Raw genomic sequence first — 288,358 nt, forward strand, 5'->3', positions numbered from 1 at the left:
CAATATCGTTTTCTTATTTAAATTTTGAATCCTCCTTTAACATGAAATGCATTGCCAAAGCAGGAAGCAAACCCAGTTTCCGATAAGTAGGGCTACTTTCACAAACGCTCAGAAAACGGTGTTTTGTAACAATGACTAGGTGCACATTGATCAAAAAGTAGAATTCACAAAATTGTATAAAACAAATTAGAAAATTGAACATTAATCTAATAAGCTGCAGGACAGTATGGCAAATGGTATGTCAGAGTCCTTGCAAGAATATCTTCCATTCTTCCTACTTTTATTGACTCCTGATTGTTCAATACGGCTGGAGCTTTTGCCAACTATCCATACACAGCTTTTATGTCAAGTACAAGTATAACAAAATGGTTATAGCCCCCTCTGTTGACAGTAACTCTGTAAGGTGCATCAACACACTCGCAGGTGTGCTCACCATGAACATCCATCCATGTATACGCACCACAATAGAATGAACTATACAATATTTAGTGAAACAAACATTGTAATGTTATTACTAAAGGTAAAATTACAAGCTGCACACATCTAAAAAATACTGTATACTACTACAGACAGTCTGAAGAACACTTTGTCCAAATGTTTGCTGAAAACATGTTGTTGTGTACGAGGTCACCCTATGCCCTTTATAAACCATGGCCCTGGCCTTGGCCTTGGCCTTCCTAACTACAGTAGTTTCACCTTTTCAAACATCCTTGTATTTTTTTCAATGTTTTAATGGAAATGTCAGCCTACATTGATGCAGGACTTGTACTTGTTTGATTGTGATGTTACACAGAATGTTGCCTTTGGTCCACGCACCAACAATGCACAAGCAGTACATGTACACTGATTCCAAGCATAATGTCTGTTACCATGCCTAGATTGAGTGTGTGTGCTTCTGTATCACAATAGAATGAACTATACAATATTTAGTGGCGTGGCCGAGCGGATAAGAGCACCAAACTCAAGCTCTGGTGCTTCTGTTCAGCAGAGTGCTTCTGTTCAGCAGAGTGTGGATTCGAATCCCGGTCGTGACACTTAACTTATTGCTTCTCTCCACCCAGAGGTAAATGGGTACCTGTGAGGGCAGAGATGGTTCTTGTGATTGATTTAGCCGAGTAGCACATATTAATGTTGCACAGGCTGCATACTCCCCACCAGGGAGCTGAGATGGTTTAAGGAGTGATTTAAGGCCCAGTGACCAGGGGTAATAATGTGAAGCGCTTTGGGATGCCCTCCAGGTGTGAAAAGCGCTATATAAAAACGGGTTATTATTATTATTATTATCATCCTGTGCATGAACTAGAGAGCGCAATACTGGTTCAACGCCTGAAAAGTTCCAGACTCCATGCTCAGACAATCGGGCAAAGGAATGGCACCACGGCAAGATGGAATGCTCAAATGACATCACTAAACTCTACTCTAGCCAGTGGCCTGGTGGATATTTGGCTATTAAGTCTAAAATCTGAAATTGGCTCTACTGTAGTCCTCACAATGAGCCCATGGCACTCACAGCAATTGCCATGGTGCCCTGTGCTTTTGCTGTGGTGCCCTCTGCAATGTTCCAGTACATCTTCACATTGTCCTCATAGAAGCGCCCCTTAGTAACAGAAGAAAGTTGCTGTGCCCCTTCAAGGGTGAAGTTCAAGACCTGCTACTGTGTAAATGAATGAAATTCCTTGCTTATAAATTACAAATGCGCTGCAAAGCTATAACCATACAGTCAGGCCTAATACATTACGGAGGCAGTAATGGCGACTGCCTCATACACCCTGGTCATTGCATTGGTGCCCTTGAAATGCTCCAATAGAAATTTACAATTTCCTCATGAGGACGCCCCTTACCACGGAGAAAATGCCTTAGTGCCCTTGCCCTTTCAAAAAAAAGCTTACAGGTACCATAGAGCAAGGAAGCAGGTACATTGTAAACTACTGTACATCATGAATATTATTCAACCACAGAGATTATGACCTTCCAACGAGTTGACATTTAATTACAGCAAACATTGACAACCCACATACATGTACATGTAGTGTTAATAAATCTGACTGGTTATCCACAAGGCTAGAAGGCCTCCACACTCACAGGAGTGGAAAGGGAGAGGTTTTAAGTGTTTACATTGCCCTGACATTCAGGTCAACATAGGATCAATAAGCAATGCATGCATGAAGCTCTAGAGTAGTATCCCTCGAGCTACATGTACAGGTACTACATTGAAGAAGCTGATGATCTTCCTAAACAACAGGCCATGTGCAGTCAAAGCAGATAAGCCTTAAATTAATGCATGCGGGATCACCAACCAGCCATGCCTTCCTCAATCCTTGTTTTTGGAGATGACAATTTAGAGACGTCGAGTATTCAAATTATTACATGGCATTGATTTGTTTTCCTTCTCTATAAATAAGGGAATCAATGTGTGGTGAAGAGGTTTTCAACTAGTAGTTTAATCCCAACGAGGCCTGGTTCTTGATGATTTTACCGAGACTAAGTCGAGGAAAATTATAAAGAACCAGGCCTCGGCGGGTTTAAACCACTAGTTGAAAACCGATTCAACACACTTTGATTCCCATTCATATACCTTTTCGGTCAACACATCGACACTTTTTGCTCAAAAAGTAAAATAAATGCAAAAATGATAATTGTGCAATGATTGGTTTCAACACAACACCCCTTCAGCTATGAAATGGTAAAGCCCTCCGTCGCCCTCGGGTAAACAACTCCTTATAAGGGAATGCTGTGCGCGTCGCACGCATCGCGTGATGTGGCACAACTGTTTCAGCAGTTGCTCTCAAGCAATAGGAATGAAGAAACTGTCTTATAATCACCGGTGTGCAAGCTCGCGTGTCACGCCCATGTTTCAACACTTTTTACTGGTCATAAACAAAGGTTTATACACACCCATGTGACGCGCTCTCCACCAATAGGAATAGCGAAACTGTCTGAGGTATTTATGAATAGCTGTTTAAATACACTATGGTACAATCATATGTATTAAAGCTACATGTATGATCAAAAGATGAAACTTAAAATCCATGATAGGTACAACCCCCCCCCCCCACCCCACCCCCTTCAACCACTCTGAATGTGGGAGTTATGCACAATATGTACAGTACACTCATTGTACCATGCATGTACATGTAGCATGTACAGGTACATCATTGAGTGAGGAACAGGTTTACACAAAGTTTTACAAACTGAATGTCACCGCCTCATTTCAAATTCAAGTGTACTGATAGCCATTAAACAAGACAAACTCGTAATGCAGATTGTTAAAGGGGTCATGAAATAATATATGTAGGCTACTGTACATGTAAATGTAGGGATAGATGGCCCTTCCATTCCAAAACCAGGCACTTCCTAGCCTGCCGAAAAGTTTGAGTATCGGCAGCAATTGGAGGCATCGAGCATATCAGCCCATACACTAGCTTGTGCATGGGAAGAATCCTACTATTTCAATTTGCAGTGAAATCAAAATAAGCAAACACAAGTTTGTGCAGTATTGAATAATGCTATTTTGTTTAAATTTAATGCTGTATTTTGTTTTACTGTAACTTCATGTAAGCCCCTTTCACACGTGAACCAAAAACTAACAACCATTATTTGGCTCGCGTGCACGTTGTCTGTCCCAAAGTTTGCATTGGCGATTCTAAACCAGGTTGGATTTTTTGAGGTTTTGATCACAGTTGTTTATAAGGCGGGACCATGGCGATTTCATTACACAGATTCATCTCACATGACGCACATTTGCGATTTGATTACATCGATGCAATTTTGTTGCAATTGACCACCGTTTAGAGATCTCACATGAAACGGGCTTTATGTGTTTTACAAACAATCTCCAATTTCAATCAGTGTTGATTTTGTGAGGTCCTTCTTAACAAGTACAATGTAGCTGTCTAACTAGACACCTGTTATTACATTCACTGCCCAATTCGATATCAATCCCCCACAAAATGTATGCTAATAATATGCTAACTAAATCACCAAAGTTCCAATACTCCCCTGCCACGACCAAGGACAATCCCAGAGCCTGTGAAAATTCCTCCCCAAATTACCTGGTTTGAGAATCCAGGGCTTGGCCAAGTACTGTGTGCACCAATGCGGAAGTGACATCCTAATGAAGTGTGTTATAATACATCCCAAGTCTGTCAACACTCACTGGCTTCATAGCAGGAGATATAGGACGAGTTGCCTGTGGTTAATTGAATTCTATTTAAATATGTGAGTCACCCCCCTGGGTGCCTGCGTAGTGAAGAAGATGCATCTACAAGGAGGCATAAGCAAATAATTTTTAATCTCGTCATTTCTTAATATGAAATGGATTAGTTTTAATGTTTGCAGACACGTATACTGGTACCTCCAAGCTTAGCCTCCATGCTCAAACTCCAAGGTACATACATCATGTAGGCCAACCAGGTAGTGATACTTAGGCCTGCAATTTAAATTCCTCATAAGTGCGTACATGTACGTGTGTAGGCCTATGTACATGTACATAGGATGTACACAATGCGCATACTGTACCTGTAGTGATGGTGTACATGGTGTATGCTGTACTCATTTCCTCCCAGAGACAAACTTAACGCAAAAGACCTGAAACAATGAGACCAAACAACGGAAACATGCGCGCATGTATGCACTGCGCACAACTATCAGCCAATGAAAGGTCTTCATTGATCTTAGTGAGGGTAATGCTTGGGTCTTGTGACATCTCGTGCAATTAGTCTATGTATATCAAACTACTTTCTTATCACCAAGAGTCTACTAGTAAATGAGTTCGTTTAAGAAAATCATCACACAATTTTACCCCAACAAATTTAAGCCTACGCAAAAAATATTCACTATATTAAAAATATTGTTTTTGTCTTATCTTTTTTGCAGTGAATTATCTCTCTGAATGTTTTGCAGCGTAAAGTAAAAATAACTCTCAAACCCCCAGGATGTTCACCAGTATTTTGTGGGGGTGTGAAGCGTAGGCGTCTCAGGGGCTCGGGCAGGTGCTTGCCTCCCATCGGGGCCCCCAAGAGTCTGGCCAGAGTCTTGAAGAACATAAACAATTATCTCCCAAATCAAACCATTCACAGCAATCAGGCCTGAAAATTACACACAGGCCAAGGAGGCCATAGCGCATGTTGCCTCTGGTCGTGGCCCCGGTGCCCCTTCAAAAGTTTCTCATTGACTGTAAGTTTTTTTCAAATGCAAGTGCCCTTTACAAAATGAAAATGGCCTTGGCCTTGCCCTTTCAGAGATGAAATTCCAAGTCTGAGCAGTTACCCAATAATGAAAATCAGAGAGATCTTGTAAACTGGGGTTCAAAATATTAGTTTTACTTTAAATACAGCTTTGGTCTGATTTGTCTCTGGAGTGAGACTTTCTTTGCGATCATGAAGTTCAAGTGACTTCATGTTGGTTTTCCCTCGTACAAACTCCATTGCACCATAGTGAGAAACAACCATTGGAATTTCCTGGGGTTTGATTTCCAAGAAATTGGCTCTGTAATATGATTAGGTCTTAAAGACACTGGACACCTTCGGTAATTCTCAAAGACCAGTCTCACTTGGTGTATCTCAACATGCACAAAATAAGAAACCTGTGAAAATTTGAACTCAATTGGTCATCGAAGTTGCGAGATACTACTGAAAGAAAAAACACCTGTGTCATAAGAAGGTTGTGTGCTTTCAGTTGCTTGATTTCGAGACCTCAAAATTTAATTCTGAGGTCTCAAAATGAAATTCGCGGAAAATAACTTCTTTCTCGAAAACTATGCTACACCATGTACGTCAGAGAGAGCTGTTTCCCACAATCTTTCAATCAACCTCTCCCCATTACTCATTACCAAGTTAAGTTTTATGCTAATAATTATTTTGAGTAATTACCAATAATGTCCACTTCCTTTAAAATTTGGCTGTGATGAAAGAGTTGAGCAATCAAAGTTGTGGAAAATTACTTCTTTCTCGAAAACTACGCTACGCTACTTCAGAGGGAGCTGTTTCTCAGAATGTTTTATACTTTCAACAGCTCACCATTACTCCTTACCAAGTAAGGTTTTATGCTAACAATTGTTTTGAGTAATTACCAAGTTTCCTCTACCTTAATACAACAGAAATATACAACATGTTCACATCTTCACATAAATCTCCCTTCAATATTTACATCATGCGCACTACTCTAATTTGCTTCAATCTCCTCACAACCATTTGAAACAAACACAGTTCAACAAATATCAACCCCCAAACAAACCCTGCTGCCTTTTTTTTCTTGAATAAAACAAATTACTGTACAACTGTTGTAGCTAGAGGGTTTTCAGATACCCATGAAGAAGAAAAAACATGTGGGTTGCGCACAATACGTAAATAGCTGCAAGCCACCATGGACGACATTCCCGATGCGCAATCGCAGGCAGATATTAATTACAATTTACCCGGGCCCAGACATTGACTCTACCTCTAGGTTCTCTTTAACTCAGATTTTGTTTTGGCTGCCTATCTCTGTCTGAAGTGGAATATTAAATTCCACTTGCTCTGAGCTACACGCATATAATTGAGTTCCTTACATCATCCATCTAGTCTATTCAGTTTCTGCTATTTCATCCCACTTTTAATTGTAATTTTTTGTTATCTTACACTTCCTGTTCAGAGCTTAGAAACCTTGTATTAAGCGCTATATAAATGCATGTTATTATTTTATTATTACTATCCACCGATCTAGACTCAACACAGACATCAATGGAGAATGTGTTTAAGTCATGGACATTCAATTTAAGAATCTGAGAACATCAAAAGAAACATCTCCTTGAACAGTTTTCAAACCAAAATGGCACGGACAAACTGTAGTTCACGGTCATAAGAAGTGAGCATCATTAATTACAAGATACAAATAGTACAATATATTAGTTCATTGTGGATTCCTATCAACATACTGCAAAGCGTAACAAGAGAAATTGATAAGGCCACATGAAGAAAAGATAAAATTGAGATCCTTTTTTTTTTTTTTTCGGATGGGGGAGGGAGGGAGGTGTTTTTTTTCTTCAATAGTTTTGTCAAACAAATTTATTCCTAGATGACATTTTCTGTAAACTTTTTCCAACAACTAAGCACAGTATAGCCCAAGTAAATATTTGAAGAATTGTTCTTGCTTTGCAAACATGAATAAAAACCTGTACATTTTGAAAAAAATATCAGCTAAAAAGGTTGTTTTTTATGATTAAAAAAAAAGAGAGAAAAAAAGGGGGTCGGGGGGGTTTTTGAACGGTCAGGCAGGGACAATCAACAAATTTTTTTTATGTGGCCTAAACAGGGTAAAAACATGTCATTGAAACATAAAGAAACTAGACTTTTTAGAATTTGCTCAATGATGACAAACCATCTGAACTAATCATTGGCTGTCTGATTGATTCTTTAGCACATCTTTGAACCATCTTTTTGACTGCTTGGCACTTGGTAGGCTATCCTCCTATGGTAATCTTCCTATAACTTCAACCAGGGAAATTAACAAGGTCGGGAGAATATCATTTATGAAATAACTATGAATTGCGCACTGGTTTTAGTAAGCCCAAAATTACTGCTCAAATTATCCTTGCAAAGTTGATGAGTTTTAGAGTCTAACATGTATCAGAGGCTATGGTAAAATATTCCTTCTTTTTTTTTGGGGGGGGGAAACGAGATTGTTTAGGAGACAGTGGATATTTTGAAATGCAGGGGGCATTTTGAATATTAGTTATTGACCTCTGTGGTTGACCTCTGTGGTTTAGACACTACATGTATAACAAGCATAGCCTGATCACCTTTGAATACATGATTAGACATCTTATACACAATTGTTCACATGTACATGTAATTGGCGCTCTCTTTGCAGGGTAAATCCCAACCTAGATACGTTTGTAAACATGCTGGTACACTACAACTGCTGCTTCAAAAGGTTGTTGAACAAATGCCCATTGTTACAAGATGCTCTTAGTTTTCTTGTTTTTATATAAAAGTAGGCTACATGTACATGTGAAAGTTGGCATAAATTATGTCTATCTAAATGGTGTTTGAAGCTTTCCATGGTGTGAACAATAAGAAGTACAGGTAATACTGAATAGTGAATTTGGAGGTACAACCATGTTTAATATCTCTTTTGAGGGAGTGTTGGCTCTGAAAAGAGCCAGTGTGGTTTCAACGTGTCGAACAGTATTCTGCTCGTCTTCAGGAATCAAAAAAAGCCAGTGTGGTCTCAACGTTTCGAACGGTACACTCTGCTCGTCTTCAGGAGATGAGCAGAGTATATTGTTCGAACTGTCGAAGACCACACTGGCTCTTTTCAGAGCCAACACTCACTCAAAAAAGATATTATACATGGTTATACCAGCAAGTTTACTTTTTAGTATTTATAGTTACTTCTTATGTGTATCTACATGCATGTACACATAACTCGTTTCATTCCATTAGAGATGCTATGTCAGATTTTTGGCCCCAAACATTAAAGAGTATCACCTGCTCTAACGAAAAAAAGTTCAACTGTTATTTTTAATGGTCAGGAACCATGACAAAAATTTAAAACCTTTCTTATAAACCACATAAGAATTGGTCACGTGATATATTGTCGGGATCCCAACAAAAACTAATTTTTAGCACTTTATTTCACTGCTACTAATTATTGGCAGACTTTTTCGAGCAATGGCTCAAATGAAAGCTTGTAACTTTCTCGACCCCTATCAAAATACCTAATTGAATTTTAAATCGAAATTTGTGGGTCAAATCGGCCAAAAATCTAACATAGCGTCTTTAACCTATATTGAGTGGATTCACCCTGGGCTGGACCTTGGTTGAGATTCCTTACACCATTCCATCCTTTCCCATTCAGAGACAATTGAGGATCCCCTTTGCCTGATGCAATCATGGACAACAACAATCAATCAGTTTGCATGCCTCACTTCATCAACAAAAAGCACTGCTAGTCAACAACCCTAGATAAACCCTGGTTGTCGGTATTGCCAAGCTGCACTTTGTAGACTTCAACAAAAGTTTGCTTTCCAAAAATAGGTGTTTTTCTTGTTTGTCTAGTTCTTTCAAATATTGATAGGTCGATAAACGGATGGAACACCGTAACATAGCTTGTACTATGTTTAAAAAAAATTATTTTCGTATCCATGATTTGGTTTTAACTTTGTATACAATTCTGTGCACTAACCACTGTTCATGAACAGCCTACAACTTACAAGCATAGAACCCCAAGCAAGCTGTGCATGTACTTTTGTGACTTCACCAAGTTTGCCTCCAAAGATGTGTGTTCTTCTCGCTTTATTGAAACTGTACTGTGCATCAAAAACTTGCAAATTTGTGAAATCGATGAAATTATGAAACACATCAAATCAAATTCAATTTTGGGGAAATAAATTCCTTTTCACGCTCATAATTTTGTTTAATTTGGTATGAAATGTTATCTTTATTAGCACACGGCCGTATTATGACAATACTAGGAAATATTTTTGTGCCATAATTCTGCGCTGCATGACTGGTTGGAATTTCACACCATTTATGGTAGATTACAGGAAGTGTCAGGTCAATACATCAAATGGCAATGCAAAGGAATGTACATGTTAAGTGCATGTGCCCTTTTCTGGCAAAGCTGGACTGAGTCTAATTGTCAAGAATAATTTAAAATGGCCCAACCCCAAGAAAATTACCCAAAAAAGACAAGTAGAAGAAAACACCATAAAATTTATTTTTCATCAACTGAAAACATGCAAGTACAAACTTCTTTTGTGGTTATGGTTGTGTACTTTTTAGCCTACAAATGTCGAGAGGACTACCGGTACCTACATTATTTGCCTGCCTTTCACTTTCACAAGAAATTCTTGGCAATTCTGCACTTCCATTACGACTGTTTCAGACTTGTTGTTGTAAACAACATGATGTGATATACAATAAAAATCAACATGTAACCAAAGATTATACTGGCAGTTTTTGGCAGTAATCAAAATGAAACAGGTAGAGAAGGATCTACAGACAGAACTGACAGAGCTCAGTTTAGTCACTTAGTCAATTAGGGTGATGTGACCAGTCAAACTTTATGATTGACTCTATAGTTTTCCAAAGGAAGTGCCCTTTGCAAAATGAAATATGGCCTTGCCCTCTCAATAAGAAATTCCAGGCCTGGGGTTTTCCCAGTGTCTGGCTGTGGCTGCCAAGTGCCAAATGGCACTTTCTAAACCCTTACATAATAAGGTTGCACTACATAAATAGGTGTCATAATTCATACACTACAAAACCTGACTACCTTTGAAAGTTTTTCATCTTTGAGCACCTTATTGGTGATATAAGACTCAAAAATTAGATGAGCAAAGATGATCAGACTGCTTACTAGTCAGGGGAAAAAATGCCCGACTGTGTACTGTATACTGTCAGGCGATACTGCGATAGGCTCACATGTACTTATGAAACATGTACCGGTTCATGTCCGCGTATAGTATGCAGCCTCATACCGAACCACGAAAATAAAAACTCGTCTGACTTTCTGAATCCTGTAAACACTTGGATCAAATGAACGGATCCGAGAGACACGCAATAGCTCAATGTAATTGGATTAGACCATTTCAATGGGATTATTGCCAGGTATGTCTGCCCATTCAGCAAAATAAAAACATATAGTGCGACAGCCACTGGCGACGACGCCACAGTATAACCTCAATTCGGCTAAATGACTTTACAAATGTATACTGTATTTTTCATACAGTTGGAAAATTTTAATCAGTATTGAGCAGGGAAATTAAACCGTTAAGAATCTGGAATACTTTCTGTTCAGATAACTGTCTGCCTCCAGGCCTGCTACAGTCCCCATGAATTTAACAAGCAGCATGGTTTAAAAACGTCTTGAGAACCAAGACTACACAAGACTACAGCAAGAGACAAAGATTGATAATCAAAAGCACTAATTAAAGGCATGGACACTATTGGTAATTACTCAAAATAATTGTTAGCATAAAAACTAACTTGGTAACAAGCAATGGAGAGCTGTTGTTAGTATAAAACATTGTGAGAAAAGGCTGATGAAGTAACATATTTATCAAGAAAGAAGTAATTTTCCACAAATTTGATTTTCAGATCTCAGAATTAGATTTTGAGGTCCTGCACACAACTTCATGTGACAAGGGTGTTTTTTTTCTCCCATTATTATCTCGCAACTTCAACGACCAATTTAATTGAGCCCAAATTTTCACAGGTTTGTTATTTTATGTTGAGATACACCAAGTGAGAATAGTGTCCAGTGTCTTGGAGATAACCTACTCATTGTGTACAGCCAGCAGGCCTAACTACGTGTACATGTAGTTAGTAAATTGCATTGCAATGCAATGACAGAAGTGCATTATCAGCTAAATCTGATAGTAACCATACCCTAATTGGTAAGCAAACCACCACTACCACTCAATGAATACAACAATACAATTTGACTTTCCTCCTATCAGGGTCCATGTGTGTACAGTGATTGGTAGGTATTAGCGTCCACTTATACCTTGCTTATACCATGCATGTTGGCAATCAATTATCACCTGGCATACAAAGCAGTGCCCTAAGAACCTGACTGGTTAAATAAACCTCACATTTATAACAGTGTCAAAGTGAACAACGTGAGTGGCTTTAGTACTTTAGTAGACTGGGCCCCTGTTTTGTGTGCTTATAATGTGAAGCTTCTCCGTGATGCCCAAATTTACACATATCAAAACTCACAAAGAATTTTGCAACTGTTGGCGTTGTCTTAGTTATAAATGATATTATCTCATTACAAAATGTCAGGCTCCTGCAGTATTGGTATTCAACGAATTGCAAAGCTTTACCCCCCCCCCCCATTTGTTTTTAACTAAGTTCTAACAAGTTGTCTGTTTGCATGCAGTTGGTGAATGGTTTTCTCAGACCATGGCCGAAACGGCCACTTTGACTACTGCTACGGCTAGATCGCACACGCCTGCCTATTCTTCAACACTGGCAGGTGTAAGCGATGTTAAATTTGCATCAGGGATAAGGAATATTAATTTTGGTTTTTACCCATACACCGATGTGTGTTAGCACTGTATACTCAGTACTTCCCAAGTCCTGTGAAAAAATATCACAGGCATGTTACTTGGATGGGATTCGAACCCACGACCCTTGCAATTCTAGAGCAGTGTCTTACCAACTAGACTACCGAGGTTGCCCGGTAGCTAGAGGCAGTTTGAATCCTATGTTTTGGCAGCGGGTACCGCAACAACTGGCAGGTGTGCTGATCTAGCTACAGCTGTAGCCGAAGCCACCGTTACAGGCAAGGCCTTACATTTGGACACCAAGTAATAACAGTATACGTTTTTAGTTTCATGTAATTTAATTGGTGGAATATGTTTTGTCACATGTCATGGCTGTACTTATATTTTGCCAAACTGTTTTGACCCTCCAAAACTTTCAAATATTGGAGTCCTGGGGTCGATTTCACAAAGAGTTAGGACTAGTCCTAGGAGATATTAAAAACGTATTGCTAGTCCTAAGCTGGATGAGTAACTCGTCCTAACTCGAGATAAGACTAGTCTTACTTGTGAAATCCAACCCAGTATTGGTTAATAATAATAAGACGTTTAGGACGCTTCACAGCCCTTTGCGCAGACTAATTTAGATGTTGTGACATTTTGCAGAGTGCCTGGTCTACAGTGTGTTCTGGACAATATTCAGATTGTTTACTGTCAATAGACACCAAAGCAAGTATTCCCAAATATCCTTGAAGATATCAACTGAAACTGAACCTGGAAGACTCAAATGACACTGTTGAAAGGTCCGTCACAGGCCAATGGCCAAGGAAAGGAGTGAAAACAGTTACACAAAACTGGGCATCTAATCAAATATTCTCTCACTTAAAAGGCAGTGGACACTATTGGTATTTACTTAAAATAATTATTAGCATAAAACCTTACTTGGTAATGAGTAATGCGGAGAGGTTGGTACATGTAGTATAAAACATTGTGAAAGATTTAGAACTTGAGGTCTCGAAATCAAGCATCTGAAAGCACACAACTTCGCGGGACAAGTAAGCGTTCGTGATTACAGAATGACAAACAATGGAATGACATTTAATATTTTGACATAACAACTAGAAATCATACAGCTCAGAGACTTAAACGCTTGCAAGCAACTGTCAACTGATTTCATTGCATTCATAGTGCTCATCGCTTTCCTTAAATGTTAGGGGTAGTTTTTCGCACTTTTTCTGAGGAAATTGTAATGGAAACATGTCAAAAACTGTATTAATTGCATCTTACCACTACCTAACATAATTATTATACCACTTGGAGCTGTGACCTGTCATGCAGTCAAGGTCATATTAACAGTTGATAGCAAACTTACATGTGTGCTATCCATGATTGTCTATTAAAAAGACGTATCCATTATTTAAGTTTCCAAAATGCATGTACGTATTCAAGAAACACCTTATAGTCTGTCCTATGAATGATAATTTCATAAAGACAAAGAATAACATATTTTATGATTGAATAACATTTTTATATTTATTTTATTTTACTTTCACTTCTTCTCAGCTTCAGGCCTGAAGTATTTTATTACTTTTAGGCATCTGACAGCACACACATTTGCGCAACAAGGGTGTGTTTTCTTTCATTGTTTTCTTGCAACTCTAATGACCAATTGAGTCCAAATGTTCACATTGTTATGTTATGTTGGGATACACCAAGTTATAACACTGGTCCTTGACAATTACCAAGAGTGTCCAGTCTCTTTAAAGGTAAACTTCCTCACTTTCTAATAATATTTATTCAGGCAATCACATTCACAAGCACATGTACACCCCATTAAAAATATTTAAGAAAACAAAGTAAAACAACAGTGAGGTGCCCAGGAGAGCATAAACTGTCGCCAAAAGGTGTATGTCTCCTAAATCCCCAAGCAGTAAGCAGTTAATCTAAGCAGTAAGATGCATGTTCTTGGATGTCAAAGACTTCACCACAATATTGCCCTGGACACTTCTAAGATCAGACCATGTAGATGAGTGTTCCATACGACTCATTATCCTGCAGTTCAATTTACCGTCTCTACATGCGTTACAGTATAACTTATAAGCACACATTATGTACAGTATATTATATTCCGCAATGCTTCGCACTCATGTTGACACTGCAGCCCTTCCAATACAAATATTTCAGAACAATTTATTATGCCTGTTTTCAGAGTCAACAGGGACTGCATTCCACGTCTGGCATAACTCTGACATCAAGTCAATCAAAGTCACATAAATATGGACAGAGAAAAATATAGATCTGTGGTATACATTGTCCAAGTACATGTATACAGTTCACTCCATTATAAAATGCAAGACCATTCTTCATTAATCTATTCCATATATATAAAATGCATTGCATTTACCCTGGTACCCTATTCATAAAGGTATTCTATCAGATTATATGATTAGGTTACCAGGATTGTTGTCCTGTTCATTCCATTATGCACTTGATGCAAATAAATTGATTCTCAATTCTGCTGGAAAGGGACCAGGTTTTTGTTTCCCCTTCAAGCCATCAGATTGATTACATCGATCGGAACCGTGGAAAAACATAATCAAGTTGTTTTGTCTGGCTTCCACGAAAAATACTAAGTTATGTACATAAATTGTACTTCGGAAATAACTGGCAACATATTCATTGAATCAGCTGCCAAGGTTATTTTAACTGATTAAATGTTACACATGTGGATTTAAATGCAGTGGACACTATTGGTAATTACTCAAAAAAATCATTAGCATAAAACCTTACTTGGTAACGAGTAATGGGGAGAGGTTGATAGTATAAAACATTGTGAGAAATGGCTCCCTCTGAAGTTGCGTAGTTTTCGAGACAGAAGAAATTTCCCACCAATTTGATTTCAAGACCTCAAGTTCAGAATTTGAGGTCTCAAAATCAAGTATCTGAAAGCACATAACTTCGTGTGACAAGTGTGTTTTTTCTTTCATAGTTATCTTGCAACTCCGACGACCAATCGAGCTCAAATTTTCACAGGAGAGGTGTGTTTATTTTATGAATATGTTGAAATACACCAAGTGAGAACACTGGTCTTTGACAATAACCAGTAGTGTCCAGTGTCTTTAAATAAGTTTTTAGCTTATTAGCCCTCTGTACACCATGAAAGACTCCATGCAGGAACGCACCTACCTCTGCACACTGCCGCCCACCATTTTACCACCATTTTGGGTGTCAATTCTTTTGTGTACATTTTGACTCCCAAAATAGCAGACAGAATAGGCGTTGCGTGACTGCAGGGGGTCTATTGACAAATATACGCTGATTTACAATATTAACAAGAACCTGTGAGCTTCAATTATACTTTTCAATCCCTTTACAAATACACTGTAAATTGGACATAGAATTGTGAACTCAAAGCCAAATTACTGCACGCGTGCACACTCTCTGCAGATTTTGATACAGATGGAGGGCGCCCTCATGCAGTGACAGGGTAAGCGTTCCTAATTCCATGTACAGCCACAAGCCTGCTTCGACCATGAGAAGACAGCCGCTTAATAAAAATACAATCAGTCTTCATGAATCATTGAAAATAGCCGATGAGCCATTTTTCAGAAATGACTGACAAAAATGATTTCTAGCGATTTTTAGGAATGCTTGTTGCTATAAACAATGCTTTTAAGTACCGTAAACCAATTATGAAATACAAGTAATTTGTTTGATTGCCTTTGACACTTTGACAGTTGAATTCCGAAGTGTATCATAAATTGTCTATAATTTAATGCCATGCTGAGTAAAGAAATAACTCACTGCCACAAAAAATAACATCAGAAAACTGCCAAAACAACCAAAGTATACAGTTCACTTCATTATGCAAGATCATTCTTTATTATAATCATTCAATACAAATATATAGATGTGGTATACATTGTTCAAGTATACAGTTTACTCCATTATGACCATTCGTCATTACAATCTATTCCATCATAAAATGCATCGACACTTTGACAGTTGAATTCCGAAAAGTACCATAAATTGTCTATAAAGATGGAAATAACTCCTGCCACAACAAATACCATCAGAAAACTGCCAAAACAACCCAAAACACAGACATGTATCTTTAAGGTTCAAGTTAGATGTTTGTTATTAGTGTTGATCCTCGGAGTCAAACGAAACAAATCACAGCAGCTGTGTATAGGTACACTGGGTGTTCATCATCCAATGGTGTGGTGAGAAATAATCAAAATGACAGCATGGTCCACACAGACAGTGAACGGTTTGCCACAGCACTGGGCACTGCTGGGAAAAGTGAACACTGCAGTGAGACAGAGATGGAATACTGGCAGAGCAATTTGAATGTCGATAAATAAACAATCGCACCTTAAAGGGTCTATATGTAACTTTTGTAGGACAAAAACACAATGTCCACAGATTTACACTAAACCTACACAGTTTGAAGATAATGATAGTAGAAAGCTTCCCTGAAAATATTACGTGCTGAGGTGCTGTAGTTTTGGGGAAATGAGTAAAACAATGTCGTGAAAATAATTTTCGTCTAATGAGGCGTAAATTACAAACCTATTTTCATTACATTTTTTTGACTCATTTCTCAAAAACTACAGCACTTTAGTAAGTAATATTTGAAGGGAAGCTTTCCACTATCATTATCTTCAAACCCTGTAAGTTTAATGTAAATCCATGGACATTTTGAAAAAGTACCCAAATCCTTTAAACAACGCACCCAGACGTACAAAAGTCACTAAAAATTACAGGCCTGGAGTCTCACCAGGCCATGTCCTTCATTGCCCTGGTATTGGCCTTGGTGCCCCTTCAAAGGTTTCCAATAGACTTTTTCCAATGGAAGAGCCCTTTTCAAAATGAAAATGGCCTTGCCCTCTCAAAGTTGAAATTACAATGACTGTATGCAATTTCATTATCATGAAGTTCACCATTCCTTCAGAGAAATATATGAAATACTTCCTTGCGTCACAGAAATCTTGCTTACAATTACAACACCTTATAAATATACCTCTAATGCTTTAATTTTTGCACACACAATTGCACAAAAATCCTAACAAAAGGTTGGTTGGAATTGAGTTTGTAAAAGTGTGCTAGTACATTTAGTACTGTAACTATCCAGTAATGGAAATTATATTCAAGGTACGGATGGTTCAGCATTACTTGATATTCTACTTGAGACAAAGGCTTATGATGAAAAGCTGACAGTTTTAAAGGCCGTTGGACACTATTGGTAACTTACTCAAATTATTGTTAGCATAAAAGCTTACTAGGTAACGGGTAATGGAGAGCTGTTGACAGTATAAAACATTGTGAGAAACGGCTTCCTCTGAAGTAACACAGTTTTTTAAAAAGAGGTAATTTTCCACAAATTTGATTTCGAGACCTGAGAATTAAATTTTGAGGTCTCGAAATCAAGCATCTGAAAGCACACAACTTTGTGGGACAAGCGTGTTTTTTCTTTCATTATTATCTCCCACTTTCGACGACCAATTGAGCTCAAATTTTCACAGGCTTGTTATTTTATGCATATGTTTAGATATAGCAAGTGAGAAGACTGGTCTTTGACAATTACCAAAGGTGTCCAGTGTCTTTAAAGAGGAAAAAACCATTGAGACCTTGACTGAATGTTTTCATTTCTGATTATCCAATTCAAGCTTCTACATAAAGGAAGGAATTTAACACGTCACTGAGGTTCTTTTGTCCTTCTTTTATCTCCTGATGAAAATTGAATCATGGCTTTTAGAGTCGACCTCCACAGCAGCTTTGTTGTTGACATCACTCTGTTGTAAGCTGCTGGATTTTGTTTGTTCTTTTGTAGGGTATGGAGCGTAAATGTACAACTTAATATAGGCCCTATTTACTGTACAGTGTAATTATTGCCGAAAATAAACATCAAGCCATGCTACTGCATTGGAGTGCATTTGGCAACAATTGCTTACATGTAGAGTATCTTACATTCCGAGACTGTTCTAAAATTCAAATATTTGACCCCGTCAAAGCGTGCAACAATTGTATACTGTAGGCCTATCGACAAAATGCAATAAACCAAAGAGTTGTTCAAAGGCGCTCAATGAAGAAACTGCAACACTTGAGAATAAAACAATTTACAAACGCACACGTACTATTTCGTCAACATTTTCACAAAGAGACACTCCAACCTCTGCAGCAAAAGTTTCATTTTTGAAGAAAACCATGTATTTGTATTTAAACTATTTATGAAACCAGTGTTTTGGACATTTTAACAAGTAGGCCTACATGTATAATATTAGTAGTGGAGATCTTCAATCATATCTTTATCATAATAAGTTTAATGGACTGAGTAATGAACTGTTTAATACAGTGTCTCTTTGTGATATTACTGAGTAAAAGAGGTGTGTGTTTGTGCAGCTGTCCTGTCTACAAACCAATCTGTAAACAATGGTGTCTGTGAAAACCAAAGTTTATCTAGGTCATCAATGTCAAAATTGCATGTCAATACTGCATGAAGATATTACACTGTATAACACTTTAGTTTTTAAAAACTTTATTGTATGGTAATGTTATATAAAGTATTACAGTAAAGGCATGGGATTTCAGTGCATATGTAATAATAATAATAACGAAGTCTTATATAGCGCACGTTATCTACCAAGAGGCGCTGAGTATATACAAACTTTCAGAAAGATAGGTAATTGCAGTGATGAATTTTGAGACCCAATTATTTAGCACCTAATAAGGGTTTATACAGCAGCCACAGCCAGGAACATCAGGGCGAACCCCTTCTCTTTTCGATAAGTGCACTGGGTTCTTTTACATGCGTTACACAACACATGGGACCAACGGCTTTACGTCCCATCCGAAGGGCGAAGCAATGGTTAAGTGTCTTACTTAAAGGAACACGTCACTTGGATCGGACAAGTTGGTCTATAAAAAGCGTTTTAAACCTTTTTATATGAAATGCATGTTTCATTTAAATGTTTTAAAAGTAGAGTATAATGATCCACACAAGTGTCACTCAAAATTGCACGGTTTTCCTTTTGCTTTATGAACTAACACGGTCGGCCATTTATGGGAGTCAAAAATTTGACTCCCATAAATGGCCGACTATGTTAGTCAACGAGGTTAAAAGAAAACCACGCAATTTAGAGGCATATTTGTGTAGATCATTGTATTCTACTTTTACAACATCTTTCTACCCATATCCATTTTATAACAAACGGTTAAAGAACGCTTTTCAAAGACCAACTCGACCAATCGCAGGCAACGTGTTCCTTTAAGGACACAAGGGTCACGGCTAAGGACGAAGCAATGGTCAAGTGTCTTACTTAAGGACACAAGTGTCACGGCTGAGGATTCAAACCCACACTCTGCTGATCAGAAACACCAGAGTTTGAATTCGGTGCTCTTAACCGCTCATCCACAACACTTCCATATGTATCACATTATTTGTATGTAAACAGTATGTATCATGTAGGGCCTACAATGTGCACCTCTCTTGAGAAAACTTCAAAGGGATGCCACCAACAAATTGGAGTCAGAGTTTTCCCCCAGGGGTTACCTTGTCATTAAACCACTTATTGTTACATTTGTAAAGTGTGTCTACAGCAAATACACCCCAAGCCTGGTCTGTCTACACATTAAGGGTACAATTCTGAAAACCAACTCAGTGAAATAAAACTTGAAGCACATCTAATGCACCCAGTGTTTACCACATGGTATTTGCACAAGGATGTCCTCCGAGTATGCAGAGTGATGAAAGGTCAGACAACAATGTTTCGAATCTCTAAACCGCTTAATACCGTCATCTCATCGGCTTCCCCGAATTTACATTACTAACAATCTCATGGCATTGAAGGTGATTGGGCAATAAGCCTTAGTCAAAGGAAATGGCCTGTCCGTAACAAACAAGGGTGCCAAACGAAAACATCACGACTCTGCCCACGATGTGAACATGCTATGTAAAAAACTTCTTGGTCACATTGTATGACTATCATGATGTAAAAATCAACAGACGGTAAATTGTACTATACGTACATGTAGGCCTACTTGCAGGCCTGGAATTTCATCTTCCAGAGGGCAAGGCAGTTTTCATTTTGCAAAGGGCAATTCCATTGGAAAATGTTAAAGTATGGGAAGTCTTTGAAGGGGCACCAAGGCCAAGACCAGGGCAACGGATGCCATGGCCTTCGTAGCCTCTGTGCAATTTCAGGCATGTATTCTGAACATCCAAGGCGTGAATATCTGTTATAGACTACACACAAGTACCTACATTCATACATCAAAACTCAATACATGTAGTTTTGCAGACACAAGAAGTCATTGTGCTGGGAATGGTTTCTGCCCTTGACCCATCAATGGGATTCAGATTAAACTCACAGCATTCAATTTAAAGGTGTCTGCTTTGAATCAAGTTACCACCATCTTTGTCACGCTCGCCACTGTGCTCAATATAGCAATGATGAATACAGACTCCTCAAAATCAAAGTCGAGGACAGACTATCTTGCTTTTCCTAAGTTCAAGGCCAGCAAAGGCCACATCAAAATTCACTGAAAAACACAAAATTGTGTATTTTTCATTTATGTTAACTTTAGTACAATGTGCAAGTCTTGATCAAATGCTAACAGTTTAAAGGCTCATTTTGGGGTGAAAACTCCACAAGACACAAAATATACCAAAATTCAAAACAATATTATTGAAACCACCCCAATAACTCTCTTCATCTGTACAGCGCAAAAAACGTGCAATTTTTGTTTTGTTGTATGCGAGAAAACATGTGTAAACACCCTGAAATTCCAGTGTAAAAGAGCTACGGATAATAAAAGGGGGCTAAAAATGCTTGATTAATCAACCAATGTTTGGCTTGAATGTGCATTATATTGAATTGAAACCGATCAATGTAAATTAAGTACATTGGGACGATTGGTCTTTGAATTCCTGTTCCAAATCACAATTGACATCCCTGGTAAGAATTTACATTGTAAGCAATTGAGGTGAATTGTTCAATTCTGAACTCAGAGGGGTCCGCAATTTTTACGCACCTGTATATTATAGTCGTTTTGGACACCCCGCATCTTGTCGTTTGCATGTATTGTATGTAAATAAACAATTTGGACACCCAGTTTTTATATTTCCAGCAAATTTTGACACCCTTTTACTGGCTAAATCCTGGCTAAAACCTTGCTGTATACTAGTTGATAATTAAGCGCTTTTATAAGACTGGGATTATTCGGACAGTAATGGCATTCTACAAGCATTATTGTGACGAGTACAAGGTGTCATGTACAGACATCGCTGTACAATCATGCATGAATGACAATAGTATGTTTTATTATAGTTCACTGTAAAAACAAGTCTCATTCGTAGCATCTGCTGGCCACTTAGTTGCAGAAACATGTAATAAATTTACTGATGACTCTGCAAAATGATTGATTAGACGGAGCAACCTACAACTTACAACGCTTTTGTGCACAGCCAAAATCATTGGTACACTTGTTGATTACAAATACACCAAAATGAGCAATGTTGAGTAACTCTTCTGCAGATCTTGTATTCAACAAACTCAGGCACTTTTTATTAAAAAACACTAGTTTTTTCCTTGTGTTCTATTACGGCTAATCTACTGTAATTGTCTTTTCTCCTGTTGTTGTGGTTGTATTTTTGACATGTTCTTGAGCACTGTACAATGTATTTTTATCAAAATAAATTCAATCAGTCAATCATCATACAATTTACAAGTTTTCAGAAATGGAATGCACGTCAACAAAAATTGTTGATTGCCATTTTTTGGTCTAGCAAGAACGATGACAGCATGGAATGTTAATCTTCTTTTCTTATCACTTTCTGAAACACCAGGTCAAGTACTACAGGAAAAACACTTCAGTACGTATCTTTATTAGCTTTCATACATGCAATGCATAAGGCCTACAAATACAAGTAGTTTTGCTGGGCCTAATTTGTTGCTGATTTGACACGTAAGTTACTTTTATAGATTCAAGAAAAAATAAAGCTATCATAAGGTATGGCAAGAAAAAAATCAACCAATGATAACTTGCAGATAATAAAAAAAATTGTAAAAAAAACAAATATTTCGGCTATGATAACAAATTAAAACTTGTTACTATTCTGTCACGATGTCCTGTTAATTCTATGTTAATGTTTACACATTTATGATGCATGCAGATTTACGTACACTCATTAGGCCTACATATTCAAAATTTTCTTTTTGTACATTTTCTTACCTTAATTATGTACATAAATGTACAATGTCTAATCAAATAAAATGAACCTTTGAAGCAATTGATACTTGTATACTGTACCGTAGGCACTGTAGGCATAAACACTGTACAATTGGGATATGGCTGCACAGGTAATAAGTGTACAAAATGTAAAACATGCAAAGAAAGATTAACTTTTGCAAATAGAAAATACGAATTAAGATTTTTTCGTTATGTTTTCCAATAAGGTCAGCCCTGTTTACTAAGTGACTGTACTCCCCCTACAAACATAACAAAGCCTTCAAAACCACATCCAATGCTAATTTCATCATTGGCTTGCCCATTAACCAATGGCAGTCTATGAGTCACCCATGCTACACTCCAGGAATGTTCTGCAATAACAGGACCCTATGTGTCTGTGTGGTGCGCTCACGAGGAGTGCTCCTTGTATAAAAAAAAAAACTCATGAATCACATAATTGATGTGGTACATTCATGTAAGAATGTCATCATGGGGCTAAAGTACAGTATGCATACATTACAAAGTACGAATCGCACTCCGAATGTACATGTACCGTGTACATGTACAAAGACTGAGGGGAGGGGGAGGGATATGTTGAAAATAGACCTGTAGGAATGTACACTCAGCCTGAAATCTTTGTGTCCGCCATGCGTTGTGCATAATACATAGTGCGCAATGTGTATTGACATGAAAATACACACCGAGCATATTAGTTCCATGTATCCGCATTACGTACTGTGTTATCCGTTAAAAAAAAGTCCATTGCTTTGCGTGCATTTTCATTTTAAAGGATTACGCATGATGAACACACCCACCTTCATATGTACCCTACTGTCTATCAACAGCACCCACATGGGTTGCGAGCTACACAATGCGTCTCACCCTACGGCACGTCATACACAAAAGACCTTAGATGCTGGGATCATGGAGCAATAAACTGCTGGGATCCTAACATTTTTTTCTTCTGATTTTGATGAGTCAAATTTTCGTTACTTGAACGAATCTTATAAGCCACGCGCCTTTTTTTTGTACCACGACTACAAGCCCGAAAGTTCATCCCCCTTCGGTACTGTGTGAGACACAGTGCTCTCGTCTTGTGTGAGGGGAGGTCCTTCCTACACATGTGTAGACAGTTCCTATGTTGAGCTACACGTACATACTATGTGGCTTATTGGATTTGTCTAATTGTACCCTTCAGTCTAGTATAGTGAAACAATGTACATGTAAGTGTGCACCTCACAGGTTTGCGAACTATAATCACCTACAAAAATTATGGGGTGTCAAACTGTTACTTGAGACCACAAAGTACTGAGTATACAGTGCTAACACACATCGGTGTATGGGTAAAAACCAAAATTAATATTCTTTATCCCCGATGCAAATTTAACATCTATTATATCGTTGCGGTACCCGCTGCCAAAATATAGGATTCGAACTGCCTCTAGCTGCCGGGCAACCTCGGTAGTCTAGTTGGTAAGACACTGCTCTAGAATTGCAAGGGTCGTGGGTTCGAATCCCACCCGAGTAACATGCCTGTGATATTTTTTCACAGGACTCGGGAAAGTACTGAGTATACAGTGCTAACACACATCGGTGTATGGGTAAAAACCAAAATTAATATTCTTTATCCCCGATGCAAATTTAACATCTATTATATCGTTGCGGTACCCGCTGCCAAAATATAGGATTCGAACTGCCTCTAGCTGCCGGGCAACCTCGGTAGTCTAGTTGGTAAGACACTGCTCTAGAATTGCAAGGGTCGTGGGTTCGAATCCCACCCGAGTAACATGCCTGTGATATTTTTTCACAGGACTCGGGAAAGTACTGAGTATACAGTGCTAACACACATCGGTGTATGGGTAAAAACCAAAATTAATATTCTTTATCCCCGATGCAAATTTAACATCTATTATATCGTTGCGGTACCCGCTGCCAAAATATAGGATTCGAACTGCCTCTAGCTGCCGGGCAACCTCGGTAGTCTAGTTGGTAAGACACTGCTCTAGAATTGCAAGGGTCGTGGGTTCGAATCCCACCCGAGTAACATGCCTGTGATATTTTTTCACAGGACTCGGGAAAGTACTGAGTATACAGTGCTAACACACATCGGTGTATGGGTAAAAACCAAAATTAATATTCTTTATCCCCGATGCAAATTTAACATCTATTATATCGTTGCGGTACCCGCTGCCAAAATATAGGATTCGAACTGCCTCTAGCTGCCGGGCAACCTCGGTAGTCTAGTTGGTAAGACACTGCTCTAGAATTGCAAGGGTCGTGGGTTCGAATCCCACCCGAGTAACATGCCTGTGATATTTTTTCACAGGACTCGGGAAAGTACTGAGTATACAGTGCTAACACACATCGGTGTATGGGTAAAAACCAAAATTAATATTCTTTATCCCCGATGCAAATTTAACATCTATTATATCGTTGCGGTACCCGCTGCCAAAATATAGGATTCGAACTGCCTCTAGCTGCCGGGCAACCTCGGTAGTCTAGTTGGTAAGACACTGCTCTAGAATTGCAAGGGTCGTGGGTTCGAATCCCACCCGAGTAACATGCCTGTGATATTTTTTCACAGGACTCGGGAAAGTACTGAGTATACAGTGCTAACACACATCGGTGTATGGGTAAAAACCAAAATTAATATTCTTTATCCCCGATGCAAATTTAACATCTATTATATCGTTGCGGTACCCGCTGCCAAAATATAGGATTCGAACTGCCTCTAGCTGCCGGGCAACCTCGGTAGTCTAGTTGGTAAGACACTGCTCTAGAATTGCAAGGGTCGTGGGTTCGAATCCCACCCGAGTAACATGCCTGTGATATTTTTTCACAGGACTCGGGAAAGTACTGAGTATACAGTGCTAACACACATCGGTGTATGGGTAAAAACCAAAATTAATATTCTTTATCCCCGATGCAAATTTAACATCTATTATATCGTTGCGGTACCCGCTGCCAAAATATAGGATTCGAACTGCCTCTAGCTGCCGGGCAACCTCGGTAGTCTAGTTGGTAAGACACTGCTCTAGAATTGCAAGGGTCGTGGGTTCGAATCCCACCCGAGTAACATGCCTGTGATATTTTTTCACAGGACTCGGGAAAGTACTGAGTATACAGTGCTAACACACATCGGTGTATGGGTAAAAACCAAAATTAATATTCTTTATCCCCGATGCAAATTTAACATCTATTATATCGTTGCGGTACCCGCTGCCAAAATATAGGATTCGAACTGCCTCTAGCTGCCGGGCAACCGCGGTAGTCTAGTTGGTAAGACACTGCTCTAGAATTGCAAGGGTCGTGGGTTCGAATCCCACCCGAGTAACATGCCTGTGATATTTTTTCACAGGACTCGGGAAAGTACTGAGTATACAGTGCTAACACACATCGGTGTATGGGTAAAAACCAAAATTAATATTCTTTATCCCCGATGCAAATTTAACATCTATTATACCACAAAGTTGTTTCGGGCATTTTTTCCTTTTTATTTGACATACTTTATCACTCTTCAAATTAGCAACATACATTACGATTGTAAACCAATTATGAACAATCAAATAAAGAGCACTTAAAATAAAAGAATTAGAAAATGGCCCAAGGTGTAATGGTGGAATTCAGAGAGATTGGCAACATCCTCAAAGCACCTTGCACACTACATGTAGCCTAGGGTAAAAATGGTAAAAGCCTGCGATAGGATCAAAACATCACGTTTGTATGTTACTTATTACCTACAGTGCAGTTTAGCTCCTAGGTACAACTGTACACCATCTCCTCCTTGAGAACAGGATTGGCAAGGATTTATCAAAACACTGCAAAGTGGATTTTAATATCTTCATTAAAAGCATTAATTTTGTTATTGTTCTGAAACTTATTTCTTTAAAGGGAAGATGTAAATTAGGTAATTACTCAAAACAAATATTAACTTTAAAATTGATTTGGTAACAAGCATTGGAGAGCTGTTGATGGTATAAAACATTGTGAGAAACGGCTCCCTTTGAAGTAGCATAGATGTTGAGAAAGAGGTAATTTCTCACTAAAACAATAAAAGACTTAGCTAGAAGTCTTTTATCTGAAAGCACACAAATTCGTCCAACAAGGGTGTTTTTTCTGTCATCATTTTCTCGCAACTCTGATGACCAATTGAGCTCAAATTTTCACAGGATTGTTATTTTATGCTTATATGTTGGGATACACCAAGTGAGAAGACTGGTCTTGGACAATTACCAAAGGTGTACCTTCCCTTTAAACACTAATATCTAGTATAAAAAATGAAAATCTACAACAAAACATAGAAAAGCATTTTTTGTTCAGCCATGACAAGTTCGGCCACTTCATCTGTTGAAATTGTTTGCATGGATGTGATTGTTCTTAACTCCAAAGTGGATTGGAATAAATTTATTTAACAACAGAACAAGACATATATAGGGACCTACAAGGTTTGCCTGAAGCTTTTGGAAGCAAAGAACAAGCCAGGGGTGGTTTTCACAAAGAGTTAAGACTAGTCTTATCTCGAGTTAGGACAAGTTACTCATCCTAACTCAGGACTACCCTTATGTTTTAAATATCTCGTAGAACTAGTCCTAAGTAGGCTAGTCACGAGTCTTAACTCTTTGTGAAATCGACCCCAGAGCAGAATTTGGACAGAATTTTGACGAGTCGTCAGGAGTTATAACTGGAGTTTGGCAAGCCGACCAATGCTATTTTTATTTAGGGAGAATGCAAATATTTAATACAGTGTACCTTAAATGAGCATACCAAATTGTCAAATTGATGTGCCGTTCTGTCAGGGCACATCCTTCCTCTGGGCCATGAGGGTTTACTACAACCCTCGTAACTTCCTGGATTTACTGGATTTAATTACTTTAGAGTACTGTGGCCAACCATCCAGCGCCCTTGACTGAGGGCTTCAACCATCCCACTGATGAAGGCCTTCATGTGTGGAAGTGTCGTGGCCGAGCGGTTAAGAACACCGAATTCAAACTCTGGTGTTTCTGATCAGCAGAGTGTGGGTTCGAATCCCCAGCCGTGACACTGTGTCCTTGAGCAAGACACTTAACCATTGCTTCGTCCTTCGGAAGGGACGTAAAGCCGTTGGTCCCATGTGTTGTGTAACGCATGTAAAAGAACCCAGTGCACTTATCGAAAAGAGAAGGGGTTCGCCCCGGTGTTCCTGGTTGAGGCTGCTTAATGCGCCGTAGCGCCTTGTAAACCCTTATAAGGTGCTAAATAATTGGGTCTCAGAATTCATCACTGCAATAACCTATCTTTCTGAAAGTTTGTATATATACTCAGCGCCTTGAGCACCTTGTTTGGTGGATACGTGCGCTATATAAGACTTCGATATAATGTGTAAACCTTTAACCAAAATCACTAGGAACTGATTTGAGGAGGCTGCCCTTTAAATTTGTTTTGATAATTTATAATACTGATTATAGATCTTCCAGACCCAAGTGTAAACCTTTAACCAAAATCACTAGGAACTGATTTGGGGAGGCCGCCCTTTAAATTTGCTTTGATAATTTATAATACTGATCATAGATCTTCCAGACCCAAGGGCAAATGAAATTAAATTGATTGCAAGATTTGTTATCGCTTTTCGATGACTTGAATTCTTCGCACGATAAATTTGAAGTGGATGAGCAACCAAGAAATGAAATAAAAATGTAATTTATTTGTTGGATATAATTAGGAAATGATGGTGCAATTGAAGTTCAAATGAAAGACTAAGTTTTGAAAGACAAACACTTCAGTACTAAATAAATGTTGCCCCCTTCAAATTCAAGTCACAAGAAAATAGTTATACCCACTAGCCTACTGTTATTACATGCCATGCCTCTGTGGCCCCTGGTATTGGCCTTGGTGCTCCTTCACAATTACCCCATAAACTGTAAATGTTTCAACTGGAAATGCCCTTTGCAAAATGGAAATGGCCTTGCCCGTTTAATAATGAAAGTCCAGGGCTGCATGAAACAGGTATGGATCTGAACTGTTTCTGTGTACCTGCATTTTTCAAACAAGAACAGTGTGTTGACTGTTTACAGACACAGTATTGTATGTGTACGCATACATTATAGGATAATAGTGTAAATGGTTGACACAAAACCTGCACAAACTCCACAGTTCCACATTTCACCTTCAACTGCTCCAAGTTCACACTCTCCCCAGACAGCAAGCCAGGCACATTTAAATACGGCATGCAATCAATCACAACCATCTAAGTCAACATCATCTGACAGGGTTTAGACTTTCGCATTTTAATTTCAAATGCCCCTGGCAAACTAATGTAAGGAAATGTAATGGATTCTACGGAACACTAGTAATATTACTAGAATACCAACTGTCTGAACTGGAAAAATTTGATAAGACTTTAAAATGAATTTACAGATACAATATACATGTAGGCCTTTATTTTATGTTTTGCTTGCCAATTAGGCCCCCTATCATACAATGTATACTGTCTGCATCGTTGTAACCTTACAGTGTCAGTGTTAATTTATTCTATTGTGTTCAATTTGGTAGGTTAGATCATGGAGCTATCTTTGTATAGCTTCCATGGTGAAATTGAGCCATCATCATCAATGTCTCTCACACTAAAAGTACAATACATGTAGGCTACTGAACAAAAGCAAGTTAACTGTACTATGCAATGTACACACATTTCAAATGGTTTGATGATGATGCGCTGGACAACTGGTTTTAGTTGGTACAACATCGTATACTTTATGTATCAGTTTCTAGAGTTCAGGCCTTGCCAACTAAGCATAACAAGTCCATCTGTACTTGATGTATTTTCGATTTTTCATTCTGTTCATTTGGAAATGTAGGCCTCTATTAATTTGACTGAATGAAAGCTAAAACTTTTAGGTTTTCCTTTGTTTCAGAAACAGGATCTTGGTAGTCAATAATATGGTTCAAGGGAACTTGTGCTAAGTACAGCAGACACCCAAACACAACACGAGGGCTTCCTGTTTGTAGAAGTATTGTGAAACATTTTAGGCCTATGAGTATCTTGCAATGGGTCCTCTAACCAGGGAGACCTCCATGCTCTAACACAGTCGTATTCAGTACAGATACAACACAAATGCAACGTGTGAATGAACATCGTCACAAAGAACTGTGTTTGTCTATTCCATCACTTATTTTTGGTAGTGTTAATATCAATGTTGCTTTTTTTTACACTTAAAGAAGTGTACAGTAATTTTTACACAGGAAATATGAGATTGTAAGCCACACTAGCATGAGTGAATGGGGCAACCACTTGGTTAAACCTGTCTGCCTGACTCATTCTTTATCACGTGTTTGTGACAAACATGGCCAGTAATAACATTGGTTGCTGCGAGGCTTCAACGATTTGGTACAGCATTTGGAACAAAACGTGTATTTCAAACTTTATAGAAACTCTAAACCATGTAAACCCAATTAATGAACTCTGAAATTCACAACAGCTCTGTGTCTATTACAGTGTAAAATGAGCTCAGTACTCAGACATTAAACTTCACTCTTGAAGGGGCACGGCAACTTTCCTCAAGTAAAGGGAACTTCTATGAGAAAAATCAACATTTGTATTGGAATTTTGCAAAGGGCACCATAAGCACAGTGCACCCTGTGTGACATGGGTCAATTTGAAGCCCGATGCACACAAATTAGTCAGAAGCTAAATTTTGTGCACACTGAGTGCTCAAATTGAATAGCAAAAAAAAGGTATTTTTGTAGCAACTGATACAATTTGTGTAGCATTTTGCTCGGCTGTACGAGGGAAATCATTCACTGCTTTCACAAACATAAATTTGTTTTTATCAAAAATCTTACTTTTTGTCGGACTCGGTCGTGGTGCTCCACATCCAATGCAAAGCACTGTTAATCAACACTCCTCACACCAACATAATTAAAAACAAATGGTGTCTTTACTTTTTGGGTGCTTAGGGAACAAACCAATCTGAGATGTAACTTCAGAGGACAATCTGAGCATACAAATCGAAATGCTAACTTGTAACACCACTGGTTCTTAACAATTATTAGAATGTCCTGATCAGAATGTCCTACTGCAGGCTTAATTTGAGATATATCTAGGACGGTGAGTCATAATGCGGTGCAAAGTAGAATACATAAATGGAATTTAAATAATCAACTGTCAAATAATTGATTACTGCAAATTGCCAAATATGTTGAGTGTACTGTAGTGTAAAGTACAATGTTTCATCTGTTGATGCTTGCGTGTCTAACTCTACCACCTGGAGTTTCCTGTCACCTGGTGTGGCATTTTGTAGTGCAAACTGTTTTAATAAAGTTGCATCACACTGCCGAGTGTCACAAGAACCAAAGGCATCAATTGGCTACAAATTTTACGAAAACCTTGTTAAAAGTTAAACCAAAACCTAGTACCCTGTCTGTGAACATACCCTATTTCTAAGTGTCAGAATGTTGAATCTCAATATTGAAGAGCAAGGGTTGCTTCTTAGAGACTCTTGAGTCCTTTAACACCTCCATGATTGATTCATGGTGATAAGGTTTGTGTCTCACACCTTGGTGTTTATTTCCATGTTATCATTTACATGAGGAGATGAATTCAGGATGCCAAATTCAGATTGCGATGCCAAATCAAACCGCAAATTTTGCAATCATAATGTCCAAAAGTAGTATTTTATTTTCCCAAGTAACATTAATTACCAGCTGTGTAGCAGCAAATCTAGCATGTTAATGGCAACACAAGTGAACAAGTTCTGAACGGAAACATAAATAGTTGGGAATGATCAATTTGATGCAAATGACTGCGTGACATTGTAACAACGCCGCCCAATTTATAATCAGAATATTTATTTGTAACACACAAATAAACACAACCAACTAATTTATGCCATACTGTAGAGTAGGCCCTACCATATTAAAAAAGGCTAAAAGTGTAGTAGAACAAGATTTTTTAATCCAGAACTAAGACAATAAAAGAAGTTAGAACAACAGAGCACAAATACAATGATGACTCTTCATCTTATGTCATATAAATATGGGCGATCAGTGCTGTTGTTTGTTTGTTTGCTTCCCAAAACAACCAGAAAGACAAGCTCCAACCGTCCAAGGTCAGAAGAGTAAGTGGCTATTTGCAACCAAAGTCAACTTTTTCTCAGTCAATATTCTAATAATTCATACCTTAAGCTCAGTATTAGAAAGGTACAACTACCAGTTCCTCAAGGAAGAGGGTTTATTTACAAAGGGAAATGAAGTCCACCACACAACCACACTCAGAACAGAGATGAAACAAGGTCAGACTGTCAGACCATGGAGGTAGGTCAGACACAAGTCAGACAAACAACTTAAAATAAGGAAGAGCATGTGATTGTGAAGAGGGGAGGTTAATTTATAAGTTTTACAACATTGTTTCTGACTCAGTGGTGACTGTCAAACACTCATTTTAATAATTGATAGTCATGAACATTAATAAACCATTTACCAACTTATAAAAACAAAATTACTGACACGCTATTCAAATATTAACTTAAACATGTCAATAGCATTACTAGAAACCAGATGATCGAAACTTGGTCATCCATGTTGACAAGTCACAAGTTGAATGAAGTAAAACAACAAAATCATAACTAAATATTTAATGTTTAACAGGCTTACAAGGGCATCAATTTTGGCACAATTACGCAGCATTTATTGGGGGTAAGTTTCAAAATGGAAAAAGGTTGAAGAATAAAGTTTCTTACCCTCAATGCAGACGACATGTTCACGAAACTGATCCTGTAAGTTTGGGTCATCAATTTGCTCCAGAAGGTCGTAGATGGCATAAATATGCGGGTGAACACTTTCAAACCGCTGAATTTCCTCACGAATTGCCCGTGAATTCAGCATCTCCAGGCTATGGGCATTCATCGTCCTCTTCACGACACTTCCTATTGGTGATTCTTAAATATCAGAGTTTATTTTATGAGAGTAAATGCTTCGTAAGGCGAGACAAAACAAAGGGACATTTTCAGCATTGAAATGTTGTCTGCTCTTCGAATGTGTACAGCTAGTTCACGGATTCAGTGGTGAGGTGTGTACATTGTACACACGTTACATCCTGCGTTTCATGCACACTGCCTGTGTGTTGAGCGTACAGTTATCATGTATACGGTACATGTACACGGTACCATGTACATTAGGTTTAGCTGACACATCAGTGGTACCTGGCCAGACAATATTGCAGGTACAATTTTGGTTACCACCTAAACTACATAAATGCATCCACGCGTGTGATGTGTTAGTCTTAGCCCAAGACGTCAGTGATTGATAGTGGACATTGTACTGCGCTCGGTTGTAAATCGTAACAGCATGCAGTACACTTTTACATGTAGACTACCCACTAGAGACACTGACGCATCGTGACGGTTTGAGCTAAGACTAGTGCCCAATAGATATAATCCCAGAGTGCTCAGATCCGGAAGAGATTAACAGCTGACTTTCAAGGAAGCAGACGACACATTGGGGGCGTTGTCTACCTGAACTGAGTAGTAAAATTGTTGAAGCTGAGATAACAACGAGCGGTAAGAACAATTTGCAAACTCTAACCGGTACATTTACTTCAACATTGCATTTCATTTTGTGTCTCATTTTGTGTCTCAGTGCTATGATTCATAGTATGAATGACTGACATCTACCGATTCGAGTTTCTGCTAAGTATATTTTTGTTCCTTTTGTTTTGTACTGAAGTTTTTTTTTTTATGGGGGGGGGGGGCATAAACCCAGACACCAGATCTGGACTACTTACAGCGCTCAGTTAAATTGGAAATATTTCTGTATCCTGCCACAACTTTGTAAGACAAAAATTACCAAACGGAATTTCTCAATAATTGAGTAAATTAGATACTAATTAATTTATTTTGAAATTCATATGTTTCATAACAAATAAAAAAAGTGGTGGCAGAAGGATACGGATTGCTTTCAGATAAAACATTTTATATTTATATAGGATATTGTCGCATGTTTCTTCCTTGGTGCATGGTTAGATGGTTACTGTACGTACGTACAAATGGAAATGTAGTTATTTCCAATGAACACAGGAACCAGCATGTTGGATACGGACATTCAAGTAACGCTATACTGGCACCATACGGTATTGTTTTATGATTATCGTTCACTTATTCACAGAATCGGTCATGAGCAGCAACTCGGTGATGCAACCATACGCTTCATGTTAATGTTGTAATAAAAATTAATGTACACTACAAATACAACAACTCAACGCTCTATTTTAAAGCAATAATGATAAAGCATATGTATCCGTCACCTATTGGTCGAGAGCAACGGCTGGAACAGTTGTGCCACATCACGCGATACACGTGACGCGCACAGAAATCTCCTTATATTTTTATAAGGAGTTGTTTACCAGAGGGCCTTACCATTTTAGAGCTGGAGGGGTGTTGTGTTGAAAGAAATCATTGAACAATTATAATTTTTTGCATTTTTTTACTTTTTTACCCAAAAGTGTTGATGTTTTTTGACCGAAAAGGTACTTATGAACGGGAATCAAAGTGTGTTGAATCGGTTTTAAACTAGTGGTTTAAACCCGCCGAGGCCTGGTTCTTGATAATTTACCTCGACCTTGTCTCTGTAAAATTATCAAGAACCAGGCCTCGTCGGGTTTAAACCAATAGTTTAAAACCTTATCACCACTTATTGATTCCCTTATTCTAAAATTGAATCTACTCTCCACACTAACCCTGTGGGTTATAACATGAAGTATTGGTAGAACACAAGCATGTTAATCTGGAGGTCGGTTCAAATACTGCACTAGTAAATTTGTCTGTGTTTAACCCCAAGTTATAAGTAGATTTATGTAAATTTGTAATTGAACTTCATTTAGTTTGGGCAAATATTGTTTGCTGGCAGTAAAGGGGGAATCAATCTGTGCGCCCGATACTCTCCTGAGTGTTGTTTTCATTGACCAGGCGTTCTTGTGGGTTTTTTTCTCAGAGATTCACCATGAATGTTGATCATGAAATTGAGTTGCTGGTTCAAGAGATACATCGTCTTGGGACAGCAAGTAAGTATTCAACGTTTACAAGGAGACTTTAAAGGGAGTGTATAGTGCCTACCTTAAATAATAATAATAATAATATCAAAGTCTTATATAAATAGCACGTATCTACCAAACAAGGTACTCAAGGCGCTGAGTAAATACAAACTTTCAGAAAGATAGGTAATTGCAGTGATGAATTTTGAGACCCAATTATTTAGCACCTTATAAGGGTTTACAATGTGCTACGGCGCATACAGCAGCCACAGCCAGGAACACCGGTGCGAACCCCTTCTCTTTTCGAAAAGTGCACTGGGTTCTTTTACATGCGTTACACAACACACGGGACCAACGGCTTTTAAGTCCCATCCGAATACTAATGACCATAAAAACTTACTTGGTTAGAAGAACTGCAGCTGTTGGTAATGTATAATATTTTGAGAAACCACACCCTCATAAGGATGGTTTTAGGGTACTCCTAGAACTATGCGGTTTCGTTCCGCTATCGCCTCCCGTAATGGGAGACCATAGCGGTACAAAACCGCATACTTCTAGGAGTAGTTTAATGGCAGGAGATTCAAATCAATTTCAATCTGAGAAATGTTCCATGCATGAATGGTTTCTAAGACTGTATCAATTTAAGAATTATTCTTCCTACGATCTCAAAAATGCTTCCATCTGTGAAAATTTAAACTTCATTGTATATCTACGTTTATATAAGACTTTAAAAAACGAATGGTTCCAAAACCCACAGGCATACATTACCGTTCAGGGGTGGAGATCATGTTGATAACTTATCTACAAGACAAATATTATTTGAAGTAGGCCCTACATTTTGTTGATTGATGAACATTATCAAAACCTTATTGATTTGAACAAAGAAAAATTGGCTACAGCGGGACTTGACTCACTGATCTCCGGATTTACGTACCGTCACTCTATCAACTGAGCTACACGTATCTAGCCCTTGCACGCACATCACACGCGGCAACCAATGCAACGCTCACCATGTTGGTGGGCAGTTAGGTTTACGTGTATTAACGTTGCGTCGCCTAAAATGCACACTTTACTGCATAACGCGCAGCATAGAGTTATATAAAAAAAACACACAGTGAAATTGTCCACCAGTATGGCGCATTCAAGATTTTTCTGATGACGTCAGGTGAAATGGGTCGATCTAGCCCTAATGTTGCCAGTCTCTATTTAAATCAATCTCTTTGTTCGGGGTTGTCAGGTTGTCAGAAGCTTGACCACAATGACTATTCATAGCCCCCCCCCCCCCCCCCCTTGAAAAAAAAGAAGCCTTTTCAAACTAACTTGTGAACAAGCTTTTGAACAACTCAGTTGTGATAGTTTGTTGATGATCCCAGAAACTTATTCGACATCATATCAATACAAATAAATGACGGATACACTGTGCATTGATCATTGACTTTGCATTGCATCTTCTTGTGTTGTGTTTGAAGGAGCTGATGGCAAGCTTGCGGTGACGTTTGGAGTTTTATTCAACGATGACAGATGCGCCAATATCTTTGAGGCCCTCGTTGGAACCCTGAGAGCTGCTAAACGCAGGAAGATTATCAGCTATGATGGGGAGCTCTTACTACAAGGCGTCCACGACAATGTGGAGGTGTGTCTTCTACAAGAAACTTAACTAAACTTAAGTACTAGTGGACAAACTTATTTTTTATGATCTCAGTGACTGACTGGCTGGTGTGTGTGTGTGTGCCATGCATGAAGCCAAATGGTGAAATGATTCAATGGGAACATACCCTCAACAGCCTATAGCGTCAGTTTTGTTAACAGACATCTTGAACTTGAGATGGTTTGACCAGATGACGGCAATTTACTTCATAGATGATTAGTGAACTTAGAGTGTACCGTTTTGTTTTTTGGGCGGTGTATTTTTGTTACTAATACTAATGGTGTATAATAGTTCTAGTTTTTAAATAGGTATTTAATACAAGCAAACTTTTTAAAGAATGCATTGAATGAATTGCATGTACAAATTGTAGACAAATATTGGATGTAGTAAGCCTCATGAATTTGAAACCGCAACTTAAGAGCTATCAGTGGAATTTTGAAAATTGTTGAAACAGGCATGATAGTCTCCTACTTTCGTCCGACGTCTGAAAATCAGAAAAATTGTGATTAAGTAGCCTGAAATATGTAGCAAACTAACACCATACTTGTACTCAAACATTATTTTCCTACTTTCATCCCTATGACTAAATATCGTGCTTGAATATAATGCCCTGACGAAGGTATCAAGTTTTGTTGAAAGGTGATGTGCTTCCTTGTTTGTAAGACTTATTAATTTCTTAAAGTGCCTTTTTTTATTTCTGAAATCTTTCCAACCTCCTTCTTTAGTCTAGTGATCCTTACACCAACGTCATACACAGCTACTATCTGCTATGATTGCCATTTTGGGAGTCAGTTGCACATTTATATTATGGTATGCCTAAGATACAATGTAGCCCTATGGCTTAAAAAGCACATTTAGGCCGTGTCCGAAACGGCGACTTCGGCTACAGCTACGGCTAGATCGCGCGCGTCTGCCTATTCTTCAACACTGGTAGACGCGCTGATCTAGACGTAGCTGTAGCCGAAGTCGTCGTTTCGGACACGGCCTACCATGAATAACACACAGGGATATCGACTCACGAAAAGGGCGCAACCAAGATTGTTGTAATGAATGTCAGGTGAATTGGGTCATGGTTCACATCCTCAAATGGAAAGTCTTTGTCATCCAGATACCGTGTTCCAATTTTATTCCAATCTTCATTTTAAAAACTACATTCCTTAATAAATCAGAATGTCGCAATAATATTTTTTTAACAGCTGATTTATTACATTTTATAGTAGTAAAGAGTGTGTTAATAGTTGAACACCAGGGTATTGCAAATGATAGATTCTTTATTAAAGTGGCTTGGTCAAGCAGATAAGAGCACCGAACTCGAGCTCTGGTATTTCTGTTCAGCAGAGTGTGGGTTCAAGTCCCGGTCGCGACACTTGTGTCCCTGAGCAAGACACTTTCAGGCATGTGACATGTATCCATGAAAAAAAGAGGAAATGATAATATTCCTATACATTTGTACACAAAAAGTGAAAGAAAAAAGAGAAGTCAAACCCCCAAAAAAGGAAATCGGCTAAAAAGAGGAAGTCTCTACTATAATTGCTTATCTCCCAGGGGTCAATGGGTAGCGGTGAGGGCAGAGATAGTTTTTAAGATTGATTAGCTTAGTAGCGCATTCTTGATGCACAGGCTGTATACTCTCCCATGGAGCTGAGATGGTTCAAGAATGAATCAAATGGCCCAGTGACCAGTAGTAATAATGTTGGATGGGCTTTGAGACGCCCTTCGGGCATTATAAAAACCAAATATTATTGTTCTTATTATTAGAATTTATGTAAATGACTCCAAACTTGATCCAAAGATTTACAGAAGGAGCATTCAAAGGCGGATCCAAAGGTCCACTTAAAAGAGGGAGGGGGAACATGTGCGTCACATGACGCTTGAAACCCCTCCCCTTTATTACTCAAAACATGTTGGTGGGTTGCAATGTATTGATAAAGTGAGGCATATAAATGGTCTTGCTATCATGGTTTTCAAGGACGAAATCATTTAGAGTCGGGATGGTGTTGTGGTATCGGTCCTTGCCTTCCACCTCTAGGTTCAAATTTTGAGCCTGAATGTGTTTTTCCTGGAACAAATCGCTGGGGTTTTCCTTAAACTGGTACTTCCTTCCTTGTCTTCCCTACATGTGGTTCTTGGCTAGTACAGTGGTAGTTCCCTTTTCTGAGTATCCTTGGCTCACAACCAGTATTATTATAAATAGATGTTATCATTCCATATTCACATTTATCTTCAAGTCAGATTTGCAGAATGGAGCAGTGAAATAAACCTATATTGCACGGCTAATATCACTACTATGTCACGCATCAAGTTTGCTTGAAGATAAATACATTATCACATGCGCGCTCGTGGAATACGCACAAATATAGCGCATCTGCGTCCTCCAACTCGGCCTTCGGCCTCGTTGGATATGGGACGCAGAAGTGCTATATTTTTCCGTACTCCACTCGCGCTTGTGTGATAACTTGTAGTATTGCTACTCTGCTGGTGTTTAAAATCTACACAATGATATATATTATAAATGTCAAAACATTCCAGTTAGTTTTCTCATACATAGATCTTGACTTTTTACCCTGCAGGAATTATGAACACCGTAAAAGTTAGCCTAACACGAGCAATAAAATTGTACTGCATACATGTACCTGCATTCTGTAAAATCATTAAAGTGTTGCATAAGAAAAGTTCATGTGAGTGTACCTTTAATTACCATTGAGATTGTATGAAATGTTTTTGACGTAAACTTTTTTACTGATATATATGTTAAGCTTGAAATCTTTAAAAAACCATTTCCAGATAGGCGTCAAAATTCTTTTGTTCCCAGCTATAAAACCAAGGAAAATAATAACATTTAAATATACAAACCTAAGTGCACTAAGTACACTAGATATTTCTCTTTTGACAACGTCACCTTCTTTGGGGGTTTTTTATTTATTTTTTATTTATTTTTATTTATTTATTTATTTATTTTTTTTTTTTTTTTATGCAAGTCGCCTGACACACAAGGCCTGAAGGCCACTTCAAGGTGTGGGCTACAATTATTTTTGTCCAGAGGCCGTTGCCACCTACTCCTAGGGGTGAAACAGAGTTACCCCTTTCACAGTCCATACGGATGAAGGCTTGGATATCTTCAATTCGAAGCCTAGCCGGTGGAGCAGAAAGCACTACCTCCCCAATTTTATGTAGCAAGTGTTACGACCGGGATCCGAACCCACACCCCACTGATCAAACACTAGTGCTTGAATCTGGTGCTCCCAACCTCTCGGCCATGACACTGCCACGGATTGGAATTTTTTATAAATTATAGAGTAAACATCTAATCAGAAATGTTACATTTATAAAGTACAGTTTTTAGTCACACATTTCTGTAGTATCAGTTGAATGATTTATACATGTTCATAAAAAAAGCATGGGGGATATTTGTATTGTAATCAAACAAGAATTTCAATGCTACAGTGATGAAATCCACCAATTTCAGGCCTGGAATTACATGCAGGCCACAACTCTGTTGCTCCTGGTCTTCCGTGGCCTTGTGCTCCTCAAAAAGTTCCATAAAACTTCAAGATTAATTAAAGAAAGTGCCCTTTGCAAAATGAAACAGGCCTTGTGGTCTCAAAGATGAAATTCCAGGCCTGCAATTTTAACAATTTTTGCTGTCAATTTATTTTGCTTTTCATTCTCAATTTAAAGATGTCACACTGTCCCTTTGAAATATAGTATTAATCAACATATAAATGCTATACATTACAGTGGGTAATCAAATAGTATAGGCCTGTAAACCAGTAACTTTTCATCAAGCAAGAGTATCCCAATATAACTTGGGTTTGTACAAATGCCGTCATTAAAAGCAAACACAAAATATCATACAAAAAATACTCCCTGGATCCGAATATCAGTGTTTCTGGTTTGGATACATGAAAATATAAGTATTGTACTGGGACCAGGTAGTATTTTAAGTACATCTGTGTGTTGTGCAATTTAAGTCACTGGTGTTTAACCCTTTATGTCTCGGTACAAAAAGCTGCAGCACATTTAACAATGATGTAGGTGAGACGTGATGCAGCTTTATGAGAATACACTGAGACGATCTATGAAGATCAAGTGACTCGTAGCTCCGTTGCCCAGTGAGGTGGTCTGTCATCGTACGCTACCCCGGCACAGCTCTTGATCTTGCCAACGCCTGCCTGGCTGGATCCTACAGCTGCAGAGGCACCTGAAGAGTTATACAAATAGACCAGAAAGAAACAGGTAACTACTTAGACATTAACAGTGGGAGAAGCTGGGACCAAGTTCATAGAGAAGAGAAGGGGTTTGCCTCGGTGTTTCTGCCATGGTCTAGTGGTTAACAGCACCGGACTCAAGCTCTGGTGTTTATAATCAGCAGAGTGTGAGTTCGAGTCCCAGTCGTGTCACCTGTGTCCTTAAGCAAGACACTAAACCATGATGTTTCATCCTTTGGATGGGACGTTGGTTCCATGTGTTGTGTAACGCGCAGAAAAAAAACCCAGTGCACTTATCGAAAAGAGAAGGGGTTCGCCCCATTACTCCTGGTTTGATTGGCTGAACATTGCACAACAGCACCTTTTAAACCATAACAGGGTACTTTCAAGGAAAAGGTCAGGTATTTAAAAGCTTAAAAGCTCCACATACCTTGCAGGCAAAAATAAACTTTTTGATACGCCCCTTATTAGGAGTGTGATAAAGCGCTGAATAAGATCTTAGTATTATTAGTGTTCCTGGTTTGATTGGCTGCACACTATGCCACAGCACCTTGTAAACCATTACATTGTGCTATTTAGGAATTGGTCCCAAACGTCAGCGAGTAGCTCCACATATACCTTGTAGGAAAATACTGACAGTGCATAGAATGGTTTAGTATCATTATTATTATTCATGAAACTAGACTTAGGCCGTATCCAAACTGGTGGCTACGGCTGCGGCTACGACCGTTGCTAGGGATGTTGCTAAAGGCGTCCTATACTTCAATGCGACGATCCAGCCGTAGCCGTACCCGTCAATTCGGATACCGCCTTACGTTTCACACTGCTTACCAGCATCCTCATCTGTGCTTGTACTAGACGCAGGCTGTTCTGACTGCTTAGACGCCAAGCTACCCAGGTCTACTGATTCACTGTAGGGCGTCTCCAACAACTTCAGAACGCGCTGGACCTAAAAGTAAACACATGGTAAACCTTACTAAATAAATAATGCAAAACCTCACATTGCAACATTAGGAACAGCCTATTCTTAACTAGCCATTTTTAAGAAAACGTTGTTGTTTTTTTGAGAAGTCTCAATTTATCAAAATGAGGCCTAATGTTTGATCCCATGGCTGCTGCTTCCCAGGTTGTATGGTAAACTTGGGTGTAATCCCTGGCTATGCGGCAGTAAACACCAATTGAGCTCAAATTTTCACAGGTTTGTTATTTATGCATATGTTGAGATACACCAAGTGAAAAGACTGGTCCTGGACAGTTACTAATAGTGTCCAGGGGTCAATTTCACAAAGAGTTAAGACCCATCTTATCTCGAGTTTGCACACTTCGCATTTGAACACTTCATATTTGCATTTGCACACTTTCCCAGCCTCGTGATCACACAGCACCCTTGTTTGCCAGGTTACACACACTAACAATCTCCGACATTAATAAACTTCAAACAGGTATATTAATGTTCAAATATACCAAAAACCTTCTTCCTCGCACTTTCTCCTCATATTTCACCTCAATTAACGATATTCATCATTACCATACTAGATCACATAATAACTACTATATCCCTCTTGCCCGCACATCATTCTTAATGAACACACTTTGTTTTCATTGACCTCGTCTATGGAATGGACTCAGGCAGTCTGTAAAATCAAAGTCCTCTGTTGGCCGATTTAAAACCGCTTTCAAAAACCATCTTATCTCTCAGTATATAGCATAGTTTACATGTACATTTGTATTTTGTCTTGGTTTAAATGTGCATTATTTTGCTTGGTACCTCTTTTATTAACCGTGTCGTAATGTTGCATAAGTCAGTCTTGTGTCTACTACAGTTTATGTCCACTCCGTTTGTTTGTCTGGTTTTGTTTCATTGTTTTGTTTTGTTTTGTCTTTTGGATTTTTGTTTTGCTTGTTCTTTATTGTTTACTTAAGTCTATTGTTTGTATGTTTAAGGCATTCCGTTTATAAGCTTCGGCTTCCTGTGTAATGCCTCCACCTATTAGTCTTATTGTATCTATTGTTTTGTTTTCTTATTAAGTGATTACCCTTTGTGGAAATAAATGTTCGTTGAATTGAATTGAATTGATATTATCGAATATCGCGATATTAATTTGGAAACAATTTTGATATCGGATGGATTTGGTTTAATCGAAATATCGATATATCACAATATATTGCGATATATCGCGATAATCGCGATATATCGCAATATCGATTAAATATCGCAATGTATTTGCTAGCTGAGACATCTTGCACCCCATAGGTTTGGAGTAAAACCAGAAGAATAGGTCATTAGAACACCTCTCTTATGCTATGACTGTCTCTTCTACAACTTTCACTTGGAGTTTGAAGACTGATGATGTCAAATTTCATTAATCGCGATTATATCGAATATCGCGATATATTGTCGGCGATATATCGTGAATAAAATAAATCGATATCGCCCAAGCTTAATTGAGTTAGGATTAATCTTACGGTCTGCGTGCTACAGTGCAGGGTTGGAACTCGTCCTAAGTCCTAAGATTAGTCTTACGTTAGGAAGAGTTTTGTGAAAGCGATGGCAGTGTCGTTAAGGGATGGGTTTCATACTTCAAATCATAGCTCCACATACCTTGCAGGAAAAACTACTGAGTGCTTTGAGATGCCCAATAAGGGTGTCATAAAGTGCCATATAAGAAACTAGTATTATTAATATTTATTATTTAAATAAAAAATCATAACTTACCTCTGTGAAGTCCCCCTTCTCGGCAGCCTCTATGGCATTCTGTGCAATGTAGTTCCTCAAGATGAACCTTGGGTTGTTTGCATTCATGACATCAACTCTTCTTTGGCTGAATTCCTTACGAGCCTCTTCTCCATTCAGTCCATCCAACTCCTTCAGCAGCCTGTCTCTGTAGGCAGCAAGCCAGACCTCCCAAGACCCTCTATCCGTCTTCATCTTTTCATCTTGACTAAGATTCTGCCAGGGATAATAACAATAATCATAATAACAATTATAGTAGAAATAATAATACAATAAATTTATATGGTGCATAATGCAAAAAAATTAATGTAAAAAAAATAATGTAAAAAATTCAAAAATTAACAAAAACATACATATACTAACAAGATTCAAACAAATGAGCCATTAAAAGCAGTTTGAAAATCTGAAGAGTCAGCTTGACGATTATGAATAGATAAGTCGTTCCAAAACATAGATACAATGAAGTGGAACGCTCTTTGACCATAGAATTTAGTGGAAAAGGTAGCCCCTGGTCTTAACCTCGGTGCCCCTTCAAAATTTTCCTATGTCTTTAGGATCTTACAGTGCAAGCGCCTTTTGCAAAATGAAAATGGCCTTGCCATTCCAAGTGAAATTGCAGGCCAGGCGATTGCTTGACTTCTTAGGGCCCTGTCACACGAGACAACTGTTACAGGCAACCTGGAGGCAACCAACTGCAGTGCATGCAGGACCACTTAAGTAGCACTGGGGTCACTCTTCAAACCATGTCTCACGATCCCCAAGAAAAATATGTGAACAATGAAACGAAATGGGTTTCTTCTTGGAGATTGCCTGAAACTGGTTGCCTGTAAATTGCCTTGTGTGACATGGTCTTAAAGGCAGTGGACACTATTGGTAATTACTCAAAATAATTATTAGCATAAAACCTTTCATGATTACCAGTAATGGGGAGAGGTCGATAGTATCAAACATTGTGAGAAACAGCTCCCTCTGAAGTGACGCAGTTTTTCGAGAAAGAAGGATTTTCCACAAATTCGTTTTCGAGAACTCAGATTTAGAACTTGAGGTCTCGAAATCGGGCATCAGAAAGCACACAGCTTCGTGTGACAAGGGTGTTTTTTCTTTCATTATTATCTCGCAACTTCGATGACCGATTGAGCTAAAATTTTCACAGGTTTGTTATTTTATGCATATGTTAAGATACAGCAAGTAAGAAGACTGGTCTTTGACAATTACCAATAGTGTCCACTGTCCTTAACAAGTCTATAAGCAACTTTTGAAGCAGCACCAAGGCCAATACCAGGGGCAACAAAGGCTATGCCCTCCATGTGCTCTGTGTAACTCCAGGCCTGGAAATGACATTCTGGACTGCCAAATGTACTCTTTATAATAGATTGGTTGCACTAAGCGTCATCAACCGCCATATTTGATGAAATGTGCACGCGTGCAAGGCTATCATTGGCTAAGAGCTGTCCGCAGCCCGTACACGTATGCACTTTTGCATTGTTTATATATCAAATATGGCGATTGATGACGCTAAGTGCAATCCATCTATCATGCTCTTTACAACGAGAGTTGCCGGTGTGCCTTTCCTTACTTGAATATCCTTGGCTTTTTCCATGCGTTCCAATTCCTTCATGAGTTTTTGATGACCACCTCCAAGCTGCTGCAACAACTGAGGGTTCATCTGCATCAACATCATCATCATCTGAAGCTCTCTGGGTTAAAAAGGTAGAGTCATAGATTGGTTAAAGGAACACGTTCATTGGATCGGTCGAGTTGGTCCTTGAAAAGCATTCTGTAACCGTTTGTTATAAAATCGGTATGGTTAGAAAGAAGTTGTAAAAGTAGAATACAATGATTTACACAAATATGCCTCAAAATTGCGTGGTTTTCTTTTTACCTCGTTGACTAAACACGGTCGGCCATTTATGGGAGTCAAATTTTTGACTCCCATAAATGGCCGACCGTGTTAGTTCGCGACGTATAATGAAAACCGTGCAATTTTGAGTGATACTTGTGTGGATCATTATATTCTACTTTTAAAACATCTTTCTAACCATTAGCATTTCATAACAAACGGTTTCAAACGCTTTTTATAGACCAACTTGTCCAATCCAAGGCAACGTGTTCCTATAATATTCCAAAAATCTACCTTGTGAAATACACTGCAACTGTTGATTGCATCATTTATTTTGTGGAAGGATTCTCTTCGAAGTAATATGATTATATGAATTTGATCTTAATTATAAAAATGAAGAGAAAAAAATTTAAAATAGATTTTCGGTTACAAAAGGAGAAATCACACCTCTGAGTGATACAACATTTTGACAAGGACCGACAACAATGTACCTTCCATCCATCCTCGGTGCTAGAGATTCCTTCATTTCCTCTGCCGTACTGCACTGAGACAAGAGGTATGACATCACTGCCTCATCGGAGTCCTGGCTGGCATGACCGCCACCAGGCAGAGGGAGTCGACTCAGGCATCTGAAGGAGTTAGTGAAGTCTGCTTGAGTCTGCTGCATGGTGGCTAGGAATGCGTCCACGAGAGCTCTGCCACGAATGAGGAAACGGAGGAGACAATGAGGTTGCGTGGATAAAGGGTCAACAGGCCTGAGACTTCCTTGTTGTAAGGGCAAGGCGGTTTTTTTATGTTGTAAAAGGCACCTCTTTTGTGAAGGAAATCTAAACTTGAGCTGAAAAGTTTCCAGTCACCGATTTCACCAAACTCTTCCTAACTTAGGATTGATCTTAGGACTTAGGACGGGTTCAGTTCCGTATCCAAATACGTAGGATGCATTGAACCCATCCTAAGTTAGAGCGGGTTACTCGTCAGATGCATTGAACCCATCCTAAGTTAGAGCGGGTTACTCGTCAGATGCATTGAACCCATCCTAAGTTAGAGCGGGTTACTCATCCTAACTCGAGATAGGATTGATCCTAGGGTTTCGTGAAATCAACTGCAGGGCACCTAGGCAATAACCAGGGTCTGTTGCCTCCGTGAAGTATCAGGCTCAGACGTGCAAACCCCTGAACCTCAGAATGAGGAACAACTTAATACAGGCATGTGAGTAACTATCCATGAAAGAAGAGGAAAAGAGACAGCCGGGCAAGAAAAAAAAAGAGGACAAGATAATATTTCCATAACAATCAGCATGAGTAAGCTCCTTGGTGCTTGCGCGCCCTCTACAGATAAGGTCCTTCCTTATGGCCCCATAAGGGGTTTTCCTAAACTTGTTTCACTTGCCCGGCTGGATGAGTCAAGCAAAATGAGGTTTACTTTATTTTGAAATCCTTCAGGGGCGCTTCCGCTTTTATTTAATGATTTGTCAGTTTGTGTCTTCCTGATTGTTTTTTGTCATTGCACTTTTGTACCATACCCTTTGAAATATACAAACGAAATGAAAATGAAATAAAGGATGGGTGGTGATTTAGACAAGATTTTGCTGGCATCAATCAGTCAGTCTTCAATACATTGGATTTGCAAAGTGGAATGTATGAGACCATAACAACTCTTTTCAGAGCCAACACTCCTCCAAAAAGGAGGAAGGAAGAGAGCTCGAATGACCCGCAAAACTGCAGAGTAACAAAATAATACCCTGACAATGCCTCTGTCTGACCAGTGGAAAAAGATAGGAGACCTCCAGCTGGACGGTCGATTAACGAGTGGGATTAAACCTCTTTGTACAGAAGCCGTTGTACCGCCGCTCTGCACCGTTGCCTTCGTGTAAAGTTGAATCTTTGGAGACAAGAATTGTGAATACACACGTTTTCATTGACCGTTTGTGGTGTTACATGGAAATATCATAGCATATTTTTACATTTTTTGCAACTTTCCGGTCACTAGCGGTGGATCAAAATTTGGGTATTAGCACACAAGGGTGGTTGGTATTCAACTGTGTTTTTTCGATTTGGTGGGCGAAAGTGTACACACATTTTATCAGGTCTCAAAAAAGTTGTTTTTTCTTTATTATATCCATACGATCCACGACACCATAGTTGAGTGAAGAACCAAGTGCGCACGCGCCAACTCACATTCGCCAGGTCGCCCATTGTTTGTATAAGGTATGTGGGTGATTACGAGGTGTCGTTAAACGAGCGCGGTACCACAGGTTCGACTTTTGAAGTCCCTTTGTTCGAGCTCCTTCTCTTCCTTCCTCCATGGTTTCAGGTACTGCATCTCTTTCAAACTCCTTGCCTGTTGGATGTTTCCCCCCATCCTACAATCTGGACTGTTTTAATAATAACAATTCTTGCCTCCGGCTCTCTTGAGTTTTTTTCATGTTTAATAATTTTCTTCTTGTAGCCCCTTAACTAGAGTGGCTTTTAGCCTTGTTTAAAGGCAGTGGACCCTATTGGTAATTACTCAAAATAATCATTAGCATAAAACCTTACTTGGTAACGAGTAATGGGGAGAGGTTGATAGTATTGAACATTGTGAGCAACGGCTCCCTCTGAAGTGAGGTAGTTTGCAAGAAAGAAGTACTTTTCCATGAATTTGGTTTCGAGACCTCAGATTTAGAATATGAGGTCTCAAACTCAAGCATCTTAAAGCACACAACTTCATTTGACCAGGATGTTTTTTTTTTCTTCATAGTTATCTTGCAACTTCAACGACCAATTGAGCTCAAATTTTCACAGGTTTTTTATTTTACACCAAGTGAGAAGACTGGTCTTTGACAATTACCAATAGTGTCCAGGAGAACTTGCATTTTCTTTTAAATCAGTCTGAAATAACTCTTACTTGTCTTCGGGCAACTCTTTGTTCAGTAGCCCTAGTTTCTTCCTCATCTTCGCCAAGTAGCACCTTTCGTACTCTTCATCATACAGCCCCAGTTCTGCTTTGGACACTTCTTCTGGTAGTGCCATGGAGATCGCCTCGGCCAGCTTCTCCATATTCCAGCGGCATATCTTTGGCTGGTTGGCATATGTGTACCGACCACCATCATCTGAGGGAAAAAAACGTGAATGTTTTCCTGCTGTTTTTTTTGTAGACAAAGCTGTAAAGGTAGCTATAAAAGAGTTGTTCAAGGCTTATGTTTTGTTAAGACCATTTTTCGATGCGCCGTATTTTTGATCGCGTGAGGGCGCTCTCAATAGTATGTGTATCACTTTAAGGGTTGTACGCGATTCGTCCTGCACAGTGTTAGTAGGCGTTCTGACACTTTTGTTGAACCGTAGTTTTAAGTTACTTTAGAGGTGGATTATAACAGCTCCTTTAAAAGTCTTATTGTCTGCGATGGATTAGATGTCTGTGGTGGTAATGCGTTCCAGCCTTCTATAACTGTTTCAAGTATGAATGAATATACCCCGGAAGTGATTGAGAGCGCCCTCATGCGGTCAACAATATCGCGCATTTTAGGCATTATATGGGAGGATAAATAACATCATTGTTTAGTCTAAAAGCTTACTGATTCATATTCAAGAAAACTGTATCTGAACCATTCTTACGAAATGCAATCAGTTGATTGTGGTTGCTACAACCCAAATTAAGGATAATGTATTTACATGCTGAAACTTGTGCATTGTTTTTCACTACTTTCTCCTGAACCACACATTACCTGAAGTGTTGCATATATGTTCTGGGTTGTATGCATCCATAAAGCCATATGGGCCATAGTCAATGGTCAATCCAACAATGCTCATGTTGTCCGTGTTCAACACTCTGTACAAAAAGTACAAACAAATGAAGAAGATTAAAGAGCCAATAAAGGATGATCTCAATATGTCAACTATTACCTTTTTATGGCCAAATAGACATCGGAGTTACCGTTTAATAACCATTTTATTCTCAAAATTTGCATTTCGTAATAAATATATCGAGTCAAAAATGCACCCGGCCGCGCGGCTTTTTCAGCCGAGAGTCAAAAACGGCTTATCTATTATAATGACCCTGGATGCCAGTGCGAATTCCCCTAGTGGTTTTGAACACAGTTCTCCTGCCTTGGCATTTCCACACCAAATAGCCGCCACTGACGTCACGATTCCTTTGTCGCGCGGGTTTGTTTGACTCAGCGTTTTTCAGAAATTTTGCTTGGAGCGTTCTGGAGAAAACCCATTTTTACCATGTTTTATGACTCGTTATATTTTTTATGTTTCCTGGATGGACTGCAGCTGTTAGAAAACTGTAATATCTATATATTTGATATCATCCTTTATTGGCTATTTAACTATTTAGGTAGTAGTTAATAAGTAGGACAGTTCTTTTCAGAACTAAGAAGTCTCCTGAACAACCAAATAAATCTACTCCGCGGTAGTAGAATATATAGCAAGACAGTTCTCTAAAGAAAAAACTCTACCTAGCAAGTAGATACACGCATGGTTTTACTGCAAACCAAATACATTATACAAATATAACATAGTTTGAGGGTGACTAGTCGATATTAGCTCCCCGAGGTATTGGAAGTTGACAAACTAGATCCCGAGGCGAAGCCAAGGGAACTAGTTTCGAGGGAATAGCATCCGATGATGACGTCGCACAATGGTAATGGGCATGACAAGTAGAATAGTTCCCGGGCAGCTATTACTTGTCACGCGCATTTACCACTTGCGTGAATACCCGCGTGCGCACTTGGTAATGAGCAAAATTAACACCTGGGACGTGATGGTGAATGGACCAATGAGAACTCGACTCTCGGTCATGAATATGTATGAGGTAGAGTAAATATTAATACCTCACCATGCAATGCCTCAAATCAAATATATTAACTATTTAACAAATAAAAGCAAAGGGCCATTCAAAGACTTTGCCAGTGCCAAAACTGCCCTCAATAATATTGTAAAATGCAAGAATCGATGGTCGATACTTTAAAGGTGGTTTTGTGAAGTTTATGCTCTGTCTTTTCCAGTTCTTTTTTATATCATTTTTCAATGTTAACATTAACACAACATGAATTTGACAGCAATCTTTTAACCTTAAAATCAAGTCTGAGTACGTCTTCAGTCGGATTGAGTAAATGACTTTCAGTACAAGTATCTTGTGAAATGAGTCTCAATACACAAGGAAATAATTTGTTAATCCATTGATACACTGACACATCCTATTACTACTCATGGCTAAGGAGGGTCCTTCTTACCCATGACAGAATCCCACACATTGCCACTCAGCTACGAGTTGAGCCGTCAACTTGACAACTTCTCTGTAGAATGCCAGATAGCAATCATGCTCAGAGTCTTTATGGCTTTCATAAATCTAGAGAAAAATAACAAGAAAACAACGGTTATGACATAAAAAAAAGATGGTTCGTGATCTTTATAAAAAAAGAAGGAATGGCGAAAGGCACTTGACCCTATTGGTAATTACTCAAAATAATTGTTAGCATAAAAACTTACTTGGTAACAAGCAATAGAGAGCTGTTGATAGTGTACAACACATTGGACCTACCGCTTTACATTCCGTCCAAAGGACACAGCAATTATAGTAAAGTGTCTTGCTTAAAGGACACAAGTTTCACGACTGGGACTCGAACCCACACTGTGCTGAACAGAAACACCACAGCTTGTAAGTCTATACATGACTGCATCTCTAAACACATACTACTTTACTCACGTCTGCAAAGAAAGTTTTGATGACGTACTCCAGCATTTGTTCCAGAATATCTTTCCGCCCAACACTTGGGCCCCCTCGACCCGTTGTACTTTGTAGTGGCTTGAAGATCTCAAACGACCCGATCCTGAGATCAAAAAGCAAAGTTTGTATGTGTACACCTTCAGGTAATTCTGAAAAGTTTTACAGTTTCTTTATTTTAAAATTTACTTATTAAGTCCAACTCTGTGATATTTTTTCACAGGACTCGGGAAAGTACTGATTATACAGTGCTAACACACATCGGTGTATGGGTAAAAACCAAAATTAAAGTCCAACACTGATAATTCATGACAAGTCTTAATAGCTTCTGTCTTAACATCATGTTGGATGACGTGTATACCCGCCAAAGTTTTTCTAATTTGGTAGGCAGACATGTTTTCCTGCCCAAAACAAAATCCAGGTTTCCTATGGTGCACCTATTGCGCTGTGCTTTGTTTCCCCACATGAAGGTGGACAGAAGGTACTGGAGTTTACGCTCGAAATATCCCTTTTTCATTGGTTACTGTATAATCCCGATTCTAATCCCCTTGTCAAACAAATGTGGCCTACAAGGACGGACAGGCTGTCATCATTGTTTATCAATTAATTAAGATCAACGGCAGGCAAGTACAAACAAGATTCAAACACACTATGGCAGGTTATCAATCATCATGTCTTACTGTTCAGTTCAAAATTGACAATAGTTCCAACTGTGATACCATGCCACAAATGGTACATGTGACATGGTAAGTTGGCTGGTAACCTTATTATGGTAAGCATAATTGTGTTGGGCTTAGCATCTTTTGTGATAATAAGCAGTTTTATGAAATTGGGCCCTGGTAATTGCCTTAGTGCCCTTGAAATGCCTCCATAGAAATATTAGCCTTGCTCAATCAAGGCAGTCGCACTATTCGCCGCTGTAAACCCACCCGTATACCCTGTGCGTGGTGCGTACGATCACACCGCATGACCCACCCGTATACACACTGTCACATCGTACGACTACTGTGCACTTAAGTCATCCGCACTCGTACCACTAACCGCATGCGGAGGCCATCAGGCCGACAGCCTTGTCGGGTCTGTAACTTCCGGGTTTAATGTGTATTGAAAAAATTCCGAAAGTGGAAAAAAATGGGGGGGCTCTCGGATATGCTAGTATGCAGCCCATGAATATGTATATCTTTCGTCAGATCTATCAGACAACACAGGATGTGAGGCAAATGAATTATTCATTTTGACGTCCAATCACGCACTTCCCTTATCACGACCTTTGGACCCTATCATGCGTCCGTAGTGGTGGTGTGTGATGTAAACATGTCTCGTCTTTCGCGGGCATTATGGTAATGAGCTGACCGTGGGAACTCTTCGCCTATTATAGTAATGAGGTCAGTGGCTTCAACACAGACCGTAAAAGGCTGTCGGCCTGCTGCCTCCGCATGCAGATAGTGTACAGGGGCATCATGTCGTGTGATGTTACGCACAGTGAATACGGGTGGGTTTTTAAACAGCGGCGGTCTTTTTTCGGAGTGAATAATTCGACTGCCTCGAGCAAGGCTATAGAAATATACAATTTCCTCATAGTGTGACCTTTACAACGAAGAAAATGCCTTGGTGCCCATGCTGTTTCAAAAAAGAAGCATACGGGCCTGCCCCATCCAAGGTGAAACATTGACATAACACTTTAACTAACCGTATAAATGTTGGTGCTATTCGTAACACTATCGTTGACCTCTCCTGTATTGGATTACCCGTGTAGAAGATGTCACGTATAATCTTTGTGTCGGACGTCACACATGATCCAGCTTAAAGGGATGGGGATATATAAAATTGAGTGTATGAATAAAATAAGACTTTCTGCAATATTGCTGAGATGTTGAAATGTCCCCATGACCTAATTTCAGGAAAGGGTCTTCCAAAATAAGTATGAAAAGATCTTTCACCAATGACCAATGATTACTTATTGTTTAAAGCACTGGACACTAACCTTAATTGTCAGAGACCAGTCTTCTCAATAGGCAACAGACCAGTCTTCGCAATAGGCAACAGCGTCCACTGCCTTTAACATCTTTCAAAAACTTCTTCCAAAATAAAGCTTTATGTAACTGTCACAGACATATATAGCTACATGCTTTAGCACAAAAATCAGTAATTAAGTGCAAAACAATTTTGCTTAGCAGGAATGGGTTACCAGCCAAAATACCACATATTATTTGTACATAGTTTGTAACTGGTTACCAGGTATTTGTGCTTAGCAGACATTTGTTAAGCAGTATTTTGTACATAAGCAGCTGTATGAAATTGGACCCTGGTAGTAGAACAAGGTAAATGTTGATGCTTTAGCTATTTTAAAGTCTTGCCTTCTAGGTACCTTACCTCTAGTTGTTGGTATTCCGAGGTGATGCATAGCTTCACTACACAGGAACTCCCTAATGCTAGATCGTAGTACCTTTCTACCATCACTCTGCCTGGAGTATGGTGTAGGACCAGCGCCTTTCAGTTGAATCTCCCATCGCTCACCTGCCGGGTTAACAACCTCGCCCAAGTACCTGTAAATTTAAATAGAATACCTTCCTTTTAAAACCACTTCGAGCATAGGGCGCTAGGTTCATGTGGTTCATGCTGTCCGAGCTACATGCTGGAAAGCAAAGTCCAGGGCCAGAGCTGCTTTTAAAGATGTTATGTCAGATTTTTGGCCCCAAACATTTAAAAAAAAAAAAAAAATTTTGAGTGAATGGTATTTCAAAACGTATTACCCACTCTAACGAAAAAAAGTTTAACTTTTACTTTTAATGGTCAGGAACCATGACAAAAATTTAAAACGTTTCTTATAAAACACCTAAGAATTGGTCACGTGATATATTATAATTGTCGAGATCCCGACAAAAACTAATTTTGAGCACTTTATTTTACTGCTACTTAATAATTGGCGGACTTTTTCAAGCAAAGGCTCAAATGAAAGCTTGTAACTTTCTCGACCCCCATCAAAATACCTATTGAATTTTAAATCAAAGTTTTTGGGTCAAATCGCCCAAAAATCTGACATAGCATCTTTAAAGCACAAAAAGCACAACATAAATGCTTACCACATTAAGGTTACCAGCCACAATACCATGTCACCCCATTTATGAACTATTATGAATGTGTACTACACTGTAGCTTCTCTAGTGCCCTGTTGCAATGATCCCCTCTACTGTATCTGGCTGCTGGGGTGGATTTCACAAAGGTAGTCCTAACTTAGGACTAGTCATAGGCAATGCTAAGAGATAGGACCAGTCCTAAGTTAGGATGAGTTACTGGTCCTAACTTAGGACTGGTCCTATCTCTTAGCATTGCCTAGGACTAGTCCTAAGTTAGGACTACCTTTGTGAAATTCACCCCTGCAGTGGATTTCACAAAGAGTTAGGACTAGTCTTATCTCGAGTTAGGACCATTTACATCTCGAGTTAGGACCATTTACTCGTCCTAACTTAAGGACTACCAGTGCAATTTGTACATCTCCTAGGACTAGCCCTAAGTTGGGACTAGTCCCAACTCTTTGTGAAATCCACCCCTGGGCTTGTACTTCCATGCAGCAGCCACAATCATGGATACATGTACACTTTGTGTTACAAAGAAACCAAATTAACAACAGGTAAATATTGAGTAACTCTTTGCAGATCTTGTACTAAGCAACTTAATTGATATACAAATAACATTGAGATACTGCTACTTCAGTGGTTTTCAAACTGTTCATAAAATGGACAAGAAAAAAAGGTGTACCTCCGACTTGGACTGTGCACCACTTCTACACTGAATAGAAGGAATCCAGTCAACTTGTCCCCAAGCAAGCTAACCCCCAAGTAAAGTCCTTCCAATAAACACAAGTCAATCAACCACCAATTGACCAATGATAACTTGCATTGGTGTGAGAGTCATTACTAACAAAAAAAGTCTGAAACTTGGATAAAAATTCAAAGGTGTGTCAGGGGTCGAAATTAAGTGTATTTTCATGGTAGTCGGCAGGGCTAGTAACCAATAATTTTTAGTAGCCCTGATGAGATTTTGGTAGCCCAAAAGACACATTATGTCTCAAGTCACGGCTTAAACTTTACAATACACCATAGCACAGTTCTTTGTTGTTTGTAATGATTTTTTGCATTGTTTTTCCACTAGCCCGTCGGGCTATCAAACTGGAAAAATCAGTAGCCCGGCTGTAAATGTGGTAGTCCCGGGCTAGCGGGCTAGTGGCAATTTCGACCCCTGCGTGTTGAACACTTGAAATGATGGCATTTCTACCTTTTGGTAACTCCTGGGGTTATAGATTCCGAGGAGCTTTTGGAAACAGTACCCAAAGCACTAGAGAATTGATCAGTGAGCAGATTTTCTTTATTATTTTGTGGAAACAAATATTGTCTGATTTTCTTCACCAGGCTGACATAAAAAGTCTGAATTCAGCCAAAAGTCTGAACAATCTCATCCATGTTATTTTAACCATTTCAAAGACTTCTTCCAAAAAAACATTTCATTTTCATTCCAACAACAAATGTCACAAGCATTCTAGGTGTTCATGGCACGGCTGGGTTATGTTTCTTTCAAATAATGACTTCAGGCTATACTAAACTCATAGGGGGGGGAGGGGGGGGGGCTCTTGCAAGGGGGTAGACCCAGTAACTGGGGCGCTGTACTCCTTTTTTCAAAATTGCTGTCATCTTCCAGTCATGCAAAATTTGGAAAAAAGGAGTACATCGCCCCAGTAACAGGTCTTTAAGCAAGGGAGCTACTTTGTGACTGTCAGGGTGGTACGATTGTTGCCAAGTAGGGCAAGCTTGTTAGGGGCCAACTTTGATGAGGGAGAGCTTAGGGGGCAGGAATAACAAGCGCAGCTGCCCAAGGCAGGCCTGGAATTGTCATTGACTACTCCTAGAACTAAATGAGGTTCGTTCTACTACAATAGCAGAACGAACCTCAGTCATAGTTCTAGTGTAGGAGTGTCCATTAACCTGGTCTTGGCCTAGACCCAGTAACTGGGGCGGTGTATTCCTTTTTCGAAATTTTGACATTACAGCGCCCCAGTTACTGGGTCTAGTCTTGGCCTTGGTACCCCTTCAAAAAATTCCAATAAACTCCAATCCAATGGAAGTGCCCTTTTCACAATGAAAATGGCCTTGCCCTCTCAAAGATGAAATTCCAGGCCTGCCCGTGACGTATTGTATGAACCTACATGGCTGCTCCATCACCCAACTGTCCAGAGAAATGACCAAACTGATGTCCACAGTAGCAATGGGCTGCACTGTCGCTTCCCGGCAGCGTCTTGCTCCCAGAGAAAAACTCTGCAAACTCCGGCCTCTCACTTTCTTTGTCTTCCAAACCGAGCAATCTCAACGCTGGGAGGGACACTGCGACCGTCTCTGGGTTAGCAACTGGCTCGGGCGTTGTCTTTGAGAAACACGCTCCCTTGACTGGCCTAGTGAAGTTCTTCTTCTCCGGGTCAATAGGGAGGGTGCGCAGCACAAGATTGTCAAAATTCAAGCTTTCGAGTTTGGCCATTTTGCCTGCACGAAAATGGTTATGTGTCAATCTATGAAACATAAACAATGTTGTTGCTGAAGCCAAAAGCTCTCTCCTTGGCTTCACAGACCGCTGGTGATGTTGTCGTAAATGTAAACACTGCCAGTTCCAATTGTGTCTGGAAATGTTTAATAAAGACGGCAGCTTTAAACGCATGGGAACGGTGGCCACCTTTGGCAATTGGCCTACTTCTATTCTAACATGCAGCACTACTTACAGTGGATGAAGGAATCCTTGTAAAAGAAATTATTACAATCAAACAACAGCACTGCAGCAGTATGATGTATAAACTGTACCTGCATGTTTGTGTGTGTGTGTGGCGGCGGATGACGACGCGACCTAGATATGACAGCATGCATCCCATGCAGTCGAAAGTGCATTGACCCCAATCAAAGTTCAACAACATTGCACCAGTCTCCTCTAACAGAAACAAACAGCCATGCAAATGCCTGTTATCTTAAGATTTCGTTTCAAAATAAAATAATTGTTTCATTCTTCTCTTTATTATTTATAATACTAAGTACATTTTAAATACTTTGTTTGTTGTCTTACACAAAATAATATAATCAAGCATGTCTGGTTTCCCGACGCTTTCTGGCGCGCTGAGGCATACCCCTAATGAAATGTATTAAACGGCGATTGCATAATTTACTTACAAAAGTTGACACCGAAGAACTACGGCCCGGCTGAAATTTCGGGACAAACTGTGGTAACAAAAATGGCTTCTGAGCACAGTTTGATGGTTTGATAGACTTGTGAAGATTCTCAAGTCTTATTCTATATTTTTAGCCAGAAATTTGGGGTTTGTTTCTCCTGTCAGAGTTGTGAATTGTGTTCTCACTATTCAAGTGACAATGCCGCTTCGGTTTCTTCTCAGGTAAGTCAGTGTACACGTAGACAACCGCTGGAAAATACACACAGCTGTGTGGTGGTTGGTACATTCATGGAGGAATAAATTAGATTCCTCCATGGTACATTACTCTGTGAAGTATCACTATGGATAATCTTCCGTATGGCGCCACCACCTTTTCATTCGATATGAAATAATATAGTAGGCCTATGTAATTTACCTCAATGAGATCCCTTTTTTTTCAAGTTTTGTAAAAATAAGTGAAAAAGTGGTGGCGCTGTACGGAAAGTTTTTCAAATCATCTATCCAATTTTTTAACAATCACTTACACTTCATGGTGTGTTGAAATTTTTAAAGTTTGGTTTTACGTTGCAAGAGACAGTCCGCCATTAACAGTGCTTCTGCATGCACGACATTGGAGCAACGTCATATGTTTTCACTCCTTTCATTGGTTGGTATTTTATTGAATACTCAGAAGTTAGTATAGCGTGCAAAATAAATCAAAAATGTTATTCAATTACTACTTCACAAATTTCATTACATTTTTGTCCTAAGGCATTATGCCATGGCTGCTATAATTTGTCTTGTCCTACACTTTTATTTATTGCACCACTGGTCACGGCGTCTTGCACAGCACATCATCCCAGTTCAGCTCTTACCAGCTGCAAAGGGATTACTCATTCAAGTATCAAGTCAAGTAATAGAATCCACAGATATCATAAGGCATGAAAGTGAAACAGCCCACCCTCCTTGAAGCACACACACTTCATAACAATCCGTTTTCTTCCCCCATTTCAGACCAGTAATGTTTGGTTTCAGGAGATAAAAACCAATCTATGATATTTTCTCTTTAATGTAGACTTAAAGTCACCTGGAAATAGAATTTGTTTTCTGTCAAACATAAGAGTAATATGCTTACGAACAATAAAACAATTTTTTTAGTAATTGTTTGTCACGATTTATATGGATAAAAAATATATAAAGTTGTTTGGGGGGCTGACTCTGCCTACCCCTTTTGTGACGTCAATCGAGGCAGACTTTGCCTGCAATGCGTATAGTAAACACACGTGCAAAGTACATGTACGTCCAAGTCGTGAGTTGGTACTTTTCAAAAAGTGTTTTCTGCATTCAGCAGCAACACATCTTTCAAACATAAGAGTAATATGCTTACGAACAATAAAACAATTTTTTTAGTAATTGTTTGTCACGATTTATATGGATAAAAAATATATAAAGTTGTTTGGGGGCTGACTCCGCCTACCCCTTTTGTGACGTCAATCGAGGCAGACTTTGCCTGCAATGCGTACAGTAAACACACGTGCAAAGTACATGTACGTTCAAGTCGTGAGTTGGTACATTTCAAAAAGTGTTTTTCTGCATTCAGCAGCAATACACCTGGTCGGCATTGCCGGAAAAAAACTTGGTCCGTACATGTACTTTGCAATTGTGTTTACTCTACGCATTACAGGCAAAGTCTGCCTCGATTGACGTCTCGAACAGCGCCCTCTCGGGTCGGGGTCTACTCTTAAATTTGTAAATAACATAAGAACTGATTTTTTAAAACCTTAGTTAACTGTTTATTCACATTCCACTCATCAAAACACATATATTAGTGACAAAAGCTTTATTTTGAAAAAATACCACTTCCAGGTGACTTTAATATTTATTTATCAGAATTTATTACAGTATGCAGTTAGGCCTAATCAAAAAACTTTTTTGGTTGTCATTTTCACTTAAAATATTTAAATTTTTTACCCATATTGGCACACCATAGAATCCCAAATAGTAACCACCTCGCGTGATCCATCTAGTGACTAAAGCAGAATGAAACTCAATCTAGCAGATAGTAATTTTGTTTTGAAATTTTGAGGTTGGATGATGTTTCTTTGACTCATTTGAATATTGGCATAATAATGCACTAGTGATTTTGTACCAAAAACCAATCATTTTATAAATGTTTGAGCATAACCAACGACAGGAAACTTTATTCTCAGCATGATTAAGCCTAATGAAAATACAGACCGTGATTAAACTGCATAGCTTCTGTCACCGGTGCAGCTTGCACAATCTCGCGGGGTTGGGGTTCGAAAACATATGAGGGTCGATAACGTATGACGCTACGATATCTTAATTGTGACACCTGTGTTGTTAAATTTATCTTTTACAATTTCTTCTGTTTTTCGTTTCAGGTACCTTGCTAACAATGAGCAACTTATAGAAAAGGTATGAAATATTACAATCATTATCACTGCATCAGACTATATTCTTAAAATAATTAAATCATATGTTTTTGTCAGAGTTCGCAGTGTAACTTGTAAGTAGAGCTAAGAGAGTACTCCTACTCTAGCACTATGAGGTTCATTCCGCTATTGTCTCTGTAGCGGAACAAACCTCATAGCTCTAGGAGTATGTATGTAGGGAGGTAGTTGAGATAACGTAACCCTCCTCCTGACGGGGGAGAGGAGGGTTACGATATCGGGAGTTTGCAGTGTAACTTGTATTGTAAGTAGAACCAAGAGAGTACTCCTACTCTAGCACTATGAGGTTCATTCCGCTATCGTCTCTGGAGCAGAACAAACCTCATAGCTCGAGGAATATGTATGTAGGGAGGTAGTTGAGATAACGTAACCCTCCTGATGGCGGGGAAGAGGGTTACGTTATCGCAACTAGTAGGTAGAGAGGATTGTCAGTCATGAACAAGCCGATTTAAATGAGCTGGGTTTAGTTAGTTTGTGGTGCCAAAATCCTAGGCTTTATTGCCATGTGTGCTTGTGTACTTGAAACAGTTTTCAGTCTTCGCTTCTGCTAGGTGTGCATGTACCGAGTATAAACATGGAGGAATAATTTCTCCTCTTATTGTATAAAAAGTAATATGACTGAGCTGTAGTCTAGTAGTAATGTTGTTGCGATAACGTAACCCCCCCCCCCCCCCCCCCCCCCCCCAGGCCTAAAGCTAAGCTTCACTGGAAGTTGTGAAAGCTTAGTATGTCTGATGACAGAGATATAAATGTTGTACAACTCCTTAAAGACACTGGACACTATTGGTAATTGTCAAAGACTAGTCTTCACACTTCAACTTGGTGTATCTCAACTTATACATAAAATAACAAACCTTTGAAAATTTGAGCTCAATCAGTCGTGGAAGTTACGAGATAATAATAAAAGAAAAAAAAACACTCTTGTTACAGGAAGTTGTGTGCTTTCTGAGGTCTTGAAATCAAAATCGTGGAAAATTACTTCTTTCTCAAAAACTACATTACTTCAGAGGGAGCCCTTTCTCACAGTCTATCCATTAGCTACAGCTCCCCATTATTTGTTACCAAGTAAGGTTTTATGCTAATAGTTATTTTGAGCAATTACCCATAGTGTCCACTGCCTTTAAGGGGCTCATAATGTGCACTATAAAATAACCCAATATTCTTCCCCCTTTCTGTTTCAGCTTGCAGAATCTCGCATCATGAGACGGCTGGCTCAGATGACGGCATACTCTATCAACAAAGCACAAGCCTTAAGTGAGTCCCATTACTACAATGTATATCTTGCCAATTATTTCCTAAGACCCTCGTTCATTCACACTCACAGGGGAGGATCAGGACTGTGGAGATCGAGAAACAACTCAATGTTGTTTTCCATTTGCTTTGTGAACTAACATGGTTGCATTTTGTGGAGTTAAAAGATTGTTTTCTATTTAATGGCAGACTCTGTCAATATACAGAGTGAAAGAAGAGCCACACAATCAGAAAGTGTAGATCATTAATATTAGTTTATTTCGGGTGGTGTACCCGGACTGTGTTGGTTCTCCATAGGGTTATGTTCTGCATTGATGTCTAAAGCTCTGACGTCTCTAGTTCGGTGTCTTTCTTCAAAACATCTAGTAGGTCTACCACATTAAATTTCCTGCTTCCATGTTAGGGTTCCCACCAGTGAATGGGTTTTGATCATTATATTCTACTTTTAAAACATCTTTCTAAACATATTTATTTCATGACTATAACACACACTTTTGTTTAGACCAAAGTGCCTAATTCGAAGGCAACAAGTTCCTATGATGAAGAAACCTGCCTATTAGTCTGCCGTTCATGCAACAGTCATAGTGCGAGTATACACATACAACGATCGTAGGTAGCGCAAGGCAGCTCTTGCCACTGACTCACACACACCTATTGGGATCGAGGTTGACAGGGGTTGCCCTGAACTTTTTTTTCAACTGGCCAGCAGGACCAGTTGGCTTGATTTTTCACTGGTCCGCCAGGTTTTTGACTGGTCCGTCAAATTTTTTATATGTTTTTTTAACTAAAAAAATACTGTTGTATACCAACTGCTCGATTTTTAATCGCCGCTATTTCAAAATTCAACATGAATTGCAACGTCAACTTAACTGCACTGGAAGCCATACTTTATTTATGTGTACCAAGTTATTGTGTTCGTAAGGGGGCTCACTAATTTGAGAGTATTTTTTCTTTAAAAAAAGTAATAACAATAATCTTATTAAAATTAATTTAATAACAGGTCAAATTATTTGTGAGAGCAAGTTGGAAAATTTAACATGATCTTTATTTAGGTAATTTTTTAGTCTACGGTTATGGTAAGCACTGGACATCAAAGTATTCCTAAGTACGAAGAACATTTGTATGAATTTGTTTTCATTGTTTTACTTAACAAAAAAACCACTTTAAAACCGACTGTTAAAAATATTAACTTTTTATGTATTGCCTTCAAATCTACAGTGGGGAGGGTTTACGTGCGATCACTTAAGTTAATTTATCATGTAAAAACATTGCCTGTTTGTACTTTTAATAAGTATTCATCAACATAATACATCGTACGTACCGATAACCGAAGTTCCCAAAATCTTCCCACTTTCGTCCAGAAAAAAACCCAACAAAATGTAGACATCAAAATAGTTGCAACATCCATGGAGAAGCATACGATTTTTACGGTAGTTTTTTAATTATGTGTATGGAATGGTCGGTGCCGGCGTCTGTTTTGTGAAGAAAAAATTCATTTAAAAGCAGCAAAAACAACTGCGCCTTTGTTAAACCATGGAGGTTTTGCATTCGAGAACCCAAGTCTTTCTTGAAATTTGAACCCGCAAAAAAAACCCCAAGCAACCGCGCATTATATTTGACCAATAAAACCATGGAGCCAAACTAGATCGCCGACCGATCTCCCGCAAAAAAAAAACAAGCCCCAAATAACCAAAAAAAATAAGCAAAATCAGGACGGAAGAATCATACTAATCCCAATTAAATACTCCTTTTTGCAGTATCCTAACTTTGTAATTTTTATTCAATGAAGCCTCACTGTCTCGCTCGTTTTTCGTAAACACGCTAGACTCTTTTTCCCACACGGAAATCTGCTCCGTTGACGACGACCTTGCTGCTGCTGACAGAATGCGTTTTGCTTGTGGTCTTTTGTCAAGGCGATTGAAGCTAGTTTTGTAAGCTATCGCGTACTTTCACCAATAGAGGGCGTCTATTCTCACGCTATCGAATATTCTGAAACGCCCTCTAGCGTTCAATGTTTCTTACACTTTTTGGCACACGTGAACTAATACGAAGACTACAAGCATTTGCGTTGCATGATGGGATTTTGCGCTGTGTGTACATGTGTATGCGTTATCGTGGGAAGTTTGCCAGCGTTCAGCGGCACTTCGGGTGATTTTTTTTACGTTTTATCCAAACCTTGAGTGAATGTTTTTACGTTTTATTCGAGCCTAAAAATATTTAAATAATAGTCATAGTTCTGTAGTACCGCTGCCGATATTTTTGACTGGTCAGCAGGACCAGTTGGCAAGGTGTTTCAGCTGGTCCGCCGCGATTTCTACTGGCATTTGGCCAGCGGACCAGCGTTAAGGTCGAACCCTGAACGGTTGAGTGTACTGTCCCCGTAGCTACACCGCGCTGTAACTACACCACGCTTAACAATTACCGTCTTGACTTCAAGACTACCAAGAAACCTGATTCTAAAACCCTTTTGGACTAATTTATTGGAAAACTGATTTTGATTTCAGGCCATGAAGCAATTGAGAAGGCATCAGAATCAGAAGTCCTCAAGAAGATGGCCGATGGTTCGACGGATCAGAACGATAAAGCTGCATCTTCCTTCTCCAGAACTTTTGCCAGGGAACTCCGGGATGGAATGAAGGACATTGAGAAAGAGATCAAAAAGAAACAGTTCAAAGAATGATCATCGGCGGAAACGAATCATATTTATATGCAATGAGATTTTGTACATAAAACCTACAGAGGAATGATGAAAGGATTGTTTACCTGAACTACATTGTTGGATCATGGAGGAAGGACGAGAAGGAGCTCGAACGACCAGCAAAACTGCAGAGTAACAAAAGAATACTCTGAAAATGCCCCTGTCTGGCCAGTGGAAACAGATAGGAGACCTCCAGCTGGGCAGCCGATTAACGAGTAGGATTAAATCTCTTTGTACAGAACGTGCGGTACCGCCACTCTGCACCGTTGCCTTCGTGTAAAGTTGAATCATTGGAGACAAGAATTGTGAATATTATACACGTTTTCAATACCGTTTGTGGTGTTTCACTGAAACATCATGACATATTTTTACATTTTTTGTGACTTTCCGGTCACTAGCGGTGGTTCAAAGTTTGGGTATTAGCACACGAGGGTGGTTGGTATTCAATTGTGTTTTTCGATTTGGTGAGCACAAATGTACACAATTTTATGTTTTTCTGTATTATATCCATACGACATACGACACCATAGTTGAGTGAAGAACCAAGTGCGCACGCGCAAACTCACATACGTCAGGTCGCCGATTGTCTGTGTAAGGTATGTGGGTGATTACGAGATGCCGTTAAACGGTTGCGGTACCACAGGTTCGACTTTTGAAGTCCCTTTGTTTGAGCTCCTTCTCTTTCTTCCTCCAAGGTTGGATGGAGTATTTTTGTAAACCAGAAAACTGGAGAATGTGCAGTTTGCAAACATAGTATGCACTTTGCATTCTTAAAAGCAGGCCATACGTCAGGTCGCCAATTGTCTGTGTAAGGTATGTGGGTGATTACGAGATGACGTTAAACGGTTGCGGTACCACAGGTTCGACTTTTGCAAATATAGTATGCACTTTGCATTCTTAAAAGCAGGCCTGATACTTCACAGAGGCAATGAAGCGATTGCCTTCATGCCCCATGGTGCCCTTGAAATGCAACAGTAAAGTTTATCATTTCCTCATAGGGTGCTCTTTACCAAGGAGAAAATGCCTTGGTGCCCTTGCCCTTTCAAAAATGAAGCATACAGTGCAGGTCTGCAAAGGTGAAGGTTTAGACCGTGTGAACTTTGTTTACAATAAGTTTGACCTTGTGTATTCTTTGAGTATTCTGGGTGGCAAGATACTACACTGGTGGTCATAAGGGAAAGTTGAAATTTCGTGTCCTTATTTTCACATAAATCCAAGAGTTATTAAAGTAAAAGCTGGACAAGTTTTGAGATGTGCCCCCTCTCATCATATCAACAGTTGATAAGAATAAGACAGTGCACTGATAAAATATGAGATTTTATGTTTTCTTCCATTAGGCTGTGTACAAATCGTGCCTGCAGGAAGTCCAGGCTCTGTGGCTCTTTTCAAAACATGTGATGTCACAGGTCACATCGTCTATAGACAAATCCGGTCGCACACCGGGCGCACAGGTGTTGAGCACCGCGCGCCATTTGTTGCGGTGTCTTCTGTGTATAGACTGTGCACAAAAAGACACCGCAATTGTATGAAAAAAAATCAATAGAGGGCGCTACCAATTTTGTTTCGTCGGATTGGTCTATAGGTTTAGTAATCACTCTTAATTAATGGCAATGAAACTTACTTGGTACAGCAGTACAGTAAAAATAATTTTGAGAATGATTTCACTTTGAAGTAATGTGGTTGTGGAAAAAGATATAAGTTTTTATCCCCAAAATGTTTAATCTGAGAAGCTCTACTGGTAATTACCAATATAGGAAATTTGTGTGCTCCAATTATGGATTATTGGACAAAAACGCGACTACCTTTTGAAATGAAAGTTTCACAGGCTAGATTCATTGTATATATCTATATTTATGTATGATTAAAACAATCAAACGGTTAACAAAATCAAAGGTCTACATTCCCTTTAATTTTTCATTTGAAAATGTTTATAATAATTCAGTATTTTTTTTTTTAGCGCCCTGTTAATTTTGAAGGGGGAAGGCAGGTGTAAACTCGAGGTGGAAAAGAACTGTTTAATGTCCTTTTGCACTGCTGAAAAAGCCTCAACTCCCCACTATGATAGAGTCGCACTGGTCTTGTCTCAAGACCCTCCTGTCATTGATATACCCCAAGCCATCGCCACAAGAGGGTGCTTTCATACCCCAGGAGAGTCTTGGGGGCCCTTTTCGAATCTTGAACTCGTTTACACTTTAAATTTCCGCAATCGACAGCATGTCCTGCTTATTTTTCTTGGACGCATGCGCAAACACGCAGTGCATTTATCCTCGCGTATGCGAGGCTGCACTGCACAGGAAGGAAGGAAGGAAGTTTCAGGCTCTGTTCCTCGTCTAAGGCCTTGACAAAGCACGCGCAATTGTACGCGCAATTGTAAAAACAACCGCTAGTAGCCTGAGCCAAGTCTCATCAGTAGGTGAGTTTACATTGAATAACTTGGGTCATTCAACTAAATGGATGAGCAGTTCATCTGCCTGGAACAATCAGAAGCTCTACTGGTGTGTGCATGATCCAAGAAATAAAAAGTGTAAACTGTCAAATGAAAAGAATGTTTCATTCTAACCTTTTTTCTTGGAGCTTCCTTGTAATGATTTGCTTAATATTTACGTATATGGTGAACATTATTTGTATTTTCTATTGGTTAGTGTCATTTGTTGTGGTCATTGCCATCCGTTTGAATGAATACATGGAGATAACAGGTGTTAGTTGTCAGATGAAAAGGATGTTTTGTTCTAGTCTCTTTCTTTAATGGAGCTTTCCCCGCAATGATTTGCATACATCATGGATTGAATGTCATTGGTCTTTCCAAGGAGGTTGGTGACAATTCTTGTCTTCATTGTAATGATATTTGTTGAGATGCAATGGTAATTATTGTATCATTTTTAGTGCAAGGAAATCCGACCGGATACATGTAATGCTAGTGTCTGAAAAAGGGCAGGCCGTTAGAAGAAAAAAATCACACACAATAGTAAGCATCTCTTTTTGAATGTGAGCTTCAATAGCTTATAATACCTATACAGGGTTTATACAGGGTTGACTACTAAAAACAAAATAAGGGGTGTTTATGTGTACGGGGTTCACCTCACTAAATAAGGAGAGAGAGCGCAGAGAATCGTCATCAATAATGTTTTGTAGGCCCTCAAAAATGTTCTGTAGTTTGACAGATTTGAGTATCAAACGATCACATCGCAAACTTCCGTAGGTCTACTCCACGAGCGCGCGTGTATCAGTCAGCCGTGACGGCAAAACAGCCAGGAGGAGCGGGTGTTTAAATTGTGTATTTTCCGCGTACACCACCATCAGCGAATAAAATGAAGCATTTATTAATGTTCAATTCGCATGATGATATTTATCGACATTTTGAGACGGCTAGCTCTGTGTAAAACTACAGGAGTGCGTTTTGGCGACCCCAACCAAAAACTTTTTCTGACGTCATAACCAAAACGGTAACCGAGCTCCCAACTCGGTTATCGTTCAGTCTGAACAGCAGAACCCACGACCAACAACCGAAACAGTTTTTGGTTGGGGTCGCCAAAACGCACTTCAGTCATCTCTCACCTACGTCACAGACAAAAACTTTGCAATCCTGTCTGTGAAATTAGAAGCTCAAACAGCACCCTCCCCATTACTCGTTACCAAGAAGGTTTTATGCCAATAATTATTTTGAGTAATTACCAACAGTGTCCACTGCCTTTAAGTCCAACCTCTGCTAAACACTCATGGATATGATTTTTCCAGAATATAAATTTATTTTAACGATTTTCGCCTTAAAGTCGATTTGTAAACAATACTGAATTTACAATTGATGTTTTTTATAACTGTAGAATATAATGTTTATAACTTATAACCATTTTCTGTTTAGCTGATATAAAAAGCTATTCATAAATACCTGAGACAGTTTCGCTATTCCTATTGGAGGAGAGCGCGTCACGTGGGTGTGTATAAACCTTTGTTTAGAACTAGTAAAAAGTGTGTGGTGGTAATGTTTTTCAGTCTTCAATAACTGTTTTGGGTATTCGCGACACATCGTTTATCAATAATAATGGAAATGAAGTCCCTCAGGGTCTCAACGAGAGCCATCCTATCGTCCGCAGTGAAATTATCACTGCGTTTGCCTTTTATCAGCCATGGCTGTAGAGTATCGAAGTAACGACCTGATGAAGATTTCTCTATACTGAGGCATATCATACATGTTCATCACGTTGCGCAATCCTCGTATCCTCTATCTACATTACAATGTATTTAACAATAGGGACCACGGTCAATAAGTTTAGACTGTCCTAGTTACACAAGTATAACTAAGCAATTATTTGAGATATTTCATAAGACTTGTTTAATTCAGGTGTTTAGGTAGACGCGTGTAACTTGGATTTATCCATGTCTATAATACACTAGTATAAAGATAAACGGCTTTCGTAGGCACAATTCGAGGCAGAGGCCGCCCTTAGCTGCGCTGGATAGACAACGTCACAAAGTGGAGTGGAAGAAGCGTCAAAGAACTGAGACGAGAAGCGATTGAAAGACACCAGGTGATGGCGGCAACTCCAGGAGTGCGCCACCATTACAACCTGAGGACGAGGCGGCCACGGACGCAAGTCTATGCCGAATGATGATGATGATGTAGTTACATCCCTTAAAGGCACACGTTGCCTTGGATTGGACGAGTTGGTCTATAAAAAGCGTTTGAAACCGTTTGTTATGAAATGCATATGGTAAGAAAGATGTTTTAAAAGCCAAATAAAATGATCCACACAAGTAGTACTCACAAATGCACGGTTTTCCTTTTACGTCGCGAACTAACATGGTCGGCCATTTATGGGAGTCAAAAATTTGACTCCCAAAAATGGCCAACCGTGTTAGTCGACGAGGTAAAATAGAAAACCACGCAATTTCGAGGCACACTTGTGTAGATCATTGTATTCTACTTTTACAACATCTTTCTACCCATATGCATTTTATAACAAACGGTTACAGAACGCTTTTCAAAGACCAACCCGACCGATCCAAGGCAACGTGTTCCTTTAATGTTTGTAAACGCCCTCACGCGCGGAAAAAATACGGGGCATTACATTTTTCCTAATTTGATTTCGAGAACTCAAGTTTTGAACTTGAGGTCTCGAAATCAAGCATCAGAAAGCACACAAATCCGTGTGACGGGGGTGTTTTTTCTTTCATTTTTATCTCGCAACTTCAACGACCAATTGAGCCCAAATTTTCACAGGTTTGTTATTTTATGCATATATTGAGATACACCAACTGTGAAGACTGGTCTTAAACAATTACCAATAGTGTCCACTGTCTTCAATGAGCAAAAAAGTGCTAAAAACTAAGCGAACAAGTTTGAAAGTTCTTCGGCGGCCATTCATAGGTCATGTAGGAATGTTAATCTCAGTATAAGAATTGGACATTAAGTAGCATTAAAAATGTTGTGCCATTGCTCATCAACACCCCGAATGGAACGGGGGTCCAGCCTCCGATCGCCCCGGTATAGTAGCACCTTCCGTTGAACCGCAAGAGCCCGGGTTGACGCTCCGGACAAAGTATAACATTGTTTGCGATTATTTTTGCCATACTTCTTTTTAATACTCTTCCTATTAAGATTTGTTTCTATGGTTACAGGTTTGTTGGGAGACGGCGTTACATTTTTACGTTTGGGTCCATTTTAATAACACCACCTTCCTATGTATGACTTTATTATAGTCTGTCCTTTAGATTATAGGTCTAGACCTAAACAGAAACATGGTAACTTTGGCTCTGGCTTCGGTTCCAAATTAAATCTGGTCAGGGCTTATGAAGCCACTATGCAGACAACGCTGGTTTTAAGAAGCATCCACTGTAAGTCAGAGTCTGCAAAAGCCGTTTTTCGAAAAGACCCGCCGACTGTCGAAAGTAGATTGAGCCCTCTCAATTCTATGGGTGCGTTCGTTTAGCTTCCCTGGGTCGAGCCCGGTGTGTGGCGGGTTTTTTTTTTCCAGGACGAACGTGTGCAGATAATTACCCACGTTCGTCCTGGAAAAAAAAACACCACACACCGGGGTCGACCCAGGGAAGCTAAACGAACGCACCCAATGGTTGTAGGCAATAGTAAACAGGGTACCCGTCCAAGTGATCTCATTTATGGAAAGCATGACATGCCCCATATAGGGGCAGAGGGTACCCCCCCCCCCCACCAACCAATCCCCATTTTACCAGCACACTATTGTCCTCTTGTACATAAGTACCCACCCCCCCCCCTCCATCAATTATCTAAGGAATTCCTGATATTCCAAGCGCACATTGAAGGCACGATAAATGGGCACCAATGCTGGAAGTCGCCGTTGACTATAATTATGTACGATTGGTATTAATGTATTATGTGTTATTTTAGTCCTCAACTATTGTAAACTGTTTTTAGAATTTTAAAGAAGTGAAGAGACACGAGGCTGGCTGTCAGTTTTTAGAGTTAACAACAGACCGATTGCGTCACATGACCTACGTGTATAGTGAGTATTGGATGTAAACAAACACGGCGCACTGCAAATTCAGAACTAACTGGGGAGGAAAGTGTGTGTTTCTAAGTGAAAACCACATCTAGAATTGTAGCGCGTCTTGCGAGAGAGATAGATAGAATTTGATTTTCCCAATCTCAGTTTTATTCCCGTCTTCATTGAAACAAATTCTTTAAGTGAATCACAGCAAATGTTGGAACACCCAGTTGAGATCAGATACCAGTCCTACCAGTATGCGTGATAAATAATAACAACATACAGTAATAAATAAATATATAAATATATAAAAAAAATTAAATTTGGTTTTTACCCATACACCGATGTGTGTTAGCACTGTTTACTCAGTACTTTCCCGAGTCCTGTGCAAAAAAATATAACAGCCATGTTAATCGGGTGGGATTCGAACCCAGGACCCCTGCTATTCTAGAGCAGTGTCTTACCAACTAGACTACCGAGGTTACCCGAACTAAGTCAAGAAATTTAGTAATACAACTTATTTAATCTGGTGAAAAAATATAAAAGGTTACGCTCCGGAAGTGTCAGGCATTCAGGCGCCGGTTCAGTTAATGGCACACACTGGCCCCTCCCCATTGCCATATAGAACCCTTCTGGATTTGCATCCGACCCAGAGCACATCCCCCCCTGCCTCGAACCCTAGCCACTACGCGGGCCCTGTCCCTTTAGGGGAGAAAGCAAGGCAGATCCCAATCACACTGTCCCATCAGGGGCAGCAAAAAGCCTTGAATCTATATTAGAGACAGACGGTATTCGAACCCGGACCGGATGATCCGAGTTGCTGAGACAGTCCCAGCACGTTAACGCACTGCGCTATTGTGTTGGTGCTTAAAAACTGGTGCTTTCGTGGTCATAATCAATAGACCGATTGCGCTCCGTGCCTCACGTGACATAGTGGGTAAAATGTAAACAAACACTGCGTACTGCATATAAACGTGCTATGTATACGTCGGATTTACTGTTGCCATTTTTGGCTCAATAAGGACTCAATTCTTAAAATCACTGAAAAATATTACGAAGTTTGTCATAAAATGAGACCTTACATTCCTTCCTCTATGGCTTAACAATGCCAGTATGGGTAAACAAAGTTCCACCAATTTATAGGAAATTCCAAGAGAATGTTCACACGATGTCATGTGTTTAAGCACGGAAGGTGTGGTTTTACATGCCCTCATTCTAATGATTTCCCTGTCAATATTTTCAACAACAAAAATCTCATTATGAAGCTGCAAATCCCTTTATTTTCACCCTCAAATATTTGATTGGAAGGGGTAGCTGTCAGCTATGAGTCGGACAACTTCGCGATCTCCCTTATCACAGCCCAACTTCACGCCGTGCACAACGCAAAATCCCCGGCGCGTGAGGAGCTCGCTCAAACCTCAGTAATTTACGTACTAACCCTTATACTCTCAAAATAAACCTCTTTTGTAGTAGAATACTGGAAACATCAAACAGCAAATGTCGTTTAAATCGATATCACCATATTCAACTTTATAAAAAGGGCTCCGTTTTTAGTTCAAAGTGTTATTTATTGAAAATACAGCCAATTGTGATCCATCGGTACGAGTCTTCCCATATCTTTACTATGTAGCTGTGTTTTTCTATCCCCACTACAGGGCACGTGATCACATGTAAACATTGGTAGCGCAATCGGTCTGTCTATTAGAGCCCATGTCATAGGCATACACTACTGCCATCTTGGGAAACCGAGGAGGCCTAGAGTTAAACACAAACATTCAACCTGCCAATCTGGACGCCATGTAGAAGTTTTCATTAAATATATAAATATGCCAGGTTGTGTACCGGCCACATTGCTTCAAAATGGTGGTTCGGGCGGTTCTGATCATGCGCATAGGGACATGCATAATTTTATGGGCTATTTCATCTCACTGCCGTACCGAAGAAAGGTTTACCCGCTCGGATATGGGTTAGGTTACTGGGAACCGGAATCCGGGTCAAATCTTACCTTTTGTTTTGTATTTGAGCTGCTAAAATAGTATGTCAATTTGTGCCTTGCCTTGCCGGCTGGACTTTTAAAGTTACATTCACCTCGTCATAGCCGGCCGTGTCCGAATCAGCCAACGCGACTCCTCCTTTGATTTGATCTTCAATTATGTCCATAACAACACCTTAGAAACAGACGGAGCCATAGCCGCAGCTGCTGATTTCGGGGACGGCCATATTGAATCAACAAAGCTTAAAGGCATAGACACTATTGGTAAGTGTCAAAGACCAGTCTTCTCACTTGGTGTGTCCGAACATAGTTATAATAATAATAATAATAATAAGACATTTGTAAAGCGCCTAATGCAAAAGCCTCTAAGCGCATGAATAAGCTATGCATAAAATAACAAACCTGTGAACATTTGAGCAATCGGTCATTGAAGTTGCGAGATAATACAGTGAAAGAAAAACACCCTCGTCGCACAAAGTTGTGTGCTTTCAGATGCTTGAATTCGAGACCTCAAATTCTAAATCAAGTGGAAATACCAATTACTTCTTTCTCGAAAACTACGTCACTTCAGAGGGAGCCGTTTCTCACAATGTTTTATACGATCAACAGCTCCCCAATACTCGTTACCAAGAAGGTTTTATGCCAATAATTATTTTGAGTAATTACCAACAGTGTCCACTGCCTTTAAGTCCAACCTCTGCTAAACACTCATGGATATGATTTTTCCAGAATACAAATTTATTTTAACGATTTTCGCTTTGAGTCGATTTGTAAACAATACTGAATTTACAATTGATGTTTTTTATAACTGTAGAATATAATGTTTATAACTTATTACAATTTTCTGTTTAGCTGATATAAAAAGCTATTCATAAATACCTTAGACAGTTTCGCTATTCCTATTGGAGGAGAGCGCGTCACGTGGGTGTGTATAAGCCTTTGTTTAGAACCAGTAAAAAGTGTTGGAACATGGGCGTGACACGCGAGCTTGCACCATCTGTGCTTAAGACAGTTTCTTCATTCCCATCGGCCGAGAGCAACGGCCGGGACAGTTGACCACTAGTTGAAAACCTCTTCACCACACATTGATTCCCTTAGTTATAATGTTCATAAATACGCCTGGCAGATTCGCTATTCCTATTGGTGGAGAGCAAGTCACGTGGGGGTGTTTAAACGGTTTATAATGACCATCTGGAGCTGGTTATAACCGGTTGTTTTCGGATAGCATTTGTGCGGGTTAGCCCACAACCTCGTTCCCAGGGTTGATCGATCTCGCCGTGCCATTTTAGCCCATGGATACGAGGACGCAACAGTTGCTTGAAATCGTAAAGAACCACATACACGTTGTGTTTAATTTCACGATGTCAAAGTGTGTTTAAAAATGTACTTATTTTCAATTCAATTAAAAATTATCCACCAAACGTAATTGTTTCAAGTAAGGTCTTGTAGTAAGTGTAAAGTTTAATGTATATGATGCATGCAATTTATTAGCCAACCGTATAGCAAGTGATAAAATATTCTGAGAGAGAAAAATATTGTTAAGTAAGTTTGCTTGTTATGTTACGTTTTATTTTCAAATACACAAGTGTACAGAGCTTTCCCCTACTAATGTGTGGACATGAATACTATCCTCAGTCGTAAATTCATGAAGCGTCAGACTTGTTTTCTTCTTCTCACTCACCGATGTTGTTATCACCGTGTTCAAGTGAATTACTTAAAGGCACAGGACACTGTTGGTAAGTACTCAAAATAATTGTTAGCACACAATTGTTGTATTACTTGGTAACAAGCAATGGAGAGCTGTTGATGGTGTTATGAGAAACGGCTTCCTCTGAAGTAACGTAGTTTTTGAGAAAGAAGTAACTTCTCACTAGAATATTTAAATTGAATTCGAGATTTCAGCCGAGGTCTCGAATTCAAACATCTGAAAGCACACAACGCGTGCGACCGCAAGGGTGTTTTTTCTTCGAGTATTCTCTTGCAACTTCAACGACCAATTTAGTCCAGATTTTCACAGATTTGTTATTTTATGCATTTGTTGAGATACACCAAGTGAGAAGACATGGTCTTTGACAATTGTTACCAAAGGTGTCCAGTGCTTTTATAGACGCTGTTTTTCCAGTACTTAATTCCCCAAATGCTTCAAAATGTTTAGACTACGTTTCAGAGTGCAATGCCATTATTATTTTGCACAGGGCAGTTTGAATATGACGTCACACTTTCAAACAGCGCTTTCACTGAGGCAAAAGGGGGCATATCATTGGACGACAGCTGCTTTTGGTGCTTGAAAATGTGCCTACCAGCAGCGTAGTTATAGCTGTGTCTCAAGCAAGATGATGGGAATTGTGGATGCGAAATGTGCGGAGGTGCCTTCCGCTCCGCGGCCGCGCGTCTGCAAGGGTTCGTTGGAAAATACCTTAAAACCTATGGGAAACGTTTAAAGATGCACCAAGGAGGGCCAGACCAGGGCAACAGAGACATTGACCTCCACGGCATCCATGTAATTCCAGGCTTGTGTGTAAAAACAATTCACTGGTGATTATATCTTATGTGTAACCGCAGTTCAGTGTTAATTTTGTGACTTTATCAAGTTGTATTTGAAAACTTAATATTGTACAGTATGCTGTTAAATACTCTAACAATCTGCTTGTAGCTATTAAGCTCGCCATTATTATTATTATTTTAAATAAAGAACTCACGTCACGTTGTGTAATTTGGAATAATGATATCTTTAAAGTGAATATGTTTATGTTAGTTTATTGTCAACTTCGATGACCGATTGAGCTCAAATTTTCACAGGTTTGTTATTTCATGCATATGTTGAGATACAGCAAGTGAAAAGACTGGTCTTTTACAATTACCAATAGCGTCCACTGTCTTTAACCACAGAAATAAGCCTAGCACAACAACTGCTTATCCAAGATCGCATCGGGGATAAAGAATATTTATTTTTGGTAACCATACCGATGTGTGTTAGCAATGTATAGGCCTATACTCCCCGAGGTCTGTGAAAATGCCTCAGGGAGCCATTTTGTCAGCCACTTTCTTGATGGTGAATCTGTGGACTCGGGTTAAATTGGGGAGAGTACAAGGGGCGGTTGTCAAAAATGGTCGGCCGTCTGTATCTCTCCGCATTCGGCATACTCGAGGGTGCCAACTTCATCGGTAGGCCTACATCGGCCACCTCTCGTTATCAGGCCGCGTTCGTGCGAACTGTGAATTGCATCTGTTGACTGAGGAACGAATTCCATCAAGAGGAGATGTTATCTCCGCCGATAAGTGTGTTTGTTGTATTGTATTATCATTATTCCTTCATGGTATTATCCCAAGGTATTTCTATTATTGTCCCGCCCGCCTTCCCCTTTATTTATTTCGACCGCTGCATTTCTGGTATTTACTTTGTATTGCTTTGGAATGTCTAGTATGCCTGGGTACCAACGTAGTAGGCGTTGGCTGCGTTATGCTTGCATCGAACACCTTAAACTCATTTCTGTTCCTGATTCCGTTGTGTTCTGTTCGAGTTTATTTCAGTTCTACTCAGGTCTCAGACATGTAATTTTCCGTAGCCATCTCCCGTAAGTAACCTTATTCTGTTTAAATCTGTGTTATTTTTAGCATTTCCTTTCATTATGTATAAATACTCTATATTTGAACCTTCCCAGACAAAACTTTCCTTGACACACGCATGCGGGCCCTGCATGCGATTGAGGGCGCAATTTATAATTATTGAGAGTTTAAAATGTTCGTGCGTGTGCCAGTGAGCCTCCATAGTAAACAATAGAGAAAATAGTCAGGTGCCATAGGGACTCATTGGTCACGTAGTAGAATGCTTTTTTTGAGCGCATCTGGCTCAGCGGTACTGAAAAGGTTAATAATGATCATACGATTCGGAATTGAATGTACAGACACAGATATCCAAACAAATCACTCTAAAAACTCCTGGTCCGACTTGACCCGGATTCTGTTTCAAAATGATTCAGAAATGGGTCAAACTGACACATATTTCAAGTATGAATCTCTTTTTAACCAGTTACAGGGTCAGCCTGACACAGAAAACAGTCAGCCTGACCCAAAAATTTGTCTGGTCCTAATTGATAACTTTCCACCACTTTTTCACTCTTTTTTACAAAAAGGGATATCTCATTGAGGTAAATTAGATGCTATATTATTTCATATCGAATTAAAAAGTTGTGGCGCCATACGGAAACTAATCCCCGCGTTCTGTCACTTATGTTGCGCCGTATATTTTCATTAAGCTGTTTTATAGAGGTGGGTTGTAACGGCCCCTTTAAAGTTCTTACTGTCCGTGATGAATATGATGTCTGTGGTGGTAATGTTTTTCAGTTTTCAATAACTGTTTTGGGTATTCGTGTCACATCGTTTGTCATTATCAACGGAAATGAAGTCCCTCATGGTCTCAACGAGAGCCATCCTATCATCCGCAGTGAAATTATCACTGCGTTTGCCTTTTATCAGCCATGGCTGTAGAGTATCGAAGTAACGACCTGATGAAGATTTCTCTATACTGAGGCCTATCATACATGTTCATCATGTTGCGCAATCCTCTATCTACATTACAATGTATTTAACAATAGGGACCACGGTCAATAAGTTTAGACTGTCCTAGTTACACAAGTAAGCAACTATTATTTTAAGATATTTCGTAAGACTTGTTTAATTCAGGTGTTTAGGAAGACGCGTGTAACTTGGATTTATCCACGTCTATATACTTCGCTATAAGATAAACGGCTCTCGTAGTTACAGCCCATAATGTTTGTAAACGCCCTCATGCGCGGAAAAAATACGGGGCATTACATTTCGTTGAAGAAAGATGGTTTTGCACGTTGGCGAACGTTGGCAACTTTAGGCGAACATACTTCGGAGGTGTTGGCGAGTGGTTTTTAAAATGGCGGACAAGCATACGGTATTATTTCTTTGTCACAAACATAATTACATTGTATTTTCGGTGGATGATAATGCAGATTTGGAATAACAAAGTTAATTAGTTGATGTAATGATGTCAAAAAGAGGACTATTGCAGCAAAAACAAAGTTTAAAAAAAACTACGTATGGTGCGCGCCATCTTCATTGCAGGGCGCCGCCATATTGACATCGCGTATACGCACCAATCGTTTAAAAGATAAAAAACGTTTGCGCGAACAGTTGCGAGTCGTTTGCGCGAGTGGAACGCACCCCTGATGTCAGCAAGTAGAAGACCTGTGATTGGCTGGTGTTTGTGTTAATTGTGACGTCACATTGGCGGGAATGTTGACTACTGTTGCTCTGCGCACGCGGTCTTAATGTTTACGACCATCTCACAACACAGAAATACAAACACACCACTCACAGCAGGTTACGTGAACACACAGTTTTTGTAGCTTCCCAGCGATTTGAACTGAGCTGAGATAAACGATTTGCAAATCAGTCATTGCAAAAATCAAGAGACGATTTTTGAAGAACAGACGTTTTTGGAACATTTTCCAAGTGAGTATCCCGTCTTTATATTATGCTTGTCTGCTTCTTTTCAACGTAACATACAATTAAAATTGAAAGTTTGAAAGCCTTCTTGATTATTTGCGGGTCAAAATAAGCATGCAATTCATTTGCGATAAAGCATCGGCCACTTGGTCTGGTATCAGGTGATGCGCTTAACGGGTCTAGAAGTTTGACCTTAGACCAGTACTGCCTTAAGGCCCGGTCACACAGGCCCCGATAACGAGAACGACAACGAGAACGATAAAAATGCACGCCCTCGATTGGTTGAAATGCTCCACGCAGAATACGCCCACGCTCGTTCAACCAATCGAGGGCGTGCATTTTTATCGTTCTCGTTTTCGTTCTCGTTATCGGGGCCTGTGTAACCGGGCCTTTAGACCCGGCCGAGTGGAGATCCATGCCATGAACGTGGTTGATGGAATTCAACATAGTATTACGCTGCGCTGAAGGGCTACTACACAATGACATCAAGATGGACAATACAATACTGATGTCCTATGACACTCGGAAGCATCTTTGGCATGCATATGTGATTGATGTAGGTGTTGCTAAAACAACAAGTTTTAACAAGTGAAGTGAAAACAAGATATCGCCGGTTTCATGCCCATATCGCTCCTGAAATGGTCGAGCCCCAGTCGACCCAAAGTGATATTTTTCAACTCGGCTACATTCTCCATAGCATCGGCCAGTTCGGAGCAGTTCACTTTCTAGAACAACTTGGGGATACTTGCAAATCATGAGATCCTTCACAACGACCTGACATTACACACAGGGTGTCTCCAAAAAAAAACTTGTTTTTGCTAATTCTTGCGCAGCTAATTGTCATACCATTTACAAAAGTTAACTCACCCAAGCATGAACTTTTTTCGGACTTTTTGGTGTCATATGAAAGTAGAGTCCATAAGCTATCCATACAAATTAACCTTTCCCCCCAGAATCATATATATTTTTTACTCGGCAGCCGTTTCAAAAGTGTATAGGGTGTTTTTTGAGACACACGGTACGGTATTGAATTCAAAACAACTCCTTTATTTAGTAAAAATATTAAATAAGTAATTATAAATATGGTAATTTCAAGTACAAAAGTAACGTACAACAAATATTATCCCAAATACCCATTAGTGAATTTTCAGAATGAATCCCTATTTTATGACTAAATTGTAAAAATTTATTAAACTTTTACTATTCTTAAATGGAGAATACATCTTTGTCAGAGCTTCTCTTCATGACTAAATTAGCATTTATTGAACTTCTATTATGAGAGGCAATGAGTACCCCCTTCGCCAGAACTTCTCTTCATATGAACTAATGAGCATTTATTGAACTTATTATTTAGATAATCTCGAAGATTGAGATTTAAGATGAAGACAAAGATTTCTCGTAAGCTCAAAAGAGTTAAACTTTTATTGTCCCTGAAATAATATTTAGTTCCCACGAACAAAACAATGACATTGTTCTGGGTGTTTTTCTTAAGTTTTTAAATATTCACAAAAACAACAACAAACAAACAAACAACAACAAACCAAACGAAAAACGTCTTGCAGTCTCTAGTTGCTTTTGTCTGTAGGTCTTAACCTTTCCACTAAAAGCGCCACCAACGATAGTGCTGGTGTTAAGCCCATAATGACGAAGGCTACGTCATAGCTTCCAACTGTGTCGTATATCCAACCTAGGAGAAAAAAAAACCTTAATTTATCTCAGTTTGCAGATTAGTTCCACTCAATGATAAATCCTAAAGCTCGGTTCATACTTCCTGCGAATGCAAATGCGATACGAAATTTGACAATAATTATAATAATAACATGCGTTTATACAGCGCTTAGTACCAGGTTTCTAAGCGCTGAACAAGAAGTGAATGATAACACACAAAAAACATTTAAAAATGTGATGAAATAGCAGAAACTGAACAACTTAGATGGATTTAAATATTCAAAAAGCGTGTTTGGGAGCTGTTTTAGATGAGTAGTGGAGGCACGGATGTGAACGGGAAGATTGTTCGAGAAGAGGGAGTGGCGATTGAGAAGAAGCGGTTTATAGGACCACGGGCCGATTTCACAAAGCAATCAAATTCATCGCAAGACAAATTTTCAGTTTCACCATAGTGATTTGTATTGTGACATCACGTTTTTACTAAGCAACTACGATTGATTTGCAGTTACGATCAATCTTAGATCTTTGTGAAATTGGCCCCTGGGCTGTTTTCTCAGGAGTTGAGCATCAACTGACAGCGAATTCGTGACGTCAAAATACGTATCGCACTCACATTCGCAGGAAGTATGAACCTGGCTTTACAGGCTCCCACTTTTTGGACCAAGGGTGACGGTGTGTTGAAGCGGTTAGGATTGAGCGGTGGCGCTGGCAGGGTTATGAGCACATGGTTGAAAAGATCTCTGTAGAAATGTCAGAGTATACTTGTGACCCGATTTGACAAACAGAAACTACAAATCCATTGTGGCGGCCATTTTGAACTTCAATAATACTTTTTGGATTGACCACTTGATAGTCCATCGACTATTTAGCTTAATTTGGTAGATTTCGCGAAAACGTAAAATCAGAGACACATACATGTCTGACTGTTGTAAACCCCATACTTTATGTGTACATACTGTCCATGCAAAGTTCACCCTCAGAAGAGACTGAAGTGTGTGCCTTTTTCTTAAAGGCACTGAACACCTTTGGTAATGACATTTGACAAATAGAAACCGGAAAGAGCCTTTGGGGTCCACTCCGAGGAACGGAAACCACCTGTCAGTTAGTATATCATTTTCAGTGTGTCTGGAATGGGATCAATCTAATTGTGTGCAAATACAGGCACTAAAAGTCACTGGACACCTTTGGTAGCTGTCATACACCAGTATTCTCACTTGGTATATCCCAACATATGCATCAAAATAACAACAAATCTGTGAAAACTTTTACTCGATTGGTCATCGAAGTTGCAAGAGAAAAGTGCAAAAAAAACACCCTTGTTGCACAAATTATTTGCTTTCAGATGCCGAAAAAAGGCTTCAACTGCTCTGCTCTGCACTGGGTCCAATTTCATAGAGCTGCTTAAGCACAAAATTTTGCTTAAGCGAAAAAAAACCTTGCTTGTAAAATCAGATTACCGGCCAAGAGTCCAGTCAATTGTTATGCTAAGTAAACACCAGCTAAATACCAGTCACAAGCAATGTATATGGCGTAAAATTTTGGCAAGTAACATGTGTAAAATAAGCGAGCTATTTTCGTGCTTAAGCAAATTTTTTGCTTAAGCAGCTCTATGAAATTGGCCCCTGATCGTTACCGAGTAATGTTTTTTTTTTTTTTGCTTACAATAATGTTGAGTAACTAACCATTAGTGTCCAGTGCCTCATAACCTTATTATTTCAGACGTACAGTGAAGCGTTTGCGCCATTTTGGAGTAATTACCTGGGAAGAATCCAAAGCAAAAGAACGCAATACCAGAAACAAATTTCATCCAACTGAAGGCACTTGCAAGGAGTTCAGGTCCCAGTAGCTCTCTCGTCAAGATGTCAACAAGTGCACCTACTGTTCCAAGAGAGCCATAAAATATAAAGACGTTCACCATCATCAACCAATACGAGTTCATCCATGGGTCGACAAGAAGACACGCAGAAGACGCCAATATGTATATCACAAGAGCTACTCGAACTGACAAAATTCTTCTGTCAATGATGGGACCGCTCAGAATCTTGATGACTACGTTCGACAGCCCTCCTACGGTGGTGAACAAAACCGCGTCGTACGCCGTGAAACCTTTCGCCAGGACGTGATCAATAAAGTAGGCGAACCAGAGTACACCCGTTGTACCGTTGAAAATGAATATGAAAGTCGGTATCCAGAACGATAGTTTGGAACAAACCAAGATTCCCGAGCGGTTCTTGATAGTCATCAACGTTTCTTTCAAGCAGACGCCACGTGGTTTCGTATTGCATTCGTCAACGGTTGAAGGGACTGGCGTGTATTTCACTTCGTGTGACTCCTTTGATGGTTGACTGAGAAGGGCGCCACACACGGCGATATTTAAGTTGATTCCTCCCATCAAGAGCATGGTACCCCGCCATCCGTAGGTATCAAGGAATACTTGGACCAAGGGGGCCATGATGATCAATCCTAGAGGACTTCCTGCGTGTCCAATACCAACAGCTATGGCGTAGTTTGATGTGAAACAACGTCCCATCATGGCTCTTGATAAGATGTTGGTGAAACTCAAACCGGACCCTGAAAGAGACCAATATATTTTCAAGAAGGTGTACAGCATTACACTTTAGCACGGGGGGCGCACATCATATGAAAGCTCATATCTTCATACTAGAAATTGCTTCAAAGGCTCAATATAGCACAGTAGAACAATCATTGGATGTATTGTTATAGTTATTGATATAAACCACAAGGGAAACTGACTAGGTAAATTTTGAAATGATTTTTGGGGTTGAACAAAGAATTGACTAGAGTGGGATCGAACCAACGACCTCCGGTTTAACGTGCCGGCGCTCTACCAACTGAGCTATCTAGCCTTATGTTGGCGGTGTCCCTATTTTGTCAATTATCTTTGTTCTGTTATTATTATTGTATAGTTTCTAAAGTATTATGGGATTGTGTTGATGTCGCAATAATTACACATTTTGTGATTTGCGATGTTCCTTCAGGGCCACCCTAGTTCTTCTCGCTTCATGCGGAACCATCTCCAAAACGTGTTAGCTCGACAGTTACTTGTTTCATTGAATCTATGCATATAGTTCCCGGTTTGTAAAATAAAAAGGAGGTTATAATTTCCATTATTCAAACTCATTCCAGGATTGGTACATTTTCACACTGCGAGAAACACCTACATACTGCAGCAAGCCCACACAGAACAAAACATAATTATATAGTCATTGTTGTTGTTGTTGTTGTTGTTGTTGTTGTTGTTGTTGTTGTTGTTGTTGTTGTTGTTGTTGTTGTTGTTGTTGTTGTTGTTGTTGTTGTTGTTGTTGTTGTTGTTGTTGTTGTTGTTGTTGTTGTTGTTGTTGTTGTTGTTGTTGTTGTTGTTGTTGTTGTTGTTGTTGTTGTTGTTGTTGTTGTTGTTGTTGTTGTTGTTGTTGTTGTTGTTGTTGTTGTTGTTGTTGTTGTTGTTGTTGTTGTTGTTGTTGTTGCTGTTGTTGTTTTTACTTTTCAACTCATCTTGAAATCTTTGTTATTTTCACATGTTTGTGGTGGAAATAAATTTACGATTATCCGTATCATACGGAAAATAAAACAATTTAATGGTGAACAAATCTCCCATTTGGAGACTTTAAGAACGCTAGGTGGCAGCAGACTTACCAGGTAAATTTTTCTCTGAGCATGCGCACATTACCAGAACGCTGCATTTTACCTTGTAAGTCTGCTGCCACCAAGCGTCCCGAAAGTTCCCAAATTGATTATTACCACATCCAAGTGCGAGAACGATAGTGATTTGGGCGACATTGGTAGCAAATGAAGCAGCGATGAAAGAAGCTCCAATCGCAAAACCACTCGCCATAATCACAGCTCTGGTGCCAAATATAGATTCCAATGGTGACGCTAGGGGACCTGCAACCGGTCAAAGAAAAAAACAGTTTGGTTTTGTGAATAGATGGATTACACATGGCGTCATTGGCCACCATATGATTTACACGATGAAAAAGTGAACGCGTGTACGCACTGCGCACGATTCTCAGCCAATAATAGCATTTCACTCGTGTACGTTTCATCCGCAAAGATGGCGGCCAATGTAAGGAGTCCGTGTCCGAAACGACGACTTCGGCTACAGCTACGTCTAGATCAGCGCGTCTGTCAGTGTTGAAGAATAGGCAGACGCGCGCGATCTAGCCGTAGCTGTAGCCGAAGTCGCCGTTTCGGACACGGCCTAATACTGTTTGAACTTATCGTGTACGTACATAAGTTATCGGCAGTACGTTTCCTTAAGTTCACCTGGAGTGGTGTAAATTGAAGACACTTTTACGCTATTGGTAACTGTCGAAGACCAATCTTTTCTCACTTGGTGTATCTGAACATATGCACAAAATATCAAACCTGTGAAAATTTGATCTCAATTGGTCGTCGAAGTTGCGAGATAATAATGGGAGAAAAAACACCCTAGTTACCAAAGTTAGTTGTGTGCTTTCAGATGCTTGATTGCGGGACCTCAAAATCTAATTCTGAGGTCTCGAAATCAAGTTCGTTGAAAATTACTTCTTTCTCGACAACTACGTTACTTCAGAGGGAGCCGTTTCTCACAATGTGTTATACTATCAACAGCTCTCCATTGCTTGTTACCAAGTAAGTTTCTATGCCAACAAATATTTTGAGTATAAATTATACCACTGCCTTTTAACAACTTTACCTGTAAGGCAAACGACGCCCGCAACGATAGATACCATCCATCCCATGAGCCAGGTCTGAGCTGTGAATTGCTCCGTAAGAGTTGGTAACATCACTCCGAGACCTTTTATATTGCCGACCCATAGAAACGTGGTCACATGCAGGCAAAGAACTGCGCACCAGCCTCGACGAATTTCAGCAGAAGTCATGTTGAAGGAGTCCTCTCATTAATTACCAATAACAGTTAGCAATGCAACGTGTTATTCCTCCATGGTGTAGGTAACTGGAATACCTGCAGGCACCGAACCGCAAACTATCCTAAAAGATTTGAGACTAATTCAAAATGTACAGCTTACAGAAGAAAACAAATGGGAAGGGAAACACAAATACGGATATGATTTTCCATACGGAGCTTGAAGAGTGCCACCATTGGTATCTGTAATGAAATAGTCTTATGGTGCCTTGGGATTGCGGACAATGAAAAGAACTTTGTTAGTTCATAATATACAGGTATTCAAACGGTTGAAAGATACATGGAAAGTAGATGGCTGTCCCATTCAGTGACGCGTTAACGCTGTTGACTTGAGATTATTTTATTCAAAACTAAAGTTAACTGTATATTATTATGTTTTATGTGTGGGTCAGATTGTGCATAGTTTGTCTTGTTGGTCAGAACGACATGGGCTAGTTGACAAACATAGGGTGCACTCGATATGCTTCCCTGGGGGTCGACCCGGTCTGCCCCGGTACGTTCGAATTGCTTTGACGTCATTCCAGGGGCTCACCGGGTCAGCCCCAAGTGCCATGCTTGTGGAGTGGGTCACTTGGTGCTGGCCCCAGGTGCATGACGTCACCACGAGAGGGTGAGTGATCGTTCGATTAGCTTTTGTCAGGGACTCACCCGACGAGTGAGCACCGCGGGGTCGACACAGGGTAGCTAATCGAACGCAACCAATAGAGGACCAGAGGAACCAGTTGACAAATGCATAAAAAATCCAGAGGTCTCATCCGTAGGTCAAATCGCGAAAATTGTGTATGAAAATTAATCAAGCAAAGTCATGCACATTCATAATACATAAATAATAGTAATGAATTGGTTTTTATTCTGGTGCGCATCCGTCACTCAGTGCAAGATGTGGGGTTTGAGTTATGAAACCTTATCCTTACAACCAAGAGTGCATTATAATGTGTCGTGTTGGCGCATTTGCTGCCAATCAAACTAGGAACCCGGGGCGCACCCCTTCTCCTGTCAATAAGTGCACTGGGTCTTTTACGTGCGTTATATACTTACACAACATACGGGACCTACTGATTTACGTCTCATGAAGCCAATGAACTCACCTCCTCAGAAACAGCCATTAAAATCAGATTCGAAATGAACGCCCTAACCGATGGGTACCCCCAAAACAGCGCATTATAAATACGTTAATGTATACGTTTAACATTGAAGTTTGCGCTGTTCCTTCGTGGGGCCACTGCCGAACTCCCGTCTGAAAACGTGTGGCATTTACAAATTGAACAGTGCTCAACAACATGAGCCAAAACCATGCCAAAACGCACAATGCGGGGCAGACAAACAAGCACAAATATCAGTCAAGCGTTCTGTAGGTTGTTAAAGGCATGGAGAAAGCTTTTGATATGTTGAAATGTTGGTCGGTGTCAACCCTATGTAGATATGTATGAATAATATGCAAAATAAACCCTGTCTCTGTGATATTGCGTACAACTCAGTCGGGCTCCAGCGAACAAACGTAGAGTCCTATATGGCCCTTTTCGAAACGACTGGATTTGGCTTTGGATTCGGCTCAGGCTAGATTGACCCCGCCGTTTGTATTGACAATATTGCACTGCGTTAGGTATACGCGCTCAGGGCTTCAGACGAGAGAGCCTCAAGCCAAATCCAAAGCAGAAGTCGTGGTTTCGAAAAGGGCCTATGATGGCTATATCGGACTGTGTAAAGCCGGGAAACGGCAACTTCGGCTATATATACAGCTTCGGCTAACCAATCCTTCAACGCTGGAAGACGCGCAGATCCAGCTGTAGCTAGCTGTAGCCGAAGTCGCCGTTTTGGACGCGGCCTTACCCTGTTTCAGCCCAATTAATAGGTGGAAACATGCCCCTGTAAGGTGATTTGTTTGATAGCCAACATTGGTTGTAAGGCCCTTTTGTTTTAGCAAGGGCCCCTTGCTTAATTTTAGCATGATTTTAGCAAGCTTGTTGCAAACTTGCACCCCAATGTGTTTACTGTCCATATACAGAACGGTAAATTTGAGGTTTCACGAGGGACCTTTAGACAGGCCATGCTCCAATTAAGCAATGGACCCCTGCTAAACTGCTGTCGTGTGACAAGGGCCTAAGTGTACCCCTCGTGAAGTGACTATTCGCAGCTTGTGTTGTGTTAGGCGACCTCTCGTAAGCAGTCTTTTAAGATGTAGCGAAATCGCGACCTCATTTTCGTTCTTCTAAAACCTTATCAAATTCTTTGCCTGTTAAGTTGGTTTTGTGGGCCGGACTGGATATCGCCCCCCCCCCCTCTCTCCCTTTCTCTATCTCTCTCTCTAATCGACCGAAGTCGGAGTTATGTTGAGATTTGCCCATTCTTGTCTACCCCTTTTTAAGTTCGGGAAAAAGGAAGCACCCCGATGTCCCTGGCAACCACATCTGTATTAGCTGAGCTTTTGACTACCCCTTTTTCTCCTTCCATGTTTTGGTGATGCAAGTGATAAGCTGAGAGACAGGTTCTTTGATGTTCTGTATGAGTGCCCTCTGATAGTCTCCGACGACGCTGTTGTATTTTACTGGATAGACAAGGGTGCATAACACTAAAATAAACGCCATCAATTCTAAAAATGCTAAATATTTAAAGAATACTCAACAAAACGTTAAATGTCTCTAAGCCTCTTGAAAACCAATTAGATTTATTTTCAGACAACTATAGACGTCAGATTTTTTTTGAAGTTTTGGTAGCTCAGCAATTGTTACCTTATCCTAGCAAAAAACATCACCGAAAATGTGCTTAAATTCTCAAACCGACTCGCTGCCAGTTTCCATGAGGCATTTGAGTCCCATTCCCAAGCCAAATAATACCAGGTTACAAAACCTAAGTTTGTCAAAGTCTTCTCAAAAGTTAAAGCACAGATCCCCAGGTTGTGATACATTGTTAGTATTACATTATCTATTAAGTGCATGGCCTATAGTGTGGTGCACCCTTAGGGAATAGGCTTATGTCAAAAATTCAATTTATTATGTTGTTAGTGGGAGGTATAGTATGTGATAAACACGTAAATCAATTCAATGAAAAGACGAAGAAACACGAAAATAAGACTTGACCCTGAAAGGTTTTCAGGCCTGTATTATTATTAATCCATACACTTGCACGAACAGGTTATTGTCCTCCCGTGTTGTCCACATTAGAAGATGTCACCATGGTAGTTTCAAAACCGTTTCACGATTTTTTTTGCAAATCTGTTTATTTTAATATTTTGTTGATGCGGAATTCAAGTGATGATCACTCTCACTGGACGCCATCTTTGTAACTATTGAAAGACGTATACCAGTCGGCCATATCTTGCTCCTGCCACCTCGTGACTTCATTTGACCAATCAGCTTTCAGATCGGTACTGTTAGCTGAAAGAAAAGAAAAACAGGAGTGCCTTTTAATTATTAGGCATATAATCTCTTAGGCCTATAAATTGCTTTTCTTCAATTGATCTTAAAGCAATCCCATTTTAATTTAAAGACGCTATACCTTTGAATTGATATCTCTGATCTCAGATTGCTCCTTTTCGAGTACACGGCGTCGGCTTTGGAGTCGGCTTCAGGCTCGTTCTCTCGTCTTAAGCTCTGATGAGCACGTACGCAAAGCACGCACAGTTGTCAAAATAACCACGGGGCCAAGCTATAGCCTAATCCGAATTTCGAGCCGAAGCCGTGGTTTCGAAAAGGGCAACAGAAGAGTCTGCTGCATCGTCTTTTAACGGTCACGTGGTCATAAAGAGAAGCTGCGCAAGCGCATCATAACCTTAAACCACTCTCAAGCTTGTCGTCTCTAAATGTTTGACGATATCACAGCTCTCCATATAGTTCTTAATCAAGTAAGTTTTTATGGTTATTAACTTGTGGAGTAATCACCAAAAGTATACAATTTGCCTCTAAAGTGGTTTGAGCCAGATGTGTGGGACACGCAGGTGAAATTGGTCGCAGACCACCTGAAGTCTAACTATCGGTACAACATGCATATTGTGTTGCAACCATTTAAAAATAAACCATTCACGTCAAAAAACGAGAATCACACAACTATGGAAGAATAAACGAATTTACCTGTAAATGTTGCTAGTTTCGGTAAATAGGAGTTCCAGAATTCGCATGCTTTGGCCTTGAGCGCCCGACCATTTTTCATGGTAGATGACAACTCTTTGTATACCGTAGATGAAGGGGGTCGGTAGGGGGTCCAGGGGTCCGACGGAGTAGTGTTGGGTTCATCTGGGGATCTGAAAGAAAACATTTAAGTATCTTATTTAACTTCTTTGAGCCGTTCACAAATCGCACCCAAAAGATGCAACTCTAAGGGTACAGTGTTTACAACGTGACTCGTGCGTTAAAACCCATAAATGTGTTTCCTGCCAGTTAGCAGTACGCTTCATCCAGATAAGCGGCCAAGGCAAAGACCGTTTACCCGCTGGATTATTGTAAAACATAGACTGGTCCGCTGTTTCAAGGGATTGACTTGTACACAAACGAGTCTTAGCCTGCCATGTAGTAATTATGTTGTTTGACACAGTACCTGACACCACTCGTACAAATATTCATGGTTCCGCCCGGAATGGCGAAACACAACCTCTAGACCATTTTATGAAAGACTGTGGGATTGCTTACATCACTCGATAACGTGACTAGTGTATTGAGATAAGCATTGCCAGTTTTCAAAGGCAGGTTCCTTTTATGGCATTCCAAATGGAGTACTAAAAATTTGAAACACTGGATTGCTCAATAATGACTCCCCTGAAAGAAGAAATATTACAAATTAAGTCCTCACCCATGCTTGATGAAATTAGTCCAATATTCAACCATCTGTAGCCCGACCTGTAAGTCTTCTGGTGACTGAACGAATGCCCTCTCAGAATTGAGCCCATACATGAATATAAACTGCAAGTCTTCGGCATGGCCCACCCCGAGCCACTTTGGTCCTATGTTTCCAGTAAGGCTGATCATAGAGCGTTGCGGAACGTGGGTCAGGTGGTACATGAACACGGTGCGGTTGCCGCTCGCTGCCGCCATCCGAGCAAAGTTATCCGTGGGGCAGACGAATGCACTGTCGGTCGTCATGGAGGCGAATGCTTGGTACTGATCCTCGGTCGAGTTGTCCGCGATAGACCAGTCGATGTAGTGATGTTCGATGGCGCTCAGGAGTTGCGGGTGGTTGTAGTTGGAGAAGCCCGGGAGAAGATCTCTTAGGACCGCTAGAGGAATTATAGGGGGTTTGTCTGTGTTCAGATGAGTGCTGGGAAAATGCAATTATAAGATGAAACTGTAAGATTTAGCAGATAGGTCTCCCCAGTCCAGCGATCTCCCCTCGGATGGGGGAGTTGTCTGTCTTTAAGGGTGGATCTCATAGTTAAGAGTAGTATTATCTCGAGTTAGGACGATTTACTCGTCCTAACTTAGGACAACCCTTAAGTTTTTAAAAACTCCTAAAGCATCCTATGTGACTCCTACGTTTAATAGGACTATCTGTGTGAAATCGACCCCAGGTCTCAGCTTCAACACTGTTCATATCCCTCTGACATCCGGGGCCCGACTGCGTATTTTTTTTTCCTAGGGCGAACGTGGGCAATTAACATAAAATGTTCCAATTTAAGTAACTGTCAAATTTGTTCTAATTTGAATAGCCATTACTTAAATTGGAACATTTTATGTTAATTGCCCACGTTCATCCTAGGAAAAAAAATACGCGGCCCGACTTCATCTAGACTTGATTCAAGTCCCGTTCTCGTGCGAGAGGCCGATCCCTAAGCATGCCCGCAGTCAAAATGTATAGCTATCGTGGTCCCGAGCGGAACAGGTTGGGGAATGCAGAGCATCACAAAAAAATAGTTTTCTGTAGATGGCACGGGATTGGGACTTGAGTCAAGTCTAGACTTCATGGTGCTGCTCAACCACGAACATTACGGGAGTAACACTCATATTGACTAGTGAGAGCAGAACTATAAACAAAGTTTCCCACTTTACCAGCTATTATGAAATTGGGCACCGATTTCCAATCCCAATCTTGGTCTTAGCAGTTTACGTGAAGATGTCTGTCTGTCAGGCATCTCACCACATGCCTCGACTTCTGGATGATGCCTACATACTTTATTACATTCTATGCATTGTAAAAGAGCTCATGTTATGGCTTTGCCCTGTTTTCTTTAATTGAAGTATGGAAATAAATTGAAAACTTGAATTGAATTGAATTGAATTGAATTGAATTTAGTTATTGTGTCGTGAAAGGGACACGTTGCCTCGGATTAGGCGACTCGGGCTGTTATAAAAAGCGTCTGAAGACGTCTGTAATGAAGATGCCTCGAAATTGAGTGGGTTTCCTTTTACTTCGTGTGAACAACACAGTCTGTCAAAGTTTGGTTCTACAAAATGGCGGACTGTGTAAGTTCACTCAATAATTATGTGGAACTGAAAATGTCCCAAGTTCACTTTTGATTAATCAGCAAACGTAAACGCGAATACACGACTCCGAGCTTACCTGGAATACACGTTCAGCGCAAACAGTGACCCTTCGTCTCTATTTGTGCCAATTAAGATGTCAGCTGGATGGAGGGCGCCCTTCTGTAACAGAGTATCCGGTGCGTCTGTGACGTAGAAGTCGTCTACAACCGGCTTGAAAACTAGGTCACTCGTCGTGGTGGCTGCCTCACTTATCATCTGATCATTTTGAACAAAGAAAAAAACAACGTCTCGTAAAGAGAATAAACAACGATTTCTTTAGGGAACATTACTAGCAAATGTAAGTTTTTCGTAATCTCTCGGAGAACGTATTGTTTTAGGAATTGCAGTGAATGACCCTGTGACTTTTGAGGTGGTATCGGGCGTATTCCTACCACTTTACGGTCCACTGACCTTTTCGCAAAATACCCAATGCGCAAGCGGTAACTGTTGCATGAGGTGCATTCAATAAGCCTTTTTGAGATATGGCGGACACAATGCTACAACACTATAACGTTTTGGGTAAATTTGTGCGTATACACCCAAACCAAACATTACACTCCTATCACGTCGGCCATACCTCAAAAAGGCTTATGTGAAAGGACGGCGAGACGTCCGCTATCATCTCAAAACGTTCACAACAGACCCCTTGCATTGGCCGCCATCTTTGATGAAACGTGAAAGGCTATCATTGGCTGAGAGTTGTTCCATTGTTTATCATCAAATTATGGCGGTCGATGACGCTATGTGCAATCCATCTATCATCGCTGATACAGTGCATTTGAGAGGCTGAAAATCTCACCAAAATTAGCAAGCGTGTTTTATCTGGCTGTTCAATGTCCTGAGACATTTTAATAGACCAAACACAGTATTGTTTGTCAATAAAGTAACGCCGTGTCCAAAAACGGCGAATTCGGCTACAGCTACGGCTAGATCAGCGAGGCTTCCAGTGTTGAAGAATAGGCAGACGCGCGCGATCTAGACGTAGCTGTAGCCGAAGTCGCCATTTCGGACACGGCCTCATCACCTGTTGTTGTGCGTCAATGATGACTGAATCGGGTACACTGCGCAGACACGTCACCATGTCTCTGGTGGAATCCGTTGGGCAGTTAACTCGGCCGGCAAGAGTCTTCGCTACGGATAAACTTCTTTCGCTCTTACGGCTGTAATCAAAAGCCCATGGTGATAAAAATGTGCCGCTCTGCATTGGGATTTAATTTAAATAAATTAAAATCTATCTTAAGGCACATTAAATTCACTTGACACATTATTGGTAATTACTCAACATAATTGTAAGCATAACAACTTATCTTGGCAACGAGCAAAGGAGAGCTGTTGATGGTAAAGAGCATTCTGAGAAACGGCTCCCTCTGAAGTAAAAACTTAGATTTAGAAAACAAATAGCGGAATTAGACTGATCCGCAAGGATGGACAGTTACTGATTTATTTATACACAATGTACGTCGGATTTAACTGCAAATCTCTAGACCCATGCCGAAAGCCAGTTAAAACGATGCGAGATCAAAGGTGATGTACGGGGGCTAAACGGCAGATCTCTGGCGTAAGTCATGGGCCTCCAAGTGTGACTTCGGATGTTCAGGCTGGGGGACCAGTTTGTGTGGTTTACAACGGAATGACTTCATTACCTTGTAGACCTAACTTACTTGCATGATTGCTCTGTTGAAATAACCCTTAGTGAGAGGAGACACCAGATGTAAGGATACACTAGCTGCTCCTGCACTCTCACCAAAGATGGTGACTCTGGATGGATCACCTCCAAACGCTGTCAAGACAATTCATTGTATTTAGATGTTAAAACCTATAGGCCACTTCGACTTCGAGATGAGACTTACAGAATCTAAAAACAAAGCTGCCTAAAAACGAAAAAGGTTGCCACTGAAAAATAATGCACCTATCAGATATAAAGAATTGCCGTCAAAAGAGGCACCGTCATTTTGGTTATTAAAGTAAAGTTACTGAAGCACTATTCAATGAGCTTGTTTACTTGATAGTCATGACCCAATTTGACAACTGGTATATGAGTTCTGTTCTATGTTTCCATTGTGGTTAAATTATTTACCTGCGATATTTATCTGCACCCACTTCAGGGCTTCAACCTGGTCCAACAACCCGTAGTTTCCCGGTGATGATGCGTCTCCTTAAACCCCAACGTAAAAATAAACAACCAATTAAAGTTAACTCTGAAAAAAAGAGACCCGGCATTGAACCATTCACACATCTAAACGTAGTGATCATTAAAAGGTAGCCTATTATACATAATAAGGGAAAAATAATGTTTAACTGAAATCAGAAAGCTCACTGATTATAAAGCTCATAATATGAAGAAAAAACAAGTTATGTGAAATATTTCACTAAAATAAAGTCATATTCGACAACTCTGTGTATAGCACCTTTAACAAAAAGCTGTACAGCATCTGATTTCGGTTGGTACAACCCCAAGTAAGGACAATGTGTTTATGCATGCTGAAATGTTTTCCTTTTTTCCCAACTTTTTTCTCTTGACTCACACACAACAGATTCAGCCATAATTTTCACAGGTTTGGAATTAATTCACGTGAATGTTTGCTCACACAAATTATGCTATATTGTGTTAGTTATAATCCTGTATGAAATCATCTCTGATCTAGAAATGCAATCTGGCACTTTATTTATACGGTGATGGGATTATCGTTTTATCCTGCGCTATGGAGGTCAGCACAGCCAGTCATGGCAGAACATCCCAACTTGAGAAGAAACAAAATTATATTCATTTTAAGATCATTTCTTGATTATACTGAGGGTGTTTTCACATTTAAAAGTTCATAAAGGCATATAATAGGCAAACATGGATGTGAATGTAACATGTTCCATCTTCGCCTCTGTTTACACCTTTATCACGTTTTTATGGCACACTGCTTATTTCTTATAGACCTTTATCACGGTGTGGCCATCTTGATTTTACTCCATTCCAACTCATTGTAACCAAACTGAGGCTGGATGAAATAACAGTCTGGTGCCATGTTTGCGCAATGAATGTTAGCATTCATTACTGTTAGGGAAACAGAGAACACGACCAAGATGGTGTATATAACAGTGTGATAAAGGTCCATATTGCTTTCTTCAAAGTGTCGTTTTCGAGTATCAACATTGTTTTTTGTTCGTGCCCAACCGCACAGGGATGTACAATTTTTGGGATCGTACCAGTCGAGAGAAATCCCAAAACCCCAAGACGGTAGTTTGCAGAGACAAAAATAACGTCACTAGCTACGCTCAGAAGCGAGATAGGGTCGTAAGACGTCGAGGTACTTATGCCCAGGCTGTAACCCCCTCCATGGAACCAGACCATAACTGCTGCACCTTGGGGCTGCAAAATGAATAAGTTCACAAATGACAACTTTATTAATAAATTACCTAATCAAAACGCCCTCTAATGCACTAAACAAACCCGACGGATTGGGTTTGTACCGGTGTGGTCTATAGCCTAAACATCTTCGAGTCACGTGAATTACGCCACAGAGTGGCCTCAAGACCAGGGCCCAATTTCATAGCGCTGTTTAACGATAAGCAAACTGTCGTGCTTACTGTAGCAGAAAAAGTTGCTAAGGTGCAAGTGTATTTCACAGGTAAGCAGAAAAATTGGGAGGCCGTATTGCGCGTTTACCGTTGGTGGCTTGCATTGTGACGTCATTTATTTTTGTGCGGTAAGCACCAGGGCCCAATTTTATGGCTCTGCTTACCGTAAGCACAGAATCGGCTCTTGCGGAAGCAGGGAATTCTGTGCTTACGGTAAGCGTATTGTTACGGATTACGGCATATTTTGGCTTCTGCGCGTGCGTACTTCACGTTACTGTTGGGCATTCTACGCTTACAAGGCTGGCACAGAAATTCGGCGCTTGCACGTAAGCGGGGAATCGCGATCGTAAGCGCAGAATTCGGCGGTAAGCAGAGCCATGAAATTGAGCCCTGGCTTACGGTTAGCAGCGCTATCAATTAGAAATTGCACAGTAGCATACAATCGGCCGCGTAGCAACGCTATGAAATTGGGCCCAGGTCAACCCCCGTCCATATACCTTTCACCAACATTCATATTTTGTAGTCAACCGAAAGTTTGATGCCAAACGTCATCGTGGACCAATCAAAACACAAATATTATTATAGAAAGCTTATACGTCACTTCACGTTTATCCAATAAAATCATTGTATCCAATGAAGTCACTGGTTCTTAAAAGCAAGTATACAAAAGCAAGTATGTCTTTATCCTTGCCGAAAAAGACATGGTACCAGTCTAGTTGGAGTCTTGCTATTAGTGTTATTTTATTCCATTTTCTAAATAATTCCTCTGTGGGGTCCAAGACAATGTTGTGGGGACCATTTTTCCTTTTTGTAAAATACCCCCTCAAGGGCCCAATGCACATCAATTTAAAGGCAATCAAAAACAAAAACCAAGTTGTGTTTCTTGTACATGAAAGCATAATCAAAGTGATACCATTCGGTGTACAAACCTGTGTGAATGTACATTGTCATGTCTCAAACTAAACTGTACTGTCATACCAAAGTGTTGTTATGAAATCAACGTTTAACGCAAGGAATTACACGTCATGAGTGTTGTATTTATATGTTTGTTTCAAATCGATACATCAATGCTTACATTTCAAAAGGAAGTCGACAAATTACTGAGTTTCTCACCGCATTTTCTGGCACGTAAACGTTGAGGTGCAGACAGTCTTCACTGCTTCGTATTATCGCCTGAGCACAAGCGTCTCTCGCGAAAGTTGCGTTCCATGTCCCCTCCCATGACTCAAGGGCTACCGGGGGCCTGAAGCGCTGGGCCCCGGTTGGTGGTTCGGCGAAGGGTACGCCAATGTACGTATCTATGTTGATGTTTCTCTGTTTGGATACGGAAGAGGGGAAAAAATCGAATTGAGAGTTTTTATGGGAGTACAGTGTACAGTTTTTGATTCAAAAATCTGTACGGGGTGGAATACTTTCATTCAAGAATACACAGATTGCGACAGACTTCATTTTAAAAAAACACGGTTTGTAAACATACGCGACTTAAACGATCTTATTGACCCGTGATCGCCAAAGGCACTTGACACCATTGGTAATTGTCAAAGACCAGATGTTGTACTTGGTGTATCCCAACATATTATGCTTAAAATAACAAACCTGTGAACATTTGCACTCAATTGGTAATCGAAGTTGTAGGAGAGGAAAAAAACCAACTTGTTGCACAATAGTTTGTGTGCTTTCAGACGCCAACAAAGTCTTTTAGTGAAGTGAGAAACTCCATTGCTCGTTACCATGAGGTGAGATTTTACCCAAAAGATCAACTTAATATACAGAACATAGGCTACTCTATAAAAAAATGTATTGTTTTATGATGAAATATATATAACTACATACAGCTTGGTAGCGTTTGGTGATTGTCTTTCCCAACAGCATTCCTTGTGATACATTGACGGTAGGTTGGGCGGCGGCATGATGTAATAATGACGTCATCAGTGACATCACATAGAGCAATCTCGCCCATGTTGGTAGCAAGTCCCTTCTTGATCTCTCCATCTGCACTTTCAATTAGATTATACCGTTAATTATGTTTTCATGTAGTGCGATATAGTTCGAAAGCATAATAACGAGACGAATAAACCACTACCCAGGAAGCTTGATAAACATTTAATGCACGGGACACTTTTTGTATTTACATGCACTCAAAATAATTGTTAGCATAAAAACTTACTTGGTATCTATAGCAATGGAAAGCTGTTGTAAAATTATCAAAACAATTGTGGAAAATGGCTCCCTCTGAAGTATTGTAGGTTTGGAGAAAGAGTTATTTTCTCACTAAACAAAGATGTCATGGCATGAAGTCTTTTTAGGCATCTGTCATGAAAGCACACATGTTTGTGCAACAATTGTGTTTTTTACTCTTATTATTCTCTGCAGCTTCGATGTCCAATTGAGTCCAATGTGCACAGATTTATTACTTTATGCATCACCAAAGTCCAAGTGAGAATACTCCATGGTCTCATACCAAACGTGTTTAGTTCCTTGAAATATTAACAGAACATTCGTCTAGTTTCTTTCCGTCTAAGCAAAATCAAACTTTTTTGAATTTTGTTCAATTTACACTAGAGGCGTACACAAGACTTACCCTCACAGTCAAGCATCCGCCATACAAAGCATGAAATAAAATGAAAATACTAAGTTTGATGACTTTCCGAGAAAAGAGATATACTGAACGACCTTATTTAGTTACAATGCACCCTCGTCACTATCAGCCGCGTTCTTTAGATAATGGATATTAATTTTATCAACTATCCTTGAAAGTTGTGTTTTAGCAAGAGATTATTAAACGACAAAATTTTTTTTGATATAAATATATAGACGGCTAACCGTGTCATTATTCTAAATCATTCCAGTACAGGGGCCAATTTCATAAAGCCTCAAGCTAAGCATAAAAAATTGCTAAGCACAGAAAGGTTGATTGGCAGAAATAGGTTACCAGCCAAAATACTATATACTCCTTGCTACAACTGGTACCCCACTCAACTCCGACTTAGCAAAGATATCATGTTAGTACACCTAGCTTACTGAAATTGGGCCCAGGTTGCAGTCGGCACCAAAAGTCGGTGTATCTCAACACATGCATAAAACAAAAAAACCTGTGAAAATTTGCGTGAAACATTTCCCAGATTACCAATTCCTGTAGTAGCGGATTGTTCTTCCTTGAGATGTGTGGACATAACGTCTCCGAATTTTCGGTGATGTCTCAAAAACGCTGTACCAACTTTTGAAAAAAAAGTAAGGACGGTCAAATCACCCTCAAAAAAATGTTGGGTTTAAACAAGTTTTATACCAACGGTACCCACCTCAAGGCTCTCTTCTCGTAATAATCGTGTTTCGGTGACGATTTTGTAGGTGGGGCCACCGTCAAGGAATTGGGTAACTACCGAGTCCGTTAACGCACGGGAATACCTATCAGCTCACGGTACTGACGGCCATATAAGCCACCGAACAAAATAATGATTGAAATCAAATCTGGGGATGTTTGACAATAACTCCGGAACTAAGCATACAGGGGTGGATTTCACAAAGGTAGTCCTAACTTAGGACTAGTCCTAGGCAATGCAAAGAGATAGGACTGGTCCTAAGTTAAGACCAGTAACTCATTCTAACATAGGACTGGTCCTATCTCTTAACATTGCCTAGGACTAGTCCTAAGTTAGGACTACCTTTGTGAAATCCACCCCTAGAGACATTATTATTTTGACTTGGTCCTGGCTTAATGTTTAGCCCTAAAAACATCCATCCAACAATCAAACTTTTACTTTGCCTCTCCAAACCAAAACAAGCAAGTGGGGACACTCTGCATCTGAACACTCCTCAAAAGCCTTTTCAATTGAGCTGTCTGTCAACGAGACAAAAATTCAAAGTAAGGACGGTCCAATTAAGCTTTATACTATCGGAAAGCCAATGCACTAAAAGTTACAACAAAGAGTTAGTGTAACAAACTGAGTTATTTTCTGGTGCAGTCATTATAACAAATATTAAAATACGTCTAAAAGTAAATACAAACTCCACATAAGGCCTGTGTGTTTTAGTGGAACCACAAACTGGTCCGGATAAATCACGTGACTTTGTTTTGATTTTACACTCAAAATGTTGTGAAGACTCTAGTGCACGAGCGAAGTCAATCCACAAGCATTAATTTTGGGGCAAAGAAATGGCCACAAGAGGGCGCTCAGTGAAAATGCACCAATAACACCGAACCACATGTACAATGCAAAATGCACAGAGTACTGTCTGATTGTTGCTGCTGTACTTCGAAGCATACGGAATGATGAAGCGGCAATATTGACGATTTTTAACCCCTTGTTTTGTTCAGTAAAAGCCACACAGTCACAATGGTGTCGTTTGAGTTTCTAGACGAAGTTAGGCGCATGAATAAACGTCAGGTATGTATGTTAATCTGGTTTATTTTAAAATATAAATTAATTAATTTAGAATAGAAAACGATGTGCACGCAAGACGGATGGCTATCTCATCTCATTCTCAACATTCTCTGGTTTTCGGAATGTTCATTTGCTGATGTTCTTTTGATTTTTAAGTCATTATTTAACAACTAGTTAACATGTTTACAACATTGTATGATTGTGTTAAACTTTCCTTATCCTGCCCATCTCATCTGCCGCCACTTGTTTTCACTAATTTTTGTTTACCAAACAAAACTAAAAGAATATCTCATTTTTTAGTACTAAATTTGTATTAACTATTATATATTTCATACATGAATGAAATACCAGTGGCAGGATTCTGACATTTTTCCGTGGTGATTTCCTTATCATACAGTTTACCAGATAACAGACTGTTTCAGTAAAGCGTCCTCTTTGTCATGTACTCAAGTAGCCAACATTAAATACAGTTTCATAAAATGCCTCTCAATCACAGCTATGTAGCTGCATACATAGCACATTGCATAGGCGTACATTTTTGTCTGATACCTAGCCTTGATCAAGGCGCTACAGCCAGCCGCGATCTGCAAAATCCCAGTCCCCATCACTGAATTCCACCAGTGCACCCCCATACATTAACACAGTGCATATAATACGTATACAGCGTATGTACACACATACGTACTGTACATGTACATGTACCATCTGTATACGGTACACTTACGGTACATGGGTACTTCCTAAGTAGCGCCTTGATGGTTTTGTATCTGCCAAAATTTAGGGCGGAGCTCATTATGCTAATGTTTACTAACAACCCATTCTCATTGGTTGTTGGTTGACCTATAAACTCTCGCTGCGATGTCTATCACAACGTTCTGCAAGCACTCGCACACACGTGCTCGTCGACGTAATTGTAAACAAACCGTGGTTGTAGTTGCAATGGCGGCGGGCGAGGGAGAAATCCCTACTAGTAAAACAAAACAGTAAGTCGCTGGAAATCAGTGGTGTATAATTTGCAACACAACTACAGAAACTTTCAACAAAATATAACAACCGCGTTTAATGCATCAATCATGGGTTTAGAAATAGAAGGAAGAAAATTAGAACATGTGAAATGTGTTTGAGAAAGGTTAAAAAAGTATCCAGGTGTCATGGGTTTCCGGCAAGATGGCTACTTGGTAAGAATTCTTAGGTGTTGGGCATATGACAGTACAACACACCCCATCTCCTTGAAGCACAAACACAGACCAGATGAGATGAGAAACCCAGCTGTTTATTTTGTCTTAATGTAGACATATATTATTTATTACGTTTCTCGCGGTAAATCAAAGTTGGGGATCGAAAATATGTGTTGTCGAAAACATACCAGACGGTAGAAGATGGCGTGTGGCTGAACAACAACTACAAGTAAAGTTCAATTTCATAAACTAACTCTTGCCATACTACTAGTACTACACTACAACGTTACACTTATATAGTACAGCCGCTTTCAATTCAGGGACAAATCTACCAGCTACGTTGTAATTATGATGCTAGTCCTCGTGTTATAATGAAACGCAAGACAACGGAAGTTGTTCGAAGTTGTTCAACACCATTACCGACCGGGCGAGTCTTGTCCGGCTCACCCGTCCGGCAGCGCATTCAGACCCCTTACAATCATAGCTAATAGACACACCACACTCCCGACACTGCTATAAAAAGCACGTATTACAGTACATGTCCATACAGCTAGCGTACAGCGTACACACACACACGCATGCATGCATGGACGTGGCATGATTGCTTGCAGTAATACGTCATTCTCAATCGCGCCTGTGATTGGCCAATGTTTAGAATGACACGCCCACATCATGAATACCCTTTTATCGGAATTCCGATAAAGCTTTACAAACCCATCAAGGCTGTTGTTTGAGCCACGTGTGCGAGGTTGAAAGTACAAAGACACGACCGTACTCACGACTACGCTATACTGTTCTCGCTGTACAATGTATGGTAATGTACATTTGTGTATGCACTGCATGCATGTGCAGCGAACCGGGCCGGGGAACAGTACGTCAACAGCCTTGATCAAGGCTATCTGATACCTGGTTTATCGCATAAAATTACCGCCTGACTGATTTTGCTGAATTGGCGAAAGGGCACTGTGGGAAGGAAAAAGGGGCTTACAAAGCCTTAAATAAAAGTTTTTTAATGGCAATAATTTTTTACCGGATTTGTATGGGTAATTCTGAAAAAATAAATAAAATACACTTGCGCATCAAAAGGCACGTGAAACATTATTAATAATACCAAGCCTGTATGCTTCGTTTTTGAAAGGGCAAGGGCACCAAGGCATTTTCTTTTTTTTGTAGAGGGCACCCTATGAGGAAATTGTAAATTTCTACTTAAGAGTATTTCAAGGGCATCAAGGCAAGGCCCTGGGGACTTTATCGGGGGGGGGGGGGGGGGCCACTCTCCAGGGGGCACCTTTGTGAGGGATATCTTTAAGAAGGGCAACTTTGTAAGTGAGGGGGCAACTTTACTAGGGGCGACTTTTTAGTTGCCAACTTTGTAGTGGGTGACTCTGCTGGGCGGGGGGGGGGGGGGGGGTGGTGGGGGGGGGCGAGTTGACTGGCATCCATGGAGGCAATCACTCGTTGCCTCTGTGAAGTATCGAGCCTGAAAGTGGTTGAAACAAAGGACTGATCATTACATTGTAAGTCATCATTCATTTCAATGTGTTTTTGTTGACAGCTATTCTACCAGGTGCTTAATTTTGGAATGATCGTGTCGTCAGCGTTGATGATATGGAAAGGTCTGATGGTAGTTACAGGCAGTGAAAGTCCTATTGTTGTAGTATTAAGGTAATTGTCTTTAATTAATTCTATTAAATTGTTATCAAATTAAAAGTAAATGATTTTTGGGTTTGAACAAAAAATTGACTAGAGTGGGATCCGAACCAACGACCTCCGGATTAACGTGCCGGCGCTCTACCAACTGAGCTATTAGCCCTATATTGGCTGTGTCCCTATTTTGTCAATATCTTTGTTTGGGGGTGCCAGTCAGAAGCCATAGTTAACTGCCGTGTGATCCCTGGCTACACGGCAGTTAACGGTTTATGGCTTCTGACTGGCACCCCCGAACAAAGATATTGACAAAATAGGGACACCGCAAATATAGGGCTAGATAGCTCAGTTGGTAGAGCGCCGGCACGTTAATCCGGAGGTCGTTGGTCCGAATCCCACTCTCGTCAAATCTTTGTTCAACCCAAAAATCATAAACAAATTTACCCAGTCAGTTTCCCTTGTGGTTTATATTCAAATTAAAAGTACTATGTTGATTCTTCCAAGCCTGGAAGTACACAGAGGCCTTGAAGGCCTTTCCCTGGTCCCCCTTCAGAAGTTTTCCGTAGACTTAAAGGCAGTGAACACTATTGGTAATTGTCAAAGACTAGCCTTCATAGTTGGTGTATCTCACATATGCATAAAATAGCAAACCTGCGAAAATTGAAGCTCAATCGGTCATCGAACTTGCGAGATAATAATGAAAGAAAAAAAAACCTTGTCACACGAATTGTGTGTGTTTAGATTGTTGATTTTGAGACCTCCAGTTTTAAATCTGAGGTCTCTAAATTAAATTCGTGGAAAATTAGTACTTCTTTCTCGAAAACTACGTTACTTCAGAGGGAGTCGTTTCTCAAAATGTTTTATACCATCAACCTCTCCCAATTACTCGTCACCAAGAAAGGTGTATGCTAATAATTATTTTGAGTAATTACCAATAGTGTCCACTGCCTTTAAAGATTGTCCAATGGAAGTGTCTTTTGCAAAATAAAAATGGCCTTGTCCTCTCAAAGATCAAACTCCAGGTGTGTTCGATGACCAATTGAGTCAACATTTTCACAGATTTGTTATTTTTTACATAGGCCTATATGTTGGGATTCACCAAGTGAGAATACTGGTCTTTGGCAATTACCAAAGGAGTCCAGTGCCTTTAAGAATCTCATAGTAACCTCTGTGCCACCTTGAAAGTGTTTAGCTTCTTTTAGATGACGTAAGAAATCTCATTTATCTCTCCAACTTGATAGCGGAAGCATGGAGCCAGCATTCCACAGAGGCGATCTCCTATTCCTCACCAATTATCAAGAAGACCCAATCCGAGTCGGTGAAATCGTCGTCTTTAAGATTGAGGGGCGAGACATTCCCATTGTCCACAGGGTGCTCAAGCTTCATGAACAGTGAGTTGAGACACAAGCATTTTGTAATAACTGTCTTAAATCATACATCGGCAGGTGTCGAAACAACCCATGGCACCCACAGCAATTAGCCTTCTTGAAATAGGATTGACACTATATACAGGACACCGTTTGGTTTGGGTGTCTACAGACAGATTGACCCTTACTTAAAGTCACCTGGAAATATAATGTTTTTTCTTTCAAACATAAGAGTATATGCTTACGAGCAATAAAACAATTTTTTTAGTAATTGTTTGTCACGATTTATATGTTTAAAACATATATAAAGTTGTTTGGGGGGCTGACTCCGCCTACCCCTTTTGTGACGTCAATCGAGGCAGACTTTGCCTGCAATGCGTATAGTAAACACACGTGCAAAGTACATGTACATTTGTACGTCCAAGTCGTGAGTTGGTACGTTTCAAAAAATGTTTTTCTGCATTCAGCAGCAATACACCTGGTCGGCATTGCCGGAAAAAAACCAAAAAAATCTTTTTTTGAAACGTACAAACTCACAACTTGGTCCGTACATGTACTTTGCAATTATGTTTACTCTACACATTACAGGCAAAGTCTGCCTCGATTTATGTCACGAACAGCGTGTCTCGGGTCGGGGTCTACTCTTAAATTTGTAAATAACGTAAGAACTGATTTTTTAAAACCTTAGTTCTTCACATTTTATTCACTGTTTATTCACATTTGACTCATCAAAAAACATATATTAGTGACAAAAGTTTTACTTTGAAAAAATACCACTTCCAGGTGACTTTAAAGGAACACGTTGCCTTGGATCGGACGAGTTGGTCTAGAAAAAGTGTTTGAAACCATTAGGAAATGCATGGTTAGAAAGATGTTCTAAAAGTAGAATAATGATCCACACAAGTATCACTCAAAATTGCACGGTTTTCCTTTTACGTCGCGAACTAACATGGTTGGCCATTTATGGGAGTCAAAAATTTGACTTCCATAAATGGCCAACGGTGTTAGTCGACGAGGTAAAAAGAAAACCATGCAATTTCGAGGCATATTTGTGTAGATCATTGTATTCTACTTTTACAACATCTTTCTACCCATATGTATTTTATAACAAACGGTTACAGAACGCTTATCAAAGACCAAATCGACCGATCCAAGGCAACGTGTTCCTTTAATAGTGCTTTAGTAATGTGTCCACCCACCATATCTCAAAATGGCTTATTGCTGTGCTTATCGGTGCTTTTGCTGTGGTGACCATTTGTTATGTTCCAAAACAAATTTAAATATAGAGGAAAAATTGTGGGGTGGATTTCACAAAGAGTTAAGACTAGTCTTATCTCTAGTTAGACTTAGGACTAGCCAAGCGTTTTTAATATCTCCTAAGACTAGTCCCAAGTTAGGACTCGTCCTAACTCAGTGTGAAATCGACCCCTGCGATCTTTTGGATTTCCCCCCAAATTTAAGCCTGTGTTGTATATAGGGCAAGTGACCTTATTAACACCTGCACTGACCAATGCTCTCTCTTGTGTACCTCTAGGGAAAGTGGAGACATGAAATTTCTGACGAAAGGCGATAACAACATGGTGGATGACAGGGGGCTTTACGCGCCGGGACAACTCTGGCTTCAAAGGAAAGATGTGATAGGACGAGCCCGTGGCTTTGTACCCTTCGTAGGCATAGTTACAATTCTTATGAATGACTACCCTAAATTTAAGGTAAGCTTTGGCTCGCATTCTAACCCTGTTTTGTGTGTGAATTAGTTTACATAAATCGTTCCCTTATCATAGGCGACATTAGTCAACTGCACTCATACCCCTTCTTCCTTACCATTGGTGACTTCAGTCGACCATGCTTACACACAAATAAGCACTCAAGCCTGGGCCCAAGCCATGTGTAATAAAGAAGTAGTTTTGTCTATGTTCACCCACGATACCCAAACTTACCATTATTGGAAAGAGACAGTGATAGGTAAATAAAATAAGGCTAAAGTTGGACTTGGAGTTGAAAGATCTGAAATGTCTGACACCTACAGAGTGCCATATGGTTGTGTTAAAAACAAGTGTTTGAGATTATACAGACAGACTAGAGAAAGATATACAAAGAACTTTGACATTTATTGACTGATCCCAATGATTTCTTTTATTTGATGAAAGGGAATTTAATAACTATGAACTCCGTTATTACTTATTTTGCCGTCAAACACAATCTTCAAGGAAATAATGGAGTTTGTAAAAATGACCATTGAACAAAAGCTTTCTGTTGTGTATGAATGTGTGATTAACGCTTGAATGGTTACCAGCGCTTGTTTATGTCAAAACTAATTCTGTATGGAAAGGGTTACATGTAAGCGACGTCGGTGAAGTCTTTCAGACAGAGTAAAGATTTGGTAAAATATGAGTGCTCACTCAATACTACCAACTGTCTTTTATTTTGATTGCTGCAATCAAATTAGGCCTATATATGCACAAAATCCCTGATGGTACATGTACATCATTGTTTTCACAAAAACTTTACCAGCAAATTTGATAATTTGTTCCTAATTTGAGCATTGGAATTTATTTACTCTTCAAATAAAATATGTGTTTGCTTTCTCTTTCCAGTAACTCTGCAATTTTAACCACTTTCTTCCTTTTGTTTTATTTACAGTATATTGTTCTAGCTGGACTTGGTTTGTTTGTGTTGATCCATCGAGAATGACAACGGCCCTAAGCTAGTAACATCCCCCCCTCCCCATCTGTCAAGAATTTTTGCCAGCCTTGCATTTTCTTATCTTTTTTTCTTTTTTTCATTCCCTTCAAACTGTTTAGTGTGCTTACAACATGTTTAAATGGAAACAAAGTGTCTGTATTGGATATAAAAATAAATATGTTAGTTTGCCACGGATTTCTGAGCCCGACTTCAAGCAGGAAATTTTGCCTAACAGATTCCTGCTAAGCCAAAAATAAGCAGGGAACCAGTCACAAGCAGTACACATAGCATAGGATTTTTGCTGGTAACATTTTCCTTTCCGGTTACCAAACTTTTTGATGTTTACTTTATTTTTCTGGTAGCTGTGTGTACTAGCACTCTATGAAATCGGGCTCAGGTAGTGTAACTAAGAGAAGGTCACAGTGTTGTTGGTTGAGTTATCAAATGATTTGTGGCTGGTACTCAGGTTTGGTTAGTAGTATCTTGCCCTGCTTTTGGACTGGACAGGACAATCTTATGGGGTGTCATGGCCACGTGGTTAAGGGCATCGAATTCAAGTTTAGGGCCCAATTTCACGGCTCTGCTTACCATAAGCACAGAATCGACGCTCAAGGAAGCAGTGAATTCTGTGCTTACAGCAAGCGTATTTCACAAGTAAGGGGCGAATTTTGGCTTCTGCGCATGTATACTCATCATTACTAGGCATTCTACGCTTATAAGGCTAGCGCAGAAATTCGGCGCTTGCACGTAAGCATGGAATCGTGATCATAGGCACAAAATTCGGCGGTAAGCAGAGCCATGAAATTGGGCCCTGGTGGCTAAGTCATCAGGGTGAGGGTTTGAATCCCAGCCATGACTTTTGTGTCCTTGAGCAAGACACTTAACTGTAAATGCTTCTCTTCACCCAGGGGTAAATGGGTACCTGTGTGGGCAGAGATGGTTCTTGTGATTGATTTAGCTTAGTGCGCAGGCTGTATGTACTCCCCATGGAGCAGAGATGGTTTAAGGGATGAAATAAATGGCCCAGTGACCAGGGGTAGTAGACCTTTATCATGGTGTGGCCATCTTGAATTTACTCCATTCCAACTCATTGTAACCAAACTGACGCTGGACGAAACAATAGTCTGGTGCCATGTTTGTGCAATGATTGTTAGCATTCACTATTGGAAACGGGGAATATGACCAAACGGGTGACAGCGTGATAAAGGTCAATAATGTACTGGCACCATGAGCGTCACTGAGTGACGGTTTTGAGCGCTGTATACGAAGCCATTCTTAAAGGCAGTGGACACTATTGGTAATTACTCAAAATAATTATTAGCATAAAACCTTTCTTGGTGACGAGTAATGGAGAGAGGTTGATGGTGTAAAACATTGCGAGAACCGGCTCCCTCTGAAGTGACATAGTTTTCAAGAAAGAAGTAATTTTCCACGAATTTGATTTCAAGACCTCAGATTTAGAACTTGAGGTCTCGAAATCAACCATCTAAACGCACACAACTTCGTGTGACAAGGGTGTTTTTTTCTTTCACTATTATCTCGCAAGTTCGATGATCGATTGAGCTCAAATTTTCACAGGTGTGTTATTTTATGCATATTGAGATACACCAACTGTGAAGGCCAGTCTTTGACAATTACCAATAGTGTCCACCGCCTTTAATATGTGGAATACAGGATTGGGTTTTAACGGTAGGGTAAAAGATTGATAATTGTCATGAAAGTCACATGTGAAAGTTTCTACTTACTGAGAAAACTGCAGAAACTGTCAAATATTTTCACATCCACTTTTAGCTAGATAAGAGCAGGTTTCAACCACATCTCTGGCCAAGCACTCGGGGGTATGGACATCAAACCAATTCATGCATGAACCGTCTCTCAGTCTCAAATGTTCTTGGTGAATAATGATCCAAACCATACTATGTTAAAGCACCCTCTATGTTTATTCATTGCAAACATGTACAGATCTGAACTTAAGAAAGATGCCTTTTTCTTTACAAATGTTTAACTTTTGCATTCAATACAATCTGGTTAAACTGACCAAAATTGTGGATTTATCACTGCATGTATTTCTTAATGAGGGCTGTATCACTGGATGCATTTCACAAGCAACCAGTTTTAAAGCCATTATACACTTTCGGTACAGCAAGAAAAGAAAAGTTCACAGATTAACAAATAATTTACAGGGTTTACAGAAGCTAATGGTGAAAGACTTCTCTTGAAATATTTTTCCATGAAATGCTTTATTTTTTGAGAAAACATTAAAACAATATCAATTCTCGATATCGAGAATTACGGATTTATTTTATTACATGTCATGACACGGCGAAACGCGCGGAAACAAGGGTGGGTTTTCCCGTTATTTTCTCCCGACTCCGATGACCAATTGAGCCTAAATTTTCACAGGTTTGTTATTTTATATATAAGTTGTAATACACGAAGTGTGGGACTTGGACAATACTGTTTACCGAAAGTGTATAATGGCTTTAAGTAATCTCCAAGAAGAAAGGCTAAGGTAATTTTCAATGTTCATGCTATTTTCTTTTCCAGAGGCCAATTTCATAAAGCTGTTTAGCAGAAAATGCTGCTGAGCATATTTCTTAGCTAAGCTTAAAAACGAGTGTGGCACCAGTGGCAAAAATGTAACTTTTATAGATTGTTGGCTGGTAGCCTGTTTCTACAAACCAGTGCTTAGCGATTTTTTGTTTGCTTACAGGCTCTATAAAAGATGGCCCTGATCATTGACTGTTACCATGGTAATATATTAGATTTATCTTGGTATTTTCATTTAAGTGATTATGTGTTGAATTCAAACTTGTATGTAAAGACCACAGACTGTGTTCCTGGTGGCATGCAAGTGGATGTTATGGCTCGTAGTTGACTTTAACATTTAGTTTAATAAAATCAATCGAGTAAACTGTACTGGTTTTTATGTATTGAAAATAAATCAATTCAATGAATTCTTATCTACATTTGTAAAAATTGCTCCATTTTGTTTCCTGTTAATAGATTTTTATTTGGAGAGCATTCATTTTAATACGAGTTGTATTTACATTCAAACAATGACACTTAATAACATCCTTGGAAATAAAGTTTTGTAAGGCATTATCTGAAAGGCAGTGGAAACTATTGGGTATTACTCAACATAATTATTAGCATAAAACCTTACTTGGTGACGAGTAATGGGGAGGGGTTGATGGTATAAAACATTGTTAGAAATGGCTCCCTCTGAAGTAACACAGTTTTCGAGAAAGAAGTAATTTTCGAGTTAGTCGGCCTTTTGGTTAAAAGTACATCTGACCTTTATATGCCTACTTCCTCCTTGAAGCATGGTGTACGGGTCATACACCTTAGCTTTTTAGCCCGCCGCTCATGCGTTGCCTCTGCAAGACGTCATCACCTTGATAAAAAAAAAAAACATTTAAAAGCACTGTGATGGACACTTTTGATAATTACTCAAAATAGTTGTTAGCATAACAACTTATTTGGTAACAAGCAATTGAGAGCTGTTGATAGCATAAAATATTGTGAGAAACGGCTCCCTCTGAAGTAACGCAGTTCTTGAGAAAGAAGTTGATTTCCACGAATTTGATTTTGAGACCTCATAATCAGATTTTGATGTCCAGAAATCAAGCATCTGAAAGCACAGCACAAGCTTCGTGTGACGGGTGTTCTTTCTTCCATTGTGATCTCGTAACTTCGACAACCAATTGAGCTCAAATTTGCACAAGTCTGTTATTTTGTGCACATGTTGAGATACACTGTGAAAAGACTGGTCCAATTGACAACACAAAGGTGTACTGCAGACTTTAGAAAAACACCACGGCGTTCTTACATTTAAAAATGTGAATAAATGTTAGAGATGTTAAATTTCGGGGATAAAGAATATTAATTTTGGTTGGTTACCCATACACCGATGTGTGAATAGCACTGTATACTCAGTACTTTCCCGAGTCATATGAAAAATATCACAGGCATGTTTCTCGGTTGGGTGTGAATATGCTTATAGATGGCATCTGGCCTATGTCTTTTCCTGAAAGCTATTCGGTTTGCCACTGGCAGTGACAGAATGATCAATGCTTTAAGATTTTTAATAAAACCACTAAAAGTAGTAAATCACTAATAATAATTAACATTGATAAGGAATGAAGCCCCAAATAAAGCGGACCCACTTTGAAAAAAAAAATAATGTGGCAAAACCATGCATCATAAAGTGCATGTACAATCTGAGCATGTATAAGTGAGAATAATGTATGTAAAAATATGCACCTGTAATTTTGGACCTGTAATAAACTTTACAATTTTATATGAGAGAAATTTTGTTTTTTTAAATTTAACTAATCATGCAAGAACAATAAGCTCCGTTTCATGCAACAACAAACACAAACCAATAAGAAAGCAGCATGTCTATGTGCGCTTCTGACCAAATATTCGTAATAAATACAAGTGCATGTCTTTCCCTAATCAAATTGTAACAATTTGCATCCACTGTCATACTGAACATTGCTTGAAAATCATCTAGACGTAATGATACTGTATCATTGTGCACCAATCTTCTTAAAAACAAGAACCAAATCAACTTGGGATTTCTTATTCGATTCCCATCTTCCCATCCCTTTCAACACTCGGCGACCCTTGTATCGAATCCCCTCAATACACACACTGAACGCGAAACAGAGCTTCCGAAATGCGATGTCAGTCGGCCAACAAACAAGCGAATCAAATTGTTCGTTGTATCGAAACGCTTGCCACCGATCCCCTAAAACGGAGAAATATCAACCATTGCTTTTTGTACAGTAGAGAAATGCGATAGTCTAATTGCGGTTGAACCCGGTATATGAGAGTTTTTCTACGTTGTGCCTTCGCATCCATTCAGCGCATGCAGATCGGGTCATCTGTAATCGCAGATTGTGAGATTTTTATGGCCGAACCGCCGGCCGGAATCCGTGTACAAACGAATGGAATTCCAACCGGCGCGCCTATGCAGAAATAGCGGTATATTCAACGTACACGGCGGTGTGCGCCGCCGGAGCAAATCCCATTCGCCTTGTATGTAGCGTGGGATCGCCGGCCGGTTAACGTGCACCCGTGGATTGGAGATATTTTATGTTCCTGTATGACTCGCGTATTTTGTTTGAGATTTCGTTTGTTTTTATGCTTTCAACTCTTGCAGAAATATTTTGATCAATTTCTTTATTGACTGATGTAATTAATTGCTTTCAACTAAATAGAAAACTTGATGGAAAAAATTAAACAACTGCAACAAAAAATTGCTTATAACTTGAAAGTGCTGTTGACAATTTAATTTGTGTTCCTGCACTATATTTTTTCCCATTTTTTATGATGATGATGCTGTGACATTCAACAGTCATTATAAATAAATAATTAAATTGAAAACATTAATATTTATGTTCAAAATTCCACGACATATTATTTTACAGTAGCCTGCCTGGGACCCCGTAGGTTTATACTACCCCCTACCCGATGTGTTTTACTTCTTGAGTGTGGCTCGCATGCGCAGATTTACTGTTCAGCAACAACATGGCGGTGAGTGTGAAATCATGTTTTGTTTGTGGTTTTTATATAGACAGTCACTGAGTCAGACCAGTTTAGTTTCAAACACCCCACTAATTTCTCCTTTTATGCATCTTTATTCAAGAGACCATTGATCATTTTAGGATCATAACAAATGAAAAGGTGGTGATTTCTACCTCCAGTGTCAATGCATGAACTTGGAATTGGATGGATAATTTTCCGTCGTAATAAAATGGGAATGGCGCCACCACTTGTTCACTATTTTTTTACAAAAAAAGGATATCTCATTGTTGAGGTAAATTAAAATTAGATACTAATACTGGGTGCAATCGATAACCTTCCCTGTGTCAAACCGCAGTGCTTACTCGGGTGAGCCCCTGACAAGAGGTAATCGAATGATCACTCGTGCCTCTCGGGGTGATGGCATGCACCTCAGGTCAACCCCAAGTGACCTATTCGATCAAACCGGGCAGACCGGGGTCGACCCAGGAAAGCTAAACGAACGGAAGGCACCCATAATTTAGGAAAAGTTTATAATCCAGTTTACCTAAAAATTAAATTTTAACAAGACTCGATATAGATTATCCTTTTGGATAACTTTCCGTATGGCGCCACCACTTTTTCACTCTTTTATATAAAGGGATATCTCATTGAGGTAAATTAGATACTATATTATTTCATATCGAATGAAAAAGTGGTGGCGCCATACGGAAACTTTTCCATCCTTTTTGTTTGTAGGCCCTAATTGGTAATTTGAATGTAAAACTAAAAATGAGTGAAAAAGTAAAGACAGTGGCGGTGGCAGGATGTGGAAATTGTTTCCCCTTCATTCTATCTTCATGATCTCCCCTACTTTGCTTTTAAAAGGTGTTTAAGTTAAGGTGGTCCAAAGAGATTTTTCTCTTGGTTTTAAACATTTTGTGTGTGTTACATTTAAAGTGTAAACGTAACAGTAGGGTAAAGATTGCTCCATGTATGAGTAAAGTCAAGTTAAAAACAATAGTTATTAATAGCCCGAGTCTGACGTTTTTGTCGTCAGACGTCAGGACATTTTTGTCGTCGGACGTCAGGATGTTTAGACTATTTTATTTTAGTTCATATTTAATGGTCCTTTTGGTTGGTAAGTTGTTTGCAATAGCTAATTCTACTTTCTTTAATGTAAAGTTGTCTTAATTGCAGTCAACTTACTTTTAAATAAATGATCATCACAAAAGTTATGGATATTAATATTATTAATTGTTTGCCATTTGTTAATGTTTGATGTTTATAAATATATTATGACTAGTATATATACATTTAGAACATCATGTGGCAGAAAGCTCATTATTTAAGAATGACTTGTTATTATGTTAGTGAAAAGTGCCATTGATTTTTGTCACAAAGAAAATGTCAATTCTTTTGAAATAAAACAATTTTATAAAATATTGTTGCCTTCACAGCAAGAGAAGAAGAAGAAGGAGAGTATTTTGGATTTATCCAAATACATTGACAAACCAACAAGGGTGAAATTCCAGGGTGGGCGTGAAGGTAAATTGATTCATTGATTTAAGGCTGTGATAATCTACTCCTTATAGAACTAAGAAGTTTGTTCCGCTATTGCCAGACAAACCTTAGTTCTCAGAGTTTGATAATGTTAGTTCTTGATCCACATCTCTTACACCAAAGAGCTACGGGTGCGTTTGATTAGCTTCCCTGTATCGTCCTTGGTCTTCCCTCGGTATGTTCGAATAGCTTTAAACCATTTCAGGGGCTCACCTGGGTCAGCCCAAAGTGCCCTGCTTGTGGAGTGGGTCATTTTGCATGACGTCACTACAAGAGGGTGAGTGATCGTTCAATTAGCTCTTGTCAGCAGGGGCTCGACCAAGTGAGCACCGCGAGTCAGCACAGGGAAGCTAATCGGACGCACCCAATAATGGACCACTTTACCACTTTCGTTGACCTTTTAAAAAACATTTGGTGCAATTTACAGGCGACCAGTTCCAGGCAAATCCAAGAAGAAAAGGTATTCACATTTGAATGCTAAATTATTTTTATTTGGGATGGTAAGACTTTCTCCAAAAATTACTCGTTGTGCTACTGTAGTGGTCCTTTGTAGCAAGCATTGCAGTTGTTTGCCTCCAAGTTGCCTATACAAACTGACAAAATTGCCTTGTTAAACAAGGCCCTTAAATGTTGACCATCCAGTTATATCAACTAACCTTTATTTCGTTTTCATTTCAGTTACTGGAATTCTCAAGGGGTTTGATCCTTTGTTAAACCTTGTGTTGGATGGAACATCAGAATATCTAAGAGGTAAAATCAGTACTACAGTGATTATAGTTCAGCTGTGGATCCATACACACACAAATGTATTATGAGGGAAAAGGGATCACATTGTTTTGAAAGGGTCCTTTAGTTTTACCTATTCTGTTTCATCCAATAATCTAATAGTCATTCCATTGTTTCCAGGGTGCTATTTCCAAAAACCCTTCAAGGGCCAACTGGACAAATGCCTAGGGCCAATAGTTTGTGCGTTGGTCTGGTAAACCTAACTGAATTAGTCTAGTGTTTTGCTTAGATTTATTGTATTTCAGGTGTCCAATTCCAAACCTTGTACTAAAAGTTATATGTAGAAACATTAAACCGCTATTTTTTGAGCTATTTATAACTTTAGTACTGTCATGGCTTTGTCTATTACTACTTTTGCCTCATTACTTGCCCTAACTATGGGGTAAAGTGTCATTTTTAAAGAGCAGGGGCACCAAGGCATTTTCTTTGGTAAGAGGTAATTATATGGGGACTTTTCTATTATAACCTTTTAAAGGGGTACCAAGACAACAACAAGGGACAATGGAGGCAATTGCCTGTGTTGCCCCCATGAAGTATCAGGACTGTGTGTGTTTTAACACCAAAAACAAAGTGTGGACTTGCAAACAAAAGAAGTTCACACAATGTAGGGACTTGAAACACTGCGTGGACTACTTACGTCCACACACACACAAGCCTGCAGTCATGGACCTCCTAGAGTCCTATGGTCCCTCTTCTGTTTAGACTCCTATTATGTTTATACTTTTGGTTTTGTACATGTTCCAACTGTGGACCTTTCCCGAGCCTTGGACCCTATTGTCCTCTTTTGTTATAAGTTCCTGGTTTGAATGTGTTATATTGAATATTACTTCCGTCAAGTGTACAGAACAAAGGAATGTCCACACAGTGATTGCAACTGAGACATGTTTTTGTGTGTGTGTCATACACCTTATACCTTATTTATCTGAAATTGCAAATCATTATTTCACACTTGTTTTTATTCAGATCCTGATGATCCATATAAGCTGACTGAAGACACTCGTGATATCGGTCTTGTCGTCTGCAGAGGAACGTCCGTCGTTCTCATTTGTCCGGCTGATGGAATGGAACAGATAGCAAACCCCTTCGTTCAACAAGAGGGTTGATACATCTTGACCTGCTCGCTGACACCTATGAACTTATGGTTATGTACTGGAGGACCCTTTGTAGAGAGTGAACATCTTAGGCTCTGTAACACACACTTCTGTGTGAATAGCTCAGAAGCTTGGGCTAAGCTTGGGCCAAGCTTGTGCTAAGCTTGGGCTAAACTTGGGCTGAGCTTTGGCTGTGCAAGGGCTGAGCTTGGGCTAATCTTGGGCTGAGCTTTGGCTGAGTAGATCTCTCTGATATAGATTGTTCAGAACTAGGGCAAGAACAAGCATGGATGCAGTGTGCGACACGGAGCAGTTGTAAATTATAATGTAAATACATTTCTATCATGAAAAGTTGATCTTAGGTGTAATTGTTTATGTGGTACTTTGCTTGTTGCTTTTTTTTTTTATTTGACTTGAGAAGAATACAACAGCACACACAAATAGATAACTTACATTGTGGTGAGATGGAAACAATACAAATAACATTTTAACTTGACTTTTAAACAAACTTTTTGAAGATTTATCTCTTGTTTTATCGGTGATACTCAGCAAAATTGAAAATATTTTTGAGACTCTAACTCAACATTTGGACATCATACTTTTGAGAAAAGGCATTGATCCAAGAGAAAAAAACAAGACAACTGGATTTATACTGTCTTGAGTTTACTGGCCCAACACTGATATCACCTCAGGCCCGTGGTCCAGTGTAAAATTTGAGCCCTGTTGTAAATTTGTTTTTTATGACAATTGTTGATTTCATTTTGGTGGTAACTTTTTAGGTGGTGTTCAAATCTGTGCAATTCCATCTGCCCATTTACATGAACCAAAGTCCAGTACAAGTTAAATTGTTCTTAAATAAACAATTTCCAATGCAACTAAAGGAATCACATATGAAAGTGTTGCATATCTTTTGTCATCCTCCCTCCTCCACCCCTGCTTCCCTCCCTCCCCCCCTTTGTCTCATCAAAGGCTGTGTATTTTCTAATGTCGCTTTATTTTTTGTCTATGAAATAGACGTGGAGTGAATTGTTTGTATTGAAATTATCCAATTTATTTCTTTCACCTGAAACATTCAAGTTATACACCCCATAGAATAAAAATGTGTTAAAGGCAGTGGACACTATTGGTAATTACTCAAAATAATTATTATCATAAAACCTATCTTGATTACGAGCAATGGGGAGAGGTTGATGGTATAAAACACTGAGAAACTGCTCCCTCTTAATCTGAAGTGCCATAGTTTTCGAGAAAGAAGTAGTTTTCCATGAATTTGATTTTGAGACCTCAAGTTTAGAACTTGAGGTCTCGAAATCAACCATCTAAACACACACAGCTTTGTGTGACAAGGGTGTTTTTTTCTTTTGTTATTATCTCGCAAGTTCGATGACCGATTGAGCTAAAATTTTCACAGGTTTGTTATTTTATGCATTTGTTGTGATAGACCAACTGTGAAGGCTAGTCTTTGACAATTACCAATAGTGTCCACTGCCTTTAATGAGTGTACTATGGTTGTATTTTGCCGCACACAAAGTACTTAATAAGTGTAACATAATTCTCATTTTGTTTGTGATACACAAAAATAAAGAGCATCTTGAAGTTGGAGGCTGTCATGTACAAACTGCTGTGTTTTTCTTCTTCATAATTATGTCTTTTCATTACGCTTTATATTTTTTAGCACATGCAAACGCAATAGCTATGAGATTTTACCATTGTCGGCGCATTTATTTGGTAGAGTTTATACAGCGCCTTTCTTTCAAATTCTGCAAATTATGGCGTTTTCAAGCTCCCAATAATATTTGATGAAAAAAACCACTATTCAATTGAAAAGGAACATAAAAACAGATATAATAGATGTTAAATTTGCATCAGGGATAATGAATATTAATTTTTTTTTTTTACCCATACACCGATGTGTGTTAGCACTGTATACGGAGTAACATGCCTGTGATATTTTTTTTCAGAACTCGGTGGAAGTACCGAGTAGACAGTGCTAACACACATCGGTGTATGTGTAAAACAGATGTTTGTCTAAGAATCATGAGACATGATCCAGAATTGTACATACTGTATGTCCATATCAAAGTGAACCAGATATTCAACTTTTCAAATAGGGAGTGGAGCAAACTATGGAGGGCTGGGGTGGATTTCACAAAGAGTTAGGACTAGTCCTAACTTAGGACTAGTCCTAGGAGATATACAAATTGCATGGATAGTCTTAAGTTAGGACGAGTAACTGGTCCTAACTCGAGATAAGACTAGTCCTAACTCCTTGTGAAATCCACCCCAGGACAGAGGACACTAGTACTTTATAAGAAGAATGTGTTTACTTGAGCGAACTTCGTTATGGGTAGATAGAACTGCCTCCTTCAAGGACACGTGTATATTCATAATATGGGGGTATGCTTCCGCAAAGGAGAAATCTAATGTATTAATATCATGCATGATATAAGATTAACTAATTTCGATAGCAAGTAACAAAACGATAGAGATAAAATAAAAACATGCGCGCCCGATGTGGGGCTCGAACCCACGACCCTGGGATTAAGAGTCCCATGCTCTACCGACTGAGCTAACCGGGCATTGTTGCGGTGATGGCGAAGCACATTAAATTTATTTAATTGGCCGTTTCTGCGCGATAAAATTTACACTTACAATTTGTTCTCATTTCTGTGTCATCACTCAACCATTTCCGAAATATTTGCCTCATCTTGATACGTCAGTTTGAATAACCTTGTTCGATTTGAAAATTTCATAATCATACTTTCCCGGCCAAACACACCCCTACTATAATTTGGAATCGCTTCTGCTCTCACGGGTACACGCGGATTAATTCTTTGGATATTCGATGTTTTGACCAACTACAACTGGCAACCAGCGGAAAAGAAGAATCGACCATGAATAAAGGGGGGCTTCTAAACCTACACACGCATCAGATTACACGGCGCGCTGTTTATATGTTGACGTGCTTTTTCAACGTTCAACAAAAAACGAGTCGGCCACAAATTAAATCATCACATCACGAACCGTAGTCCGCGTGTTTGTGTGTGTGTGATCGTGATGCGTGTAGTTTAGCCGGCAGTCGGTCGCTGAGTTATTTGGGTCATTTGATAGTTCATACGTCGGATCATAGAGTAAGGACAGAAGAAGTTTCAACCAGTATTCAGTATAGACAGTATTATCTTCAATATTTCAAGTAATATTTTAGGATAAATCGTTTTTGTTGACACGAAAACGAACTGCGTATAGGACCCCCCAAGTTTAGCTGGCCAAAAGCCAAAAGGTAAGTAAACAAAATAAAAATACAATTTTTAAGTTGCTCCATGGTTGCTCCAACTTCCAAGCATGGAGGTAGGATTATTCCAAGTAACTCTTTTTAGTCTGGAAAAGTTTCCGTACGGCGCCACCACTTTTTCATTCGATATGAAATAATATAGCATCTAATTTACCTCAATGAGATATCCCTTTTTGTAAAAATGAGTGAAAAGGTGGTGTCGCCATACGGAAAATTATCCATTAATATCACCAATTGGTCGACAAAAGTAGACTCAAAGTCGAGTGTGTGGATATTCTATTAAAATATTTCTACCTCCTGCTCCTTTGTTGTGTTATGGGAATTGTCTGTCCTTGACCTCTAGACTGGGACTGGTCCACGTGGACCAGTCCAGCTTGAATGATCACGACTGGACTATGTTTGTATGTTTGTTAAGGTGAAGCAATCTGTAACCTGGTCATTTTCTACTCTTAGAACTATGACTATGAGCATGACGTTCGATCCGCTATTGCTCGGGGAGACGATAGCCAAACGAACCTCATAGTTCTAGGAGTAGAACGAACCTAGTCCGATACTAGTTTTAGGAGAAGTCATTTTCTAACTGTTTTCTAACCTTTCTATAACTGTTTATCAATTATTCATTTCATGATTTTCAGTTTCACTTTTACTAATTTCACATACGTACCTTTATTTTCAGCTTAGACTCTGCTGACCTAATTTGTCTATCTTGTGTTAACATTAAACAACTTACTAATCTAACCTGTTTTCCTCACTTTAATCATTTACAGACTCTACTATTATTGCTCCATGTTCATAGAAAATTGGTGGTTGTTCTTGTTCTGTTGATTATTCATACTAATATGTAATCACTTTCTATGACATTGGGATAACTATTCAGCCCCCGATTTCACGAAACTCATCGCAAGTAGCGACGCATCGTAGGGTTTGCGATGCGTCGCAGACCTAAGACACGTCGCGGCTGCAAAGAGTTCCACAATCCATTTTACCAAACACGTCGTTCAAAAGTTCAAAAGTATTGAGGATGTGAAATGTCACATTGTTGACATTAAAACTGTTATGCTGATTGCAGTGTTTACAAATGTGATCATTTGTTTACAATGAATGGTGGTTATCATAATGTAAACAATGATTACTTTTAAGGCAGTGGACACTATTGGTAATTGTCAAAGACTAGCCTTCACAGTTGGTATATATCTCAACATATGCATAAAATAACTAACCTGTGAAAATTTGAGCTCAATCGGTCATCGAAGTTGCGAGCTAATAATGAAAGAAAAAACACTGTAACACCCTTCTCACACGAAGTTGTGTGCGTTTAGATGGTTGATTTTGAGACCTCAAGTTCTAAATCTGAGGTCTCTAAATCAATTTCGTGGAAAATTACTTCTTTCTCAAAAACTATGGCACTTCAGAGGGAGCCGTTTCTCACAATCATGACAATGTTTTATACTATCAACCTCTCCCCACTACTCGTCACCAAGAAAGGTTTTATGCTAATAATTATTTTGAGTAATTGCCAATAGTGTCCACTGCCTTTAAGTGTTTAAAAGTTTGTGTTCATAGTACATTGCAGTTTTATGACTGGAAGAATAAATACTCAGAATGTTTTGTTGATACCTAAAGTTGTATTTAATCAAGAGAGTTATCAGGGCCAAGTTTTGTGATGCACTCATTTTTTTAAAGGCAGTGGACACTATTGGTTTTTTCTTAAAATAATTATTAGCATAAAACCTTACTTGATAACGAGTAATGGGGAGAGGTTGATGGTATAAAACATTGTGAGAAACGGCTCCTTCTGAAGTGCCATAGTTTTCGAGAAAGAAGGAATTTTCTTCTATTATTATCTCGCAATTTCGATGACCAATTGAGCTCAAACTTTCACAGTTGTTATGTTATGTTGAGATACAGCAAGTGAGAAAACTGGTCTTTGGCAATTACCAATAGTGTCCAGTGTCTTAGTACCAAAGTGTTTATAAGGCAGTGAGTACAAAATAATGTATTTGAGATATTTACACAATTTCTTAATTAGGTCGTCTAGTGCTGGGCTAATATGTATGTAGGGTTGATTGAAAACAAGGTTTGTTGAAATGACAGAGTGAGTGGTTGATGTTCAGCCAAACAACAGAGCTGAACACAGTGAAGCCTGTTAGTGCCATCTTAGTTTTATTTTGGAAGGCAGTTATTTATATTTTCAAAAAATAGTTAATGGCCTGACGACTCGACCCTAGCAGAGTCTTTCTGCTAAAGCCTGTGAGAAAGACTCGAAACATCAGACCGTTAACTATTTTTTGCAACCATATGGTCCATTTGGTTGGTAAGTTGTTTGCAACAGCTAATTCTATTTTCTCATTTATATTTTCAAGCGCAATTATTTATATTTTTGAGTGCAGTTATTTATTGTTTCAAGTGCAATTATTATTTTTTTTCAATGCAGTTTATTATATTTTCCAGAGCCGTTTGTTTTGTTTTTAGGAACTTTACGAAACCTAGTTTAGGTCGGAAGGCCTATTAGTGCAACACCAAATACAGGCATGGTAGTTCAATGACCCCGTTTCACAAAAGCCATAGGATGTGCAGTCTTTTTTTTAGGTAACATTTTTGCTTCTGCATTTTTTGCAAGTGCATGCATATTTTCAGTGCATCTATTAATACATCCAGTGCAGCTGTTTATAATAATTTTTAATGCATTTATTTATACTTTCAATGCATTTTTTTTGCAATAAACATTTACTTAAACAGCTGTCCACTGAAAATATAAAAAGCTGCACACTGAAAATATAAATGCATGCACTTGCCCAAATAAATAAATGCAAAAGCAGAAATGTTACGAAACAATAGACTGCGCGTCCTGCGGCCTTTATGAAAAGGGGTCATTGAACTATGTACCAGGCCTGTATTCAATGTTGTACAAAGGCCTGCAATCCAAACATGGTTTAGTAAAGGTCCTAAAAACTGCTCTTGTAAATATAATTAGCTGCATTGGAAATAAAAATAACTGCACTCGAAAATATAAATAACTGCATTCGAAAATGAAATATATATGGCACTAATGGGCTTTTGCACATTGCAGCCTACCGGATGGATTACAAAACTGCTTGTATTTTAAAAAACACGGAGTTCAAAATATAATTTGGAAAAGTAAACAATATGAACCAAATGAAAGAAAAAAAAAGAAAAAAAAGCATTAGGCCCCCCCTAAAAAAAGAAATCAGGAAAAAAGGCATTGTGAGAAGTGCATGCCAATCCATGTGAAATTGCCTACATTTTAATTGGGAGTACAGTTTACCTGCACATTGTGGGTTAAAAATGCAAATCTTGTAATTTATAAATAACATTCCTCGTAAATATACAGGTATCACTGTATCCTGTTTAGTTGTATTTTGTTATTGGCATTTCCTTCTTCCATGGTTAGGCATACTTCTGTAGCAAGGATTATGTACAATAAACATCCTGTACTGCAAGACATTTACATAATACAGTATACCCGGATCTTTACATCATAGTGCACAGTGTCCCTCTTTGCACAAACTCGCTGCTATACAACAAATGGTATGGTTATATAAGAAAAGAGCAAGTGGGTATCCTGGGGGCGCATTTAATATTGATGTTGATGACTGACTAATGGTTTTTGTCATTCAGTATGATTCAAACCTTCTTAACTTAATCAATTATTCTTGACTTAAGACGGTATCCAAATTGTTGGAAGCTAACAGTCTGCGGTAAGGGTAAGGAGGGTTCATTTTGTTTGCAACCACAAACGGTTGGATTTGTTGTAAAAAAAAATACATTTAAACTTACAAAATACATTACTGAAAGTTTAAAATCATTACTAACTCTTGATAGCAACTCTTATTAAGAGTGTCGCTTCTGGCTTCACCCTTCCTCCATGGTCTTCCACACATATATCAAAACAGATTAGGTGTTATTTAATTCCTCCATAAGTTAATGTACCATGGTGTTGGATTTTTTAATAACTGGATTAGAATGCCTTTGCCAAGTGATTCATAATGTAGAAGTGCTGTGAGCAAACAACATTTAAAATCAAACGATGGGTTTTTAATATTCCCTTAAACTGTTCAAGATTCGAGGCACTTTTGATGGATGCCTCGAAATGGTATGGTCAATCTTTTTGTAAACTTTGCCTAATTTTTATCACAACGTCGGAGCATACAAATGTGTGTACAAAAATATAAAAAATTTCTGTGGGATACGCATTTATTGATCTCCTATTGTTGCCGTTTGAAGCATCATAAAATTCTCGGCAATAAATTATTTTCTGAAATCAATTTTTAAGGAGAGGCAAAGACACACAATTCTCATCCACCTTTATTTGATTAACACGGAACTGGCAATAAGTAGCTTTAACTACATTGTAGTAAACTTGCAGGTACAACCATTTGTCAATTTCTTTTTGGACTTTGGAGGAGTGTTGGCTCTGGAAAGAGCCGTTGTGGTCTCCTTTCACAAAGAGTGAAGGACGGTTTATATTCGGTCGCGCGATGGAAATCTTGATGCGCAATCCTTTAAAAAAATAGTTAATAGTCATCGCCTAGGCCTATAAACTGTGTTTTTTTTATGATTGCGCATCAAGATTTCCTTCACGCGACCATTGCGCAACTGACTATAAACCGGCCTTAAGATTGATCTTAAGTAAAGATCCAATTGCTAGGCAAAGTGTGGTGTGTCCTGATACAAATCACTACGGCGATAATGACAACTCATCTTCGGATGAATTTCAGTGCTTTGTGAAACCGACCCCCTGAGCCGGTGTGGTGTTATACAAATATTGAGTGGCTCAGAGTGGAATGGGAGGAATATTATCGCAAGGTAAAATTTGGACTGTTCCATTTCACGAGGCGAGGCAAGGCAACAATGCACAAATCGGATCACAACCTTTTGCACAGGTGCTCCTTTGTTTTTAGCAGCGGCGTGACGGCGCTGTACTGCTCAAAAACATTGGGAACAAGGATGATCCTAAATGTTGAATGGGAAATGCTATTCCCCACGGGCGAATAGGTCTTTTTGATCGCCGGTGCGGAAGGGAGTAATACTAATAGTGAATGTCACGTGAAGTAAGTTCCACCAATCAAATGACAACCTGTATGTCAGTTATATAATACTGAATGTAACGGGCAGACAAAAATGTCTGTTTGTCGTTTTGTAGTTTACTGATTGATCAATGATGTGTGACTTTCTCTTGCAGCTGTGTGAAGCATGGCTGAAGCCCGTAGCGCTGTGAGGGAGCCCAGGGTTGATGTGCTGTATTTTGAGGAGGGTAAAGAGGATGAATGGAAGGTTGGCTTGGAGTCTCTGCGTAGGAGCTGCGTCAGACGCTTTTATCGCACAAGGTGAAACACATGTACCAGTTTACACTCTTTACTATTTGTGGCCTGGGTTTGATTTCAAAAAGAGTTAGTACTATTCCTAACTTAGGAGATATTAAAAACAAATCTTAAGTTAGGACGAGTAACTCATCTTAACTTTAGATAAGACTAGTCTTATCTCTTTGTGAAATCCACCCCTGGGCAACTAGTGAAGTTTAATACTCGTCTAGTCACGATTAATTTGACACTAGTCGCGACTATTTTCTAATTCCCAAGATACATTGCATCATATTGTTTGCTGCAAGGGCAATAGTGAAATTTCACTCTGAAACAATTTTGTCCGTGATGTGTGTTTCTTATAAGTTAATATGTTGTCGTGAATAGCCGTGAGTGTTCACCAAGCAGGTACGCGCGACTATTTTTGTAGTAGTCGTGGTGGCACGATCAACCGAGTAGTTGAAAAACGGTAGTCGCAACTTGACTAAGCAATCATTAGTCGCAACTTTTACATGACTAGTTGCAACAGATCGCCCAGGCTTACTGGCACATATTTTTTTTTCATTTACAGTGCTTAAGGATTTAAACAACTGGGGGAATTCTGGACCCAAATGTTTGGATGTTTTGCCAAAGCATGCTGAATTGAAACAAGGTCTTCGGATTGTTTTCTACTTGGGGTTTATCTTGGTTTTAAAAGTACTATATGTGCAATCTGTAATTGAGCATTCTGCAGTGTATATGGTTTCCTTTTGATTTTATTGAACTGCATTTCACCATATTTGCAACACTCCCTTTAAAGGCACTGGACACTATTAGTAAGTGTCAAAGACCAGTCTACTCACTTGGTGCATCTCAACATGCATAAAATACCAAACTTGTGAAAATTTGAGCTCGATTGGTCGTCGGAGTTGCGAGATAACTATGAAAGAAAAAACACCCTTGTCATACGAAGTTGTGTGCTTTCAGACGCTTGATTTCGGGACCTCAAATGCTAAACTTTCGTGGAAAATTACTTCTTTCTTGAAAGCTACGTCACTTCAGAGGGAGACGTTTCTCACAATGTTTTGTACTATCAACCTCTTCATTACTTGTTACCAAGTACGTGTAAGGTTTTATGCTAATAATTCTTTTGAGTAATTACCAAAAGTGTCCGCTGCCTTTAAAAGCTCAATGTACATGTACAGTATGTTCAAAATAGTTGTGGGTTTAGAATTTATTCAACGCAGCCTTGACCCATGATTCTATGACAGTGTATTGCACTGTGGAGGTCAAATATGACTGTGAACTTTGACTTTGAGCTTGAGGTGGGTTCATATTTCTGCTGAGGAGGAAGGAAAACATGAGTCAGTGGTTAAAGTATTTGGTTTCTTATGGTCATATTAAAGGTATATGAATGTAGGTCATACAAGACACACAAAATATCAGTGTTTAATTATAGTCTGGAAGCTGACTGATTATGCAGTTAATATTGAACCATTTTTGTCTGTGATCTTTTGCCCTTAGAAATGATAATAAGTCTTATAGCGTACCTATCTACCAAACAAGGTACTCAAGGGGCTGAGTATACGTGTATATGTACACACTTTCAGGAAGATAGGTAACTTCAGGGATAAATTCTAAAACCCAATTATTTAACACCTTATAAGGGTTTACACAGCTAGGAACACCGGGGCGAGCCGAAGTCATTTGCCTATTTTGAGAAAAATGTATCTGAAAACGCATTTAAAAATACAACAGCTGAATTCGGTTGTTACAAGCAAAATTAAGGACAGTGGGTTTGCATGCTGAAAATTGTGCATGGTTTTTCATTACTTTCTCCTGACTCATACAGCAGCGTCAGTGCATTCAATGGTTTGTTATTTCATTGAACAAAAGTACATTGTGATTTCGATTGTTATTTAATTAAGAACCATGAGTTTGCATGCTGAAAGTAAGTGCATGGTTATTCACTACTTTCTCCTGACTCACACAGGAGATTCAGAGTATTTTTAAATTGTTTGTTATTTCAATGAACACACAAAACATGAGTACTGCCTGTGACCATTTTGTCAGCTGTATGCCAATCCTGTATGAATACCTTTAAAGCCACTGTACACGTTTGGTAATTGTCAAAGGTCAGGCTTCTCACTTGGTGTATCCCATCATAACTATAAAATAACAAGCCTGTGAAAATTTAGGCTCAATTGGTCATCGAAGTTGCGAGAAAATGATGAAAGAAAAAACACCCTTGTTGGACAAATTTGTGTCCTTTCAGATAGGAATAAAAGACTTCTAGCTAGAAGTCTTTTATTGTTTAAGTGAGAAATTACCTCTTTCTCAAAAAATACTTTACTTCTGGGGGAGTCGTTTCCTACAGTGTTTTATACTATCAACAGCTCTCCAATGCTCATTAACAAGTCAGTTTGTAGGTTAATATTTGTTTTGAGTTGTTACCAAACGTGTACCTTCCCTTTAAAGGAACACGTTGCCTTTAATCGGTCGAGTTGGTCATTGAAAAGCATTTAAAACCGTTTTTTTTTTTAAATAAAATGCATAAAATGGTTGGAAAGATGTTGTAAAAGTAGAATACAATGATCCACACAAACATGCCTCGAAATTGCACGGTTTTCCTTTTACCTCATCAAATAACACGGTTGGCCATTTATGGGAGTCAAAATGGCCGACCGTGTTAGTTCGCACAGTAAAAGGAAAGCCACGCAATTTCGAAGCAAACTTGTGTAGATCATTGTATTATAATTTTAAAACATCTTTCCAACCATATGCATTTTATAACAAACAGTTACAAGCGCTTTTTATAGACCAACTCGTCCGATCCAAGGCAACGTGTTCCTTTAAGTGTTCTAGAAAGAATCAATTGGGTCAGCTCCCTTGGGAATCTAGTCACATGAATGCATCAGTCAGGCAGTTCAGTGATGTGATTTGTATGAAATATTTCAATTTGGCTGGAATTTTCATGTACAATAATGTGGGACAAGGCCACTTTTTTTTAGACGAGGCTCTCCTTTACACTGATTTTTTAATTTATTTTTTGATATTTAGGAACAAGGGCCAAGGTAAGAAGAACGTACCCATAATCAAGAAAGCAACATCCTTCGTATTTAGGAAATTTCAATGCGTTTCAAGTAATATTAAACCGTCACTCCCTTGAGTGATGTTCTATAGATCATTCCTCACTCTAAATAAATTTGATCACCCACACTGTACGAGTCTGGTTGTGGTGGTACATACGTACAATGTATGTGTGCGTGTCTCATGGTTTAAAAATGCATAAAGCAGTTTACTTCATGTAGTGCTCTCAGTCTAGACTTGATGACAAGTCGTTAGGCGCTGCCTATTTGTCTGCCTTTCATGCAACAGTCACAGTGCGATGTTGCACATGCAACAGTAGTAGGTGACTCACACACACATACTGGGATCGAGGGTGTGTGTATCGTCCCCGAAACTACACACTGCGCTTCACAATTACCGTCTTGACTTCAAGACTACCCTCAGTCAAGCCTACACAGAATCAAACACTACATACATTTATCAGGCCTCGAAATAACCTAAAGCATCCGCAGCAAAACCTGTGGTGTCCTTTGCTTAGCCGTGGTGCCCTGTGCTTTTGCTCTGGTTCCCTCTGTAATGCTCCCATACAAATTTTTTAATTTTCCTCATAGAAGTGCCCCTTATTAGAGGAAAATTGCTGTGCCCCTTCAAGAGAGAAGTTCAAGGCCTGATAATATATGCAATTGAATTTTTGATCTGTTGGGGATGGTTTGGGTTCACCAACCCTCACAGTCACTACAGCAAGAACATTTGACACGTGTACAAGGTTTAACCAAGGGTAATGTAAGAGACATGCTGCGCTGATGTACTTTCAGTATGTATGACTGAGCTACAGTTTGTGGCACGTCACGGGTCATATAGAGTTTAGCCAAAGGGGTGTCTGGGCCCAATTGCATAGAGGCTCTGCTTAAGCACAAAATTTTGCTTATTAAGCAAAACAAATCCTTGCTTAGTAAAATCAGATTACAGGCCAAGACTCCACTCAATTGTAATGCTAAGTTAACAACAGCCAAATACCAGTCACAAACAATGTATATGGCATGAAATTTTGGCCAGTAACATGTGTAAATTAAGCGAGCTATTTTCGTTCTTAAGCGATTGTTTTGCTTTAAGCAGCTCTATGAAATTGGCCCCAGGTTGTTTTAGTGGAAAACCTTACATGTGTTAAATTTGGACACCCCTTTTTTTTTCTCATGTTAATGTTTTGGACCAGTAAACAATTTGGACACCAAGTTTTTAAATTCCAATAATTTGTTGATGACCCTTTTACCAAATTCTGGCTGAAACCTTGTGACCTTTCTGTGAACATTGGTATCTCTTCAACCAGCTGTGTAGAAAAAATGAAAATATTAGTCTATACATTTTTTAATACCATAATCTTCTTTTTGTGATACTTGAACTTTGAACTTTCTCATTGGGAGACAAATTAAAGCCATTGGACACTTTCAGTAAACAGTATTGTCCAAGGCCCACACTTCGTGTATCACAACTTATATAAAAAATAACAAACCTGAAAATTTAGGCTCGATCGGTCATCGGAGTCGGGAGAAATTAACGGAAAAACCCGCCCTTGTTTCCCACGTTTCTCAGTGTCAGGACCGTAATTCTCGATATCGAGAATTGATATTGTTTTAATGTTTTCTCTAAAAGTGAAGCATTTCATGGAAAAATATTTCAAGAGAAGTCTTTCACCATTACCCTCTGTAAACCCTGTAAGTTATTTGTAAATCTGTGAACTTAGGTGAACACTAGGTTGTCCAAATTTGCTGAAACATTTCAACACTAGGGTGGCCAAATTATTCTCTTCCAATAGTTTAGAAGTTCAATACACTTTGTGATAGGCGGCGGCTGTCCAACCAAAAGCAGGTGTTCAAATACCCACTAGGTTGGCAAAGTGTTTTTCTTTCCTCACCTTTTCACCTCTAGGACTGTGGTTCAAATCCCACCAGGGGCCGTACTGTACACGTTCGTGAGTTGGGTTTGATCAGTCCCTACCAGATTGCTTGGGTTTCCCATGGAATATTGTTCTAAGGTTTCCTTCCCCTTATTTAAAATTGAAACCTCCTTGTCTTCTCTCCATTGGGTTCTGGTTAGTAAGTTTGCAAAAACAAGTAAGACTTACCGTTAAAAGAACCACAGAACAACTAAAAGTAACAATAAATTATTATATTAATACATAGGCAGCCTAATACCCCCAAAAAAACCTAGTTTAATGGCGTGATGTTTCAACCCTAGCAGAGTCTTTCTCGAAACTCTGCTGGGGTTGAAATGTCAGGCCATTAACTATTAATAATTAAATCAGTATTGTGTAAGTTATGCAATTAATTTAACTGCACAATGCTGTCCTATTTTGAGTAAGCAGTTTGCAATAATAGCTCATTCTATTTTCACATAAATAAATATGTAACTGATAATGCAATGAATAGGCATACTATATTAATAGAACTGTAGTTTTTATTTTAATTGTTATATATATTATAGAAGAACTATTTTTATTTTTTTGATCCACAGAAATCTAATCTGGAATGGACTTTGGCCAACGTCCTCCTGGAACCTTCTAGTTTCTGTGGCGTTTGTTTCGTTCTTAATGGTCCTGGACTTTGACTTCTGCAGTTCACTCAACAATAAGTTCTGGACACTTGGAGAGTATGTGTACATTTCCAGAGGTTGGTCTCATTTCATTTCAATTACATCAACGTGGCTGGACTATATATCGTCCAAGGACGTAAAAAGTTTCACAAAGATAAAAGAAAACAGTAAAATGAGAGATTTAGAAACGTTTAACTATTAAAAAGGTAAATGCAGAAATGTTTGGGTTATTTTATTTGAATTTTATTTTATTTGGAAATACAAAACAGTATTCAAAATGATGAAAATGAGAATTTCGTATTAAATCTTATTGGTTGAAATACTTATCATAAAGGTTTTTACATCGCATGCTGATTTTTCCTGCCCGACTTGTTGCATCAATTTCTAACTTCTGATTTACTTTTGGCACAAAACGTTGAAACGCATGTTGGAAAAGGGCATGAGGACACAATCTATTGAGCTCATGTTTACCCTCGTATTGTTACAAGTTTTATATTTTTGGGTTGAACAAAGACAAATTTAGTGGAGTGTGACTAAAACCTGCGACGTCCGTGTTAACATTTCAAAACTCTACCAACTGACCTAGGCCTAATGTTAGTGGTCCCCCAATTTTGCCTTGATAAAAACAGGATTACCAACCAAATTTCTGGGTGATTTTCAGTATTTTAAAGCAAACAACAGCTGAATACAACAAGCAACATGCAACAAGTGGAAACTTGATTGGTAATACTGTTCTAATCAAGGAAGAAACGTCATGCTAAGCAAATTGCTGTGCTTACAGGCTTTATGAAATCTAGTAACAAAGGTATCTAGCCCTATTGTTGACGGTGTCACAATTTTGTCAATATCTGGCATTTTGTAATTTCTCTCTCTGTTTTTTTTTTTATAAGCCAGTAGCATAGGAAACAAAGCCCCCAGGCCACTGTTATTAAATTAACTTTTTTTCCTGGCATGTGTTGCTGGCTCTATTGTATATTCCCTTGTCATTTTGATTATTTTCTTGCTTTATATATTGTATTATTCATGACATGTGTGAATGCCAAATAAATAATAATAACAACAATAATAATTTCAGGGCCGCCGTACTACTACTTGAAGGTGTTGGTAGTATCCTTACTTGTAGGCGTCTGTTTCTTCATCTCGTTGCTTCATGTGAGACGCTACCTACTGCGTATCCTACTCGCATACAAGGGATGGTTACGTAAGTACTCGATTCTCTTTTCCGTTCTCGTCCAAGATTAGATTAAAAAGCACTGGACACCTTCAGTAATTGTCAAAGACCAGTATTCTCATTTTGTGTATCCTAACATGTGCAAAAAGTTACACATTCAGTGAAATATTGGAGTCAATATTGGTCAGTGAAGTTGCAAGAGAATACTGAAAGAAAAGACACCCTTGTTGCACAAAAAATTAATTTGTATGCTTTTTTGCCTATTAAAAGACTTCAGGCCTGAAGTCTGTTAAAATTTGAGTGGGAAATAACCTCTTTCTCAAAAACTACGGGAGCCGTTTCTTACAATGTTTTATACCATCAACAGCTCTCCGTTGCTCGTTACCAAATAAGGTTTTATGCTAACAATTATTTAGAGTAATTACCAATAGTGTCCTGCAGCCAATTTCACGAAACTTTACGCAACTGCGTAAATCCCCTTGCGCAACGTTTATGGAGCAACTTGTGCCATAAACGCTGCGCAAGTGGACTTAAACGCAGTTGCGTAAAGTTTCGTGAAATCGGCTGCAGTGCCTTAAATACCGACATCTCTATCCTCCTCAGATGAAACACCCAAGAATCAATCTTGGAGTACCCTTGGGTGGGCAGTCTTAGTGCGTATCATCAGCGGTCAGTCTTTCAGTGCTCTGATACCAGCCCTCTGCCCAAGCACCTACAGCTACCAGCTCAGCTTGCCGCGTATGCCTGTGCCGTCCCTGGACGATACCATCTCACAGTTCCTGGCCTCCATGAAGCCGCTGTTGGATACAGAGGAGTACAATCAGCTACAAAAACAAGCTAAGGTAAAATTGTGGTAGCTTTTTTATGTTAACTGGGCCCAATTTCATAGAGCTGCTCAAAAAAGATCTTGCTTCGTAAAATCAGATTACTGGCTTAGACTCCACTCAATTGTTATGCTAAGTAAACAACATCTTAATATCAATCACAAGCAATGTATGTAGCATGAAATTTTTGCCAGTAACATGTGAAAAATAAGCGACCTATTTTCATGCTTAAGCAAATTTTTTGCTTAAGCAGCTCTATGAAATTGGCCCCTGAAAGAGAGTATGTACTTTCCGAAACATGTACTGAAGAACCAAATACAGTCGACTCCCGTTGGTCCGCCGCACTGGCCTACTTTTCTCGTATTGTCCGAACCTCGCCTTAAACGTAGCGACCATTTACACGTATATGCACAGGTGTACATGGACAGGTGAAAACATGTATACACACGTCGGTGCATGCACTACACATTTTGTTATCATGGGACCGCAAAAATACCTTGTTCTCGTTACGACCGTGCTTGTATCTTCCGTTTTTTAAGACATAGAAACACGCATGGGACAGTCCGGGACCGGTGAAATACCTCGTATTAACCGTTGTCTCGTAGTATTAACGAGAGACGACTGCATGTACATTAATCTCATTGAATACCTGTTGTAGAATTTCAAGAGAACTGTTGGACCCAAGCTACAGAGGCTGTTACATTTGAAGGCATGGTGGGCCTCCAACTACATCACTGACTGGTGGTGAGTAGAATTTAGGATATGAACACTGGATGCATTTGAGTGCGTTGTTGCTGAGTGGTAGCCTGAAGTGAAATCAGGACTAATTTTTAATGGAAAAACCAGATTTCACTGAGTGACTATATTTTGCGACAATGCACAAAAAAAATGCATTCAATATTTGTTTTGTATAGCTCACACTTAAAGCCATTATACACTTTCGGAACAGAAAAAAAATAAAAGTTCACAGATTTACAAATAACTTACAGGGTTTACAGAAGGTAATTGGTAAAAGACTTCTCTTGAAATATTATTCCATGAAATGCTTTACTTTTTGAGAAAACATTAAAACAATTATCAATTCTAGACATCGAGAATTGCGGATTTATACTAAACACATGTCATGACACAGCGAAACGTGGGGAAACAAGGGTGGGTTTTCCCGTTATTTTCTCCCGACTCCGATGACTGATTGAGCCTAAATTATCACAGGTTTGTTATTTTATAATATAAGTTGTGATACACAAGTGTGGGCCTTGGACAATACTGTTTACCGAAAGTGTCCACTGGCTTTACAATCTTTTAGAAATGTTCTTTTCATGTTTTCAAGAGCCATTCTTTCAGCTGTTCAATTTTTGCATGAGACCTAATCATGCCTCTAGCCAATGGGCTAGCTCGTGGTCTAGTGGTAAGACATCCGCTCATAGCAATGAAGAGGTCATGGGTTTGAATCCCAACCGAGTGATTTGCATGTGGATTCTTTTCTTGAGGGTCATGGCCGAGTGGTTAAGAACATCGAATTTAAGTTCTGGTGCCAAGTCACCAGAGTGTTGGTTCAAATTCAATTCAATTCAATTCAATTCAATTCAATTCACTTTATTATCCACGATGGGAAATTCATTTCGACCTTTTAAACAACAATTTTACAAAATTTACATAAGATTATTTAAAATATTATATAAAACAAAACAAAAAACACTACAAGCCACAAAAGTCTATAGAAATATATATAATATATTAATTGAAAAAAACTGGAAGTAAAAGATTGATTTTACAAAAATATTTTAACGTTGCAATTGTTCATTAAAAATTCGGACACCTGAGGGGACAAATGAATTAGCATATCGCTTTGTATTAATTCTGAGCTGTAACAGGCGGTTGCTTCTAGCACTTCGATTGAACTGTACATTTAGGGGGTGGGTTTCATCTGACAAAATTGTAACCCTTGTGTCCTTGAGCAAGATACTTAACTAAAATTGCTTCTCTCCACCCAGGGGTATAAATGGGTACCTGCGAGGGTAGAGGTTGATATTGTGAATGAAAAAGCCTTTGGACCAATATAAACTGTTGCCCAGGTTGATACTCCCAAGGGAGCTGCGAAACATTAAAAGACATGTTATTGGCCCTATGACCAGGGCACTAATGTAAAGCGCACGGTTATTGTGAAATGCACTATATAAGAATTTGTTTTTATTATTATTATTATTCTAAAGCATGTAGTATACAGTGCTTAAAGGAACACGTTGCCTAGGATCGGTCGAGTTGGTCTTTGAAAAGCGTTTGTAACCGCATATGGTTAGAAAGACGTTTTAAAAGTAGAATACAACGATCCACACACATTTGCCTCAAAATTGCGTGGTTTTTCCTTTAACTTTGCAAACTAACACGGTCGGCCATTTAGTGGGATTCAAAAATTTGACTCCCATGAGTGGTCGTGTTTGTCGACGAGGTTAAAAAAGAAAACCACGCAGTTTCGAGTGATACTTGTGTGGATTAATATATCTACTTTTAAAATATCTTTCTAATCATATGCATTTTGTAACAAACGGTTACAAAGGCTTTTCAAAGACCAACTCAAACCGATCAAAGGCAACGTGTTCCTTTAAAAAGGCAGTGGACACTTTTGGTAATTGTCAAAGACTAGCCTTCACAGTTGGTGTATCTCAACATATGCATAAAATAACAAACCTGTGAAAATTTGAGCTCAATCGGTCATCGAAGTTGCAAGATAATAATGAAAGAAAAATAACCCTTGTCACACGAAGTTGTGTGCGTTTAGATGGTTGATTTCAAGACCTCAAGTTCTAAACCTGAGGTCTCAAAATCAAATTCGTGGAAAATTACTTCTTTCTGGAAAACAATGGCACTTCAAAGGGAGCCGTTTCTCACAGTGTTTTATACCATCAACCTCTCCCCATTACTCGTCACCAAGAAAGGTTTTATGCCAATAATTATTTTGAGTAATTACCAATAGTGTCCACTGCCTTTAATAAACATCGGTGTAAGGGTACCAAAAAAAAGACACGTTCTGGTCAAGCATCATGTCTGACTCACAGAACTTTAATGTTTTGTTCTTGTAGGGAGAAGTACATCTACTTGATGAACAGAGCACCAATAGCTGTAAACTGCAACTACTACTGCCTTGGGAATGCTTTCTGGAAACCCACCCATATTCAAACAGCAAGGTGAGTATATTGCTACACTGTGTGGAGTAGCTTGTCCTGTCTTCTTAAAAACTACGTTACGTCTGAGGGATTCGTTTCTCACAATGTTTTATACTATCAAAAGCTCTCCAATGCTCGTTACCAAGTCAGTTTTTAAGTTAATATTTGTTTTGAGTAATTACCAAACGTGTACCTTCCCTTTAAACAACGAACCATACAGGCCTGTTATGTAGTACCTCCAGTAACCTCACTAAACCAGTAACCTTCTAAAATACTGTAACAATTTTGTTTTCATTTTCTCAGCAATTAAGCACTGAATTTAGCTGAACATTTCCCATGTGATTTATATTGTATCTTTCTTTAAATTTTTTTGCTTCAAACCAGCACAACTTTTAAACAAATCTATGACCCTACCTTTATGGTTGATTACAGAGCTGCCTCACAGAGCTATGCCTTCATGTGCTTCAAGCGGATGATAGAAAGGGAGCAAGTGCCCCCTCTTGTGATCAGAAACACCATTCCAATCTGTATGCACCAGTACGAGCGAATGTTCTCCACCGTCAGGTAATACTGCTACTAATAATAGTAAAAGACATTTATATACATAGCGCATAATGCAGGAACCTCTATGCGCAACACATAACATTAAACAATGACTTGAAATATAAAAAGGAATAACGACAAGAAAATTAAGTTTCAAACAAATGGGTCTTTAAAAGTCCCTTGAAAATCTGAGTTAGTAGTTATTGGCCAGCAGAACGAAGAGAATGAACAGGAACAAAATATAATTTCTTATTTAATGACACTGGACACTACTGGTTATTGTCAAAGACCAGTCTCCTCACTTGCTGTATCTCAACTTATGCATAAAATAACAAACCTGTGAAAGTTTGGGCTCAATTGGTCGTCAAAGTTGGGACTCTCATTAAACAGCTCCTCTTTGTGGGTTATACTTTAAAAAACATTGTTTTTACTCTGTTTTTATGAATTATGGAAATAAGTATAAGGTTGAATTTAATTTGAATTGAATAATAATGAAAGAAAAAAATACCCTTGGCACACGAAGTTGTGTGCTTTCAGATGCTTGACTTCGAGACTTAAAAATCTAATTCTGAGATCTTAAAAATCAAATTCGTGGAAAATTACTTCTTTCTCAATAACTACGTTACTTCAGAGGGAGCCGCTTCTCACAATGTTTTATACTATCAACAGCTCTCCATTGGTTGTTACCAAGTAAGTTTTCATGCTCACAATTATTTTAGTAATTACCAATGGTGTCCGCTGCCTTTAATCAGGAAAGCAAAATTGCATTTTACTGACTCCTGTTACAGTCTTCCATTTTTGTAGTCCGTCAATTCACATGTCAAGATCTTGAAACCATCGTACTTTGTCTAAACTGCGCACAGATATCTTGAGCTCCAAAATGACGCATCCAAGATTAATCGTGGGTGAGGATGTTAGTGGATTTGCGTCAATATCATCAATATTGCACATTTTGTAATTCACAGGGTGCCAGGCGCAGACTTTGATGATCTTGTTCACTATGACTCTTCTGTTTCTAAGGTGAGAAAAACATATATGAAAATGACATTAAAGGAACACGTTGCCTTGGATCGGACGAGTTGGTCAAAACAAAAGCGTTTGTAACCATTTTTTATATAATGCATATGGTTGGAAAGATGTTTTAAAAGTAGAATACAATGATCCACACAAGTTTGCCTCGAAATTGCGTGTTTTTTCTTCTACTGTGCGAACTAACACGGTCGGCCATTTATGGGAGTCAAAATTTTGACCCCCATAAATGGCCGACGTGTTAGTCGACGAGGTAAAAGGAAAACCACGCAATTTTGAGGCATGTTTGTGTGGATCATTGTATTCTACTTTTACAACATCTTTCTACCCATATGCATTTTATAAAAAACGGTTACAAACACTTATCAAAGACCAACTCGACCGATCCAAGGCAATGTGTTCCTTTAAGAATCATTATGGCGTTCCATGGACTCGAGCTCTGGTGTTTCTGATCAGCAGAAGTTTGGATCCGAGTCCCAGTCTTAACACATGTGTTTTAAACTCGACAATTAACCATTGTTGCTTCGTCCTTCGGATGGTGCAAAAAGCCATAGTTCCTGTGTTTTGATAAATGGTCCATGTTGTTTTGTACACCCAAGGAGACAAATGTCACCCAAGGCAAAGCCTAGGGTGCCATTTTCAAAACACCATCACGCAATGGGTAACAGTTGTTTTGTTATACCATAGTAATAGACCAAAAAGCAATCTTTTGTCATCTTTTCTGATGATATCGGCACAGTTAAAAAGCTGATGAACAGTAGTACATGTAGTTGCGAAAGAATTGTAAACAACAATGGCGGTTGATAATGGACATTGATAATGGACATATTATTTAACTGTTTCCTACGGCACACAGTACATGAATGGCTTTCAATTTACCTGGTACCAGCAGAATTCCAACCATACCCGGTGCTATTTCCAATATTTTTGCATGGCGTTGCGAACAACAACCAATGGTGGGCAGGATCAAAGTAATGTACCCCTGTGAGGTACATCACTCGTGTTCCCCTGAGCTATGTACACAGGTCTCTGTAACACATCACAGTATTGGTTCTCGACTAATGAAGTCCATTATCTATTACCGAGGTACAGCAAAAATCTATTACCATGGTTAATATACAAATATTGTCTGCTTCGAGTGCTATGGTTGAAACTTCGCCTCCCGAGGTGATCACCGGAGCGTTCTATTTTCCCGAGTGAAAAGTTTCACAGATGCACAACTGATTGGGTTCGAGGGGGGTAAAAAGACATCTGGGTACTGCACCCCGTGTGATAGTCGTCGGACTATCACACGGCTAACGATGCACTACCACACGGCAAACGATGCACTATCACACGGCCGCCGTCTAGTAAAACTAAGACATATCATGTGACGCGCTCTAAACCAATGAAAAGGCAGAATATTTGTAAGGGGTGTTATAATAGCAAATATGCCATTCTCGCTACCATGGGCAGCCTGCTGTATCGAGTATCAATACCCCTTGTCACTGACCCCTGGGAGGGAAATACTCAAAATCAACGCTGATTGACTAAACAAAACATGACTGCTTTAAAAACTTTCCAGCGCTTGTAAGGCGCTTGTCGAGCACCTAGTATGTGCATGTAAAAATGTACGTACTTCCACGCAATATAGACATTTTTTGAATGAATCTTTTTTTTCTTTTGGGGGGGGGGGGTCACCCTGAACTGCCTACGGTTGGCTGTATCACAGAGCCTTCTGCAAAGTTTATTACGCAGAATCGATCAACCATAGGACCAATTAACATATCAAATATGTTTGGACATTTTAAAATCACACTTCTAGGGATTCAATCGAGCAGGGCATTCTGGGAAAGAAATAAAATGGCGCGACAAGATTCTACTCGACAGGGCTTACTCCAACATAGCACCAAGACTCTGGAACTCACTTCCGGATTACCTCAGACAAAACAAATACACAACATCACTCTCTTCCAGCAGAAACTCAAAACACACTTATTCTTGCTTGCTTTCCAACATCGTGACAAAACTTGACCGGCGCCTTTGAATGTTTCTCCTTTTCAGTAAAGTGCGCCTTATAAATGCTGTAGTTTATTATTATTATTATTATTATTATTATTATTATTATTATTATTATTATTATTATTATTATTATTCTACACTGCTTTGAACAAGGTTGCAAACAAGCATGTTAAGATTTTGTGACCTTGTGGATAGCAGTGCCTTCAAGGGGTCTATTGAATTGACTATTTCTTCTGATCCCTTCAGCACACCGTTGTGTTACGGCAAGGTCTGTACTACAAACTGGACATGTACGACACCATGGGTCAGCCTCTCTCACCTTTGACCCTAGAGCAACAGTATTCATGGATCATTGAAGATGCCGACAAGAAGATAGGTGGGTCAAACTGTTGTAATTGTTTGTAATCACCCGAACAGTCAAAAGTGTTTGAACACGTGATGCGATCAAGCTGAATGTATCGTTTCACCGAAATGTAATTATGAAGAAAGAAAACAAAACAGGTCAACAGGGGTGAAAGTTTTACAAATATTGTTTTGTAAACTTAAATGCCAAAATTAGATTAGATTAGATTAGATTTTTTTTATTCGTCAAATTTTTTATTCGTCAAATTTTATTCGTTTATTCGTTAAATCACTTTCTCGAATTTGCACATTAAAATGCAGTAATTAAAAATAGCACAAAACACATGAACCGTAGACATTAAAACAGCAACAATATAATAAAAATATCACATTGCACAAATAAATAGTTCAAAATACATCGGAATTAAAATATACATAAAAAACAGAAACTAAACTAAGGATGACTTGGAAAGGAAAGGGGGGGTGGGAAAGGAGAGAAGGAAGGGTGTGGGAGGGGTGGGAAGACAATTCATGGGAACGAGGAAGAGGCCGTAAAATAACTTCCTTCCTAATAAGAACATAACAAAGGGGTTGAACTGAGCATTGGAAAATTCTGATGATGTATGTTCAATAAAAAACTCAACTTTAAACTCCCGGGAAGCCTACAACCCCAAGCTGCTCAATTTAGCACTTGGGTGTTAATCAAAGATTGACTCGGCCCTTTAAAGTTTCACGGGTTAAGAGCAAAGATTATAGAGCGCCGAAGGCGCAAGATGCAGAACTGAAGCTACAACTATTGTTGGAACGTGAAATACGCACAGGCGCAATTTCAGCAAGTGAATGTTTTGTTTTCCATGGTCATTGTCTGCACTGATCTATTGTTGTATCAAAAGAGTTACTTGCCTCCGGTTAAGAGAAGCAGTTTTGGTATAGGTGCATTACTCATGGACGCAAGTGTCATGACCAGAACTCAACCCACACTCCGATGATTCATCTATTGGAACTCAAATCAGATGCAGTTGACACAACGCCAAAACGTTCAAACTGTTTTTTCTCTAATTTGTATTTATAGCTGAAGGGAAGATTTCTGGATCTCCAAGTGCCTTCACAACCCTAGAAAGGACAGACTGGGCGGAGAAGCGATCAAGGTACCTGTCGTCCGGGGTCAACCAAGAGACGTTGGAGGTCGTCGACAAAGCAGCCTTCCTGGTAGGTAGCCTTAGGGTACACAAGAGCTAGAGAGGAGCTTTGCAGGGCCTAGGGATTGGATTGAGGTTGGGAGTCATCTGAAAATGAAAATATATCTGTTCACTTTGTATAACCGTTAATTTTCCCTTCACAGCGCATAGGGACATCACGGTGGTATGGGTTATATAAAAAACTGTTCATCTTTTCACAGTATGCAAAAGAAAGATAACATGTTCCTTTGTGCCGGTAACTCCTCGGGTTGGGTTATGTCCCATAGCCGTATATCTCAAGGGTTTTCTCAGGATAAGCTCTGTTCTCAAAAGCGCCGCCTTCTGTAACAGGGCCCAATTTCATGGCTCTGCCTACCACCCAGTTCTGCGCTTACGATCACGATTCCCCGCTTACGTGCAAGGGCTGAATTTTTGTGCTAGCCTTTTAAGCGTAGAAACGTGGAGTACGCACAAGCAGAAGCCAAAACTGTTTGCTAACACGTGAAATACGCTTGCCGAAAGCATAGAATTTCCTGCTTCCATAAGCGCCTATTCCTTGCTTACCGTTAGCAGAGCCATGAAATTGGGCCCAGATCTATCTTCCTGTTTGTCCCTTTTGTCTAGATGTTTCCCCAGTGCCTTGGGAATGGTGCCAAGTGCTCCAACCACCACGGGGACTACTTTTACCTTTACCTGCCAAATCTCACACAGTCCCCTGGCCAGATCTTGATGCTTTTGGATCTTTTCCATCTTCTTTGAAGCTTTTTTTTTTTTTATAATTATTTTTATTTAGGTGACTCTAGAGACCTGTGAGTTTGACAATCTGAGTGACAGGGCCAAGTTCTTGCTTCATGGGAACGGATCCAGTCACTGGTTTGACAAGAGTCTCTCCATGTTCGTCTTCACGGACGGCAAGTTTGGCTACAATATCGAGCATTCATGGGGAGATGCACCCGTCGTTGCCCACCTTCAAGAATATGCATGCACTGACGAGTGAGTATTTATGGTATCAAGGACATTTTTTAAAACATTGTGATTGCATTTAGGCTTATTGGAAGCTTTCATCTTCTTCCACCAGGGTGGGGGAGCAATTTGTAGTTTTCCCATCCCCATCCCTTAAAGCCAATGGACCCTTTCGGTAAACAGTATTGTCCAAGTCCCACACTTCGTGTACCACAACTGATATATAAAATAACAAACCTGTGAAAATTTAGGCTCAATCGGTCATCGGAGTCGGGAGAAAATAACGGGAAAACCCACCCTTGTATCCGCACGTTTCACCGTGTCATGACATGTGTTTAAAATACAGTCGTAATTCTCGATGTCGAGAGTTGATAATTGTTTCAGTGTTTTTTCAAAAAGTAAAGCATTTCATGGAATAATATTTCAAGAGAAGTCTTTCACCACTACCTTCTGTTTGTAGTTCTGTGAAAAAAATTCTGTACCGGAAGGGTCTAATGGCTTTAAGTAGATTACCAGCCACAGATAGTACACATGAGATGGTATTAAGGTTGGTAACCTTATGTAAGCATGATTTTGTTGTGCTTAGAGCTTCTTTTTTTTTTATTAAAGGGTCTATGTAACTTTTGTAGGACAAAAGACACAATGTCCACAGATTTATACTAAACCTACACAGTTTGAAGATAATGATAGTAGAAAGCTTCCCTGAAAATATGACGTGCTGAGGTGCTGTAGTTTTTGGGAAATGAGTAAAACAATGTCATGAAAAAAATTTTCGTCATGAAAATGATTTTCGTAAATTTTAATCATTTACAAACATTGTGTTACTCATTTCTCAAAAACTACAGCACCTCAGTAAGTAATATTTGAAGGGAAGCTTTCCACTATCATTATCTTCAAACCCTGTAAGTTTAATGTAAATCTATGGACATTTTGAAAAAGTACCAAAATCCTTTAAACAGCTCATGATTGTTAGCTAGTTTTATTTTGGACAGCTGTTGATTGGGCCAATTTCTAGGGCCAATTTCATAAAGAGCTTAAAAGATTGATCTTAACTGCAAACCAATCGTAGTTGCTTAGTAAAGTGTGATGTCACAGTACAAATCACTATGGCAATACTAACAAATTGTCTTGTTGTGAAATTGATTGCGGTGTGAAATCAAGCCCTGGTTGTTTAATTTGAGAAATTATTCTGAACTATGTATTTTGTTTCTACCCAGGGTGATGGACAATCGCTACGGTCCAGACGGTCACTGTAAACCCATGGAGGGATTTGTCCAGGCGGCCATTAAGGCCCCGACACCGCTAGAATGGGAGGTCAGCGAAGAGATGACCGAAGATATCCAAGACGCCATTGAGTTTAATAGAAAGGTTCGTCTGATCAACTGTTTTCAAAGGAACATTACAGAATTGTTTTTTTCTAACAAAACAGTTGCTGGCAGTGTGAGAACTTAATGTAATCCACCATATACAAAAACTGACAAACCTGTAGAAGTTTGAGATGGACCGGCCATCTGGGTCACGAGAGAAAAGTGAATAACCGATTTTGCATTGCATCGATGCCAAAATAAAAATGAATAAAACGCTCACTGAGCAAAAAACTCCACACGCGAAGTTAGATTATTTATTTCTCATCAAATATGACGTTACAGACAGAAATATTTCAATGGATGTTTTCAACTATCATCATTATTAGACTGTGTAAGTTTTATGTAAATCTGTGATCTTCACGATTTTTGTTTCTTACCAATTCTGTAACGTTCCTTTAACCTAAATCCTTTTTTTTTTTTATACACATGGAGCCACCGCAAACCTCGTCTGATTTATAGGTCCAGTATGCAAAATTTCAAATACTACTGATTGCTAATTGCTTTATTTTGTTTATATGTTACAGAATAGCGAGGACATTGATCTTGTAGTCATAAATCATGATGACTATGGCAAAGGGTTCGTCAAGAAATGCAAAGTAAGTCACTTGAAATTTGATTGAACTTGATTGATCCCCTTTTTTTGTTGGTTAGTGACCTACGACTTTACATCCCATCGGTACAACGTAATAATAATAAGAAGAAGAAAAACTTATATAGCACAAGTCAGTACTGCAAGTACTCTCAATGCGCTTAACAAAACAACACAAACAAATTTATCCAAGAGAAAGCAACAATAAACTAAAGAGTATAAGATTACAAAACAGATTGAGTGAACAGGTGGGTTTTGAGATGTGATTTGAAGAGGTCCAAGTTTATCTGCGAATGGAGGGTAGCAGGAAGAGAGTTCCAAAGGGTGGGTGCGCTGAAAGCTAAGGCTCTGTTACCGTACGTTTTTGTTCTGTATGGGGGAACTTGTAGGAGAAGCTGTGAAGAGGATCTGAAGTGACCTTGTCTGGGTGTATGGCGTTATCAATTCAGAAATGTAATGAGGGGATAGACCATGGACAGCATTGAACGTGAGGAGCAGGACTTTGTACTGTATGCGAGCATTGACAGGAAGCCCGTAAAGTTCGTGTAGAATGGGGGTGATTTACGGCTTAGGGGTGATGTGGTTGTAGCAACAATGTTTTATTGTCTTGCTCAAGAACACAAGTGTCAGGAACAGGAATCGAACCCAAACTCTGCTGATCAGAAAATCAGAGATTGAGTCCAGTGTTTTTATCCCCTTGGCCAGGACAGGCCATCATTAGTACAGTGTCAGTAATAATTAGCTTTGTAGGATTGGAAGCATAGAGTTGTATATAAGAACTAGAGGGCCCACTGGCCTATATACGCGCCCCGGCATGCGCGCAGGCGTCCATTTTCTAAGTTGACAAAACAGCCATCTCACAGCGTGTGTTTGTTCAGCCATTTCGTAAGTTGAACAAATAGCATCGCTAGAGCGTTCAATAAAAAACTCAAACGTGTATTTCATATTCGCCGCGCGTACAGAATGGCGCGCTTGTCATCTTGCAGTCCCGTCGCGTTTGTGCAAGCAGAATCACCAGTGTCCCTCTAGTTCTTATATATAACTCTATGATTGGAACCCACAACCTTGTGACTGCAAGTCCTGCCGTCCAGTTAATCACGCACAAATTGAGCATCTTTCACAGAATGTGAAACTGTTTCTGTGTTTTTGTTGATTGTTTTTCCTCCAATGCCACCTCCTTTCCAGGTGAGCCCAGATGCCTACATCCAGCTAGCTCTGCAGTTGGCGTACTTCATGGACGAAGGGAAATTCGCGCTGACATACGAGGCGTCTATGACACGTCTTTACCTGAACGGCCGAACTGAGACGGTCCGTCCCCTGACCCAAGACTCTTGTGATTTCGTCCGGTGAGTGTGTTTATTATTTAGAAGATTGAGCGTGTAATGTTGAAGGGCAACCACAGCTTAACAACATGCATACAGTTTCTGGTCCCCCACCTGTTTCCTTTTTAGACACTGCCTTTTTATACCGAACTCAAGCTATAGCAGGTGAGATTACTGGTCTTTGACAATTGCCAAGGGTGTCATGTGCCTTTAATGCCGACTGAGTTTTTATTTTCTTGCATCCTTGTGTTTTCAGAGCGATGGTGGAAGATCACCACTCGACAGAAGAGAAGATTCGTCTTCTACGCAAGGCATCAGAGACCCACACTAAGCTCTACAAGGGCTGTATGAGCGGCAAAGGCTGGGATCGCCACCTCTTTGCACTCTACGTGGCTTGCAAGGGCCTGAAATATGTAAGATATGTAACTTATCAACACCTTCTGTAACAAACGTCTTTGTGGCTTGTAATAGTGAGGTTTAGCTGCCTGTTACGCGTGCAAATACATGAGCGTGAACGTCAAAAAAAAAAAATCTGTTCTGGGGACGTCGCTTTGGGCTTATTGCATGCTCACGTATGACGTCTGCGCGCACGTACATACCTGACGTGAAAAATTATAACCTCACGTATGCTAAAAATATGAGATTTTAACGACACAATTTTCTGATGTCCTCGTTCAGCGGAACATGCAGCTAAACCTCCCTACTTTGTAGCTACCTGGCACCAGAGCAGGCCTTGTATTCTTGATAGTTCATGGTGGACTTGTACCAGAGTAATTTTACATTAGTACCAGTAATTTTTCCTTTTGAGTTCATGAGTACAATATTTGTTTTCGTGAGTTTGTGTACAAATTTAGTACTTTCCCTTATACATGTATTAACCCATCTTGAATATTTTGCTGCAACCAACCCGGTTTTCTGTGGTCTTTACTACTATTTTAGGACAGTGAGTTTCTTCACCACGCGCTGACTCATCCCTGGACCCTGTCAACCAGTCAGACTCCACAGCAGCAGATAGCTGGTAACCCTACCCTCAATCACCCTGACCACAGAGATAAGGTAAGCAGGAAGAGTACCAGGCCATAGATCTTGTCGCAAATACTCGCTACACATGCGTTAGGTGTGGAAAGAGGAGCATGCTGGTCTAGCTAGCGAAAAAGGTCTTTTTTAGCACATGTCCTCTAGTGTTAATTAGTCACCAATCCAGTAAGTTGTTGATTGCGAAACACGACTTGGTGAATCCGCCATATAGGTTTTTGTGGTGTATGGAGCTCATCTAGTGATTTGGGTAGCTGCCAATAAAACTGCATCAATCGCCATTAATTATCATTATGCATAGAATGTTAACTTTGGCCTAAAAAAAAAAGTATAATTGTTCAAGACTACCTTGGAAGCTCTGCCAACTTTGTTTGGTAGCAGAGTTGATTGGCACAATAATGGTGCTATTAAAGCCATTGGACACTTTCGGTAAACAGTATTGTCCAAAGGCCCACACTTCGTATATCACAACTGTGAAAATTTAGGCTCAATCGGTCATCGGAGTTGGGAGAAAATAACGGGGAAAACCCACCCTTGTTTCCGCACGTTTCGCCGTGTCATGACATGTGTTTAAAATAAATCCGTAATTCTTGACAACGAGAATTGATAATTGTTTAAAAAATTTTCTCGAAAAGTAAAGCATTTCATGGAATAATATTTCAAGAGAAGTCTTTCACCATTACCTTCTGTAAACCCTGTAAGTTATTTGTAAATCTGCGAACTTTTTTTTTTTTCTGTGCCGAAAGTGTATAATGGCTTGAAGTGACAAAGTGTTGTACATAGTTTAGATGAACAACCACTCGACAAAAGTCTGACCTTTGCGGTATCACTTGGCCACGACCCTGTCGGTTGTTTCAGACCTAGTCACCACGTTTTTATTCACTTATTAATAATCAGACAACAAATTATAATCTTCAATTGTGAACAATTCTCCTTTTTGCAGGCCAGTCCAGGGGGTGGATTCGCACCAGTATCTGACGAGGGTTACGGCGTGTGCTACATGCTGCCGGAAGACAGTCGCTTCTTCTTCCATGTCTCATCCAAGCATTCCTGCCCAATCACCGACTCCAAGCGCTTTGTCAGTAACATCTTCAAGGCGCTCGCCGATATGAAGAAACTCTTCGTGGAGGGATGGGAGGCGGAAGACGCTAAGAAGAAATAAGGAGGAGACGGCTTCCAAGAATCTTGTGTGTGTGTGTGTGTGTGTGTGTGTGAGCTTATGGAAATGCCCTTGGGGGTCTTTAAACTTTATCTGCCAAATATTTACTTGTATTAAGACCCGTTCGTACTTCCTGCAACTGTGAAGCGCATTTGGACGTCACATGGCTGTTTCCACAGCGAATGTTTCGCAGGGGACAGTTAAACGTCAATTTGTGACGTCAAAATTTGTATCGCATACGCAGGAGGTATGAACGGGGGCTTTACTGTTTGTTTAGTATCATGCTGTTTACATCACATTAACGATTGACCTGCAGCATTACAGGGTCAGTAAAACAATGATGGGTGCTTGGAGTGTTCAGTCAGATTCATCATCGAGGTCTTGTTTATGTGTGGTGAAAACAAAGAACTTTTTTTGGCACATGGGATATTTTTTTTTTCTGACGACAATAGACGACTAAAGCCAAGTTCCCATTTGACATTTTTGTTTGTTAAAGAAGGACTACTTTTCTGTAGAATGACAAAATTAAATCCAATGGGGACGCATGGTAACCTGACCTCTCTGTCAACTTACGGCAACCGTGAAGTAAAACTAACAGGCCAAAAGAGGTCGCAGAAGACAAACGCGCAGCCACGGTAACTTGACATGGCCGCTAAAAAGTCAAATGGGAACAGCTCCGCGCTGTAAAACTACATTTGCTATGCAAATGTCGCGGAATATAAGTCAAGGTGTGAACACACAGTAGAAAAACGCTAAAGCCAGTCACGGTAATTTTCCGCGTGGCAGCGGAAAAAACAAGTCCAATGGGAACACCGTGTTAATGTGTGAACATTTTTAAAGCAATGTACACACTACACACTACACTGATATTTGTTGTTGAGATCACACACACGAGGGAACACAACTCCAAAGGGATATGCCAAAGTTGAATTAATTTCAACCGCATTAATGATTTTTAATAACAAGTTTTGCGAGTGTAGAGTAAAACTTGTACACCATCTGTTGCCGTTTTGGCTTGTAGATGGCATTTATTGAGAGTAAAGTATATGTAGTTAATGAGGTACACAGGTGTTATTATATAAGCCACTACAATGCAAATTAACCAGCATTCAGCATGAATCTGTTTGTGCTTGTGTTTTTAGGATGTTTGTTTTAAGGTCACACGCTAGTATATTTTACCAAGATTTGTATTGTTAAAAGGTTTTTTTATTATGGGTAAGTTGATAATTTTCATGTCTTCAAACTTAATCTTAAAATGATTAACCCTTTGAGACCATAGTGGCTGGAAACGCCTTGCAATATCTGACCTGCCTCCACTCAACCTTTAAAGGGTGTATGTACTTTTTGTAGGACAAAAAACACAATGTCCACAGATTTACACAAAACTTACACAGTTTGAAGAAAATGATAGTAGAAAGCTTCCCTGAAAATATTACGTGCTGAGGTGCTGTAGTTTTTGGGAAATGAGTAAAACTATGTCATGAAAATAATTTTCGTCTCATGAGACGAAAATTATAAGCGTTTACAAACGTATTTTCATGACATTGTTTTACTCATTTCTCAAAAACTACAGCACCTAAGTAAGTAATATTTGAAGGGAAGCTTTCCACTATCATTATCTTCAAACCCTGTAAGTTTAATGTAAATCTATGGACACTTTGAAAAAGTACCCAAATCCTTTAAGTATAAAGGTCATGACCTGAGTTTACATTTTTCAATGTTTCCCATGTTAACATAGTATCTTTGTTTCTAAAAACAATACATAATATCTGGTTACAGTGGTTTTTTTTTCCAGAAACTAAACATTTGTCATCAAAATTTAGGAATTAACTGAAAATTCTCTGTATAAAATACTCAGGCCTGTATGCTTCGTTTTTGAAAGGGCAAGGGCAGCAAGGCATTTTTCTCCTTGGTGAAGGGCATCCTATGAGGAAATTATAAATTTGTACTGTAGCATTTCAAGGGCATCAAGGCAATGACAAGGGGCCACGGAGGCAATTGCCTTCGTTGCCTCCGTGAACTATCAGGCCTGAATACTGTACAGACCATTTGAATGGCGATTTCTTTGAACGTTTTTGGATTTGGTAGTGTATCAAACTCGGTGGCATTTAACGCCACTAAACATCAGGTTAGAGACAAGTTTTTCCCGCCATTTTCATTAAGACTCTGATCCATCGGAATATAAGTTGATCACAAAATTAACTCGAATTTGGAGCCCCCTCCTTTTAAACAAGCTACTTATTTCTAACCCTTCTTTCTCAACCCAAGAAATACTCAACAGCATTATTACCTAACTTGCTAAGCACAGAGAAAGATTTATGTTGAAAATACAAATCACCCCCACTAAATGACATGTGGTCAGTGCGCATTTCTCCTGGTTCCAGGCGAAAGCGTGCTAAGCATTTATACTATTAGCACTAATTTTTTTGTTCGCATTTCTACTCAACAGGGCTGGAGATACCCAAATCACTCGCCATTATTTTGTTTTATCCTGTATTATCTATAGTAATACTTTTTTATTGTTTTGTTCGATTTTATGGAAGGGACCATTTAAGATATTTTAGTCAACAAAAAGTAACTCATACATTTCGATGAGGTGTTTTTTCCATAGTTAGAAATCTGTTTTAAGTGTTGTCTCAGGAATAACATTATTGGTTCATTATTTTTTTCAGGTTTTAAGTTTTAAGAACAGCAAGTGATCTTGCATGTTTTTATAATTTTGTTTTTTTCAAAAAGATATCTATAGATACCATAAAACCATATAACGTCAGTCTTCATAGCTCAAAATATAAATGCCTATTACAATGCAAGTTTACTACCGTAAGATATGCCAAGTACAATATCTCTTATTATGTTTTAACGAACCAGAAAATACAATACTTTAGTCTGGTCTAGTAAAAACAGGTACAAAATATAATCTGGCGCTTTTAAACAAAGAGGTGGCTTATTATGAAATTGTAGTAGTTATTTAGGTGTAGGTTTTAAATATATATGTAATTAAACATTCTGCTGTAAATAGAGCTGAATGGAAGGCAGTTTCTAAAGCTGGGACTGTATTGGCTGCTACATACTGGAGTTCACATATTCAAAGGCAGTGGGCACTATTGGTAATTACCGTCTCAAAATAATTATTATCATAAAACCTTTCTTGATTATGAGTAATGGGGAGAGATTGAAACATTGTGAGAAACAGCTCCCTCTGAAGTGATGTAGTTTTCGAGAAAGAAGTAATTTTTCACAAGTTGATTTCGATACCTCAGGTCTTTGACAGTAACGGTTCTCAGATTGTGTATTCTACTTACGGATTATTCTTCCTGCGTGGACGAACAAAAAGGCTCCGGATTTTTTCGGCGATATCTAAAATATGCTACCACCTTTTGAAATGAAATTTCCAAATGTTAGTTTACTGATTGTATTTGTACTTATAAAGGAACCAAACGATTGAATGGTTAAAAACTTAAAACATGCATAGCTGCCAATACAGTCACAGTTTAGAACAGCTTGATAATGTATTTTTCACAAACAATGCAACGAGTGAAATGTATTTCCTTATTTTTATTTAAAACAAATTCTTTCTTTTTTGTCATTTTAAACAAGTTAAGTATTAAAGGGTGTTCAAAATATTGGGGAGAATGACTTTATAATTGTTTACAGGTGCTTGCGTGAATTACAGGGTATAATGATTGTCGTAGAAAAACTTCCCTAGAAATATTTTGAAACTCTATTGGGTTTTTTTTCAAAATTTAGTGAAGATATTTGGTTTTGATCTCACATGTCCTAAACCTGATGTTTGGAAACAGGTTTGCTCTTTCATCTATTATGTTAAGTCAGATAAAGCGCACACAATTTTTAATTGAGGATTCATGTAATGTAATGGGCCCAAATTCATAGAGCTGCTAAGCACAACAATTTTCTTAAGAGCAACTATAAATATAAATATTAATAGTACACTTGCGGGTACAACCATGGGTAAAAAACTCTTTTGAAGGAGTGGTGGCTCTGAAAAGAGCCGGTTTGGTCTCGACGTTTCGAACAGTATACTCTGCTCATCTTCAGGAGAATGGAGACGAGCAGAGTATCCTGAAGACGAGCAGAGTATCCTGAAGACGAGCAGAGTATACTGTTCAAAACGTCGAGACCAAACCGACTCTTTTCAGAGCCACCACTCCATCAAAAGAGTTTTTACCCAGGGTTGTACCCGCAAGCTTACTATTAATATTTATATTTATAGTTACTCTTATTCTCCACACCATGCAAAGCTTCAAACACCATTTATGAAATTTCTTCCTTGTTAAAAAACAAGATTACCAACCAAATTTCCATTTGTTGCATACTGCTTGTTAGTGGTATTCAGTTGTTGATTGCTTATCCTGAAAATCACAGGGAAATTTGGTTGGTAATCCTGTTTATATCTAGGCAAAATTTTCATGCTAGACATATTTTTGTGCTTAGCAGCTCTATGAAATTAGGCCAAGGTCTTTGCTGACTAACAGTGTTGTCAATTTGTCTGAAGAGACATTTATGCCGCAACATTGGTTAATTTAAAGGAACACGTTGCCTTGGATCGGACGAGTTGGTCAAAACAAAAGCGTTTGTAACCGTTTTTTATAAAATGCATATGGTTGGAAAGATGTTTTAAAAGTAGAATATAATGATCCACACAAGTTTGCCTCGAAATTGCGTGGTTTTCCTTCTACTGTGCGAACTAACATGGTCGGCCATTTATGGGAGTCAAAATTTTGACCCCCATAAATGGCCGACGTGTTAGTCGACAAGGTAAAAGGAAAACCACGCAATTTCGAGGCATGTTTGTGTGGATCATTGTATTCTACTTTTACAACATCTTTCTACCCATATGCATTTTATAAAAAATCGGTTACAAACGCTTTTCAAAGACCAACTCGACCGATCCAAGGCAACGTGTTCCTTTAAAGGACAGGTACCTTTTCTTTTCTTACATGTTCTTGAGTTGTGTAAGCACAAAAACAAGCTTAGCACAGCCAATTAATGATGCTTATGAGAATATGGTCACCAGCCAAAGTACAGTTTTGTCATGTGTAGAATTTGTGACTGGTATCCTTCTAAATTCTGCTAAGCAGAAAAAGTTTAGGCATTATTTTCTGCTTGAAGCAGGTCTATAAAGTGTTTTCACTGTTAGTGTTATCTGAATGACTTTCTTATACCCTGTTTTCTCGTTTTCTTGTGTTATCTGTAATTTATGAAAGTGTTAATTTTAATGTTGAATTTCATCTTTCACAAATAATATGCACTTTTTATCAATAATAGGATCAAGTGGTTTAATATCTCGTCTAAATATGGTAAATAAATTTATCAAAGAAATTGTACATAAATTGTGTTTTAAAAGTACGTGAATGAGTATGTCTTAAAATTGTTAACATGTTGTAAAACCTTATATAGGCACTCAATGCAATTACTGTTTTAAAGTTCAATTTTGGTAAAAGTTTGCCCACAGTATACCTGTAATATGAGTTTAAAAAGAATTACAAAGGTTTTGAAATTGGTTTGAAGGTTAAGTTTTTTCTTGTTTATGATTACATTATTGTTGTGGTTTTACTTAAGTTGTTAAAGGAGTGACACTGTATTGATGGTTTTATTTACCAATTAAAAAGTATAAAGTCATTCCTTTTGGAAGAGTACATTTCGTCTCCCTAATTGATAACCACGCCATTGAGTGATCCCTTGTTTAAAGACACTGAACACTTTGGATAATTGTCAAAGACTTGGTGTATCCCAACATATGCATAAAATACAAACCTGTGAAAATTTGAGCTCAATTGGTCATTGAAGTTGCTTGCAAGTTGTTTTTGTTTTTTTTTGTTTTTTTTATTCCACAAAATTGTGTGTCATTGTAGCCTTGATCAAAGCGCTCCAGCCAGCCGCGACCTGCAAAATCGTGTATACACTGCGTGCAGTTTGTGTTGCCGTATCGCCGCGCACGGGCCGGGTACAATACGCCAACAGCCTTGAATCAAGGCTAGTGTCATTGTCGCTGACTTGAATGATTGATTGAGTTGAAGGAGACAAGTGCAAACCTGTTGGGAAATAATATTCACCTGTTACTTTTGGGAGTTTCTCCATTATGTTTGCATTTTTACAGATATGTTGTGGTAATATAGTAATAGTATTAATAATAATAGGCATTTATGCTGCACTTTTTCAAAACATGATCAAAGCACATCAAGAAAAGAAAAAATTAAAACAAGCAAGAATTAAATATACTTTTTAGGAAAGAGATAAATTTTAAAGTTTACTCTTAAATGTAACAACACAAGAAGAACTACAAAGTACTGATTGGGAGACTGTTTTAAAGTTCAGCATCAGAGGGTGAGAAGGTATGTTTGGCATAAGCTAGTCTTGACTTGTGGGTGTTAAGCCGAATTCTGTCAGAAGAATAACGGAGTCCTTTACGTTTGCTTTGGTGAAGATGAACATATTAGAGAGATAAGTTGGAGCAATGTCAAACATTTTTAAACATATAGAAGAGTTTTGAACTGATGCGTTTCCCTTTGGGAAACCTGTGTAGTTAAAAAAAGCACAGGGTAATAATAATAAAAAGAAATAGTGTGACTCCAAGGGTAGCTTGTATAATGAATATCTGATCAACTGTTGGTGATGTTTAATATAAGATCTATTTGTTTTGAAAAAAACAGAATGAAAAAATAACGACATTTACTCATGTCTTCTTTCGGCCACGGTACACTTATTGCTCCCTGTAATGCATGGATTCTATAATATAAGGTGTACAATCGTTGTGGTTGTTCCATGGTTCCCTAAGGAAGTACACAAGCGTCATAGCTTATAAACGCAGCTTCAGCAAGTTACCAGTGATTGCAGTGGCGGACGTACGTGAGAAACGTAAATCAGTCTTTGGACGACTTCACCGTTATAAAGTTACTTTTTTAACTGCACACACGTCACTGAAACCTACTCTTTTCTCACCACCGAGGAGAAAACTAGGTATGTATGGTTTGTTGTCGTCCTGTTGTTTATTTAGGTTGTAAAAAACTACATATTTCCTCGAATTTAAAATCGGTTAAAGATCTCGGTCGACTTGTCTTTCTTAAGCTCCCAGCAGCAGTGCTGTGTTGTGTTGTGTTGTAAAGGGGTAGTTCAATCAAACCATGTCCTTGCTCTATGATCAAACGGAGCGGAACGCCCAGTATTTTTTAACAGGGAAAATGATTAACAATCTGACCGACCTTTTTACTTAATATTTAGTTTTATTAGGAACAGTACACGAATATTCAAACTCAAAAGTCCACTGTCACTTGACTTAGTACTTACTTGTATTTATAATTTAATTAAGGCATGAAGATGAACTGTTGAATCCATCCCGTACTTGATGTTCCAATTGCATGCACGGTCAAAAGTATAAAACGGTAGACCTAACTTATAACTAGGCTAAATAATAAAGAAAATTTCTCAACTTGCTGATAAAAAATTGAAAGAAGGATTGCTGGCCTGGAAAAATAGGGAGCTTCCGCTTCGGGACGGAACACATTTTTACAGCTACCTATATTTAATTTGTCTTTATTATTGTAACTTGTATTCTTTATTTTTATTTTTATTTGTTAGTGGTAAGTACTGAACATTTTCTTTTCCTTTCTACCTCCAAATAGGAGAAAATGGCATCAAATCTTGTGAATGTTGTTCGTCGCCAGTTCTCGACTACTCTCCGGCGAAAGGCAGACACATCCTACACAGCTGCCACAGCTCCCGATTCCCACGGATCTACACGCACGTACAAGCTGATGACCTTCTTTGTGGCCCTGCCAGGTGTTGCATTCTGCATGTTCAACGCCTACAAGGGAGAGATGGAGCACAAAGCTCACAGTCACCGCCCGGAGTTTGTGGCCTACTCGCACCTCCGCATCCGAAACAAGCCCTTCTTCTGGGGAGAGGGCAACCGTTCACTGTTCCACAACAGCGAGACCAATGCACTACCAGAGGGATACGAAGGAGATGAATAGACAAAAACCTTTAGAGTAGTTGAAGCGTCTTTATCGGATTCTCTACGAGACTGCATCAATTTTTGTTTTGTTTTGTTTGTTTGACGGATTGATTATAGAAATATTAATTTGGTTAAAGTTATTTTAAGTCGCATTCAGGAATGATAGAATTGATCATAGACCCATTGCATTGCTTGCTATAGCCGAGGTCAAACAATGGAAACGTGTGAATGATAGAATCGATAAAAGACCCCTAACATTGGTTCCTATCGCTGAGTTCAAACAATGGAACATGTGTAAGCGTGTTCGCACCAGGCACAGCTCTCAGCTAATGATAGGTCTTCCTTGACGGAATGATTTCATCCAGTATGTTGCATAGCTGAATACTAATATTGAGTAGCAATTGATGCTTTTTGAGTAGCAACTGACACCTTTTTTTTAGCATTTTGCTCTGCTATACAAGGGAAATCGTTCACTGGTTGACCTCAATGTTTGCACTGTTTAGGCTTGTGATGTCATGCAAAGGGGTCTACTCAAGTTTGCAGTTATTTGTGTGTGAGGGGATATCAGTTTGTGGTGACAAATCCATTGAAACCTATCCAGTCAGATAAAGGGATAACTTTCCGTATGTCGCCACCACTTTTTCACTCTTTTTTACAAAAAGGGATATCTCATTGAGGTAAATTAGATACTATATTATTTCATATCGAATGAAAAAGTGGTGGCGCTATACGGAAACTTTTCCAGATAAAGTGTTGCGCTTTGACATACCATTTATCCTCTGGTTTATTAACTTCATCCTTACCTCCAAATTGGATTCCAATTTAGTGTACAATTCAACAGACACCTAACTTTTTGCACATTTAGAAGACACAGTTGTCATAAATTGTGTCAAAAGTGTATGATTCCTGTCTAATAACTATTTTTACGTTAATTTGAAAAAAATTAGATCACTTCATGCTCCACTACATGGACTTGAAAAATGTTTTTGGAAATTAAACATAAGAAAGTATTTCTAATACTAAAAAAAGTATTTATAAATACTAGAGTACACTCAAAGAAATCAGCATTTCTAATTTGTGTATTCTACAATGTTCAAACTTTTAACACCACATCTTGTATAACACAAAACTTGTTCATTAAAATGCATGTAAATTACAACAAATTTTGACAGAATTGTAGAGGCACAAAGTTAAATAAAAATTGTGTTGTTTTAATTTAAATAATGGTGTTTTGCTTCTACTATTATTCAAGATTCTATTCAAGTTTGACAGTATAATTTTGGATTTCCCAGATTCCAGGTTGTTGACAAGATTTTTAAGCCCAGTTCATACTTCCTGTGAATGTGAAGCGAATTAGACGTAAACTTGACGTCACAACTCTGTGTTTTGCAAAAGTTGTGCACAGCTCAGCTGCTGCGAATAAATAGTTGTGAATATGTGACGTCAACATAATGTATCGCATTCGCAGGATGTCTGAACAGGGCTTTACTCAGCAAGACATTGTGTTTGTTTCAGACATTAAAGGCAGTGGACACTATTGGTAATTATCCAAAATAATTATTAGCATAAAACCTTTCTTAATCACAAGTAATGGGGAGAGGTTGATAGTATAAAACATTGTGAGGAACGGCTCCCTCTGAAGTAATTTTCCGCGAATTTGATTTTGAGGGTGTTTTTTTCTTTCATTATTATCTTGCAAGTTCGATGACCGATTGAGCTCAAATTTTCACAGGTTTGTTATTTTGTGCATATGTTGAGATACACCAACTGTGAAGGCTAGTCTTTGACAATTACCAATAGTGTCCACTGCCTTTAAAACTAATCAGCTGATCAACATTCTAAAAAGAACAACTAAAAAACACTCCTTTTGTTTCAAGAGTCAGGAATTTGGTCTGTTTTTAAATTGGACTGATTATTTTTTGCTTATTTGGAGAGATAAAGAAGGGTAGAATTAGTGACCAAAATTATTTTTATTTTGAAGCCTTGGTGCATTTCTGGATTTTGCTTGGTGCACTTCTGGATGGTTCAGCTAAACAATTTTTTTTATTTATTTTTAAAAAAACTTTTTGTGGGTTCCATCGTGGTATTTTTTTTCAGTTTCATGGTTGAAATGCTCTTATCACAAGCTGGGGATTCTGTGCTTCAACTTTTGAGAAGACTTGATAAATGTAGGCTTTAAAGCTAGTCCTATTTTACTTGGGAAGCTGGGAAGCTGGGGAATGCTGTGTGAAAACTGGCATCAAGTTGTGGGAAGAAAACAAATGTTAGGAAGGGGGTTATACTTTCTGGGGTAATTGGCAAAAATTCTGAACTGCTGACTTGTGAAAATTGTACAGAAATCTGAAGTTTAGTTGGGCAAACGTTTATTTGGTAATTCTTCGAGAATCAGGGAATCAGTATTTCCTTTTTTAAATTTTTACAATTAGCATTGGTTGCTATGAGAATTAGGGTAGTGCGTCCATGGAGGTAGAAGGTGCACCCCCAATCAGTGATCTGGTAGTAACTGCAAAAAACTCGAGCGCCCTCTATCGAATTATTTTGACTAGTTGGTGTAAATGTTTTGATCATCATTTATTCACGGTCGGACGATTGTTGGGTGAGTTTTTCCGTTTTTTGCTCTAAAATGAAGTTTAATGTGATGCAAACGCATAGATATTTCAATCATTAAATTGAGAGACAAGTATATCATGTTTTGAAGTTGCAACCTTCCTGAAATAGTTTGTGTTTCTTGAACTTTGAATGAAGCCACGTTTTCTGTTTTTGTAGACGGAATCATAACAAATTAAATGGGCATACAAGCAAAGGGAAGAGAGCCATACACAACAGACACACAGTCTAAGCATGGATGGAGGTAGAAATAGCCCTATCTCCATGCTCTAAGTACACCCACACAGTTGAGCTCAATGTTCAATGAAGGCCAGAAGGAGATAATCTATGCCAACTTGCACCAAAACATTTGTTAATGTATGTCAATCAACTAGCCCAGGTTGGACTCCTCCGTTGCAGGCAACTGACTGAGGTCCTACCAGGGCTAGTCAATCAACCAGAGCACACACGGGGAAAGATTTCCAAATCTGTTTTATTTAACTTAGAATTAGATAGATGATAACGTAACCCTCCTCCCGACGGCCGCTAGGCCGGAGGGTTACGAGTTTGTTTCAAGCGGAAACGGTTGATCTGGTCCAACACGTACAATTTCGACAGCTATATGTAGTCACCAGATTTGCCCCATTTTTACCACTTTAAAAAATCATGACACAAATTCTGAGGGTACGAACTTAATCTGCAATGTCTAATGCAGCCTGCCATAATACTCAAAACACAATTTAGGAAATATTTCGAAAAAAAATGGACAAAAACTTACCAGATCCCGGAGCGAAATCCCAGGTTCATATTTTGAACCTGTCGCATCGCTTTGCAAACGCATTATTTTGTTGTTGGGCTAAACCATTCTGTAAAAGGGGTGTTACAATGTTGCAGTGCTACAGTGCGTGCGCGCCATTATGAGTGAACGGCGTGCAATGCAAACGGACAGCGCGCACACGCACTGCAACATTGTAACACCCCTTTTACGAAACAAACTCGTAACCCTCCGGCCTGGCTGCCGTCGGGAGGAGGGTTACGTTATCGCAACTTACTTGTGTGGCCAAGGCTGGCTGAATCCTGCACACACGGTGAGATGCGGAAATCAGAGAAACAGAGCGCCCGCTAACGTTGGTCTAGGGTCTATTACTAGCGTGTACAGTTTTTGCCGTGCATAGTTCGGAACGTTGTTTGTGTGTGACCACGCAACACCAATGGTCTTACTCTTGGAACCAAGACTACGGCTGCACAGTTACCGGGATACACAATGCACCACACGCAGCGCTGAGTCGTTGACCCCGTGACGTGCACATACAGCCAAAGCCCCGCCCCCCGCAGATTAAAATTTTTAACCTGGGACATTTTTTACTCTTTCGCTCAGGGATCTGGTAAGTTTTTATAATTTTTCTTCAAATTGTTTCCTCAGTGGTCTTTTTAGTGATATGGTAGGACTCATTAGACATTGAGGATCAAGTACGTGTTCCTAGAATTTGTGTCATGATTTTCCAAAGTTGTAAAAATGGAGCAAATCTGCTGACTAGCTGTCAAAATTGTACATTTCGCCCTGCACAGATTGCGGATGCTTCGTAACCCTCTGGCCTGGTGGCCGTCGAGAAGAGGGTTACATTAAATCATAACTAACGTAACAGGATTATTTTTAGTTGCAATAACGTAACCCTCCTGCCGATGCCGTTGGGAGGAGGGTTACGTTATCGCAACTAGCTATTTTATGAGTCGATGCGATGAGAACCCCATTGCAAATCATCCCGGTGGTAGAAATGTGTTAGTTGAATGAAAGGCAGGAGGTTACCCCACGGCTACGCGAAGTATAGTTGCTGAAAGGCGTTGACATGTACCAGCATTGATAGTATACACTGTAGTGTACATGGCTCAAATGAAATTAAAGTGCCAAGAAATAGAAGGGAGTCCAGCGTATTTGGCACTACAAATATATTGGTGCTGTTACAGGGCCTAGCCACGTGCAGTCTTTTCTTGCTTTCTGGAGTAGTTGTAGTCGAGACCTGGAAGTCCTAGAGGAGTCCAAGACACAAACCAACAGAACTGGTCTTGAGACCAGATGGAGTAATAGTCCATCTACTGTGATAATTCTTGTCAAAGCCTTTTCAGCATCTAGCGAGGCATGAGAAGACAATGAAGAAATTTCAGTTTCAGAAGTGGGAGGAAAACCCCAGAGAATTGTTCTACTAGGAAAACCCTTGAAGTCAAGTAGGGACTGAAAACCCAAACTACATAGTGCCCCCGTCGCTAGGATTCGAACTGGGGTCCCAGTGGTGGAAGGCGAGGAGTTGCGCCAACCTGGCTTCCTTAGCAGTGATTCTGTCCTTAACTATGAGCACCGGGAATCTTTTTTTCTTCAGAGTATGGGGTCTGGAACAAAGGGTTATCGGGAAACCCCGTCACCAAACTTTCAAATAATTTTTTTAATGTTTTTAGGTGCTATTACGATTTGTGATGGAAAACTTGGTGGTTGATGACTGCATGCAAATTTGTATCTTTTTTAACAGAAACTAGTGACTGTCCATTGATGAAGAGCAACCCTTCTGAGGTGATCCTGTCAACAAGAAGTCCTTGCTCAGATTCTGAGTCTTCTTCATGCCAAGAAGTCTTTGCTCAGATTCTGAGTCTTCTTCATGTCAATACTGGTAGGGAGTCATTTCAGAATATAATTTGTTTAATTACAGGTCGGGAATTTCATCTTTGAGAGGGCATCCATTGGAAAATCTTAAAGGCAGTGGACACTACTGGTAATTGTCAAAGACTAGTCTTCTCACTTTGTGTATCAAAACATATGCATAAAATAACAAACCTGTGAAAATTTTAGCTCAATCGATCATCGAAGTTGCGAGATAATAATGAAAGAAAAATAACCCTTGTCACACGCAGTTGTGTGCGTTTAGATGGTCGATTTCGAGGCCTCAAGTTCTAAATCTGAGGTCTTGAAATCAAATTCGTGGAAAATTACTTCTTTCTCGAAAACTATGGCACTTCAGAGGGAGCCGTTTCTCACAATGTTTTATATTATCAACCTCTCCCCATTACTCGTTACCAAGTGAGGTTTTATGCTGATGATTATTTTGAGTAATTACTAATAACGTCCACAAAGTCTAGGCCTATCATGGGAAACTTTTGAATGGCCACCAAGGCTGAAATTGAAGACCATGGCACTGGGGGCCATGGCAAACATGGTTGTTCGTGATATTCCAGGCCTGGTATTAGACTTGGGCCGTGTCCGAAACGACGACTTCGGCTACAGCTACGTCTAGATCAGCGCGTCTACCAGTGTTGAAGAATAGCAGACGCGCGCGATCTAGCCGTAGCTGTAGCCGAAGTCGCCGTTTTGGACACGGCCTTAGGCCGGATCCGAATTGGCGGCTACGGCCACGGCTACGGCCGGATCGCCGCGTCATCACGCATTGAAGTATAGAACGCCCTTAGCAACACCCCCTGGCAACAGTCGTAGCCGCAGCCGTAGCCACCAATGCGGACACGGCCTTACACGGGTGTGTAAGCACTGGACACTCAATACTCAAATTTTGTGAACATAATACAGTATGCATATAATATTATTGTAGTCAAAACTAGATTACTGAGATTGCCTAGCCGAAGGCAGTTTAAAGCCATATTTTTGTCTGTGAGTATTGCATTGCTTTATGTTAAATTGGCATTGGGGATAACAAATGTTATTTCGTTTCAAATCCTTACTCTGATATTTGTAAAAATAAAATAAAATAAAAATGCAAATTAAAATTTTTGAGTTGTTTCTACTGTTGTAAATTCTTTTCCCTTTTTTTTCTGAAGACCGGTCACTGCCTCCGATCAAATCGTGTTGGAACACAACTTTGTGACAGTGGGGAGTACTTGGCTGGGAAAAGTGATACAGTAAGTGATAGACCTTTGTCATGATGCCTCCATCGTGGTAATGTTTCTCATATCAAATAACAATAATGTATGCTAAAAATCAATTTGGAAATAGGAACCAGACTATTTTGTTCTTCCAGCCTCGGTTTGGTTACATTGATATCAATGGAAGAGATTCAAGATGGCTGCACCATAATAGAGATATTGTGTCTTTTCGTTAGCACATTGCTACTTTCATTGTATAAATAGCGCCCTCAAGGGTTGAGACATGCAATCCCTCATCTTTCAATATGGCAAGTTAAAAACAGGTGAGCCCTTTATTATTTCAATATCAATATACCCATGCAAAATCTCACAATAACTTTAATGAAGCTCTTCTTTACTTTTTTTTGCCCCACAGAAGCTAAGCGTTGTTACTCCAACATCGACATGTAATTTATGCGGCAACGTCATGGCGAACATAGATTACGATCTTAACTCCAAACATTACCAGCTGCTTCGAGCTATATGTAAGAGAAAAACTTGTATCTTAAAGACAGTGGACACTATTGGTATTTACTCAAAATAATTGTTCGCCTAAAAACTTACTTGGTAACAAGCAATGGAGAGCTGTTGGTAGTATAAAACATTGTGAGAAACAGCTCCCTCTGAAGTAACATTGTCTTTGAGAAAGAATTAATTTTCCATTAAAATATTTGAATATGATTTGGAGACCTCAAAATTTGATTCAAACGAAGCATCTGAACGCACACCACTTCATGTGGCAAGGGTGGTTTTTTCTTCTATTATTATCTCGCAACTTTGACGACCAATTGAGTTAAAATTTTCACAGGTTTGATATTTAATGCATATATGTTGAGATACAGCAAGTGAGAAGACAATCAATCTGTTGAATGAAAATAACATACATGTATGTTATTTTCATACTGATTCACTGTTCTGTTCAACCATACAACAATAAATATTTTGTTTTGTTTTCCCCATACACCGATGTGTGTTGGCGTTGTATACTCAGTACTTTCCCGAGTCCTGTGAAAAAAATATCACAGGCATGTCACTCTGGCGACCCTTGCACTTCTAGAGCAGTGTCTTACCAACTTGACTACCGAGGTTGCCCGGTAGCTAGAGGGTTGAGGGTTCGAATCTCACCCAAGTAACATGCCTGTGGTATTTTTTCAGGAAAGTACTGAGTATACAGTGCTAACACACATCGGTGTACGGGTAAAAAAACAAAATTAATATTCTTTTTCCCCGATGCAAGTTTAACATGTCTGTATTGATTCCTTGAAGGCCAAGCCTATGATGGGACAGCAACGATATACCTAGCCAAATACCTGCCAGCAGATAGTTACGTGGCAGTCAGTAGGACCAATCTTGATGCTGTACACGAAGGATTCAGTGTTTTACAGGTAATCTACTTGGATATTTAGACACGAGACAAATTTTGTACATTTGTTTATCAGAATATATATTTGCAAAACAAACTTACTCGGTAAGGAGTAATGGAGAGCTGTTGAGAGCCGATAGCGATTAAAGTAATGTTATTGGCCAAATGACCAGGGCACAAATATAAAGCGCATTTATACCGTTATTGTGTCCTTAAGCAAGACACTTAACCATTGCTTGTCCTTCGGATGGGACGTAAAGCCGTTGCCCCATGTGTTGTGTAAACGCATGTAAAAGAACTCAGTGCACTTATTGTAAAGAGAAGGGGTTGCCCTGGTGTTCCTGGCTGGATTGGCAGCATATTGCGCCACCGCACCCTGTAAACCATTACATGGTGCTTAAGGATTAGGTCTTATATCTCAAACTTCGTCCCACTCCTTGCAGTAATAATACCTGGCGCTTTGTATCCTTTGACAAAAGGAGCGTTATAAATACGGTTATTATTATTATTATTATTATTATTATTATTATTATTATTATTATTATTATTATTATTATTATTATTATTATTATTATTATTATTATTATTATTATTGTTATCAAATAATCAACCACAAGGGAAACTGACTGGGTACATTTTTAAATGATTTTGGGTTGAACAAAGAAAAATTGACTAGAGCGGGATTTGAACCTACGACCTCCGGCCTGCCAGGCACCCCCGAACAAAGATATTGACAAAATTGGGAGACCACCAACATAGGGCTAGATAGCTCAGTTGGTAGAGCGCCGGCACGTTCAAATCCCGCTCTAGTCAATTTTTTTTTTTTTTTCAACCCAAAATTATTATTATAATGGTAACATGGGCTATTAAAGACTTAGTAGTTATTAATAAATACAAGACTAAACAAGAAGCCTCAATTAATATTATGTATAAGACACCCAGCAGGGTGGATATGTGCGCATTACAAGTCTTATTATTATTATTATTATTATTATTATAAGAGTACAGGAATCCAACTCATGGTGTGTCTGATCAGCAGAGTGTGTGTTCGAGTCCCAGTCAAGACAAGTTAAGCAAGACACTTAACCATGATGTTTCGTACTAAGGCCGTTGGTCTCGTGAGAACCCAGTGCACTTATCGAAAAAAGAAAAGGGGTTTGCCCTGGTGTTCCTGGTTTGATTGGCTGCATCCTGCGCCACAGCACCTTGTAAACCCTTACATGGTGCTATGTAAAAGGATTAGGTCTCGTAATTCAAACATAGCCCCACAAAGCATGCAGGAAAATACTGAATGTTGAAGTGCATTGAGCGTCACTGAGTGATGGATATGCGCGTTATATAAGAAGCCACTATTAGAAATATTATAAGAAGAATTTTGTTTTCTTCATAGTATGAGTTTTATTTGATGCGTCTGATGCAGAATGAGAACATCTTGGCGTTGAACAAAACCTTCGTCACTCACAATGAGCTGTGGGTCGTCATGCCACTCATGGACCTTGGTAAGTTGCAATATGTGATCTATTTTTGACTGGAAATCTGTTTTTTAATTTTTATTTTAACCCCACCCCAAAAAAAAACTTAGAAGAAAACAAATGTTAAGTAATTAAAAAAAAAAAATTAAATTAATTTTATAAATTATATTGAATTTGGTTTTACCCATATATTACTCAAGTCGAATTCAAGCCCATGACCTTTGCAATTCTAGAGCAGTGTCATTCTAGAGCAATTAATTATGATCAAATTCATAAGAAAATGAAGATAAAAACCATATGGAACACCCAAGTTTGCAGAGTAGGGCTTTGCGCTCATATCTCAGAATAGATTCAAATGGGTTCGAGTCCAATTTGTGACACCTGTGTCCTTAAAGCCATTGGACACTTTTGGTAAACATCATTGTTCAAAGACCTGCTCTCCACCAATAGGAATAGCGAAACTGTTTGAGGTATTTATGGATACATTACTATTAATATCTTCTTGAATTTTCCTTACAGGTTCAGCAAGAGATGTTCTGGACAACGCCTATCCTGATGGATTACCAGAGGTTATTATATCTTATATACTTCGAGATACCCTGCAGGGATTGGACTACTTACATAGAATGGGCTATGTACACAGGTATGGTTCTGTTCCTACATTTAGCTGTCGTGACACTTGCTACGTAAAATTGGGGAGGTATTGCTTTCTGCTCTACTGGCCAGGCTTCGGACTGATGATACCCAAGCCTACATCCGTATGGACTGTTACAGGGGTAACCCTGTTTCAGCCCAAGGAGTATGTGGCAACGACGGCCTCTGGACAAAAAATTGTAGCCCACACCTTGAAGTGGCGTTCAGGCCTTGTGTGTCTGGCGACTTGCATAAAAAATACAAAAGCTTCTGGTTTTGTCCCAGGGGCTGATTTTTAAAAGCAATCAAATTCACCGCAAGACAAATTGTCAGTATTACCACAGTGACTTGTATTGTGACATCGCACTTTACTTGGCAACTACGATTGATTTGCAGTTAACATCAATCGTAGCTCTGTGTGAAATGGACCCCCCCTGGTTCTGCTTTGTTTTGTGATTCTGGGCTGGCTCTAGAATAATTCTCAAATTATTATGGGGGCGCACTCCTGGCTCCTGGAGTTGCCGCCATAACCTGCTTCAATTACTGCCCGTCCATGTTTCATTGCTGTCAATTTTTACCACAGGAGTGTGAACGCCAGCCACATTCTCCTGTCCAAGTCGGGCAATGTGAAGCTTGCTGGCCTGCGTACTGCTGTTGGTATGCTGATAGAAGGGAAGCTCCTGAGGGCGGTGCACGACTTCCCTACGCATGCTGTCAAGTTACTCCCATGGCTCGCACCGGAGGTCTTGGAACAGGTAAAGAACAAACAGTATATATACAGGGATGAGATTGTTCAGACTTTTGGCTGAATTCAGACTTTTCATGTCAGCCTGGTGAAGAAAATCGGACAATATTATTTTCCACAAATAAAGAAAATTTGCTCGTTTGTCTACTTCTCTAGTGCTTTGGGTACTATTTCAAAAAAGCTCCTTGGAATCTATAACCCCAGGGGTTACCAAACAGTAGAAATGCCATCATTTCAACAACCTTTGAATTTGTACCCAAGCTTCAGACTAATTCATTAGTAATGACTCTGACCCCTGATATAAAGATTGACTGCTTTGAGTGTTCTGGTTTAAACTACATGTATGACACCCTAGGTGATCCCCTGAAAACTATGACAAGCCCGGTTCATGCTTCCTGCGAATGCGATACGAAATTTGACGTCACAATAATAATTGACTTGTGCTCGACTCCTGCGACACATTCTCTGCGAAAACAGCCATGTGACATCAACATTCATATCAAATTTGCATTCACAGGAAGTAGGAACCAGGTTTAATTAAAGGCAGTGGACACTATTTGTAATTACTCAAAATAATTATCATCATAAAACCTTTCTTGATTACGAGTAATGGGGAGAGGTTGATAGTATAAAACATTGTGAGAAAAAGCTCCCTCTGAAGTGACGTAGTTTTCGAGAAAGAAGTAATTTTCCACGATTTCGAGACCTCAAGTTTAGAATTTGAGGTCTCGAAATCGAGTATCAGTTTTTTCTTCCATTATTATCTCGACGAACGATTGAGCTAAAATTTTCACAGGTTTGTTATTTCATGCATATGTTGAGATACACCAACTGTGAAGAATAGTCTTTGACAATTACCAATAGTGTCCATTGTCTTTAAACTCCAGTTAGAAGTGCCATTTTGACTGGTAGCTTGGGTGGCTGCCCTGGTGATTGGGAGATAATTTTTTTAATTTTAATTGTAAGTAGGATTTGAGACTTTGCATGGTGGATTATGATATAGAAAGGTTTGCGGTAACACCATGTAATGACTATCTCTAATGAGTTGGGGTGGTTCTGAAAAGAACCGTTGTTTTAAACAACAACGGTTCTTTTCAGAACCACCCCCAACTCATTAGAGAAATGAGTTGGGGTGGTTCTGAAAAGAACCGTTGGTTTAAACTCAACGGTTCTTTTCAGAACCACCCCCAAATCATTAGAGATAGTCATTACATGGTGTTACTGCAAAATTTTAATTGTGTTGTTTTTTTCAGAATCTCCTCGGCTACGACACCAAATCTGATATTTACAGTGTAGGTATCACAGCGTGTGAGCTGGCCAATGGATGTGTACCATTCTGTGATATGGTTCCCATGAAGGTAAGGCAAATTTAATTTGTGAGTTGTTTTGTTTCCTTTAAAAAAAAAATGTGTCAAACCTCGGAATGAAACCGAGGGTACCAGAGACATGTGAAGGAGCTGTTAAAGCCATTGGACACTTTCGGTAAACAGTATTGTCCAAGGCCCACACTTCGTGTACCACAACTTATATATAAAAAACAAACCTGTGAATTTTAGGCTCAATCGGTCATCGGAGTCGGGAGAAAATAACGGGAAAACCCACCCTTGTTTCCCCATGTTTCGCCGTGTCATGACATGTGTTTGAAATAAATCCGTAATTCTCGCTATCGAGAACTGATTTTGTTTTAAATGTTTTCTCAAAAAGTAAAGCATTTCATGGAATAATATTTTAAGATAAGTCTTTACCATTACCTTCTGTAAACCTTTTATTTGTAAATCCGTGAATTATCATTTGTTTTTTCTGTACCGAAAGTGTATAATGGCTTTAAGGGCAGCAGTATATTGAAAAATAGTTAATGGCCTAACGTTTCGACCCTAGCAGAGTCTTTCTCGAAAGGCTAAATGACAACACACAACATACATAAACAGGGCCCAATTTCATGGCTCGGCTTACCGCCCAATTCTGTGCTGACGATCACGATTCCCCGCTTACTTGCAAGCATCAAATTTCTGCGCTAGCCTTGTAAGCATAGAATGCCTTGTATAACGTGGAGTGCCCAGAAGCCAAAATACCAGCACATAATATCCTGCTTCCGCAAGCGCCGATTCTGTGCTTACGGTAAGCAGAGCCGTGCAATTGGGCTCAGGGGTGGATTTCACAAAGGTAGTCCTAACTTAGGACCAGTCCCAGGCAATGCTAAGAGATAGGACCAGTCCTAAGTTAGGACCAGTAACTCATCCTAACTTAGGACTGGTCCTATCTCTTAGCATAGCCTAGGACTAGTCCTAAGTTAGGACTACCTTTGTGAAATCCACCCCATGTACATTGTGACTAAGTGTAACATAAACAGTGAAGTAGAAATACATGAATAAATGGGGAGAGAGAGCCAGAAAGCGTACAGTAAAAAGCAAGGGGTGAAGAGAATATTTTAAAGAATAACCTGTAATAAACACTAAAAAATTGTCATAAGAAACCAGTGAGGTAAGGAGGGTCACCTTAGGGATACTACAACAAAAAGGGTTAGAAATGAGAAAAATAGCTGTTGCAAACTGCTTACCAACCAACACCACCTATGGCATAAACGCAATCGATCATTAATGGCTTGGGCTCAATTTCATAGAGCTGCTAAGCACAAAAATTTGCTTAGAATAAAATGTTGTTCCTTTATAAAAACAGGATTACCAACCAATTTTTTATTAGTTACATCTTGCTTGTTACTTGTGTTCAGCTGTTGTTTGCTTATCCTGAAAATCACGTGGAAATTTTGTTGGTAATCCTGTTTTTATCAAGGCAAAATTTCATGCTAAGCATTTTTTTTTGCGTAGCAGCTCTATAAAATTGGGCCCTGGGCAAACAAGAGTATGTGAACCAGAAACACAGGGGTTAACCCCTACTCTTCCACTTTAAGCGTTCTTGGTTATTTTACATGAACCACCAATCCGAAGACACATGACTTATGGCATAATGTCCCATCCAAAGGACGAAGCAATAATGGTTACTTGCTCAAGGACACGATTTTTGTGCTTAGCAGCTCTATGATGTTTCAACGCTAGCAGGGTCTCACACAATTTTGTTAATACTACGTCTGGGTAACTTCTCTTAGATGCTCCTGGAGAAGATAAATGGCACCACACCCAAGCTCCTCGACAGCTCTACCTTAGTGAGCGACGAACAGGGAGGTTCGGTCGTGGACAGCGGACTCGGGAGCAGTAACGTAGCATCTGGAAGCAAACAGGTGGATCAGAACCCATTCACAAGGCTCTTCTCTCCACAGTTCCATCATTTTATTGAGGTTTGCCTGACGCAAGACCCTGCTAATAGGTAAGCTTAAACATCTGGCGTCACACTTCTAGGCAAAAAAAGTGTGCTCAAGTTTATTTTGAGCTTCATGAAATTGCCTTGGGTTTTGGAATTCAAGACTTTGAAACGCTAGGTGGCAGCAGACTGACCAGATAAATTTCCATCGTTATCGTAATTCCCCATTGACGAAACCATCATTTGCTTTAATCTACAGACCAAGTGCTTCAGCGTTACTCAACCATGCATTCTTCAAGCAAGTCAAGAAGCGAACGAGTGAGGCATTGTTTCCTTTCTTCCAGAATCTGACGTCGTTGACAGAAATGAAGGCTGACGAAGATCTGGGTAAGTGATTTTGATTGAGATAATCAGAGATGGTCCACTTATTCAAAGAGAGGGTCATAGATAGATTGTCTTTTCAAATCAATAGAATTCAATTCAATAAAAATAATTTTTTGGTATTGCCCTCACATGATAAAATACATTATTGGTGTTTCATAATACCAACAGTGACAGTTATAAATAGTAGCCAACATGATTAACAAATATGAAGGGCAAAACTTAGGATTGGGTGAAGCCCATCCGAAAGTTTGGAGCTCTGTTATGGGCGGAGTGAAATAAAAACAATTTTTCGAGAGGAGCTGAGTTTCATGTTGCCAAACTCCACACCGCTTTTGTCACATTTTTCAGGAGCCTTAGAGGAACACGATGGAACTCTTGTGGAGAAATTCCAGTGTATGGATGTGGACGAAAAATGGGTCTTTGACTAACAACGTTTGTTGTTTATTCTTCATCTCGAAATATTAACACTGCCATTGGATACAGTTAGCGGTGACCATAGAGCTATATATATTGACTAGAGCGCTAACTTGCTCTGCGTTTTGAAGCCACCCTGGGCGCGGACATGTTTGATGTGTTGTGTGAATTCGGAATTTTAAGAGAACACACATTGCTGCGATTATTTTACATTCGGCGTGTGCGCTTTACATACGCAACTGTTCAGTCGCATACGTCCGCGTCCGTAACTTCGACTTGATTGCTGTACTAAAAAAAGTAAACGCGCCTGACGCTCGCAGTTTGTGCGCTGATCAGCAGATAGTGCGTTCACATTTACTGCATTTTTTGCTTCGATGGCACATAAAAAAGAACAAACGCACTATCATGCAAATAGCTGTACAATTGCCGTACAAAATTTCAAGCTTTTGTATTGGTTTGTACACAAACATGGATGCGCCCACACGGCTTCAAAACCTTAGTGCGTGTATAACGGGGTGTTAGCGCTCTAGTCAATATATATAGCTCTATGGCGGTGACAGGTCAGCATGCCTTTCTGTGTGCTTTTGGTAAGCAGTGCTATAAAATGGAAACCCGTACAGTAAGCATAAAGTCTGTCTTTAAGCAGCTCTATGAAATTGGACTGAGAATTTGAACAAGCCATTTAGTAGTTCAGTCTATTTTCTATACCATCTGCCCTGGTAATTGTTAAAAAGCAGGACAGTTCTTTTTAGAACTGAGAAGTCTCCCGAACCTCCAATTATCTACTCCGCGGCAGTATAATAAAGCAAGACAGTTCTCTAAGAACAACTCTACCTGGCAAGTAGATACACACATGGTGTTACCGCAAACCAAATATACATTGATACCTCACCATGCAATGCCTCAAATCCTATATAACAAGTCATTTGTTATGGAAAGTATGCGGTAACACCATGTAATGGCTATCTCTAAGTGAGTTGGGGTGGTTCTGAAAAGAACCGTTGGTTTCAACTCTTAAGCCATTTGTTAGTTAGACTTGATTAATGTCTGGAACAATGGCTTGCTTAGTCACAATGTACTGCTGAAGTTTGAATTCCTCAGACTACAGAGACAGTCGCTATGATTATCCCAAACGGTTCAATGCAAGCTTTTGTATAGCAACCTCCAGATGAGTAAACCCTGGAATCATTGTACTATACACATTCATTCATTCAGAATTATTTTTTATATATTTTTTGTTTATGCAAGTCGCCTGACACACAAGGCCGAAGGCCACTTCAAGGTGTGGGCAAAATTTTTTTTTTTCCAGAGGCCACTGCCACCTACTCCTAGGGCTGAAACAGGGTTACCCCTTTCACAGTCCATACAAATGTAGGCTTGGGTATCATCAATTCGAAGCCTGGCCGGTAGAGCAGAAAGCACTACCTCCCCAATTTTATGTAGCAAATGTCACGACCGGGATCGGAACCCACACCGTGCTGATCAAACACCAGTGCTTGAATCCGGTGCTCTTAACCGCTCAGCCATGACACTGCCGTATAATGTATGGATGTTGGCAATATATAGTGTTACTGCGCAAAAGCTTTCCCCAAACCATGAGACATAGCAACTGTCTGTATAGTCTGAGGAATTCAAATTGAAGCGATAACATAGGACTAAGCTATCCTTGTTCCAGACAAGTTTCAAATCTAACTTGGCTTATTACGAGCACTTTGTCGTAGAGCTACATATACATGTACAGGTCTGTATGCTTCGTTTTTGAAAGGGCTAGGGCACCAAGGCATTTTCTCTTTGGCAAAGGGCACCCTATGAGGAAATTATAAACTTCTACTGGAGCATTTAAAGGGCACCAAGGCAATGACAAGGGGCAACGGAGGCAATCGCCTCCGTTGCCTCCGTGAAGTATCAGGCCTGCATGTACATAGTATACATCGTAAGTTTTGTTGGGAAGATGCAAGTATGACTCTCCCCAAAGTTTTGATTTAGATTGTAAAATATTTACAATTATAAACACCTATATTGAGTGCAATTCGTATATCATGCCTAAGATGGAACATGGAAGGTGTACATGTATATATTCCTGAGTGCGAGGGCGAAAACTTACTGAGCGCAGAAATCTCCTGCTGAGCAAAAAACAGGTAACCAGCCAAAATACAGTACATTTATCATTGCTGTGACTGGTACAGCAAAGGAATTTGCCAAGCATAGTTTTCTTCTATACAGTTTTATGACATTTTTTCCTGGTTAGGCCATCAAATTTTTCTAGAATCAGAGAGAAAGGACAGAGCCTCTATGCTAGAATGAAGCGCATTAATTGTGTATAATTTACTTGCGGAATAATTACCAAAAGTATTCACTGCTTTAATGTGAAGAATGTACTGTGCTCGGTTTTAAAGGAAGCTGAAATATGTCCTTTCTTTTGTGGCGTCACCTTTTACATATTCAAAAGTACTTTTGTCAAAGGTCTCCACAATTTGGAAAACCTAGACATGAAGTGAACCCAAGAATTTTGAAACTCAAGAGACTGAAAGAATGTTAGCTACTTGAAAAAATGAAAAAGGTAAAAACCTGCGCCCAAATTTTTATTTTTTTCGCCCACAGCTTAATGTACATAGTTTGTTTAATAGTATGAATTTGTAGATATTTATCCACTGTACTGTAAATTTTTCTTTTGTGTAAAGAAGTTTGTTAGCTACATGTACATGTACCAAATAGTGTTAATAAGCGTTTTGCTTTGTTCTGTCCTCCATTTATTGTTGAAATTGCCCTTACTTGTACCCAATCAGTAAAAACATAGGCTAAGCCTGGGTGACAAATGCGACTAGACTAGTGTCAAAGTCGCGACTATTGATTGCTTAGTCAATTCGCGACTACCATTTTTCAACTACTCGGTTAAAGGCAGTGGACACTATTGGTAATTGTCAAAGACTAGCCTTCACAGTTGGTGTATCTCAACATATGCATAAAATAACAAACCTGTGAAAATTTGAGCTCAATTGCTCATCGAACTTGCGAGATAATAATGAAAGCAAAAAACACCCTTGTCACACGAAGTTGTGTGCGTTTAGATGGTTGATTTCGAGACCTCAAAATCTGAGGTCTCAAAATCAAATTCGTGGAAAATGACTTCTGTCTCGAAAACTTTGATACTTCAGAGGGAGCCGTTTCTCACAATGTTTTATACCATCAACCTCTCCCCATTACTCGTCACCAAGAAAGGTTTTATGTTAATAATTATTTTGAGTAATTACCAATAGCGTCCACTGCCTTTAAGCAGAAGGTATCGCTACAGTTTAACAAATGTTTTCTTTCTGCTGGGATTTGAAAGAAAAAAAACACAAATAAATTTGATGAAAAAAAATCTTGATTGCACAATTTATTGTAAATGCTTGAAAATCGGTAGAAAGTGAGACAGACGCGTTACAAACTTTAATATTAACATTGTTGGATTTCACCTGGGTTCATGTCCTGCCTAGGAGCACTGGTAAGTTGAGGGAATTCATCTTGGGGTCACAATAAGCCACTTGCGAGTTAGATTTGAATAATATCTGGTGCAATGACTTGCTTAGTCACAGTGTACCGCTTTCATTTGAATTCCTCTATATAAACCACAAGGGAAACTGACTGGATAAATTTTGAAATGATTTTTGGGGTTGAACAAAGAATTTACAAGAGAGGGATTCGAACCAAGACCTCCAGATTAACGTGCTGGCGCTCTACCAACTGAGCTATCTAGCCCTATATTGGCAGTGTCCCTATTAGCCAACATACAATGTAGGGCTAGATAGCTCAGTTGGTAGAGTGCCGGCACGTTAATCCGGAGGCTGTTGGCTCGAATCCCACTCTAGTCAATTCTTTGTTCAACCCCCAAAATTCATTTGAATTCATCAGACTATAGAGACAGTTGCTATGTCAAATGGTTTGGGGCAAGCCTCTGCAACCTCCAGATGAGCAAACCCTGGTACCATTGTAGGCCTACCATACAAATCCATTCAGAATTGTGTATTCTTACGTAACAATTCAAAAGCTTGGCCCTAATCATGTGACATACATGTAGCAACTGTCACGATAGTCTGAGAAATACAAATTTTAAGTAGTAACTTGTGATCAATGACTTCATTGTACTAGACAATATTCAAATCGAACAGGCATATATGGCTTATTGATCACAAGGTTGGGAGGGGATCGGGTGGGGTTGGTAGGGTACGATCACTGGCAGCATGAAGTGCATCTCTTGAGAGTGGCGAAGTACAGTCAGGAGGAGGCAGTGGACAGAGTCTCAGGACTGAGAAAATGAAGTAACATCTTTTGTGAGAAACATGGACTGGGCGGAGACAGGATGGAGAAGACAGCATCTCTTCTGAGGACATCAAGTTTGATTCTGAGGATGACGTCTTGTGGAATAACCCTTACATGTTGGCATGAAGACTTTTGTCACAGACTCTTTGTCAAAAGCCTCAAAGCACTGATTGGCAACAGGTGGTGTCTCTCTGCAACACAATTATGGCACAAAAAGCCGCTTAGTTTGGTCATGCAGTACAACAGGGTGGCCTGTCAGCAGCAGTGCTTGATGGAACCCCAATTTGACACCGTCGCGGGGTTGTCGGACCAAGACTGCCCTGGATCGACGACCTCGTCAGGTGGAGTGGCCTCAGAATGGCTGAACTAACTGCGCGACCCAACAGCGATGCAAAATCACCCCTGCACCAACCACACAACCAAGGAGCAGTGGACGGTTGTTGTATCAAGTGGGCAGTAGCCTTGACGTTTTGATAATGATGAAGTCACTTTTCCATAACTGCTCATGTGTGCTGACTAAAGAACAGTACAACTTTTCAGATTGGAAGGCTTTGCGAATGCAATTAGTGGATACTAGCTGGATAGTGGAAGTCCTTGTGGAAGTCTTTGCGGATGCAATGAGTGGATACTAGCTGGATTGTGGAAGTCCTTGTGGAAGTCTGTGCGGATGCAATGAGTGGATACTAGCTGGATTGTGGAAGTCCTTCAGGTGCATCTACGGAGGTCCGGGGGGAAAGAGAAAGAATGCTGAAGAATCGGTGAGTTTACCACATTATCAATTATTATTATATACGATGTGTGTCTGGTATAGACTCCTTTCATAGCGCGAAGCGCTACAGGGATGCTGAGGTCACGCTCACCTTTTTACGCACAAAGAACAGCTATCGTCCAAACATTTGCCCTCTTATAACACCAGTAAGGGCGCTTTCTGACTCAAGTGAGGGCGCTTTTTTGAGCGTTTAAAGTCACATGCAAGGGGTCTATTGAAACCAAGTGAACTTAATCACTGTACAGCTCTCACAAGCCTGAGCAAACCTGTAAACAAGAGTATGTGAACCAGAGACACAGTGGTTAACCCCCACTCTTCCACGTTAAGCGTTCTTGGTTATTTTACATGAACCACCAATCCGGATACACATGACTTATGGCATAATGTCCCATCCAAAGGACGAAGCAATAATGGTTACTTGCTCAAAGACACAAGTGCCACGACTGGGTCTCGAACCCACACTCTAGCGGTTAAGAAGCACCAAACTTTGGGGACTTGAAACTTACAATCTACTTCGACCTTACTTTGTAGATGAAACCGCAACTTGTTTGAAATGATGACCTCACCAATGGCGTCATTATGATTGAAAATTGTTTTCATTCGAATGTGGCTCAACTACTCTTTCAGTTTCCCACTTTGAAAGACAAATTGAAATTTCATTTATTTCAAACAGCTTTTCAGTAGTTTATTTCTTGTGTTTTCCCAATGTTCCCTCTTCCCTCTGTTGATTTGATTTTGTTTTCTTTTTTTTCATGCGCTTTGAGCACCGTATTAAGGTGGATACATGCGCAATATGTCCTTGTTATTATTTTGTATTGCCATCGGTCTGATGTAAAAGCCATGAAGAACTTGAAGCTTTTATAAACTCAGTTGTTATTATTAGTATTATTACTTACAATCTTCTTCGACCTTCATTGATGAAACCGCACATTTTTTTGGATGATGACGTCAAATGATTGAAGTTGTTTTGCATTATTGTTGCTCATCATTCTGATGCGGAAGCCATTTTTATGAAGGACTTGAAACTTACAAGGTTCTTCTGCCTTATTTTGTATAATAGGGCCTATAGATGAAACCAAATTTTGGGGATGATGACGTCATCATGATTGAAATTGGTTTTACTCGGATGTGGCTTAATATTTCGTTCAATTTCGCTCATTTTTGTCATCATTCTAATGTAGAAGCCATTATTATGAAGGACTTAAAAACTTACAATGTACTTCCACCTTACTTTGTAGATGAAACCGCAAATTGTTTGAGATGATGACGTCATCAATGACTTCATTATGATTGAAAATTGTTTTAATTCGAATGTGGCTCAACTACTCATTCAGTTCCCTCATTATTTTTCATTGTCATCGCTCTGGTGTGAAAGCCATGAAGAACTTAAAGCTTTATAAACACAGTTATTGTTATTATTATTTAAGAGATGTTAAATTTGCATCGGGGATAAAGAATATATTAATTTTGTTTTTTACCCATACACCGATGTGTGTTAGCACTGTACACTCAGTACTTTATCCCCGATGCAAATTTAACATCTCTTATATCGTTGCGGTACCCGCTGCCAAAACATAGGATTCGAACTGCCTCTAGCTACCGGGCAACCTCGGTAGTCTAGTTGGTAAGACACTGCTCTAGAATTTCAAGGGTCGAGGGTTCAAATCCCACCCGAGTAGCATGCCTGTGATATTTTTTCAAAGGACTCGGAAAAGTACTGAGTATACAGTGCTAAGACACATCGGTGTATGGGTAAAAAACAAAATAAATATTATTATTATTATTATTATTATTATTATTATTATTATTATTATTATTATTATTACTTACAATGTTTTTTCGACCTTACTGTACTTTGTAGATGAAACCGCACATTTTGGGGGATGATGACGTTGTTGATGAAGTCATTAAAAATGATTGAAATTGTTTTGCATTATTGTTGCTCATCATTCTGAAAAATGTCTTCCACATCAGAATCTGATGTGGAAGACATTTTTATGAAACTTACAATGTTCTTCTGCCTTATTTTGTAGATGATCAGACTTCATTATGATTGAAATTGGTTTTACTCGGATGTGGCTTAATTTCCTATTCGTTCAATTTCCCTCATTGTTGTCATTCTGATGTAGAAGCCATTATTATGAAGGACTTAAAAACTTACAATGTATTGTTCCACCTTACTTTGTATATGAAACTGCAAATTTGTTGGGATGGTGAGGTCATCGATAACGTCAATATGATTGGAATTGTTTTCATTCGGATGTGGCTCAACCACTCATTCAATCCCCCTCATTCTAATTGATCATCAGTTTCTAATGAGGAAACCATGAAGGAATTTTTGCCTTGGACTATAGAAATGTAGATACATACAAGAAGGTTATATATAACCTTCTTGTGACGCATGTTTTCACCAATCAAATGATTGAAAGGAACAACACAGGGCTGTATGCCTCGTTTTTGAAAGAGCAAGGGCACTAATGCGTTTTCTTCTTGGTAAAGGGCACCCTATGATGAAATTTGTTCCGGTGCATTTCAAGGGCACCATGGCAATGACCAGGGGACACGGAGGCAATCGCCTTCGTTGCCTCCGTGAAGTATCAGGCCTGACAACATATTCCACTGAAACAGTTTCATTGGCCCAAAGGCACTGACCATGCGCATGAAGACAATTGCCTCCAAATCCATTACTTTTTTTATGCAAATGGCGCCCCCCCCCCCAACAACAACAACAACAACAACAGGTCTTAATAGCACCCTTAAGAGTTTCCATTCTGAAAAACTGTGGCAGTGCATTCTATATCTTTTGTTTTTTACAAGTTTTTTTTCTGAAGAGAAACTGGTCTGCGCATGAAAGAATCTTACAGAGGAAATTTGGTTTTGGTGGTAACCGCAAATCTACCTCTATTCAAATTGTAACTGGAAAGGGTCCAATAAAAAATAACCATCTTTGTAATTAAATTTTTGTGTGTGTGCATCATACGCAGTATGAAATTTCAGATACAGTTTTAAATAGTATGTTATAGTTTTAAATAGTATGTCATAGTTTTTAATAGTGTGTTGCAGTTTTAAATAGTATGTTATAGATTTAAATAGTGTGTTGCAGTTATAAATAGTATGTCATCCTTTTAAATAGTGTGTTGCAGTTTTTAATAGTATGTTATAGTTTTAAATAGTGTGTTGCAGTTTTAAATAGTAGGCCTATGTCATAGTTTTAAATAGTGTGTTGCAGTTTTAAATAGTATGTTATAGTTTTAAATAAAATGTTATAAGAGCAGGCCTGATAGTTCTTTGATGCAATGGAAACACTTACCTCCATGCCCCCCTTGTCATTGCCTTAACACCCTTGAAATGCTTCGGTAGAAATTAAAAATGCCCTTATAGGGTGCCCTTCATAAAGGAGAGCATGCCTTGATGCCCATGCCCTTTCAAAAAATGAAGCTTACAGGCCTGTAAGAGGTCCGTACATTCTCAATTTGGCAGTGCACGTGAAAGAACCTATAACATGGGATTCGAACTGCCTCTAGCTATTGGGCAATCTCGGTAGTCTAGTTGGTAAGACACTGAGCTCTAGAATTGCAAGGGTCGAGGGTTCGAATCCCAACTGAGTAATATGCCTGTGATACCTTTTTTCACAGGACTCGGGAGGTACATGTACTGAGTACAGAGTGCTTTTCAACACACATCGGTGTATGGGAAAACCAAAATTAATAACCTAGAACACTTCGTGGAAAAAATACTTTCTGGTGTTCTTATACATAGCAATCACCCTTGTTCAACATTTGTTTACAGGTGAAAATTACCTCAAGCTTACGAGCTACAATGATTTAGTTCGCTTATTAGCATATTGTATGAGGCTTCCTTGTTTCTTTTCCAGAAATGAATCTGTTAGTAATAATTATTACAAAACAGCCTTGATTACGAAAAAAAAATGAAAACATAAAGTTACTAAAAATCTTTAAAACACAAAATACGAAACCACTCAAATTCCATCCATCAGAAGCACATTGTTATGGCAGCTTATGTCACACTAGAAATGTATCGCGTATTTAGCAATAATAAATATAAAACAGTCTTGATTCACACAAAAAAATAAAAAATTAAGTTATAAACAATCGGTAAACCCAAAATATGAAGCCACTTAAATTCCACCAATCAGAAGCACATTGTTATAGGAGCTTATGTCACACATGCTTAAAGCCATTGGACACTTTCGGTAAACAGTATTTTCCAAAGGCCCACACTTTGTGTATCACAACTTATATATATAAAATAACAAACCTGTGACAATTTAGGCTCAATCAGTCATCGGAGTCGGGAGAAAATAACGGGAAAACCCACCCTTGTTTCCTCACGTTTCGCCGTGTCATGATATGTGTTTAAAATAAATCCATAATTCTCGATATATCGAGAATTGATAATTGTTTTAATGTTTTCTCAAAAAGTAAAGCATTTCATGGAGTAATATTTCAAGAGAAGTCTTTCACCATTACCGTCTGTAAACTCTGTAGGTTATTTGTAAATCTGTGATCAAAAAAAAAATTCTGTTCCGTAAGTGTCCAATGGCTTTAGACCATAAACAAGGCCAAATTTCAATCAACAAAAGACCTCCACTGCTTGAGTTAGTTTTGTGCCCCCCCCCTTCCTCCCCCTACACATACCCCTAAGGTGCAGCCATTGAACTGAACTCATTTGCCATGTTACGTGGCCACCTGTGTGTTACACACACCATAGTTACATGACTGACCCTCGGATTATGCTGTAATGATCGGGTCGTTGGCCGGCCATCCCATGATAATGACCTCATATCAAATCCACCTGCCATTGTACCACCCTTGAATTTGCCACTTGGCCTAAACCATCCAGACCTAACCTTGTGTTAACCTTCTTTGGGTCACGTACATGTACAAAGACTCTCTCCAGTAGTTCCTGGCTTAACCTGACAGAGACGTAGAGACAGTCTGCCACCCCCCCCCCCCCCTAACCAAATGATTGGACTGTTTGTTCTGACCTCACTAACTGTTGACTTATTTTTGGACCAGGTCGCAGTTGAAAATCTACAATCTAAAGTATAGTCTACTGATGATGATGAGGTGACACAATAACAAAATCAAGGTAAGTTTTTTAGAATTGTTCTCAATTTGTGTATGTTTTTTCGAAAGGGGGGGGGGACACCAACATTTATAAAAAGAATTGATTTCTTAAAAGTCTGTGGTTGATGATTTTTGAAGGAATCCTTGGTTTCAAAGTCACTGGACACTATTGGTAACTACTCAAATAAATTGTTAGCATATAAAAACTTAATTGGTATTATGGAAAATGGAAAGCTGTTGACAGTATAAAAACATTGTGAGAAACGGCTCCCTCTGAAGTAACGTAGTTTTTTAGAAAGCGGTAATTTCTCATTCAAATAATTTATAAAAAGACTTAAGGCCTACAGCCCTTTTTAGGCATCTGAAAGCAATCGAACAAACCCACAACCTTTGCAATTCTAGAGCAGTGTCATACCAACTAGACCACTGAGATTGCCCGGTAGCTAGAGGCAGTTTGAATTCCACCAGAGTAATATGACTGTGATTTTTTCACAAAACTCGGGTAAGTACTGAGTATACAGTGCTAACACACGCCGGTGTATATGAGTAAAAACCAACATGTATATTTCTTTATCCCCGTTGCAAATTTAACAACTATTAAGGCATTTTTTGTTGTCAGACCAATGTCCAACCAGATGTGACAGAAATTTTTTGCTTTTTGTTGTTGATTTTTTTTGCAATTGTTGTTGATTTTTTTTGTTTTTCGGAGGGAGCTTCTTTTCAGTAATTAAACCTTGTGGAAAATCAGGTTACACTAAAAATATTCCTGTTGTAAGAACCAGTGGTTATTTTTAGGGATCCCCCTTCAGGTCGCGTTGACAGCAAACAACTTCCATCCTTGCCAATGTATTGACTAGAGACTGCACATCAATTGATTACTTGTTGTGTCTCTCTGGCTATTTCCGTCCGTCCATGGTTATTATTGCATCGAGAACGTGGATGCGTCGCAGTGTCCTGGATTAGAAGGCTGCGTTGAGGTCTATAAATAGATGTGTTTACGTGTGAAGGAACTTTTGCGCCTTGACTCAAGCCTGAAAAGTGTCCTGTCGTTACTTCAAAATATTGTCCTGATGAGCGTTTTAAAGGCAGTTGACACTAGTGGTATTACTCAAAATAGTTATTAGCATAAAACCTTACTTGATAATGAGTTATGAGGAGAGGTTGATAGTATAAAACATTGTGAGAAACGGATCCACTGGACTAACGTAGGTTTCAAGAAAGAAGTAATTTTCCATGAATTTAATTTCGAGACCTCAGATTTAGAAGTTGAGGTCTCGAAATCAAGCATCTGAAAGCACATGACATCGTGTGACAAGGAACCATGACAAAAATTTAAAACGTTTCTTATAAAACACATAAGAATTGGTCACGTGATATATTGTCGGGATCCCGACAAAAACTAATTTTGAGCACTTTATTTCACTACTACTAATAATTGGCGGACTTTTTTGAGCAATGGCTCAAATGAAAGCTTATAACTTTCTCGACCCCCATCAAAATACCTATTGAATTTTAAATCAAATGTTTTGGGTCAAATCGGCAAAAAATCTGACATAGCATCTTAACTCTTTGTGAAATAGCATCCTGTCACCTCAGAAATTTCTAGACTTGGGATCCTTGAGAAGGGGCATGGTACTTGATCCAAGGGTCCTTGACGTAGTTCCGAGATATACTGTTGTGGGGAGTCGTGCCGTTAAAACAATGAGATGTTCATATTAGAAGTATAATAGACTCGCTGTGTTTCCCCTGTTTATCCCCTGTTTATCCTCCCATGTTACAAATCTCAAGGCTGCAATGTATTGGGTGGTACAATGTGCAATCCCTGGTCCTTAAAATAATAGTAATAATATGACAGTTGTAAAGCGCAAACATATCCACCTAACAAATAGGCGCTCAAGGCGCGACAAAGAAAAACAATGAACAAAAACAAGATATTTAAATTAAACTGTGTTGTTGTAGGCAATTACCATGAGGTGGGTTTTGAGGGTAGTTTTAAAGGAGTTGAGGGATGAAATAGAGCGAATGTTGTGAGGAAGGCTGTTCCAAAGACGAGGGGCAGCAATACGGAAAGATCTATCTCCCCAGGAGCGATAAGATCTCCGTTCAGTCAGAAGATGTTGACTTGCTGAATGAAGACCAGATCGACTGGGGTTATAAGGCCTGATGAGTTCAGATAAATATGACGGTATAAAAAAATGGTCCTTTCTCTATATGGTGCAATAGAATCACAGTGAACAGTTAGCTTTTTAATGTAAGCACAAAACCTTTCTGTTTACCTGTACATGTGTATAAGGTAACAACATGCATACTCTGACAGATGCTCAGTATTTTCCCCAGGTCCTGTTAGAAATTTCTTTTTAAAAAATGATGGCCTTGTTGTTGCAAAGCTCAAGGTTGCATCGGGTGGTACAACGTGCAATCCGTGGTCCTTTCTCAAAGGTGCAATGGAATCACAGTAACTAATTAGCCTAAGATACAAGGGATAAGGTAACAAAGTGCAGTTCTGACGGCACTGTATACTCGGTTCTTTCCAGAGTCCTAAGAAAGACAAAATGATGGCCTTGTCTTCTTACAAATCTCAGGGTTGCATAGTGTGGCACATTGTGCAGCTCTGACAGCACCGTACTCGCTACTTTTCTGAGTCCTGTGAGTCGCCAGACACACAAGGCCTGAAGGCCACTTCAAGGTGTGGGCTACAATTATTTTCGCCCAGAGGCCATTGCCACCTACTCCTAGGGCTGAAACAGGGTTACCCCTTTTACAGTCCATACGGATGTAGGCTTGGGTATCATCAGTCCGAAGCCTGGCCGGTAGAGCAGAAAGCACTACCTCCCCAATTTTATGTAGCAAGGCTGTCACGACCGGGATTCGAACCCACACTCTGCTGATCAAACACCAGAGCTTGAATCCGGTGCTCTTAACCGCTCGGCCATGACACTAATTTCGTTGTTACGAATCTCAAGGCTGCATTGGGTGGTACAGCGGGCAATCCATGGTCCTCTTTCTCTATGGAGCAATGGGATCACAGTAAATAGTTAGCTTAAAGGCAGTGGACACAATTGGTAATTGCTCAAAATAATTGTTGGCATAAAACCTTTCTTGGTGACGAGTAATGGGGAGAGGTTAATAGTATAAAACATTGTGAGAAACAGCTCCCTCTGAAGTGCCATAGTTTTCGAGAAAGAGGTAATTTTCCACGAATTTGATTTCGAGACCTCAGATTTAGAACTTGAGGTCTCGAAATCAACCATCTAAACGCACACAACTTCGTGTGACAAGGGTGTTTTTTCTTTCATTATTGTCTCGCAAGTTCGATGACCGATTGAGCTCAAATTTTCACAGGTTTGTTATTTTATGCATATGTTGAGATACACCAACTTTGAAGGCTAGTCTTTGACAATTACCAATAGTGTCCACTGCCTTTAATGTAAGCACAAAACATTTCTGTTTTATACCAGAATAAGGTAACAGCGTGCAGCTCTGACAGATACTTAGTACTTATCCAGATTCCTTTGAATTTTTTTTTAAATGATGACCTTGTTGTTAAAAAACTCAAGGTTGCATCGGGCGCTACAAGGAACGTGCAATCCGTGGTCTTTTCTCCATGGTGTAATGGAATCACAGTAGATAATTAGCTTAATCTAAGCGCAAATCATTTCTGTGTACCAGAATAAGGTAGTAACACGCAGCTCTGACAGATACTCAGTACTTTTCCCAGAGTCCTTTGAAAGAAATGAAGAAAAAAAATATGGCCTTGTTGTTTCAAATTTCAAGGTTGCATCGGGCGACACAAGGAACGTGCAATGGAACCACAGTAAATAATAAGCCTGTACAATACGCAGTCAGAACCCCCTGCTATGCCTGTCAAAGGGGTGCTACTGTGAGGGGGGAATCTTATTGTTCACTCAAGGCTACAACAGTACCAGCTTTTCTTCCTTGAGAATCCCCCCTTATGGTTACCTCAACAAGTTGACAGTTGCACTATAATTAGGACACCTCTCTTATTGTGTAGAGTCACGTAGCACCATTTTGTCCCTTCCCGGCTTACGCTGGTTCTGAATTGAAACCACCTTGTTGGTGAGACATGTTTTGATCAACCAAGTCACTCTAAAATCCAAATCCAACACTACTTTTATTTGAGAACGTGACTGAAGATTGTTGATGTAAATCCCAGAGAAACTTTTAGGAACTTTTGACACGGATTTCCACAATGATTGAAAAGGATAAGAAACAATCCTAGATAGAAACCTGAAAAGATAAGAAACAATCCTAGAAAGAAACCTGATGGGCCCAACAATTTCATAAAGCAGCTTATTATATCTCAGCAGAAATCTTTTAAAACATTTGAATCTCAGATGTTTTCCTTAGTCAGTTAAAACAAAACTATGTTCTTAAATCTACTTCTCATCAGCTCCTTCAATTATGGAACTACTCCAGAAGTTACAACAAAATGTGCAATTTTGTCTACCTACCTTAATAAAGTTTGGACTCTTGCAGCGTTCAACCACCCTGCCCAAGTTGTATGGCTGAATGTTGCAAGGCATGAACGTCATTGTCTTTTTCCTTAATAAACCTTAATAGCTTAAAAGGGAAGTAGACCTTTGGTAATTGTCAAAGACCAGTGTTCTCACTTGGTGTATCCCAACATAAGCGTAAAATAACAAGCCTGTAAAAATTTGAACTCAATTGGTCATCGGAGTTGCGAGAAAATGATGGCAGAAAAACACCCTTGTTATTACCTCTTTCTCAAAATCTATGCTACTTCAGAGGAAGCCGTTTCTCACAATGTTTTATACCATCAACAGCTCCCCAATGCTTGTTACCAAGTCAATGTTTAAGTTAATACTTGTTTTGAGTAATTACCAAACATGTACCTTCCCTTTAAAATGAGTTGGGATATTCTGAAGGGGGCACCGAGGCTAGGAGACCCTACATACACCAAGGTTCAGGCCTGTGTTTATGTCCTGTTCAGAGGGGCACATTACCTTCAGATTGGGCGCTTAATGCCATTGGACCCTTTCGGTAAACAGTGTTCTCCAAGGCCCACACTTTTTGTACCACATCTTCTAAATCAAATAACAAACCTGTGAGAATTTAGGCTCAATCGGTCATCGGAGTCGGGAGAAAACAACGGAAAAACCCACCCTTGTTTCCGCGCGTTTCGCCGTGTCAAGACATGTGTTTCAAATAAATCCGTAATTCTCGTTAACGAGAATTTGTATTGTTTTGCTGTTTTCTCAAAAAGTAAAGCATTTCATGGAATAATATGTCAAGAGAAGTCTTTCACCACTGCCTTCTGTAAACCCTGTAAGTTATTTGTAAATCTGTGAACTTTTTTATTTTTGCCTGAACCGAAAGGGTCCAATGGCTTTAATGCCATTAACAAGTGTTTTTTGTATCAAACTAGAAAAGAAATTTGTTATTGTAAACTTTGTTATAAATGTCTGCTTGGCAAAAACAAAATAGCTGGGGGTTTTGTGGTTTTTTCCAAGTCGGATAAAACAAAACCATGTTCTTATTTCTAATCTCTGGTATGAAACTAGAAAGATGTTTTCAAAGTTGAATTGGACAGTTCACACAAATATCCTTTATTAAGTTGTGTGGTTTTTCTTTTACTTTGTGGTTCCTAATTTCATGACTTGACAAAAAATTCTCTTCTTGTTAGTTCATTAAGTAAAAGGAAAACCACACAATTCAAAAGGATATGGCAAGAATATTTTGTCAAAGTTTAACATAACAGTTCACACAAATATTCCTCAAAATTGTGTTGTTTTCCATTTACTTTGTGAACTTACAAAGTTCCTACTTTTTTGGAGATAAACATTTACTTGATCAAAATAGCTGACTGTGTTAGTTCACAAAATAAGCCAAAAACCACAGCTTCAAGGGATAATGTGAATAGTTAGATTCTTGTAAACATCTTTCCAACTAAATTCATTTCTTAGCAATTGCTTTTTACCCCCAAGGTGTCCAAACTGAAGATATTGAGCCCCCTCAAGCATATGGCACTTTTCTGTACAGTTTAAGACGCCCTGCTGCGACATTACTTTCTACTATTGGTTTTTCTCCTTCTGCTTGAAGTCTCGAAAGATAGATGACATAAGCTTTTCCAAAGCCTTTCAAGCCCTTTTGAGAGTCCTTGTTTTGTTTATTTTAACCGCTAACATTTTTTTCTTCTTAATTTTTTTTCAATTTATTCAATTGATGCATAAAAAAAATGCCTTGGTGACTACCTTTTGTCCGCCGTATAAACAAGGTGGAAAAAAACAAGCACTCATCAAGTTTACCTTTATCTAAAAAGAAGCCAACAAAGTGAAAACAGTTAAAGCGACAACAATGAGGTCATTGAGGGGGAAACCCCACCCATACCCCTCTTTACTTTTTGCTGTCAATCCCATTAGTCAAGCTCTAATCCCAAAGCTTAAGAAACTTCAAGAGTGGGGGATTAAAAGAAAATTTCATTATCATTTACGGTCTTTCTTCTCACTGAGCAAGGCCATTTGGGAAGAACTAGACTCCATAAACTGTAAGGGTCGACAATAGTTGGCTAGATCAAAGGTCTATCGAAGAGCAGAGTATGCTCTGAGCCGTCACAAAGATGGAGAGAAAAGTTTTGTTTGTCTTGGTCTTTTTAAATGGATAAGAATGTCTTGGCCTCTGTGCTTGGTACAATAGCCCCCTCTGTTGTCATCTCAAGGCCATTTTGTGATTGCTTTTAGGGACATTGTGTAGTTGATGTTTTTTCTAAACTGTTATCAATGGTGGCTTAAAACTAAACAGTGCTGGATCAACTGGATTTGAACAGAATGGTCGCTATCTGTTTTCCCCACCAATGTGTATTAAATACATTAGACACGCTTTGGTAATAATTGTCAAAGACCAGTATTCTCACTTGGTGTATCCCAACATAACATGCATAAAATAACAAATCTGTGAACATTTTTACTCATTTTGTCATCGAAGTTGCAAGAGAATAATGAAGAAGATAAAAAGCCTTGTTGCACAAATGTGTGTGCTTTCGGATGTCAAAAAGGGCATCAGGCTTGAAGCATTTTATTAGATTTTGAGAGATAAATTACCTTTTTCTCAAAAAAATACATTACTTCAGAGGGAGCTGTTTGTCACAATGTTTGATACTTCCAACAGTTCTTCATTGCTTGTTACCAAGTAGGTTTTATGCTAACAATTATTTTGGGTTATTACTAATAGTGTCCAGCACAAGCACTGTATAGGTCACCGTGGTCCATTGGTTAGACTGCAGGACTTGCAATCACAAGGTTGTGGGTTTGAATCCTACCAAGCTATTATATATCCCATTATGGGAGCTTGCTGAGTTCCCTCGACTTTAAGATCATCTTAACAAATTCAGTACTTTCTAGAGTTCTGTGAACACAAATCTTCCAGACAAATCGTTCAGGTGGGATTCGAAAGCAAAACCTTTGCATTGCTAGAGCAGAGTCTTACTATTAGACCACCGAGCTAGCCATTCGTGGTTTCTACCACCACCACCAACGTTATCAGAATATCAGCCAAAACATTGTGCTTAGCATTTGGCATTTACTAAGCACCATCTTCTGCTTAACTGCTTTAGTATGAAATTTGGGCTTTGGACTGTATTATAAACTATGTATGCACAAAAAGTAGCTTTATAGCACAACAAAATATCGCTTAGCAGAAACTGGTCATTAGCCAAAATTTTATAAGTTTACACTGTTTTGACTGGTGCCTCACTCATTTTTTGCTAAGCATAGAAATTTCCTAAGCAGTATTTTTCGCTTAACAGTGTACTTTTATGGCTGCATTGGGAAATGGGACCCTGAAGTCATCACCTTGAAGTCTTAGCCCAACCGGTGCTCGCTTTGTTGCATGGCTCATTGAGTACAAGTCATGCGACTAACACAATTCCAGCCATCCCATTGGCTGAATGCTTCTGATGACATCACAACCTTGGTCACTCCTCAAGATTACCTTTGTGTGATGAGGCCCAAAGTGACAACTGACCACTCAACAATAGGTCTTATACATTTGCTTACATAAAGTCTTGACCACAATGCAAGTGGTCACTTTGTGGGGGTAGACCGTGGTGAGACAGGCCTCTTCAGGTCTTCGCTGGTTGTACTTGTAGTTTCTCTACATCTATATTCTCAATATACTTCTCAAGGTACGTTACTACGGCATGTTAACTAATATCGTACCTCCTGTTTTCTATCCTGTAGCTTACGCTTAACACCTTGAACGGATTCTACACAAAAACCATCTTTTTGCCCTACGCTTGGAGACAGTAACGTAGCCTTTGTAGCAACTTGGACACACACAAAAAAGAAGTCTGACAGCATTGCCAAGATGAACTTCAATTAAAAGCTGTCTGTAGCACACAACACAAGAGACTTCGGTCCCCACGGATCCTGTCGGAGTAGCATCCCATCATAATCTTGTTCTCGTTGGGCAGACGGACTTTACCGCCCTCGTGGGACTCACTGTGAAAGGCCTCGTTGACATCCAAGGAAGTTCACGGGGCGAATAACAAGACCCGATAAAATGTCTCTTTAGCCATCTGCGAGATCAGGGATACTCCAGGGAAAGATCGAGAAGGCAAGGCAAGTAGACTTTTACTCTTTCTAAACTTCTGTCTGTACCTGGAGTTTTTTTTTTTCCAGTTTTTTTTTTCAGTGTAAGCTACATACTTGTTCCTTTTTGTCTTCCGCTAAACTTTTCACAGTTTCTTTGTGAGACTTTCTTACGAAATTGGATTGAAAAGGGCAACTCTTGGAATTAGAACTTTAAGAATTAGAACTAAGAATGAAGACATACAATGCGTCGTTGGTAACTTCAGAAATATTGTTTTAAACACAGTCTGTTTTTGTTTGTGATGACTTTTTTTCTCAAGGATAAATGTTATTCAAGGACTTTGTGTTCATAACCCAAAGGTGTTCTCCCCGGATGTTTGAAAACTGTGGGGGTGTGGAAAAAAACCACTAAAGTTTCTTGAGGGTAGTGCAACAAATTGAATTGAGAAAATTTTTATTTTTTATACGTGCTTGTGAAATAGAATTAGCTGTTGTAAACAACTTACCAACCAAAAGGATGGATAGCATAAATACAAAAAATATAATTAATGGTCTGACGTTTCGACCCTAGCAGTGTCTTGTAACTTGCTTGTAATATATAATCTACCATTGTGTCTTCGTTTAAAGTTCACAGCATTTTTAAAGTTGGTGACTGACGCATATAACTGAAGTGAGTCTTTGAGAACTAAGTAATAATAAATTAAAGGCAGTGGACACTATTGGTAATTACTCAAAATAATTATTAGCATAAAACCTTTCTTGATGATGAGTAATGGGGAGAGGTTGATGGTATAAAACATTGTGAGAAACGGCTCCCTCTGTATGAAGTGCCATAGTTTTTGAGAAAGAAGTAATTTTCCACGAATTTGATTTCGAGACCTCAGATTTAGAACTTGAGGTCTCGAAATCAATCATCTAAACGCACACAACTTTGTGTGGCAAGGGTGTTTTTTCTTTTATTTTTATCTCGCAAGTTTGATGACCGATTGAGCTCAAGTTTTAACAGGTTTGTTATTTTATGCATATGTTGAGATACACCAACTGTGAAGGCTAGTCTTTGACAATTACCAATAGTGTCCACAGCCTTTAAGCAAAGTGGCCTGACATGTAAAATTTCGTTTTCTTATCAGTCTCCTGACATGACTAGAGCACGCTAGTCAAAACGTTGTGACCAATTTAAGAACTGACTCCACGGTAGTACAGGTAATCCTGGGGTGGATTTCACAAAGATAGTCCTAGCTTAGGACTAGTCCTAGGCAATGCTAAGAGACAGGACCAGTCCTAAGTTAGGATGAGTTACTGGTCCTAACTTAGGGCCAGTCCTATCTCTTAGCATTGCCTAGGACAAGTCCTAAGTTAGGACTACCTTTGTGAAATCCACCATATATCATATAATAGTAGCAGCCTATTTTCTATACCATCCGCCCATCGGGTAAAAGTTAAAAAGCAGGATAGTTCTATTCAGAACTGAGAAGTCTCCCGAATACCCTACTCCGCGGGAGTAGAATAAAGAAAGAGTTCTCTAAGAAGTAGATACACACATGGTGTTACCACAAACAAAATATATATGATACCTTTACCATGCAATGCCTCAAATCCTATATTCCTTATTTTTATTATTTTTTCTGCCAGTCACAACTTAAAAAGTTGTATAAGAATGGGAAAGTACAGGATGAGTTTTAGGGGACAAGTGTCCAATGGCTTTAAAGATCAGTGGTGGATTTCACAAAGAGTTAGGACTAGTCTTATCTCGACTTAGGACGAGTTACTCGTCCTAACTTAGGACTAGCTGTACGTTTATGATATCTCTTAGGACTAGTCTTAAGTTAGGACTAGTCCTAACTCTTTGTGAAATCGACCCCATATTATGTTATGATGCCATTCAATATTTTAAAATCAAAATTTGGGGTGGGTCAGTCAAAACAATATCAAAATAAAAAAAACATGTTTTTGAATAATTTTCCTATTCTGAATGACCCCTTAATAGGACATTATGTTCATGTTGAATAACCTAACATACGGATCGACACCCTGTATATTTTCATCTGAATAATTATCTATTTGTTCCAAACTTTTACATGCCATATGGATGATTCAGTGTTCAACAAACCTCTTTTAATTTCGACACATCATTTCATATTCACTATTTATAACAACAACACCATGTACTTCAGTAGTGAACCGTTTATTAAAAAACACAAAATAGTAATGTTCTTACTTGAAAATGTGTTTTCTTTACATACTGAGGCAACTGCTGTACGTACGTAACACTCATACAATGAAAGACAAGTCACCATCCATGTACTCACATAACCATGTTTACATTGCCATTCCAAAATGAGACCATTGAGAATGTGGTGTTTTCTTCTCTTGATTTCACCCCTGCTTTAAAATGGATCGGTCTATCCGGTCACATGATTAAACATCCGGTTTTATTTCCGTCTTATTGATGAAAAAAAATTGCTTCCGAAAAAAAAAAAAAATGCTTCATTCACTGACAAAATAAGGTTGAACGAGTACAAACCATTATTGTATGGGGCGTGCAAATTTAACTACTCAGCATTAAACTAATTCAGGGGGGAAATTTCCAGAAGGTCTCGTTGACGTGAACACAATCAATAAAAAACTGCAATAGTTTTTAAAGGGGGTCGTTAATATGAAGCAATTATCTTATGAAGAATTATTATTATTTTAAAACTTCCATTCGACCTTCTTGCCGAGAGTAAATCGTGACAGTTGCATAATATATCTGGACTCCCCCCCCCCCCATTCTCCGCAATGGTGCAATCAGTTTGTGCAATCTGATCACGTGATTTAATATCCGGTTTGTGGCTTGTATACTTAGACAAAGTTAATGGCCGACATGAGGAATTTATGTGTAGGGAGACAGGGGGGTGGGTGGGGGGGGGGGGGATGTCGATGCTTGATGACCAACGCACCATTCCCACTGTGACGTTATTGCTTGACACTGAATTATTATTTAATTTTCATGGAAGAGGAAATCGCAATCCCAAAGGCAGAAACCTTTTTCTTAATGAATTTAAAAACAAATTTTTTGAACAAATTTGTCTGGATTTGGGGTGAAATATATAAATAATACAAAAACAGGCTCGGTTTGAGGCCGCTGTTGCACCGAACATTTACATGTAGACATGATATTCTACGGTACGCGTGTAATGTATGTTGATAGCCATCAGTGGTGGTCTCTCCCCCCTAAGGGTCCAATGGAACGGTCTAACCGGTCATGTGACTTTACATCCGGAGCAATCTACCAATTAGTGGTTGATTGTGTTGTTGCACATACAAGCTCTCGGAGAAAATAACCAGCAGTCTGCGCTTGCTGTCTGGACACAACAAAATAAAATTATGTGTCTCTGTTGTTGATTTTTCTTCCGAATGCTAGTTGGATTATTTTTTTTTCCTTGTGGACGATTTACATGTTCATCATTCTAGTATGATATATACAAACGTCGTCAGTAAAATTTACCGTTTGTAAAATTTATTGTGTTGTGAGGGTTTTTTTTTTCAGATTGATTTATAATTTCTGATGATGCATTGATACAAAAGTCACAAGTGACGTGTAGTTTTTTAATGTATATAATTTGCAATATGTACAGTATTTAATAACAGTGCTTCTATGTGAATCTGCATGTTAATTGTAACTGCAGATTATTAGACCTAAAAATACAACTGTCAAAAAAGAACAACTGCCTGGAAACATTGAAACATTTTTTATGTGGGCTTGAAATGAACAATGATTTGTCAAAAAGTTGTCATAAGCTATTGACGTGCTTATCAACTAATATTTTGTCTGTTAAACTTCATTACATTTTCCGGACTGTGAGCAAAGGAGTGTTACTGTAAGGCACCTACATGAAAAACTCATTCTTAAAAAAAAAGTTTTCAGATTCTTCAAATTATTAAAATTTATTTAAATTTCAATTGCCATGTATTTATTTATGTTCCAATTCGAGAAAAAACAAAAGTGGGAAATAATACATAATTTTATTAATTATTTATATTACACAACAAATTTCAAGACATTGATAATTCTGATAATGTGCAATTTTTAAGGGCAAGGGCGACAATTTAATTACATTTCTCTTTCTGAGGATTTAAGAGGCAGCTCCACACTGACTTATCGTTGAAGGAAAAAAAATCCCGCCTGATTTTCTTATTCCTGGAAGCAAGATTGTTGGCATTACTGTGCATTTAGCTCCATGGTCCGTCAATGCAACATCCGTTCGCCACGACTCCCCGCTAATTCCGGCGTTCATCCGGTCTAGCTAATTACATAGACCAGTCGGACATTATGGAACTACATGTATTGCCTGATGACAGGGGTCGCCTTGCCACACGGTCGGGGAAAGGGTTGGGAAACTGATGGCATGTAAAAGGGTTTGGCTCAGCATGGAATGGTTCAGCTTAGCTAAATTTATATGTAAATTCTGAAATTTTTTACAAATTGTTGTGTTGATGCTTTATTTGACCAATACTATTAGAGGGGAAGGTAATCACTCCTAAAATTAAAGGCACTATGGACACTATTGGTAATTACTCAAAATAATTATCAGCATAAAACCTTACTTGGTATATGAGTAATGGGGAGAGGTTAATTGTATAAAACATTGTGAGAAACGGCTCCCTCTGGAGTAACGTAGTTTTTGAGAAAGAAGTAATTTTCCACGAATTTGATTTTGAGACCTCAGATTTAGAATTTGAGGTCTCGAAATCAAGCATCTGAAAGCACAGAACTTCGTTTTACAGTTTTGTTTTCTTTCATTTGTATCTCGGAACTTCAACGACCAATTGAGCTCAAATTTTCACAGGTTTGTTATTTTATGCATATACATTATGTTGAGATACACCAAGTGATAAGACTGGTCTTTGACAATTACCAGTAGTATCCAGTGTCTTTAATGGTGATTGTTATCCTCACAACATCCCAGTTTAGCCCGAATGGGGCTGTAAAGGGATTAAAGTACCAAGTACCAAGGCGTGTACTTGGTACAGCAGCTTTTGAAAGTATAAAGCATAATTAGAGAATCATTTCACTTTGTTTCAGTTTAAATTCCCCTTAAATTTGAATCTGAGAAACGTTACTGTCAGATACGTTTCTCAGATTGTGTACTCCAATAATTATGGATTATTCTCCCTGTGTGGACATAACCGCTCTGGAAATTTTAGCGATATCTCTGAAACACGAACACGTTTTGAAATGAAATTTTCATAGGTCAGTTTCATTGTGTTAATGTTTACATTTATATAGGATTAAAACAAACCAAGGTATTTTCCCTTTAAAGAATGCACTCTCATCCTCAACATAAAAAGAAGGCAATAAAAAAATCATTTTTCATCAAAGTTCAAAATTCACCTTTTTCATTTTAGCATTCATGTATTGTGGTGATACCAAAAGCTAGAAGCTGGGCCCACTTTCATAGAGCTGCTTCACCATCAAAAGTAGCTTAGCACAACTAGAATGTTGCTTACCAGAATAAGGTCACCGGCCAAAGTACCATGTGACAAGTTCAATCGATGACTGGTATCCTGCTCATTTTTCGCTTAGTACAACATTTTCAAGCAGTATTTTTCTGCATAGTCTCTTTTCTGTTTAACCCACCAGAATAAGGTTACCAGCTAAAGTACCGTGTCACATGTACAATCTGTGACTGGTATGCTGATAATTTTTGGCTTAGCAGAACATTTTTAAGCAATTATTTTTTTTCTGCCAGGTACCCTTTCAATGTTGCTTACCATTATCAGGTTACTGGCCAAGTTCCATATCACATGAACAATCTGTACCTGGTATTACATTATTTTTGTTTACTTAAAAGAAAATTTGTAAGCGTTTGCTTTTCTTCCAGGTCCCCTGCTTACCATTATATTACTGTTCATTTTTGCTTAGCAGAACATTTATTAAGCGATACTTTTCTGCAAGGTACCCTTCCAATGAATCCACTTGTACAACACCCCTTTAAAAGTACAACAGAACATTTTTAAGCGATCTTTTTTTCCTGCCAGGTCCTCTTTCAATGTTGCTTACCATTATCAGGTTACCATGTGACTCAGAGATTTCCGCTTAGCAGAACATTTTTAAGTTATACTTTTCTGCAAGGTCCCCTTCAAAAGAATCCACTAATACATGTACAACACCCCTTTAAAAGTCCAACAGCCAGCGATATACAATTATCATTTGGTAATTCCACCATGGCAATGTGTTGGGGAGAGAGAGAGAGAGAGAAGGCCGGCAATCCTTGCGGAGGATTTGGTGCGTTTTCTTCCGGTCGGAAGTGCACCTGTCTTCTCAAGGGGATTGGGGCTCAAATTATCATTGGGAGCAGCGGGCGAGAACTAATACACCAAGAGTTCCGGTTCTCTCCATCTTCGTGCTCGTGATGACGGACAGGGAATGGGAAAAAAAAAAAAAAAAAAGGGGCCTCAGTTTGCTATCATTGTTTATTCCATATTTTTGTCATGACTATTAAAGGCAGTGGACACTATTGGTAATTACCCAAAATAACTATTAGCATAAAACCTTTCTTGGTAATGAGTAATGGGGAGAGGTTGATGGTATAAAACATTGTGAGAAACGGCTTCCTCTGAAGTGACATAGTTTTCGAGAAAGAAGTATATTTCCACGAATTTGATTTTGAGACCTCAAGTTTAGAATTTGAGGTCTCGAAATCAACCATCTAAACGCACACAACTTTGTGTGACAAGGGTGTTTTTTCTTTCATTATTATCTCGCAACTTAGACGACCGATTGAGCTCAAATTTTCACAGGTTTGTTATTTTATGCATATGTTGAGATACACCAAGTGAGAAAACTGGTCTTTGACAATTACCAATAGTGTCCTGTGTCTTTAAAGGGAAGGTAAAGATTTGGTAGTCACTCTTTTAATGTATGGCAATTAGTCTATAGCAGCTTTCGATAAAAAATTTTTAGAATCATTTCACTTCAAAGTGATGGGGTTTTGGAAAAAGATAACATTTACAAACAATTCTTAAATTTGAATCTTAGAAACCCTACTCTCAGATACGTTTCTCAGATTTCGATAAATTACAGATAATTTTTTCTTGCGTGGACTTAAACAGCTGTTAATTTTCGGGGATGTCTCGAATTGCTACCACCTTTTGAAAGTAAGCTTTCACAGTTTTGGGATAGATTTTTAAAAAAATCAAAGTGGTTCCAAAAACAAAAGGGTATGTATATGTTCCCTTTAAAGGAATCAAACACTGTGATGTTTTTTTTGTTGCAAAAACCTTCCTTGAATGAGAGATAATAATAATTCTCTAAGAACAGGGGTCGAAATTGCCACTAGCCCGCTAGCCCGGGACAACCAGATTTACAGCCGGGCTACTGATTTTTCCAGTTTGATAGCCCGACGGGCTAGTGGAAAAATAATGCAAAAATCATCATCACAAACAATAAAGAACTATGTTATTGGTGTATTGTAAAGTTTGAGCCGTGACGCGAGACATAATGTGTCTTTCGGGCTACCAAAATCTAATCAGGGCTACTAAAAATTATTTGTCACTAGCCCTGCTGACTACCATGGAAATACACTTAATTTCGACCCCTGAAGAAGTTAATTCCTCTTGACACAATTGTGTTATGGGCCGAACTATTGAAACAGATCCCGGCCCAGTGTTCTATTTTAAAAAATAGAGTATTTCAACAAGCAGACCTGAAACTTAAGCCTTAAGGTCAAAGACTTAAGTCATTAGAAGAATTTTTGTTTTAAAGTTACTGTGTTGCTGCAAAACATCTTTAAAACCAAAGCAAAGCTAAGATAAAAAGATACAAAAAACGGAAATAGGAAAACCGTTAAAATTTTACACTAATGCTGCAATAAAGGTAGAATAAAGCAAGACAGTTCTTTAAGAACAAACTCTACCTGGCAAGTGGATACACACATGGTGTTACCGCAAACCAAAAATATATTGATACCTCACCATGCAATGCCTCAAATCATATTATACATGAAAATCTTACTCGGTTAGAAGTACACGGCTTTCAATGTTATGAAGCGTTTTGAGAATTATTTCACTTTGGAGTAATTTGGTCATTGGAAAATTTACCGGTACCAGATTTTATCCCCCAAAATTTGAACCTGAGAAGCGTTACTGTAACTCTTCTCAGATTATGTATAACACTTACGGATTATTCTTCCTGCGTGGACAAAACAAAACCAATGGAACGGTTCCAAAAACCAAAGGTATACTTTCCCTTTAGCAAATTCCTCGTGTGCTTGTGTTTCTTTGTTCCAGCGCCTAGAAGAACGATATTTGTAACATTTAAAAATTGTCAGTCAACTTTACTTGTGATCAGTTCTTCTACCAGATAATTAGTAGTTTTTCCTTTGGATGAACTGTTTATTATCACAAAGAGTCACAAAATCAGAATGTGGAGGATATAATGCTCTCTTGTTTGCCCTGAATATATTATAAACTTAGCTATTTGTTTATGGCGGGATAGCTTTTTATAAATCTTTGTATTTTCCAATCACTTACAAAGCAAATGTCCCTCGGTGAACGTTAGAGTACATGGCCTGGAGTGGTAAACTTTTCCACGTCAGTTTATATCATCCAGGGTACCGGGCGATTGCGCGTCCCTGGAAATGATTGTGCGCGCGTACATGTAGTTGCTTAGGTCCTTTTTTACCCCCCGCATGTCAGGCTTCTTCGTATCTATAAGTAGGATTTGAAACTTTGCATGGTGGTGGGATTATAATCGGGCGAGATTTGCGGTATCACCTTTTGGAAATCTCTTTTGAGTAGTGTTGGTTCTGAGAAGAACCAGTGGTTGACAAGTCAACATTTCGATCAGTATGCTCTGATCGTCTTCAGAATAATGGCCCTTTTAAATGGTAGTGTATTACAATTACTTGACAGATCAGCCTTTGGTTAACAAGATGTAGTTTGTTGCTCTCTTTGTCTTGCTTTTGATATTGCAATGACCCTTTTTGAAACCTGGCTTTGTCTGTGGCTTCGGTTCTGTCTTACAATGTAGGCTCCGGCTTAGGCTTCCTTCAGTCATTTGAAAACATGCAAAGTTGTCGTTCTAGAGAAGTTGTCTTACCACTGGACTCACCAAGATTGCCTAGTATCAACAGACAGTTTGAGTCCTCTATTGTTATAGCATTGGGTACAGGTTGTGTTTTTCACAGGACTTGGGGTGGGGGGGGGGAGGGGGGAGTAAAGTACCGAGTATACAGTGCTTATACACAAATCTACGCATGCTATTCATAACCAAATTTTATTCTTATCCCAAAGCATATTTAACATCTTTTAAAATGTTTTTAATGTCCATCGTTCAATAGCTGTGACATTTAGCACTTACGTATGGTATCCAAAGACAGATTTTGGGTGTCTGCCTTTCCTGAAATGAAAGACTGGCTGAGTCACAATACATTGGCGTCAACTCAGAGTTCATGGACGCTTCGGTTTTCCGGCCAATGGGCATTGGGAGCAGACCACAGAACAACCGCATGAGACAAATTGAACCAATATAAACCTGACCCCATCATTACAAAACCCCCAGGGGAATTCTTTTCCTATTTGAACATGGCATCCTTTAAAAGCTTGTAATTACCCCCCCCCCCCTTTCCTACGCTCGTATTTCCGAGAATTTCATGACCGTGTTGATATGGTATGAGGAGGGGGGGGGCGGATTGCAGGTGTGTTGCTGTTGTGCCCTGGAGCGAGTCTAAGTCAGTCCTGGCTTCTCTTACACACTCTATCCTGTTTATGTATAATTTCCATATAAAGAGATGTCTTAGAACGGTGACATATTTTTGGGTGGCCAGAGGGATAAGTTTATCTGGTTGAACACTTCCTCTAAAAACACATGTCGTTGGACTGAGTCAAGTCTATATACAAAGGCTTGACTTTCAAATTCTTGGTATCGTCAATAAGTAATGCTTTTTTGAAGAACTTGCTGCGGTTTTGTTTAAGATTGTTGTTGTTTTTTTTTTTTGTATGAGAGTTGGAAGGATGTTCCTAGTATTGGAGCCAGCTGGATAAGTCATCTTTTGATATTTGGAGAAGACATTGGACACTATTGGTAATTGTCAAAGACCAGTCTTTTCTCACTTGGTTTATCTCAACATAAGATGCATAAAATAATAAACCTGTGAAAATTTGAGCTCAATTGGTCGTCAAGTTGCGAGATTACAATGAAAGAAAAAAACACCCTTTGTCACATGAAGTTGTGTGCTTTCAGATGCTTGATTTTGAGACCTCAAAATCTAATTCTGAGGTTTCAAAATCAAATTCGTGGAAAATTACTTCTTTCGCAAAAAAATATGTTACTTCAGAGGGAGGCGTATCTCATAATGTTTTAAACTAACAACAGCTCCCCATTACTCTTTACCAAGTAAGGTTTTATGCTAATAATTATTGGAGTATTACCCAATAGTGTCCACTGCCTTTAGAGAACTTTTTTTAAGATTGTGTTTTTTTTTCGTGTGAATGACAGTTGATGGAAGGTGTTCCTTGAATTTGAGCCAGCTGGTTAAGTCATCTTTTGATATTCGGAGAGCTTAAGAAGGGGTTTGGAGTGGGAAAGTGAACATTGATAGATTGCGTGGATTGTTGAAGGATGTGATGATGAGGTGAGAGAAGGAAATGAGATTGGAGAGAATTGGAGACAAGACGGTTTAGGATAGGGGTTAAGTGGGGTTGGGTGAGAGGGAGATGACTTTGGGGTTAAAGTGAGGTTGGGTGGGGTGAGAGGGTCGGTATGAGACTTGAAAGTGTCATGGAGTGTCATGGCCGAGTGGTTAAGAGCATCGCATTCAAGTTCTGGTGCTGATTCACCAGAGTGTGGGTTCGAGTCCCGGTCGTGACACTTGTGTCCTTGAGCAAGATACTTCACTGTAATTGCTTCTCTTCACCCAGGGGTATAAATGGGTACCTGCGAGGGTAGAGCTTGATATTGTGTATGAAAAGCCACAAACGCCTTACAGGCAGCTCAGGGCTGTATACTCCCAAGGGAGATGAGAAACATTACAGGGATGTGGTTGGCCCCATGACCGGGGCACTAATGTAAAGAGCATTGATACGGTTATTGTGAAATGTGCTATATAAGAATTTGTTGTTATTATTATTATTATTATTATTAAAGTGAGAAGTGTGATTGGAAGATAAAGGGCAGGCCTGTATGCTTCATTTTTTTTAAATGCACCATGGCATTTTCTCCTTTGTAAAGGGAACCCTATGAGCAAGTGGTAAATTTCTACTGGAGCTTTTCAAGGGCACCAAGGCAACCTCTGTGAAGTATCAAGGGTACTGGGCGCAGGCCTTGAATTTCATTCTTGATGAGGGGCCCTGAAATTTTATACTGCTATAAGTATGAGCAAGATGTCAATTTGTATTGGAACTATTTTACACTTCAAAACTGTGATGAGTAACAGAGAAATAAAGTAAAAACACTGCTCCACTTGGCTTTCTATTTCGTAAGTCAAAATGTGTTTATGTTTGCATATTGACCCCTTGAAGTCACTTGTGGCTAGTACAGTAGAGGTTGAATATTTTTTTTTAAAGATTAGAACAGTGACCTTACCAAACCCTCTGACCACCCATTGCTCCACTCCCCACTCCCCCCCCCCACCCCCAACAAAAAAAAACAGTTTGGCAGCGCCCAGCATGCCTGGGGGCACAACACTTCAATATGAATGGCTTTTGTGGAACAAAAAAGCTGAAACATTTTTATTGTTCCTAAGTTGTGAACGCAGAAAACACAAACCTGGTTCTTTTCCCACTTCCTACTATTATTTTTAAATTCCTTTTATTAGTATTATTTTTTTAAAGTTTAGAAAACCCAGACTTCCGGGCTAGAAACTTTTATTGTGCAAGTCGGTTTTCAGTGTTGTGGTTGAGTCATGATGAATGTGGTTGCGTGTTCTAAACAAAGACCCCCCCCCCCCCTCCTTCATCCCATAGTGTTGCTTTCATCTTAAAAAGCCAATTGTGTCACCACACACTATGGTCGTGGAAGGAATAAATTGTCTACCCAAGGGAAAAATCACAGCCTTTGGTTCTGAGAAAAGAACTTTCTATAAATGGTTTTCTAAAAGCTGGTCTTAATTGTTTAGAAACACCATCTAAGGCTGGACATTGAATTTAAAAAAGGACACCTTTTCTGAGAAACCAAATCTTGTGTCACACTCGCTTTCTTAAAAGTCACTTGATTCAAAACCCATTGTTTATCTCACTCTGAGTTTTGAAAGAAAGAGAGAGGAGAAAGAAAGCTATCCTCCTTAGAAGTCCTAGCGTGGTATTTGACCAGCTTTCCGGTGTTAGATTGAAGATTAACCCTTTTTATTATCAAGTCAAACGTTTGTAATGGAAAGCCCTGAAGGGGCAGACAAAGACACACCCACATCCTCATAGTCACCCCTCCCCCTTTAACTTGCCTCAACCATTTATCCTTGTTAGGATAGCCCTTTACTGCTGCGCGGAAATCTCCACCCCCCCCCCCCCTTCTTCTCTGTTTTGTGGAAGCAGCACTAAAAGGGAATGGAAATTATGAGAAATAGGTCAATGGTTAAAAGACAAACGGGAAGTGAGAATATTCCCGGTAGAGTGCTTCTCCATTCAGGAGAGTTCCCTGCTCACTTGAGAAAAGCTTACCCTATGGCCAAAGTATTATTAAAGATAGGCTACAAGTCGGCTTGCCAGGTCAGAAAGGAGAAAAAAAGTGAGAGAGATGAAAAATGAGCATTAAGAATAGCTCATTGTTGACAATATTTTGATAATACTGTGATAAATTGTCACGGTTGAAACATTGTAGACGATCAGGGTCTCAATTTTATATAGAGCAGCTTAAGCACAAAAAGTAGCTAAGCACAACAAGATTACATGCTTATCAGAATTAGGTCACCGGCCAAAATACAACTTTTATTTCTTGAGAGGACGTAAAGAACCCCAATTTTTTCATTGCTGGTCATAGTTCCAATATCCTGTACCTAGTCGTAATGGGCACTCAATTTATAAACGTAAGTGATACTGCACCTTAGCTTGACTTAGCAAAAGCTGTGCTATGACATGTAATGATAATCAACGCTGAACTCTATCTTGATTCAAGAGTGTTTGCGAGTCAACCTATTTAGCATAGTTTGTTTCGCTCAACACCTAATCTAAGTGCAGAATCATGACTTGTTTTACTCATTTCTCAAAAATTACAGCACCTCAGTAAGTAATATTTTGAGGGGAGCCTTTTACTATCATTATCTTCAAACCGTGCCAGTTTAATGTAAATCTGTTGACATTGTGTTTTGTGTCCCACCAAAAGTACCCACAGACCCTTTATTATATTTGAGAGTGATTCTTGAAGGTACATGTACTGTATTCCCTTGAGTACTTTTAAAACTTTGACGACCAATTGAGCCCAATTTTTCACAGGTTTGTTATTTTATACATATGTTGGGATACACCAAGTGAGAAGACTGGTCTTTTGACAATAAACAAACATGTCCAGTGTCTCTAAGAGTGTGTTGTGTCATACAGAAAGTATCCAGCCCTTTAAGAGTGTTACAGAACGCATACCTTCCCTTAAATACTTTTACAAGTTCGATTACCAATTTTTCACAGGTTTGTTGGGATACACCAAGTGAGAAGATTGGTCTTTCACAATTACCAAATGTGTCCAGACCCTTTAAGAGTGATTATGGGACGCTATACCTTCCCTTTAATCAACACACAGAGTCCCTGCCCTCTTATGTCACCCAGCTGCATTGACTGGATGCGTGGGCGAGCTTCCGCTCCTCTATCTTAAATGTCTCGTCTGCGGCCTGAATTTAGGAAGAGACCTTTATTGCCAATATGATGAGAGCAAGCTTGTTTTGGATGGTTACGTTGTCGTCGCATATGGATTGTTTTTGCCGCAGTATTCATTGTTTGATTATAGTCCATATTGTTTGCAGAATCAGAGACTTTGTGCAATAGATGACACTTATATAACTTTATCACGGTGTAGCCATCTTGATTTTACTCCATTCTAACTCATTGTAACCAAACTGAGGCTGAACGAAATAATAGTCTGGTACCATGTGCAATAATAAATGTTAGCATTGATTACTGTTATTGGAAACATGGAACATGACCAAGATGGTGACAGCGTGATAAAGGTCTATACTGAGATAACATAAGATGAACTTATTCAATCCATCAAATTCTGAAGTTTTTTTTACCCCAAAAGAAGAAAACAGTGAAGAAATACCCCACCCAAAACTGGAAAATTAATCAAACCTGTTTTTTGTATAGTCCATATTAATTGTAGAATCATAGAACTTATGCGAAAGATGACACTACTACTGAGAATAACTAAATATTGAATTGAATTGAATTGAATTGAATGGTTTATTCGTCAAGTATATAAAAATACATGAAATTTACAATCCTATTGTACAGCAACATTTAAAATATTAAAATATGATTTTATTCCATCCATAAAATTTGGAAGTTACCCCCCAAAAAAAAGAAAACTGGGAAAAAATACCCAACCCAAAACAGGAAAATTAATCAAACCTTTTTTATGTGTAGTCCCTATCACATAAAGAATCATAGAATTTGCGATAACTTTTATTTAAATCCATACATTTTTTAAAACAATGAAAAAATACCCCACCTGAAGCAGGAACATAAATCAAAACTTTGAGGTGGAAATTGTGTACTTTAAAAATTAAATCAATAAATACAATTAAATAATTTGTTTTCATCATTTGATAACACATGGCATCTGCTTCCAATTTACAAAAGCCAAAAATATGAAAAAATACTGAAAGTATAAACAATTTGAAAAACAATTGATCACGTGTTTTTATAGGCTTTATCAGTCAAGCAAGCTCATTAAAAAGGCAAGAATCAAGAGGGAGCCTGTGATGTCAAAACAACAGCATCATTGGCAACGTTAATGAAACAACATTCTTTCGGTCTGTTTTGGGATGTAATTTTTATTGTTTGTAATTTGCTCCCATTGTCCTTCTTTTGTTTGTACACTTACATTTTGTTGACACCGTTAATCAGATACTAATTTTGCTCTCCCATTTTGTTCACTATAAGCATTTTGTGTGTGCGCAGCATCCTCATTGGTTTTGTTTACGAAAGTGAAGCAAGAACTCACTCACTCTGTCAAAACAACCAGATACCCAAATATGGACCCAATTTCATTGAGCTGCTAAGCACAAAAATGTGTTTAGCATGAAGTTTCTTCCTTGATAAAAACAGGATTACCAACCAAATTTGTTTTATATTGCTTGTTACTGGTATTCAGCTGTTGTTTGCTTATCCTGAAAATCATGTGGAAATTTGATTGGAAATCCTGTTTTTCTTATCAAGGAAGAAATTTCATGCTGAGCAAATTTTTGTGGGCTTAGCAGCTCTATTGAATTGGGCCATGGAGGGATGTGTCGGGAGTCACGGCGGGATATGTCAGGATCCGACTACATTTATTAAAGGGCTGTCATAAATTTGTTGACCCCATTAATAAAGGACTAACCTATTTGCTCTCCCATTGTTTTTTTCTAATTCTACCTCCATGTTTTCACTAAGTATTTTTTGGCAGCATCCTCTTCGGTTTTGTTTACGAAAGTGAAGCAAGAGCTTTCTCACTATACGTCAAAACACCCAGATACCCACATACGGTTTTAGCGAGTATACACTCCCACACACCCACTTCAAAATTTTGCGACATGTAAAAAACTATCAAATGGATTTTATAACTCCAGGCTTCAATCGACAGCGAACATTTGCTTCCCTTCTAAAAAAAACCCCAAAACATAACTTCCACCTCCTTGAAAGAGACACACTCAAAAAACATAAGTATCGCCATCAGTTCATCGACTGTCAGTTCCGACTTCATTTGCGAAAGATCAGACCCATCATAGTCGCTCCAAGACTTCTCCTGCCACAGGAACTGCAATATCCTCCTCCCCAACCCTGAATTTAAGCCGAAACATCCACCGGATTTGGGCAGCAGCAGCGCGGGGGGGAAGGTAGTCAATAAACACGCCCCATTCTGTAGTGCTTCCTTCCTTCCGACAACAGGAGATATATTTTAGGATTTTTCTTCTTGTTTGGATAGAGGGTTTTACTTCTTCTTGAAGACATGAATGGATTGAGGAGGTGGAGGAGGAGGGAAGAGGGACATAAGGAGATGGGGGAGGCAATTACAGCATCTTGTCCCATAGGGAGAGATTCCAAGACGATGTATAAAGTATCAAGCATTATTTCAAATTACTGATGTTCTAATTACTTGAAATAATGTTTCTTTAAAGACATAAATGGATTTAAGGAGGAGAGAAGAGGTACTATACATGTAGGGAGATGGGGAGGCAATTACAGCATCTTGTCCCATAGGGAGAGATTCCAAGACGATGTATAAAGTATCAAGCATTATTTCAAATTACTGATGTTCTAATTACTTGAAATAATGTTTCTTTAAAGACATAAATGGATTTAAGGAGGAGAGAAGAGGTACTATACATGTAGGGAGATGGGGAGGCAATTACAGCATCTTGTCCCATAGGGAGAGATTCCAAGACGATGTATAAAGTATCAAGCATTATTTCAAATTACTGATGTTCTAATTACTTGAAATAATGTTTCTTTAAAGACATAAATGGATTTAAGGAGGAGAGAAGAGGTACTATACATGTAGGGAGATGGGGAGGCAATTACAGCATCTTGTCCCATAGGGAGAGATTCCAAGACGATGTATAAAGTATCAAGCATTATTTCAAATTACTGATGTTCTAATTACTTGAAATAATGTTTCTTTAAAGACATAAATGGATTTAAGGAGGAGAGAAGAGGTACTATACATGTAGGGAGATGGGGAGGCAATTACAGCATCTTGTCCCATAGGGAGAGATTCCAAGACGATGTATAAAGTATCAAGCATTATTTCAAATTACTGATGTTCTAATTACTTGAAATAATGTTTCTTAAAGACATAAATGGATTTAAGGAGGAGAGAAGAGGTACTATACATGTAGGGAGATGGGGAGGCAATTACAGCATCTTGTCCCATAGGGAGAGATTCCAAGACGATGTATAAAGTATCAAGCATTATTTCAAATTACTGATGTTCTAATTACTTGAAATAATGTTTCTTAAAGACATAAATGGATTTAAGGAGGAGAGAAGAGGTACTATACATGTAGGGAGATGGGGAGGCAATTACCTCATCACGTCCCACAGGGAGAGATTCTAAGACAATGTATTATAAGCATCAAAAATATTTCAAATTACTGATGTTCTAATTAATTGACATAGTTAGGGTACTTTTTCCCCCTTACATGTACATACGTGAAGCAAATACCCCCTGCTGTGTGGAAACAAACTACTATGGAATAATCAACCATGTTTTAATTAACTGATTGAAATTAGTAGAGATTTTTTTTTTGTACGTGTAGACAACCTTTAACCACCTGCAAGAAGGCCACAGCATGAGGTGGGATTCAAACAGGGATCTACAGAGGTGAAAGGCAGGGTGGCATGGTTGGCTTGTGCGTAAAGCACCCGCCTGTCACCAAGTTGACCCCGGTTCGATTCCCGGGAAGGACCATATGTCAGTTGAGTTGTGCGTTGGTTCTCTGCTGTTCCACAAGGGTTTTCCAAGAGTATCCGGTTTTTCGTCCCTCAGGAAAAATCAAACACTTTCGATCTTTAGCTGTGCTCCGTGGTCATAATGGGTTGATGTGGCTCACTGGCAGCCAAAGACGCCCTTCCATGCCTGCTTCTCGAACACGTTATAGCCGCGTCCTTCACAATTCAGCTGTTAGCTGCGATTAAGGATGATTAGCTCCCCAAATTCTTATTTTATTATTATAAACCATTTGAGCCAACCTGATTATTCCACATATCAAAAGTTCACAAATCAAAAGGTTATCAATTCTCAAAACCTAGATGGTTCAACGCCTGAAAAAGAAACACCCCTTTAATGCATGTGGTTCAAATTAAGCAATATGAGCATTCCAGTGTAAACAGTCAGCCAATATTGCAAACGCTCTACGCCTGTATTGGAACAAGCATCTAATTTAGTTGTTTAATTTGTAGGTACACGCAGTGCAAATAATCCTTTCTCAGAAGAAGGGATGGTAGACACTCTCTGAGGAAATTACCTGCAATGTTTCTTCGGAAATTAAAATAAATATATGTAGTAAAAAAAAAAAAAAACGCTTATCGTTGCTTCTTGTTTGTTTCCTATGGAGAGTTACCATGAACTAACCTTGTAAGCAAAGGCACCAGACTATTTCTTTTTCAGTTACATTTTAAAACAATAAACACAAAATGACTTCCACTCGCCATTTCATTCTTTTGAACTCAATCATGATTTTACCTTTTACAGATGACACTCCCAACAATATTAAAGAGAATATGTTTGGCCTTTTCCCCAAAAACACAAAATGTATGCAGACAAATGAGCATTTCAAAGGTGAACAAGAATTGTATTTTGTTTTTTTATGAGTAACCAAATCAAGAACATGTGTATCAATTGATTCCGAAGAGAAACAATTCTTGGGAAATAATTCATTATAACTATAAGTAAGAGATGTTTTGGGATGACAAGAGTGGACATTATTGGTAATTACTCAAAATAATTATTAGCATAAAACCTTTCTTGGTGTCAAGTAATGGTAATGGGGAGAGATTGATGACATTAAACATTGTGAGAAATGGCTCCCTCTGAAGTGCCATAGTTTTTGAGAAAGAAGTAATTTTCCACGAATTTGATTTCGAAACCTCAGATTTAGAACTTGAGGTCTTGAAATCAACCATCTAAACGCACACAACTTCGTGTGACAGGGTTTTCTTTTTTTTCCCATTGTTATCTCGCAATTTCGACGACCGATCGAGCTCAAATTTTCACAGGTTTGTTATTTTATGCATATGTTGAGATACACCAACTGTGAAGGCTAGTCTTCGACAATTACCAATAGTGTCCACTGCCTTCAACAAAATGTAGACGGATTTCTGTGTACAATACTGTTATTACTCGGTATAAACAAGAAATGTTTTGGATGGAAACAGAGTCAGTTAACAGAATATGGTGTTAACAAAATGTAGAAAGAATTATGCACACAATACTGTTGTAAATAATTCACTAAATTGCAAGCAATGTTTTGGGATGGCACATAATAGTCAGTTAACAAAATGTAGAAACAATGTGCGTACAAGACTCTTATAAATAACTCATTACAAACGAGAAATGCCTTAGATTGAATGGTTACAGAGTCAGTAATCAAAATGAAGTGTTAATTTTTTTATAGAAAGACTTCTGCACACAATAAATAATTCATTGTAAGCAAGAAATGTTTTGGATTGAAATGGGGTCATGATCAGTTGACAAGATATAGAAAGAATTTTGCATACAAAACTGTTTTGAATAACTCATTATAAGCGAGAAACTTTTGGTGATGGAACACCAGTCAGTGAATAAAATGTAGTGTTTACAATACTCTCCCCCCCCCCCCCCCCCCCGCTCCACTGTGTGGATGGAGACAACGTGTTGTCCAGGAGCGAAGAGGGGGGGGGGGGGGGCCTCACCGGATGTATAAATTATGCAGTGAAGGCTTCCGCATCTTATTGTACACACAGCGAAGCAGCGCACTCTCACAAGATACATGTACTTTGCCACACGCCTTTTTTTCATATCGGAGGAAAAGCTATCTTGGGTTTCTTTTAGTTGACACTTAAAGGGTTTGGGTACTTTTTGTACAACACAATAAACACAAACGTCTACAGGTTTACATTAAACTTACACGGTTTGAAGATGATGATAGTAGAAAGCTTCCCTTAAGATATTACTTGCTGTGGTGCTGTAGTTTTTGAGAAATTAGTAAACAAAATTCACAAAAATAGTTTGCATCTCGTCAGTGTGATGTATATTTTTGACAGTTATATCAGATTCCTGAAAACATTGCTGTTTTTTTTTCTTCACTTTTTACTCGCAAAAACTTGATGACTATTGAAGCTTAAAGCTCTTCATTCACGGTGAATACGGATTATGTCATGGCTAAAGTTTGATCTATAAAAGGTATTGAAACCCTTTAACTCGTGTCTCTGGGGGGTACATGTATAGGATGTGATTAATTAGTGAGTTTTTTTTGTACAGTTGCATGTCTGTGTGTCACTAATTAATTTATTTCTTCAATTGAGTTGCATGGTCTATTACATGTAAGGTCCATACATGTAGTATGGAATACTCAATATCATAAAGATTGTATTTATTGTATTTTCTTTAGTATGTCAAACGGATAGGTTGAATTGCACTGGTATAAAACATACAAATTTCCTTAAAAGTTGCCTACTTGGGTCACTTATTAAATTATTTGAATATTAAATTTGAGTTGATCTAAAGGTCGCAAGATACATGTAGTATCAAAATACTCAATATCAGAAAGACTGTATTTACATTCATTGGTTTCTTTAGTATGTCAAATAATAATAATAATAATAATTAACCATTCTTATGTAGCGCATCACACATAGAAATCAAACTTGTCCCTAAGCGCTCTTGAGAAAAACACAACAGAATACAAAGACAAGATGTACTGGGTCAAACGGATAGGTTCAATTGCACTGGTGTAACACATAGCATTTCCTTAAAAGTAGCTTAAAGCCATTGGACCCTTTCGGTACAGAAAGAAAACAAAAGTTCACAGATTTACAAATAACTTACAGGGTTTACAGAAGGTAGTGGTGAAATACTTCTCTTGAAATATTATTCCATGAAATGCTTTACTTTTTGAGAAAACAGTAACACAATATCAATTCTCGTTAACTAGAATTACAGATTTATTTTAAACACATGTCATGACATGGCGAAACGTGCGGATACAAGGGTGGGTTTTCCCGTTATTTTCTCCCGATTCCGATGACCGATTAAGCCCAAATTTTCACAGGTTTGTTATTTGATATAGAAGTTGTGATACACGAAGTGTGGGCCTTGGACAATACTGTTTACCGAAAGGGTCCAATGGCTTTAAGTATGTCAAATGGATAGGTTGAATTGCACTGGTATAACACATAAATTATACACAATTTGTAACAAGCAATTTGTAACTTGTTAATAATTGGAATAAGTTTTGGTTATTGAGGTAGTTACCCAAATGTATTGTAAGAATATTTCTGTCTGAAATGCTGTTTTTTTTTTACGTTTAGTTTTTATTGTCTGGTTGTTTTTTTAATTTGTGGGGGGTGTAAATTATGTTTGAATTCAGTTTTATTCAAGTTGCCTCCACGTTATTTGGATCCAATTGAAAGAAATCTTATTTAAACATCGTTTTGCTCAAATACTTAGGAGCTGATGACAGAATTGACAAAACATTTAATGTATCTGCTAGCTCTATTAAGTGCGTGCGATTCTGTTTCTTCAAATACTATTAAATGTTAGTTGAATGATGACTAACGACACGGTGGGTGACACATAAAAAATTGTATCGCAAGAAACCAGAAACTGAACGCAGTGCCATCTGGGGAAAACATTATTTTAAAATGCGATGGCCACCAGTCCGGAAGTATGTTTTATTCATGGTTGCTGTTGGAGGACTGCTATAGACACATAATCATACCGACTTGATGATCGGTATTACACCCAAACCTCTCTGCATCATTTTAAAGGGAGGGTATACGTTTGGAAATCACTCTTGAAATTAATGGCATTACAAGCTATATTGGTTTGAAGCAGCGGCTTTTGGTAGTATAAAGCATTTTTTTAAATTTTATATTTCACTTCAAAGTAATGTGGATAAATGTACAAAGTATATCAGTGTTTACGCCAATGAATTTGAATCAGATTGCGTTACTGTGGATTATTCTTTCTTTGGGAAATTACTTGCTCCGGATTTTCAGGGATGTATCTCAACAACACGACCACCTTTTGAAATGTGAATTTTCACATGTCAGTTCTAATGTATTACATCTAAGTTTTAGTTCAAACTACTGGCATTGTTCCATGGTATATGAAGAAGAAAACAAAATAAGTGACAACATTTTGTTTTTTAAAAACATTCAAATTATTTTCCGGTAAATATTTGTAGGTGTTTTTTTTTTGTAGTTCCATCTTTTTTTCTCTTCAAAATGACGAAATAATATTCATTCCACTGATGCTGTTTCCCTGACATCTGCATCCAAGGCTAGTTGAGATGAAGAGGAAACATCCACATCAAAATTTGTCAGCACGCTAGCCAGCCTCAAATAGACTCCCTAGCTCGGTAGTTAATTTCACCGCCTGTGTGTGTATGTTTGTTTCTGTGCGCGGCCGGCCAGCCAACCAACCCTGCATTAGACGTATAGGACAACCTTATTTCTGACCTATCTCAGTCGGAGTAGGAGAGCCTCGTGACAAGATTTCGTTCTTCCTGAATGAAGTAGTAAAGAGACGAACGGACGGAGAGCTGTACTCTGGACAGGGGGGGAACAAATGTAAAAAGAAATATAAAAAAAAAACAGCCGACACTTCATCTTGCAACGGTGTATTATAAACACACACACGGACAACACACGTTGATGTGTAGCTTGGATGTGGAGCTTGTACTGGGTTAGGATGTGGAGATAGGATGCGGTGAGTGTCACCATGTGTCTTCGCTATGACTTGCTCATCAAAATGGATTTAGGTGAATTTAGGACTATTCAGACCGCAGTTAATTGACAGTGTTCGTACAAATGATTTCTCCTACTGAAAAGGTATTTTTTTTTCAATTATTGATAATTGTGTTTTGTTATTATACATGAAGAGGGTTTATTATTTAGTGTGTTATGGTCATTTTGCTGTTTGTGTTGTGATTGTTTTTTTACTGGCCTGACGTACTGATTTTATTTGACAGCATTGTCAACAAATATTAATGTCTTTGATTGAATTTAGTTCCAGCAGTGAATGTCAAACATAAGCAAGTACCTTTGTGAGCAGCGAAAACATTTTTGATTTTATTGTATTTATTTTTCATATTTTAAACAAAGTTGAAGCTGTGAAATGGCTCATTTAACCCTTTGGTGCACAGAATAAGGGTTAAAATGACAATGCAATGAGCAATTCTTTTGAAAACCACTTCAATATTTTCATTAATTTAATTACAGTACATTCCAAGCGTGTACCGTTATCCTGTACAAAGTTTGGAATACTATTTCTCGTTCCTATAAATGATTTGTAAGCACATTGGTAGACATCGTCTCTTTTCATTTTGGTAAAGAACTTTCATTTAAAGGAACACGTTGCCTTGGATCGGTCGAGTTGGTCTTTGAAAGTGTTTGTAACCGTTTGTTATAAAATGCATATGGGTAGAAAGATGTTTAAAAAGTAGAATACAATGATCTACACAAATTTGCCTCGAAATTGCGTTGTTTTCCTTTTACTTTGCGAACTAACACAGTCGGCCATTTATGGGAGTCAAAATTTTGACTCCCATAAATGGCCGACCGTGTTTGTCGACGAGATAAAAGGAAAACCACGCAATTTCGAGTGATACTTGTGTGGATCATTGTATTCTACTTTTAAAATATCTCTCTAATCATGCATTCTATAACAATTGGTTACATATGCTGATCCAAGGCAACGTGTTCCTTTAAGTGCAGCCGTCAACTTTTTCTTCTTCTATGCTTCAAAGTCAATGTAACCGAACAGAGGCTTGTTTTGCATTGTCAAAAAAACAGGATACATAACTATTTGTAGCAAATAAGGAACAAGTGGAATAAAGAAGTGAGTTGAAAAATGGGTATCTTGTTACAATATGATGTACCACTCGACACATTTGAACAACTTGTCTGAGTAGGATTTATGTTTAAAGGCTCCAGACACTATTGGTAAGTGCTCAAAATAGTTGTTAGCATAAAAACTTACATGTTAGTGATCAATGGAGAGCTGTTGATAGTATGAAACATTGTGAACTCCCTCTGAACATGCTGAAATAGCGTCGTTTTCAAGAACAAAGTAATTTCTCGCTAAAATATGAACTTGATTTTGAAACCTCAGAACTTGATTTTGAGTTCTCGAAATCAAGCATCTGAAAGCACACAACTTCGTGTGACAAAGGGTTTTTTTTATCCATTATTTTCTTACAACTTTGATGACCAACTGAGTTCAAATTATCACAGGTTTGTTGTTTTGTGCACATGTTGAGATATTCCAAGTGAGAAGACTGGTCTTTGACAATTAACAATAGTGTACAGTGTCTTTAATGAAAGGTTTGTCAGTTTCTCAAAACAATTTGATAAATCTTTCCATTCCGGATTTATTGCGTTAACAGGATCGTTTCCCGCCCACCTCCAACTTCTCTGATTAAAAATAAACAAGAGACGAAAAAGCACTTGCGGGACCTTATCAAATGACTTCCAGAGTAAGCCCTGATTGGACGACACATCACCCGTTGCGGCAGGATGCTACACTTTGGAATTTACCGTAGATAACAAAAGGTAAGTTTCATCCGGAAACATGAGAAAGGGACTGGGGTATAGTCAACTTTTTTCAGTATCTTTCTTTTTAGGAAACTTGGTGTTAAAGGGGAGGTTCTACTTTTGGTAATCGCTCTTAAAATTACTTTTTGTAAGAAGCCAAAACAGTATTAAGAACTGGTTTCCATTTGGGTCCCTGAATATTAAAGTTGAGAACAAACAACTCATCATGTTAAATAGAAGATGGACGTAATCACACTGTATAACTAACAATATCAAATTATTAACTATGTATAAAGCATTTTTAGAAACATTTCTCTTTGAAGTAGTGTGGTTATGGAAAAATATATCAGTTTTTATGCTCAAATGTTTGAATCTGAGAAGCGTTTACTGTCGGTAAGGCTTCTCAGATTGTGAATCCAAATTACCCATTATGCTTCCTGCGTGGCATATAACCGCTGCGGATTTTCAATGTTATCTCACAAACGGGACCACCTTTTGAAATGCAATTTTTCATATGTTAGTTTTATTGTATTGACCCATTTCACCTGACGTCATCAGCAGAAAAATCTTGAATGCCCCATACTGGTGGGCAATTTCACTGTGCTTTTTTATATATAACTCCATGCTGCGCGTTATGCAGTAAAGTGAGCATTTTAGGCGACGCGGCGTTAATACACGTAAACCTAACTGCCCACCAACATGGTGAGCGGGGTATTGGTCGCCGCGTGTGATAAGCGTGCAAGGGGTCAATACACATGTACATCTACATTTATATAGGATTAAAACAATTGAATGACCCCCAAAACCAAAGGTACACTTTGCCTTTATCTCTATGGTAGGAAGACATGGTGTTTTTACCAATTAAAGGGGTGCATAACATTGGTCAGATTGAAAATACAAATCTTCACAGATTTACACATAATTTGCATTAAAGCCAATGGTACATAAAAATAATAATAAAAGTTCACAGATTTACAAATAACTTACAGGGTTTACAGAAGGTAATGGTGGAAGACTTATCTTGAAATATTATTCCGTGAAATACTTTACTTTTTGAGAAAACATTATAACAATATCAATTCTCGTTAGCGAGAATTACAGATTTATTTTAAACACATGTCATGACACGGCGAAACGTGGGGAAACAAGGGTGGGTTTTCCCGTTATTTTCTCCCGACTCCGACTTCCGATTGAGCTAAAATTTTCACAGGTTTGTTATTTGATATAGAAGTTGTGATACACGAAGTGTGGCCCTTGGACAACACTGTTTACCGAAAGTGTCCAATGGCTTTAAAGGGGTACATAACATTGGTCAGATTGAAAATACAAATCTTCACAGATTTACACATAATTTGCATTGTCTAAAGATGTTCATGGTGTAAAAATTATCCTCAAAAGTATTTTTGCCTGGAATTCTGCGCTTTGAAGATGAGTAAAACAAACAGCTCAAGTCCAAAATACGTGTTTGAAAACAGCAATGGGATTTTTTTCATTATATTCTAGAGACTCTGATGACCAGTTGAGTGTAAACTTTGGCAGGTTTGTTAATTTATGTCGGGTCACATAAAGTGCAGACACTGGTCTTGGACAACTACCGGTACCAATTTTGTCTGTGTGCTCTGTGTCCAAGATTGTTATTTGAGATAAACCCTGTCCTTATTTCTGAGAGGGAAGTTGGTTTTGCGGACACCTTTTATTTGTAGGCTTGAAGTTTTTGGGGGCGATGCACGTTAGAGACCATTGTTTGGAATTATTTTGCAGTTTGACATGTGTAACATTCTCACCTTGGATAAAACAGATAACAATAACAATAACAAACCTGTGAAAATTTGAGCTTCATTGGTCGTCGAAGTTGCTAGATAATAATGAAAGAAAAACCCCTCGAAGTTGTGTGTTTTCAGATGCTTGATTTCGAGACCTCAAAATCTAATTCTGAGGTCTCAAAATCAAATTTGTGGAAAGTTACTTCTTTCTCAAAAACTACGTCACTTCAGAGGGAACCGTTTCTCACAATGTTTTATACTATCAACCTCTCCCCATTACTCCTTAACAAGTAAGGTTTTATGCTAACAATTATTTTGAGTAATTTCCAATAGTGTCCACTGCCATGACTGCCTTTAAGAGTATTCTGAGAAGACAATTGTCTGCCTAAATAAAACAAATCTCATCAATAATGGCTTTTTTTTTTGGTCTTCAATGAAAACCCACGCAGGCTCACAGTATGTGTACAAAATAAGAAATTCTGTGAAAAGAGTTGGCAACGTAGACTGATGTTTATTCTTGGATTTCTAGTATTCAGATTTAGAAGCGGTGTTTATTTAGTCTTTTTTTTGTCTTTCCTTTCCATTTGTCGTGTTTATCTGCGGGGGTTTATTGTTTCGGTATTTTTGTTTTCCGGGTGAAAAGCATTACCCGCTTATTGAACAGTGTCAAACACAGGAGTTGTGTTTGTTAAGGTTACACACATCAGCGCTTTGAACACACCGACTTGGAGCGCTCTTGTTACCTGTCACCCAATCAGCAACAATAAAAACTTCAGAAATCCAGAAACATCCCTGCTGAAAAGAATCTTTTCTTTCTAAAGAAGTTGCCCTTCGGGGGCTCCCCCCCCCCCCCATGAGCTCCTCTCCTTACATTAGTGACAGGAAACCCAAACATGTGACCTTGTGACTTCCCCACTTGGAACTATCGCCTTAGTATCGCGCTCTATTGTGCTCTTAAAAGCACCCCGAACCTCCATGGAAAGTTCTGGCACACTGGTGGAGTCTGGAGGAACAAAGACTTGAAAGGGGATTATCATTTCAATTTGAACATTCAGGCTTACTAAGGTCTTTAGTGAACTGGTTAGGTCAATCGTCAGTCATTGAAAACAGTCTCTCTCTCTTTTTTTTTTTTTTTTTTTTTTAAGGAGGGGGGGGGGGGGTGGGGTGGGTAATTTGATTGCCCATTCAAGAGTTCAGTTGGGTTATAATAATGGAAATGTAAGTCCTTCACTCGAGCCAACCATCCGGCAAAACAACTTCATGCTTAGGACAAGGACGTTGACAGAAAGGATTGAGTGACCGATCAACACGGATTGAAAGGGGAACTTGGAATTCCAGGCTCGGTGGACGAGGCGACCTGATTGGCTAATCGGTGAACAAACAGGAAATGGTGGGGTTGAAACCCCTTAGATTTTGGGGTGTCAGAGTGTGTCGTCTCGTCAGGGTGTATGCTTTCAGTAGAGTATCGGGAGACGAAAGTTTTTTTTTTTTTTACGATCGGTTATCCAGCTGTCACGCCACATTAATACTGATAATCACTTCAAGAGGGTGTTCTCTTGTGAGTAGGCTGAAGGTGTTGGAATGAGCTGATAGCAGTTTTATCAAAAAGGTACTTTGTTATTCTTAGAAAATAAGGCTAGACTGAAACACCGGTCAACTTGTTTCTAGGTCAACATTTTTTTTTCTTTTGGAAAGGTTGGTTGTCCTTTCTCTATGGTTGGAATAAGCACCTGTCCAGTTTTCTGTCTGAGCTTTTGAAAAATACTTCGCACTTTGTTTTGAATGTCATCCCCGAAAGATGCTGACTGTGTTTTCAAAAAGTGCTGACAATGTTCGTACATATAATGGGAGACTTTGGAATGTTAGCTGGCAGCAGACGTACCATGTAAAATCCCATTGTCAACATAGTTCTGAGCATGCACACATTACCAAAAAACAATCGTTTTGTCAGCAGTGGCTGCTGAATATGCCGCAGCACCCTGTAAACCCTTAGGTGCTAAATACAATTTGGTATCATAATTTCAAAAAATTCAAAACTTTTGTCTTAGTTAGAATTGTTTGGCACCCCCGAACAAAGATATTGACAAAATAGGGACACCGCCAACATAGGGCTAGATAGCTCAGTTGGTAGAGCGCAGGCACGTTAATCGGGAGGTCTTTGGTTCGAATTCCACTCTAGTCAATTCTTTGTTCAACCCAAAAAATCATTTTAAAATTGTTTCTGTCTGTTCAAGTGCCTTGAGTTACCTTATTGGTCGATATGTATGATATATAAGACTTCATATTATTCTTACTGGCGTCCCAAAAGTCCTGCAATGTTTGTAGCTTCAGCTGTTTTGCCTGTGTTTATTTTAACAAAACTTTGTCAAAGTACAATATACAGGTACCTTAAAGACACTGGACACTATTGGTAATTGTCAAAGACCAGTCTTCTCACTTGGTGAATCTCAACGTAGGCACAAAATAACAAACCTGTAAAAATTTGGACTCAATTGGTCGTCGAAGTTGCTAGAGAATAATGGAAGAAAAAACTCACTCTTGTCACACAAAGTTGTGTGCTCTCAAAATCAAATTCTGAGGTCTCGAAATCAGATTCAAATAATTAAGTGGAAAATTACTTCTTTCTCGAAAACTATGTTACTTCCGAGGGAGCCGATTCTCACAATGTTTTAAACAATCAACAGCTCCCCATAACTCATTACCAAGTAAGGTTTTTTGCTAATAACTGTTTAAAAGTAATTACCAATAGTGTCCACTGCCTTTAATGTAAAGTCAATTTTGAATCGGGTACGATTCTTCCATTATTCACTATTAATATTTGAAGGATACTTAAATGGTCTCCTCTTAATAAAAGTGACATGTAGTAGGTATTCTCTTGGTCAAAAATCTAAAAAATTATAAGTCAGGAACATGGTATACACACAAACATCACAATGTTGCAAGTGGCCCAGAGAACGGTTCCGCGGTACAACAAAAGAGTCAGCAAAAAACCCCAGAATTGAAATAGAGCCAGTACAAAGTATTTAAAGAAAGAAAAAAAAAGTGAGTGTATCTGGAAAGAAACACAAAGGAAAACAAAAACATTCAAGATGTCCCAGACGCAGAATGTTGACAACGAAAATAGCCGAGGCAGGGTAATACACGCAAGCACCTCGGGGACTAGCCGAGGTCTGTAACTGAAGACAGTTTCCATTTGCCGAGATGATAGCAAGACAAAGTTTATCTGTGTTAGCTACAGAACAGTAACAATCCAAACAGACATTTACAGACATCTGAGTTGTAGATTCCTTACAGTCCCTACAAGACTCAACTGACGGCTGATTTCAGACCAAGATTAAATATATCCTGACATATAAAACTTGTTTTTCACCAATCCCAAAAATAGACTTTTTTTTTTAAACCTTTTTTTGTTTGGATAGCTGGCTAGAAATTTTTTCCTTTTTTGTAAATTTGCTGGTCCTGTTCTTTTATTAATTTTGTGTGTGTGTTCAAGCTCTTGCTTGAAAGACCATTAATTGGAGAGTGAAACCAAATTGTACCTGTACACTGTACACTACTTGTAATTACTCAAAATAATTATTAGCATAAAACCTTACTTGGTAACAAGCAATGGAGAGCTGTTGATAGTATAAAACGTTGAGAAGACTGGTCCTTGACAATTACCAATAGTGTCCAGAGTCTTTAAGTTTACTTTACAAACAGTATTAGTAAAGATGCTAATTTGAGATATTATCCACAATACAGAGTTGCCAAACTGTCCCTGATTCTGCAGAAAGTTTCTGGAAAATCACCAATCTTTACAAGTTCTAATGAATATTAATTTTGGTTTTTACCCATACACCGATGTGTGTTAGCACTGTTCCCGAGTCCTGTAAAAAAGTATCACAGGCCTGTTACTCGGGTGGGGTTCGTACCCACGACCCTTGCAATTCTAGAGCAGTGTCTTACCAACTAGACTACCGAGGTTGCCCGGCAGCTAGAGGCAGTTAGAATCCTATGTTTTGGCAGCGGGTACCGCAACGATATAATAGATGTTAAATATGCATCGGCGATGCAAATTCAACATCTATTATAAGTTCTAATGAACAAACTTAAAAAATATCCCTGATTATGGAAACCTTTCCCTTGTTATATTTATGAATGTAATTCTAACAACAATGCCCTGATTGCAAGATGCAAAGTGAGCAGCTCTGACACTATAAATACAAATTGTTATACTAATTCTATAAGAATACAAGTGCTTATTTTTAAAGAGATTTAACTTTGCGGGAATTTAGTTTTTGTTTGTGGGGAAAAAATTTCAAGTGCAAAATCATGAGAGAGAATCCGATATCTAAGTAATGCTTGATTAACTGCAAGTTCAAGCACTTTCCTCCATCAACCAATGCCCCCCCCCCCCATCACCTTTTACACGTAATACACACACGCGCCTGCTGTCCCACGCTCAAATTTGCATAATTAATTGCAATAGCCACCGGTACCCTTCTCTAAGCAGTCGTCATCAGGGGCAGGAAATACAGTCCGAATCAAATTAAACGGACCATTCAGTTTATGGAATTCTGGACCGTGCCAGTCCGCGGCGATGTGAAGGATGAATTGGAAGATGTAGTGAGACAAGAAGAAAAGTGATATGCCTCGGCCCGTGGTCTCACTTTCTTGGAATCACTTGAGCGTACCAAAACAGACATTATAGCCAGGGGGGCCCCTTCTTCCAGCACCCCCCCCCCTCCAAATATGAAAAAGCCTTAGGGGGAAAGAGGGCTGACGTCGGCATATTTATTAACACCATTTCAGCGAGTAACGTCAGAGCTGACCGACCTATAAGGGGGGGGGGGTCATCATTTCTTGGCAATGGCCCAAAGGGAAAGTTATCTACAATTACAGATTTACTTGAATGAAGCCTAATTAGTAAGCTTGTCACACTGTGAAATTGAACTTTGGATATATTTGTTTCCAATTCTTGAGAGAATGTAAACATGCAGATCGTACCATATCATTATATTTTTACGCCCGTTCATTCAGTAAAAAAAGAAATGCTGTGCCACGCCATTGAATACTAAATGGAATCCTGTAAAATAATAATTGACCTTGTTGTTCTGTTACAAATCATCTCTTTTGGATGAACTCGCAGGTTACTCTAAATTTATTTTTTGTCAGTTGTGAGCCGTGAAAGGGTCTAGTTACTTTTTGTCTGACTCAAGACACGAACCTACACAGATTTACAAGAATCTTACACAGTTGTGAGATATCGGTATTAGAAAGCTTCCCTATATGACTTACTGAGGTGCTGTAGGTTTTGAGTAATGAGTAAAACAATTTCACAATAAATAACTGTTATCTCAGTGAGACGAAAATTATTTTAGCATGTACAAAGGACTTACACGTTTTTCCTGAAGACATTGCTCTGTGATTTTCAAAAAATTTACAACTAATGAAGCCAAAACTTCTCTAGTTAAATCATATTAAAAGCATCTTCTTTCACAGGGAGTAGGGACTCATGTCATTACCAAAAACTTGATTTACGAAAGGTATCGAAACCCTTTAAAAACACCTAGCAAAGGACCGAGGAACCCGGCTTCTTGGGCAGATAAAGGTATAGGAAACAACCTCTAGAGGGGGTGGTACATTTAGGAGCAAGTTCGAGTGGGCACATTTAGGAGCAAGTTCGAGTGGGCACATTTAGTCAACCTGTGGTTGACTACGGACCAGCAACGTACATGCGCAGTGACGCACTCACTCGAACGACTCATTTGGAAGTCTAGTCAACCTTCTGCCTTTTCGCTATAGTGTCACTGGTTCCACTCTGCGCTTTACACATGTTAGAATGGAACGTGCTGTTGGGACCAGTGAAGAAACCATGGGTGCGAGGTTGGTTCCAAATGGTCGACCACAGTAATCAACCAATGATCGACCAGCATGGGTTCGAGTGCAAATGATCAGCCTTTAGTTAACCATTGTGCCCACTCGAACTAACTCCAAGATGCTGTTCCCAGAAGCTCCTTGATATCTGTGACTCCGGGGGTTACCAAAAGGTGGACACATGTCATCACTTCTTTCTTGAATAGAATCATTAGGAATGTCCATTAAAACTTTAGTAAAGATGTTCATTTTACAAATTCTTGTATATGGATGAAAAATGGAGAACAAACTCACAAATTTTTCACATTGATTGTAAGTGGTTCTCCACCTTCTGAAACTGCCCCCAACCGGGCGGCAGGGGAACCTGCCAAGTTTTTAGTATCATATCCAGAGTTCTTGAGGCATGGTGAGGCATCAATGTATTTGGTTTGCGGTAACACCATTGTATGTATTATTACGTCTCTCAATAAACACTCACTACTACACAAGTGGCTTCATCAGAAACCTCACTGAAAAAATTGTTCTGCATTTTTTCATCCATATGTTGGAATCTGTATTAAATGAACAGCGTTACTGATGTCATCATTTCAGCATACCTCCCAAAGTTAGGTTTCCGTGTTTGGGACAGCTTCAGTCAACAATGACTCTCACCTCTGAAGGTCGACATTAAAGAAATCCATACACTCTTGGCATTGGGTAATTTTCTCTACTTGGTGGACATCCTTAAAGGCAGTGGACACTGTTGGTAATAACTCAAAATAATTATTAGCATGAAACCTTACTTGGCAACAAGTAATGGGGAGCTGTTGATACTATAAAACCTTGTGAGAAACGGCTCCCTCTGAAGTTTTCGAGAAAGAAGTAATTTTCCACGCATTTGATTTTGAGACCTCAGATTTAGATTTTGAGGTCTCAAAATCAAGCATCTGAAAGCACACAACTTCATGTGACAAGGATGTTTTTTCTCTCATTATTATCTCGCAACTTTGACGACCATTTGACCTCAAATTTTCACAAAGGTTTGTTATTTTATGCGTAAGTTGAGATACACCAAGTGAGAAGACTGGTCTTTGACAATTACCAATAGTGTCCAGTGTCTTTAAGTATCCTTCAGTATCGGTTTGGGTTCATTGCCTGGTGGGAGTACATGTAGGTCATAGCATTGCGGGGGAAGGACAGACCCCTCACCACCGACCCATTATTGGGTTTGAATGCATTCATAAATATTAATCAGACTTGGAGTGTTTACTAAGAGTACATAATAACTCTGGATATGATACTATACCAAAAAAAAAAACGGTTCCTCATCCCCTGCCGCCCGGTAGGGGGCTGTTTCAGTAGGTGGGGAAGCACTTAAAATCAATTTGATATAAGAGCCACTTTTCTCACAAAGAGGTTTATAGCATGCCTTCTGGATGTTGTTTCTTGAATCTGTGACTAAACTGTACGTCTGCTGACATTTGGGATTGTATCCTGTTGTGATGACTTTTGTCAGTTATACCGCTTCATGAATGACAGATGTAAAACAGGCTTCTTTTTTTGGGGGGGGGGGGGGGGGTGGGATCCGCCAACTCAAGGCCAGAAGGCCCACTCAACGTCAAAGTGAACGCTACAAGGAAAATGTAGAACTTTAGGGTGAGGAGAAAATGTCTATTGGCATTTCTCTTGAATTGTGATAGATTGTCAGGCCTTGAGTTTCGTTCTTGAAAAGGACAGGAATTTTCATCGGGTAAGGGGCACTTCTTTGAGGAAAATTTGTATTGGAACTTTGCAAAGGGCACCACAGCAAAAGCACAGGGCACCGCGGCAGTTACTGTGGGTGCCAGGGGATATATAGCCTGGTTTGTAATAGTGGAAAAACAATATGGGTACTATGGAGTTCCAAAATGCAAAAGAGAGGGGGAAAGCTAGAAGAATATCTCACAGTACAGGCCTTTGAAGCGGATGAAATAAGGAAATGAGAAAATACAGCAAAACGTACAGCATGAGTCGAGCTGTTTTACTGATAAAAAAATTGTGCAAAAAATAGTGAATTGGCCTAACATTCTGACCCTAGCAGAGTCTTTATCAAAAGCTTAATATAAAATAAGCGTTTTTTTTTGCATTCTAACCACATTTCCTTCTGGTTGGTTATGTTTTCAACAGCTTATTCTATTTTCCCAAGTCAATTTGGGACACTTAAAGCATTTGGTATTCAATTGGCAGCCTCATTTATTTGCTACGTTTTTTGTATATCTATTCTTCCTCCAGAACTGAAATGTCTGTCTCAAAACAGCAACGCACAGCGATCAGCTCTGCATCTCGCCTGTCACCACCGAATTCCCGAATGACTGGCAGGGCGCCGACTCCAGAGGGCGTACCGCTATGGTTTCATGGACTCCTGGCGCGGAGTGTGGCCGAGGATTTACTTTTGAAAAACTCCCATACAGCTGAAGGTCTGTTTCTTGTCAGGCAGAGCAGCAATAGAGGAGGTGAGTTGAACCACACCCCCTTCCCCCCAAAGTTCTGCCCTCCCTTTATAAAGATCTTTCAAATCAACCTGCCCCTGAAAAGGACACCCAGATTTGCTATAGACAGTGACTGTGCAAGTCTAGCACATTTGGAAAGGAAAACAACTCATGAAAACTAAATTTGTCTTCTCAAAATTTTATTAAACCCTTTTATATACAAAAAATAAAAAATATGAAATAAAAACACACATAGCAATTAGTTCTAAATTCAGTTTCAAATTTTTATATGAAACCAAAATAGTTTGATAAAATTATAACTGCAATAAAAATGACATTTTTGGGTGAGGATGTATATTCTCATCTTAAACTAAAGCGCATAAGACTTCTCGGTGAATGTGATTGCGCTCGATGATAATAGTTCTTTAATAATAATTATTGAACAGAATCGCACATATTTAAAAGTTTTACCAATTTGGTTTGGAAGTTTGTACCAGACTTGCACAGTCTGTAGTTAGACCTCCTTGAATGCTTCTTGACATGTGTCTTATTAGCAGCATCCTTGATTACCCCCTCTGTTGGTGTGAATCACGATTGTGGTGTTGAACTTTGAGGGGAGTGCTGAACTCAGCCTGCTGGCTTTATCAGCAACTGTAAAGAATAGATCAGTGTTCTTTATCATTTGCTACGGCACACAGTGTTAATTTTGTTTCCTCTTTCTGGAAAATTGTGAAAATTCAGATAAATTGACTATTCGCCCGTGTGTTGTGTTTATCGCACGCCAAAGAACCCAGTGGTTCACCCCTTAGTTCCTGGTTTGATTGGCATTATGTTGCGCCACTGCACCTTGTAAACCATTACATGGTGATATATAGGTATAGGTCTCATACTTCAAACGTAGTTCCACAATATTAAAACACCTTGCTGGAAAATACTGAATGTTAAAGCATCTTGAGCGTCACTGAGTGAGGGACATTAGCACTATTTTTGTGACCAACCAATTCTGTTTGGTTGCCTTTGTGATCCATATATCACAAAGACGGTAGATTGACTGGTGACCTTATTCTGGTAAGGATAATTTTGTTGTGCTTAGCTACTTTATGTGCTTAAAGACAGTAGACACTATTGGTAATTGTCAAAGACCAGTATTTTCACTTGGTGTATCTCAACATATGCATAAAATAACAAACCTGTGAAAATTTGAGCTCAATTGGTCGTCGAAGCTGCGAGATATGAATGAAATAAAAAGCACCCTTGTCACACTCAGTTGTGGGCTTTAAGATGCTTGATTTCGAGACCTCAAATTCTAAACTTGAGGTCTCAAAATCAAATTCGTGGAAAATTACTTCTTTCTCGAAAACTACGTCACTTCAGAGGGAGCCATTTCTCACAATGTTTTATACTATCAACCCCTACCCATTACTCGGTACCAAGTGAGGTTTATGCTAATAATTATTTTGAGCAATTACCAATAGTTTCCACTGCCTTTAAGCAGCTCTATGAAATTGGGCACTGGGGTGATCGTTCTTCATTTTTTTTTTGCCATATCATCGTCTATGCTTTCTTATTTGACGCAGGTCACTTTGTCATCTCAGTCTGTACGGGAATCACTGTCAACCACTATCTTGTGGAGACTCTGGAGTCCATGTTCTACGTCAGGAGAGATCGAAGTGAAGAGAGAGGCCGGGACATCCAGGCCAGGGACCTGTGTAGCCTGGTACAATGCTACCAAGGATCAGCACTGGATGAATCAGGTGTGTATACATAGACTGGTCCCCTGTCCTTACTGGGCCCAATTTCATAGAGCTGCTAAGCACACAAATTTGCTTAGCTTGAAATTTCTTCCTTGATAAAAACAGGTTTACCAACCAAATTTCCATGTGATTTTCAGGATAAGGAAACAAAAGCTGAATACCAGTAACAAGCACTAGGCAACAAATGGACATTTGGCTGGTAATCCTGTCTTTATCGGGAAAGAAATTTCATGCTTAACAAATTTTTGTGCTTAGCAGCTCTATGAAATTTGGCCCAGGTATAGGCTTTACAGAACCAGCGATATCATTGGATACAGGGTACATGTACAATCATGTAATGATGTTTTATAGGTAAGCATGTACAAAGAATTAGAGTGCGAAGTGAATGCGAACTGGCTCTAGGCCACTCTCTGGCGTAATGAGCCTCGAACTGTGACGTCGAATGTTTCCCAGTCTTATTCATTTTTAGGATTGTATCTTTTTATTTCTGTAGCTGTTCTGCCCTTGTAAAGTGTAATAAAATAATAATAAAATTAAATAAAAGAAGAATCTTCACGCAAAACCCTCCGCAGGCTTATTTGGCATGCCAGAATCTAATTGTTGACCTTCTCCAGAACCTGTTGCAGAAATTATGAACTCTGTAAACTTTAACAGGTTTGGGGCAGAGTCAGGAGTTCAAATCCCACTGGTGTGCCAGCTGGTTTTCTGGCACTTTCTCACCAATTGATTATCGTCGATGTCAATGTACTTTTATAAAGGTCAAACCAAGAGAGAATTTCCATACCAGTTTGATCTCAGCAAATTTGCTTTTTATGTGGTAAACAAATTGTGCGCACAGTTTCAGGTAGAGGAGAAATACAATTGTAAATTCATGTGGTTATTTTCGGTACCTTATGAAGACAAGGACAAAACAAAGAAGGGATATTTGAAGGACTCCACGGAGGTATTCTAAAGACTGGGATGAGGTTCTCCTCAAGGAAATGCATGTACAAAGTCCAATGGAAACTGTTAAAGGAACACATTGCCTTGGATCGGTCGAGTTGGTCTTTGAAAAGCAGTTGTAATTGTTTGTTATAAAATGCATGTGATTAGAAAGACATTTTAAAAGTAGAATATAATGATCCACACAAGTATCACTCGAACATTTTAAAAGTAGAATATAATGATCCATACAAGTATCACTCGAAATTGCGTGATTTTCCTTTTTACCTCGTCGACTACCACTGTCGGCCAAATTACCGACCGTGTTAGTTCGCAGAGTAAAAGTAAAACCATGCGATTTCGAGGAAAATTTCTGTAGATCATTGTATTCTACTTTTAAAACATCTTTCTAACCATATGCATTTTATAACAAACGATTAGAAAGGCTTTTCAAAGACCAACTCGTCTGATCCAAGGCAACTTGTTCCTTTAGGTGCAGGGACGAAGGAAAGAACAAAGAAATGCTCCACAAGGATGAACGTTTTAGAATGTTTGGATATCTTATGATTTGACAAATGAATTTCTACACTCATTTTTATACTGTGGTCCCACCCTATAGATTTCTCAGGGAACCATAACCTTACAGGCTTTGCTTCTTTATGTGGTCCCTCCACAGTTTCATGTATGTCCATGCTTATTATTCATTTGATTAATCTTATCAAACAACTATTTATTTCTTAACTTTGAATTTACATTGCCTTTGATCCGTTTTTAATTGTGATTTTGATACTATGGAAACATACTGATTGGTTGATTGAGATCATGAACTGTTTTTTTATTACAATTTTTTCTTGTCTCCTAGGACTGACTTTGAAAGACGGTCTTCTCAGAACGATTCCCGTCACCGTAACCGCTCCTCTGACAGCCATGACAAGATCGAGAATCAACCACAATTACATCCCGCTTCACATGGACAACCGGGAATACATCGCGCTGGATGAGTTCACCGCGGGAGAGGACCTGCAGGCCCTGTCCTTCCGCAAGGGCGAAGTCCTCACCGTACTTCAGAAGGAGAGCAAGAACTGGTGGTTCGCCTACAACATCCAGCACAACCTCGGCTACATCCCGGCATCACTGGTGTGCAATCTGAAGGAGTGGCAACAGAAGTGTAAGAACAGCGGAGCGTTTTGCAATCTGGGCTGCACTGATACAGACGACGTGTTTGTGTCCAATCGGGAGAAGACGGACGAGAGCGTCATCCAGCGACAGGAAGAGAGAAAATGTCTACTGGACATGAACTCTAATGTACTAGGAGTGTGCGGATGCTCAAAGTCAATATCGTCGAGCCCTGTACGGTGCCATAGCAGTCCTTCGTTACAGGAGAATGCATACAGCAATAAAGAAACCGTGAACGTCTCTAGTGAGTACATTGCATTATGTCTGAGACACAAGGAGCATCAGAAACTCTGTGAGATGCAGAGATTCTTTGACGCCAAACTCTCTCAGAATCTCGCCCCATCCCCGCAGAGGTCGTCGCCCTTTCATTCCTTGAACTACAGCCCCCAACAATCTCCCCCAGACTGCAGACGAGATCTTAAACCAAGGATCTTGATGCGGAGCAAGACGGAACCGGCGAACATCCATAGTGCGCCGCCTTCCCCACATAGGAGAGCTTCGGAGGAGACGGTGACCAAATTATCCAAGGAGAATGTACCCTGTTTACTTGTCACTGCAGTCTCCGTTAATGAATTGGTATTGAATTCACCGGCAAGGAACAACTGTAACAACAAACAGTACACGACACCAAGGGCATCTCAGAGACCAGAGTTAACATTACTAACTTGCCTAGAGGAGGGTGAAGACAAACGAAGTACTAATTGTTCGCCACAGACTGACGACAGCAAACCGGCCAAGCTCGGAGATACCATTGCAGCTGAAGGGGGGAAGTCTCAAGATTCAAACCGAGGGACGGTGACGTTTAAGATGGAGAACTCGTACGATCCAGTAGCGACTTATTTAAGGCTTGCAGAATGCACATCTGGCCCACCGACGTCAATTCATTGAAAAACAGCATTGTGTATTGAGTATAAAACTAAAAGGATAGAAGTATACAAAATCAAGGGCCAATTTAGTAGAGCTTCTAAGCCCAGAAAATGTTTTTTGCTTGGCTCTTTTTTTAAAGGATAACAAAACATAACCATCATTTCAGGGTCCAATTTCATAATACTGCTAAGCACAGGATTATAATTGCTTAACTGGAAACGGAATACCTGCCAAAATCAAAGTAGTAAATAATTGTATGTATCCTGATTCCCAACTAATTCTTGCTTAGCCGATAATTTGCTAAGCACTATTTCCTGCTGTATGTGAAATTGGGCCCACATCTGTTTTAAAACCACCATTTTACGGTGCTGCTTACCGAGTTTGCTTACATGCTCTGTACAGGGCGCTGTAAGCACTGAATTCCCTGGTAAGCAGAGCCAAGAAATTGGACCCAACACTTTTATATTTACAATAAAAAGGTAAAGCACAGCCAAGTTTGATTACAAAAAGTACATCCATGTTTTTTTTATGACCAGATTGTCAAATTTTAATATTAAACTTGCAAAGTTTCCTGTTGGACCAGAAAATAGTTTTGCCTTTGCATTTCTGAAAAGATACATCATTTAAAACCGTAACTCCAGTTTACCTCACCATACAAAAGAAATTATTTTTATTTATTTTTCACGTTTGAGAAAGAAATGTTGTTTCATGCAAATGGTAATTCCATACAATGAACTTTGCTTACTGTGTTACTTTTTGTTTTTTTCAAAAAGGGCAAGTTACATGATTTTTTGTTCTCACTTTTCCAAGAATCAAAACCTCACTCATGAAACACAGGCAGTTGTTCATACATGTACCCTCCGGCAAAGCTGGAAAATATTTGCCGATTGTAACTCAATCTTCACTTTTGGAACTTAAAGGCAGTGGACACTATTGGTTATTGTCAAAGACTAGCCTTCACAGTTGATATATCTCAACATATGCGTTCAATAACAAACCTGTGAAAATTTGAGCTCAATCGGTCATCGAAGTTGCGAGATAATAATGAAAGTAAAAAACACCCTTGTCACACGAAGTTGTGTGCGTTTAGATGGTTGATTTCGAGACCTCAAGTTCTAAAACTGAGGTCTCAGAATCAAATTCGTGGAAAATTACTTCTTTCTTGAAAACCATGGCACTTCAGAGGGAGCCGTTTCCCACAATGTTTTATACCATCAACCTCTCCCCATTACTCGCCACCAAGAAAGGTTTTATGCTAATAACTATTTTGAGTAAATAATGTCCACTGCCTTTAATAAGGCATGCTTTTATATCGAGATCCAAAACTGAATGAATTATTTGACATTCTGAAGTAGTTTAAATGTATTTAATCTGAAGAAGAAAAAAACACCAGGTAGTTTTTAATTCTGAATCAAACTGAAATAATTGAAATATTCCACCTCAGTGTCACTATATTTTTTTGAAATAATTCAGTTCATGAATTCCCTTCACTTTGGGGACGTCTTATTTACTACTGCATGAAATTTCAGCTCAATCACAAGGTTGTGGCTTTGAATCCCCCAAGCTAATCGCTGATTTCACAATGACTATTATAAGTATTGTCATCTAGTTACTGAATAACAATCTCTTGGTTTGTGTTATTCATATTCATAGATCTGTTAAACCAAAGTTTGTATGAGAGAGATTGGAAGTTGTCAGCTTGGCGGTTTTTATCCCTTTGTGGGAGTTTGCCGAGTTTCCTTGCCTTGAAGATTATTCAGACAGACGAGACAATAGGAACAGTCATGGCAAGTTTGCCAATTGCGTGTGACTTCATTTGATCTTATATTGAGGGTGCAAATTGAGTTTGTGCTTTAAACCTTTGGTGCACAGATTAATTGTTTACAAAGCAAAAAAAGAACATGTTCAACTATGTTTTTCTCAAAAATGATCAATAGCACTCCCTGTTGAACATCATACCAGACGAAAGCTCAACACTCGCTCTCAACAATAAAATGAGAGCGGTATACTTTGGGGTTGTAGTTTTTAAGTTATGACTGTTTATAAAAGACCAATTTGACATGTTTTTGGTGGTCGCCAGCGACTGCCTTGTGCACCAACGGGTTAATAGTAAAAGAACACTGGGTGATCGTCACTTTCTAAGCCACTCAATGATTTCAACAATAGAATTTATTCCATAATAAGTTTCTGGGATTTTATTCTGTCCCGATTTTTGTTTTCTCAGTTAGCATTTTTAACAAAAGTTGTTTAATTTCTAATGACAAAAATAATATATAAACCCATTTTCGTATTAACTTTGTATTTTCTAGAATACTAACCACAAGTTGAACTGTCTTTATGTGGCCATTGTCTTTGTACGGACAACTGAGAATTAACCATTTTCATTCCTTATGAAATCATACAGGCATGCAACTGTCGAAAAAAGAAATCCCCCGAAAAAGAGGAAAGCGCGAGGCATAGCAAGACTCTGTATTGTGTTCTTCAATTTTCAATTGCACAGCTGAGAATCCAACAATGAGGAAGTTGTTTAAAAGCACTGGACACCATTTGTAATTGTCAAAGACCAGTATTCTCACCTGGTGTATCTCAACATATGCATAAAATAAAAAACCTGTACAAATTTGGGCTCAATTGGTCATCAAATTTGCAAGAGATGGAAGAAAAACACCTTTGTTGCAATATTTTGTGTGCTTTCAGATGCATAATAAAAAGGCTTCCTATTTGAGGGAGAAATTACCGCTTTCTCAAATCTGTGAAAGTTTGGACTCAATATAGGTCATCAGAGTTGCAAGAGAATAATGACCGAAAAACACCTTTGTTGCACAAATTGGTGTGCTTTCATCTGCCTAAAAAAAGGCTTTAGGCCTGAAGTGTTTTAATATTTGAGTGAGGAATTTCCTCTTCTTAAAAACTGAGTTACTTCAGAGGTAGCCGTTTCTCACAATGTTTTATTCTATCAACATCTCTCCATTACTCGTTACCAAGTAAGTTTTTATGCTAACAATTATTTTGAGTAATTACCAATAGTGTCCAGTGCTCGAGTTGCCTGTCTGAATCATTCAGTGTTTTTTTAAGTATTCAACCAAAGTAGTAAATATCGCACATTTACAACAAGGTTTATCCTGTAACTTGAGACGGCTGACTCAAAATTGACACAAACTCAACGCAAAATGGGTCGGAAAATTCAGTCCTTAATGTTTCAGTCCATTTGAACTTGGAATTTCATTTTCTTTGCCATTTTCTTTTTTAAACCTTGGTTTACTTTGCAATTGTCGACTATTAAAAAGGTTTTAGATAGGGACAACATTGGTAACTATACTACAAAACCAAAATCAACATAGTTGTATTCAAATCTTGGTACAAATTGTCTATCTGAAATGGGTTTGTTATTTTGGTTTGGGGTGTAGAAGTTTTTGCTGGGGGGTGGGGTGGGGGGGGGGGGCAAAAAATGAAAAAGGAAATGGATGCAGTATAGGGCCTAGGTGTTAATGTATTCTTCCAAATACACATGTACCAGTGTTGTACCATTCCTGTACTAAAAGTATTAAATATAAAGATTATTTATTTTAAGGTGTCTCCATATTCTAAAGCATGAATATAAGAATGGACTAGTTCACATCTCTGGCTGTATTTCCGTAAGCTTTATAAACAAAAAATTAATAACTTTTTCCATCTAAAGATATTAATGCTTAAAATCCGAACGATCCTTTTAAAGTAATTATTATTTTGTTTTGGTAATATATTCAATGTTTTAAAACTGAACTCCGATGTGGCGTTCTTCCACAGTATCCAAGGTGAACGCATGTTTCATAACAAAATGGCAGCTGTCTGTGTACAGTAAAGGAAAAGATTGAAGTTAAGCATAAGCAAAGGACTATTTTTGTATTAATATTTGTAAGAACGTCCAGTGTAAATCAGTCATAAATACATTATAATAACAATATTACTATTTGTACATGCATACTATTAGCTTTAATTCTATACTATTGAATTCACCATGCCTGTGCTGTAGACCGTTACCATGGTGCGGCCATCTTGGATTATCTCCCATTTCAAATCAATGTATTCAAACTGAGGCTGGAAGGGGAAAATAGTCTGGTTCCTGTTTTTTTTTGTGGTAATATACCAATCAGTATTCGTTAGTGCTATTGCACATGGGGAACTAGACAAAGATGGTGGCAACATGATGATTGGGTCTATGGATATTTAAAGTATTTTTGAAGAAAAGAAATTGACTCCTACCAGTACTACACATGTATACTAGTTTCTGGCTTTTGAGTGATTATTTTTTAATGAGTCCTATCGTTGAGCGAGTTTGAAAGAGCTTTAGGGCCTTTCTTACACAAGGCAACTTTGTGAAGGCAACTTGTAGGCAACCAACTGCAGTGCATGCTACAAGATTTGGTACCACGTGATTAATTTTGCAAACAATGTCTTACGCTTCCCAAGAAAATTAAGTGAACATTCAAATGTGAATAGATTCTCCTCTTTGAGATTGCCTGGAACTGGTTGCCTGGAAATTGCTTGTCGCATGAGGCAACTTTTGAAGCCAACTTGGAGACATCCAACGGCAGTGCATGCTACAGGACCACTTTAGTAGCACATGGGTCATGTTTTAAACAATGTCTAAGGAATCCCAAGAAAATTAGGTGAACATTCAAATGTGAATAGATTCTCTTCTTTGAGATTGTCTGGAACTGGTTGCCTGTAAATTGCTTCGTCACATGAGGCAACTTTTGAAGCCAACTTGGAGACATCCAACGGCAGTGAATGCTACAAGACCACCTTGGTAGCACATGGGTCATGTTTTATGTCATATGATTCCCAAGAAAATTATGTGAACATTGAAATGTGAATGGATTCTCTTCTTTGAGATTGCCTGGAACTGGAACTGCCTGTAAATTGCCTTGTTAGACATGGTCCTTAGGGCCTTGTCGGAGGCAACTTTTACAGGCAACTTGGAGGCATCCAACTGCAGTGCATGCTGCAAGACCACTTGAGTAGCACATGAGACATGTTTCAAACTATGTCTTACAATCGCCAAGACATTCTACTTTTGAGATTGCCTTGAACTGGTTGCCTGTAAATTGTCCTAAGGTTTCTTTTCATCAATGATGTATTGTGTGGAGCCTCTATCTTCTTAGAGCAAGGCCAATGTTTTTACACATGGGATTTGCTAGACTTGATTCAAGTCCCCTTCTCGTGCGAGAGGTCCCTAACAATATCCACCGAACAGGTTGGGGAATGCAGAGCATCACAAAGCAATAGTTTTTTTGCCGATGGCCATGGGATTGGGACTTGATTCAAGTCTAGGGATTTGCAGACTACTGGTATGGCAATGAAGGTGAGGCTAGAGAAGGCAGATGTGTCTCCTATGTGTCTGCGTGAGACTGTACTTTATATTGTCAGCGAGTGTAGTAAGATGGGCGACACAGAGTATAATAGAAGACATGACAGAGATGGCCACGGTGATTCGAACCAGTGTAAGAAGTTTGGTTTCCAAGTGTTTTAAAAGTGGTCTTGAGTCTTGAGTAATTTATTCCCTAAACAGCTCACGTAGGAAGCTAAACTGGGATGGTGTGTTGGTGGCGTCATTGGTCGACAGTGCAAGGTGCGAAGAGAATAAATAAATAAAAAGGAAACGAAAAGGCTGTGCACTATTTACATTGTGCAAGACTGGGTTTACAGCATCCTAGAGCCAGCCAGAGGTCGTAGGACTCTAATTGGTGGCAGGGCAACCTGTTAATGCTGAGATGGATGGGGCATAGACTGCTGTAGAGGGTAAAATGTTCAAGTCATTTCTTGAGATCGGGAAAAAAAGAAGACATGACAATTAGTTGAGTATGGTGTCCAAGTGCTAGCAAAGTGGTACAGGAACTGTTAAAGTAATTTCTTGAGGTCGAGATCAACATGATGTGGGGAATGAAGCCTGACTGGAGACAATACCAGGGGTAATCAGAGCTCTAGGACTAGTGAAGAAGGGACTGGATAAATTCATCGACCGTATCCAAGGCAATGATAAAGCTTTATGTCAGATTTTTTGCCCCAAACATTACAAAATTGATTTTTTTTTTTTAGTGAATGGTATTTCAAAGAGTATCACCCACTCTTACGAAAACAAGTTTATCTTTTACTTTTAATGGTCAGGAACCATGAAAATTTTTTAAAACGTTTCTTATAAAATGCATAAGAATTGGTCACGTGATGTATTGTCGGGATACCGACAAAAACTTATTTTGAGCAACTTATGTCACTGCTACTAATAATTGGCGGATTTTTCGAGCAATGGCTCAAATTAAAGCTTATAACTTTCTTGACCCCCGTCAAAATACCTATTGAATTTAAAATCTGACATAGCATCTTTACCATCAACCTAATCCAGAAGATAGCACTCCTTAGAACCGCCCACATATTTGGAAAATTGTCTTTAGCATAACATCTCCCTTTTAGCACTTCAGGTCCACCTAGGTGCTAAAGGGGAGATGTTATGCAAAGGACAATTTTCCAAATATTTAGTCTGGATCCTGGGATCAAATTTCATAAAGCTGTTAAGCAGAAAAAAACTGCTTAGCAAATTTCTTTGCTGAGGAAACAATTAGTTGCAAAAATGTAAACTTTATGTAATTTTGGTTGGTACCCAGTTTCTGTTAAGCAAGTTTTTCTGTGTTGAGCACTTTTTTGTGCCTACAGGCCCTGCTCTGCAGGACTAGTATCTTAGATTACATAAGAAGAAAATAAATTTACAAAAGATTAACAACAAAAAATAAGAAACTAAATTAAAACAACATTTTAAATAAATATAAATAAAATAAAATCATCAATAATATATATATATAAACAAATTAAAATCAATCATTTTTAAATATAATATTGAACTGATAATGAAACTTTAAAGATAGCCTACCTAAAAACTTTAGTTTCATTCAGTAAAAATGGAATTTTGGAAATGTTGGTCAATACATTCATTGACTTTCTTACCAAATGGTGGTTGTAATTTCTTTTTTAAATAAACAAAGACCCATATGACATCACATATTTACCAAAGCGCCCCCTAGGGTCTAATTTTGTCAGGTAGAGAACAACATGTGCACATTTCCATGGATGAATGTCACCAGTAGAAGAAGTTACATTGATAAGAAGATGATAGAAGACAAGGTAAGTTTCTTATGTTGTTTTTATCTGAAGTAAGAAAGAGGGCACATGTTTGCCAAATGTGTCTTGAGTTTTGTATTAACAAGATTTTTAGGAAATTATGGGAAAAAGGAAAACAGAAATGTTAGAATTTCTTTGTTAGTGTCATGCAGGCTAATCATGCAGGTAAGGTACATGTAGAAATACGAACAATAATATTAGTAATTTTAGGCCTATCTTTCTGGTATTGAAAGCAAGGATGCCTCATAATAATAATATTAATAATAATGGCTTCTTATATAGCACTCAGGTCCGTCCCACAGTGATGATGGCGCTTATTTACGCCTGGTCACTTGTCCTTAAATCACTGACCTATTGTAACTGTGTTAGCTCTTGGAAAGTCTGAGGAAACGGACAGGGGAGCTTGCTATGGGTGCGTTCGATAAGCTTCCCTGGGTCGACCCCGCAGTGCTCACTCGGGTGAGCCCCTGACAAAAGCTAATCTAACAATCACACTCGCCCTCTTGTGGTGACGGCATGCACCCCAGGTCACCCCAAGTGACCCCTCCACAAACAGGGCACTGAGCCCCGTCAAAGCTATTCGAACGTACTGGGGCAGACCAGGGTCGACCAAGGGAAGCTAAACGCACGCACCCTATGTGAACCAGAACCACCGGGGCTATCCCCTATTCTTCCAAGATAATTAAGTGTTCTATGTTCTTCTATGTGCACTACCATTCCTTCTAATACCCAGTACCTGTACCACGATTTAATTAAAGTTCCATCCAAGGACTAAGTAATAATGGTAGTATTTCGCTCAAGGACACAAGTGTCACGACTGGGACTCAAACCCACAATCTGCTGATCAGTAACACCAGAGCTTGAGCGATGCCTTTTAAAACCCCTCGGCCTGCCACACCAAAGCAGTCAATCATCCACTACTGTGGGTCTTTTTTAAAACCATGTTTCACCTCCATCTACTCGTATGTAGTTAGGCTTCTTATGGAAATTCACAGCGAGCAATTTGCAAAAGCTATGCTCAGTCACCTTGTTTCGTACATGCTTTCTTACTGTAAACATGTTCGATTTGTTTTACTGCCATTGAGGATGTCAATGTAAAACAAATGTCCTATTGGATTGATTTGAAAAAAGTGAGCTCTCAACTCTTGCTAACATTCGCAGCGAAAAAAGATCTGTGACATCAAATTAGCTTCACAGGAAATGTGAACCAGGCTTAACAATGATAACAAAATTAGCCTGTTGTTTTTAAAACCATTTGAAGGGGACCATTCTGATGCAATTGTAGGCCTACGTTTTTTGGCTGGTAACTTATTCTTGGTAAGCAATTTGTATTACGAACTTAGCAAATCTGTGTACCAAGCATACCATCGAAAGATATGGCAGCCCTGATACTTCACAGAGGCAATGGAGGCGATTGCCTCCGTTGCCCCTTGTCATTGCTTCGGTGCCCATGAAATGCTCCAGTAGAAATTTACAATTTCCTCATAGGGTGCCCTTTGCCAAAGAGAAAATGCCTTGGTGCCCTTGCCCTTTCAAAAACGAAGCATACAGGCCTGCTATGGTTTGCAGTAACACAGTATACATTATGAGTCGTGGTGATTCTGAAACAAACCTGTAGTGGAACAACTCAATGTTACGATCAGTATGCTTCGATGGTCTTCATGAGAAAACTATAACAATGGATTGAACATGCCACAATTAAAATTAAAAACAATGACTCCACATTTCCTCACCAAATCCATTTTTATTTTTTTATTCAAATAGGCCTATCACTGGCAAAAGTCAAATAAATAGGTTTTGAAACAAAAATAACCCACAACAAAAATTTGTGTCGAGTTGAGAAGTTTCAATTAACTGTTAAATCCTAACACAAACACTGACGAACATTCGCGCCACTCACTGTGAGCACTTTGAGCACTCCTTTTCTACAACGCTATCGCTGCTCACAACTTAATATCGCAAGATCCTATAACATTACACATAACAAAATCAACATCCATCATTACTAACAGTTTGCCATGTGTTGTGCAACCAAACTCATCAGCGGGGGACTTGTGGGTCGCTAGGTGGCAGCTGACATACCAGGTAAATCCATCGTTCTCTGTAAATTGCGCAATATACCTGGGCCCAATTTCATGGCTCTGCTTACGATCACGATTCCCTGCTTACATGCAAGTGCCGAATTTCTGCGCTAGCCTTGTAAGCGTAGAGTGCCTACTAGTGACGCAAAGTACGCACGTGCAGAAGCCAAAATTCGCCGCTAACCCGTGAAATACGCTTGCCTGCTTCCGTAAGCGCCGATTCTGTGCTTACGGTAAGCAGAGCCATGAAATTGGGCACTGGTAAATATGCTGCAACCACAGTCTCCCATTTAATCCTAGCCTGAACATCTGACGTCACTCTCTGAGGCTCTCGATTAACGCATCAAGCCTGACGGGATGTTCGAATCCTTACAAATACCTACAACCTTGCATTCATTTCACACAGAGATTTGTGAATAAAGACAGGGGACCAGTCTAATTCTGACCATACATTTCTGGGTCATTCCCAGTTTGACATCAGTCGGAATGGCACAGAAACAACATGGCTGTTCTTGATGCAGTCTTATACTCAAATCTTTAGACTTCCCATTGTTAAGTCCAAGACCTTGATGTTAGTTTAAGGCGAGTGAAACCTTATTATTTGGTACAAGAACAATTGCCTTTAGTGGTTCAAGGATAGATCATCTTTTCACCATACATTGGTTGAAGGATGTTGCACAGCAACAATGGATAAGAAACATCATAGCAAATGAAAACACTATTAAGCGAGCATTAAAGGCAGTGGACACTATTGGTAATTACTCAAAATATTTATTAGCACAAAACCTTACTTGGTAATGAGTAATGGGGAGAGGTTGATGGTATAAAACATTGTGAGAAACAACTCCCTCTGAAGTGCCATAGTTTTCGAGAAAGAAGTAATTTTCCACGAATTTGATTTCAAGACCTCAGTTTTAGAACTTGAGGTCTCGAAATCAACCATCTAAACGCACACAACTTCGTGTGACAGGGGTGTTTTTTTCTTTCATTATCTCGCAAGTTCGATGACCGATTATGCTCAAATTTTCACAGGTTTGTTGTTTTATGCATATGTTGAGATACACCAACTGTGAAGGCTAGTCTTTGACAATTACCAATAGTGTCTACTGCATTTAAGCGAGCATTAAAGGCGCCAGACATCTTTGGTATTTGTCAAAGACCAGTATTCTCACTTGGTGTATCCCAACATATGCATAAAATAACAAATCTGTGGAAATTTTGACTCAAATGGTAATCAAAGTAATGAAAGAAAAAATACAACTGATGCACAAATTGGTGTGCTTTCTGATGCCTGAAAAGGCTTCAGGTCTGAAGTCTTTGATTGGACTAAAATATTTGACTGAGAAATAACCTCTTTCTCAAAAACTGTTACTTCAGAGGGAGCCGTTTCTCACAATGTTTTATACTATCAACAGCTCTCTATTGCTCGTTACCAAGTAAGTTTTTGTGCTAACAATTATTTTGAGTACCAAGTGTCTAGTGCCTTAAAGAGATCTACATGTATGTATTAACAGAGGCAGAAGAAGTGCCAGAAGAACCTTCCTTGACACGCCTTACCTAAAGTAAGGTCACCCACTCACTAAACGGCCATCCTTCGATGGTTGTAGCATTGGGGGTTTGATGTGATGGACATTCCCTTGAGCAAACAATGACCTTTGAAAGGTTGTTGGCATTCGGTGAACAGATTTGAATAATACGTGACAACTAAAATGTGACAACACTTTCATGACTTACAATAGCTGTTGATCAGTTTTTGAAAACAGGAAAGGTGTTAGAGTAAAGAATAAACGTGAACAAATTTAAGGGAAAGCAACTTTTTTTCCGTCTTCTTTGTTAGAAGAATTATCTATTATTTGAAAGGCAACATTATACCTTCAACGTATTGTATTTGTTAATAAGGATAAAGGCACACTAAACGGTTTTTAAATATAACAGTTTGCGTTAAGTTTTCTTGCACTTTTTTTCTGGTTTTCAGTCAAGCATTAATCATTATCTCTTTATACACCCATGTACAATATATCTCTTAAATATTCAATTTTTGTATGGCAATTTATACATACTGTTATGATTTACATAAGACAGAACAACTGCGATGAACAGAAACAGAGGCAGAACAAAAAAAGGTCAAATTATTAAACGGTACACAAGTCAAGTTGAAGCAATCACAAAAATGGTCCAACCAATTAGGTGACAAGTCATGGTGGCTTCAAGGTTCTGGAGGTTAAGTCATACAATATAATTGCTTCTCTTCACCCAGAGGTATAAATGGGTACCTTAATAATAATAATAATACACAAGCATTTATATAGCGCCCCACGAAGAATGGAGTGCTTAACAAAGAAGAGGAACAAAAGAACTGCGAGGGCAGAGGTTGATTTTGTTCGGAAACCTGAATTTTCATACTGTTTTAATTGTAAGGCTTTCTTCCAACTTGCCCAATGTTTCTTAATAATTGATAATTTGGCATGACAAATCAAAAGGATAAATCTTTAAAACGAAAGAAGGACAAAGATGAATTATTATGATTATGCTCTACAGACAGAAAAGATTATGCTCTACAGACAGACTCGTAAAGCTTCTTTCGAATCCAAATTCGGCATAGAGTAGACAAGCTTACATGTCCTGGGTTGCAAAAAGATGAAGGCACTAAATTCACATTTTGTTCACCAGACTCGGGGGGATGAGAGGGGGGCTGGTCGAGTATTTAATTTCATAGAGCTGCTTAAGCAGCAAACTTTGCTAAGCAAATATAAACAGGATACCAATCATAACTGTTATACCTCGGTAACAAACTGTCAAGTTTGATTGGTCGAGAACCAATCATGTGACGCGCAACAAAAACGCATGTTACATGACCCGACAGGCCGGGTAACAACAAAAGTGATGTACACCGGTTTACATCACCTTGATCTGTGAATTGGGGCCAGGTCTTGAAAAGTGCTATGGGAATTAACCCTGAAAGTACCTTTAAAACAAAACAAAACAAAACAAAACAAAACAACAACAAAACACCCTGAACTATTGCATAGTCAGAGAATTTACATGTCAACATAAAATATTTTCTTGAATTAGCTTAGGGAGAGGGAGGCTCGAGTCTGGCTGTGGGTGTAAAGAACTACTATTTCTAAAAATGAAAAAATAAGCAGAGGAAAAGCAACCTTTCCCTACCAAAAGGAGAAAAAGACTGAAAAATAGACGAAAATGACAATGAAAATGTTTTGGCTACTTTGAATAAATTGTGTGCTGACACCAAATTAAGTTTGAAAGTTTTGACTTCCTTTACCAAAATCATAAGATTCTTAGTCTTACACAGTACCATATAATCCCAGCAAGAGCGGTCAAAGCCCACCCTGTCCGCACCACTTGATGCGAATTTCAAAGGTACCAAACTGCAAGTTAGACTTTCGGTTGGTGAAAGGGGTGGAGTAGAGTACTATGAAACAGACTTCAAGAAGTTAACAAGAAAAACAAAAACAGACAGCTTGCCATTAAATACTATAATCAAAGCATAATACTGTCTGTACTAGCGGAAATCAACATTACCGGCTAAGTACAAATCTAGTCTCAAATTCAACAAGCCTCAACGATCGGGGGACCACAATTTCCGCGCAAAATGCCAGTAACTCGGTAATCACGGCACATTTTCCTTACACATTACGGGCTTAGTACAAATCCAAAAGTGAGACATTCAGAATCAATAATCCCCTACGATGGGTAGGACAATCTGGGGAGTAAGGTGATTGATGGATAGAGAATAACATCAAAATAGACTTCAAGAAGTTAAAAGCACAAACAAAAGCAGATGGCTTGCAAAAAGAATGCTATAACCAAAGCATAATACTACCTGTACTAGCGGAAATCAACATTACCGGCTTAGTACAAATCTAGTCTTAAATTCAACAATCCTCAACGATTGGGGGACCACAATTTCCGCACAAAAGGCCAGTAACTCCGCAATCACGGCACGCTTTCCTCCCCATCCGCCTCGATACCATTTCCATCGGTACTCGTTGTCACCCCGGTACCCAGCTGACTCGCTCCTTGTGGGTCCCAAGTAAACTGATAGTTGCTCTCCAGTCTCTCCTGCCGCTCCTGCTCGGTGTTCTCCGCCCCTCCACCCTAGCATCACAAAAAAGTTAAAAATCAACACCAGTTAGTAAGTGCCGATGGCAAAATCAAATTCCAGGGCAATAGTTTTGACTTTAGCCTTAAGAATCAAACATTCCCCCCATGATAGCCGAGGTGGCCGTGTTCCAAGTCTCTTTGTTTTCCCCCTTGCATAGGACAATCTATTCTTGATGTAGACAAGTAGTTTCCTGGTATCCCATGTGGCTTGTATTTCAGACATTTGAATCCAATAGAATTATTGCTCTTGAAATTTAGTTTTGCTATCTAGACATTTAGAACTGTCAATATGAAGTGACGTGGTCGAGCGGTAGAAGTGCACTGAACTCAAACTCTATTCTCATACATCAAAGGAATGTTACAGATTTGGTAAGAAACAAAAATCGTGAAGATCACAGATTTACATAAAACTTACACGGTGTAATGATGACGACAGTTGAAAACATCCCTTGAAATAATTCTGTCTGAAATGTCATATTTGATGAGAAATAAATAATCTAACTTCGCATTTGGAGTTTATCGCTCAGTGAGCGTTTTGTTCATTTTTTTCTTTGGCATCGATGCAATGTAAAATTTGTAATAAGTTTTTCAATATTCTTTTGTGACCCAGACAGCTGATCGATCTCAAACTTCTACAGGTTTGTCAGTTTATGTATATGGTGGATTACATAAAGTGCTGACACTGCCAGCAACTGTTTTGTCATGTTTGTTAGCAAAAACCAATTCTGTAATGTTCCTGTAATTTTTCTCTGAACTGTGCTAAACAAAATTAAAATTTCAAATATTTGAGTGAAAAATTACCTCTTTCTCAAAAACTGTGTTACTTCAGAGGGAGCCATTTCTCACAATGTTTTATGCTATCAACAGCTCCCCATTGCTCATAACTAAGTAAGTTTTTATGCTAACAAGTATTTTGAGTCTTTATCAATAGTGTCCGGTGGCTTTAAGAATCAAACATTCCTCCCATGATAGCCGAGGTGGCCGTGTTCCAAGTCTTTTTGTTTTCCCTCTTGCATAGGACAATCTATTCTTGATGTAGACAATAGTGTCTTGGTATCCCAAATGGCTTGTATTTCAGACGGTCTCTGGGCGCAACATGTGCACCCCATAGAATAATTTTTAGGCCTCTCTTGCTCTTGCAATTTAGTTTTGATATTTAGACGATTAGACCTGCCATTATGAAGTGCGTGGTCGCGCGATATGAATGCACTGAACTCAAAATATATTCTTATACATTATTTTTCTCTGAACTGTGTTAAACAAAATTAAAATTTTAAATATTTAAGTGAAAAATTACCTCTTTCTCTTCAGAGGAGCCGTTTCTCACTATGTTTCATACTATCAAAAGCTCTCCATTTCTTTTTACAGAGTAAGTTTTTATGCTAACAATTATTTTGAGTAAATGCCAATAGTGTCCAATGCCTTTAAGAAACAAACATGGTGACCACGATGGCTGTGTTCCAAGTCTCTTTTTTATCCCCATGGATACGACATTCTATTTTTGATAAAGACAAACAAGTAGTGTCTTGGTATCCCAAATGGCTTGTATTTCAGACGGTCTCTGGGCGCAACATGTGCACCCCATAGAATAACTTTTAGGCATATCTTGCTCTTGCAGTTTAGTTTGATATCTAGATGATTAAACCTGCCATTATGAAGTGACGTGGTCGAGCGATATGAGTGCACTGAACTCAAAGTCTATTTTTATACATTAATTTTTCTCTGAACTGTGCTTTAAACAAAATTACAATTTCAAATATTTAAGTGAAGATAATTTCCTTCTCAAAAACTAGGTTACTTCAGAGGAGCCATTTCTCACAATGTTTCATACTATCAAAAGCTCTCCATTTTTTTTTACCGAGTAAGTTTTTATGCTAACAATTATTTTGAGTAAATGCCAATAGTGTCCAATGCCTTTAAGAAACAAACATGGTGGCCACGATGGCTGTGTTCCAAGTCTCTTTTTTCCCCCCATGGATACGAAATTCTATTTTTGATGTAGACAAACAAGTAGTGTCTTGTAATGGCTTGTATTTCAGACGGTCTCTGGGCACAACATGTGCATACCATAGTATAATAATATTGAGTTTTTATATAGCGCTTTTTCACTCCCTACGGGTGTCTCAAAGCGCTTCAAGATATTACCCCTGGTCACTGGGCCTTAATTCACTCCTTAAACCATCTCAGCTCCCTGGGGAGTATACAGCCTCGTGCAACAAATGCGCTACTCGGCTAAATCATTTACAAGAACTCTTGCAATTTAGTTTCGTTATCTAGACCTTTAGACATTTAGACCTGTCATTATGTGGCCGAGTGATATAAGTGCACTGAACTAAAAAGTCTACTGTACATGTATATCATTTGTCCTCTGAACTATCCTTACAAATTTGTGAATGCAAACATGTGTTAAAGGCAGTGGACACTATTGGTAATTACTCAAAATAATTATTAGCATAAAACCTTTCTTGGTAACGAGTAATGGGGAGAGGTTGATGGTATATAACATTGTGAGAAACGGCTCCTTCTGAAGTGCCATAGTTTTCGAGAAAGAAGTAATTTCAACAAATTTGATTTTGAGACCTCAGATTTAGAACTTGAGGTCTTGACATCAACCACCTCAACGCACACAACTTCGTGTGACAAGGGTGTTTTTTTCTTTCATTACTATCTCGCAAGTTCGATGACCGATTGAGCTCAAATTTTCACAGGTTTGTTATTTTATGCAAAATATGTTGAGATACACTAACTGTGAAGGCTAGTCTTTGACAATTACCGATAGTGTCCACTGCCTTTAAATGTTTTTGTTTAGATATCACCTAACATCACAAGGCATGGTTTACATGTTGACTTTAATTCCTTAGGCCAGAACTCAAAGGCACCCCTCATGTTGTAACAATGGATCTTTAAAAGCATTCCTATCTGAAAGCACACAAATTCGTCCAACAAGGGTGTTTTTTTTTCTCTAATCATTTTATCGCAACTTCGATGACCAATTAAGCTCAAATTTTCACAGGCTAGTTATTTTATGCTTATGTTGGGATACACCAAGCAAGAAGACTGGTCTTTGACAAGTACCAAGCGTGTACCTTCCCTTTAAAGGCACTACTTTTATTATTAAAACGATGATGATACATAGAAAACGCACAGCTATAAATGTGCGGCAAACAGGATCAGCCAATAAGCTACCTCCACTTGACTAATATAGGAAGCTATTGACAGGATAGGTTGGTGTAGTGGTGTCTTGCCTTGCCTTGCCTTCCCGGCCACCTCTGGGACCCTGGTTTAAATCCCACCAAGAGGCACTATGCGCATTGGGTAATCAGTCCCTACCCGACTGCGTGGGTTTTCCCCCAAATAACTCTGTTAGATTTTCCTCCCACATCTAAAGATGAAACTTCTTCATCATCTTCTCTTCTTGCTTGACTCTAATAAGAGCATTGAGAATATTTAGATCCAGATCCAGGGTAGACGAATAAGATTAGTATGCATCTGCTCCAGGTTGAGCACGGTGAGTTATTGTGGATGACATCGGAGGGTTTCCAACCAAACACACTCAGCAGATTTAAGGTTAAAAAAAAAACCAAAAGACTTACCAGTAGACCCATAACAAGATTTTTGAAGTAACTGCTTTCTTCTTCCGTGAGTATCGTAACTCCGTCCTCTCCCTCCGGCCATTCATTAGGTGTGTACGTCACGATTCGAAACTCCACCTTTCCTGCTTTAAGAGAAAACAAGATCAAAAGGTCTTTAAATGCCGTTAGAAGACACACCCAAGATTTAATTTTTTTTTAAAGCAAAGATTGGTCTTAGATGTGCATCAGTCTTGGGGTGCGTTTGATAAGCTTCCCTGAGTCAACCCCGCAGTGCTCACTTGGGTGAGACCCTGCCATGAGCTAATCGAACGATAACACTCACCCTCTCGTGGTGACATCATACACCTCGGGTCACCACCAAGTGATCCACTCCAAAAGCAGAGCACAGGGGGGCCGACCCGGGTGAGCCCCTGAAAAGACGTCAAAGCTATTTGAACGTACCAGTGGCAGACAGGGGTCGACCCAGGGAAGTTTAACGAACGCACCCTTAATTTCTCGGCAAAAACTGACATCACAATAAGAATCTGTATTCCAACATTTTACAACTCATTTTAAGATGTAACTTGGCGTTTTTCGGAATTGAGACCATACCATTTAGTTTTGTTGTTGTAAATTTCATTTCATTTCAGTTCATTTATTCTGTTGTGGACCCAAGGACTCACAGAAGAGCGAACTTTTTCATGGTACTAGCCAAGAACCCAGTGGATAGAAGACAAGGGAGGATGTTTCAGATATAGATGTGGGAGGAAAACACCAGAGGAATAGTTTAAGGAAAACCCACTCCCATAAATGGCCGTGTTTGTCGACGAGGTTAAAAAGGAAAACCACGCAATTTTGAGGCAAATTTGTGTGGATCATTGCATTCTACTTTTACATCTTTCCAACCATATGCATTTTATAACAAACGGTTACAAACGCTTTTTATAAACCAACTCGTCCGATCCAAGGCAACGTGTTACTTTTAGTACGAATAACACCATGCCTAGTCATAAAGTACAAGTTTTCATCTCTATTTAGGGGGAGGTTTTCCACATTGCAATCAAAACTTTATTTCCCACCAGGGCCCAATTTCATTGAGCCGCTTAAGCACAAAAAGCTGCCAGGCACAATAAGATTTTGCATATCGGAACCAGGTTACTAGCCAAACTGCTATGTCACATGTACAATATGAAATTGGTATCCTGCTTATTTATGCTAAGCAGAAAATTCTTAAGCAATATTTTCTGCCTCTAGCTACCAGGCAATCTCGGTGGTCTAGTTGGTAAGACACTGCTCTTAAAGTCACTGGGTTAAAATCCCACCCGAGTAATATGCCAGTGTTTTTTTTTTTCACAGAACTAGGAAAAGTACTGAGTGTACAGTGCTAACACACATTGGTGCAAGGGTAAAACCAAAATTATCAATGTTTGCCGCCAAAGCAGCTCTATGAAAGTAGTCACTTTCGTTCCCTTTCAGAGTTTTTTTGTTTTACCATTGTTTATTCCAGCGTTCTCCAGTTGCTGTGCGATTGCCTCTTCAATGGGTCTCTTATTACTGTCGTACACTTCTACTTCTTTGCCGGAGTCTACCTTAATGTTCCTCGACTTGTCCATGGACAGTTTGGTCACCTTCACTTTGATCTTGTCCTTACTGGACGCTAACGACGGAACACTGGCAACCTTTGTATTATCTGATGACAAAACAATGTATATTCCGTTTGTGGTAACACAATCTCAAAAAATTATTTGTAATCAGCTTACTTGTAATTTTATCTTTCACTCATTGCATTTTTTATTGTTCTCTTTATGCGCTTACAGGCTTTTGCACTATGCGCTTTACAAATGTCTTTGTTGTTATTTATTGTTATTAGTCAACAGAGAATGACAATAGGACAGGGTCCATCATCCTCTCGTGTCCTGTCGAATGACCCCCATGTCACCTACCATGAGTCTTGGCAGCCGCTTTCTCTTCACTATCCTTCATGAGGTTCTTTGGAGTGTTATCGTCCTCCTTCTTCCTCCCATCCCCAAGATCTGCAAGAGTTTCTCCGTCTTCTTCAGTCCATTCCTTTTCCTCATCATCAACTTCCTCCTAAGCACAGATACAAAATGAAAGACTGAGCATTTAACCAAAAAATTACACTAAAGGCTCAGGTGTGTCAGCAACTTTTGAACCTGTGTACTTCTTAGCCACAGATGCTAGTCTTTAACGAAAGATGATGACTTCAGCTGGTAATTAACTGACTAACACAGCAGTGGCTACGACTGGAACATTAAAGAGTCCAGCCTTGCTACCATGGGCAGCATGCCGTATTAATACCTTTCTCCAGTTATGGCCGCTTGTGAAAAAACTGTCCACTGCTCATTAGTGCTTGTCGGTTGCTTAGTACACAGTGCACATATTTAGATGCAACACACTTCAATTGAATTCCACTTTTACGTGGTCACCCTAAACTACATACAGTTTGATGTATCCAAAATTCAACCAAGGATGAGAAATAGTAATTTACACAAAAAATATATAAATTGTTTATTTCTACTTCTTTTACCTCTCCTAGGAGCTCATTCACTGCCTCGATTTCACCGAGAGTCCTTTCAACGCTATCTACCATCTTACTTAACCTCTCGACCTCTGTGGGGTCAGAGGTCAATCTGGTTATACGCTCGCGGAACATCTTGACCAACTCGTCCGTATCTCTCTGCATGAGTTCCTCCAGTTCGTCGTCTTCGAGCATCTCGTCTTCACCGAATTCTTCCGAGAGTAAAAGATTCATTAACAGCTCCTCATCATCATCGTTATTGTCTTCATCTTCTTCGCCTGAATCTCGTTCAGTAGAATCTTGACCATTCTCTGAGTTATCTAGCACGGAATGAGAACATCCCTGTCAGGTACCAACTTCAACCTAGATACTTTTCTTTATACATTTTTTAAATTTTATTTTATTTTATGCAAGTCGCCAGACACACGAGGCATGAAGGCCATTTCAAGGTGTGGGCTACAGTTTGTTTTTTTTGCCAGGGGACGTTGCCACCTACTCCTGAGGCTGAAACAGGGTTACCTCCTTTACAGTCCATCCATCAGAAGCCTGGCTTGTAGAGCAGAAAGCACTACCTCCCCAACTCTACGAATCAATCATGTTTAAATGTCTTGCTTAAGGACACAATACTCTATGTTGTTCCAGTCAAATTTGAACAAAAATCCGTTAATTTTTACACTCGCTCATTAAATCACGTTTGATAAATGAACGACCTGTTGAATCAGCGTTAAAAAGTAGTAATTCAATTTCACCAGTTTAGCATTCACAAATAAGATCATTCAATTTCATTAGACTGATTCAATATTGTAAAAGCCAGTAACAAGAGCTGGGGCCGATTGCAATAAAACGGTCTTTGTCAGCAGTCTGAGACCAGTCAGTTATAGCAGGCTATCTGCCTGAGACGGTCTTAGCTTAGTCAGTCATTAAGCCTGTTGCAGTAAGCCGGTCTTAGATAAGTCGCTGAAAAATAATGAAATACGAACAAAATGCCCGATAATACTTAGCACTCTGCAGGCACTGGCGGTACGGCATTGTTCCTATTGCTTTGGTTTGAATCATCGGATATTAAATCTGTGAGTTGTATCATTTTTACTTTTGGGAACATATATTTACGATACAGTCACCTTGATCATCATCATAATGCCTCCCATGGGTGTAATTTATTTCTAAAATACAATCTCATCCTAGAGCTCTTTGTATCAAATCATCTACAACTAACAAATGCAGTGCCATCTTTAAAAACCAAAACAAAGACCGATTATAGCCAGCTCAGAGCAGGCTTAAGATTTAAGACTGGCTATAATTATAGACCGCGCTATTGCAATCGGTCTATAATTAAAGACTGTCTATGCGCGTCTCAAGTTAGCCGGCTATAGCGCATAGACTGGTTTAAGACCGCTTGGTGCAATCCGCCCCAGGTCAACAATATAATTTCATCAAGTGTCAATAGGTAGTAGAAACTGGGGGGGGAGAACAATATCCCTTTGGTCTCTCACCTTTGACCTCGAGGTTGATGTCATTCACATTCTTCTTGGCTAATTTCAGTACTGACTTGACCATGTCGCTGAGGGATGTGGGGTCCAAGCCCATAGCGACAGCATCCTCCAATCCATCTATCTCAACCTCCTCTTCGTCCATCAAATTGTCTGTCAATTGTCAAAAAAACAAAAACATGTTTAGCGTCCCCACCAGCTTCTGTTGGATTTTAAGCATTGCATGGTAGGGTATCTATAAATATATTTGGTTTGCGGCAACACCATGTGTGTAATCTACTTGCCAGGTAGAATCTTTAGAGAGCTGTATTGCTAACTATTCTGCTACTGCAGAGTAGATTTATCGGATGTTCGGGAGACTTCTCAGTATTGAATAGAACTGATTTACTACTACCTGGGCGGAGAGTAGAAAATCGGCCTGGACTACCTTTTAGTGGACCATTATTGACTTCACTACTGAGGAGCGGGTTCTAAATGGGTCTCACTGTTTTGACTAGCTCGCTCTAGTCGATGTCAGGAGACTGCTTCCTTTTTGGGGATTTTATTTTTTATTTTTACAAATTCAAAATGAGATTCAACTCTTCCAGTAAATGCTTTTTTGGTGTGTTTTTAACCCTACCTTGGTCTGTACTTGGCAAGCCAGCTGGTGTACTATCACTGGGAAGGAGATGTTCCTTCTTGTATTTCATCGCTTCTGAGGAGCCGATCTCGATGAGGTGGTGTTTACTGTGTGTGGTCGCTAAAGGAAAAACAAATGAAATGCGAGTCATAATGTGAGTGAACAATTTGTGGTGGATTCAAGACCTTTCCTTAGTTCAACTCAACTATACTTATAGATGGGTTGCAATACACACCATTGACCACCATCTTTGATGTATTACCACTGGGAAAAGTACACAGGTGTACGCGCTGCGTTTGACTCTCAGCCAATGGTAGCTCTTCACGCGTGCACAATTCATCAAATATGGCGGCCAATGACGCGTATTGCAATCCATCTATTGTAATCTGTGGGTGTCCCGTGTGTTGTGTAATACATTTAAATAAACCCAATTACACTTGTTGCTAAGAGAAGGGGTTTGCCTGGTGCTTCTGGCAGCGGCTGCAAAGTGTGCCGCAGCACCTTCATGACTTTGGAAACCCTTTAACTACTAAGATGCTACACAATGGGTCTTGTACTTCAAAAACCCTCTAGAAAAGAGTTTCCCTTTGTTCCAGTGCCTTGAGCACCGTATTAATGGATACGTGCCCGTTTCAGACAAGTGCACCAGAGTTGCGCCAAACCAAATAGATAGACGTGTATCATGCTGCCTCCATCCATGTTCCTCGTATCCAATAACAATCATAATCATTTTGCAATAGGAACCAGACTATTTTGTTCTTCCAGCCTTGGTTTTAGTTACATTGACATCAATGGGAGAAATTCAAGATGGCTGCACCATGATACTGGTCTATTAGGAGCAACTCTAGTTGTTCCGAACGACTCCATCCGTTGATCTTTCGACTTTTAGCGCGTCCAGTCTCTCCTAACTGTTTCATATACTTAACTCATAATTTAGTTCGACGTGACTCTGGAGCGCCTGTCTAAACGAGTGTTAGACTCCAATATTATTCTTGTTCAAACACCTTTATATGGCATCTTGATAACGTGTGTTGAAAAGATGAGTTTTGAGTGTTGATTTGAAGGACTTGGAATTCTAGTTGGCACAAGTGTTGAGGAAGATTGTTCCAGAGTTCCTCAACTGAGACAATCCCATTCAAATATCAAGGACCCCCCCCCCCCCCCAAAAACGTAAAAAATCATACCTTGTTTGATCTCAAGATATTTGTCATACTGATCTTGTTCCAGCGCAGGATAGCAGAGTATCGGTCTAGGCTTCAAGCTCGGAGGGGGTCGTAGATAGGGGTGATGGCAAGTACGTGAGGTATGGATGTTTAAGACGTATGCGCAAGATGACGGCTCATCTATACGGTGGATTGAATCACCCTGGCCCTCAGCACACATGAACTGAAAATAGAGCAAAGGTATTTAAACCTGGATACAAGGTGTGGGGCAAGGCAAGTGGAATTTAATTTAAAAGCGGGAATATCATCGTGGTCACAGCGAATCCGAAGCCAGACAATTAATTCTGCACTCTCACCCATGTACTGCACAAGTCAAATCACTTCAGTCAAGTGTGAGTCTAACATCAAGAGGCACTTGGGTTGAGTCTGAGACCGAGACTCGAGTCCTAAAACACTGGACTTTAAAACACGCTTAACTATTGATACCTAAACACTGTTACTATTTCGCACTTACAATGGTTACTTGATCATTTATGTGCAAACTCAACAAAACAAACAATTGAATATATCGTTGCGTAACACTTACCCGAACTTCAGTTTCTCTGGGAGTTTTGGTCACATCGCATTGAGAGCCGTTCACATACGTGTGACTATGGTAACGATTTAATCTGTGTCTCTTAGCATCCTGCAATATTTGGAAGAAGTACACCGATTAATTTTGATGTTGTCCACAGATTTACATTAAACTTACACCGTTTGAAGATAATGATAGCAGAAAGCATACCTTTAAATACTAGTTGCTGAGGTGCTGTAATGTTTTAGAAATGAGTAAAACAATGTCATGAAAATACGTTTTTACATGCTAAAATAATTTTCGTCTCATGATCACTGAGACGAAAATTGTTGTCATGACATTGTTTTACTCATTTGTCAAAAACTACAGCACCTCAGCAAGTAATATTTTCAGGGAAGCTTCATACCATTATTTTCTTCAAACTGTGTAAGTTAAGTGTAAATCCTACAAAAAGTACCAAGACCCTTTAAGTCGCCCGGAGTATAAGCCATGGAGCATGCTGAAGGCCTTAAAATCATTTCATAAACCATGGCTTATTGTCCAAAGATGTTGGTAGTACTCCTGCCAGGCGGCAGTATCGTTTCTTCATTAACAAGATCATGTATTGAAGTAGTTTTAGCAAAATGTGTCGCTTAGCAGCTCTGCGGAATTGGAACCTGCTACTGGTCGGATTGGCTAATGATATCTTTCCTTGCCTCCTACCTCTAGGCCCCAAGTTTGAATCACGTCGGATTGGTTTTTCAGACCCTACCTGACTGCAGGGGTTTGAAACTCCCCTGGGCCCAATTTCATAGCGCTGCTTAACGGTAAGCAAATTTTTCGTGCTTACTGTAGCAGAAAAATTTGCTTAAGCCTTAGCGTATTTCACAAGTTAGCAGAAAACTTGGGTGGCCATATTGCGCGTTTACCATGGATTTGCATTGTGACGTCATTTATTTTCGTGCGGTAAGCACCGGAAGGTTAGCATGCCTTTTCGTGTGCTTACTGTTAGCAGCGCTATGAAATGGAAATCGTGCAGTAAGCACAAAATCAGCCGTTAAGCAGCGCTATGAAATTGGGCGCTCTGGAATAATTCTCAGGGGTTTCCCTCCCACATCTAAAATTGAAACATTTTTCCTTGTCTTCTCTCCATTGGGTTCTTGGCTTGTAGTAAGTTTGCTTTTCTGAGAGTCATTGGATTCACAACCAGATAGATGATATGAAACACCTACCTTATGAGTTTTGTTATTCCAATCCATTTCACTCTCGTAGTAGCCGAGATAGATCACCTTGCCTTGTATCTTACCATCTTCAACATGGTACTGTTTTATATGTCTACCATGACAGTACTCATAACTCCACCAATCTTTGGTCTGTAAGGAAAGTAGGAAATAAAATGTATTGAAGTATTGGTTACAAGGCGGTGCGAGCCTTGCCCAAACCTATTCAAGTATGTGTCTGATGTCACATTAATTCATTCCCCTTCCCCAAACTCCACTTACCCTAAAAATGCTTTCGGGGAGAAACAAATACTGAATCTTAAAGATACTAAGACAAGACAAAAAATACCTCAAAGGATTTGGGTACTTTTTTCAAAATGTCCATAGATTTACATTAAACTTACAGGGTTTGAAGCTAATGATAGTGGAAAGCTTCCCTTCAAATATTACTTACTGAGGTGCTGTAGTTTTTGAAAAATGAGTAAAACAATGTCATGAAAAAATGAGAGGAAATGAGAGGAAAATTATTTTCATGACATTGTTTTACTCAATTCCCAAAAACTACAGCACCTCAGCACGTAATATTTTCAGGGAAGCTTTCTACTATCATTATCTTCAAACTGTGTTAGTTTAGTGTAAATCAGTGGACATTGTGATTTTTGTCCTACAAAAGTTACATAGGCCCTTTATTAAGCAGCTTTATGAAATTTGGTTTTTGGAACCGTTCAGTTTTTTTAATCCTATGGTTGCGTTTTAGATGTATCACCAAAAGTCCAGAGCTGAGAAGCATTACTGTCAGTAACGCTTACTCAGATAAAACAAATTAGGGAATAAAAATTGATATCAAAAACAAAACTTTACTTCAACGTGAAAATGTTTCTCGAGATGCTTTATACTATCAAAAAAGTACTGTACATCTAACCACATAAGTTTTTTTTGCCTTTTCTTTCAAGAGTGATTACCTAAGCCTGTGACCGAGTTTGCATCCAGTTCAAACTAAAAAAAAATAAAAAAAAAATACACTATTTTAAATAAGAGCACAGACAAGTCCTTAAAAGTAACATCATTTAGCACTCTTGTTGAGGTTCCATCTTTTGGATACCTACCTTGATTAAACAGGGCGCATTCTCCATTGGTTTAAGAAGTTCTGAGATTCCGATATCGGAGGCTAGTTTTTCCTCTTCTTGCTCCTTCTCATAGTCGGTCATGTCTGGAAGCTGACATTCATATCTTTGACCAAACTTGGAGCGCAAATGAACGACTTGCTGCTCAATGGGCTGCAGGGAGAGAAGGAGGGGGCAAAATTAGAGTCGGATAGTGTGGTCCTTCATTTATCTATCTGCTCTTGGAGAACAACAAGATAGTCTCTGCCTCATCATTGAGTGAACTAAACAAAGTCCTCTCATAAGATGGCTGATGTTTGATTTTACTTGTCTCTCATTATCTCAACATTTGTATGAGCCTTGTTCAATATTGTTCAACATTGTCAGACAGAATCTCAGAAATGTAACTGAATGTCGCAGATTGGCATCAATATTCAGTTCATTGTAATTAGTTAGGTCTCACCTACTACTTCTATAACCAAGACGGTCAGTTATATTTTCTCTCACTTTAACTCTCACTCTTTTACGGGCTAGACTCGATGAGAGTATGATGCCAGGCTTGTCACTTGTGCGGGGGTATGGTATTTTAGTGTAGCAGTTGCTTTTGTTCAAGCTCGGTGCATTCACTATTTGAGTCTATAGTCGGTTCCATCTATTGATGTTTGACCAAACAAAATATTTTCTAAACACAAATGCTGCAAGAATTAATCATTTGAAAAAATATTCATAAATACCCCAGACAGTTTCGCTACTCCTATTGGTGGAGAGCACATCACGCGGGGGTCTTTAAACGGTTAATGAATGACCAGCTAGAGCTGTTTATAACCAGCTGGCTTCCGCGTGTCGGCGCACGCGTACGCCAATATTATCACCCAGAACGCGCAATTCATAGCTATTAGTAACAGCGCGTAGTACATTACTTAGTGCGCGCATGTAATCTTTTTCTAAGCGCGCGCGTAATCTATTTCTAAGCGGGTGCGCGTACACACAACCCACTCGAATCAATACGCGCATCTAACAGATTCTTCACAAAGTTTTTGAAAAAATACTTCAAACCTCGAGTTTTCAGTTGTCAAAGTGTCTGTAATTCTTAATTGTATTTTTGTAACGTTTTTTAACAAAAGGGCATTTATGAATGGGAATAAAAGAGTAGTGACTCGTTCTTAAACGTCCATTTAAAACCTTGAAGGATCGTTGCGGTGCGATATCACACGGCAACGACCCTGCCTGTTTTAAACGGCCGTTAAAATAACTCGTCGCTACCCTTTTATTCTCTTATCAATAATATACCAAATTACCACAGCTCTAGAGTCTAGTCTAAATAAAGGTATGAAATTGCAAAGTTGCAATGGAATATTTAATTTTGGATGGTCAAGACGAGGAATGGCAAAATAAAAAGAAACAAACAAGATATGGACCCAGTAACTGGGGCGCTGTACGGATAACTTTCCGTATGGCGCCACCGACTATGACATATATGATTATGAGTACATGATTGGATGAATGAACAATGCCATGGTCATGATCATCATGATCATGATGGGGAGGATGGGCTATTTTTTACCGGATGGCTTACAAAATAATAATAAACCTTACTCTTCCAACGAGAACAGGGGTTGCAGATATATCGATGTCATAATGCACACTCCTCAGCTCTTCCAGATCTAAAAATGCAAATATATTACTGCAAAATAACGAAAAACTGCAGCAGAAAGCAAGGAGACATCTGTCCCAGGTTAACTTTGCCATTGTATGTTTCTTTTCATGCCGAACAATACGAGATTCTAACCAGTTGACAGGCCTCGGGTCTCAGTTATTTTGTTGTGCTTTTTAACTATTCCGTACAGACTAAAATGTGTTTGCTCCCATTGTAGTCGTGATTCGAGACGTTACTAATCGATACGATTATGAAAAGGGTGCCCAAGGTCAACTTCAGAAAGTATTGCTAAAAGAATGTTGCGGGCTCTGCGGGAGGTATCAGACCTCACATGTTCTCATACAAAAGGCCAGTGGATCGGATCGGAGTCGATCTAAGACAAAAATGTAGCTTATGATCCACTTTTTCTACCTCCATGGTATGTGTTTAGGCATGGGTTTAGGTTATGGTGTAGCAGGAGATTAAACTGTGTACAAACTTCTTCTGATAGCGCCCTCTTTTGTATCAATCTTCTCCAGCCCGTAAGGGAGGGGGGCAGAATCTACCTCATGTGACACTGGCCCTTTTCGAAGGAAGCACGGCCTCGTCTATATGCCATGTGGCCTTTGAGCCTGGGCTTGAGTGGGACTCCATCTGCCATTTGAAGCTCCGGAAGGAAAGTGCACGTTTTCAAATAAGTGAAGCCTAACCCACGCCTAAGCTTCGGTTTTCGAAAAAACATTAGCAAGGTATAGCGAGAAAGGCCACCATCTTCTTAGCCCCCCCCCCACACCAGCTTATTAGTTCCAAACCTTTCCAATCTCTTTTCTTGAGGGGAGGGGGGGCATCATCAAATCTGGACTTTGGGGTGGAAAATTCAAGTTTCAAGGGTTTATATTTCACGCTTTCAAGTGATAATTTCAATGATTTGTTTTTCAACTATTGGTGTTCCATTACTCACAGAAAATGTGATTCTATAGCATGAAAAGGGGTTTGTATTGGCCCGTTATCAGGATTTTTTTCAAGATCAAGAGGGGCTTGCTACAACGATTTACACCGAGTGCAGCCTTGGGCCAAGACTATGCGCAGAGCGGAAAACCCACGTCATTATTATTGTCAGTACGGTTTAGTGAACCAGCTCTTTACTGCCCTCTGTCGTCTCAAAATTGACAGGACACGTCATTTCAATTTAGATTGTGCAATGTGTTTATGGGTATGAATTTAGGTACCAAAATATATGAGGGTGATAAACCATGTTCTTTGTAAGGGCAAAGATTGGTCGACAAGGAACTAATATGATTGCCAAAATCACTTTGTTTAAGCAAAATTACACATTTATTTAATGGAAACATTTCTTCTTTGAATTACAATTAGCTCATCTGCGAAATTCCTGACTTCTAAGTTTGCTATCTTATAAACTATTCCCCTTTCGAAAACATAGAATACTCCAGTTCTATTTTTAGCTGAAGCGGCCCAACGATAGACTGATACCTATTTTTTGTATGTTTACATATCGCTGAGTGAAGAGGGAACTATGCTCACGTGCACTGTGTAATCGGGTACGATATTTTACGCACAAACGCATTGCTTGCACATTATTTTACGAGGAATGAATGATGGACGAAAGCGCGGAGGTCGTGAAACGGAATTTTGACAGCAGAAAACTTCCTCAAAATAAATAACTTTAACGGAACTACCAAATGGACCCTTCGATTCTGTTTTTGTATGGGACGTTCGACAGGATGTTAAGCGTTTCTTGTGTCTGAAGAAGTAAGGATTTGAGTTCAAGTTTTCCTGGAAAAAAGGAAGTTTCTTTGGAAGTAAAGAATCGTAGGTAAGTATTTTTCCCGACGTCGTAAACCATTGTAAACATGTATCCAGCAGACAGCCAGATTTGTAAAACTGTGGAGTTGTTGTGTAGGCTTACGTCGTACACAGACAGTCAAAACACGGTGGTGGACGATGTGTTTGTACTAAAATGTTTATTCTTTATAAATTATTCAGTCAATCTTTGTATACTCATACCATGGAGGAATACTCATTTGTTAAAAGAATGTTTTGTTAATATAATATTAATATAATAATATTATTGTGTGTACTGGTAATCTGTGTGTGTGTGTATGATTTGATTTTATGAACGAATGACAGACAGTGGCATGTGTTAAACAAAATTAAGCCATCCCATTCACACAATGCGCAAAGCTGGTGTGATGTGTCTTTAGACATCTTTTTGCTGGCGGATAACTTTCCGTATGGCGCCACCACTTTTTCACTCATTTTTACAAAAAGGGATATATCAATCAGGTAAATTAGATACTATATTATTTTATTTCGAATGAAAAAGTGGTGGCGCCATACGGAAACTTTTCCTTGCCGGCTCAACAATACAGATACAGATTTAATGACTTGTTTTAATAATTTTTAACTTTGAATGACTCGGGCGTGATCAGTTTATTTGTGTAAAAGGAAGGGCACCAATGTGTTTTATACTTAATTAAAGCCAAATATTAATATTAAGGGGGTACTCCCACAAAGTACTATTACTAGTATGAGGTTCGCTCTGCTAGATGATAGCAGAACGAACCTCATTCTTAATGGCAGCGACTGATAATTATTTGGCCAGGTTAAAGTTACTCCTAGAACTGTGAGGTTTGTTCGGCTATCGTCTCCCGTACGATAAAGTAGTGCACGCCTGATACAATGTACTTCACGGAGGCAACGAAGGCGATTGCCTCTGTGTCCCCTGGTCATTGCCTTGGTGCCCTTGAAATGCTCCAGTACGAATTTGCAATTTCATCATTGGGTGCCCTTTACCAAGAAAAAAATGCCTTGGTGCCCTTGCCCTTTCATAAACGAAGCATACAGCCCTGGTAGTGTCATTTGTGTCAACTGAAGTGCATTTTCAAACTTACTGAAACTTGAAAGGGACATACAAAAATTGCACTTCTACCTGTGAGGGCAGAGTTGGTTCTTGTGATTGATTAGCTTAGTGCGCTACATACTTGGCGGCACAGGCTCACTGAGATAGTTTAAGGGATGTTTTCAGGCCCAGTGACCAGGGGTAATAATGTTGAAGCACCATGAGCAAGTGACGGACCTGAGCGCTATATATTAGAAGCCACTATTATTAGTAAATAAATCCTGTAATAATGTAAACAGAACCGCTTAAAAGTTTAAGCCATTGGTGAACTGTTTGTTTTGTTCAAATATAAATACATGTAGTTTGTTTTGAAAGGAAGTAAATACACAAGCCTTAAAAATGTAATACCCAATCAAATATATACATGTATATATATAAAAAAAAATCATCAAGAAACCATTTTAAATTAAATATGAAAAGTTCTAATCTTGTGAAAATATTAATTTTTAAAAATAAAGACTCCAAACCAGAATTTTTTCTTTTTTCTGACATTTCTGGAGAATATGCTGATTCAAGTCATTACTTACTTCCTTTGGCTTTGAAAACAAGAGAAATAGAGAAGAAGATAAAAAGATGCCATTGCCAACCCACAGACAATCTTAGTCCTAGATCAAAATGCTGAGACACAATATTTGAGGCCTGACTGTCATTTTAAAACCATTGGACACTTTCGGTAAAAAGTATTGTCCAAAGGCCCACACTTCGTGTATCACAACTTAATAACACACCTGTGAAAATTTAGGCTCAATCGGTCATTGGAGTCAGGAGAAAATAACGGGAAAACCCACCCTTGTTTCCGCACTTTTCGCCGTGTCATGACATGTGTTTACTATAAATCCGTAATTCTCTTTGTTGAGAATTGATAATTGTTTTAATGTTTTCTCAAAAAGTAGAAGTCTTTCACCATTACCTTCTGTAAACCCCGTAAGTTATTTGTAAATCTGTGAACTTTTTTTTTTTTTTTTTTTCTGTGCTGAATGTGTATAATGGCTTTAAAGATCAATGCTAGTCAAAAGAGAAAGCCAGTTAGTTTTATATGCACTACATGTACGCGACTGCGAGTGTAACCAAAACACTGTGTACATATTTGTCTACATTCATCACAAATGTATAGCAATGCCTTGAATTTTATCATTGAGAGGGCAAGGCCATTTTAATTTTCTAAAAGGCGCTTTCTAATTGGAATGGAAACTAGGGAAAGGGTCGAGATCAGGTCAACTGAAACAGGAATAAGGTCATTGAAAAGCTCAATGTCCATTACGTGTACAGTGGTAAATACTATGGCTGTCAAAATATTGTAGGGGGTGGGGTGGGGGGGGGGGGGGGTGATGTAATAAATGAATCACACTATTGAACTATGTGTACATGTGGCATTCATCATACATCCAACCATTGATAGCAGATCCACAATCTAATTAGGAGTCCTTTCTCTAACGAACCCTGACATTGTGCATGCTGTCATACAAATATGCATAATGCCTGATGTTGACTATCTACACATGTACTCGCAGTGTGAAAGGACAACACTCGGTATCATTTACATCTGGGAAATTGACATTTTAAGTTGAAATATTCTACATGTACAGCAGAGGGCTCCACTTTTTTACGCTAGACCACTGGACCCGGGTCAGTGATTTTGGTGTTGGGCCTGTAAATTCATGACTTGACAAGACTGGTGGTCTTGGTTTTTTTTAATTGAATAACAAAACCACACAAAAATAAGTGATGTTAAAATGTTGTCTTTATGTCTGATAAACAACTTTCAGTTCTTTTGAGTACACAAGACAAGTGAGATAAATTTTCTTTTCATCTTATGTCTTGGTGCTTTTCCAAATTAAAACAGTTTGCATGTAAACTGTTCCGCAATACCTTGCAGAAAAAAATACTGAGTAATGAAGCGCCATGAGCAACACTGAGTGAATGTATTCCAGTACTACTGCTATAGAATTCACTACTGTTATACTTGCTTTAAATCAGCTCAATTCATGTATTTATTGATCCATTTATTACTGCATAGTGCTAACTAACAGATTAGATGTTTGTCAATGTATTTTTTATTAGAATTGGCTTTAGATTAACTCAGTGCATGCGTTATACAGAACTGCTGTAGAACACATATCAGATGTGCTACTTTTTAACACCCATACCATTGGTCATTTCCCCTGTGAAGCTCATTTTCTATCCAGAATTGAATTGTGACAACAAGCTTACTGGGCGACAGTGACAGAACTAAAGCCCAGTTGCCCACAAAATCCCATATCCACATGGTTGATAAACCATGCAAACTTCCTGGCTTTATGCAAGATAACGTAGCCTCTGATCTGACCCTGTTTTTTTTTTTATGGAGCCATTAAACTTAAGGAGGCGTGACATTTTAAAAGCAATGCAGACTGCTTCAAACTTGTTTAGGAGCATCATAATCCAGTTTTCAATATAAAACCTAGTACTAGTAGTCACAGAACAGATGTGAGGCAATTTCTGTGAAATAAATTAAAGTTTTTTTGTTCAGGGGTTGGTAAATTTGTCCCCTTAAAAAAATTATATGGGGTTGTAATTCAACTAGGCACACACTGTGACTGACTCTATGTCCAAATTGTTCATTTTGTCAAAAATTTAAATGACTTGATCTGGTCTCCTGATGCAAAGACTGACCGTTTCTAAACAAGAACTGTTACCGAAAATATTGGTACTCATAATATTATAAAGATTTCCCTGGGACAAATCTGGTTGGATTTATAAACAAATGTTCCTATGAGAGACACAACTTGGGGTTATATGAGGACAACTTGAAACAAACAAAAAATAAGTAATAGACCCAAACCAGTCACGATCAATATTGAACCATGATAAAGAATATTCATTTTTTGTTTTTACCCATATACACCGGTGTGTGTTAGCACTGTATACTCAGTACTTACCGAATTCTGTGAAAAAAATCACAGGCATATTACTCGGGTGTGATTCGAGCCCGCGATCTTTGCAATTCTAGAGCAGTGTCGTACCAACTAGACCACCGAGATTGCCTGGCGGCTAGAGGCAGTTTGAATCCTATGTTTTAGCAGCGAGTATTGCAAACGATTTAATAGATACTAAATTTGCATCGAGGATAAAGAATATTCATTTTTATTTTTTACCCATTATACACCGATGTGATAAAGTGTGTACTTAGATTGAACAAATTTCCAAAATCATAAAAATCACTCATGTACGATAAAACAATTAAACTTTAAAGCAGATTATCAAACTCTCCAAAAGACACCTGTACCACGCCCCTCCTCTGGCTAACTTTGTCGGAAATCTTGCCTTTAAAATGATCAAGTCTTATTTCAATTGTTGATAAAAGTAAAAACAAGCTATGCACCTTGTAGGTCTTTTGCGCAAGTTCTGTCCTTTAAACTTTGGCAAAGTGGCAGACATGAAATCAATAATAACGATGATCTTTGAGAAGGCAGACCGCCTATCTAATAGCTAGGTGTTCAAAAGACACACAGACGCCCCGCTGGCTAACACTGACATAAACCTTGTCTTTTTATAAATCTTGTTTGGAAATCCTGTTAAACGTCTTGCTCGTCCTAATAAAAAAGAATCCAATCTAGGTGTTCTGTCCTTTAAACTTTTAGCGAAGAGGCACGGAGGGAATCAATAATAAGGTGTACTCAACAATCTAGTTATATTGGAGAAATTACCACACACTTGGCCTATTTCAGATCGTCTCCTGTCCCCGTTTCATAGTGTTTACTGTCACCGGATCCGGCCCCGTGTACGTAAATTGAGGCGGGTCCATAATCTTGAAGAGATTTGTGGATGATTTTCAATTGGGTCATGTAATGAGAGTGTGGGCCAATTATGATGAATTGAATGCCACGATGATTGAGCCTGTATTGAAAACATGGATTTGCAATTTGATCTCATTGATAAATCGGCTATAAATTACAGGCTGTAATCTGTTTTTGTTTTTTTAAAGTTTGTAAATTTTCTGTGAAATTGTTTGTAGTTTAGAAAGATCGTTTTGTGATGTGAAAACGGTGGCAAAAAAACATCAAAAGAATACCATGTAGAATGCCTCAAGTTGCACCAAGATACACTCCCACTTGAAAACATTCCTAATACCTTTTTTCAGTCAGCGTGCTTCGGCCAACCAACAATTTGGGTCCAAAATGCCTTGGCAGTTTTGAAAAATAAATTGGGGAGGACTCTGACGATATCCCTTTTAAACTTCTGGGCAAGGTTTTTTTGCTGTCACTCCCAACAGGGAATACATGTAGTTGTGGAAACTAGCAGCTTGTAGATCATTGTGATGGGCCAACATATTGCATCTCTTGATGCCCTTCTCTACAAACAGCTGGAACCTGCTGGCCATAGAATAGATGTGTTGATAGGACGTGTCGCCCTGTGTGGAGCTATGTATTTCTTGAAGGAACCTTGGTCTGTGTGTTTATGCAATCTCTAAGATGATGGGCAAGGTGATGATGATGATGATGATGATGGTTTAGCAAGATGATGTTAGGGGCTTATCAGGACATTCATGTCACTGGTTGTTTTCATTAGTCGGGAACAAGAGAAATTTTGTTCTGGAGGCAGTTTCGAGGACGTCTAAACATACAGTAGGACAGACAATATTTTTTGTAAAATTTACAAAACATTTTGGTTACATGATGGACACTGTAGGCCTACAGAGTTTCACCCCTTGAGTGATACACTTTGTTGAACACCCACTCAAAATGTACACAGTTGTATCACACCCAGCTAATTAGTTAAACCTTTCAGACTGAAAGGCAGTGGACAGTCGCTATTGGTAATTACTCAAAATAATTATTAGCATAAAACCTTTCTTAGCGACGAGTAATGGGGAGAGGTTGATAGTATAAATGATTGTGAGAAACTGCTCCCTCTGAAGTGCAATAGTTTTTGAGAAAGAAGTATATTTCGACGAATTTGATTTCGGGACCTCAGATTTAGAACTTGAGGTCTCGAAATCAACTATCTAAACGCACACAACTTCGTGTGACAAGGGTATTTTTTTCTTTCATTATTATCTCGCAACTTCGATGACCGATTGAACTCAAAGTTTCACAGGTTTGCTATTTTATGCATATGTTGAGATACACCAAGTGTGAAGGCTAGTCTTTGACAATTACCAATAGTTTCCACTGCCTTTAACTGTCCCTGCTTTCAGTTTCTTCATCTGCAGAACAATAATACTGGGTAGTTGTTTTCTGTTCAGAAGGTTGTAGGCTTACACAGGATATAAGGGACGACTGGGGTCGATTTCACTAACGCGTTTTGGTCATCGCAAACGACGAAATTGATCGCTAAATCTAAAATCCATCGCAACTTAGCGATGGATTTTTAGCCGACGATTTCACTAAAACTTAACGATGAATATACTCGTCGCAAAGTTTTATTTAGCGATGACAATCTTGCATGTTAGTGGTCTTGACATGTTAGTGGTCGCAAAGTAAAAGTTCATCGCAAACTTATGATACATTGCGTCATTCTGTGCTTATAGTTATAGCGATATACGTTTTGACGTATAAATTGTCCGTGATTTAGAGTAAAATGAGTGGCGCTACATTATTTTAGTCTTGCGGTCTTTTACCTGGTAGACTCAGATTGCCGATGACAACTATCAGCGACGGAACTGCAGCAAAGAGCCCCTTAATATCGGTAAAAAGGAGATACTATATGGGTTAGATTATTTTAACCATCATTTTTAGAAAAAATGTGTAATGTATTGGCAAATTGACAGTGTGAAGCTTATATTATTAGATAGATATGTCAGAATTTTCATCAATCCCACCGTTACAACAGATTTACGAAAACTGTTTATTAAAATCTAAAATTATAATAGAGGCCATAGGCCTATAAATGCTTTAACCCTTTGTAAATGAATGCCTATACATCGTCCACAATAGTTTGTATGCACCAACATGACAACGATTTACATGCACAATGCCATTTCATTGCGAGCGACGACCGACGATTTTGTTGCGGGATGTCAAAGGTCACTACTTTTAGCCTCGTACAAAAACTTTATTTCCCTTTTAACGTCATCGCAATTGCGATGACTGTAGTGAAATGCAGATTTAGCGACATCGCAATTGCGATGGATTTGAGGTTTGCGATCTCATCGCAAGTGTGTTAGCGATGATCGCAAACATAGACGTTAGTGAAATCGGCCCCTGGTCTACACCAGCAACCAACAGTTTTTTCTCTATGCCATTATTGTCATACACACATGTATATACAAATGTGATCATTTTTTGTATGAATATCACTGAACAAATTTGTGTTTTATTAGTGTCAATGGTATTGTTTGTTTTGTAATAGACATCATAAAGGTTATCATTCACCATGTTTTATGCATGTGCACTGCACAAGTGTACTTAAATGTAGGTCAATAAGGTTTGCTTTTATCATTTTAATCTAAGGATTTTCTCCATGGATGCAAACATGGTCTACACTGTGGATTAACAGTGAACAGTTATTTGAGGTGACAAATATTTATTGATACTGTGTTTGAGCAAAAATGTCAAGGACTCTGGTCTGCAATTTCTCAAGACTGATCATTAAGTACGAACATGAAGTGATTCATGTTCCATTTACATGTACTGTTGTACAATGTACAATGTGCAATGTACATGTACATGATTTATCAGTGTACAATTGTTGCAGGCTGTGACGGGGTCCATGGCGTTTGGTTCACTCGAGGGGGAAAATGGAACCCGAGGCGAAGCTGAGGGTACCATTTTCCCTCGAGGGTGTGCAAAACCCATGGACCCCAGTCACAGCGTGCAACAATTGTTTTGTTATACCTTTGTATAATTGTTATTCCTCTACTCGAAGTTCTGTTGTCATCTTCAAACATTATTACGACGGACTATTCATTGTTTAATAAGCCGACGAACAAGAAACAATTCCCTCGAACCCGCGGTTGTTTGGTGCACAACGCTGGAAATCGACCAACGCTGTGAACGATCAAGGTGATGTACACCGGTGTACATCACTTTTCATGTTGCCCGACCCTTCGAGCCATGTAAGATGCGTTTTTGTTGCGCGTCACATGATTGGTACTCGACCAATCAAACTTCACAGTTTGTTACCGAGGTGGTATAACAATACTGTACATAATGATGTCAGCCTCACCATTTGTTGTTCATTGCATTGTACGTCTTGGAGTTTGTACTTAAATGTATGTAGCACTAGCTCCATGAGGAATTCGGTTTCAACCAGGGCCCAATTTCATAGAGCTGCTTAAAAGCACAAGCAGTAGCTAAGCACAACATAATCTTGCCAAACAGAATAAGGTTACCAGTCAAAATATCAGTATACCCAGGCCTGGTATACCCCCTTCAGAACTGAAATTCGCAGTCATCTTGACAGGGGATATACATGTACGGCATAAGTTCGTTAATGTTATCCATTTATTCAGTTTATACCTTAAGTTCTTGAAATGTACATTCAAATACACATTTAATTAATACACAAAGTACAACAAGGCCTACGTAGGGGAAAAGACAATTCAAGCAGTACTAAACTTTCCTTGAACAAATCATGTGCACAAAATATTGCGAACAATAAACTTGGCCCACATCAATGTTTTGATAATACACAAACGGAAGTGCCTGTTATTGTGAACCTGATACTTGTAATACATGTTCCAACATTCCAAGAAATTAATAAAAGTATGTGCAGTCAAGCGTGGAATATGTTCATAGACTGGTGTACCAGTACATTGTACATATTGTGCATGACTCAGAAGAAGGTTATGTTGGCAGAGTTGGTGGTCGGTGAACTGTTCAAGCGTGACGCTGTGTCAAGTTCAATCTGAATCAGGTGTGGATACGCATGGAGGGGCGCTTCCTCCATGGGTTAGGAATCTATATTGATTGCATACTGGGAAGGGGGGCCCATCTGAAGTTTTCAACATTATCTTGATCGTACATTGTTTGCCAGTTGGGGGGGAGGGGGGGTAGGAAGCCGTCAAAGACTGTGTAACACTACAGTTTAGTAGGTTCAACATTTCCACAATAGAATCAACATGTAAGGAAATAAAAACATTTCAAACATGTGTACCTACATGCAGCATCCACTCATGATTGGTGATGATGGGGGGGGGGGGGGGATTACCACTGACCAGAGCTGGCATCTTTCCCTGATTGTGCAGAAAGTTGTCTTCAAAACAAAATCATTCCATGTTCTGCAGACCTTTTTTTTTCAATCTCCCTGATTATGAAACTTTTTCTCTGTTGTGCTAATTGTTCTTAAGATCTCCGTGATTGTTCAATATACAAAATTTCCCCTTATTGTAAGAATACTGATTGTTTTTTTAGACTTGGTGCTTCTTTAATAGTTCTTGGTGAAACAAAACAAAACTCCCCCCTGAAAGTCTATTAATGCCTACACCTCGTACATCATGTAGAACAGCCCTTCTACTAATTTTCACCAAGGACCAAATATCACGCCTTTAAATATTTATACCTCAGACAGTTTCTCTACTCCTATTAATGGAGAGCGCGTCACGTGGGGGTGTTTAATCCTTTGATAATGACCAGCTGGAGCTGTTTATAACATGCTGGCTTCTGTGTGTCGGCGCACAAGATTATCACGTAGAACGTAATTCATAGCTATAGTAACAGCGCCTAATCTAAGCGTGTGCGCGTAATCTAAGCGCGCGCGTACACACAATCCAAGCGCATCAAACAGATTCTTCACAAAGTTTTGGAAAAAATATTTCAAACCTCAAATTTTCAATTGTTAAAGCCATTATACACTTTCGGTAAACAGTATTGTCCAAGTCCCACACTTCGTGTATCACAACTTACATTATAAAACAACAAACCTGTGAAAGTTTAGGCTCAATCGGTCATCGGAGTTGGGAGAAAATAACGGGAAAACCCACTCTTGTTTCCGCGAGTTTCGCCGTGTCATGACATGTGTTTTAAAAAAATCCGTAATTCTCGCTAACAAGAATTTATATTGTTTTACCGTTTTCACACTGGCTTTAATAGCTTTAATATGAAATTGGAGCAAGATTACGGGCCCGCAGGGCCAGCAAAATCTGGTGCACATGCTGAAATGTCATCCAAACATGATGATGTGTTTCTGGAGTATTTTGGTAGCACCAGAGATCGACTTCTCAATGGATCCTCTGGGTTTCCTGCCCTACTTTCTTGTCTCATTCAGTCAAACTGAGAGAGGGGGGGGGACACAAAAATATGGGTCATCCTAGAAATTCTGTCTCAGTTATCCACTTTGAAGCAGAACGACACGTGCCAAATTTCACGCTTCAATCAGAAGCATGTTCCTTCCTGATCTAAAACAAACACCCCTTGCCTCCTTGCTGGCCAAACATCGGGAGGCGGTGCTGACAATTTTGTTGCAACCTTGTCCTCTAAAAGCCCCTTTCACACGAGAGCAATTTAGCAAGGGTCCCTTGCTAAATTGTAGCATGGTTGTAAAATTTTTACAAAATGTACCTCTTGTGAAAGAAAAGGACAACAAATTTTTCTACTGTCCAAGCGCTATTGCAAAATTTGTTAAACATTGCTATATTTTACAATCGTGCTAAAATTAAACAAGGGACCCCAGTTAAATTGCCATCGTGTGAATAGCACTTCAATATCGAGATGAAATGTCAGAACCTTCAAGGAGGTCAGTGTGTTGTGGGTGCAAAAAAAACGTCCTCCCCTCACCAATGAAAACAAAGCAGGGCAGTTCAGCCTGGCCCCCTGTCACTTCGTGTTATGGATGGTCAAAGAAAAACCTAACCTCTGGTCATGATGTGAGGCAATCTGTCAAAGTGTTAACCGCTAACAAGGCGGAAGGATTGGACATCGTAGAATTGATTAATAGTGTTATTTGTGCTTCAGCACATTTGTGCTGTCCCAGTACACTAGCTACACAGTAGCTACACCAGGCACAGTCAGCATTCAGCGAGTGCAGTTGACTATTCTAATAACAGTCTTGCATCATGCTTTCATCTGTAGATAATGTCAGGATTTCTGATTATGGAAGACGAAATTAACGTCACTTTAAAAACTGGATACTTACGTCTACGAGTAATCCACTGGCTATTTTTAAACGTGATGTCACCTAGAAAAAATGAAGGGACCGCAGTGTGATAATGGCAGGTCGTAGTCTACGATGTGTATGTATAGGGCTTGTGTATGTATAGGGCTTGAATATGGGCAAAAATCCACATGACTACAGGGCTTGTTGTTCACAAATTTGGTTATTAATCCTGTTATTATCAAGGAAGAAATTTCATGCTAAGCAAATTTGTGTGCCTAGCAGCTCTATGAAATTGGGCCCTTGTCTTGGCCTTGGAGCCCCTTCAAAAGTTTCCTATAGACTTTAAGATTTTCCAATAGAAGTGCCATTACATCGTGATACATGCATGATATGTACCATGGCCTCTGTTAACCTGGGCCCAATTTCATAGAGCTGCTTAAGCACAAAACTGTGCTTAAGCAAAAATATCTTTGCTTAGTAAAATCAGATTACCAGCTAAGACACCACTCAATTGTTATGCTAAGTAAACAACAGCTAAATACCAGTCACAAGCAATGTTTGTGGCATGACATTTTTGACAGTAACATATGTAAAATAAGTAAGCTATTTCCGTGCTTAAGCGAATTTTTTGCTTAAGCAGCTCTATGAAATTGGCCTGTGGTCTTGGCCTTGGAGCCCCTTCAAAAGTTTCCCATAGACTTGAAGATTTTCCAATGGAAGTGCCCTTTACAAAATGAAAATGGCATTGCCCTCTTGTGTAGATGAAATTCCAGGCATGCATCACTTCTGGGTCTGATTTCATGGCACTGCTTGCCAGAAGTCTGTGCTTACCGCGCCTATTGATTGAAGGGCTTGATTGTATGGGCTCGGCTGTGCATAGTACGTGTAAGACAGAATTCTGCAGTAAGCAGGTGGGAAAATGGGCCAAGTACGTGTGGGAGTCGGTGAGAAACATGTTTGAACATGTAGGCCTACATGAACATGTACAGCAAAACATTCTTTTGTCAACCTTCACTGCAAACAAAACCCAGTTTAAGCGAAGTTAAAAACAAATGCATGTTTTAGTGTCCCCGCCCCCTTCCTTTTCGGGGGGGGGGGGCTGCATGGATTTTATTTATACCAATTCAAAATGAGATTTAAAAAATATGATAAACTATTTTGAGAAAGGATTCCAGCCAGAGATGCGGTTGGTACCTGCTGTCACCTCGCAGAATGTGTATGGATTAAATTGTTGTGTGAACAGACTGTGGCCATTTGTTTCCCTCCATTTTCTCAGCAAGTCTTTGATGTAACATGTAGACTAAACTGAAGCTTTCACATATTTTGATTGTTTGACTTTTATTGTAGCTTTTTTTTATAATTTTGCCTAAAAATCAACATTACTTTGACAAAAAACAACCCTGCCTTTAATATAGAAACATTTCCCTGTGTGGTTAGTACATTATGTACTTGAGCAAATCATAATTTCAGAATGGTTAAGGCATGTAACAAGGAAAAAACAGAAGGAAAGTACTTGAATTCCTCAGCCCATGGAGGAAGGACCTTCATCCATGCTCGGCCCAACCCTCAAGACGTTTCACTTGAGAGGTTGGCCAAGATGTGTTTAACACAGATTTTTCTAGTCTGCGAGTAGCGTGTACAATGTACACAGCTGGAAAGTGCAGGCATTTACATTCTAATGTGATTGGATGTGTATAATGATATAAAAAAAAGGGTCGTGATGAAATGCATGCTAATTTAATCATGTAATCTAGGATGCAGTGTTGTGTGTTGGGGTGAGCCGTGGTGGAATGTTGTGTTGTACAGGATAGTTTATGGGGAATGGTCTTGTGTTAAAGGAACACGTTGCCTTGGATCGGTCGAGTTGGTCTTTGACAAGCACTTGTAACCGTTTGTAATGAAATGCATATGGGTGGAAAGATGATGTAAAAGTAGAATACAATGATCCACACAAACATGCCTTGAAATTGCCAGGTTTTCCTTTTACCTCGTCGACTAACACGGTCGGCCATTTATGGGGGTCAACTTTTTGACTCCCATAAATGGCCGACCGTGTTAGTTCGCAAAGTAAAAGGAAAACCACGCAATTTCGAGGCTATGTTGTGTGGATCATTGTATTCTACTTTTAAAACATCTTTCCACCCATATTTATTTAATAACAAACGGTTACAAATGCTTTTCAAAGACCAACTCGACCGATCCAAGGCAATGTGTTCCTTTAAGTAAGTCATCCCAAATTAAGTCACGTAAATTACTATTCGCACTTGTGAACATGCATACATTTATTATAAACAGACATGTACTATACATCGGTACCTGGGAAAGAGCAAATTTTTATTTTATTTTGTGAAGTACAATAACTTTACTGCCCCGTAAGATACAGGCGCGGCATTCTTCTCATTTAAAAACCCGCATCTTCTTCTTTCTTTTCTTTTGAAACCTGGCAGAAGGTTTGTTATTAATACGCGTTGATTGGTTTTGTTTTCTATGCCTGTCCAGTTATTACAAAGGACTTTAATTTAATTTAATATATATTTTTTTTCCCATTCTCTTTGTGGTAAAAAATAACGTGAAATGTTAGTCAAATACTCAAAGTCAATCAAAACCTTCATCGTACACTAATAATGTTGGCTATGAATTCGGGTGGATTAACATTGACTTACCCCTGTAGGTTTAAGATTACGTAGCCATGACTGCTAGTACTATTAGGTTGGTCTTTGTACAAAAAGTTTGACAAATTTATTTTCAAGGCTAAAATTTCATGCTTGATGACTGTAAATGATGACAAAAATGTCATAGAATACCGTGTATATTTAGGTAAACATCCTTATGGCTCCTAGTACTGTATACATGTACTACTCTAATAGGTTGGCCTCTGTACAAAAAGTTTATTTTCAAGGTTAAATTTTCATGCCTGAGTGATGACTGTAAATGATTAAAAAAATGTCATAGAATACTGTACTTTTTTGACAATAATAAGAATGTGCCCAGACAGTCATTACAAACATTCATCAGCCATCCATGCTTGGCTTGCGTGCCAGCCACCCCACCCCCCCCCCCCCACTCCCTTTACCAAAAAGTTTATTCTCAAGGTTAAATTTTCATGCCTGATGACTGTAATTGATGAAAAAAATGTCATAGAATACTGTTCTTATTTTACAATTAGGGATGTGCCCAGACAGTCATTACAAACATTGATCAGCCATGCCTGGCTGGCCGGCCGGCCAGCACCCCCCCCCCCCCCCCCCTCTAGGAAGCCTGCATCAGAAATCTGGACACTCGATGGATAGTTAGGGATCTAATAGACCCTGATTACTACACATCAGCCAGCTATCATTCTGGAAAGATGGTGGTGCCATTTGAGTTTTGCTATTGAGTGCCTGGCATTTTGAATCAATCATAAGAAATGCCTGATTAACTTCTGGAGATTGTGGCATCTTCCAAGGTCTTAAATCATTGTCACAAAGTAGCACCTCTCGACCTATTTGAACGTTTTCATCTGAAAACAAGATTAAACGCAAACTGTTAAAGCAGATACATGTGTATATTCAATAAGAAAAAGCATGTAAAAGTATGTCTTTGGTTTTTGGACTCTACTTTCATTACAGTATAGATTATTGTGAGTAGACACACATAGTCAGCTGAGTGAAAGTTTCATGCCAAATTAGATTGCCTTCTTTTATTTTTTATTTTTTGGTGAACAATATCTGACATGGTCTACACACATTATGGATTTCAAAAAATGGGAAATTTTTATCAGAAAATACAGAAAAATGAAAATAAAAATGTCCAGATCGCCAGATGTAGGCCCTACAGGTACACTATTGAAACAGCAAACGTGTGCATTACATGTAGGTATTTAATGGCTCCATGATTACAACTGACCCAGGGTTATTCAGCACCCAAGGCAGTGATGAAAAAACTAAGAAAAGAAAATTCCTAATAACTTTATTGGTGGATATGGGAAACGTGCCGAGTGTGGGTTTGAAGTTTCACGCTTTGGTTGGCCCAACCACAGAGACTCAAAGAGATGGCGTGGGAATTCATATCATTGTGTTTGTGACATGACTCAAGAATGAGGCTTTAATGCCCGGTATATGCTAGCGCTACTGTAAACACTGTTACACCCCAATTGAAATGTTACAGGCTCTATAACCAGTGTTTTGTCAATCAAAATGCCTTACAAAATAGTTTTGGTTCCTTTTTCCTCCTCTAAACAAACTGAATTTGTGATTCTTTTCAGAGGTTTGCTGCACTTTTTTTCTCTGCAAACATGAAATACAGACAGATACAAACACAATGTGAAGTACATGTACAGTATGTCATTCACAGTCCATGTGAACGTGTACATTTTATGTAAGCTAATAAGATTTTTACTGCTACAGTAAGCACGCAAATTTGCTTACCGTTAAAGCAGCGCTATGAAATTGGGCCCTGGTCAATAAAAGTAATCTCAGATGTGTACTGCAAGAATGTTAAACATTCCGTATTCATCCTTGCTGAGTTATTAACGTGTCGTTGTTACCCTAATTACGATACCTTCATTACACAGGCACGCGCACATGTATACATTGCCATCTAATTACAATTGTAATTACACATTAAGGTGCTTTAATTAGCGGTGCAACCCTACACCCACAATTTGTTATCACAAAGCACACTGGAATAATTGTCTTTTAATTTCAAATTGCAATCAGTACATTAGACTAGGTACACAATTGTATTGAGATATTGTAACTTGCACATTTGCAAAGTGCATATCTAGCCGTAATACTAAAGGTATAGGATTTGAAGAGCTGTCAAAATAATCGCAGCCCATGTTAATGTTTTTAAGTGATCATCCATTAATTACAAGAAGTAACAAAGCTGTGAAAATTTGGGCTCAATTTATCGTTTGAGTTAGGGAACAAAAAAAGTGAAAAACAATTGCATAATTGTTAGCATGTAAACACATTGACCTTAAATTCGGTTGTTATAACCAAAATCAGCTGTTATTTGATAGGTTTTCAGATACAGTCATTCTCAACATGACTTCATTTTAAAGGGGGGAATATTTCACTGGATAAAATGGTTAGTAGTATATGTATGAATTTCATTCATAACCGGTAAGCTCTTTCACTAAGATAAAAACAATGATGGTTTTTATCCTTTTTTTTTTTTTTTTTTTTTTAATCAATCACTGAAACATTTTTATTTCCATACTTTATACATACATCAAAATAAACAACTTGGTTTTACAGAGACTGAAACTGTATTAAAAAATACCTCAGACAGTTTCGCTATTCCTATTGGTGGAGAGCGCGTCACGTGGAGGTGTTTAAAAGGTTGATACAGACCAGCTGGACTGTGTTTATAACCAGTTAGTCTTAGTGCAAGACGCTTCTTGTTACGGGCGATGCGGGCGCTGTCGGTGAGTTGGCCGCGCTGTGTGTGCGAAGAAAACGAGAATGTCTTGCACCAAGGCTATACGGGCACGAACGAATACGGAAACTGTCGGAAATAGGCGTCTCAGTCATAACAGTGCAACACACAGTCGTACAGAGCTCAAGCACGTCGGAAACGGATAAGTTTTAAACAGTTTCTTACTTTATGTCACAATTCAGCGGCATTTTTAAATAAATAAACCAATTTATTATTATATATTTATCACGTCTTTTAACCAAAAAGGCATTTATAAATGGGAATAAAAGAGTAGTGACTCGTTCTTAAACGGTCGTTTAAAACCTTGCAGGGTCATTGCCGTGCGATAAAGGCCCTCGTCTTCGGCTCGGGCCTTTATCACATGGCAACGACCTTGCCTGTTTTAAACGGCTGTTAAGGAACTAGTCGCTACTCTTTTATTCCCTTATATTTAAAGCAAAGGCTTGTTTGCTGGGATGCCTTGTACAAAGCAAAACAAAGATGGAAGGTATTTATAAAATATAACAATGAAATAATAAAACAATTCATATTTTACAACAGATCATACACAATCAAAACAACACGGGTAAACAAGCGCAAAAAAAAAAGAATCCTCACCAATCTCTTACTTTTATAACCTCTATACTTTTCCCACAATTGAACAAAGTAACTCAATGCACTTTTCCCAATGCATTTAATTCACATGGAACAGAAGTCCAAAGGGGAAGTGACTGAATCCCTAAGCAGAGTAAACACACTTTGCACCTGCGATATCATATCACCCTAAATGTTAAATTAAGTACGCACTCAAAATAACCACGAAATAAGAGCACTTTGTACAACTTTTTCTTCTTCTCCTACTTCGTCCAATACCTCCCCACATGGGCGGAGAATCATGGTGTGATGTATTTATGAGCATAGGTTTCTGAGGTTAGTGTGGAGAGCCGTCTTGTGCCTGCCTGCATTATATAATTCACAGTGGGGGAGTCTGGTCTCTAGACCTTGGGATCAGGAATGTACTCTTTGAGTCCCGTACAGCAGGGGTCCCAGATTTATTATCATTGTCTGGGACTAGATCTACAAAATGCATTATTGTAAGGTGTGAAGCATGCATAAATTGAGGGAAACGATTAGTTCAAGCCTTTATGCCTCATTTTTGAAAGGGCAAGGGCACCAAGGCATTTTCTCCTTACTAAAGCCATTGGACCCTTTCGGTAAACAGTGTTGTCCAAGGCCCACACTTTGTGTACCACAACTTCTATATCAAATAACAAACCTGTGAAAATTTAGGCTCAATCGGTCATCGGAGTTGGGAGAAAACAACGGAAAAACCCACCCTTGTTTCCGCGCGTTTCGCCGTGTCATGACATGTGTTTCAAATAAATCCGTAATTCTCGTTAACGAGAATTTATATTGTTTTGCTGTTTTCTCAAAAAGTAAAGCATTTCATGGAATAATATTTCAAGAGAAGTCTTTCACCATTGCCTTCTGTAAACCCTGTAAGTTATTTGTAAATCTGTGAACTTTTTTTTTTTTTCTGAACCGAAAGGGTCCAATGGCTTTAAAAGGTACTCTATGAGGAGATTTTATAACTTCTTGTGGAGCATTTCAAGGGGCACCAAGGTGTAAGGGGGCATTGAGGCAATCACCTTTCGTTGAACAAGAAGTCTGTGTGTATAGTATGCACTCTCTGGGTGTTCACTTTGATGAACAAATGAGTCCAAATTGATTTGATACTAACGATGAGTCAAAATTAATTTCAATCAATTGATGAGTCAAAAATCTCATAAAACAATGAATGAGTCAAAAGTACCTTGTGTGTGTCCAATGCTTTGTCCAACAGGTCCGTTTCACACTTGATGAACGTAAAATTGATTTATTTTGAAATTATATTATATTCAGGGGGCCGGGTAGACTTATCCAGTGAAAGAGTACAGTTAAAGGGTCATGTAACTTTTGTAGGACAAAAAACACAATGTCCATTAGATTTACGTAAGAATAAAAACAGTACATGCCTGGTGCTTTGTTCTTGAAAGGGCACCAAGGTGTTTTCTCCTTTGTAAAGGGCACTTCTATGCTCGAACAAATTACTAGGAACGTTTTAAAGGCAGTGGACACTATTGGTAATTAATCAAAATAATTATTAGCATAAAACCTTACTTGTTATTGAGAAATGGGGAGAGGTTGATAGTATAAAACATTCTGAGAAACGGCTCCCTCTGAAGTGACGTAGTTTTCGAGAAAGAAGTATTTTTCCACAAATTTGATTTTGAGACCTCAAGTTTAGAATTTGAGGTCTCGAAATCAAGCATCTGAAAGCACACAACTTTGTGTGACAAGGATGTTTTTTTTCTTTCATTATTATCTTGCAACTTCGATGACCGAAATTTTCACAGGTTTGTTATTTTATGCATATGTTGAGATACAACAAGTGAGACGACTGATCTTAGACAATTACTAATAGTGTCCAATGTCTTTAAGGGGCACCATGGGGCACCAAGGCAATGACTAGGGACAATGGAGGCACTTGCCCTTGATGCCTCCGTAAAGCATCAGGCCTGAGAGTAACGGTAAATACAAAACTAATAAAGTTATAGCCCATCCCCCTGACAAGAAAACACATAAATAAACAAATAAACAAATAAATAAACAAATAATACTAAAAATAATAATAATAACATAAAATAACTATAGTATGAGATAAAAATACATAAATAAATAAATAAACAAATAAATAAACAACTTATTAAACAAATAATATTAATAATAATAACATAAAATAACTATAGTGTATCAGTTTCTATGTAGCACCAATAATAATGAATAAACCCATTAAAACCAAAGGCAACTCTGATAAATTCCAAAAATACTACTGTTTGGGGAAATATTGAGTTAGAATTGGCTATTGTACAAATATGTACAAATATTTTTAAGACCGTTTTGTTACACTGCTAGCTAGGGGCATTACATTTTTAAGTAGGCGGGGCTTTATTTTGATTCAAAATGTGTTTGGTAATAGCGCCATGGTTTAAGCGTCTAGAGAAAGCAAAGTAGCACAGAAATATATGACCTTCACATTTCCTTTTACAATGACTGTCCATTAGCAATTCAAATGACGTGTAACAATGAAATCCAAATTGCCTTTTGCTGAACGGCTATGCGCTCATGTATTGTATAGATCAAACAGATCAGAGAGAAATATCTTTTTACTTAATCGTGTGTCCTGTGGGCATGGCTGTGAACTGTCAAAGGCGTCTGGATAGGAAATGGTGGTCTACATTGTACATGTACATGTCTAGATCCAATGTAACAATTTCTTTGTTTTGTGGGGGGGGGGGGAATAATTTTGTCTAGCGATAATTTATAGCATTTTGTTTTGTACACACTGAATGCTAATTTTGAGTCGCAAATTTGTGATTTCTGAATAACAACTGACACATTTTTGTTCACTGGACACAATGTTTATGGTACATTACATTGTGCAAAGAAGACTGTTTATTTTAGGGGCCATAAGGTTTGATGGTCCAATCGTTACAAAAAAGGGCCTTTGGACGCCCACAGGTTAAAAGTTTAACAAATATTTTTTCCTGTGAAAACTAAAAACACAGTTGATTCATATTGCTATGAACTTCAGTGTAAAAATCGCATATCCCAATATGGCTGTCGTAAAAACTCAAAACTGTGAAGTATGTGAAACTGCCTAGTGATAATTAGTATAATTTACAAAATTAGATTGTTTACTTGAAACTTAAGAAAAGTGTTGATGTCAGTGATAACATCCAAAATGTGTAAAAACAACGATTTACAAAAATGTAAAAAAAAATTAAAGAAGTTCCTCTTTGTGAAAACGTTGTGTAGGAACTAAATAAGAGTACATGGAGCTATAAAAATGATAGCTCTCCATGATGTGAAGCAAACAGTCTGTCATCCAGGTACCCTGATCACAGCAGTCCAGAAACCATCAATAACAAATGAGCCATCACAAACTAAATATCCCCATCTGACATTAAGGGATCACCCTCTACATACTTGCAGGGTGCGGGCGGGGTGTGCGGGGGAGTTCAAGATGATAAAAGTAAACACGGGGCTTGCTTGGAAGTAGGCAAGAGGGGCTTGTAATCGCAGAGTGATCTACCGTAGACTAGGAGTCAGTTATCAAGGTTGCCAGAGCTGTAGAGCTAGATTCAAGTTACTATGTAAACTGGCTAGAATGGTGGTTACATGTAAGGCATCCACTGTAAGATTTCTTATAGTTGTGGGTCGACTGCCACTAGAGAATTCCAATGAAAACGTGTACAGGGTTTAATATTCATACATTTGTGAAGGCAGATTTTCATTTCATTTAGTAAAGGGCATTTACTAAGGGCACTGCCTTGGTGCCCCTGGAACATACAAAACTAAAAGTATGTACATGTATTAAAGATTTGACCCCAAAATTTTGATTTAAAATTCAATACACTAGGTATTTTGATGGGGGGTCGAGAAAGTTACAAGCTTTCATTTGAGCCATTGCTCGAAAAAGTCCGCCAATTATTAGTAGTAGTTAAATAAAGTGCTCAAAATTAGTTTTTGTCGGGATCCCGACAATATATCACGTGACCAATTCTTATGTGTTTTATAAAAAAGTTTTAAATTTTTGTCATGGTTCCTGAACATTAAAAGTAAACTTTTGTCATTAGAGCGGGCGATCCTCTTTGAAATACCATTCACTCAAAAAAATCAATTTTTTAATGTTTAGGGCCAAAAATCTGACATAGCATCTTTAATAACATTGTGCCTTTCTGAGTGATATGAAGGAAGTGCGCTCTAGGACAGTTTGGTGTTTAGAGTTACGTTGTACATTATACAGCCCTGCTTATTATTGTGTATTGTATGTGGACGAATGTTGCAATCATTGATACAGAGCCACTACATGTATCATCTTTTTTGATTAATAATTAAAAACAAGCTTTGCTTGGATTAGATATTGTGCATATTGCATTGTGTTCTTTACTTAGTAACAATGTTTCATTGTTTACACCTATTTCTTTCCTCATGGTTACTATAAAACTAAATGTATATATACATGTCAAGAGCACACTGTACGAATGCACAATATCTAAATAAAAAAATTGTGTAGGAATGTTGTTGGCCCCCATTACACCGTCTACACACCTTAGCACAAACTGTACATTATGGGTGCGTTCGTTAAGCTCCCCTGGGTCGACCCCCGTGTGTGGCGGTTTTTTTTCCAGGACGAACATGGGTCATTATCTGCACACGTTCGTCCTGGAAAAATAAAACGCCACACACCGGGGCTGACCCAGGGGAGCTAAACGAACGCACCCTATAAACAGCATTGAGTGACTCTGTGGAAAGGTTCTGCCTTCTCTCCATTGTCAGTGGGCCCACCTCAGACCCTCTATTTTCTATGTAAACATGCTCTTTAACAAGTTTTCCCAATGCTTCCCCTCTACCTGTCAGTAAAGGTTCACTCCCTATGTGAGTGTCACTTTGTCAACAGGGTCAGAGGTCACGATCTTTGACCCGCTCTTTGGTTCATGTTACAGTTTCACCTTGGACTCTTTCAGAAAAGAATAATGCCAGCAGACAGCGCTCTCACTCTCTCACTCTCCCCTGTGTTGCATTCAACCTTAAGGGCATCCAGGGTTAACAAATACCTAAGGATTTCTGAACTTGAAGTGTGGGTTTTGTGTATTATTATTATTGGCGAAGAAAAGGAAACTGCTAAAAGTGAAACCTTGTTATTGAAGGTCAAATGATTGGACGGCTGCGCAGGGTACCAAGATAAGTATTAAAGAAAATGTAACTATTTCTTACTGCAGACCTGAAATGTCATGGAGGCTATGGAGGCCATGGTCTCTGTTGCCCTGGTCTTGGCCTTGGTGCCCCTTCAAATGTTTCCCATAGACTTTCAGGTTTGTTTTTTTTCCATTGGAAGTACCCTCTGCAAAATGAAAATGGCCTAGCCCTCTCAAAGATGAAATGGCAGGCCTGTTACTGTTTGTTCAAAAAAAATATTTGGAACGCCCCGGATTGCACAAAATACAGTGTAAGCACCAAAACAAAAACAATCTGAGAACCTTGTTTATAAAATTTCAAACTTCAAAAACATTGGTATAAGAATGCCCCACAGTTTTGACAAATCCTGGGTAGATCCATGCTCCACTGCACTAACTAGTGAACAACTTCCTCTCTGCCAAATCGGAAGCAATAAAAGGAACTAGACAAACACAATTGATTATTTTTATCCCAATTGAGATAAAAAAAAACTCTTGATATAGTTCATAAACATACATGTAGTACATGTAGAAAGCAGATATTTGGTGGGAAATCCACAAGACCTACGTAAGAGCTTGTTGGTTAAATGTACGGCAGCCCATTTCACAAATCGCTAAAATCGATCCTGTCTCGAGTTAGGACGAATAACTCGTCCTAACTTAGGATGGGTTCAATGCGTCCTATGTATTTTGATACGGAACTGAACCCGTCGTAAGTCCTAAGATTAATCCTAAGTTAAGAAGAGTTTGGTGAAATCGACGGCAGAATCTTAGTATGGTCGCAGGAAAGTTACAGTTTGTAATTGTTCCTCCCCTGTGTAGTCTTCTGCACACTTTTATTTTATCAGTCGCACATCGACAAGATAACGAAATGTACATCTAGTGTACAACTTGTACACATTCTCATCAATTCAATTCATCACAGATCAATACATTGTTTGATAAGTCCTTGATAAGTTATTGTTGGAGAAGGGGGGGGTCACAAAGTTGTCAGCATGAGAGACGATTCAAACCTGCCTTTTGTCCAGAGTCAGTCTCCTGAACGCAAAGGGATCAAAACCTGGGCCAGAATTGAAGTGGTCTCAACATGTTCAGTTTGACTGTGTTCGATCAGAAGGCACAAATTGCAGACATTCCAATCTGATTGTTATTGTTGTGAAATCAATGGATGTGTCCTGGAAGGTGTTGCTGCGTTTGAATGGGGTGCTATATCATGTACACTATAATTATTATTCAGGTTTATTTATTCACTGCACTGGCAGCCAAGCAGGCCAAAAAGTAAATTTACAAGTAAAAAATAGTCCATATATTATGTTATAAAAAATACATAAAAGTAATTGTTTTAAAAATTGCAAGAAAAACCACAAAAGAAAAGAAAAAAGCTTGAACTGACACTGGCAGTCAAGCAGTCCAAAAGTACACAGTACAGGTAAAACTGGTTCATATAGGAAAAAATTATGCATATACCATTATACATGTACATCTAGGTTTAGATATTTTGGTCCTAAATGTATTATTGAGGAAAGACAAGAATTTTCCTTAAAAAAAGGCGGATACTTCTGCAACTAATAGAAGTCTTATGTTGATTTAAAATACTAAATCTGAGGTCTCTCAATCAAATTCGCGGAAAATTACTTCCTTTTCAAAAACTACGTCACTTCAGAAGGAGCGGTTTCTCACAATGTTTTATACTATCAACCTCATCCCATTACTCGTTACTAAGTAAGGTTTTATGCTATTGATTATTTTGAGTGTCCACTGCCTTTATTTTGAGTGTCCACTGCCTTTAAAGGCAGTGGACACTATTGGTAATTACTCAAAATAATTATTAGCATAAAACCTCACTTGGTAGTTACGTCTAATGGGGAGAGGCTGATAGTACAAAACATTGTGAGAAACGGCTCCCTCTGAAGTGATGTAGTTTTCGAGAAAGAAGTAATTTTCCACGAATTTGATTTCGAGACCTCAGATTTAGAATTTGAAATCACGAAATCAAGCATCTGAAAGCACACCACTTTGTGTGACCAGGGTGTATTTTTCTTTCATTATTATCTTGCAACTTTGACGACAAATTGAGCTCAAATTTTCACAGGTTTGTTATTTTATGCATAAATGACACCAAAGAGAGTCTTTAAAGAGAGAGAGAGAGAGAGGGGCGAACTCTCAGCATGCAGCTGCAAAGCCTTACATGTACGTCTTCCGTAATCGCATCGCAATGGCTGGTCATTGCTCTTGGGTGACTCATACACACATACTGTACTCTCTCACTCTCTCACTCTTCCCGAAACAGCAAGACATCACCCTGTGAATGTTCAGCTTTGGCCTTGGCGGCTGGTGACTGGTGAGGCCCCTGGAGTCGGCCATGTATTTGTAAACAAAAATCTATACTCTATCTCTCTGCTTTGCTTGGTTTGGTACGAGGGATTAAATATGTAGATCTGAGTTATTGCAATTACATCATAGCTACATCTGCATCATGTTACCATGTTTGATCTGTTTGCTCAGATGAACATGATATGTGGATGGGTATGTGTGTACTTGTATTGTAACTTGTTCCGCCATGGGTGGTTGTGCATAACATTGTATGTATGTATGCAGCACTGTATCATGTATCATAGTCTTCTTAAATGTAGCTTACATTTGTCTCTTCTTGTTAAATTACTGTCTTGACTATTGTTTGTCCTGATCTGCATTAAGTACATGAGTTTTGGCAAGATGTTTCTACTTTTGGCACGGACAAGATAGAGAGTCATTATAAGTTGGTCAAGCGAGTGACTCTATAGTCTCCCAGGGTAGGTGTACATGTACATGTACATGTATGTACATCAGTAAAGGGTGCAAGTGTTTAATGTAACTGTAAGTGGCGTACTTAATTGTATTTCCAAAACAGACAAAAACATAATTAAATACATTGTAAATAGGAACTTTGAAATCAATGCCATTAGGTTTTATGACCATAGCCAGGCTAGAGATTTAATTGAAGTCGGTTACTCTGTCAGAGCTGAGCAGTCACCTGTGCCTGATTCTGCTGAAAGTTTCCCAAAAGAATAAACCAATCTTTCCAAGTTCAGGAGAACAATTTTGGCAATCTTGCTATCTACACAATGTATGGAAACTTTGTCCCTATTATGTTGAATGTAATTCTGGCAAAAAAAATCTCCCTGGTTGTACAAAATATCCCTGATTGCATGATATAAATATTGGCAGCCCCCACCCTTTTGTTGGCTGTATTGTTCATGTATTAAATTGTACATATTTTGGTAAAAAAAGAAGAACCTATATCCCTTTTATAACAAAATAGCATTTTTCATTTTAAGAATGAACACTCATAAAGCCACGACAAAAGATGGAACTTGAATAATAAATACACTGTATTAATCTCACACATGGCTACATGTGGTTTGGTACTTATTCCAGCAGCCAACATTGATAACTTCCTCCTGGTTATGATGGTTATTGAACAGCTTCCAGGAAATCGTACCTCAGGAAATTGTTTGTCAGCTTTCAATATCTCGGTCTCAGTTAAGTGCATCAAATACACATGTCCCTACTCAGTATGTACTTACCATGGCAAAATACCATGTGAAGTTTGACAAATTTGGTTTGACTGCATCAAAAAAGTTGTGGTACATTGGCATTGGTGCTTCCTGATTTCCATTTTGTGAAAGCCCAGAAATAAATTGTAAAAGTTTACTGTGTACATGTTCATGTACATAGGTCAGATCTTGTACTCAATAAATTTTACTTATTTTTTTTGTACATGGACCAAATATGCCTGGCAAGGTCAAGCTGTATTGTGTTGAGTGTCCCAGGTGCCAATGGACCCTAGTGGTAAACAGTGGGTTGACCTCAGTTGACCTTGTGGATGGTTGATCAGTGATGACCTCACTGGCCCATCCTAGTCCTATAATATAACAGATGCTTTGCAGTGTACCATGATGTGTGGGGTACTACAGGGGTTTGTAGTTAATGGTCTGAAACTTGAAAAAGAGACTTCCTGTTTGGCTTTCGCCAACATCAATAGATGAGCCGCACAGACCAGCTCCATCATGGAGATGCTGCTTTCCAATCATGAACATGTAAATTGTATCCGATTGTTGGTTGAATTGCTCTGTGGTTAAATCTGCAGAGAAAAAACCCTCAGGCTCGTCAATGCCTGCGTACATGTATACGTACATTGTAATAGTGGCAAGTGGCAAATTGGTGACCCTATTATTTGGGGCAGATATGTACATGCACACTGTACCTGTTCAGTTGAAATTGTAAAACTTTGGTTTGTGGCTGTGGACTTTGTGTGCACTGTATTGTGTAAGTTTGTTAAAAACAATTTTAAAGATTAAAAAAATAATAATAATTGTGCGTACAAATGAGCTTTAGATTTGCGTGTTACATGTACTAATAGTCTGATTTCTAATTTGTTTTCCCCATGGAGAAATCTGAAAACATTTGAATAGCCTTAAAAGTCTAATGAAGCCTACACAATGCATGTAAGGTTTTATCCTACTTTTTGCCAATAACCAAATATCGTACCTTATTGGTCTGTTACGGCAGTCTTTTAAGGGTTTTGGTTCCTTTTGTAGATCAAGTTTTTGGCCATCACTTGAATCCCTACGCACTGTGTAACCTTTATCTGCTAAGCAATACTTTTCCTTGCTTAGCAAGTTTTTGTTGTTGAAATTGGGTCCTACATGTATGCAGTTTCTAGGTTTTTATTTTATTTTAAATACTACATTATTTTCTATAGATAATGCGCAAATAAAGAGCACTGCTGTACCATCTGTGTGTAACAAACATCAAGAGTCCATTTGTACTAATGATTATGCTTGTATTTTATCAGCAAAAAAGATAACCATGTGTAATGTAAATTGTAAAAAACTTGTACCGGCAATGTTTGTTGACAGATCAAACCCTGCACTCAGATCAGACATTTGATCGTTCTGTAGAGAGAGCTTTATCACAAACTTGTTTCCCTTCAGTGTTTGAAACAGAAAAACCAGTTCCCAATCAAGGGTTTGCCATTAACTTTTTCAGTGACTGACCAGCAGGACCAGTTACATGTAGCTCGCCATTAAACCAGTCCGCAAGCTTTTTCGCTTGTCAATATTTCTTATTTTTGAGGGATTTATTTCAACAATGAACTATAGCCAGCCTGACTACTTGGAGACGATTTTGACAGGTCCTCAACAGTGTTTTTGCTAGACCAATTTTAGTGGTGGGCTTTACATCCAGCAAGGATGAGCAGATCAACATTATTCATGTTTAGATATGGGGCCATCAAGTGCAAGCTGGGGGAAATCTGTGCTGGGCGGCAAAGTGTTTTTGTTTAGAGTGCTGGGTGAAAATGTTTAGTTCTGGGTAGGCCTGCCAAGCACCGCCTGCCATGGCTACAATGCTGGTCCTCGGGTGTTTTAACTGCCCTTTGGTTAGCGGACCACTGTTTGGAGGGAGACTGATGCTATCTACTCTACAGGAAGAGATTAGATGGACTGTAGTTCTCATAAGAACAATCTGTAACGACAAAGTACATATTATCAGATGATATCATCGTAGACTGAATGTATACCATTTGTTAAAATCTGACAGTTTTCTCTTGATTTGAATGACTCACAGGTACGCCCCGCCATGGAGGTCGATCCCGCCCACTGCCCCTGCTGTCATGAGGCGTACGATCACGACAAGAGTCGCAAGAGGAAGCTGACGGATGCTTGCGGACATTCACGCTGTTACGCTTGTATGTTTAGCATCGAGGCGTGCCCGATATGCGCGAACAAAGGTGAGTAAATGACGGCCAATAATGCCCAGTTTCTACGTCATTCCAGGGAACCTACTGGCCTGTATGCTTCGTTTTTGAAAGGGCAAGGGAACCAAGGCATTTTCTCTCTCGGTAAGGGTACCCTCTGAGGAAATTCTACTGGAGCATTTCAAGGGCACCAAGGCAATGACCCGGGGGCAGGGAGGCAATTGCCTTCGTTGCCTCGGTGAAGTATCAGGCCTGAGTTAACCTACATTTACTGATTGGGTTTGAAATTTGTATAAAGGTTTTTTTTTTCCCAATAATATTGAGTGTCCTGAAACTGGTCTATGTTTGTTCGCATCTCCCGAATACGATGAGAGCCATTTGTGTCAAAGTAAAGTCCCACAACTTTGATGTAAAAAACCATCTAGACGTGCTTGATAGGAATATTATGTATACACAATAAAATAAAAAAGTATTGATAAATGTTGTCCAGGGCATCATTCAGAGTCACCTCTTGAAGGTCCTAACAGCTGCTTTATCTCACAGCAACTCCCTCGTCAGGTAAATTGGAAAAAAATATGTTCTTCAAGAGCCAGAACACCCCCCCCCCATAAAAAATAACCTGACGAGCATCAAAAGAAACAAAAACAGCAACAACGTAAAAAGCTTGTGTGCACGCTCCAGCTTGCCCTAGGGTTACCTAATGTCATGTCTCCATGATCTCATCGAGCAACGGGTGATCGTACTTTATCCCCCCCCCCCATGCCCCTCCTTTACGACTGAAACAACCAGTAAGTGAGCATTGTTTAATGCGGGTTTTTTTTTCTACGGCTTGCTCACAAGAGTTCGACTGTTTCATCAGTCTGTGTGGACACACAGGATGAATCAGGTCTCGTTGAGTCTTCCCCTGAAGGAGGTGATTTGTCGACAGCTACAATGGCTAGTCAAACAAAAAATAATGGTCGGCATAGATGGCGGAGCGAAGATGAGAGCGATTCGCAGCTTTGAAGTCCGTGTAGTGATGATGAGTTGTCCGAATAAAAGGCCTTAAGTTACACCAATTCTACTGGGGAGGAGAGGGGGGGGAGACGACATGGCCTCCGATTCCCTGGTCTTTGCCCCCTTTGTGTCGTCCCTCGGAAATCTTTGCCTACAGGTATTAGATTATCTGGTGGCAGTGCACTTTTTTTTCAGGATCCAAAATTATAAAGCAATCAATCTTTTTAGGACGAGTAACACATTTGAATTAATCTTAATTGCCCCAGCAAAATGTGACGTTGCAAGTGCTTTGACAATAATATACAGTTTTTTTCTAAATGATTAAGCTATTCAGGGCTAATGGTTTTCTGCAAACTTCATTCTTGATCCTCGCATATCACCAACTGCCCCCTGATCAGAAGCAAATCCATAAATAAATAAAAATCCAAAACAAAATCATTAGCTTCATTAAATAAAACTTGCAATTCAATGTAAGGTCAATTTAATTTGTTTCAAGAAATTGAATTTATGATGAACCTTGTCTCACGAACGGCATTCTTCCTAGAACAAGAGCTGCTGATACCCTGATGTCAGTGTAACTCATTAAAGACAATGGACACTATTGGTAACTGTCTCGAAATCAAATCTGTGGAAAATTACTTCTCTCTCAAAAACTACGTCACTTCAGAGGGAGCCGTTTCTCACAATGTTTTATACTATCAACCTCTCCCATTACTCGTTACCAAGTGATGTTTTATGCTGATAATTATTTTGAGTAATTACCAGTAGTGTCCACTGCCTTTAAACCACGGAATAGCCCTCTTGAAGGTTGGTTGTGTCCCTAATGTAACCCCCCCCCCCCTTCCTAAAAAAATAATAATAAGATTCCATTCCAAATCTGTCAACATCCAAGAAGTGCTGCAGTAATCTCCTATATTATACCACCAAACATTTCAAAGTAAGATTGATCTCTTTATGATTGGTTCATCGCTTTTCAAGTATTTCCCGGTCAGTCATCTTGGGGTATTCTAACGTACTATTTGATGTCCCCAGAGCGCATTTCCTCACATCCCCCCCCCCCACATATCAGTTGTCCAACCCATGTGTGAAATGCAAAATAATTGTAACTAAATACAGCGGCGCTTCTGGAACAGAGCGGCACTACCGGAGAAGCCGCCTCCTCCTTCTCCGACGACATGCGGAAGATATCTTCATAAGCTCTTCTTCTTTTAACCATCTTACGATTCCTCAGAGAGCTCTTCCCCGCTGCCTCAATTATTGGAATAATTCATCACAAATATTAGAGGCTAGTTCACAATTTGTGTTTACCGGTGAAGTCGTTTCACCGAGATTGAAGGGGGGGGGGGGGGGTTGATGATGATCGGACACCATGACTCATGGATATTTCTCTAACCCCCTCAGGGTGGACTTCCGGCCCGTGGAACCTCTCTCTCTCTCTCTCTCTTTTTGTCTGTTTCCGTTCTTCTTTTTGATGATTTCTCTTCAGTCTAATTCCAGTCGTTATCATGGTATCAGTCAGACTGGTTAGATTGTGGAGGACCGGTTTCAGTAATTTAACGTCGGTTGCAGAGACGTGCTTTAAGGGGGGGTAGGGCAGATGCTATGTTGTACTCTTTTTTTTTTGCTGGCAGCCGTTTTTTCTCGGATGTTTAGTCAAGGATTTTTAAGGTGTGATTTTAGTGACAGCTAAATAGTAGATTTGGTGACAGTGTGATTTCCCATGCTGCTTGCAGGTTTTCTTGGAATTGATTTTTTACTATTTTGGGGAACTGGGGAATGGAGGGTTACAGCTCACACTTATTTTTTGATAAAACCCTTAAGTAGTTAAATATTCTTGTTAATGATAAGTAAAGTACTTTCTGGTTACAAAGCCCTAAAATTCATGTTAAGTCATGTAAGATGAGTTGTCAGTATCGCCATAGTAACTTTGTAATGTGACATAACACTTTGCTTAGCAATTAAGATTGATTTGCAGTTAAGATCAGTCTTGACGCTTTGTTGAAATCAAGCGCAAGATGCAATTGTTAGCAGCGCTTGTCTACAGTGTATACAGTTATTATTGAACGCAGGAATCGTTCTTACAATCCCAACAGTTAATAAATTGTTTGTAAGTTCATTACTCTAACTACGCGTGTCTGGTGTGTAATGAACCGGTTACATTGTCCAAACTACTGACCATATCTGTACAAAGTGTAAAGCTCCACCAGTTTGTAAATTTTCTGCAACCTGTAAATTATATCTGTAACACAATTCTAAAAAGTGCACTACTTGCTGTAAAAAGTACACATTTAACTCATTCAGGATGGCCTACTGGGCAAAATAGCTGAGTCATGCAACCATTGATCCTAATGTTTTCCAGTTAAACAGATTTTTTAAAAGCCTGTCGTCTCCCCCCCCCCCCCCAAAAAAAAAAAAAAAAAAAACTAAAAAAATATATACAGAAGAGAAAATAAATTGATCTCCAATGGGACTAATTCCTATTGACGAAGAGCATTAATAATCATTCGGACACTCAGAAAAATATATCGTTAACATTTACTAGCGGGGAGTAATTGCCCGATGGATTCCAACCCCTTTCCACCAACCCGTTGCTGAGTCATATTCTTTTAAGAGTAATTGATCACTCCGCTGTCTAAGTAGATCGGATGCAGAGTCGAAAAAAATGAGTGGAATTGCTCCAAATTAGGCATTGAGTTTCTTGGGGATTATCACATTTGGAAATAAGACACTTGCTGGGGAGGGGTGTGACGTTCTGTTTTTTTTTTCTTCAGTGTTTTTGTTTTTCAAAATAAGGTGAGGGTTGGGTTAAAGGGAAGGTACACATTTGGTTATTACTCAAAACAAATGTTAACTTAAAAACTGACTTGGTAATGAACATTGGAGATCTGTTGATTGTGTAAAACATTGTGAGAAACGGCTCCCTCTGAAGTAGCATAGACTTTGAGAAAGAGGTAATTTCTCACTAAAATAAAAAATAAAACTTCTAGCCAGAAGTCTTTTGTTCGTCTAAAAGTATACAAATTCGTCTACTAAGGATGTTTTTTCTCTCATCATTTTCTCGCAACTTTGATGACCAATTCAGCTCAAATTTTCACTGACTTGTTATTTTATGGTTATGATGGGATACACCAAGTGACAATAACCAAACGTGTACCTTCCCTTTAAACACCATGTGTAAATCTCTTTAGAGTAGTGTTCAGAACCGGTGCAGGTGTTGCAATGGGATGATCGTCTTCAGGAGAAACGTTGAAAACATTGAGTTATCAACCACTGGCTCTTTTCAGAACCAAAACCTTTTACTCAAAAGAGATTTTTACATGGTGTTACCGCAAACCTCACCTTATTATACTTCCACCATGCAAAGTTTTAAATCCTACTTAAGCCCAGTTCATACTTCCTGCGAATGCGAATGCAAAGCGAATATGATGTGAATTTGACGTCACAACCCTCCTTTCGCAGCGATATTCGCAAGTGAGTTGAGCAAAGTTGAACTGCTGCGAATTATTCGTTGCGAATTTGTGACGTCAACATTCGTATTGCATTCTCATTCGCAGGAAGTATGAACCGGGCTTTAGTGTGTCTGTTTGTTTGTTGGTTTGTCTGTTGTTTGTTAATTTGAAGAGTATGGGATCTTGAGGTCAGACTCCTCATGGGGTTAGGATGGATTAGCAAGGATTTTGGCAAAGGGCAAAGCAACATTAATTTTTTAGGACCGTATCGGTAAGATGAAATGTACCACCTTTTACACAATGTTTTTTTTTTTTTATTAAATGAAGGTGTTCTCTGGGTCATTTATCTGTCAAGCCTTTAAGCTACCAAGCCTGTTGGGAAACTCCTCCCCTGCACCACCCACCAGTAGCAAGCTCCCCTCCCCAGTAATTCAATTTGTAATGAGGGTCTTTTTGTTTAAGAGGTACTGCATGTCACGTAAAACCACCCAGCCTGTTTGGGACACCCCTCCCCTCCCCAGCCCACCACCAGCAAGCTCCCCAGTTGTTGTATTCTCACATTTATGTCTATCAGTGACAGTGTTATGTTTAACAAATGCCACTTTTGTTTGTCACATCGCTAATAAGTTTATGTTTTGAGTATTAATCCCAGTTAAATACTTCCTGGAATGCGAAGCAAATTTTGACGCAACAAATAATTTGCAGTAGTCCACGAAATGTGATGCCGAAATTCGCTTTGCATTTGCTGGAAGTATGAATTGGGTTTTATTTGTATAGTGCATCACTGTTTCATTAAAAGTTTGTTTTATACATCGCTAAATGTACATATTTGTTTGTCCAGAAAAAAGTTATTATTATGAAAAGCTACTTTTGTGGTGTGCAATGTAAAAGTAATGTGCAGTTGATTTGTTGATTTGTTTTTGTTTACTTGTTTTGTTGCTTTGTGTATAGAGTCTAACCTTGAGAATGGAGAGAAGGAAGTTGCTAGGACGCAGCGTGGCAACAAACCACCCACCCCGCCCCCTAAGCCTAAAAACAGAACGTCGAGAGGCTCTATGCATGCTACCTCACCCATATCCCCCATCTCCCCTCAAGGTAAAGTATGCTTGCAAATTCAAACACACCCACTCTTCATCCTCTTTTCCAGCAGCTCGGCCCTTCCATGGCCCCATTTCATAGCGCTGCTTAACGGTAAGCACCCTTTCGTGCTTACTGTAGCAGAAGAATTTGCTAGGGTGCTAGCATATTTCACAGGTTAGCAGAAAAATTAGGCGGCCATATTGCACGTTCACCATGGATTTGCATTGTGACGTCATGTATTTTCGTGCACACCAGAAAGTTAGCATGTCCTTTCGTGTGCTTACGGTTAGCAGCGCTATGAAATGGAAATCGCACAGTAAGCACAAAACCCGCCGCTAAGCAGCGCTATGAAATTGGGCCCATGGCAAAACAGCCCAACTCATAAATTTGGGTTTCTCATAAAAGGATAAATTCTGGGTAAATTGATTGCATTTTTTCCATTTCGAAGTCTTCAGG

At 39.0% G+C, this 288,358-nt stretch overlaps 14 protein-coding genes and 1 non-coding gene across 21 annotated transcripts in view; 9 read left to right on the forward strand and 6 right to left on the reverse strand.

Moving 5' to 3' along the window:
• Nucleotides 1–32,269, reverse strand: part of LOC139936930 (arf-GAP with GTPase, ANK repeat and PH domain-containing protein 1-like) — a 99,011-nt gene extending 66,742 nt beyond the window's left edge. For both annotated transcript variants that reach the window (XM_071931765.1, XM_071931764.1), the window contains exon 1: nucleotides 31,912–32,269. In XM_071931765.1, the coding sequence (XP_071787866.1) occupies nucleotides 31,912–32,077 (166 nt within the window). In that variant the 5' untranslated portion in view covers nucleotides 32,078–32,269. The remainder of the gene's footprint in view (nucleotides 1–31,911) is intronic.
• Nucleotides 32,270–32,607: 338 nt separating this feature from the next.
• On the forward strand, nucleotides 32,608–36,743 carry LOC139937292 (costars family protein ABRACL-like). Of its 2 annotated transcripts, none has more exons than XM_071932394.1 (3): nucleotides 32,608–32,730; nucleotides 34,160–34,229; nucleotides 35,669–36,727. In XM_071932394.1, exons 2-3 carry the CDS (start codon nucleotides 34,169–34,171, stop codon nucleotides 35,854–35,856), a joined length of 249 nt encoding a protein of 82 aa, XP_071788495.1. In that variant the 5' UTR covers nucleotides 32,608–32,730; nucleotides 34,160–34,168; the 3' UTR covers nucleotides 35,857–36,727. The 2 variants fall into 2 exon arrangements, with proteins under 2 accessions (XP_071788495.1, XP_071788496.1); XM_071932395.1 differs by having other exon boundaries at nucleotides 32,638–32,757; nucleotides 35,669–36,743.
• A 2,065-nt stretch (nucleotides 36,744–38,808) lies between these two features.
• On the reverse strand, nucleotides 38,809–56,233 carry LOC139937290 (protein adenylyltransferase SelO, mitochondrial-like). The gene is made up of 12 exons (XM_071932393.1): nucleotides 55,539–56,233; nucleotides 52,712–52,884; nucleotides 52,029–52,140; nucleotides 50,321–50,444; nucleotides 49,848–49,963; nucleotides 48,333–48,436; nucleotides 47,516–47,720; nucleotides 45,121–45,324; nucleotides 44,366–44,486; nucleotides 42,772–43,005; nucleotides 40,887–41,004; nucleotides 38,809–40,048 (listed from the first exon to the last, which is right to left on the reverse strand). Exons 1-12 carry the CDS (start codon nucleotides 56,039–56,041, stop codon nucleotides 39,933–39,935), a joined length of 2,130 nt encoding a protein of 709 aa, XP_071788494.1. The 5' UTR covers nucleotides 56,042–56,233; the 3' UTR covers nucleotides 38,809–39,932.
• A 311-nt stretch (nucleotides 56,234–56,544) lies between these two features.
• LOC139937785 (protein NCBP2AS2 homolog) lies at nucleotides 56,545–65,625 on the forward strand. Its single transcript, XM_071933092.1, has 4 exons — nucleotides 56,545–56,762; nucleotides 58,925–58,958; nucleotides 60,175–60,247; nucleotides 62,749–65,625. The coding sequence occupies exons 1-4, from the start codon at nucleotides 56,740–56,742 to the stop codon at nucleotides 62,922–62,924; spliced, it is 306 nt and encodes a 101-aa protein (XP_071789193.1). The 5' UTR covers nucleotides 56,545–56,739; the 3' UTR covers nucleotides 62,925–65,625.
• Nucleotides 65,626–78,439: 12,814 nt separating this feature from the next.
• On the reverse strand, nucleotides 78,440–83,425 carry LOC139937450 (monocarboxylate transporter 12-like). Its single transcript, XM_071932594.1, has 4 exons — nucleotides 83,239–83,425; nucleotides 82,302–82,445; nucleotides 80,301–81,113; nucleotides 78,440–78,561 (listed from the first exon to the last, which is right to left on the reverse strand). Exons 1-4 carry the CDS (start codon nucleotides 83,423–83,425, stop codon nucleotides 78,440–78,442), a joined length of 1,266 nt encoding a protein of 421 aa, XP_071788695.1.
• A 3,305-nt stretch (nucleotides 83,426–86,730) lies between these two features.
• LOC139937284 (cholinesterase-like) lies at nucleotides 86,731–95,480 on the reverse strand. Its single transcript, XM_071932387.1, has 10 exons — nucleotides 95,322–95,480; nucleotides 94,602–94,802; nucleotides 93,117–93,279; nucleotides 91,996–92,073; nucleotides 91,580–91,698; nucleotides 90,943–91,116; nucleotides 89,956–90,134; nucleotides 88,252–88,716; nucleotides 87,537–87,706; nucleotides 86,731–86,843 (listed from the first exon to the last, which is right to left on the reverse strand). The coding sequence occupies exons 1-10, from the start codon at nucleotides 95,478–95,480 to the stop codon at nucleotides 86,731–86,733; spliced, it is 1,821 nt and encodes a 606-aa protein (XP_071788488.1).
• A 2,240-nt stretch (nucleotides 95,481–97,720) lies between these two features.
• On the forward strand, nucleotides 97,721–107,710 carry LOC139937451 (signal peptidase complex catalytic subunit SEC11A). Its single transcript, XM_071932595.1, has 5 exons — nucleotides 97,721–97,873; nucleotides 100,604–100,713; nucleotides 101,937–102,086; nucleotides 103,597–103,774; nucleotides 104,706–107,710. The coding sequence occupies exons 1-5, from the start codon at nucleotides 97,823–97,825 to the stop codon at nucleotides 104,754–104,756; spliced, it is 540 nt and encodes a 179-aa protein (XP_071788696.1). The 5' UTR covers nucleotides 97,721–97,822; the 3' UTR covers nucleotides 104,757–107,710.
• A 2,524-nt stretch (nucleotides 107,711–110,234) lies between these two features.
• On the forward strand, nucleotides 110,235–115,316 carry LOC139937729 (U6 snRNA-associated Sm-like protein LSm7). The gene is made up of 4 exons (XM_071933018.1): nucleotides 110,235–110,291; nucleotides 111,719–111,806; nucleotides 112,500–112,571; nucleotides 113,571–115,316. The coding sequence occupies exons 1-4, from the start codon at nucleotides 110,286–110,288 to the stop codon at nucleotides 113,708–113,710; spliced, it is 306 nt and encodes a 101-aa protein (XP_071789119.1). The 5' UTR covers nucleotides 110,235–110,285; the 3' UTR covers nucleotides 113,711–115,316.
• Nucleotides 115,317–116,204: 888 nt separating this feature from the next.
• On the reverse strand, nucleotides 116,205–116,277 carry Trnak-cuu (transfer RNA lysine (anticodon CUU)). The gene has a single exon. It is a non-coding gene; the product is annotated as a tRNA-Lys (tRNA).
• A 375-nt stretch (nucleotides 116,278–116,652) lies between these two features.
• On the forward strand, nucleotides 116,653–151,104 carry LOC139937093 (carnitine O-palmitoyltransferase 1, liver isoform-like). Its single transcript, XM_071932089.1, has 18 exons — nucleotides 116,653–116,978; nucleotides 122,194–122,338; nucleotides 127,871–128,025; nucleotides 129,024–129,149; nucleotides 129,723–129,961; nucleotides 130,602–130,687; nucleotides 133,024–133,128; nucleotides 133,540–133,671; nucleotides 134,616–134,670; nucleotides 136,927–137,056; nucleotides 138,095–138,231; nucleotides 138,994–139,193; nucleotides 140,381–140,531; nucleotides 141,055–141,126; nucleotides 142,305–142,465; nucleotides 142,698–142,854; nucleotides 143,381–143,497; nucleotides 144,420–151,104. The coding sequence occupies exons 2-18, from the start codon at nucleotides 122,205–122,207 to the stop codon at nucleotides 144,636–144,638; spliced, it is 2,376 nt and encodes a 791-aa protein (XP_071788190.1). The 5' UTR covers nucleotides 116,653–116,978; nucleotides 122,194–122,204; the 3' UTR covers nucleotides 144,639–151,104.
• Nucleotides 151,105–151,461: 357 nt separating this feature from the next.
• On the forward strand, nucleotides 151,462–153,586 carry LOC139937780 (cytochrome c oxidase subunit 6A, mitochondrial-like). Its single transcript, XM_071933086.1, has 2 exons — nucleotides 151,462–151,613; nucleotides 152,276–153,586. Exon 2 carries the CDS (start codon nucleotides 152,282–152,284, stop codon nucleotides 152,624–152,626), a length of 345 nt encoding a protein of 114 aa, XP_071789187.1. The 5' UTR covers nucleotides 151,462–151,613; nucleotides 152,276–152,281; the 3' UTR covers nucleotides 152,627–153,586.
• A 1,569-nt stretch (nucleotides 153,587–155,155) lies between these two features.
• Nucleotides 155,156–169,938, forward strand: LOC139937495 (STE20-related kinase adapter protein alpha-like). The gene is made up of 12 exons (XM_071932650.1): nucleotides 155,156–155,203; nucleotides 157,716–157,853; nucleotides 159,010–159,090; nucleotides 159,470–159,578; nucleotides 160,360–160,478; nucleotides 161,847–161,955; nucleotides 162,448–162,571; nucleotides 163,145–163,316; nucleotides 164,560–164,664; nucleotides 166,410–166,627; nucleotides 166,821–166,948; nucleotides 167,294–169,938. Exons 2-12 carry the CDS (start codon nucleotides 157,842–157,844, stop codon nucleotides 167,371–167,373), a joined length of 1,257 nt encoding a protein of 418 aa, XP_071788751.1. The 5' UTR covers nucleotides 155,156–155,203; nucleotides 157,716–157,841; the 3' UTR covers nucleotides 167,374–169,938.
• Nucleotides 169,939–171,601: 1,663 nt separating this feature from the next.
• LOC139937606 (uncharacterized) lies at nucleotides 171,602–227,593 on the forward strand. 4 transcript variants are annotated; one of them, XM_071932823.1, is made up of 7 exons: nucleotides 171,602–172,416; nucleotides 177,467–177,539; nucleotides 185,734–186,114; nucleotides 210,336–210,501; nucleotides 220,356–220,576; nucleotides 222,130–222,306; nucleotides 224,090–227,593. In XM_071932823.1, the coding sequence occupies exons 5-7, from the start codon at nucleotides 220,363–220,365 to the stop codon at nucleotides 225,289–225,291; spliced, it is 1,593 nt and encodes a 530-aa protein (XP_071788924.1). In that variant the 5' UTR covers nucleotides 171,602–172,416; nucleotides 177,467–177,539; nucleotides 185,734–186,114; nucleotides 210,336–210,501; nucleotides 220,356–220,362; the 3' UTR covers nucleotides 225,292–227,593. The 4 variants fall into 4 exon arrangements, with proteins under 4 accessions (XP_071788924.1, XP_071788926.1, XP_071788927.1 ...); XM_071932825.1 differs by lacking the exons at nucleotides 171,602–172,416; nucleotides 177,467–177,539 and having other exon boundaries at nucleotides 185,607–186,114; XM_071932826.1 differs by lacking the exons at nucleotides 171,602–172,416; nucleotides 177,467–177,539; nucleotides 185,734–186,114 and adding an exon at nucleotides 208,205–208,779.
• A 6,563-nt stretch (nucleotides 227,594–234,156) lies between these two features.
• On the reverse strand, nucleotides 234,157–252,704 carry LOC139937359 (protein OS-9-like). 2 transcript variants are annotated; one of them, XM_071932466.1, is made up of 12 exons: nucleotides 252,484–252,704; nucleotides 250,891–251,061; nucleotides 249,797–249,937; nucleotides 248,598–248,696; nucleotides 248,033–248,234; nucleotides 246,849–246,968; nucleotides 246,233–246,382; nucleotides 244,749–245,059; nucleotides 244,144–244,291; nucleotides 243,693–243,890; nucleotides 242,222–242,343; nucleotides 234,157–238,622 (listed from the first exon to the last, which is right to left on the reverse strand). In XM_071932466.1, the coding sequence occupies exons 1-12, from the start codon at nucleotides 252,634–252,636 to the stop codon at nucleotides 238,461–238,463; spliced, it is 1,977 nt and encodes a 658-aa protein (XP_071788567.1). In that variant the 5' UTR covers nucleotides 252,637–252,704; the 3' UTR covers nucleotides 234,157–238,460. The 2 variants fall into 2 exon arrangements, with proteins under 2 accessions (XP_071788567.1, XP_071788566.1); XM_071932465.1 differs by having other exon boundaries at nucleotides 242,222–242,346.
• Nucleotides 252,705–254,070: 1,366 nt separating this feature from the next.
• Nucleotides 254,071–288,358, forward strand: part of LOC139937774 (uncharacterized) — a 96,285-nt gene continuing 61,997 nt past the window's right edge. The window contains 3 exon segments of the mRNA XM_071933079.1: nucleotides 254,071–254,357; nucleotides 282,248–282,410; nucleotides 287,774–287,917. Of these exon segments, the coding sequence (XP_071789180.1) occupies nucleotides 282,260–282,410; nucleotides 287,774–287,917 (295 nt within the window). The 5' untranslated portion in view covers nucleotides 254,071–254,357; nucleotides 282,248–282,259.

The sequence above is a fragment of the Asterias amurensis genome, chromosome 5 (genome assembly GCF_032118995.1).
Source record: "Asterias amurensis chromosome 5, ASM3211899v1".
Lineage (NCBI taxonomy): Eukaryota > Metazoa > Echinodermata > Asteroidea > Forcipulatida > Asteriidae > Asterias > Asterias amurensis.

What these genes read in the sequence shown, in the direction of transcription:
- LOC139937606 (XM_071932823.1), top strand. Translation starts at nt 220,363, where the DNA reads ATGTCTGTCTCAAAACAGCAACGCACAGCGATCAGCTCTGCATCTCGC. An exon ending in GCAGAGCAGCAATAGAGGAG is followed by an intron (nt 220,577 to 222,129) that starts GTGAGTTGAACC and finishes TATTTGACGCAG; the next exon opens with GTCACTTTGTCATCTCAGTC. An exon ending in ATCAGCACTGGATGAATCAG is followed by an intron (nt 222,307 to 224,089) that starts GTGTGTATACAT and finishes CTTGTCTCCTAG; the next exon opens with GACTGACTTTGAAAGACGGT.
- LOC139937785 (XM_071933092.1), top strand. Translation starts at nt 56,740, where the DNA reads ATGCCGCTTCGGTTTCTTCTCAG. An exon ending in CCGCTTCGGTTTCTTCTCAG is followed by an intron (nt 56,763 to 58,924) that starts GTAAGTCAGTGT and finishes TTTTCGTTTCAG; the next exon opens with GTACCTTGCTAACAATGAGC. An exon ending in CAACAAAGCACAAGCCTTAA is followed by an intron (nt 60,248 to 62,748) that starts GTGAGTCCCATT and finishes TTTTGATTTCAG; the next exon opens with GCCATGAAGCAATTGAGAAG.
- LOC139937729 (XM_071933018.1), top strand. An exon ending in ATTCCAGGGTGGGCGTGAAG is followed by an intron (nt 111,807 to 112,499) that starts GTAAATTGATTC and finishes TTTTCATTTCAG; the next exon opens with TTACTGGAATTCTCAAGGGG. An exon ending in AACATCAGAATATCTAAGAG is followed by an intron (nt 112,572 to 113,570) that starts GTAAAATCAGTA and finishes GTTTTTATTCAG; the next exon opens with ATCCTGATGATCCATATAAG.
- LOC139937451 (XM_071932595.1), top strand. Translation starts at nt 97,823, where the DNA reads ATGGTGTCGTTTGAGTTTCTAGACGAAGTTAGGCGCATGAATAAACGT. An exon ending in CCTATTGTTGTAGTATTAAG is followed by an intron (nt 100,714 to 101,936) that starts GTAATTGTCTTT and finishes CCAACTTGATAG; the next exon opens with CGGAAGCATGGAGCCAGCAT. An exon ending in ATGACTACCCTAAATTTAAG is followed by an intron (nt 103,775 to 104,705) that starts GTAAGCTTTGGC and finishes TTTTATTTACAG; the next exon opens with TATATTGTTCTAGCTGGACT.
- LOC139937284 (XM_071932387.1), bottom strand. Translation starts at nt 95,480, where the DNA reads ATGGAGAGATCAAGAAGGGACTTGCTACCAACATGGGCGAGATTGCTC. An exon ending in GGTGCAGATAAATATCGCAG is followed by an intron (nt 91,699 to 91,995) that starts GTAAATAATTTA and finishes TTGTCTTGACAG; the next exon opens with CGTTTGGAGGTGATCCATCC. An exon ending in TCATTGACGCACAACAACAG is followed by an intron (nt 90,135 to 90,942) that starts GTGATGAGGCCG and finishes CAAAATGATCAG; the next exon opens with ATGATAAGTGAGGCAGCCAC.
- LOC139937292 (XM_071932394.1), top strand. Translation starts at nt 34,169, where the DNA reads ATGAATGTTGATCATGAAATTGAGTTGCTGGTTCAAGAGATACATCGT. An exon ending in ACATCGTCTTGGGACAGCAA is followed by an intron (nt 34,230 to 35,668) that starts GTAAGTATTCAA and finishes TTGTGTTTGAAG; the next exon opens with GAGCTGATGGCAAGCTTGCG.
- LOC139937359 (XM_071932465.1), bottom strand. Translation starts at nt 252,636, where the DNA reads ATGGCAAAGTTAACCTGGGACAGATGTCTCCTTGCTTTCTGCTGCAGT. An exon ending in TGAATGAGCTCCTAGGAGAG is followed by an intron (nt 244,292 to 244,748) that starts GTAAAAGAAGTA and finishes ATCTGTGCTTAG; the next exon opens with GAGGAAGTTGATGATGAGGA. An exon ending in AGCGGCTGCCAAGACTCATG is followed by an intron (nt 243,891 to 244,143) that starts GTAGGTGACATG and finishes TTTTGTCATCAG; the next exon opens with ATAATACAAAGGTTGCCAGT.
- LOC139937093 (XM_071932089.1), top strand. Translation starts at nt 122,205, where the DNA reads ATGGCTGAAGCCCGTAGCGCTGTGAGGGAGCCCAGGGTTGATGTGCTG. An exon ending in AGACGCTTTTATCGCACAAG is followed by an intron (nt 122,339 to 127,870) that starts GTGAAACACATG and finishes TTTGATCCACAG; the next exon opens with AAATCTAATCTGGAATGGAC. An exon ending in ACCCTGACCACAGAGATAAG is followed by an intron (nt 143,498 to 144,419) that starts GTAAGCAGGAAG and finishes TCCTTTTTGCAG; the next exon opens with GCCAGTCCAGGGGGTGGATT.
- LOC139937450 (XM_071932594.1), bottom strand. Translation starts at nt 83,425, where the DNA reads ATGACTTCTGCTGAAATTCGTCGAGGCTGGTGCGCAGTTCTTTGCCTG. An exon ending in GGGCGTCGTTTGCCTTACAG is followed by an intron (nt 82,446 to 83,238) that starts GTAAAGTTGTTA and finishes GACCGGTTGCAG; the next exon opens with GTCCCCTAGCGTCACCATTG. An exon ending in TTGCTTTGGATTCTTCCCAG is followed by an intron (nt 78,562 to 80,300) that starts GTAATTACTCCA and finishes TTTTTCTCCTAG; the next exon opens with GTTGGATATACGACACAGTT.
- LOC139937780 (XM_071933086.1), top strand. Translation starts at nt 152,282, where the DNA reads ATGGCATCAAATCTTGTGAATGTTGTTCGTCGCCAGTTCTCGACTACT.
- LOC139937495 (XM_071932650.1), top strand. An exon ending in CCAGCTGCTTCGAGCTATAT is followed by an intron (nt 159,579 to 160,359) that starts GTAAGAGAAAAA and finishes GATTCCTTGAAG; the next exon opens with GCCAAGCCTATGATGGGACA. An exon ending in CATGCCACTCATGGACCTTG is followed by an intron (nt 161,956 to 162,447) that starts GTAAGTTGCAAT and finishes TTTTCCTTACAG; the next exon opens with GTTCAGCAAGAGATGTTCTG.
- LOC139937290 (XM_071932393.1), bottom strand. Translation starts at nt 56,041, where the DNA reads ATGCGTTTAAAGCTGCCGTCTTTATTAAACATTTCCAGACACAATTGG. An exon ending in ATAGCACCAACATTTATACG is followed by an intron (nt 50,445 to 52,028) that starts GTTAGTTAAAGT and finishes TTTTGATCTCAG; the next exon opens with GATCGGGTCGTTTGAGATCT. An exon ending in GCACCGAGGATGGATGGAAG is followed by an intron (nt 44,487 to 45,120) that starts GTACATTGTTGT and finishes TTTTTAACCCAG; the next exon opens with AGAGCTTCAGATGATGATGA.